This window comes from Enhydra lutris, unplaced genomic scaffold (assembly GCF_002288905.1).
Source record: "Enhydra lutris kenyoni isolate GAN:26980312 unplaced genomic scaffold, ASM228890v2 scaffoldscaffold13, whole genome shotgun sequence".
Lineage (NCBI taxonomy): Eukaryota > Metazoa > Chordata > Mammalia > Carnivora > Mustelidae > Enhydra > Enhydra lutris.
In genome coordinates this window covers 25,039,542-25,327,899 of record NW_019154097.1, presented here as the reverse complement: position 1 = coordinate 25,327,899, position 288,358 = coordinate 25,039,542, and the positions used below count along the sequence as shown (strand labels likewise).

The following is a 288,358-nucleotide window of genomic DNA, read 5'->3' as shown; positions in this document are numbered from 1 at the left end:
AGAAATGTGTCTCCTATATGACAGTCATGAAGAAGAGTCAAATTACTTTTCATGACTTTCAAAATGGCTTGAAGAAGACAAGTTGGTTTATGTATTAAATTTATCTGGAATTTACATTTTGATTGGCCAACAGTCTGGGCAAATTCCACAGTAACCTATTGATCTGACAGAGACATTTGACAGCTCTGAACAATTGCTGAAATGGCTTTTAAAACCCAGCCTGTAAGAGCTGGGGAAATTTTCCCAGTGAGCCATCTCGTTCATATTCTATAAGCTCCCCCACCTCCCCCACCAGCCTTGGGGCGTTTTTCAATAAAACCAATGGAGGCATATTTCCAGAGACGCAAGATGGAAATTCTCCTGGAGTCTTCCCACCATTGCTTCCCCTTCCCTTAGTTAACTACTGCTTCCTTCCACCCCTGAACACACTTGAGGCTCCCTTCCTCCTCCAGCTTGCTGGAGACTGATGGGGACAATAAGTAAATGTGTCTCTAGGTTACTAGTCTGGCATCTTTCTAAAATGCTTCTCATCTCTGTGAACTCAGCTCCAGATGCTGAGAGAGAAATCATCCCTGTTTCTCCCTTCCTGTCTGAAACATAATCCATCATCTAAGATTTTTTGTTATCATTCCAAATGAGTGTGACTTCTTACAGTGTGTGTCTGCACCAGTCCTTTCTCACTTATCATCTGTCTTGGATGGCTGTGGTTTGATTCTAAGAAAAATAAGCAGCTACTATGTATAAGATATTGTGAAGAGGAATGCACAGACAAAGATGGAGTTAAGACAGGCCCCCCAGGCAATTATAGTGTAATTATAATGTGAAAGAGCAGTAGTTCTTGTAGGTGGTCCTCAAGCCAGCAGCCAGCAGCATCACGGGGAACTTGTTAGATATGCAAAATTTTGAGCCATACTTGAGACCCACTGAATCAGAAATTCTGGATGTGTTTTAATAAAACCCCCAAGTGATTTGAATGCAAGTTTAAGTTTGAAAATCATGGTCTTAGAGTATTTGAAACATGTACACAAAAGCTGATATTGATTTCTCTAGTAACATGACAACAGAGTGCTAATGGGCATCCAGAATGAGGCTTGATAAACTCTATGAAGCAAAGGAGGAAGAATATGAAGGATGACAGGAGAGCTTCTGAGAGACCCCTAAGCTGTGTTTTTCAAGGGTAGTCTGGAGGACATTCAGACCAAGAGCCACAAGAGACACAAAGGAATAACGTCAGCATGGCCAATGCCTGGGGCTGGAACTGTCCTTTTCCACCCCTGCCCATGGCAGACATTACTAGTAGATGGTGGTCCCTTTCCTTGCTGAGTGCTGTAATGGTCTCAGGATCTTTCTAAACACGCTTCTCCAGGTAGCCGACAATGATCGGTTAGACTTGGCAGAGGTCTGCCTATTTCCTGTTTCTGGAGCGGAGTCAGCAGACTAAAGGGATGCTCAGGCAATAGACCTCTTCTTGGGAGAGATTCAGGAGAGTAAGTTTCAATAGATACCAGATTGCATAAGGCCTTGAATGCCTACTAAGAGTATCAGCTTGTTTCCACTTGCAGTAGAGAATCCAGTAAGGATTTGACCAAAGAAGACGCTATGTTTAGGACTGATGAATGGTTAGACATTTTGTCTTCTACTCCCCTTAAATGGTGGTCTCCAAACGTGGCTGCCCGTTAGCAACACAGAGGGAGCTTTTAAAATTCCTGATGCCCAGACTACCACCTGGATCAATGAAATCAGAATCTCTGGGGATGGGATCTGAACATCAGGGTTTCTTAAGCTTCCCTGGTGATTGCAATGGCAGCGGAGTATAAGACCCAATAGTTTAGATTATAAATTTAATGAGGTGGATTCTTTGGTATCCGTCCATTCCCATATCCTGCATCAATCTAGTACAATGTCTTATAGAGGCAAGAGGCTCGGTACCTGACTGCTAGTGAATCAGGCCAGCATCTACTTGGCCAACAAGGTACTCAGTTACCTTCCATGTAGAATCACCTTCCCTTTTCCTATGTGAAGGTTCCAGAAAAGGCAAGAGCCGAACATTTGGCACTCATCCTAACTTTACTGCCTGGATATCCTGCTGAGGAAAACAACAGCCCCAGAGCTTACAGAGTTGAGGAGGCCATGGTTCTCTTTCTACCCCTATTTGCAAATGGCTGATGGAGAGTGAGAAATACAGCAGAGTTTGAGAAAGAGTCAGACAAGGTGAATGTAGTATCAATACCTCTATCGGGTTAAACGGGTGAATGGCTTGGAAAGCCGGAAGAGGACTCCGTGTTGTTCTCTTTGAGTTCTGTTTTGCTGTTTCTCCCATGCCCCAAATCTATCTCCAGATCTCACAGCTTACTGCTAAAGAACTGCTTTCTCCTTTAGCATAAAGTACCATGGTCTGTTTATTTTTTTTCGTGTTTTTCTTCCTGAATCAAAGGATAACTTTCATCTTTGCCTCTCTCACTCTAAAGTTGTATTCCTCTCAGTGGACTTGGCCCTGCCCATAAAGCCCCTTCCATACTCTTCCTCCAGTGTCCACTTCTGTAAGCGCCTGATGAAATGTTTCTTCCTTGAATCCTTTACACAGACTGTTGCTCTCAAAGCAGTGACCTTTATCAAAGCACTTATTTCATTAGAGTGAGATGATTTTTTCCTGTTTTTCTCTCCGTTTCCTGCTCCTGATTACGAAAGCAATATATATTCTTTTTATGCAAATATTTTTAAAAATAGAGAAAATGAGTTTTAGAATTTTGAAGATCCTTCATAATTCTGTCTCCCAGATGAACTCACTGATGATCATTCAGTGTTCAAAGTGTTTTTGGTGTGTGTTAACTTGGTTGGGATCATAACTTATTTGAAACTACTGTCTTGATAAAGACAATTTTAGGGGCACCTGGGTGGCTTAGTGGATTAAAGACAATTTTAAATTAAAAATCCTTCCCAAGCTACATTTACAGTGACATTAATTTCCATTATATGGATGTACCACAATTTTAATATTTTTGTTTCTTTTTGAGTATATTTTTGCTTCGAATTATGCTGTTATTAAAATGTGCCCACACAAATTTCTGCAATGTATATTTTTTTGTCTGCCTTGCAAATTAGTTTCTTTGGATCCTATAAATGGGAATACAGATTTTTAAAATATGAATATATTTGGCTCTGGATACAACAGTTAAATTGCTTTCTCAAAAGATACACAAATTTATATCCCCAGATGTAGAGAAGAGTGCTTATCTCAAAGGTCCCTGTTTGGAGAATTTTTCTTCCAGTTTTGCTAATTTGAGAGGTAAGGATAAGAGCTCATTGTTTTAATTTGCATTTATTTAATTGTTAGTGAGGTTACCTTCATAAAACATAGGTTTGTCATGTTCATCCTTCCTTATGTGAATTGCCTCTTTATAACATTTTATGGCCAGTTATCAGTTGGAATCTGAATGTTTTACATCAATTTCCTTTGTGTCTTAAAGATGATACTTATTCTGTTACATTTGTTTAATTTCAGTTAAATAGTTCAGTTTTCAGTTCCCCCCTAGTATTTCAATTTTGTCTTTTTTGTTTAAGCACAGATTATTTTATATTTTTATATAGTAACATGTGATTTTTCTTTTTATAGGTAATCTTTCTTTCTTTTTAAGTTTAAGTATACTCTTTCTTCTTTCCCCATTCCTCAATCTCATCATTTACCAGTATTAGTTAACATTTTGTGTTTTAAAATGTAAAAGCATTTAATGTAATTCTTTTGTAAATTTCTAATTAATTGAATTCAACTGTGTGGGCGAATGCTTTCCAGGACTGCACGACTTTTAACCCCTTATGAAAGGGGTTCATGAATATTAAAAATAATATTTCCCCCACAAATTTGTGACACCACTTTGATGTTCTATTAAATTTCTGTGTGTGGTGTGTATAAATTCAGGCTTATTTCCAATACCTATTTTGTTCATCAGCATGTTCATTATTATACCAGAAACATAATGTTTTTATGATTTTCACTGGCTAATATTTCTAATACTTATTTCTAATAAGTATTATTTTTCAGAACTGACTGAGCTACTTTCACGTATTATTATTGCAGATAAAATTTTAGAATCATCTTGTTAAGTTTCCAAAAACGCATCAAGATATTGATTGGAAAATATGATAAACCTATAAGTTATCTTAGAAAAAACAGATCTGTTTACAGTGCTGAGCCTTCTGTCCCAGAATGTTGTTTATCTTTCAATTCCATCAAGTATATTTTACATCTTATTGTAAAGTTTTGTGGGTTTCTTCATACACACCTTACACAGTTCTTGTTAAAACTATTCCTAGGCATATGTCTTCTGTGGTCACTGTGAATATGACATTTTAAAATCCTGTTGCCCAGCGGGTCATGGTCAGTAAAGAAGAGGACTATGACAAGCAGTCTCTTAGCTGAGATTTCGCATTAATTTTAATAGTTTTTCCGTCGATTCTCTGGAGCGTTCTAGGTATCAAAACACATCTTCTGCAAATAATGATCATTTTGTCTCTTCGTTTTAAGCCATTATTATTCTAGCAAAACTATCTTTATTGCAGAGGATAGAAACCGCTGCGATTCGATGTAGCATAGGGAGAAGGGGAGTGCGTCTGGTGGGAGTGGTGAAGGAGCTGTTTATGGGAAGGACACAACCAGATGCCATGGAAACTGGGGCGGAAAGAAGAGCCCGGTCGCATGGGAACTGCAGCTAGGGAGCTTACTAGCGTCCAAAACCTCTCTCTCTGTGTCCCAGGAGCCATCCGATAGTTTGTTTCTTCTTCACTTCTTGAACCTGGCATGTCTCCTGGTGTCTCTCCTCTCTTAGAAAACTTTCTCTGCTGGCGTACGCTATTAACCGTACACCTGTCCTCTCAGTGATAACATCCAACGTGAACCTACTCTCTTCTCCCTGCCTCTAGGTCCAGCAGCTCAAGCAAGAGACACTGGTTGCTGGCCAGTCCATAGGTGAGCCAATGTGGGTTCCGGGGTCCACACCTGGTTCGCGCAGCACTGCCGAGGCTACGGCTGGGTCATATGTTAGAAACACGACTCCAAAGTCTGCTTTTCCCTAAGACTGTGAATCCTGGTTTTTGGCAATTTTTGCTGGCATCAGAACAGGAATGAAACAGTTGTTCAACTTCTTCTCTGCTCTTGGAGCAGTTTTTAAAGTATGAGAATTATCTGTTTCTGGAAGGTTTGATAGAAATTACCTAGGGGTTAAAAAGGAAAAAAAAAAAAACATATACCCATAAAAACAAACTGTGGGATGAGCAGCTTTCTGGGAAGTAATTCTTTGATAACTCTTTCAATTTCTCCCATAGCTACTGCTCCAGTGAGGTCATGAGTATTTCTCTGTTTCTTCATTAGACCATGACCTCCTGGACAGCCAGAGCCATGTTTTCATTTATCTGTTTGAACCCAGTTCCAGCCCAGGGCCTGGCCCTGAGCAGACCCTTGATTTGTATTGACTTGGGGTGAATTCGAATCAGAAGTAACATAGATAATGAAAAAAGGACTAGAGATGGGGTCAGAGGATGGGAGTTCATACATTAAGTCTGTTTTTTACTAATTGGGAGGATTCGGGTCAGTTGCTTTACTCTGAGTCTCATTGTTCCAATGTGTACAATAGTGTAGTTAGGGATGAGCATGTGTGTGTGGACAGGGTCCCCTAAGGTCTCCACCTTGCTTTAGCATCCTGACTTAAGCCTAGATGAAAAAACAACAACAACAACAACAAACCAAATTTCTATTGGTGAAATTTAAAAAACTGTTTAAAATCCTGTGTTAATCCTTGTGGAACCAGAGGGTATTAATAAGCAAGTAAACATAGTAAATACGTGAATTAGGTTTTATTTACCCTCTTACAGTGCAAGAGAATCATTTTTAGTTCAAGCCCCTAGGCATTGCCTTCTCCACAGTTTATGAGGTGTGTGTATGAAATCCAAATATTTTTGTGAAAAATCCCAACATGGCATCATTGTATGTGCCTGCTATTTTAACGGGAGTAAAAGCCTTTTTCTAATAATTTATTGTATTTTAAAATATCAACTGGACCCCCAATTCATGCATTTTCTGACGGTGCTGCCTTGGTGTTGACATTTCTTGGTGTTCTTGCTCATACCGATAAGAGTGTGTATACGTACACATTCATAATCTCTTCTGATTCAGATCAGTTAGTGACAAGAAGACCTTATACTGTTATGGATCTTCCATGTGCCATTTGTTTTCCCAATCTCATAGGGTATTTTGACTGATTATTTGCTGTCAGACCACGGGAAAGAAGAAGAAGGAAAATAACCTTCATCCAGTGGGGTGATTGTGTGTGTTTCTTGGCCACTTGTAATGATCAAGGGCAGTTTCCATCAAGAACACCTAAATTCACAGAAGTCAGCAATCCACTGACCGGCGTCTCAAGATCAGGTCACACCAACTCCAGTTTCTAGCATGCATTTCAAATATGAAACACAAGCACTGATTGCAAATCTGAAGACATTTTCATTTTGCCCCAGGCCAGGATTTTTAATTAAAAAAAAAAAAAAAAAAACCTGTCAAGGTCTGCAAGAAAGGCTCTTAGATATTCTGGCCAATGGTTTATTTAAAAATCCAATACCACCATTTCCTCAGCAGCAGGAGGCAAGAGACCTCCTTTAGGTTGGACACCCCATAAATGAATGGTAGCCTGATTCCCAGCCCTTGAAACAAAAGGGACTTAACAAAAAGGATTCCACTCTGCAGGCCCAGGACAGGGTATCCTGAATGCCATCTCTGTGCAAAATAACTGCATATTGGAAGCAAGAAGACCTGTTTTCAGTCTCACTTATTATCCAGGTGAAGTTGGTATTGACAGAAAAATAACATTTTGTGTTTAAAGTTTAAAATTTGTAATAGATTACCAGTCATCTCAAGCCCAACCATTTATACGCCAAAAGCATAGAAAATGTCTGCCTGTGCACTGTATATCCCCAACCTGTTGGTCATAATTAATTGACCCAGAGAAGCACCACTGACCCGTGGGTCAATAAGACTTCTCTCTGGAATTTGAAATCACTAGCTGAAAAAGGGAGTCTGTTAACTGCGGGCACTGGAGCTATAAGTGCCAATTATCTTCAGGACCAAAACCACCATTTTGGAATAGCAATGATGGACTATAGTTAACCTGAAGAAGCAGGTCCTTAGACAGGAGACTAGAAGCCCGCACAGGTAGACAGAAGCAGAAACAGAAGACCTGGTAGCTCTGAGCAAGGGAGAGAGATTGAGAGAGAAAATACCTGATTATGTTCTATTTCCTATGAGGCCCGGAAGCTGAGTTCCATGGCTGGACCCGCCCCCGTCTATTTTTTTTTTTTTTGACAGGTTCTTTGAATGAATTTTTACTACTAGAAAACAACAGCAAGAGAATTCTGTAACTTTGTATCTGAGTAGACTTTAGGTACCTCTCCTCATATCAATTCATTCAATTAACAAATATTTATTGAACAAGTTTTATGAACCAGGATCTATAATGGAAGCTGAAAAAAAACAAAAACAAAAACAAAAAACCATAAACAAGACAGGCACATCTTATGACCTCATAGAATTTGCATTTTCATGGGAAAAAAAGAACAAAAGCAAGATAGGAAAACAAGACTCATACATAAACATTGACAAATATACTAAATGAGAAGAGAAGAAACAAGCAGAATTCTGAGACATAGGACAATGAGATGAGCTTCTTTTAAGAAGAGTGGTGAAAGAACTCAGAAGAAGGGATGCAGAAGCTAAAACCCAAAGATAATAAGGTACTGACTCTGCAAAGAATTAGGGAAACTGAGTTTCAGACAGGACTCATGTTGGTGCACTTAGAGTAAATGAACTTGGGTGTAATGACTCCCAATTTCATGCTCTTTCCCTGTCCTTTCTCTGTGTGAGGCAGAGACAGAATCAATTTTGAGCCATACAGAACTGGATATAACGCTGGCTCTGCTATCTAGTCTTGGGCAACTTAATTTGCTCCTGTGAACCCCAGTTTCTTTATTTGTAAAATGGCAATAAGGATGCCTGACTTGGAGAAATGTTATGCAGTCTGGAAATAATGTATGCAGATGTCTAATCCAGTAGACTCGCAATAAGTAGGGGCAATTGTTATTATGACTATCTTTATCTCTGAGCCACCACTCCCCCAAACTGTAGGGAGAAGAAATAACTTTACTCATTAGGATGCTGGAAAAAGAAGAGAAAACTAAACCCCGTGTAAACACAAAGAAGGAAGTAATAAAGATTAGAGAAGGAAAAAATGACATTAAAAAAAAGAAAATAGGGCGAACACACAAAACCAACATTTTGTTCTTTGAAAAGATCAATAAAATTGACAAATCTTTGGTAAAACAGATCAAGAAAAAAGAAAGAAAATTCAAATTACTAAAATCAGAAATGAAAGAAGGGACATTACTACTGACCTTACAGAAATAAACTAGATTATAAAAGAATACAATGGATAGCTCTATGTCACAAATTAGATAACCCAGAATAAAGGAACAAATGCTTAGAAAGACATACACTACCAAAATTGACTCGAGAAGAAATGGTAAATTTGAATAACAAGTGAGGAGTTCAATTAATAATAGTAATTTTATAATTCCACAAAGAAAACCCTGGGACCTGATTTACTCTTGAATTTTATCAAAATTTTAAGGAAGAATTGACATCATTCTCTACAAAATCTCCCCAAAAAATATAAGGAAAGAAAAAACTTCCCAGCACATTCTATAAGGCCAATATTATTCTGACACCAAAATTAGACAAACATGTCACAAGAAAAAAAAAAACAACTAAACATTATCTCTTATGAATATAGATACAAAAATCCTTTAAAAATCACTAGCAAGGGGCGCCTGAGTGGCTCAGTGGGTTAGAGCCTCTGCCTTCGGCTCAGGTCATGATCCCAGGGTCCTGGGATTGAGCCCCGTATTGGGCTCTCTGCTTGGCGGTGAACCTGCTTCCTCCTCTCCCTCCTGCCTGCCTCTCTGACTACTTGTGATCTCTATCAAATTAAAAAAAAAAAAAAATCACTAGCAAACTGAGTCCAACAAAATATAAAATATATTTGCACAATGACCAAGTGGTATTTGTCCCAGTATTGATTCAATACGTGAAAATCAACCAATATGATATATCATATTAATAGAATAAAGGACAGAAACCGCATGATAATTTAATAGACACAGAAAAAGCATTTGACAAAAATTCAACATTCTTTTATGATAAAAGCACTCAACAAACTAGAAATTATTCATCACTATGATAAAGGACACCTACAAAAAACCCATAACTAACAGCACACAATGATGAAAGACTAAAAGCTTTCTCTTTAAAATCAGAAACAAGACAAAAATGTCTGTTCACAGCATTTCTTTTCAGTGTTGTATTGGAAGTTCTATCTGGGACATTTAGGCAAGGAAACAATATAAAAGTCATTCTTATTGGAGGAAAAGAAGGAAACTATCTCTATGTTTAGATGGCATGATTTCGTATGCAGAAAGTCCTAAGGAATGCACAAAAACTATGAGAGCTAATAATGGACTCCACTAAGTTTTCAGGACATGAGATCAATAAGCAAAAATTAGTTATATTTCGGGGCGCCTGGGTGCTCAGTGGGTTAAGCTTCTGCCTTTGGCTCAGGTCATGGTCTTAGGGTCCTGGGATCGAGGTCATGGTCTCAGGGTCCTGGGATCGAGCCCCGCATCGGGCTCTCTGCTCAGTGGGGAGCCTGCTTCCCCCTCTCTCTGCCTGCCTCTCTGCCTACTTGTGATCTCTGTCTGTCAAATAAATAAAGAAAGTCTTTAAAAAAAATTAGTTATATTTCTACACACTGGCAAAGAACAATCTGAAAATGAAATTAAGAAAACAATGCCAGTTATGAAAGCATTGAAAATAAAACATGAATCAATTTAACAACATTTAAATAAAATACAAAGAGATGAAAAGACATATCATGTTCATGGATCAGAAAACTTTATATTGCTAAGATTTATTTATGCATTTAAGGCAATCCTTATAAAAATCTATTTGGATTTTTTTTGCAAAATTGACAAAAAAGTCCTAATATTCATATGAAAATGCAAGGGACTCAGCATAGCTAAAACAATTTTTAAGGGGGCATGGGGTTTTGGAGAATTCACAATTCTTGGTTTAAAAAAAAAACCAAAAACCAGTAATCAGGATAGTATGGCACTGGAGAAGGATAAAAATATAGACCTGGTCTATAGAATAGACCTGGGCAGTCTAGAACCAGGGCACCTGGTTGGTGCAGTCACTTAAGCCTTTGACTCTTGGTTTCAGCTTAGGTCATCATGATTTCAGGATCATGATCTCAGGGTCTTGAGATGGAGCTTGCATCAAGCCCAGGGTCAGGCACCAGGCTCAGTCCAGAGTCTGCTTAAGAGACTCTCTCTGCCTTTGGCCCGCCTCCCAATTTTAAAATGAATAAATAGATCTTAAAAAAAAACAAAAACAAACTCAGAACCCTCACATTTATGGTCAATATTTTTCAACAAAGATGCCAAGACAATTCATTCACTGGGGGAAAAAAGGATTTTTTTTTTCAACAAATAGTGCTGAGAAAACTGAATATTCACATTGAAAGGAATAAAGTTGGGCCCTTCCTTATACCATACATAGAACTCACCCAAATGTATCATGGGCCTAAATGTGTAAGCTAAAACTAGAACTTTTGGAGGAAAATATAGGAGCAAATCTCTGTGACCCTGGGTTAGGCAATGGTTTCTTAGATATGACATCAAAAGTATAAGTGATCGAAGAACAAGTAGGTACATTGAACTTCATCAAAATTAAAAACAAAAAAAAACCAAATTCTTTCATGTTCCAAAGGACACCATGGAGAATGTGAAAAGAAACCCATAGAATGGGGAAAATGTATGCTAATGATATATTTGCTAAGAGATTTGTATCCACAACATATAAGGAACTCTTAGAACTCAATACTAAAAAGACAACCCAATTAAAAATGGGTAAAGAATCTGAACAGACATTTCTCCAAAGAAGATATATAAATGGCCAATAAGTGTAAGAAAAGATGCTTAGCATCATTAGCTCTTAAATAAATGCATATCAGAACCAGACCATGATACCTCTTCACACACCCTAGTATGACTATAATAAAAAAGGCAGATAATAAACAAATGTTGACAAGAATGTGGATTATTAGAATCCTCATACACTATTGTTCATACAGCAGCCACATGGGAAAACAGTCTGGCAGTTCCTCAAAAGGCTGGGACAGGGGTGAATGGAGACTGACTGCTAATGGATATGGGGTTTCTTAGGGGGGCGGATAATGATAATGTTCTAAAATCGATTGTGATGATGGTTGTGTAACTTAATGAATATCCTAAAAACCATTGGATTTTGTACTTAAATTGAGTGAACTGTATAGTATGTTAATAATATTTCAATAAAGTTATGAAAATATAGGGCAACAATAAAAATAAGATAAGATAAAGAATAAAACAAGGATATTTCCCCTATAGGTCCATTAGTAAAATTGTGTAACCAGCTACTTAAATTTGTATTATTGTTATAAATGATCCTAAATTGTTCTTAATCAACTTGGGACTCAAAGTGCCATTGCTGTTTATAACTGGGAAGGAGAATACTCTCTAAATGAAATGAGACTTCCCTACATATGACATCCAAAATGAAGGAACATTCTTGAGCATCAGGATCTTCTGAATACAAGGTGAATTTTTTTGGTCCTTTTCTTTTGTTCCTTTGACACAAATACTTTTCAAAATCAGATAAAGCATTGGTGGTGATGATGATGATGAAGATGATGATGAAGATGATGATGATGATGATGATGATGATGATGATGATGATGGTGATGATGGAGATGATGGTGATGGTTTTCATTTGCCAGCTCTTTATTGTGTGCCAGGTCTATGCAAGGCACTCCACAGGCATTGATTTCTTTAATCCCAGTTAACAACTCAATATGATCTGTTTCATTTCCCCCATTTTTAGATGGGGGTAATTGAGGCTCAGATAGGTTAAACAATTTGCCCAAAATCACACAGTTTGTAGGGACAGATCTGAAATTTGAAAGCCAGGTATGTTTATTTCCAAAATCCACACTGTTAATGTCTAATTATGTTGCTTTTTAAGCAGCACGTTTGCATTTTTGGTTTGTTTTACTGTTTTTCACACTTCTAAGTAAATAATGAATTCATGCTCATTGTAGAAAACCTGAAAAACAAAAGCATGTCATAGGTGATATTTGGGGATAAGTAGGAGTTTAAAATGGCAAAATAAAATTACTAGTAAAATTATGACATGGTTTTAAATTTTTTGCTATTAGTGGATACTCATGACATAGTGAAATATGGGTCATAAATCAATTGACTTCTAGGATCTGTTTACATATATGTTATATTATTTATATATATATATTACAAAATACATTTGCATATACATATAAATTACATTTTTAATATATGTGAAAAGAAAGTTCTAGAAGCACTTATATCAAGATGCTGCCTCTGAGTGGATTTAAGGAATCATCCTTCTTTTTGCTTTTCTGTATATTCCCATTGTTTCAGTATGATTAGCCTTGACTTCTGAGCTAATCCATTCTCTGGATTAACCAATGCTTCCCATCTTCTTCAAAGATACAACTCACACCCACTGCAAGTTAGAACTTCCCAGATGGTAAGACTGCTCTTTAATTCTCCAGTACACTTCTGCTTCCACTGACTTTCCATTAACCTACAATTACAGATCCTGATCTCAACAGATAAGAGGGACTTTCTGTAATGGGAGCAGAAGGAGCACCCAATGTCAATTAGTAAATGGACTCTAGTCACACAGCTGAGTCGTTCTCTGGAGTGACAGAGAGTCACACACAAACTTCAGCATGACCATTCTACACATTTCCAGGAAGTGATTGCGTTTGTATTTTAATATTTATTTTGCAGTGTGTCAGTCTTTGAGATTTCTTTTTGCCATTTCTTGCCATTTCCCTCATTGTTTTAACCATCTGAAGGGGAATGATGGCAACAGCAACCAGCCAATCAACTTTTGGCCCATCCAACCCATTCTGTTAAAAAATGTATGGGAATAGCTATTTTTAGTACAACCCCTATTAAGTGTTTATCTTAACAGGGAACACATTGGCAATATTCAAATATTTTCTTTTTTTAAAGATTTTGTTTATTTATTTGACAGAGAGAGATAGCGAGAGAGAGAACACAAGAATGGGAGTGGGAGAGGGAGAAGCAGACTCCCCAGTGAACAGGAAGCTCATCAGGGGGCTCGATCCCAGGACCCCAGGAACAGAACCTGAACTGAAGGCAGACACTTAACCAACTGAGTCACCCTGGCGCCCCTCAAATATTTTCTTTTTTTTTTTTTAAGATTTATTTATTTTAGAGAAGAGAGAGTACACGTGTTTTGGGGGAGGGGGCACAGAGGGAGAGAATCTTCCAGCAGATTCCCTGCTGAGTGCGGAGCCCAATGCATGAGATCATGAGATCATGACCTGGGCCAAAACCAAGAGCCAGATACTCAACCGACTGAGCCACCCAGGCACTCCAATATTCAAATATTTTTATCTCATTTTAATTATTTAGAATAACTGGGGAACCCAGGAAAATCCAAGAAGACTGATGGCAGATTCATCAGTTTTTATTAATGATTATAAGTTACATTTCTTAGAAAAATGTGCAGCTTACAACAGCATGCACAAATACTCCTCTCCAGGGAGTTGAAAGACACTGCTTTTCCAGACAAGATCAATAGTTTGAGTTTTTCCGCTTAGGATGATAGATCTCAGAGTGCTGGTGCACGAAAGGCCCTTAGCTATTGAGCCCAACACCTTTATTTTACATATATAAGAAAAACACTGATGCTGAGATTGGGGCAACTGATGACCAGTAGTGACAGAGCCAATCACTGGAAGACCCAGAAGTAGAACAGAGTCTCCTGATTTTTGGTCTCGTGCTCTTTCTGCACAGGGTCAAGTAAAGTAAGTGAGTGTAATTCACGGGTCGTATAGGAGGGATTGGTCTGGACTATGGTGAACTAGAAAGACAATGACCTGGAAAACACACTCACAGCAACAGAATGGACTTGGCTCCTGGCTTTTAGTATGCATACCCTACTGCATCAAACATCTTATTAAGAAACTCCAACACATATGTAAACGACTAACTTTATTTACATTGGGCAGATAACTTTATAGTTTTAATAAAAGGGCTCTGAAGCTCATTTAACGCAGTCTCCAGTTAACTTATCTTTTGCAGCCATCAATCTCACATTCCTTCAGGGATGGGGGACTTGCTACCGTACAATTTAGCACATTTGATTGGCAGAGAGCCCCAGCCATTGCAATTCTCCTTATCAGAATAAAACCAACTTCCCTGCGTTTTCCCCTTACTGGCCAAACTTTTACCTTTGAAGTCAAACAAGAATAAGTCTTATCCATTTTAAAACTGACAGCTTTTAAAATACATGAAGATGGTTTGCATGCCCTTCCAGATTTTCTCATCTCCCTTAACCATTCTTCATATGATATATGATATTCAGCTGGGTGCTGTGTTCAAAAAGGTGAGGGAAAGTCCCTCCAAACCAAAATAGCTCTTCTGATAGTCCATCATTGTACCTAAAATTAATCCAAGGTACTAAAGTATTCAAAGATATGTCAAAAGAAGTAGAGGAAAGGTTCAGAAAGGAAACATGGGGAGAGTATTTGAAGTTAATATTAATTATAATGACATCTAACATTTATCAAAATCTTACAATATGCTAAGAACTCAGCTGAAATCCTTGTAGATATTATCATGTTCAATTCTCACTGTGATCCCTGTGGACAGGAATTTTGCCCCCATTCTATAGATGAAGAAACTGAGCCTCAAGGAGGTCAACTGACCTGCTCCAGGTGACTCAGCCCCAAAGTATCAGAGCCAGGATTTCAATCACATTTATCTTGTTTCAATATCTGTGCCCTTACCTGCCGTCCTGGCATGAAGTATTAGAAAACACACCATAACTGGAGTCAAAACATTTGGATGTGGGGCGCCTGGGTGGCTCAGTGGGGGGGCGCCAGTAGCTCAGGGGGTTAAAGCCTCTGCCTTCAGCTTAGGTCCTCATCTCAGGGTCCTGGGATCCCTGCTCAGTGGGGAGCCTGCTCCCTGCCCCCGCCCCCCACCACTGCCTGCCTCTCTGCCTACTTGTGATCTCTGTCCATCAAATAAATAAATAAATAATTCTTTAAAAAAACCACTTGGATGTGAGATCAACCACTGCTTGCTGACCTGAGTGACTGACTTCTCCTCTTTGAGCCTCTGTTTTTCTGTTCTTTCACTTCTGGGCCTGATTTTCTATTCATAAGGATCCATTTTCCAGGTGAGAACTGAACACTTTCTTGTTTAAGAATATCGTTCCCGTTGGCTAAGGAATGGAAAGAGAAAATGTGTGAATTCCTTTGCATGAAAAGAGGACCTATCTCCTCCAAGTCCCAACCCTCCTTTCCATACTTTTTTGTAACTCTTTTTTGTAACTCTTTTTGTAACTCTTTGTTCAATATCTGATATTCTAGACCACATTGGACTGCTTTGCATTCGCCAAACTTGTCGTACCCTCTTACCTCTGTGTTTTTCTCTCTGCCTCAAATGGTTGTCTCTTCCCAAAGAAACTAATTTTCCAATCAGAGCTCAAATTACTGCCATCTTTCTCACTCCCTGAATTTACCAGAATGAATGCACTCTTCCTCTGGTTCCTTAACCACTCGGTTCATACCTTTATTGCCATCATCCCCTGGGCTATGGGATATGTGTATCCCCCCAAATTCACCTGCTGGAATCCTCACGCACACTGTGATTGTATTAGGAGGTGAGACATTTGGGATATGATCAGGTTGTGAGGATGGAGACTTCAGGAAAGGAATTCGTGCTCTTATAAAATAGATTCTGAAGTGGATAAGCAACAGTAGAAAAGGGCTCCCTTGCTCCTTCCACCATGTAAGGACACAAGAGAAAAGTCCGTGACCTGGAAGAAGCCCTTACTCGGCCTTGTTGGTCCCCTGATGTCAGATTTCCAGCCTCCAGAACTATGAGGAATAAATACATTTTTGCTGTTGAGACGATACCCAGTCTCTGGTATTTCCTTATAGCAGCTCAAATGGACAAAGAGACTCTGTTTACATGCTATTTTAGAATGTGAGTTCCTTGAAAGCAAGAGGCATATTTTATTCATTAGGTTTTTATTCCTAACATATAACACAGTGCCTTGAACATTAAAAAAAAGAAAAAATGAAGTGAGCCCCTACTATGTGTACAATGCAAGGCGTGCTATACCATTGTAACACTTGGCTACTTATCTAATGAAGAAACAAATGTACAAAACCAGAAGGCTGGGCTTCCTTTCTCCACATCAATTAACACTATTAAATGTGATGAATTCCATTTGCTACGAAACAACGTCCCTTAAATGACTCTCATTTGGGTATAGAGATGTACTTCCACGTTCAGAGAGCAGAAGATAAAACCAGGTGCCCTGTCATTATGACCCCCACTGTCGTTATGGTTCTGATGATGAATTGGAGATTATTATTATTTTTATTATCTTAAGCAAACGAGTTTTCTTTCTTCCCCCCACAGAGCTTCCAGGAACGTCTCTCGTGTGTTTCCAGCTGTCCCGTCTTGTTTCGACACTTCTGCCAGAGAGCTGTGCAGAGAGGGGAGAAGAGGAAGGATCCAGAGGCTGACCTTGGACTTGGACTTGGGCTCGCCTGCTGGCTGCAGACGGCCCCGCGGCTGCCGCCACCACTTTGTCTCTCCCTCTGTTGCACTCAAGGCCACCACTGATCAGTGCGCTGAGCGTTTTACAGCTGCAGCCTTGGACGGGCCTTCAAAGAAATTGATTGCAGTCAATTCCCAGCAGAATGAGGCACATCGACTTGTGCCCTGGTCCCACCAATGAGCCCCTTGACTCCCCTGTTTTAATTACTCCAGTAGGCCTTCTGGGGATTGGCCAGGTTGGTGAGAGAAAGAGAGGGCAGGGGGACAGAGAAAGGGGGGCTGCAATAAAACCAGAGAAGGATATTCCTTGTGCCGGGAAACTGGGTCGCATTTGCTCACTGTGAAGTTAGGACGTGGATTATTAGAGAATTTGATTACAGAGTCAAGAATCAAGTTGAGTTCAAGACCCAACTCAGCCAACTGAGTTGGTAAACTTGGCAAGTTATTTCATAAAGCTGGGACTCAATTTCACATCTATAAATGAGGGAATTAGTAAGACAACTTTAATAACTTGAAAAATATATCAATAAAAATAAAACCATTGCTACTACTACAAAGATGGTGATGGATGGTGATGGATGCCATGTCTATGGTATTTGGAAGTGCTAACACCACAATCAATGCTTCATACAGATAACTTTTTTTAAATAATCTTCTTTAACTCACCCTGTCATACAATATAGAGAAAATATTTTCCTCTATTTCATGTAAGTGGGCATGGAGGCTAAAAAGGTTAGGCTGTTGTCCAAATATATAACATTAGGGATCAAACCCAAGTTTCTGCAGACCCAGAGCCCTTGTTCTAGAATGTCTATATAAAATACCAGAGAGCTTACAGATCATGTTCACATCAGTCCCCCTGATTTCCTGTCCATCCCTGCAGTCCTACCCATGCATAGTGGGAAGTATATAGGATACAGGCACTTTGACATTACAAAGTCACAAATTCCATTTCTTTCTCAGAACAAAGGAAGCTCCATGCCCCTGGTATTTACACCTCTGCGTCTTTGCTTTTAAGACAAAGCAAAAGTGTAGAACAGTGGCCATTTCTACTGTGTAGATCACTCTCATCAAGGCTTCAAACTCACTTAGCGATTGTTTCTCACGGCGTGAGCAGCAGACTACCTGCCTCAAAATCTCCTGGGGCACTTGTTCAAAAACATATTCTCGGTCTCCTTCTGGCTCTATCTAACGAGAATCCCTAGGGCAGAGACCCAGGACATGGCATTTTAACAAGGGCTCCTGGTGATTCTTGGGAGCATTGATGTTTGAGGACCACTATGACTGAAAACCTTGGTTCACCCAGAGCTTGAAGTCAAGATAACCCACCACCCTCACATTACCCAGCAGGCCTTGCATGTCATCATCTTCACATAGGATTTAAATAGATTTCTTGCATTCTTTGTGATCCGAACTCTTGCTTATCTGCCCACCAGCTAGCCCCACCACCACCCCTCTCCCAAGCACCTGTTTCCTTGCACATAACACCCAGCTTATTGGGGAATGTACCCAGTCCTTGAGAATGAGTCCCAATTTATCTAAGCCATTGGGCATTCTCCATTCTTCTTAGCTGGGGGTTCGCTATGGATAAGATGGGATCTAGTTCCAGCTAATGGGAGGCAAAGTCTTTGTGGGGCACTCGTGGGAAACACTTCCATTTCTCAGAAAATAAAACTACATAAGGAGAAGGTTGTTTGCTCAGTCCCCTCCCTTCCTACTTTGGGCACAACTTTTGAGGATGTGGTTTCAAAGGACTACATTTATCTTGTAGCTATAAGATAACCAACACAAGAAGGAGCAGCCAGCACAGTGAAGGTGGTAGGGTAGAAAAATACAAAAGGTCTACATCTTCGAAGAAAAACTTAGAGCCACTCAATCAATGCTGAGATGAACTGACTCTGGTCTAACTATATGAATAATATATAACCTTTGGGTTAAGCTGTGTTTGTCAATGGTTAAGTCATTGTTAGATCCTTTATTGCAGCCTAAAACATCTTAACTTTCTCCTTACACAGTCTTGACCTTATGCATTTCTCTCCTTCAAAATCTTGGTAGAAAAATTATTTGAAGTCTTTATCAACCCAGCATGCTCCTCATTCCAAGAGAGAGTTAAATGAAGAGAAATTAGCATGGCCATTGGGCTCTGCTGTCAAATATCTGATGTCAAAACTAATCTTTGGCAGATTCTAGATTGCAGTAAATTAATAGTAGGATCTTCTAGCCAGAATTGGTCCTGTAGATCAGGGGTCAGCAAACCATGCCCCACAGATCAAATCAGGCCCACTGCCTGTTTTTGTAAATTAGGTACTATTGGAACACAGCCACACTCATTTATGAACACATTGTATACGGTAGCTTTTATGCGACAAGGGCAGTGATGAGTAGTTGCCAGACACCAATGGCACAAAAGCCTAGAATATTCACTCTCTAGCCCTTTATATAAAATGTTTCCTGATTCCTCATACAGATAATTCAGTTGTTGGTCAAATAGGAATCTTGTGTTTCAGAACCAGATGGAAAGGTTCATCCCATTGAAAAACTTTAAGCATCAGAGTTCTACTCTCATCCGAGCAGGACAGCCCACATCATCACAGACATAGACAGGAAGAGTATCTATAAACAGAACTAATAATCTTCACATGAAAGAACCCCAAATCATCTCCAGCCTTTGCACGGGCAGAAGAGTAGAGAATAGTGAGACTCAAACCTGGATGTATACCGGAGAGGTGACAAAGTCCACAGAAGACACACACACAATCATGAGTGAAGTTGGATCAACTACTGAGATTCAAAACTAAAAACCAGAAGTAGTAGGTTTGGGGAATCAGGACTAGAGGGTTAGGCTGTCCAGCCTAACTCAATGGACTTAAATTTGCACATCTGAGTTGCCCTTAAACTTGCTATGAAAGGGATTTCTAGGGCCATTCTGGCACACACATGAGCTGTTGAGAGTTAATTGAGTAGCTGGTGGAGGACCTATATTACTGTGTAACATGAGAAAAACTGCTTGAGCCCCAAATTTTTATCTTTAAGGTATAAATCACCATATAATCTCTTTATCTATGAAGGGATTCTGTAAGCCCCCAAATAAATATCTTGTTTTAAGCAAAAAAGGCAGGATGTCTTTAAAAGGACATTTAAAGTCAACAGAGCCACCGGTGAGGCCTGAGTCAGCTGTGTCACCTGGGTAACAGCTCTACCTCTGAGCCTGCCCTCTTTTCTATAAAAGGCAGCAGAGGGGGTATTGATAAAAATATACATGGTGTGCACATGACCTTCAGAAACACATGTAAAAAGGACTTCCTAAATTATATAATGCTGTGCAAATGTGAGTTGTCACTATTATTGTTGAATGTGATGACATCCTGATAGGCCTCCCGAGTGACTTGACCGTGAAAGGTTCCCAAAATAGCCATCTAAATTAACCTGTTGAGTGGGGAGAATTCATGACTCTCTTTAAGATTTTGGAGAATGCCTGCCAAAATGGGCTCTTTCTGCTTAGTGTAATTGACACTGAGGAGAGCCTTGTGACAGTAACTAGCCACCAGATGCAACCTCTCCCAAAGACGACTCCCTGTCAGAGATAATAACTCCGTAATATCTGCAAGAATGTGTACACCTATGTTTCTGCTTGTTAGAAAGAAAACACAGATGCGGCTTGGTCACTTAAGAGCTCCGACACCCAAGTCTAGTTTAATACAGAGATGTAGAACCATGGAAATCTGGAAATGCATCCATGGGTACCAGGATGCTCATGGCAGCACTGTCTAGAAAACTGAAAATCACACTAATACCCCAAACAGTTGAAGGAATAACTAAGCTGTTAGGGTCACTGAGCAGGATACATCTGGCAGAATCTACAAGTTTAGGCAGGTCACAGTATCGTGTCCAGGGATATCAGCTCAGAGAGAGTAAAACAGGCAGTTTCCAGAGCAAGGAGTTCAAAGAGTCAGAGAGACAAGACAATTGAACAGGGTTGGGGATGTTGGACTCTTGGACAGAAACAACTTCCTCTATTTTCAACTTGGGGTTCATGTCTTTCTAAAGAAATTCTCTGAAATATTACCAAATTCTTAATTACATGCATAAATTTGTGTGCTCCTAATCCATCTCTAAAATAAGACATAACCAGGTATTGAAGGCTGTCAGCTTACCCTGTACCCTTTTCCTCTTTAACACATGGGTTTCCTGCTTACGTTCATAGCACCAATCCCATCTTTCGCATTGTTTAGCGCTGTGATGTTTCTTCAGACTTGCCTCTGTTGAAGCTTTGCACATGGTCAGGCCCATCGAACATGAATTTGGAGATAATTCGATACAAAATACTTACAGCCATCCAAATGAATGATCAGGATGAATTAGGTGCAACAGGATGAATGAATCACACATATATCTCGAGCTAAAGAATATAGATACAAACGATCCCATTTCTATGAAGTACAAAAATAGCAAAATAACCTCCTCATTGAACACATGATTCATACGTCATTGAACACACTGAATCATAGTAATGGTTACCCTTGGGGAAGGAGTGACCCGAAGAGAGCATCAGAGGGATTTTAGGGGGCGCTGCTCATCTCTTTCTTGGGTTGAGTCTGTGGACATAATTCAGTTTATAAAAACTCGTCAAGCCACGTATTGATAATATTTCTACTTTTCTGTGTGTGTTACCCTTACGCACCCAAAAAGTTCTTTCAACTGAATGAGGAGCCAGGGTTGTAAGACAATGAAGCTCAGGAGTGACTCAACCAGAAACAAACATAGCACTTTGGGCAAGTCGTTTTACCTCAGATGCCTCATTTCTAAAAAGGGGTTAATGATTCCTGCCTCACAAGGTCACTGTGAATATTAAATTGAAAGGGAAGACTACATGTAAATTGTTTAGCACAGTACCTGGTACAGAGCAGGCATCCAATGTCTGCTTGCTACCAAGGTTTATACGTTCCTTACATTGTCCAAGCTGACACATTTCAGACCGGGCGGTCCACTGTTAATCGTTGTTTCCAGTCCACCCACAAGCATAAACTCACTGGGTGCTGAGGGGACAAAAGCTCATTTAGGTTGAGATCATGGTGGTTAAGGAAATCCAGAAGGTGGATTTTATTTTGCAAGTGGAAGTTACTGAAGATATTGCCACAGAAAAGTCGCATGGAGCTAAGATTCGGCCAGATTAATCTTCTGGAAAATTAAAAGGGATTGAAACAGAGAAGGCCTCTAGACAAATCTTTCTTATCAAAAGTGTATTATTAGGTCCCCAGAAGTCATAATATGATGTTGTATTCTTGATGTTACCATTATTTTTTAAAGATTATGTTTATTTACTTGAGAGAGAGCACAAGAGCAGGAGAGGGGCAGAGGGGAAGAGGAGAAGCAGGCTTCCCACTGAGCAGAAAGCCCAACTCTCTCCCATGGCCCTGAGATCATGACCCAAGCCAAAGGCAGATGCTTAACCAACTGAACCACCCAGGCGACCATCTTGATGTTAGTATTATTAGTACTATAAGCAATACCAACTATTGCAATCACTATTATTTTAGTGTGCACCTGCTAGGTACCAGACATTTGCAAAGCATCATCTCATTTAATCCTGACTCAGAACACAACATGAATTGTTGCCATGTATCAGGTTCTTACTAAGTGCTAGACACTGTTCTAAGCCTTCAATGCATATTAATGCATTTAATCCACATAAGAGCCCTGGAAGATAGGTACTATTGTTGTCTCCAGTTTATAAATGAAGAAACTGCGGCAAAGAGAGAGGTGAAGGAACTCGTCTAAGACCACACTGATATCAAGAGACAGAGCTGGGATTCATACTCCATAGCCCGACTATAGTGTCCATTCCAATATTCATTATATTATATCACCATCCTGGGTATTATTATGCCCAATTTCACACACGCTAACTGAGACAGCAGTCAGATCTCTTGCTCAAAGTCACCGAGAAAAAGAGAGAGCGCCGCTGGTTTGCACAATGATGAGGCTGGTGTACTTCATCACGATCCAGTGTGCTAAGGGCAATAGTTTCCAATCACGGCTGAGAAAAAATGAAACATTAGTCGGATGTTTTAAGAAAAGGAAGCACAGACATTAACTAAGCGTTTCTGTCCCAGGAAATCAGTATATGCTCTACATGTCACAGGTGCTAACTAACCCTTACGGAAACCCTACAAGGAAGTGCAGTTTCTGTCCCTGTTTTGCAAATGAGGAAATTGAGTCTCAGAGAAGTCACAGAATCATAAGAAATCTGAAATTAGGTGTTAGGCAGCCCGACCCCAAGGCCCGCTCTTCTCATTCCAGTTGATTGTCTCTCAGCCATAGGAAGCTAATTCCAGAGCTGAAGCCACCTCTCTCCATGCCCACCCCCACCCCCAGTTAATTCTGCACTCAGTAGTGTCCTGGGGCAGTTTCAAAAGCATTCCAAGTCTTAACCACAGCAAAGAATTCTCAGCTAACCTTTCCAGAGCACGCTGCAGCAGCAAATTCCTTCTCAGGTTCGTAGGAAGCCTCGGGCCTCAAGGAGCAGGTGCCTGCTTAACCCCAGTGTCACCTGCATCTGATCTATCTGCTTAGCCTCGGGGAGACACACAGTCTGGTCTGCTCCTTCTCTCAGATGCAGACTGGTGCCGCCCCAGCAGGAGCCAAAGGCCTGCTCCTGAAGGAGCCAGAGTCAGCTCTCCTCCTCCAAGGCCCGAGAAAGGCTTGGCTGCCCCTGCCCACACACCCTCATGACTGTACGGGGCTCTGTTATGATCTAAGGAGGTCATCAGCCCAGCCACGTGGCCATAGCCAGCCTTCAACTTCCAGGCCAGTGAGAGGAGTTCAGAAGCTCCCTTTAACAAATGCCTCCATTGCCAGTCTTGTCTTGGGGTCTCAAATGCTCCCCCATATGATCAAGTCTTGGAGTAGAACTCCTTATATTAATCGGAACTCAAACGAAGTAGTAAAAGCAGAAGCATCTGAGAATCAGAGCTAATGGGACGCACTGACACACACATGAGCGTGTGTATATCTGTAGGACACACACACTCACACCCCCCACACACACAAGCATGTGTATATCTGTATGACACACACACATGAGAGCGTGTGTTTATCTGTAGGGCACACACACACTCACACTCCCACAAACCCACTCTCTCACACACACGAGTGTGTACACCTGTAGGGCACACACACGAGCGTATGCATATCTGTAGGGCACACACACACACATGCACTCACACGCACTCACACGAGGGTGTGTATATCTGTAGGACACACGCGCGCACGCTCACATACACTCACACACATGCGCGAGCGTGTGTTTATCTGTAGGGCACACTCACACACACACGCACTCACACGCACTCTCACACACACATGCGTGAGGGTGTGCATATCTGTAGGGCACATGCACTCACATGCACTCACACACACACACACACACACACACACACACACGAGGGTGTGCTTATCTGTAGGGCAAACCAGAAGGCAGGAGATTCTAAGGCAGGAGCTACCATCCATTGGTGGGATTTCTTCTTTCTCAGGAAAACCTCAGTCTTGCTCTGAAAGCTTTTCAGCTGACTGGATGAGGTGCACCCGGATGGTGGAAGATAATCTCCTTTGACTTGAACTGATTATAGAATTATTATATACCTTCCCAGAAACATCTCCACTCCTGTTTAACTGAATAACTGAATACTAGATTAGCACCCAGTTTAGCCCTTAACTTAGTCTAGCAAAGTTGGCGGTGCCTGAAACCAATCATTGCAATGCTCCTGGTGCCACGGGGAAATTACCAGGAGAGCGGCCACAGCTCTGACTTTCTATTATCTTGAGCAAGTCTTTTTTTTGGTCTCTGAAACTCATTGTCAACTTCTGCAGAACAGTGAGAGCAAAGCAAGTGTAAAATGAGGAAGGCACAGAGGGAATGTCTCTAGCTGTGGGGAGGTATGACTCATGGAAGGTACACCTGGGTTCATTCTATGGCATTTGAGAGGGCAGGGCCAGCCATTGGACAAAAGGAGAAGTGCAAATTTAAGCATGGTAAAGGAATTCCCCTGTCGATGAGATTTCATAGTGAGAGAGGCTGTCCTAGAAGACAGGGACAACCCTGCTCCAGGACAACTGAAGGAGCCTCTATTTGGAGGAGAACAAGGTAGAAGACATTAAATTTGGGCTGGATATCCTCAAAAATGCCTTTCACTTAGCACTTGTGTGATTCTTCTTTGCTTTGCTTTTGGCTTGCCTTCTATCCTTTCCTCTCCTGGACCCTCCCCAGCTCCCTGTTTGTCAAGGGACTGTGCTAAGTAACATAAAATGTAAGCGGATCCTGGAGGAATTATGACTCAGAAACACCCCTCCAATGCATGCTCTAGGTTTGTTCGTAAGATTAACTGTTGCCTATCACAAGGGTAATCTTTTAAACCAATTTAGGTACTCTCACCCAACAAGGCACTGGAAGATGGAGTGCAGTGGTGCTTTTTGATCTCTGGATTTGTAAGTGTGCATTGATGACAGCTATATGTAAAACACCGCTTTGCTTGAAGATCTGATGTGAACTAGGTGTTAACCCCTGACCTCAGGCAGCACGGTTTCAGAGTGAAAATACACAGCAGTGGGTGTCTGGGTGGCTCAGTTGGTTAAGCGACTGCTTTTGGCTGAGGTGATGATCCTGGAGTCCCGGGATCGAGTCCTGCATCAGGCTCCCAGCTCCACGGGGAGTCTGCTTCTCCCTCTGACCTTCTCCTCATGCTCTCTCTCAAATAAATAAATAAATGTTAAAAAAAAAAAAAAAAGAAAATACACAGCAGCTTCGAACCCAGCAGCTTCTAACAAATGTAATGTGAGAATTGTGACATGCAGACAAATCAATAATGATGAAGAACATTTTTGTGGATGGGGAATTTTAACTGAGGGTAAAGAGACGGTTTGGACAGATCTGGTTCTAGGAAAAGCAATATGGAGGGAGGTATCAGGCAGGCAGAGCCAGGGAAAGAAAACAGTGAGCTGGATCTGGAGACAGTGAGGGAAGGAAAACTATTTCAAGGGCTGTGGGAATAAAAGAGTAACAGTCCTTGTAGATGTGGAAGAGGGGATGGAGTCTCCAAAGACGGAGGAGGTTGAGAGAGAAAAAAAAGAAAAACAAAAAAAAAAAAACAAACACCTGACAGTTCCTACTTTCAAGAAATTAACAAAAGACTGCCTTTTGTTCAGTATTTTCTTGCTACTCAAAAAAGCCTCTCATCTGGAAGTATCATGGGGCATTGGAGTATGACCAAAAGCCCCCTGTCCTGGGGGAGAGTGTGCTGAGCTCACTGTGTGGTCTTGGTGACTTCTCAGTGCTTTGGCTCCCCAACCTGCAAGATGTATAGGATATTCCCCACCTTGCAGGCTTGCGCGGACGCTGCTTTTGTAAGCTGTAAACCTCTCCGGCACCAACACTCCTGTACTCAGGGACAGAGCCTGTTGGTCCCAGGGGAGTTTGCAGCAGCTTGAGACAGAGCCCAAAATCAGCTCAATTTTGCCATCCAGACGGAGGTGGCGGAGTTGATATGGAACTAGTGACAGAGATGTCCACCTTGTGGCCATCAAAGCTGCATGCCGGGTGTCTTGTGGAGCGTGTCAGCTGCTCGGATTGTTCCGTGTGAAATTTAATTTGGGCTCCTGGGTGAGCAGGGAGGAGGGCGTGAAAGATATGACACTGGTTAATTTCATGTTTTACAGGCCCAACAACCCCACGAGTATATTTCTCGGCGAAAACTGAGAACCTGCGGGCCACTGCATGCAACGGATACGCAGTCCAGGGGGACAATGAAGATAGTGAGAGAGGGAAAAAAATCATAAAGAATATATCATTTCCTGAAATCAAATAAACTTACAGCCTTCCATCTCAATGGGTTAGATTGACAGGCAGAGATAGGAAGGCAAAAGAGGGTTTCTTTTAACATTTGCCGATACATTTCCACATACCTGCAAGCCCTCCTGAGCGTGACATTCGAAGCCCCTAGCCTCCGCCCTAATCCATCTTTCCATGGGCAGATCTGGTCTGATTTCACTCTTGCTCAGAATATATTTTTGCCTCTGGGACGCCTGGGTGGCTCAGTCAGTTGAATGGCTGACTCTTGATTTCAGCTCAGGTCATGGCCTCAGGGTGGTGAGATCAAGCCCCGGGTCAAGCTCCACAATTGCCAGAGAGTCTGCTTGGGATTTCCTCTCTCCTTTTCCCCGTACCCCTCCCCTGCCACCCCCCCTCAAATAAATAAATAAATAAATCTTTTTAAAAAATCTGTTTTGCCTCCTTAAAGACTCCAGCATAAAACACAAAATTCTGATTGCTGTGCAAAACGCCCTCAGGGTCCTAACTCCTGCATCACGTCCTTCCCTGCTCACCCGATGCCCACACCACCAGCAACACTGATTGATGGGTTCCCACTATCTGCTGTCTCCCTGCCTCTGTAGGTGCAAGTTCCTTCTCCCCACAGTTCCCTCGACTTTGGACCTTTCCTATATTTCAGGGATATCCAGGCTTTAGAGGAACAGGTGAGAGCCAAGATCGAACCCAAGCTACCCGAACACACTGAATACTGGCTTCCACCCCATCCTACCTGCACGACTTTGACAAGTTACTCACCGTCTCCATCAGTTTCCGGTTACCTGCCCGGGATGAAAGAGAGAACGTTCCCCATGTTTCCTGACTGTTACTGGGATTCAGTTGCTTAACATGTCAAGTATGGAGCTCAATGCCTGGTACGTGGAGAATATGTGGTAAGTGGCTTATTTTCATTATTCGTTTAACTCAACTCCTCCTTCCTCTTGGAAACCTTCCTTGACGCTCACATGCAGATGTGGGAGCAGTTTCCATCACTCCATAAATGATCCAACCACACCTTCAACAGGCATCAATTACTGCAATCACTGCATTGAATATGGTACTTAACCTTCACTGCATTCCCTGCCCCCGCCCCGCCCCGCCCAGTACACTCTGCCTGTGGGTGCATGGATTAGCTTTGGCCATCTCTGTATACCCATTGCTTAGCCAAGTGCCCTACACAAAGCAGACACTTAAACATACTGGCTGAGTTAATGGATGACAGAGTGAATGAATGGTCAGCAGGGGTCAACCCTGCAAGGTCTGGATCAAGTGCCAGATCTCCTGAGACACTATCAGGAGAATGAAAGGTCCCCTTCTGGGACATATCTTTTTGCCAAAACCCTCATCATGCCACAATCATGTCGTGAGCAGGACACAGGAGAGGCTCCCTGTCTTACTCATCCTTCTGAAGCCATTTGCACAGGACCTGGGACATATGAAGAACTCGGGATATTCTTCTTCTCCATCAGCATTATATTCTTCTCCTTCATTTTCACTATTCCCGGAGCAGCCAACATCCGGGATTTCATCGGGGTCAGAAAGGGTGGCAGGGCGTGTCAGATGCAGGTTTAGCCATGGGGTTTAGCATCCAAACCACAAATATGAATGCAGACGGGGCAGGAACCTCTGGAAGACTGTGTGTAGCAGACACAGAAAATCAATATCCAGGGGAAGCTGTGAAAAAATTATAAAAAAAAAAAGTCTTTTTACCTATATGGATACTTACAAGCAAGAGAGTCTGTGGCAGATTGTGAGAACATCATGAGAGGCCATTTTGGGTCTGTTTAGGAAATTATCAGTTGATTGAGGTTTTTTTGTTTTTTGTTTTTTGTTTTTTTGTGTTTTGTTTTGTTTTGTCTTGACAGACAGAGATCACAAGTAGGCAGAGAGGCAGGCAGAGAGAGGTGGGTGGGGGGGAGAAAGCTCCCTGCTGAGCAGAGAGCCTGATTCAGGGCTCCATCCCAGGACCCTGGGATCATGACCAGAGTCAAAGGCAGAGGCTTTAACCCATTGAGCCACCCAGGCACCCTGAGATTTTTTTTTGAGCAAAGAAAAGTTTTGAAACTATTTTGGATAAAGAAAGAAGGAAGTAAAAATAATTTTTGGATTAGTGCACCTGTATTCAGAACCATTCACTGAGTATGGGAAAATCATATCATTCAGTGTGTGTCACATGTCAGACACTGTACTTAACACTCCACAAGTATTAACTCGTTTAAAACACACAACAGCCAGGATGCCAGGTTGGCTCAGTTGGTTAAGCATCTCTTGATTTCAGCTCAGGTAGGTCATGATCTCAGGGTCATGATCTTAAGGTCATGAGATTGAACCCAGTGTCGGGCTCCAAGTTAGGCGTGGAGACTACTTACAATTCTCTCTCTCCCTCTTCCTCTATCCCTCTGCCTGGCCTGTGCAGTCTCTCTCTTAAAACAACAACAACCACCATACAAGTGTCATTATTCCGTTTAAACAGGAGACTCAGATACAGGTGAGTTACTTGCTGGTCAGTGGTGAGCCTGGGTTTGGTCCTCACCGCAGAGCTGATATTCTCAATGTCTACAGAAAGCATCTGCGTGCATTAGGAATAACTAAGAAACATGTGCGCATGGTGTGATTTTTAAAAAGACATTCAACAGATGTTTATTGAATGTTTACTCGTTGTCAGGCCTGGTGCGAGGCAAATAGAGTGATGCCAGAGAAGGATGACGCAGGCCTGCTTTCAAGGAACTTACAAGCTAGTGAGAGGCCTGGCAGACCTAAACAGATGTTAAGACACTCAGTTCAGTTTCATAAACTCCTGTGCTCACTGGTTCTGGGTGAGAAACTATGCCTGGCCCTGGGAGGTCACTAGCTGGACACAATCCAGGCTTTCAAGATGCTCAGTGAGCATGAGGTCACTGTAAGTTTCACAGTAAAGGTGCCAAATGTCACATGCTCATTCAACCCTAACATCATTGAAATATAAACCCGAAGCCTCTTTTGTATGTTACCCCAGCATCTGGCAACCTTGTTTTATTCTTCAAAAGGACTGTCCTTCCTCTTTGAGGTCAACATCTGTGGATCTGAATCCTTTTAGAAGTGCTAAGAAACTCAAAGAGGCTGAGAGTGAAGACACCAGATTCCATGGCACAAGATGGGGTGAGATCCTGAGATAGTTCCGTGTTCGCTAATAAGAGGGTCTTGCAATGTGTAAAATGCTGCAATATATGGAGGGGAAAGAAAAGGAGGGAAGGAAGAAATGAAGGAAGGAAGGAGGGAAGGAAGGAAGGACGGGAGGGAAAGAAATAAAGATAGAAAGAAAGGCCCTTCCAAATATGAGTTTGGTCTTCAGGAAGGGTCTTTTCTCCAGTGGTTGGGACTGTTCCAGGCTCCAGCCCACCGAACCTGCCTTCTCCTGGTGTGGTTAACCAGGCTTCTAGGGAATACATCGGTTATGGTGCCTGCTATGCCCAACCTTCCCTTCTAAACAAAACTGCCCCCACTTACAGCACCCTGCTGTTTTTGGCTAGACACTAATTGGACCAGGTATAGTCACCTGACATCAGAAGAGTTAGTATGTTGGCTGGTAGTGGAGCATGAAATAGCTTGTCCTGGGAGGGTGAGCTGAATTCATCCGATTTCTTCCCTGAGAATTCACACTGGAGGGACAGAAAGAATTTGTCATTTGGAAACAGATGGAGAAACAGACTAATTGGGTTAGTAGTGGAGCACGTAAGAATCCAGAAGTTTGAGCGGGTCATATTACTACATTTTCTGCCGTGTTGAAGTTGGGACAGCCAGCAGTCCCTGGACTTCCCCATCCTGGGTCCCTGAAGAAAGGTATCAGGTTTGGATTTGCTGAGGTGGTTTGTTCTCGCTGGAAACCAGAATTGGTGGAGGAGATCTAGGGGGTGTGGCCAAGTCAAAGGAGACAAATGTTAATGAACCTGAGATGCCTCTGTGGACCACCGGATGAACACCTTCCCCTACACACACACACACACACACACACACACACACACACACCCCTACCTCATTCCTCTGTCTTCTGCCCCTATCCTATTATTTATTGGTTAATTCTAAGTAGATAAAGTTGTGTGTGTGTGTGTGTGTGTGTGTGCGCGCACGCGTGGAGCAGGTCTTCTGTCCTTTTTCGATGAGCTTGAAGAATAACTAGGACCCTCAGTGTACCTCACAGGGAAGCAGAAACACTACTGAAAAGCTGGATTCTCAGTCCCCATAGAGCTGAAAGCACCTGCTCCCACAAGAACATCTCATAGACAAGAGTGGCTGATTCTGTGCTGTTCCCCTCATTAAGCAGAAGCCTCAGGTGTGAACAGGGTACACAAGCCTTATCCACACTTGCATCCCTATAATCACAAGATTCTTCAGAGACACAGAATCCCTCCGCCCGGGGAATGAGCTCCGGGTGCTGTTGTCTGATGCCCACATCTTCGGACCAACTTTGTATTGCATATTCTGGGGACGGGGGGCTTGAGTCTCAGCCCAAAAGCTGGCCTTCTGTCTCACACCACCTGTCCTACTCAGTCTGCACCCATAGGACTCTCTCCTAGGTTTTTTGTTTGGTTTTTGTTTTAAAGGATGTTCTCCTTTCTTCTTTGATCAGGACCTTTCTCCACTTACTGTCTCCTCTCTGGAACATTTGTTCACATCACCCAGCAAATTCAGACCCACGTTTCCTGACCCACTTATCCACCCCATTCTCCCAGAGGCCTTTTCTAATGCATCACCTTGACCGTTGTAAGATCTCACAGCTCTGCACTCCTCTCTCTCTCACAACACGTGGTTGTTCATGTAATCAACGCACAATTTTTTTTTTAATCTGTCTTTCCCCATAGACCAATGGCTGTCAGCATATGATGATCTTGCTCCCAAGGGATATTTGACGGCACCTTGCCACATCATGGGGTTGGCATGATGAGTAGGTGCTATTCCTAGGTAGATACCCGAAATACTGTTACCTGCTCTATAATGTGCAGGACAGCCGCCCCCCGAAAAAAGAATGATCTGGCCCCAAATGTCAGAAGTGTCATGGTTGATAAACCCCATCATAGACCATGGGCTTGATGTGGGTAGAGACCTTGGTGTCATATTCATAACTTTATATCCTACACTGGGCCACAAGCACATTGATTGATTTATAATTGATGTTCAGAAACATCTATGGACTGATACACACACACACACACACACACACACACACACACACACACACACCCCACATCCTTGGATCAACTTTACGGATAAACTCATGCTCATACCTGCCTCCTTTCCAATGGCCAATCCTGTTCTCCCATAGACAGTGTTCCATACCCTTCCACTGTGGTTCTGATGTAAAGATACACTGCATATGTACACACCTCCTTCCACCTAATATATTATTCAGCTCTCCTATACCAAATAAGCTCTCTTAGCGGCTTCCACCTGGACACACACTGATCCAACACCCACACCCACGCATGTGTGCCCGTGGATATGCACCTGCACAGAGCCCAGGTGTGTTTGCCCTCACGTGTGCCTTTTCTCATGAGACCTGCCAACTCTGCAATAGAGGCTTTCTCTTTTAAATCATATAAAATAGGCTTAAACCAATGGATCTGCACAGACATACATGTGAATACACACATTAGTACAAAAGACCAGAAGACGGGGCTGCAAAGTGGGAGAGTGAGGGAGCCCCAGTGCACTTAACAAGACCTCCCTGTGGTCCCATCCAAGCCATGGGACTATAAAATGTGCACCATTAAAATTAGAGCTGAAACCAGACTTCAAGCAGCGGTATCATATCCAATTGCCATTAAAACCTCTCTTTATCTCTCTCTCCATCTCTCTTTCTCTTTCTCTCTCTCTCTCTCTCTCTCTCACACACACACACACACACACACACACACACACAGAGACCCCTTTACAAATTTCCTTTAAAAAAAAAGGAGTCAAACAGCAGAAAATAATTTTAATCAGCGTCATGCCCGTGTGGGCTGAGGTGAAATAGGATATTAATGCTTTTATCTCTGCTGGGGACATGGCTGACTTCACCATTGATTCCATTGGAAGCCGCACCCCGGGTGTGTTCCCAGAGCATTTCTGCATTAAGCAGTTGCAAGACCAAGTCTAACATCTTTTATTATCTCGGCAAAGCTGCACACACTGAGTAGTGGGGCCATAATAAAAAGATCCAATACCCCATTAGCACAGCTAAATATTTGACTTCTAAACTCAAGTGGAAAATGAAACTCAGTGCCTGGAGAGGAGCAGGTAAGGGGTTGTAATGTCAGAGAACCAAACCGTAATGCCTTCTTGTTCCAAGCACTGTACAGTTTATGAAGCCTTACAAATGTATCTTCTCACTGAATTTTCACAGCCGATGCAGGGATTATCATCCCTACTTTATAGTGAGGGAACTGAGGCTTGGTGAGGTGCAGTGGCTTATCCAGACCCTACATAGCCTGACTGCAGCTGCCTGTGGTCTATAAAGACACAGTAGTCTGGAATCCACATCTGTTCTCTTTTCTGCCCTAGACTTTCAGTATTATATTGAGAATTTTCTAAACAGAAAATGTGCTTTAAGCTTCACATTAGGGGGAACTTTCTTTCCTTCCTCCCTTCTTGCCATCTTGTCTTCCTTCTTCTCCTCCTCCTTCCCAACTAAAGTTTGTTGAACCCATACTATGTACTGTGTGTCTGTCCCATACCAGACCTTCAGGATAGAGTGGTTGGTAAGACCAATACCATCCCTATCATCAGGAAGCTTCCCATGTAGGAGAAAGGACAGAATGGCATTCCTAAATCATAACAGAGGATGGAAGAAGGGAATACAAGTTGCTAGGAGAATTCAGGGTGTGTGGGTTATGGGTGTCTTCCTAAGAAAATGGCATCAAAGCTGGAATCCAACTGGGAATCAGCTATGAGAAGGGGAATGGGGTGATGGAGAGTTTCCTAGAAGAAAACATGAACAAATACTCAGAGGTAGAAGAGGTTTTGCTGACATGTGTCATTGAGAGCAGTTCATTGCAGCTGGGTGGGAAACTGGTAGTAAGTTAGCTACCAAAGGTGAGAGCTAAGCAATGGCCCAGTCTCCAAGGGTTGAAGGACTGTTAATATGGGTGGGAATGGGTGGTGGCTAGGGGAAAAGAGAGGACTTTTTCAAGGCCTTATGTGCAAATGAATCACCTGCAGAATGCAGAGTCTGATCAGTAGGTCTGGAATGGCATCTCATCAGCTGCCTTTCTAACATGCCCTTGGGTGATGTGCAAGGTGCTGGTCCACAGACCACACTTGAATAAGAAAGAAGGCCTGGACCTACCTCACCTGACTTGGTGGACACTAGCTACGTGTGACCTCAGCTGTAAAAACATCATCTTAGTAAATTTTTATTGTTTGCATGTTGAAAGGATAATATTTTTGATATGTTGGGTTAAATAAAACTTGACATTAAGATAAAGCTTATTAATTTTTTGCTTTCCAAATGTGCCTACAAAAAACCTAAATTAAATATATTGATTACATGCTTGCCTATTCTGGATATATTGGTTTAAATAAAATGAGCATTAAAATGACTTCTATCTGGTTTTTTTCCCCCTAAATGTGGGTGCTAAGAAATTTTAATTACATATATGGCTTACATCCAATTTCTATTGGACTTCACTGCCTGGACTGTCTTTCTGCCATAGTTAATTTACTTGTTGTACCTTTAATATGTGGGGCACCTTCCTACGAGAGAACTATATCCATACTTCACCCTTCTTAAAAGGACTCCCCAGCTGGTCATATTAGCCTACTAGTTCCTCAGAAAGTGTTTCCCCACTAGAAATTCCCAATATTGGAATCACCAGAGGAACTGGTGACCTAACCTTAACTGATTCTGATTTAAATATTTCATTTGAACGGATTCTGATGTGTATTCAAGGTTGAATACCCTGAGAATATTAAGACTAAAAGGAAACTTAGACTCAATTCCATGCTTATTTTGCAAACGACTAAACCAAGGCTCAAAGACAGATATTTAGTTAAGGTCACACAGCAACCCAAGGTTCTTGATCCTCATCCCTGGTCAGTCTCTCCATTCCAGTTCCATTGATGCATCATTGTGTCCCTCTGTCAGTGGGAGTTACATTTGAATATCTGCCTATGGCTCCTGGGAGGAAACAACATTGTGTGGGACACATGGAGGAACAGGAAAAGACCTCTTTCTAGGACCACCACCTCTGAGAACTAGTGAGGGGCTGAGCTAGGTACCAAGTGAATAAATGGCCAATGTTAAAAGAAAATGGTGGCCTATTTTAGAACATGTCAACCCCGGCAATGTTAAAGCTTTACATGCACACACAGACAGATGACTTTACGCATAACTTCATTTGTTGATTATGTCAAAAACTTGGGACCTTTCAGAAACAGGAAGCTGTTGGTCAGATAGCCCATCCAGCCCCAGGGAGAGCCCCCACCTGAGACCCCACACCACCACACCTTGCAGGCTGCCACTTGGTTTACCAAAACCCAGTTTGGTTGCAGTGCACACCCAAAGCTGGCCTCTTGTGGACTGAGCCAGAATTCCCCTCTGCTTCTTTCTGTGGTCCCTGAGGGATTATCCTAATCATACTCTCCTAAGGAATTTCACCAGATGTCTAGGCAGCTTTGAAGGCACTCTGGCAACTCATCCCTTCACTTGAAGGACCTAACCTTCCCCCTTCTCTGTGGGTTCATACTATCAAGTTTGACATACTTTATTTAGAAGATGTTTAATTAATTCTAACTTTCCCTAAACACTCTTCTGGGCAGGAGAAGGGGTTTGTAGAAATGTCGCCTAATAACTGCTAACAAATCAGAAGGCAGTGATGGCTGACTTTTGGTAGAACAGTTTGCACCTGGCCTTCCTTATGTGAGTTTCATAGAGGTTCAAACATGGAAAGGGCTTTAGAAGCTAATGTGTTTATTCCTCTTATTGTACATATGGGGGACCCTGGCTCAGAGAGGGGCACTAAAGGCTACAAAGGGAGTTGGTGGCATTGCAGGAAACAGAGCCCAATATATAGATTCCCAGGTGTCTTCATGACCCCAGATGCAATGGTATTTTATATGGTCCAGCCAAAGAGGACCTCAGATAAACCAAAATGAGCTAAGCACCACTCTTGCCCTCAATAGGCTTAAATTTGGTGTGAATTTGTGAGCACAATCGGGGCTGTGATTCCCAGTGCTTTTATTTTTCTCAAACATGTATATGGACTTTCATCACTGAAGGACATTAGACTTTTTTGTTTACTGCTATATCTCTGTACCACTTCTGTGTAATAGAAAGATAATGTGAGCCACAAATGCGAGCTGTGTTGGTAGTTGAAAATTGTCTAGTAGCCACATTTAAAAAAGTAAAAAAAAAAAAATATATATATATATATATATATATGAGAGGTGCCTGGGTGGCTCAGTGGGTTAAAGCCTCTGCCTTCAGCTCAGGTCATGATCCCAGGGTCCTGGGATCGAATCCTGAATTGCATCGGGCTCTCTGCTCAGCGGGGAGCCTGCTTCCTCCTCTCTCTCTCTCTGCCTGCCTCTCTGCCTACTTGTGATCTCTGTCAAATAAATAAATTTTAAAAGTCTTTTTAAAAAGTAAATAAATAAAAATAAAATAAAATAAAATAAATGAATATTATTTTAATAATATATTTAATTTAAACAAAAATATCCAAATGTTATCACTTCAAAATGCAATTGATAGAAAATAGTATTAAGGACATATTTTACATTGCTTTTTTTCACACTAACTTTTTGAAATCCAGTGTATATTTTATACTTAACAGCACAATTCCGTTCAGATCAATTTCAGCGCACTGAAGCCTCATGTGGCTAGTGGTTACCATATTGGACAGTTCGGCTCTAGGGCTTAGAAAAGTGCTGGACACATAGTAGGAACTAAAAAATGTATTTATGACTGAATGAATGGACTGGAAGTGTCCACCTCCCAGATCCCCTAATGCAGCCCACTTGTATCAAAGAAGGGGAAACAAGATCAGGGAATGGCAGTGACTTACTCTGGAGTAATTCACTTCCTCTAGGACTAGAAGGTAAATCCAGTGCCTAGCCAGTGAGCAGGCCCAGCCTACCTTTGATGACAGTTGTCCCGGTGCTCAGCATGACCCCTGACACATGTATAGGAAATGCGTGTTGAGGGAAAGGTCACCTCGTTAATTGGTAAGAGCACAGAGTCGGGAACCTGAGTCTCCAGCCTCCTGCCCAGGGCTCTTTTCACTATACCCTGCTGTCATGCAAATTGATTTATGTTCAGGGCCTGGAAGAGTGCAGAACATTCGTGTCAAGGACAGGCCTGTGGGGTGTGGATGCTGAAACACTGATTATTGTTTAAATTTCTTCGTGAGTAGGTGTCCCGCGAGCACAGTTGGAATTCATTGTGTTGGATCTGAATTTGCCTGCTGTAGAGTTGCTGGAAGACAGGAGCCTGCTACCCTGGATCCTTTTAAACAAACATGTGGTTTGGGGCTCACGGGACTCCAAACAGTCTCTCTCTCTTTTTGGGGGGGGTGGGGGGGCAAAGATTTTATTTATTTATTTATTTGAGAGAGCGAGAGAGACCATGAGCAGAGGGTGGAGGGAGATGAGGGAGAGGGAGAAGCAGACTTCCTGCCAAGCAGGGAGCCCAGACACAGGGCTCGATCCCATTACCCTGAAATCATGACCTGAGCCAAAGGCAGATGCTTAACCCACTGAGCCACCCAGGAGCCCCTCCAAATATTCTCTCTTAAGCAACAGGGTGTCTGAGCTCTGAAAACATAACTCTGTAATGCCCTGTCCTTTGTCGTTTTATATTTCCATTCTCCCATCCTTCAGGCAGGGCCCAGTCCTGGGTACCACCTAGGACCCCTTCCCGGATCTGCCGCGTGCAGGCAGGAGCACCCCGGCTCCTCTGCTGACACAGCCGAGCTCCCCTTTCTTCAATTCGCTTTCCACTGTGTCTCATGGCGAGTCCACAAGCCAAGGCGGGATTTGTCTCTTAGAATCCAGTAACTCATAACTATGAAATCTCTGCATTCAAAGGGACTGTGCCTGTCTTCAAAACCAGTTTCCCAAACTTTGGGTATTTGCACGTCACCACGGGATCTTTGTCGTAGCTCTCCTCTGCACTCAGTGATTCATTTTCTTTGAATCTCTTTACTTGCTGAAGTTAAATAAATTTATCTTGGAAGGAAAACCATATCTTTGAAAACATGAGCACAGTATAGATAGTACATGCATTCTGCACGCACAAATCTATAGCTATTTTACTATAATCGAAATATATTTACTATTTCTATGCAGGTGTATAATCTCTATGCATCTCCTAAAACCAACTTTACCTCTACCAGTGACACACGTGTCCCTTTTAAAACACTTTTTCCTAGGGCATCACCTTCATTATAGACAGAAAACCGAGTCTCAGGGAGGAGCAGGCTCTGTCCCCTGGCAGATCTTAAAGAAATTGGGAGGCAAAGCGGACTTGGAACTCAGACTCAGTGGTTCTAACACCACAGTTCTATCAGCATATCCTTCCGCTGGAACAACCAGCAGTGAACCTGGCCCCAGTCTGAAATTATAAGAAAACCAGGCTTTCAAGTCATAGGTTCAAATCCCAGCTGCACGTCTGTGGCTGCGTGGGTTTAAGCCAAGGGCTTGATCTCCCCCAGCCTATTTCTTTTCCAGGAATCGAGATGATGTGCCTCTCAGGTTGTGGAACCTTTGCACTTGGACCCTGCTCACCAAAGATCCCTCTTCACTCACTAGGGTGGACTGTCTAATAGAAATAAAAGTTAGCCATATGAGTCTTTTTATGTTTCACAGTTACTGCACCAAAAAGGAGTAAAAAGAAACAGGGATATATGTTATCCAACACATCATATTCAAAATATTCTCATTTCAGCATGTAATCAATATAAAATTATTAATGGGATGGTTGATTTTTATTATGTTAAATTTTCAAAGTCCAGTGTGTATTTTATACTTAAAGCCTATCTCAATACAAACTTTAAATTTTCATCAGAAAACCTGACCTGAATTATGATTTCAAAAAATTCACCCAGGGGAGCCTGGGTGGCTCAGTGGGTTAAAGCCTCTGTCTTCAGCTCAGGTCATGATCCCAGCGTCCTGGGATCCAGCCCCGCATCGCATCGGGCTCTCTGCTCAGCAGGGAGCCTGCTTCCCCCTCTCTCTCTGCCTGCCTCTTTGCCTACTTGCGATCGTTCTCTCTCTGTCAAATAAAAAAATGAAATCTTTAAAAAAAATTCACCCAATTGAAAAAGTAGATTCATATACTTGAGCTTTTCAAACATACTTAACATTGTTGTATTCACATCAGATTTTAGGTTTAAATTACACAAAATTAAATAACATTTTAAAAATCTGGTTCCTCAGTTGAGAGGCAAAGTGGGGGGCTTGGGGGGTAGGAAAGGAATAAATGAAACAAGATGGGATTGGGAGGGAGACAAGCCATAAGAGACTCTTAATCTCACAAAACAAACTGAGGGTTGCTGGGGGTAGGGGATTGGGATAGGGTGGTTGGGTTATGAACATTGGGTAAGGTATGTGTTTTGGTGAGTGCTGTGAAGTGTGTAAACCTGGCAATTCACAAACCTGTACCCCTGGGGCTAATAATACATTATATGTTAATAAAAAATTAAAAAATTATTTTAAAAAGTATATAAAAAATCTGGTTCCTCATCACACTGGACATAGTTCAAGTTTTCAGTGGCCACATGTGGCTATGATATTAGATGGCAGAATGGCACCTTACCTTGTTTCTATATTAATTTCTTAGTAAAATAGAATGTGTGTGTGTGTGCCTGCATGTGTGTGTGTGTTTGTGTATGACTTAAACATCTTCAAAATACTGACTCCTGGAATAGTTTATTTGTTTATGGCAACCACCACTGAGACAAGCTGGATAGGTAATAATATTCCCATTGCAGAGAAGTAGTGCTCAGAGGGGTTACAGGGTCTGTCTAGGGCCACACAAGTAGTAAATGGCAGAACCAGGTCTCGAACTCAAGGTTGCCAACTTTTGGAACCAGGCTCTGCTCAGACTCCCTAATGAAAATTCCACCTACTATTCATATACTATTTAAAAAGCAGTCAAGTTTAAAGACCAGACCACCGTGTTAATTCCTCTGAAATACCTGTTTTATCACATAGTTGATGTTACGGGCTGATGGTTTGAGCCCACCCATTTTTTTTTTTTTTTTTTTTAAGCTAAAGGGAAGGGAGACAAAGTTATTGCCAAAACCCTGAACTAATTAATTCCACTGTAGGTTTACTTACAAGGTTCACCCTAGCAGGTGCATTATTTAAACATCAAATAACTGATTTGTTAATAACTCTTTTTTCTTCCTCTAGTGAGTGTAATTTCTTCTCTGGGGTTCAAAAAGGTAGAACTTTCCCCACACAGAGGCCCGATTGTAGTGTTCAGTCTTTGATAAGGTTTATTCTTATACCGGGTTTTCTGGTTTTCTTCCTCTTTTCTTTTTTCCCCCAGGTTGGAGGGTGTGTGGGAGTGCTAATCTATATAGGATCTTTTTTTTTCTTCTCTGTTTGTCTTCCTTTGACTATTTTCTCTTGTGAAGACAAATACAATAATAACATCTTACTTTCTAAAGCTCTTTTCATCCTGATCGAGTTCTGAGCGCCACAGAACACATTGCATTTCAAAACTTATGGAAATGCAGTCTTACAGGTTACAAATTTAGACAACATGAAAAGTCAGACACACAGGGTCCTTGAAGCACATTAATTCACTCACAACATGCCCCGTCCTCCGAGCAGCTACAATTAATCGTCTCTGCGCTAAGCCAAGCCTTCTGCTAAAGGTAGCACAGACCTTGTTAAGAGAGAGGGAATGATGTTTATTTATGTGTCTACATTTCCATGTGATTATTGAGAGCCTACGCAGATCTGCTGGGTTCAAACCGGCAATGTTGGAAGAGGAGCTTGTATTCTCACTGCAATTTTGCAGACAAACCAAGTGTTGGCATTTTTTCTAAAGCTCTCTTCTCCTGTCCCTTCTCTCCAGGACTGAGGAGTCCACGTTCCTTTTATAAACCGTGCAAAGCCTGCCTTTGACAATTTGGAAGAACACAACCCAAACTCCTACCATCTTGTGTGAGGCCCTACATAAAGAATAGCCTGCCTTGGGGGCACCAGGGTGGTTCAGTGGATTAAAGCCTATGCCTTGGGCTCAGGTCATGATCCCAGGTTCCTGGGATTGAGCCCCGCATCCCACCCGGCTCTCTGCTCAGCGGGGAGCCTGCTTCCTCCTCTCTCTCTCTGCCTGCCTCTCTGCCTACTTGTGATCTCTATCTGTCAAATAAATAAATAAAATCTTAAAAAAAAAAAATAGCCTGCCTTATCCCAGACTATAGACCTCTCTCACTCACACCGTTCGACATAACCCGCAAGCTGCCTGTGCCCTACCCTCTGCCATGCTGACACTTTTGTCTGGACCTAGCTCCTTCCTGATTCCTTGTAAGACCCCCCACCCCTCATCATGTTCTGCTGTCGGGACTTCTGCGGGCCCTTTCACATTTCTCAGGTCCAAATTTCCAGGCTCAAGAGCGTCTTCCCAAGTGGGTCTGCTCTGCCCATTTGCCAACTTTTATTATGTTTTCTCATATTATTTCCTCTCTTACAACGCTTCTCTGCATGCCTTTTCAACATTGTTATTTGTTTGGTTAGTGTTTAGTCTTCCCCGTGCATTTTTCACAATAAAATTGAATGTGTAGTGGAAACCTCACAAGGTTGTTCTCCCCAGATGCACCACCCCTGCAAAAGAGAGTTTGGGTTAGTCACGACTGACTTGACTTGACTTAGTGGTTAGGGTCCAAAAGTAATTTTTGAATCTACCATCCACGCTGGGAAGTACTTTAAAGAGGAGCCACGGTATGCAAGTCTCCTCCAGTTCATGGCTGGGGAAAATCTTTGTTCAGTTCGTCAGATGGCTAAGCGACTAGGGAAGGAGGATTCCGAATCACTGACTTCTACCTCCAAATATGCAACATTTTTTTTTCCCATTGGTATTCTCCCTGGGAACTTCTTATTCAGCTCCCATTTTTAGAGTTAATTTCTTTTCACTGTATATAATGGGAAGTGAATGCTAAAATAAGAATGAATCAACATAAATCCCCTTCACTGTACCTTATTCCTAAATCAAGATGCAGGCTGATTTCACCATAGGAAACAAGCTGGGAGTACACCATAGCCACGCACACTTGGGGAAAAGAGAAGAGATGGGAGTCTGGAAATAGAGAAAATTTACCATCGTTTAGTGGCAGAACTCCCAAAAGTCCTTCCACATATATTATCTCACCTAATCTTCAAACCAACAGACTAGAGGTTATCATCTGCTTTTTCCAGATGAAGAAGACTGTGGGACACAGACAGGAACATAAGTATTTGTTTGAGAAGCCTGATACGCTGCTGTATGTACCATAAAAGATGTGTGTGTGGGTGGGAGGAGGCACACTGGGTGGCTCAGTCCGTTAAGTGTCTGACTCTTGATCTCAGCTCAGGCCTTAATCTCTGGGTCATGAGTTCTAGCCCCAAGTTGGGCTACAACGTGTCGAATACTTAAAAAAAAGGAAAAAAAAGTGTGTGTGTGTGTGTGTGTGTGCGCGCGCGTGTGTGTGTGTTTCTCAGAAGAGTTCAACTCAAGTATTTACTCTGATCTATTGGTAGTAACTGTGGAGAAAACTGGTAGAGAGGATTTTAAGCCTGTGTCAGAATTTAGCCAGAAAGTGTGGTGATTGATTAATAATGTCTGTCAGGGAGATGGTAGTGTGGGTGGTAAGAAGGTAGGACACATGCCATATAATTTAAAACCTTTGTAAATTCCAAGTTCCAAAGCACTAGCCATCTGTGTAATCCGGATTTTGAGTCATTAGGACACCTGGATTCTATTTCTGATGTCTTCCATAAGGAGCAGTATGGTCTTCAAAAGGTCATTTCCTTCTCAAAGGTCATTATGAGTCTGTAAAATCCGAAATATTATAGTAGACGATTGATAAGGTTTCATCCAGCTGAAACGGTCTGTGATTTTACAGGAAGTTTATAATGACTGTATTAGTAGAGCATGCACACTCATAGAATAATGGCGCATTTCATTCTAATATACCAATGCATTTCCCCCCTCTTTGTAATCCTATGGATTACCTACATAAGGCATTTACTTATAGAAACAATATAGCTATTTAAAATATCGATGTTGACTCATTTCGTATAAAATATGAAGCATGTCACGTGTTTTACTCTAACACAGGTTGGGAAGCAGTTAGATTCTCTTTTCTTCTTATTTTTCATGGTGACAGCTGTTGACATACACCGTACATTCTGTGCATTGAATATATACTGACGATCATGATAGTAGCCGAGAACCAGAGAAACAAACTTACAGGAAAAAGAGTATCGAAAGACAACGTAATTCCTAAAGTTATGAGGAATTTTTCTTCTTGCTAGGACAAAAATAAAACATGTTCATCATAGAAGGATTAGGGAGGAGAGTGGGCTCGCGTGTATAGTCCCTGATCACAGAAACTATGTCTATCTTGCGAACCATTGTATCTCTGATGATTTGTAGACTGTCTGGGACTAATTAATAAATAGATTCTGAATATATGAATAAGTCATTGAATGCCAGCAAGAAGACGAAGAAGGAAAAAAAAAAAAGCACACCTAATTCTGAACCACAGAGATAACCACTGTTAACACAAATTGTATCACCATCCAGGCTTTATACAAACAAGACATATACATATTCATTTTTAAAAATCAGCTCAATTGAAGTATAATTTGCATACAATAAAAGTCATCAATTTCAAGTATGCAGTCAACAAGTTTTGACAAATGTATACAGTCATGCAATCAAGACCAAGTACCACAATCAGGATTAGAATATTTTCTTCTCCCCCAGTGAATCTGGGGTCCCTTGGAACCACTGATCGGGTTTCAAACTGCTCTGGAATCTGCGTGTAGTCTGGTGGTCTCTGTTTCTCTCACGTAGCATTAAGCTTTCGAGACTCACCCGTGCAGTTGCGTATTGCTAGTTTGTTCCGGAGTCTTTTTTATGGTTGTGCAACAATTTGTTCATCCATTCACCAGGTGATGGATACTTAGCTTCCCAGTTTTGACTCTTGTTAATGAAGCTCTTACCATTCTTGTATACAAGTCTCAGGGTGGGCATATGTTTTCCTCTCTGTTGGGTAAATATCTAAGAATGGAAATGCAGAGTTAAGTTTTAACTTTATAAGAAAGTGCTGACCGTTTTCCAAAGCGATTGTATCATTTTGCATACCCGGCTACAATGTGTGACAGCAGAACTTGCTGTTGTCATTTTTAATTTTAGTCATTCCCAATGGGTGTGTAGAACTATCTCATTATGGTTTTAATTTGTGTTTCCCTAATGACTGAAGATGTTGAGGACCTTTTCCTGTGCTTATTTTGCCATCTGTAGATTATTTTTTGGTGAAGGGTCTGTTCAGATTCTTTTTTTAAAATCTAGTTATCTTTTTGTTATGGAGTTGAATGGGTTATCTATATCTACTGATTACAAGTCCTTCATCAGATACATACTTATCACATATTTTCTCCCACTGTGTAATTTGCCAGTGTCTTTTGAGGAGAAAAAAAAAAAAAACTTTAAATGTGATAAAGCCCTATTTGAAAATTCTTTATGGTTTCTCCTTTACATATTCTGTGGATGAAATCTTTCCTTCACCCAAGGTCACAAGGATTTCCTTCTATATTATGTTTTAGAATTATTTTTTAGCTCTTACATTTAATTTTATAATCCATTTTGAGTTAATTTTTGTGACTGATATGAGGTAAGGGTTGAGGTTCATTTTTTAAATATGTGCATATTCAATTGTGCCAGCACCGTTTGTTCAAAAGGACAATACCTTTCCCCCTTGAATTATCTTGGCTCCTTTGTCAAAAATCAATTAACCATTTGTGTTTGAATCCATTTCTAATATTCCATTCTGTTCCATTGATTTATGTTATCTTTAAGCCGGAACAAACCTATCCTGATTCTACAGCTTTATAATGCCTTCCAATTAGGTAGTTCAAATACTCCAACTTTGTTCTTTTTCAAAACCGTTTTTGTTATTCTGGGTTATTTGCATTTTTATATACATTTTATAATCAACTTATTGATTTTTATAGAGATGTGCTTATTGGGATATTGATTGAGATTTATGTTGGGGAGAATCGACAACTTAAAAATACTGTCTTCTGATTCATGAACATGATACACATCTCCATCTATTCACATCTTTTGAAAAATTTCTTTCGACAATACTTTCTAATATTCAATGTATAGATATTACTATGTTTTGTTAAATTTGTCTCTAAGTGCTCATGCATTTATACATCATTATAAATGATGTATTTTTAAAATTTCTAATTGCTCAGTGCTGGTAAACAGAAAACTATTCTTGTGTTCATTTATTGGTATCATGCAATCCTACTGAATTCACTTACTAGTTCTAGCAGATTTGTAATAGATTTGGGGGAATTTTGTACATCCATCACCATGTTTTCTCTAAATAAACCAAACTTTACTTACTGTATTCTAATCTGTATATCTTTACTTTTTTCGTCTTGTCTTATTACACACTCCAAGACCTCCAGCACAATAATGATTCGAAGTAATATGAATAAACATTCTAGGCTTATACTTGGCTTTATGGGAAATATATTCATTCAGTCTTTTACCATTAAATAAGCTGATGGTCATAAGATTTTTTTTAAATGCTCTTTATCAGATTGAGAAAAAATTTTTCTTTGGGGTACCTGTGTGGCTCAGATGGTTGGGCATCTGCCTTCAGCTCAGGTCATGACCTCCAGGCCCTGGGATCAAGCCCCATGTCTGGCTCCCAGCTCACCGGGGAGTCTGCTTCTCCCTCTCCCTCTGCCCCTTCCCCTGCTTATGTTCTCTCTGTCTCTATCTCTCTCAGATGAATGAATAAAATCTTAAAAAAAAATTTTTTTCTTAGTTTGCTGCAAGTTTTGGTATCATTAACAGATATTTAATTTTTTCAAATGCCTATTCTGCATTGAGATAATTATATGGACTTTATTCTTAGTCTATTAATATGGTAGATAATAACATCAATAGATTTTTTGAATGTTGTTATGTAATAAATTACTGGATCTTTGTCCCTGGTTCCTGGGATAGAGCTTCTAAACCTTTGTAATTTCCCAGTTGATAAGAGTGTCTTGTTATTCATGATGGGTCCCTGGGAACATACCTGAGTTTTTGCTAATGAACTGATTCACGAGGAGTCTTTGAATAGTTTAAGATGGGGTTTGGTCTTGCAGGAACAACCAACCATGTAATTAGAGGTTTGGGGTTTTGAATTGGATGATATTAATCTGACTTTGGGAAGGGGACAGGGATTGGAAATTGAGTTCAATCACATTCTAATGATTTGATCAATCAGGCCTACAGAATGAAACCCCAATAAAAATTCCAGACACCAAAGTACGGTTGAACTTCTTGGTTAATTAACACAGTGATATGCCAGGAGGGTGACATGCCCTGATTAAGCAGAGAGAGGACACCAGGGAATCTCCATGTTCAACACCCTTCCAGACCTCATCGTATGGGTCTCTTCTTTCGGTTGGTCCTGATTTGTAGCTTTTATAATAAAAGTGTAATTATAAGAATAACACTTTCCTGAGTTCTGTGAGTCATGGGCTTGCTCTGGCGACACATATACTGAGTTCTGTGAGTCATTCTAGTGAATCATTGAACCCAAGAGGATAGTGAAAACCCCTGAATTTGCAGCTGGTTGGTCAGAAGTATGGAGGACCCAGGAGCACTGCGATTTGTGGCAAGTATATGAAATCACAGCAGTGTTGTTGGGGACTGTGCTCTTAACTTGTGAATTCTGTGCTAACTCAGGATAATTAGTGTCAGAATTGCACTACAATATTGCAAATATTAAATAAACTTTGTATCCTTGAAAAAAAAATCCACCTACTCATAAAATTTATCCTTTGAAAATATCACTGATTTCATTTTTAAAATATTTTATTAGGGATTTTTTTCATCTACATTTATGAGAGACGTTGTTCCATATTTTTCTTTTCCTTTAATATCTTTTAATGGTTTTGATGTCAAGGTAATGCTGTATTTATTAAACAGATTGGGAAGTGTTCTTTCTTTTTATATTTATCTGAAGTGTTTGTAGAATTGGTGTTATTTCTTCCTTAAATATTTGGTTGAAGTCACCTGGGCCTAAAATTTCCTTTGTGGGAAGGTTTCCACGTACGAATTTAATAACTGTAATAGATACAGTGTTCCAGTTATTTCTTTCTTCTTCAAGAGAGTCTTGACAGTGACTTTCAAGTACTTAATATGTTTCATCTTAGTTGTTAAAATTTTTGTCACAAAGTTGTTAGTTATGTGATATTCTCTTATTATTCATTTTAATAATGAATAACGTCTATAGGATCTACAACGATATCTCCCTTTTATTCTTGATATTGGTCATTTGAGTCTTCTATCATTATTAAATCTGGCTAGAAATATGGCAAAATTTGATCTTTTTCAAAAATCAGATTTTTGTTTATTGATTTTCTGAATTATTTGTTTGCTTTCTATTTCTTTGCTCTCCCTTCTTACCATGACTGTTTCTTTTTTTCTATATTCATTAGATTTCATTTGTTCTTCTTTTTCTTGTTTTTATGTAAAACTAAGAGCATTCATTTGGGACCTCTATTCTTTCCTAAAATAAATATGTAACATTGTAAATTTCTATCTAAGTACCAGTTTACCTGCATCCCACAGTTTTGTCATGTTGTGTTTTTCATCTTCATCAAATTCAGAATGATCTCTAAATTCCTGTGATTTCTTCCCGGACTCATGGATTATTCAGTTGTGTGTTGTCTAATTTCAAATATTTGAGATTTATTTTTCCAAAACATTTCTGTTTTCTCATGTCTAATTTAACTTCATTTTGATCAGAGAATATACTCTGTAAATATTTTATCATTTTAAGTTTATCTAGATTTTGGGGGTGTCTGTAATGTTACGTAGACTACGTTTTTACTTGAAAGAATACAAATTCTGCTGGTGACCTGTGCTAATATACTTCTCTTCAATCAATTTCATTTGGTTATTCATATAGATACCCCAGATCTCCTTTGCTCAGGGTTCCTGTGGTATACTTCTTTTCCATTCTTTTACCCTATCTTTTGCTTTATGTTTAAGTAGTAGTAGGCATCAGACAGCTAAATCTTGCTATTTTTTTATACAGTCTGACCATTACACCTTTGATTTGGAGTTTGATTCTTTATATTTAATTATTGATGTAGATGGATTATAGCTACCTTTATGCTATTTGCTTTCTTTTAATACCATCTGTTCTTTGCTCTCTTTTTTTGGTTTACTTTCCCAATTTTTTTTCATTAACTGAGCATTTCCTATGGTTCTGTTTGAGCTCTGTTATTTGTTTACTATTTGTTAATCTCTTTTTTCTTCATTGTAGTGATTACTTGTTCTAGGGCTATTCATTTTTAACCTATTACAATCGATCTTCAAGCGATATTGCATCAGATTACATATTGTATAAAAACCTTGCAGATACATACTTCCATTTCTACCATCCTGGCTGCCATGCCATTACTTCATATATTTTTCCTCCTATCTAAGTTCTAAACTCCACAAAACACCGATAACATATTTTTCCCTCCGCTTTCTATTTCATTGCATTTATTTATTTTTCAACTAATTAATTATTTTTATTAACATATAATATATTATTTGCCCCAGGGGTCCAGGTCTGTGAAGCATCAGGCTTACACACTTGACAGCACTTACCACATCACATACCCTCCCCAATGTCCATAACCCAACCACCCTCTCCATTCCCCCATTCCCCCCAGCAACCCTCAGTTTGCTTCCTGAGATTAAGGGTCTCTTATGGTTTGTCTCCCTCTCCAGGCCCATCTTGTTTCATTTTTTTCCCTCCCCACCCTCCACAAGCCCCCTCCCCGCCTCTCAAATTCCTCATATCAGGGAGATCATACAATAATTGTCTTTTTCTGATTGACTTATTTCGCTCAACATAATACCCTCTAGTTCCATCCACATCGTTGCAAATGGCAAGATTCCATTTCTTTTGATGGCTGCATAGTATTCCATTCAGACAATTGTCCTTTAGCATTATTTAAAATTATAAGGATAAAAGGGAGATACACAAAAACTATATGATTTATTAGCTTTAAAATTTATCTGCTAAGGCATGACCTTGCATTATAATTAATTTAGTGCAGTTACCTTCACCATCCTCATCTTCAACTTCCATAACTTAGAAAAATTTTGAGGGGCCCTTTATTTTTTATTTATTTTACTTTATTTATTTTGGGGGGGGCAGAGACAGAGGGAGAGAAGAAAAATCTTAGGCGGACTCCCCAATAAGCATGGAGACCCATGAGTCCAATCTGAGGACCCTGAGATAAATGACCTGAGCCAAAATCAAGAGTCAGACAACTGATTGAGTTGTCCATTAACTGATGGAGCCACCAAGGTGCCCCAATAAAAGGCCCTTTTAAAACAATGGTCATGGGATGCCTGGGTGGCTCAGTTGGTTAAGCGGCTGCCTTCGGCTCAGGTCATGATCCCAGTGTCTTGGGATGGAGTCCTGCATTGGGCTCCGTGCTCAGTGGGGAGCCTGCTTCTTCCTCTGCCTCTGCCTGCCACTCTGTCTGTGTTCACTCTCTCTGACAAATAAATAAATAAAGTCTTAAAAAAAAATAAAACAATGGTCGTTGATAGTACTTTCGATTGTGCATCCCAACAGATAAAACATCATAAATATGAACTCCTATATTTGTAGTCATTCACATTGCTACATGTATACAGTATATTTGTCATTACTTACATACATAAGAAAAGAAACTCTGAAAGATGAGAAAAATAGAAATACAATTCTAATATTTTCTTCTAAAAACTCAAAATGAATTATCTTTGCATCTGTAAGATGTGTATTTACCCATGATAGAAAATACTCAGATAGAAAATACTATGAAATATAACATGGGCAGACAAGGTAACACGCTTGCTGAGTTGGCATACGGCAACTCAGAAAGGCACAAAGCTCTTATTCACATCTTATACATAAGGAAACAGGTTTAGATAGGCAAGATCAAGGAAAAGGTAAACAGAAGAGTCCAATATAAATGCAAGTCTACTCATCCTGATTGTAATTCATTCTCCTTTGTACCACTGTATCCCATCCTTCGGAAATGGTATTTCCTGCCAGATACATACGGGTGACATTGTCAATTAGCCTAATAGCTACCATTAACTCAAAAATCCTCCAAAATATAACTAAAACCTTAGTTACCAAAATAAATCACATAAAATATTTCATTAAATGAATGCTGGTTAATGATAACAATTATAACCATATCAGAATATACAGAGATGACACTTAATCCTGTGTTTCTATACCACCTGCTTTTAATTCTCTCTTTCATTTTAGGTATGAGGAAACATAAAGTCAGGGGGAATTAACTTTGCCTTCCCAATTAATGAGGAGAGGTTTAGGTGGAAAAGTAGGCCTAAGAAAATGGCATATGGAAATGGGCTAGGAGGAGGGAGGGAGAGCATTTGGAGAATAGAAGACTCTTTGGGGGAAGTCCCAAATCCCAGCTTCTATCCACCAAGTAATCATATACAGCAGACAGTGAAAGACTGGACCAGATTCAGTCACTGACCTGGAGATGAAATTCTCCATTTTCCATTATCAACTCAGCCAGAAATCCACTCTTCCTGGAGCCATACTTAGTCAACTTGCTATCTCCTGTCCCCTGCCTGGTTCATAAACACGGATACAGGCATGGAGGTGCACAGACCCAGCACTGTCTTCCCAAAGGGCAAACTATTTTTATACAGCATCAAGCAGAATGCAGGGGCCAGAAATGGTTGTAGTAAATAAAATAACAATATTAAATCCTGTTCGCAGTCCTGTGAGTGATGGGTAGAAGGAGATAAGAAGAGAAGACGAAGAATCGGGACTGAAAATCTTCAGCCTGCTGGCTAGAGTAAAGTAAATGCATTTTGGGAGGATGCATTTGGAGGTAGGAGAAAGAGCCTGGGTTTCTACAGAGAAAAGACTTGAGTTGATATTCCTGGTTGTACCACTCACTTCCTGTGGCTAGATTTTTAACCTATCAACTTAGCTTTACTGCCTCAGTTTCTTGACTTTCCAAATGGGAATGCACCAAGTGATACCACCACAGAGTTGTTCTGGATATAATGGGAGAATAAACAGGAGCGTGTTCAGTTTTCACGCTTACCATTTACTCTCTACTCATTCTCCAGGGTCATGGCTAAGTCACTCTTCTCAGAATCTGATCATTGTGTTACCTTCATCTACAGTGACCATCCCCTTTTCCAAAATCCTTTAGAACAGCTAGTAGCCACATTAGAAAGAGTGAAATAAAATGAATGAAATTAATTATGATAATATCTTATTAAATTCTGTTGAAAATGCTTCATTTCAGCATATAACTAATATAAACATTATTATGGACGTTTTGCATTTCTTTTCCATACTCTATCTTCCATATACAGTGTGTATGTTACATGAAGAGCGCATATCATTTCACACCAGCCATATTTCTAGATCTCCATTTCTCAACCACCACACGTGGCCAGCTACTGCTGCTTTCAAGAACTAGTGCAAGAGAAGACACCTTCCCTCCTCTTTGTGGCCTGGAAGCTTTCCCAACAGTACCCATGAGTGGCAACAGCTCAGTTTTGGAGTTTTAATCATTGTAACTCTATTTCCCGATAGCTGGGGTTCAACAGCAGCTTGAAAACGGGAGGGAGTAGAATGTAGGACTTGACCTTAAAGGTTATTTTAGCCTTGATTCAGTGCCCCATGGATGTTTTAGAGGCATCCTCAGTCCCTCAGATAAATAGAGCTGGGAAAATAGTAAGCCAGACCAGCACGGAACCCCATTGCCCTTCTTTGACGATGCAATGAAGTCCGAGAGCTAGAATGCGGCGGGATTCCAAGGGATTCTGTTTGGGCAGCATGAATGCAGATATGTCCAAGTGTATAAGACCCAAGTGTATAAGACCTGGCAGGCTCACTAAGGCATGGAGGATTATGCAGTTTAAATTGGATGAGAGGGTGATGGTTGTTAAGAAATATCATCGACAATGACAAAAATCAAAACCAAAAGTAAAACAGAGACTCCCCCACTTGCCAATGAAATAACATGTTATCTTGGGGCTCTAGACTAGGCCAAAGATCTAGAACCTGACAGTCTCCATTGAATCCGTTAATCCTGATGTTTCATAACTATTAATGTGTAGAAAAGGTGCCTGTATATTTGCAAAAGCAAACCCCCTTGGAGGAGTCAGGATTTCCCTATGTTTCTGCAGAGACCTGTGGGTGAGGTCCAGACCAATGATAATTCAGTAGACAGTCAAGGCCCACCAGTCTTATCAAAGGTAGATGGCAATTTCCCAGGAGACAGATGTTTGCACAATGAATTCTGGGCACTGTCCAATAGGATCACAACTTAGAGGGGTGTTTGTTTATAGAGGAGAAATGCGGCTCGAATTCCACTAGACACTCGGAGAACATTGGAATATCAACATAGCTCTCCAGGAGCACATGCAACCCAGTTTGAGCTTGGGAAGAACAGGCGTTAACTATTCCAACTTGAAAATAATGCATGCTGCAAGCCCTAAAAATGGGTTGGAAAAACACCTCCCTGTCTCTTCCAAGCTTCCAGGCTACATTTGTGAAAACAGCAAGAGGAACAAGGAACTGAGTCTGATTCTGGCTCAGTGATCAAGGGACCTTGCAGCTGGTCTTGTCTATAATATGTCAATGGGAAATGAAGGGTCCTTTGCTCAGAGAACCCCTTGGCTGCCTTGAAAGAAGATCTGCAAAGCAGGCAGGACATATCTTGACCTATCCTCGGTGGCCTGTCAGGTTTTTGGGGAACAGTCATTGCTGAAGCACTTTTTAAAAAATATTTTATTTATTTATTTGAGGGAAAGAGAGTGTGTGCACATGCACAAATGAGCAGTGTTTGGGGGGGGGCAGAGGAAGAGGGAGAAACACTCCCTGGTGAGCAGGGGGCCCAATGTGGGACTCAATCCCAGGGTGCTAGAACATTGGGCCTTTTTCTAGCTCTCAGGTTCATTTCAGTTTACAGGTACTTTTTCTTGTTTTTAAAGATTTTATTTATTTATTTGACAGAGAGAGGCATAGGGAGAGATGGAACACAAACAGGAGGAGTGGGAGAGGGAGAAGCAGGCTTCCCGCTGAGCAGGGAGCCTGACATGGGGCTCAATCCCAGGACCCCAGAACCATGACCTGAGCCGAAGGCAGTCACCTAATGACTGAGCCACCCAGGAGCCCCTACAGGTAGCTTTTTATTAACAGAGTGAATTGTAAAACAAATAAACATTTCTCCTCTCACTCATTTTCTTTACCTTCTTCACTGTATATGGGGGGAAAAAAGGTAACACTGTACTTACTGGAGTATATTTTCCACTGTTCAACTAGTTCATAACCCACATGAATACACCAAGCAGAAAACAGGTTCTGGTTGCTCATTATGTGTTGGATTGCCTAACTTTTGTATCCTGAAAAAAAGAGGAAAAAGAAGATTGGATTGGGTGTTGATGAATTCAGGTGTGTCGATATTTTTCATTCATTCAGTCGACACTTAGTAAATGCATGCTTTGTGCCCAATGATACCCTAGGTTCTGTGTTTTAATTCTCAACCCACCATTAAAAACCATGAAGTCTAGGTCACTTTCTTTCTTTCTTTTTTTTTTTTTTTAAAGATTTTATTTATTTATTTGAGAGAGAGACAGAGCATGAGAGGAGAGAGGTCAGCAGGAGAAGCAGACTCCCCACCGAGCAGGGAGCCCCATGTGGGACTTGATCCTGAGACTCCAGGATCATGACCTGAACCAAAGGTGGTCGCTTAACCAACTGAGCCACCCAGGCGTCCTCTAGGTTACTTTCTGAATCTTAATTCCCTTGACAATGAGATAACACACAATCTGATTTTATCTTATGCTGGATTGAGAATTAAGGATGTCAGGCATGGTGCCAAGAGGAAATATTTTTAATCTTCACTCAGTTCCCTAAACTAAGTATTTTTGGGCCAACTACACATACGAGGAAGGCAAGACTCAGAGAGACAAAGCAACCTGGCCTAGCTGAACTAAGGGCAGAGGTTGGATTTGAACCAGTTCGTTGGGCTCCAATGATTATATTCTTTGTCATCATGTAAGATTCTTTTTTTTCTTAAGATTTTATGTATTTATTTGAGACAGAGAAAGAGAGAGAGAACGAGAGAGCACAAGTGGTGGGGAGTGGCAGAGAGAAAGGGAGAAGCAAACTCCCTGCTGATCAAGGAGCCCGATGCGGGGCTCGATCCCAGAACCCTGAGATCATGACCTGAGCCAAAGGTAGACACTTAACTAATGGAGCCACCCAGCCACCCCGTGAAATTCTTTACAATCACAGGACTATTCTTCTGTGATGGTTTATGATATAGCTGATTTCATATGCTAACCCTAAATATCTCTATGGGATCTCGGAAGCTTTGTGACTTATATGAAAACCAGCTTTTAGAAGGTTAAAGATGATCTGTAGGTAGGAAATGGATCATTATCATCCTTGGGCCCAGGTCATTGGAAAAGTGGCTGCAGTGGAGCTGGGACCCAGGCATCTGAGTTTGTGCCGCACCTGGCTCTGGGTCTGTAGCTCCTGGACACGATGCATCAGGCTGCCACATTGCTGGTGTAGGTCTCAAATATGGGCTGGAGCTTGTGGAGTTACTGGCTAACAGATATGAGAGGTACTCTGAGATGCTTTTGTTTAACCTTCTCGAAATTGAGGCTCGCAGAGGTTAAATAATGTCCTTAAGACCCTTGCAAGTCAAAAGTCTCCAGAGTAACAGAATTTATTACATATATGAATTGGCTCATGTAATGATAGAAGCCGACCAGTCCCAAGATTCTGCAGAGGAATCTGGCATGCCAGAGACCCAGGAGATCAGATAGTGCTGAAGTCCAAATCTGAAAGCTGAGAACTGGGAGAGTTCGTGCTTCACTTGGAGTCTGAAGACAGGAAAAAAACTGTGTCCCAATTGGGAAGCAGTTAGGCAGAAAAAATTGTCTCTTATTGAGGAGACTGAATTAACCTTTTTGTTCTATTCAGTTCTTCAACTGAATAGAATAAGGCCCACCTTCATTAAAGAGAGCAATCTGCTTTACCCAGTCCACTAATTTAAATGTTAATCTCGCCCAAAAACACCCGCAGAGAAATACCCGGAATAATATTTGACCAAATATTTGGGCACAATGTGGCCCAGTCAAGATAACACATAAAATTAACCATCATTGGGTCAGACCATTGAGTAAGTAGAAAACACACAAGGAGAACTTAGGCCTCTGGATTTAATTCTTGGGTTCTTTCCTTTTACATGCTGATTTCATAGATCTTTCTACATATTGATTAGACATGGACATCCATGTACTTCAAAGAAACCAATATATCAAAGAAACTGATACTGATCAAAGCACGGGAAAATGACATGCAGGTTATTATCAACTGTTTTATTGATATTTTCAATACATAAATACTCAAATTATGCTGTGTAATCTACTGGAGAGAGAGAAAAAGATAAAAAAAAAATTCTAGTGCCCACTTCTTAACCATGTACACTTTCTCCTATTCTTTGTGATGCTTGTGAGTTTGGGCATGTAAAGTTAAAAAAAAATCAATTTTTACTATCTTTGGTGATGTTTAATAATAACATTAAAATATTTCAAAATTAACTGTGATTGTTGAATCATAAAATGTGTAAGGTTCAGCAGTATTGAACAATCTCTCTGATAAAGTATTCTGGGAGTCTCAAACAACCCTGAGAAAAATGTAAGGAAAATATTATCTCCATGTTGAAGGTGAAAATACAGTTCTAAGAAGTTGCTGGGGTAAGCCCCCAATAGTGAGGGTAAACATCCTGAGTGTGCCCAGTGCTTTCCAGGTGAAAGTTTTAGAAATTATTTAAAATTTAAAATTGTGTGTGTGTGTGTGTGTGTGTGTGCGCGTGCACGCGCGCGTGTGTGTTTTCCTAAGAAAGGCTAATGTCCAGATGTGACTAGGGTCAATTGGGCTGGTTTTGTGGACATTTATTGCCTTCTCCATATTTCTAGTAATAGCATCCCAGTTTTCTTTGGAAGCTTAATCCATCTGGTTGAGATAATATGGGGCATTTCCAGGATCTGAAGCATCAGAGGACCAAGATGGAGATTCCACAATGGAGCACAATCTTATCCCAGCCAGGTGGACACTATCTGAGAATCCTGATGTCAGCTTTTGGAAGAGTTAGCACTCATCATCTGGTTCTGTGTAGAGAAAGCCTACCTGAGCATTTAGCCAACTCAGAAGGAGAAAGAACTAAAAGAAGCAGGATGAGTCCTGATGACATGAAGCCAAACCCAAAGCAAATTCCATGAACTTTTCAGTTCCACGAACCAACAAATTTCTTTCTTTGCTTCAGCCAGTTTCATATGAGTTTCTTGTCATTTACAAGCAAGAGAGTGCTAATTGATACAGCGAGTTTGATTAACTACTCCCATTCAAAACCCATCCGAAGTTGTTGTAGCCCCCTGGAGTGTGTAGTGATCCTGCAAGATGATTAGCATGGAAAAGTATATAGCTTGGTTGTATCATGGTCTGATTATTTAACAGTGTTATTATCAACAAGATCTAACACAGGCAAATATCCTAGCAGAGAAAAACAATGACTAAATTCATTAACCATGGCTTTGTTTACCCTCTCCTTGTTTAATCAAACAGACATTAATTTGTTTCTTGGGATACATGTCCCTAGTAAAGCCTTTGGTGCCCACATATCACGGAAAGAGGCTTTGATATCTCTGAATTTCCAGATTCCATAGATATTATATTTCTCAGAAGCAGCAGCAGGGACCCAGGCTCCGTAAACAATTTTCTGTGCTGACATCTGTAATAAAACACAAAGAATGATAAAAGTTGAGCGGTGCTTGACCTTCAGGGTAGAAAGGTAAAGGCACCCTTAATTCACAATTTAGATAATTCTTTCTATTTGATCTTGCCATCAGACAGGCATGCTTTTATCTCTAACATCTACAGAAGGCCTTCACCTGTCTCAGGAAGGGAACATGCAGAGCGGACATGTAGGTTTCATCTCCTGTGACAAATCTAACTGACTGGTAGTTGTTGCCTAGAGGGCTGTGCTATAAAGTGTTTGGGGGTATTATGGGAGAGGGTTCATGATCAATTAGCAATAGCTGCCCCAGGCAAGAGACGAACAAGAGGTAACAAGGGGGAGACACCAAGAGATATTGACAATTTAAGAATATCTGGTGGTTTGAAGCAAAATACAGATTAATCGGCTAACCTCAAGCTAATTGAAATAGAAAGAAATTATAAATGGTAACAAAAACATACCTTTCTTTCATAAAATAACCAACCATACCTTCTCAAAAACAGTGACCCTGAAACTGGGAAGCGGGGAACGCATTTATATGCTAGTTTGCTATCACTTTGAACTCAAGGAGATGAGGATCCGGTCTCTGTGTTACAGTTTTGCAAAAATGTAACCCAGCATGACTGAGCACAGAAGAGCCCAGCAATTAAGAATGCAGACTTACAGTCTTGGCTTCCAAGCCAGACTTCAGCTCTTGCAGCTGTATGTTTGTAAGCAAATCATTCTACCTCACAGTTCCTGGGTTTCTTCCTCTACAAAAGATCAGAGCAACCTATCAGCCAGGATTCTGTTGCCATAGATAACCTGAGTCACAGCTTTTTGGTGAAGCGTATTTTTATGTCTTTAATTTATTAAATTTAACAGTATTTTTGAAGTGCTTAGCAAACTTTCTGGTGCAGTATAAGTATAAAACAAGGGACAAGTAAAAGCAACAAAGAGAAATGCCAGCACAACTGGTGTCACTTCGTTTAACCCAATCAGTGAAGTAACTTGTTCAGAACGTGTTATGTATGGGGTTTTCATGGTGTGGGAGAAGCATATGTGATTGAGGTCTGGGGAAGGTTTCCCACTTTAAAAAACAAAAAATTTTTAAAGACTTTAATTTATTTATTTGACAGAAAGAGAGATCACAAGTAGACAGAGCAGCAGGCAAAGATGGGGGAGCAGGTCCCCTGCTGAGAAGAAAACTTGATGCAGGGCTTGATCTCAGGACCCTGAGATCATGACCTGAACCGAAGGCAGGGGCTTAACCCACTGAACCACCCAGGAACCCCTAAAAAACAAATATAGAAAAAAAAATTTCTCTCCCTTATATTATCTCTTTTCCTCAGAAGGCATCTACTTAGAGGTGGTGGGAAATCATGGTTAAGTACATTGAACTGTGAGCTCAATTATAGGAATTCAAATACTAGTTTGAGATTTACTAGTTCTTTTCTCATTGAGGATGATAATCATAGCATCTACCTGCTGGAATTTTTGTGAAAACTATATGGGTTACTACCTGGAAAGCAGTTAGAGAAACATCTGGCCCAAAGTAAGCACTCAATAAATGCTGTTATTAATAATTATATAATTCCTTTTGGGAGGTATTAGCGTTTGTAAGCATGGCACTCATTGACTGAAGCTTACAGCATGCCAATCTTCATGATAAATGCTTATCTCATTTAATCATTACAACAACCTTATTGGGATACATGTTATTTCCTAATGAGACTCTCTGTTCCCAAGGGGAATGGTCTGTTCACTGCTATAGACCGGATGTCTGGTTCAGAGAAGGTGCTCACTAAAAGTTCTGGATAAGTGATTGGATCTTCATTTGCCAAATGAGGACACTAAGGCTTGCAGACGTTAATTTATATGTGCGTAAGTTTCTTAATGAGTCTTACTATGTGTCTTGCCCAGACGTGGTGATGCCAGGTTTAGGCTCAAAGTCTGTTTGACTCCAAAGTCTGTTTCTCATATCCACTATGCTCACTGACATGAAAAAGATTAATGTCTATTCACACCTCAGAAAAAATTATGTCACCAGATCAGAGGACCATCTTACTGAGAGCAAGCTGTGGGGCCAATGTTAACTCATTTTCACATCTCCCAACCCCAATAATCATAGTTATCCAGATGGAATTAACTTTGAAATTATATATCAACAGGGCAAGGCTTTATACAGAAGTCACTCAATGAAATAGCTTCACAAGCTGAGTGGGAGGGATTTCTCATTCTCTAGCCTGGGAGGTATTTATGAATGGACATAAGGTAGGCTATCGGGGTTGAGATGTAGTAGAGGAATCCCCAGATGTTTAACCCCACAAGCTATTGCTGCCTGATCAAGCAACATCAGAGCCGAAAGGGAAAGTTATAGAGATGATTTGATCTAAGTACCTACTTCATAGATTATGTTATTTTGCTATTGCTGTGCAACAAGTTCCCACAAATTTAGTGCCTTAAAAAACACATATTTATTGCTTCACAGTTTCTGTAGGTCGGAAGTCCAGGTGTGGAGTAACTGGATTCTTCACTCAGGGTCTCATGAGATCATGAGATTGCAACCAAGGAGTCAGGGCTATGATTGTTACCTAGGGCTTGGTGTCCTCTTCCAAGCTCACAGTTGTAGACAGAATCCATTTCCTTGTAGTTGTAGGACTGAGGCTCCTGTTTTCTTGCTAGCTGTCAGGTAGGGACTTCTTTAATCTCCTAGAGAACATCCATTGTTCTCTACTATATAGTATTACATAATCACAAAAGGGATAACTCATCATATTCACAGGTTTCTACCCACACTGAAAAGAGAAAGGATTATACAAAGACAAAGGTCACTGGGGGTCAACCTAGAATTCTGCTTACAACATACATTGAGAACACAGGCTCCAAAGGACAAATGGACTTAGTTTGTCTGGGTGTGGGGCTTACTAGAGACAGAACTGTATTAATGGCTATTCATCTGGCTCCAAGTTCATCTCTCCATTTGAAACTCAATCATCTTGATTCATAATGCTATATTAGTCAGGATACATTTGGTAGCAAGTGACAAAAACTCTAATCAAACTGACTTTAATGGCAAGAAACATTATTGGTTTATAGGGTCAACCATCTGTCTATGACTTCAGGCATCTCTGGATCTATTTTGTAGTTAGGTGTTCCTTCTTATTGCTTTCTTCCCAGTTGGTTCTCATCATTGTGATGGCAAAGGTAATTGCCAGAACTCCAGGCTTGAATGCTACCAGGTAAGTATGTGCGTTATTGTTATTTTGCTTTTAGGAGTACTTTTTAATCACGATGCCAGTAAATGTTCTGGGGTGGACTCATTGTACCAATCTGTGTCTATACCCATCTCTAAACTGATCACAGTGATTCTTGGTATAGAACACCCAGCTTTGATCAAGGGGGTAGAAGCAGCACCTCTTGAATCAAATGAACTGAGAAACTTAGAAGGCTGATTTCCCAAAGAAAAATAAAGGTGCTGTTAGCAGAAGAGGACAATAGATGTGAGGTTGCCAAAAGCTACCAATAGCCTATGTAGGGCTCCCCCTAGTGGAATGTGGCAGAGAGTGAGAGTGGGGGTAGGGCAAGCCTATTGGAAATAAGGCGTCAAAAGAGAACAGAGTGGAATAAACTGATCATGAAACCACCAAAAGCATGTTTACTAGAGAAACAAGAGAACAAAGTAACCAGATTCTATGAGTTTGAATACCTGGGTTAAAGTCATGGGTCCATGATTGCAAAATATTACTCTTCTGCAAGTCATACTCAGTCCTTGAGCCCATTGTCTTCTTCTATAAAGTGGGGCTTCCTGCCCTGCCTATCTCATCTTTCAGTTATCGCAGAAATATAAATCTCCTAAAAACAAAGTAGAACAATGGAGAAACCATATGAGATTTCAGAAGGGCTTACATATGCTGAATTATTAATTCAAGTAGAAGATTGAAATTGCAATAGGGATAGTCCTTGAGCCTAAGTCAATAGGGTAGTATTTTTATGGACACCTTTTCTAAAATCCTTTTTAGAAATCATATGCCACCAGGGTAATGACCTAGGCAAGCTAAGGCCTAAGGAAGCTGGAACTTTGGCAACATGAGAGGGAGAGAGAGGACAGAGAGAGAGGAAAAAAAAGAGAGAGAGAGAGAGAGAGAGAGAGAGAGAGATGACCAGGAAAACCAGTATGCATGTGTTCATGTCCAGAAGTATGCATTCTAATGGCTGGGGGAGGCTGTGAGGGACCAGGAAGGGTTTGACTCCCAGGAAAGGTATTAGTAGGTAATGGCAAGGCTCCAGAATATTAGTGTGTTTGTTGGAAGAACATAGTCAATAGTTGGGGACACTAAGATCAAGGTTCACTTATGCAAGTAAACATCAAAGGCAGAAAGTAAAGAGTATCAATATAATTAAAGATTGATAGGCTTATGAAGAACTCCTAAATTCCTATTTATTCAATAAATGTTTAGGGTTGTCTCTTCCCCCATAAAGGGTTCAGTAGCACAGTGACTATGGACTTGGAGTCTGTATCAGGATGGCTTGAGTTTGAATCCTGGCTCTGCTCTGTGATATTGGGCAATTTGTTTACTCTTCTCAGTGGTCCTCATCTGAAAATGGGACTAATAGTCACAATAATAGTACTGATATCAAGGACTGTTTGCAGGATGAAAAGAAACAGTGTTTGTGGAGCACACAGAGTGGCCTCTGGGACATAGGGATAGGCTAATACATGTTCACTAAATTTTAATGTACTGAGATCTCATCATGAAGATATATTTTTTTTGTGCCCATAATTTTTAGTTTTAGCTCAGGAAACATATGAAACAAATACCACCAATAACGTTAATCACAATGATGATACATGTTATAAAAGACGCATTCAGAGTTGTGAGAGAACTGGTAGCAGGGGACCTTGGTCTAGGGTCAGGGAAGTGACATTTACCCTGATTCTTCAAGAATCAAGAGCAAGCAGAACTTGACTAGCAATGGAAAGTGGCTTCTGGCAGAGGGAACAGCTACCACAAAGTCCTAGGGGATTAAAAACAAACAAACTGTAAGCTCCAATAATTTGAAGGTGGGGGGTCAGTATGGTTGGAGTGAAGGCTGGGACATAATATTAGAGAGAAAGATCATGCACAGCCTTGTACAGTTCATGAAAAAATTTGTTTTATCCTAATTGAATTGGTAGAGGATATAGCATGTAAACTAAATATTTAAGAATGGGTCAGATTGGGTGATGCAGAAGTGAAGGGTTGCTGGAGAGGGAGAGAGAGAGAGAGAAAGAGAGGGAGAGAGAGAATACTAAATGACATATGGCATTTTTATTCAATTAGGAGGTACTCATAAAAAACCTAGATGAGAGATGTGGAAGGCTTTAATGTTGCTCATACATAGTAATCACTCAATAAATATTAGTTCTTATTAAGGCACCTGCTTTTAAAACAAAATAAAAATAGCTCTTGATAGGTGTAAAATATTATACTTCATACAGAGGCAAACTTTCTCTCCTCTTAGCTCTTGAAGCATGTCCTATAGACCCTGCATAAACCAGCTACATTCTATGGTGCATTGTGATTATTTGGGGATAAGTATGGCTTGACAATGGACTTCAGGCTCCTAGAAAACAGAGACTAGGAAAGATATATTTCTGAATCTTTTACACAACCTCACCTTCAGTCGGCCCTTAACAAATATGGGCTTCTTTCTGCAGGTGTTCAGTTGAACCCTGAAGCTGAACCTGCTCAGCTGAACCCAAAGCACCCCAGATTAAGGGATTTTAACTCCTTTGAGATTTGACAGAAGTAGTAAACTTAAGCTTTTGAGGCAGCGGCAGGTGGCTCAGAGTCCTGCACAAGTAGGTTTAAATCTTATCTTTATTTAAGGAAAGGGAAGTGGAACCCCCATTTCGTCACTGAACATTTATCTATATTTCTTGTCTATTTATAGAAAAAAGGTGGTTTACTTACTTTTTGGTTTGTCTTTTCCAACTTCTTAAGCCCAAACCTGTATGAAGTAACCTACAAAATCTAAGGTCAGGCTGGAGACTGGAAAAGTTATATTCTTTAGAGGTTCTAAAGCTGGGGTCCAGGTGTGGACACTTATGAAAGAGATTGGCAAAAAGGGATTTTATGAGATTCAGTGCAAAATTTTGTGGGCATTTTTGTAAGTATATGTTTCATAAGAGAGAGGGTCTATAGTAATTGTGAGGTTCTAACAAAGGTCTGCAACTCTAAAAATATGACCCAACACTCACCAAATCATCATGTTGGGAAGACTAAAAAGGAACCATCACATGTCTCATCACATGCCCTTGGGAAAAGGTTCCATTCTAGTATCACTCAAGATCGACAATTGGGAAGTTCTTTCTTAAGTCTACACTAATCCTTTGGCACCTCTTCCCCATGTAAGCCCTTGGTAAATTTAGTGGAAATAGCAAACAGCTGCTCACCAACACCCACCCCAAAGAAAGAACAAGACATTTCTCACATATCTCAAGCTGCCTTAAATGTTCTTTCTTTGGCAAAGAAGAAAAAAAAGAAATATATTTTTGGCCTCTAAACCTTTTCCCACCCGTGTGTATTTCTGTAGAAATGTTATCCATATGGTTCCGATTGCTTTCTCCATAAGTCATTAGGAATGCTTTGCACTGAGAACTTTTCTGATGACCAGGAGTCTTTGGAGACTTTTTAAAATGGCTCTCTTAGCCTTTCTTCATAGAAACAGGGAAGCTAAACATAGCCAAATGCAAATGAACTAAGACCTGGAAAGGTTGGAGTTTTATTCAAAACTCAGAAGTCATAAGGCTCGGGTGAGTTTTAAATCTGCCCATGCAAAGCCTTCACCTCCTCCTCCAAGGACAAGAATTGATATATACTCCATTGGTAGAGGGAATGCAATGGTCTCAGCCACTTAAGTTGATATTTAGCCTTAAATATGATGACCCCATTAAATTCTAAGGTCTTCCAAACACCCCGAGACTTCCCCCATGACTTGCAGAGGACAAAGTGAAGAGTTTGGACTTAGATTTGGGTGTGGAATTCCTGACTCCATCACCTACTAACTAGCTATACCTTGGCATGCTGCTTACATTTTCCAAGCTCTATTTTCCCATGTTGTGAAAATGGGGTCATATTACCTAGCTCAGACCTCACAGCATTTTGAGAATTATAAGAGGTCTTTTAGGGAAGACCCAGATGAAATGTCTGGGGCATGGGGAAAGTAAAAAATTCTTCTTCTCTTTCTCACTGTCTAATAGTGGTTGGAACTGGGATGGTGATGGGAGGTTCTATGCATCCTGAGGGAAATATTGACTATGTGGAGTGGAGGAGAGAAAGATAGGAAAGTGTTCCAGAGTGTTATGCCCCCTCTTTCTAAGTCATCAAGGCCACAACCCATCTTGGGAGATTGATTAAGAGTGAAGAGCTACGAGGAATGGTCCATACTTTGGTTGTCCTCTGAAGCTGCCCAATGAGGTTGTTTCGGCTGATTTCAGAATGGCATTCCCAGCAGGTCTCCTGTTGTCTACTCTCACTCAGGGATGCATCTCTGAGCTGAAGAATGATGGAAGAACAGAGAGAAAGAGAATAAAAGAAAGGGCAGAGGAGAGAGAGAGAGAGGAAGAAGAAGAGGAAGAGGAAGAGGAAGAGGAAGAAGAAGAAAGAAGAAGAAGAAGAAGAAGAAGAAGAAGAAGAAGAAGAAGAAGAAGAAGAAGAAGGAGAAGAAGAGGAAGAAGAAGGAGAGAATGAAAAAAGGAAGGAGGAAGGAACAGGAGACAGCAACCTGAAGCTTCATACTGTAAAGGATGGGAAATGCAGTGTGTGTTGTGAATGTTTTTCTTTGTGGTTCAAATAAAAAACAGAACAGTCTTGGGAACCACTGCCCAGGATGTGACCTGGGCAAGAAGCCTAGGGAAGGAAAAAACTGTCCAAGCAGAAAAGTAGAAGTTTCCACCAGGCAGATAAAGGTCCGCCTTGGTCAGTGGTTGGAGAGCTGTCCGTGGTGCTGATTGCACGTCCTAAGGATTAAAGTAGAGGAGGAGACTCACAAGAGATTTGGACAGGTTACTGTAGCTCTCCTCTTCTCTGCCCACCACCCCCCTCCCCCCATTTTTAGTCCTGCAGTAGTGAGACCCAGGCTCATTATGATTAACACATTCTTTCTCCCCTTTCTCTCTTTTTTCCTTCCTTCCTTGTCAATTAATTTTTCCCCTCAAGTTTTCAATTCCTCACTCAAGAATTTATTTTCCATTTTGTTTCAAGACTTCTCTTCTAATTAGTTCATGCGCCCCTAGATCCTTCTAGGGACCCCTAGTATCATGTCTCTTTCCTAACACCCCTTGAATAATCGTAACATTAATAACAAGAACAATAACAATTACAGAAACGTACTTTGGGAACTCACTAGGTGTCAGGGAGTATTCTAAGTGATTTCCCATAAATTAACTCCTTTATATCTTACACCAACCATGCTAGATAGGTAGTTATATTATTCTACTACACAGATGGGAAATTGAGGTTTGAGAGGTCAGTAATTTGGACAAGATCACAGACAGGATTCTAACCATCTAGAGCTGACACTTCTACTGAATCTGTGTTCCTTTAAATTTCTCATCACCTTTTCCTTACTGCTCCGTGCCCCTCCATCCAGTAGCTTCACTGATGTTATCTATCCTTGCCTAAGATTCCAGAGACTAGCAATCTTCATTGCTGATTTTTTTAATTAGAAGAAGGAGGAGGAGGAGGAGAGGAAGAAGAAGGAGGAAGAGGAGGAGAAGGAGAAGAAGAAGAAGAGGAAGAGGAAGAAGAAGAAGAAGAAGAAGAAGAAGAAGAAGAAGAGAAGAAGAGAAGAGGAGGAGGAGGAGGTGGAGGAGGAGGAGGAAGAAGAAACAGCAAAGTAAGCAAACATACAGAATATGCACTGCGTGAGAATTTAGATTCATTGCTGCTTCTGGGGGAGGCCCCGCGTCAGCAACCGGAGCCTGCACCTCAGGTTAAATTTGGAGTCTTTGGTTCTCTGTATTAATGCCTTAGCCCCCATACCCTCACCCCTTCTCTGCTTCTGGTGGTATCGAGAGAACTTTGCGTCCCATTAGCTTCTCGCTCCTACATCCTGCCCACGTAGAGAAGCACTTGCTTAATTCCGGGAGGTTACGTGGGCTCATGCCTACACATACAGAGAAACAAACAGTCTTAAATACTCTTAGAGAGGCGCACGGATACAAATGGACCCACACAGTCACCTCCCCAGACAAAACCACACTCGGATAGATACACACAGAATCACTAGCACCCGCATACCCAGCAACACTCAGATACTCGCGACGCACACAGCTACAGACACGCTTAAGACACCACGAATCGGGGTTTGCGCACACACGGGGTTTGCGCACACACACACAGTCCCTTTGGGTGCTCATATACGGACACAAGCCACCCTATCCCCAGACCCACGAGACTCCCCAGAGGTTCAGCCTCGGCCCACCCAGGCCGCCCCTCCCTCGGAGAAGGCCTTCTTCTCTCCTCCTCTTCCTTCTCCTCCTCCGCCTAAAGATGTACAAAACACTCCTCAGAATAAACCCAGGCTCTTTGCTCCTCCCTCCCCGCCCCCCCGGCAGCCGCTCCCCCATTCATTTTCGCCCGTCGCCGGGTAAGTCCCTCCCCCAGCGTAGCCCGGCCTCCACTGCTCCCCGCCCGGAGACCGCCGCGCACTTGGACTTCCCTCTCCATTCGCTGGCTGCCTAGCTCCCGGTCCCCACGGCTGCGAACTGATCTGGCGCGGGGGGGAGGAGGAAAGCGCAGGCGAGCGAGCGAGCGAGCGAGAGAGGGAGAGAGCGAGCGAGCCAGAGAGCAAAGCGAGAGCGAGAGAGCCGGGAGGCTGAGGGAGTAGTGACCGCCTTCCGGAGCCTGGATTCATGCCTGTCCTCGGGACCAGCGAAGGGGACTTTAAGGCTGAGTATGAGCCAGGCTGCTAGGAGCCAGGTACCCCCACGCCTGCAGTCCCCGCGCCGTTCCCGGTATGCGAGCTGGACGCCGGGTTCTCCCAAGTTCCCACCGAGCCGAATAAAAAGCGTCCTCCCGCAGCTCTCCGCCAAAGACGGACATTGACTCCAGGTAAGGCGGCGCCAGGCACAGCGCCCGGCAGCCCGGCTGCCCTTGGAGACCGCCCGGACCGCATTCGGGGCGCCCCCGCCCTCCCTGCCCCTCCCCCTCCCGGCACCTTTCGGGTCTTCCGTCGGTCGCCCAGCCGCCTCCAAGTCCTCTCAGGTTCCCGGGAGGGGGAGGGCTCTGTATTCTGCGGCGCCAAGGGTTAAATGCGGGTTTTAGTAAGTGGCGTGTGTGCTCCCCGCGCGCTCCCGACGTGTGTACCATGGTGGGAACTTGATGTGGTGCTAGTGTGTGTTTGCGTGTGCAGCGTCGTTTGCGTTTGATGCGTGTGTTTGTGCTGTGTATGTGTGCAGGGGAGGGGGTAAAGAGAGGTCCTATAACCTACTTATGGCGCGATGTGTGTGTGCATGCTTGTACGTATGTGTTTGTATGTGTGCGCTTGTGTGTCTTCTTAATTAGGTCTCTCCAGCTTACATGGAATGGGATCCTTACTATAGGATCACGTAGCCATCGGGAAACCCGCTGTGGACTTCCTCTCGGCGCTCTAGGCTTGGGGTTTGGGGAGCATTCTAGGGATAAGGATGGCACCTTATTTAGCCCAATATTGGTACCCTTGAAGGAAAATTCCTCCAAACCACGGAGAGAAAGAGAGCGAGAGAGCCGGGAGGCTGAGGGAGTAGTGACCGCCTTCCGCCTTCTGGTATACTTGGACTCACCCTTTAATATGAAAGAGAAATGGTCAAACCCCGAGGCAATGACATACTGTCACTTTAAATTCTACACTGGGCAGGCTCCAGGATTCTGATGGGAATTTGGAGTCACTGGGTAGTGGGTGACAGAGAAAGGGAGAAGTCAGCGGTGGGCTCCTTCTGTGAGGCTGGGTGAGTCTGGGATAGAGTCTACCCTATCTCTCCGTTTGCCATCATAAGAGCATAAGAGCACCTCCAGCTACTGGTGCTTTTGGGGAGGACCTGGGCAAGTTTGCATGGATCCCCTTAATGGGAAAGGAGAAGAGTCCTCAGGGACCTGCTCATCCATCATAGTTACACAGGATCTTAGAGAAAAATTCAACTGAGGGCAGCTCTGGGTAATATGGAAGGAGATGGATGGGGCACTTCCCTAAGACATTCCTCCTTCCCTACCCTATTTCAGAGAAGCTTGGGAAGCCCCAGGAGAATCTGTTCTTAAACTGTGCCTCCTCATGGCTCTACTAGAGTTAGGAGGAAAATGGGAGAACAGAGAGATTGTGTGTGTGTGTGTGTGTGTGTGTGTGTGTGTGTGTGTGTGTGTTTCAGTATTGAGGGAGATCTACAAGGGTGGTGGGTGGGGAACTCATGGCAGAATGTGGCGGTAATTGACTTAAACTGCTGTCGATTTGCACCTCACATCTCTTGCTTGGCTCCAAAATACTGTCAAGGGCACAGGGTCCATGTGGAGAATGTCAGTAAGGAAGACAGTTTGAGTCAAGTCCCTCTTTCCTCTTTCCTCCACCTCCTAGGAGGCTCTCCTGGTAAGTCCCTGGGCTACCATGGCTAGGTCCTGCTAGGTTTGGACTCTGGGGCCAGCCATTGATTCGATTCCCGGATGCCTCTTAAAGGCTTGCCCTACTCAGCAAAAAATGCTGAGTTTTACTGCTGTTAGCATGGCTTCCAGACTCAGCAGCTGTTACTTTCCCAAGGTAAGAAGAGGCAGCCGTTCTGCTGTCAGGCACGGAGGCTGGTGGAGGACAAGGGCTGAGATGCTGGGACAGCCTCTCATGCACCCTGGCTGGCAAGGAGCCACCAAAAAGACCTTTTGGGGAAAAGAAAAGTAGAAATATAATTGTGTTTTTATAAAATATGTGTGTGTCTGTGTGTGTGCATGTGTGCATGCGCATGTGTGCACGTGCGTGCGTATGTGTGTGTGTCTTCTGGAGAGAGATAAAAGCAAACATGTGTTTGCAAGGACCTGCCCTGGCGGGTGGGTGATGATGTTACCTGCAGACACTCGCAGACACATGAGTCTCAGGCCAGAGGCTGATACCTCAGACTGCAGCCTTCACAGGGCCACAAGGAATCTGCTTCGAGAAACTCATGTCAGAGCAGAGCTCCCTGGTTCATTTTTGGTGGTGGGGAGATGGGGGATGGTGAAATCAGAGGAGGAGACCCTGTGATCGGAACTGCTCTCGTTTTGTCTCTTTTCCAATTCGTAGACAATTGAAGCTGGTTATTGAAGAACAGACAGGCAGGACTCTGTGGCCCAGAGAGGGGGAGGAGAATTCCATAACATTCTCTAGCAAGTTCATGGTATGCCCAGGCTAGAACCTGTGCTGCCTGACACCCCGATCAATGTCCTTTTCACTCCACCACACTGCCCAGGGACCGTGTGGCTCCCTATTCCCATCCAGCCACTTTGCTCCCACTTAAAACAATCGCTGTCGTCCCTCATCAGACATCTCATTTCAGAGCTGCTCCATCTGGAAACACGACCCCGGAGAGAAAGAGTTCAATACTTTAATCAGTATCCCCACTAGACAGACAGACGGATACACACACACACAAACACACAGAGAATACACACAGGCAAAGACCCCCTACGGACTCTGACTGGGAGACAGAGCCCAGCAGAACATCTGGACTCTACCCGAGATCTTTATTAAGGAATACTTTGCCTTCCAGAGAGCCAAGTGTATGCCCATCTACCGATGCAAATACTTCAGGCAAATTAATTTCTTCATATTCATGAGACTCTTGCCCTGTATGTACAGTGATACCTCCCGTGGTCACAGGAGCATGCCCAAGCACACGTGTACACATGCACTCACACACATGTGCACACAGAGATTTAGAAACCCTCCCTACTTGCCATATTCCCCAAAAGGGAATTTCAACCTCCGCACCAAATTGTGTTCCCCTATATAAAGGCATCACCCACACGCGAAGACTGGGACTCATCATTCCAGGGAAGGGGAGAGAGAAAGCCCTGTGAGGCATGGGCTCTAGAGAAGTCAGAACCAAGCCCACGTAAAAGTGTTCCCAGACTCCCTGATGCTCATTTCGGGGTGCGGGCGAGCACTGAGAAAAAAAACATGGGGGTTTCAGGCCTATCTGCAATAGAGCCTTTCCACGCAGGCTTTTCCGAGGCTGGATGGCACTTTAGCTCCCAGAAGGGGGAGCTGTGACTCCATTTCAACCAAGGAGAACAGGCTCAGAGATTCCAAATCAGCTGTTGGGCCCCCGTTGAGTTTCCATGGCCCAGCTCAGGCTGCAGTGAATGTATCTGGAATGGTGCAGGTGGGGACTTTAAAAACGCCTCTCCCCTGGCCAGTCCAAATAAAATGCCTGGGTGCTTGCAAGAGTTTATGCTCTTGACCCCTAAGTCTTAACATTTCTCTGGAAGGTCTTTGCCCATGGCGCCTTTGGTTGTGTGAGGAGACATCCTGATTGACATCCTCTAGCTTGTTCCCTCCCAGTTCCTTAGATGATATCACCAGGATATAGCACCTGAACAGGCCTCTAAGGTTAGACATAATCTGCCCTTCTCTCCCTGTGTTTCCTTTGCTAAAATTACTTCCAGTAATCATATTAAAGACAAAATGGGGGTCAGGTGAAAAGGACAGATTTTCAAATGTCATTCTCCAAATAATCCCCCTTGTTGTTTTCTATTCTAACCCCTTCTGCAAGGAGTACCTTTCTCCTTTCTCTCTCTCTCTCAGCGTCAGCTTCTACTTTTAAAAATCTCACTGATATTTTAACATCCAACCCAAATGACCCTTCCAAGAAGTCTTCCCAAAATCTTATTTGGGAATAAATCTCTTTCTCCCCTGTTCTCTCATATAATTTTGTCTGAGACTTTTATTTTAGCTTGGGTCTCTGTTTGCCCTATTTTATAGCTCCACGGATATATGCATGGCTTGCCCTCTTCAATATGGTCTTGGTAAGAGCATTTTTTTTTTTTTTTAATCTTCAGGGACTGACACATAGTAGTTGCTCTATGAATGTTTGCTGTTGCATTTTGAGTCCAGTCTCCATAACAGCTGTCATGTCTCTCTCTCTCTCTCACTCTTTCTCCTTCCAATAATTGTTTCAAGTTCATGCAAAACAATACAATCATGCCGCCTATACCATCAATATAGGAATGTCAATGATGATACAGATGGGTGGAATTAAGCCCTACTTGGAAGTGAACTTTGCCCTACTATGTTCCAGGGTCTTTAGTTTTCTTCTCATTTAATCTTACTTTCCACCCAGTGGGGCAGATAGAAGAAGAAGTCCTTTCACAGAAGAAGAAAATGAAACTCATGCTGGCTGGGTCCCTTGCCCAAGGTCACGTGACCAGCCCAACTAGGCTTAGAACCTAACTCCCCCTTTCTTCAACATTTCTGCTCTTTCTGGTGGACCACTGTGTTAATGGTAACCATTGTGGATGACCAACGGGACTGGGTTGTTCAGCGGATTTTAGTATAGCTCAGGGCACAGTATTAATTCTTTGAAATCGATGTTCTGAAGGAGTAATGGAGCCATTTGATCAAAGAATCTCAGTGTTTTAAGGTTTCTCATTAACTAGACCCTTTTCCTTATTTGAGAACTATGAATCCTTTCTGTGATACTCATAACCCACTCAGTCTAATCTTTAGTACTTTTATTAACGGCGAAGTCATTATCACAGAAACCAGCCTATGCTGTAGAAGGAGAGCTTTGTTGGATGTTTTCTCACTGTGACCCTATATCTGCCTTTTGTCCGTAAGTCTCTGAAATCATACAACACAAATATAATTCTCTTCTAATTGTCAGTTCTTTCCATATTGTGGAAGCATAATCATATGATCACTAGTATTCTCCTTCTGGAGGCCCTATTGCCACAGCCCTGTGTCCTGTAACACTTGTTTGGGTCCCTCACCAAGCTGGTTGTTGATCTCTGGGCATTCTCTGGGCGTTCTCTAGTTGATCACACTTAGAGGGTTTAAATGCCACAAAAGGGGGATGGTTATCTACAATTGAGTAAGGTTTAAAAGGGGAATTGATTCATCCATTTATTCAACAAATGTTAATTAGGTGATGACTATTTTTCAAGCATTGCTCTAGACCAGTGCTATCAAGTAGACCTTTCTGTGGTAATGGATATGTTCTCTGTATTGTGTGATATGGTAGCCACTAAGCACATGTGACTCTGAGCACTTGAAATGTGGCTAGTGTTACTGATGAACTGAGTTTGTTTGTTTGTTTTTAAGATTGTATTTATTTATTTGAGAGAGAGAAAGAAAGCATGAGCCGGGGAGTGGCAGAGGGAGAGGGAGAAACAGTCCCCATTGAGCAGGGAGCTGGACGCAGGGCTCTGTCCCAAGACCCAAGATCATGACCTGAGCCGAAGACAGATGCTTAACCGACTGAGCCACCCAGGCGCCCCATGAACTGAGCTTTTAATTGAATCCAATTTTAATTTTAATGTCACTAGTTATCTGTGATGAGTATCTTCCGTATTGGGCCGCACAGATCTGGACATTGAAGATGTAGAATGAACAGGGTCCTCTTTTCGTGGAGCTCAGAGTCTCGTGGGGAGAGATGGGTAATAAATGAGTAAACAAATGGATAGGCAAAATAACTTCACATCATAGTAAATGCCATGCAAATAATTAGGAATGTGGACGATGTGACTGTAGCTAGGGTAGCCAGGGGAGACTTCTCTGGGGGCGTGCCACTGGAGCTGGTTTAGGTGAGAAGAAGCTAGCCGTGTGGCAGAGACAGCAAAGATAAAGTCACTGAACATGTGCAAGCTTAGGAGAGCCAAGCGATCTTGTGGCTAGAGCTCGCAAGTGAGAAAAAGAATGTCATGAGATGGAAATAAGAAAGGTAGGCGGGGCCAGATCAAAAGGCCTTGTCAAAGCTGCAGGAATAAAAAGTCTAGAATTCCACCACCATCTCCCGCCCATAAAATGTCCTTGCTTAGGGAATGGGCAGCCCAAGGACTGAGCTGAGAAGTGAGTAGAGATTGACAGGAGCTCAGCATCAAGTGCCCTTGACAGGTTTCCATCTTGTCCATTAAAAAATAATAATAATAATAAAGATTTATGTATTTGAGAGAGAGCGTGCATGCTCACATGAAGGGGGTTGTGGGGAGGAGCAGAGGGGGAGAGAATCTCCAACAGACTCCCCACTGAGCACAGAGCCGACGTGAGGCTCCATCTCAGGACCCTGAGATCATGATCAGAGATGAAAAGTCAGGTGCTCAACCTACTGAGCCACCCTCATCTTGTCCATTTTTAATCCGTCATTTCAATGAGTTCTTTTCACCTTAATTTCTAGTCCTGTTCTGGGTGTTGCATGCTCTGGACACCTTCAGCTCTAAAGGGAGGGGAAGAACTGGACGGAGGTTATGGATAGAAAAGGGGGAAGAGAATGAATACTTGAAGAGAAAGGTATTGAAATGAAGTTTGGTAAAATAAAGTGAAAGTTGGCATTGCCTTATCAGCAAATATTTATTGGTTATCTAGTCCCGGAAAGAGCGTGAATAAAGCCCCAGAAAGACCTTGGTGGAACTGGTGAAGAATCCATCCAGGTGCTGGCATTCTAACAGAGGAGGTCTGCAAATGGTCATTCATGGTAGAGGGACAAGTGTCATTTCAGAAGTCTATGAGAGGATAAGGAAGGTAAAGAGGAGAGGAAGACACCAGTGGTGATGGGGATGATGAGGAGGAAGATGACGGAGACCATAAGGTCTGGAGATCAAGAGGACATACCTTTTCATTGTCTATCTCCATTAATTTTAAATGTCACATAGTAAGAGCACAGGGGCTCAGGGCCCCCGATTCTAGTCTTAGCTCCTATCCTTGTATTTCTGGACCACCTTAAGAACCTATCTGCCCCAATTTGGTCTTGCCTTCTGCAAATCGAGAAGGACCAGACGGTGCCCTGCCTCACCGAAGGGATTTGCCCCAGCTCAGTGAAATACTGCATGACTAAGTTCTTGCAAGGACACAGAGAGACAGTGTGTGATGGCCATGCTTCATCAGAATGTTTTGATATGGTCTCAAAAATGAGCCATTCGAGCAGAAGTCACACCTCAGGGCACAGACTGTGACTCCAGACACAGGGACTGAGTGGGAGGGATGTGCCACTATCGTAACTCTTCATATCAGAGCGATTAAGTGGTAGCATGAAATCCACTGTCCTCCTGGAACGCAGTAGCCTAAAAAGGCTGCCTAGAAATCCATAGACAGTCCTTGTTACTGAGGGGGCCAAGAAGACAATTAAGAAGATAATGAGGCTGAGGAAAAGTGAAATTAATTTCTTTTTTTTTTTGTATGTGGGCGAGGGGGATCTTTGTATCTCAAAGGAAATGTGTTTTGAAGATTGCAGGTGACCTTAAGGAGAATAGATTGGACAAGACGGGGTGTGAGAGAGTTCGAAGGGGTGAATTACTGGGCCTGTGTGCTACCCAGTGGAGGCCACGCATGGGAATAGCAAGCTGGTACGGACACCAAATAGATCATTTGGAACAAATCCTATTCCCAGTGTGCAGAGATTTTCTCACAGGGCATAGAGCCACATACAATGGTGTCTGGGCCACTTTGGGAGCAGCTAAGACTGTATCCCCCTCCATGGGTGAGGAGGTAGATTCATAAGGCAATTAACAAAAGCAAGATGCAGTTGTTTTTGTGTAAATTGCAAAGGTTGAAGCTGTGGGGCTCCAAGTAAATGGCCCATCTGAACAGCTAGAATCCTTTGTAAGGGTTAACCCAATACTGGCCCGGAGGGGTTTCTGAAATATAATTCATCCAGCCTTTCAAAGGTCCTGCAAACGAGCCAGGGGGAAGCTCAGTGAGAAATAATGGATCCTGGGGGTAACATGGAGTGGCCGAGTTACAGACGCCAAGCTGATTCAGATGGAGGAGGGCAGACATTTAAGACATACGATTACTTCTAAGCAGTCAGCTCACCTATCTCCATTCTAAGAATTAGTAGTCCACAAAAGTGGGTGAAATTCTGGGGGGCTGTGGAATTCATAGACACTCCAGAAGCCCCAAGATTAAGCTGCAGGAGCGTTCTGAGAACTGTGACAGGGACGTCTGCCTTAAGTAAGTACGTTTCAGTCTTTGGTAGTGGAGAAGCTAAATTTCTCATGGAATCCGGTGGGCTCTGAGTTTATAGACATATGATTGGGGGAGGACCTACAAGAGTCCTGGCTGATGGTATAAAAAACATCTGCACAGAGCAGAAGGGCCATTAAAAAAAGAAAATCAGTGCTTTGGTATGTTTAGGAATGGAGGGGAAAACTTGAAAAATCGATTACCTGGCAGGGGGTGGTAATACGGTTTTTCCGCTGAGACAAATTTTGGAGGCAAGACTGTCAGAGAGGAAGTGGTTCTCATCGAATGCATTGCCAGAGATGGCTGAGGCAAAGGAGGGCTGAGCAGGGTCATAAAGAATTTTATTCTAAATGCTTATCAACAGGACAGCATCATTCAAAGTCCAGCGAAGCCTGACAAACGATTCCTGAAAATATTAGATCAGACTCAGCTTTACCTGCACTCTCCTCTTCTTCCTGATGTTGGGAATTATGCATTTAGGCAGAACATAGGATGGGATTTGAGGGGATTCTGGAAAGATCTTCACCTACAGTATAGAGGTGGCTGAAATGTCACAATGACAAAGCCATTCTTGGAGTGGGAGAGTGTCCGTGCCAAGCACATCCTATATCCTCTCTGCTATAACGGGTACTTGTTATAGATATCTTGTTGAATATTCTGAAAGAGCTCACGCATGGGTGGCATCACCCTTGTTCTAGCGATGAGGAAACCAGGGCACAGCACAGGGACGTCACTTGTCCTGGGCCACCCACAGAGTCAATGATAGTGTGGAGGATTTGGACTATTTCTATCTGACTTGGAAGTGTTGTGGTTGAAAGCTTTAATGCTGGAGTGTGAATGCCCCCTCTACCACTCTCTAGCTCTGTGACCTTGGCCAGATTACCTGATCTTTCTGCGCCAGCTTCCTCTTCTACAGAATGAAGAGGACTGTACTGACCACCATAGAGATATTGTGGGGTTTAGTGAGTTGATATGGTGTTTGAACAACGACTGGCAGACCATCAATGTTGCATAAACATTATTATTACTTGTTATTATTACTATACCCTGTTGCATTAGATTAAATGTTGCCCAGGCCGGTAGGTATGCTCTCTGGCTGGAAGTGCTCTGTAGGAGACATTACCACCAGGTTCAAGGCCTTACCTTGAAAATGAGCTTCCTCAATCATTTTTACCAATCCCCCTCCCCTAAGATGGCAATGTGAGACCAGCAGTTAGGGGAGAGATTGAGAGCCCAGGAAAAGGCATGGAAGGATATAAAATCAAAATGACTGGGGCAGATTTTGTATTCTCTATCTTACTATGGGTCAGAAACCAGTTATAGATAGCCATCAGAGCTGAAAGTCACCTTCAATAGAGTCTAAATGAATTTTCTCTCACTCTTTTACCTATACATTTTTTCCTCTTCAGCATCAAAGTGTATCTAAGTTGGTTCTAGTACCTGGACCCCTGTAGCCCACATCCTTGCACTTCTGGGTTTGCTTTTCTAGGCTGTGAGACTGGGGGTTCCACAGGTGCATATGGGAGAGCATGACTGATAGCACGCTCCATGCTCTGGTGTGAACCATGTTCATCTTCCTCCTGGTATGAACCATGTTCATCTTCCTCCTCCTCTTGGTTCCCATCTTCCTTATCGGCATCATTTATTTTACCAAGTGCTTTCGTGTCTTAGCATGTATTCTCACTGAACCTTCACAGTCTCACTCTAACAGTGTAACTATTCTCCCCATTTTCCAGATGAGGACTGTGGGGCTCGGAGGTGAAAGGATTTGCCCCAAGATATGTAATAAACAATAGCATTGGGTCTCAAACCTGTATCAGCAGACACTGAGGGTTAACATCCTTTCATTGAACTGTCCTCCCTGCATCTATCTGCCCATCTAAGGCATGGTCTGGCCCCTGGCAGCTTGGTGGCTTCCCCAAATCAAGGTTGATCATTGCCTCTTGTCTCCATTGTCTTTGGCCAGGTCCACTGTGGCAAATCTTCAGCCATTCTGTCACGCAGGCCCTGCCCTCAATCCCAGTCTTGTAGGCTTCTTAATGAGAGAAGCATCTATCAATCCCAGTCTTGTAGGCTCCTAAATGAGAGAGGCATCTATCTTGCATGTTCCAGGAAATGTTATAAATGGTGCCTACCGGAGGAAGGCTTCTTAAATCTCCTTAATAACCTGCATTTTGCTTTCTCTCCTTCTTTATCTGTCAGCATCGTGAATATCTTCTACCCTTCCAGGGTTTTCTGCCTGCCAACTTCATAGCCTCTTAAAATAGTAATTTAACTTCACAATGCCTCAGTAGGAAACCTTAGCTGGGTGTGTTTATTTGTACCCTTAAGTTGTGGAAGTTTAAATGCTGCTCAGACCAGGACCAGTCGTCATAGAAAAGCTACTTTCTAGCTCTGGGCCAGAGCCAAGAACCAAGATGTTACTTTTCTTTGGAATAGAATCACTAAAGGCACCTCTGGAAACAGTAGCACTTTTAAAAAGCATCTCAGGAAATGGCAGGATGGAGGTGGCGAGAATTGTTGCAGCCAGATGCAAGAGCCAGATGTGGTATATCTGATCTCTCTCTCTTGACACACACACACACACACACACACACACACAAGGAATATTGGTATTAGGAAAAAAACAACACAGAAAGAGAAGTTCCCCATGCTGAGAAATAAATTAGTTATACGTGCACAGGTAGGTGAATAAGAAATTTTATTGAGTGTTTGGGATAAAAGAAAAAAGAAAAGAAATAACAGAACAAAGTGTATCATGGGATCTCTACAATCACTAAGGATACGGAGCACATTTTTCACTTAGAAAGCCGAATGAAGACCAGGAACGTGATCCGTAAACGGGCTACCAACAATACCCCACCGCGAGCTTGGCTGTGTGAATGGAGCATCCCATGTGTAAAGTACTTAGTGACAGGTCCCAGGGGCTCAATATATGGCACTCATGATATTTATCGACATGGGCATATTTTTGATGAGCTATTAAGTTAAAAAATATATATGTTAGGATATATTATGCATAGCCTGCTCTTTTATAAGATGCTCCTGGATATTGGGTGGGTTTTCTTTGGGTGAGAGATTATGAGTGAGCGTGAGTCTTTTATATTTTACTTGTATTGCCTAATATCTCTAATGCATGTGCATTCCGTGGGTAATGAATATTTTAAGTAGTAGGATGTGGGGGACCAGCGAGCAGTTATTGGTGGGAAGAGGAGCAGAGGCACATCCTTTAATGTAAAGTTTGCTAAATTTCTGAGTCACTTGTCCTAAATCACATTTAAATGGACTAAGGGTTTTTTTGTTTTTTGTTTTGTTTTTTTTGTTTTTTGTTTTTTTGTTTTTTATCCTTTTCTTTTTTTACTTGACCTTGGCTGGAGCAGGCCACTCATAAAAACCAAAGATTTGGTAAATGGTTTCTACTTTCTAACACATGTTAAAGTAACTATCGCACCCTTAAAAGGAAAGCTGCAGCACGTTTGTGTCACCTCGAATTGTTTTGTGTTTGGTTGTACTTTGTTGCTGTGATTTGGAAAGCATGGATTTGGTGTGGCTGTCACCTTGACATCAGAAGACTTTTGTTCTTACTCCATCTTTGTTTTTAATGTTGGGCAAGGAGGGCCACCGTGGGAGTAGGAGAGAGGCATGGGACAGGTGAGACGGCCACCTCACCATCTATACCAGAGCAGCCACTTTTTCTGCTTTGCTTTATTACTTTCTTTTGTGTAAGAGTTGAATAAAGAGTTCCAAGACTCTAGAAAATGACTTGACTTTATTGGCTGAAACGTTAAAAGGACTCTAAGGTGAAAAAAAAAAAAAGACTCTAAGGTGGACTTAAAAATGACAGATTTTGTCCTAGATTAAGTCATCGTACGAAGCTCTTCAGGAGACCACATATGACTGACATATCCCCAAGGGTTTAGGAGGAACAGAAAGCATATGTGAGCCTCTGTCTTAGCCACCTTTGTCATCACAATGTATGACCTACATAATTGCCATCAACAGATTAAATGAATTAAACAAAGTGTGAGCTATATTCAAGGCAGCCTCTTATAGAAATGAAATATTTCCATAGGAAAACTTAGAAGTGAATGCATGCTAATTCATGTTGCCTTGGGATGGGTGGTGTCTTTAGAGGGAGGGATCTGTACTTGTGGAAGTGAAAAAGGGGACATTCCAGGTAGGGCAAGTTGTAGGCACAAAGACATGACACCCAGCTTGTATCTCTTTTTCATCACAGAACCATAGAATGTTAGAACTGAACCAGTAGAGTCCTTAAGATCCATTGTGTTCCACCTACCTCTTTTTGCAGATAAGGAAACAAAGACCCTGACAGGGAGAGTGTCATGGTGAAGGCCATAGTCTTTATTAGTAGGGACGCTCAACTAGAACCCCAGATTGCTGACTCCCAGACAGCAATCATTCCATCAGCAGAACATTTTCCTATCCTATCCTGTGGTGCACTAGACCCTCAGAAACTCCAAGGAAAGGTCAAATACCTTTGGGAGATGCTTCACGGTCTACCCTATTCCTGAAAATCAGGTTATATATAAGCAAATTCAAGTTTCCAACAAAGTTCTTTGATAGAGGGAGATTTTCAAACTAATTCAAGCTTTCTCAAAGTTATTTGACCACAAAATTTCAACTTTCTGCATTTTTCACTTAATTCTTATTAATAATTCTTTATAGCTTACTTTAGGAGACTCTACACTAGACAAATATATCTTCCATTGAAAAATCAGAATATTATGTATATGGAAAAATATTTTATAAGCAATTCTGATGGTCGTATTTTTAAAATTATTATAAGAACAATAGGGAAGTTTCCCAGATTTAATGTTTCACATTCCTCCCTCATTCCCTCCTGTCTCTTCCTCCCTCACTCACTCCCTCCATCCTTCCCTCTCTTCCTCTGTCTTTCCTTCCTTCCCTCCTTCCCTCTTTCCTTCCTTCCGTCCTTCATTCCTTTTCTTCCTTATCATCTTACTTTCTTGCTTTATTTGTCTCTCTCCTTATTTTCCTTCTTTATCTCTCTTAGCCTATTCCTGCTTTCTTCCCATTCTTTTTTTTCCCCAAAAAAACACATTTCTTTTTGAGGAGTTACTATGTTCCAGATTCTGGACCATCTGTGATGAATAGGACATTTTCCTGATATAAAGCTCTTGCCAGTTTGATGAGGAAACAGATGTGCAAACTGAGATAATACAGAGTAACTGCTGCTGAAATTAGAACACAGGCAGCGTGTTAGGAAATGAAGGGGAGGTCTGTCTGCTTAAGCCATGGAGGTTGTATAGCCAGTTGGGTAGATGGAAAAAGGACATTCCAAGTGGACAGTGGGAGAGGAAGTAGTTCAGCGGGACTGGAAAACATGCTCAGGGTGAAGCTGGAAAAAATAACCTTGGACTGGACTATATAAAGCCTTAAAACTCATATTAAGTAATATGTTTCTAGAAAATTACCAGTAACTCTTAAGAAAAGGATTAAAATGACTAGATCTAGGATTAAGACAAGAGGAAGGGAGAGGGTGTTTGGTGGCCCTTTGGCAGGTTATGGTTCACATGACACATGGATGACCTTCCAGGGTAAGACAGTGGCAAGGAAGTGGACACACTGCAGAAATACTGTGGTGTGTGACAAAGGGGAAGGAGGGGTTACGGATGGCTCCCTCCAAGGTTGTGCCAGATCTAGTCCTGCTCTCTAAATAGTGTTTCCAGAAACAGCAGGGTCTCAATTATCTCACCGTGGGCTGTGAAATTCTAAAAAAAAAATATAATAAAAAAGTCTCAAAACAAAATTAAGTTTAATTTGCTTTAATTGAAAAATAAACACATGCCACGTACAGCACTCTCAAGAGGAGGGAAAAAAAAGGATTAAAAATGAAAGGAACAGTTGGGTGTGGTAGGCCCTCAATTATTGGAAATTATTGGCATGGACTGAGAAAATGAATTCAGAGTGAAAGTCAGTAATGGGAAGTAGAAGCTTTCTGTCCGGGTAGCAGTTTTCTGGAGGTCTTGTGAGGTGGTTATTTTTAAATTATTGTTAAGAACATTCATTTGTAAGGCAGGAGAAGAAGGAGAGCTGAATGTGGAGCAAGACAATTTGAGTTTGATCCTTTCTCTTTCACTTTAATTGTGTGGCCTTTGGTAAGTCGTTTTTGGCTTTAGTCTCATCATTTGTAGAAGGGGGATAATAATCTGTCCATCATTGGATTCCTGTGGGGATTGTGTGATTCATGTACGTGGAAGTTCTAACATATTGGTAAAAGGTGATGGAGAAGGACAAGCAGGAGGAAGAGGAGGAGAGCTGGAGGAAGGATCCAGACAAGAAGGAAGAGGAAGGATACTAGAATGAATCCAATAGTGCATGACATTTATTGAGAGCCTCTGTGTTCTGGCCTTGTGCTAGATGCTGAGGGGTAAGATGGCCAAAAACAGCTGAGCCTTGCCTCTACAGCACCTGTCTTCTAGCAGCAAATATTCTCATCTCTAGATAGGCCATAGAATAAAGTCAGGAAAAGAGACTGAGCTAAGGGTGTTATTTGGAAAGCCTTGAGATGTGAGTTAGGAGCTCTTGTCTTAAATAGGCATTTTTCTCTCTGTTCACAACCACTCTGCCTCCCCTGTACTTTGACTCTGGCTTAGGTTCTGCCTGTCTCACGGGCAAGAGTCTGCTAATCACATTTGGAGGTAATGGGGGCTTGGAATTGTAAGCTCAAAGTGTCAGATTCTTATAATATTGGCATCTTAGAATCACAGTTGTAGAACTTTAAGATCTATCAAAACTTGGAATCAGAGAATCTTAGAATAATAAAAGCTAATGTCAAAATCTCATAGAGTCATAGAACATAATATTCATGGAATATAAAAATCAACTCTTAGTACCATCACATCTTAAAAATCACAGAATCATGAAATTAGAGTCTTTGAGAAGAGAATGGCATTTTATGGTTATCTGGTCCACCCTCCTTCCCAATTCATGGAAAATACTAATATAGCATTAAAAATACAAACACTCATAAGAATCTTTGTATAGGAAAAAGGTGGCCCTAAAGGAAATCTAAAGCTTAATATTGTTAATGGTGAATATATTGTCCAAGGGACAGTGATCATGGATATAGATGGAGTTTCTGAACATTATCAAAGGTTTGGTGAGGTGATGGTTGACTTTACTGACACCTAAAACGAACACTTACTATAATAGGAAGCTCAAAACAAAATAGGAATTAATATTTTTGCTCACTGACCATCCCTGCTGTAATTATTCATGTGGGCCAATGTAGCCATGGTGTTGTTTTAGAAACATAGTCCCCTAATTATCGGCCCTCTTGTTTTGGACAGTGAACTTGAGGAGGGTAGGAGTGATAGGGGATTCGCTATAACGTCTATGAGGTTTCTAGAAAAGTCTTTCGCATCCTTGGCCTCTCAGGCACCCCGTCTTACTGTCTTTTCTCTCGGAGCTTCCCCTCGTATACACATGGTAACCTATTATTGTAACCTGTCCTTGCTTGTGTTTTCTCCGAAGTATTGGCTTTGGCTGCCAAGGCTTTTTCTTTTCTTTTTTTTTTTTTTTAAACCTGGCATCCATTTTGTATGTAGTAATTGTTCCCTCCATATTCTCTCACAGGACCTCGGATCCAGCGGTATATTTTGATAGGTGCAGGAAGAACCTGGCTTAAAGAAATGTAGAGTATGTAGAGGTTTTTGCTTTATGTCACGGAAGCTGCGCGTGCGCATGCGCGGGCGGGGCCGGGAGTGCGTACGTGCGTGTGTGTGTGTGTGTTTGTGTGTCTGTGTTCATGTGCACGCACGCATGCGCGTGTGTTGCTTTCCTAAACTGTGAGTCTGGATCTTCTTCACGTGAGCATGAGGTTGCATTTGAATGTACTCACGGGTTCTTAGGTGCCCTTGTGTGGGGATAAACTTGTGTGGAAACGAACGTGTTTTGAATAGGTAAGATATGTAAATGAATCTGTGGCACTTGACATACATTTATTGAGCATCTACAATGTTTCTGACAATGAAGTAAGTGTTTTCATGGATGGTAATATATTTGATTTTACAGCTATGAAGTAGTTATGGTAGATATTACAGTTTCAATTTTGAAGATGTGTCAACTAAGGCTCTTAGAATTGAAGTGATCGGGGCTGGTATTTGAAATGGAGTCTTTTTATTAAAGACTTTGTTTATGCGTTTTAGGTCTGAACGTACTGGTGTGTGAGTGAGTACGTGTGTGTGTGTGTGCGTGTGTGTGTGTATTCGCACACACCCATATGTTCATGGACGTATGGGGGTGCATGCGTTCCTCGTCCTCATATGCATTTCTTAAAATGCATGGATGTGTAAAGAGTTGAATATATGTAGCAAAATGTATGCACCAGCTAAAGCCCTAATCATCCAGCGAAGTACATCTGAGGAGTTGGTATGGGGGTGAGGAGACTGTAGGTTGTGTGAGCAGTGGGGGGAGAACATCCAAGAGGCAGAGGATGGGCAGCTCGGTATCCATTTATCCACAGTGCTGACGTGGCTCTGTGCTTTGCAGGGATCCTTCACCACAAATTATTAACCCCTGAGGGCACTTTTTTCAAAATCCTTTGAAAAGCGTCCGCATGTGTCGATGTCAGGCGTCCCAAGACCAGAGTTTGTGAAATGCTCATCTAGATATTAAAGCCGGATTAGAGAAGAAGAAGAGGGAGCAAAAGGCGGCCCATGCCAGGGATGCTTGTGATACAGAAACTTAAGGTGACGGGAAGCTTCTTTGCGGTTGCTTCAGCAGGTGCAGGGAGAGTAAAAACCTGCAGATGATTTCTCCTGTGTTCCACTCCCATTCTTTCACCCAGAGCCCGCAGGAAGTCTCAGGCCCCGTTTTCCTGTTTTGCAGATGACATGATTGACACTCGGGGCTATTTTTTCTCTTAGTCACGCAGCAACAGAGCCGGGGTTTGAACCCAGGTTTTCCTGCGTGTGTGATTTCCCTCCCCCATGCCGGTCCTCACGGTTTCCTTTAGCCTATGACCCGAACCCACATAAATCTCAAGCCGTCCGACACCCAGCCAAGCCACATAAACATTCCGGATTCACTGCGTTGACGCTTCGAGGGGCTGAAATAGAACTTTGAAATTCTCCTTCACTTTTAATTAAAAAAAGATTTAGGCTAACCCTGGGTTTCCACTTCTGTTTAACTGCGACTGCTTTTAACCGTTGCTGTATTTTTATTGTTGCAAGTGTGACGCACCGATCCATCTTTCTTGTAACGCTTCTCGGTTTCTGCTCCATCTGTTGAAGAGAAAACATTTGCAGAAATCTCTCGGCTTCTCTCCAAGGGCTGAAACGTCAGTTGTAGCAAGGAATGCAGTGCAGGAAATGGGGTTGGCCATCGGTGAAATCAAGAGATTGGCAAAGTCTGTTCCTAGGATCTTTCCGATTATCATTTTCCCAAAGTAAAGCTTCTCCCAAGTGCCCGGCCAGCACTGCTGTGTTCCCCTGCCTGCATCTAGGAGTATGCCGGACCCTCCACATTTAGGTTTTACCGCTCTCATTTACAATGGAACCGTCGATTCTGTTCTTTTTGACTGTGCCTGATTCTACATTTTTTAAAAAAATTTTTGATAAACTATCATTAGTTCTTTTTTAAAATCATTATTATTTTTTTTAGATCTTATTTATTTATTTGACAGAGAGAGACACAGCGAGAGAGGGAACACAAGCAGGGGGAGTGGCAGAGTGAGAAGCAGGCTTCCCACCAAGCAGGGAGCCTGATGGAAGGCTCTATCCCAGGACCCTGGGACCGGGACCTGAGCCAAAGGCAGATGCCCAAGGACTGAGCCACCCAGGCGCCCCTAAAATCATTAATTCTTAATAATGACAACATTTGGTGTGGAAGGGGCATTGGACTTGGCATTGGTAGACTTGAGTTCACGTCCTTATTTTGTCGTGTTTTAACCTGGCAAGTCACTCCAACTCTTGAGACTGGATTTGCTGGGAAACCTGCAGGATCACATGGTTTCATTAAAACCCACATGCTCTGAAATTGTGAAATGCTATACTCATGTTACGCATATTCACTCATGCTTTCCTTTGTTATTTCTTTTTGTTTGTTCATTCTTAAATTTATTTATTTATGGGACATTTGCTGGATGAAGGCTACATACCAGGTCCTGCTTTGGTGTGGGTGATTCTAAGGCAAATAAGGCCAAGTTCATACATAACCTTCAAAAGCCCACACCCAGTAGCATAAGTGTTGCTGTAAGGTCATGAACAGGCTATGGTTTCCTCTTCCTTAGGGGATGGGACCATTATTCAAAGAGGGGATGACCTTGAACTGAACGTTAAAGAATAGGGGATTTATAAAGGTTGGAGTGGAAATATGAAAGAAGTCTTTCTTGGTAGAGGGATTGGCTTGGGAAAAAGTAACACGGGTAAAACTCATTGGGGCATGCTGGGAATGTCTGCAGGAAATCTAGAAAGCAAAGGCAGAGATACTGGCAAGAGGCGTGGAGAGTAAAACATGGTGAACAATGGAATAAAGTGACAATAGCTAATAGGTGACCTGTGGGAGGGGGCCATTGATAGATGTATTCAAGGAAGTAGTCCAATATCATATTGTGATTTATAATAAGAAATATATTTTTGGTCTTCATTGTTGGAATTTCCTAATGGATAAGAAGCAACGAAAGTGTCTTTTGTTATGTCAGTAAGGTGGCTTTTGGATGGCACCTAAGGATGGGGGTTGGTTGCCAGGGGACCCAGCCATGTGATTGGAGGCTGGAACTTTCAGCTCAACCCCTCAATCTCCAGGGAGGGAAGAGGGGCTGGAATTTGAGTTGGTCACCAATGGCTAAGGATATAATCAGTCGATCCTATGTAATGAAGTCTCCATAAAAACCCAAATGGAGAGGGTCAGGAGAGCTTCTGGGTTGGTGAGCATATGGAGGTGCTGGGAGAGTGGTGTACCCAGAGGGAGGATGGGGATTCTGGAAGCTCCCTGCCTTTCCTCCATTCTTGTCTGTGCCTCTCTTCTGTCTGTCTGTTTTGGAGTCTTTTTTTTTTTTTTTTTAAGATTTTATTTATTTATTTGACAGAGAGAGATCACAAGTAGGCAGAGAGAGAGATGGAGGAGGAAGCAGGCTCCCCACCAAGCAGAGAGCCCGATGTGGGACTCGATCTCAGGACCCCAAGATCATGACCTGAGCCAAAGGCAGAGGCTTAACCCACTGAGACACCCAGGCGCCCTGTTTTGGAGTCTTATCCTTTCGTAATAAACCCATGATCTAGTGAGTAAATGGGTTTTGTGAGTTCCAGAAGGCATCCTAGCAAATTCAGTTGAATTCAAGAAGGGGTCAGGGATGTCTGATCAATAGCTAGTTGATTAGACATAGAAATAAAAAACCTGAGTTTGAGGTTGGCATCCTGAATTAGAGCGGGTCGTTGGAACGTCCAGTCTGTAGCTTGGCCTTGAGACTGGCATCTGAAATGAAATGGATGAGGGGCAGTCTTAAAGGACTCAGCCCTAAACCTGCCAGTGGATAGCCTCAGAACTGAGTTGAACTGGGTCACCAGTAGGCTGGTGGCCCAGTCGATTAAGCATCAGATGCCTGATTTTAGCTCAGGTCATGATCTCCGGGTTGTGAGATCCGGTTCCATGTCAGTCTCTGTGCTGAGTGTGGAGCCTGCTAAGGATTCTCTCTTTCCCTCTCCCCTCTCCCTCATCTTGGGAAAAAAAAAAAAAAAAAAAAAAAAAAAAAAAAAGAATTAAGTTGAATTATAGGACACCCAGCTAGTAACCAGAGAATTGTCTGTTGTTGGTGTGGGAACCCTCCCCCCCACATTGAAATTTGTCCCAGAGAACCTAAAGACCTAATAATAATGCTAGCTAGATGGTGAGCCCCACAGCTGGAGCCAGAGCCAGGTGGATTGGCCTGCAGTGTATGGTCTTAATCTTCTCACTATCTTGAATGGCATTTTAGGAATATCTGGAGAGGTCTGGGAAGGAGCTGGGAAATAGAGGCTAAGCAATTAATAAATTGTGGTTACTCCTGAGGGCAAGAAAATTCCTTAGAACTCTAAAAAAGAGGTCGCTGGTGATGGGATGCTAGGCATGATTTTCAACCTTTTCAAAGAGGGAGACATTTGGGCCAAGGAATTTCCTGGTGGGCAATTTCCTGGTGCTCCGAGGGGAGAAGATGGGAATTTGGGAGGAAATTGAGCCCCTCTGGCCTCTGTTACTTAACATCCTTCATGTGGACTCTAGAGGGTTTTTAGGAGACATCTGACATTTCTGGATAACATCACGGAGGCTGCCTTCCTTGGCAATCCACCAGAGATAGAACCCCAAAGGGAAAAGGCCATAAAACATAACATAAACTATTTTTGTATTTCTGTAATTTCATTTTTTATAGCAATTTTTTTTAACCCTTGAAGGAAGAGCTGTAGAATCAAGAACCCTGAAATGTATCTAGGATGTTTAGCCTCTTTCTTAATTTGTGAATGCCAATGCCTACACCCCTCCATTCCCACTCATTCTGTTATGGTAGTCCCTTCATGTTGGTTTTTCTTTCCTATATGTGCCTTTCTATACCATGCTCTTTTGCCCAAGTCTTTTAAATTGATGACTCTCAAATGCTGGTAGAAAATTTGATGTCTGAATGTGAAGGACAATCTTCTTTTAAGATTATGCCCTCTCTATTTTATGTTTCTGGTTAAAATGTACTTTCTCTTACAAAATGCTGGTAATAGTAATTGCAGTCTCTGTATTGTGAAATGCCCTTTCCTAGAACAAGAACACTTTATGTGGGTCAAAGAAATTGGTTTTAAAAATTTGACTTGGCATGGAGTCTGAGAGGCTGATGTTGACACTGTACCCCTCACAGAGGAAGTCTCTTTCTCATTCCACATTTGACTTCAAAACACGGTGATCATGTCTTTGTGTATTTCATCATCTCCTGTAAGACCCTGGTAATGTCTTGCCCATAGTAGGTCATCATTAAAGGCATAACGAGGAAGCAAATCTTCAGGTAATCAAAAATGAATTGAGTACCTTTTGTGTTTCAGGGCTGCTCGATGTAGTGAAGTTGGTACAAGAGCATAAATAAATTTCACTCGATAACAAGGCTTACAATCCAGCCTTCAGAGTTGAGGAAGCTTGGTGGTTAAGGGCTGAAGTTGGGACCCGGACAGCCGGGGTGTGAGCCCAGGCTTCTCCAGTAACTAGCTATGTAACCTCATGCAGTTTACTTAACAAGGTTTTTCCTATCTCCCTATCTGTGAAGTGGGTGTAACGTTAGCCTGATAGACCTGTATAGGTTACAGGGGTTTATCGAGGTTTTTAGAGCGGTGCCTGATACACAGGAAAGGGCCAGTGGATATTAACCATCATCATTAAGGCTCACAAAGCAGAAATGAGGGAGTAGGGAGGGAGCCCAAGTGAACTTGTGTCAGAAGACCACGGTGCAAGTCCATGCTGCACTACTTACTAGTAAAGTAAACTTAAAAGAATCATTTAATCTCCTTCTATGAAATCAAATTTAGAACCGAGTAACAGTCCCTAAGACTTTAGAGAAAGCTGATGTTCTTAAGATGCGGAGGTTGAAAAGCCGCCTTGAGGCTGAGCAGGGTGTTGCTATGAAGAAGGCAGTGAGGCGGGTGGCTGAAAGGTGAAGGAGCCTATAGAAAAGATTTGGAGCCACCTAGTTTCCTCTTTCTGGAAATTTCTTTGAATCATGAGTAAGGTGGGAGGTAGTGAGACTATTGCCAACTGATGGGCCATTGTTTTTCCTAGAGACACCCAGAAAGAGAATGTCCATTCTCCCCAGGAATTCACTGCCCTGAAGAAGCACCTTATCATAAGGGAGTTGATGAAAAGATAAAGCTGAAGTCGAAGAAAGAATTAAGGGAACACAAGTTAGAATGCCGCTGTTCAGGGTCTGGAATTATTATTAAGTCTATGTAACATGGGCTCAATCTGGAAAGGGTTTCTGCATGAAATGAGCTGAATCAGATGAATGTGTGTGCGCAGGCCTGCGCTGTGTGAATATTCAATGAGACAGAGCTTGTGGGTGCTTCCGGTTCTCTGGGTTTTGCTTGTTGCCAGAGATTAGGTTGCCATCTGGAAAATACCTGCATCTAAAATGTTGCATGGATTCTTGCTGATTTTCAGGTTTGACAGCAATGCCTTTTGCTTGTTTTCTTGCAGAGAAGAAATAAATGCTGGAACGTTAAAGTGATGGGAGGCGGCTGGTCAGGCGGGGTGCAGAGGAAAGTCTGAGGCTCTGTTTCTCGTGTTTGGGGGAGCTCCATAAGGCACGGCAGGGGAGTTAAGAAAAATCAGGTGTGAGCCAAGGTTGCTGAATGGATAAGCTGATTGAGAGTTCCTTTTAGCAAAACAAAGGCGTTTGCAGGATTGGATGGTGGCTGTGGCATTGGAGGTGGAATGCCGGAAACTGGAAGGGGGAGGTAGTTTCAGAAACTCAGCAATGGGTACCAGGTAAGCCTTTTAAACAGAGCACTTGAAATCCACGCATCCACCCTTGGGTTCCTCCATTCAGTCAACGAGCACGCGTGGGAAGGCACGTCTACATGTTAGAGGCTGTGGTCAAAGTGATAAAGTGGGTATGTCTGTGCTCTGCTGGAGTCTAATCAGTGGATAAATAGTTTAAGCACCTACTGTGTGCTAAGTGCTGGTGATGTAAAAGTGAACAGACAGTGTGGCCTTAACTTTTCATTCAGGATAAAGACTAATATTAGGCAAATAGAGTATAATGTGAGAGTGCTAGAATGTGTGTGTGTGTGTGTGTGTGCGTGCATGCACATGTGCAAATAATAATAATAATGTATATTTATTGAGCATTTACTCTGTACAAGGCACAGTTACATTTATATGTACTGTCTCTAATAATTCTCCCTACCACCCTCTGAATTCGAGAATACGCTTGTTACCACATTTTACCAATAAGAAATCAGATAGATTCAGAGATGTTTTGTAAGTCGTGCAAGAAAACAAAAGACCAGCAGGCGGTGAGTGGGAAACAAACGGAGGTCTTCTGACGCCAGCACCGGCCCTGTTGACTTCTCTCCATCTGTCCCATCTTCCCCATAAGCTATGGGGGCTCCGAAGGAAAGAATGACCGATGTTTCTGGAAAGTGCCATGCGGTGCAGGCAGGACAGTTTCAGCTGGGTCCGTGGGTCCAGTAAGAGCTCATCAGGGGACACCTCCAGGAAGAGCATTTCCAGGTGTAGGACCAACGTGTGCGAACACGGAGAGGTCTGAACCATCACAGACCTCTGAGGGCAAACCACTAGCTCCTAGTAGATGGGCCAAGAACAGCCAAGGAGTCCAGACACATGAGAGGGGTATTCCAGTCTCTTTGCCCAACGCAGCCTTGGACCATGAACAACATCTCACATTTCAGTACCTGCCAGGATCACTTACTTCTCAGGGACTAAATAAAAAGCCAGGATTCACTGATCTGATCAGGAAGCCCCCTGCAGAGACAGAGCTGGGAAGACTCTATTGGATGTGGAAAGACGGGCTTCCAGGTTTAAGCAGCAGGGATGGCTTTTCGACAGGGTGCCTTGCAAGGAGGAAATGTTTTGAAAAAAACAGCTCCATAAAGTGCATAAAAATGCATCCGGTGCGGTAAATGCCGGCAGAGAGAGATGCTGCCTCGTCCGGGGCGGGGGATGAGCAGTTGTGAAGTTCAGAGTTTATGATTTGAAGAACGTGACCCGTAGAGTCAGCTTTCTCTTACTGATGGGTTTTTAATCGGATGTTCTTCTGAAATTCACCCTTCATTGACTCTGTGGTTCATTCCCCAGGGGCAGTGTGGAGCAGTCTGTTTGCATCTGCACTTTATACAGTGGTGGGGCCTTCTCCCGTCACACGTGGAGGATCACATCTTGGACCCAGCACAACAGCCAAAGTACCATTGTGCCGAATGACCTGGGGGAAGCTCAGGGAAGCTCGGCTTGACACAGTGCCCTAATAATACCTGGGAGTGTTTAGTGCACAGCTTCTGTGTTCCAGGCACCCTGCTGGCTGCTTGATGGGCATGAATTGCTTTGATCCAGACAACAGCCTGATCTAGTCTACTAAAATTTCTTTTATACATATGTAAACTGAGGCAAAGAGAAATCAAGCTACTTGCCAGGGCCACATAGTTCATGGAAAACCTAGGAAGTCTCAGTTCCAGAACCTTGGGTTTCATCGTTCCAGAATGCTGCTTGCTTGATGCTGTGCACAGATTTTTCCAGCACGAGTCTAACGGCAATTTGGGTCAATGTCTTAGGAAGAGGATAAGGGTCAATATCGGGCCATTGCAATACCATTGAGTTAATTTTGCTCACAAATCACGAATGTCATGTGTCATAGGGAGAGTCTTATTGGTCTCACGTCTAGATGTGTCTCAGGGTCTGAACATATTAACTCTGGGTCCAGTGGCAGGTGGGGATGCAGATGCCAGTAAGGCTCCCTTTCTGTGGACACAGATGGAGATTTAGGCAAGAGAGATAATATTCCCCAAGTAAGTGTGGGAGTCAGAAGATCTGGGGTTCAAAGGGAGACGGCTCTGGCTCCAGAGTTCTAGTTCCAACAGGAGACATCATGGAGGCCATTTTCCTTTGCTCTGTCTGTGTTTCTTTGTCCCTAAAACAAAGGAATTGGCTCAGATCAGTAGTTTTGAAATGTCAGTCTTTCAGGTGTCCTCGCCACAAGTTCTGTTCTCCTTTCCTTCCACCTATGCCACTTCATGGGGTTCCTTAAATTTATCGGCTTCTTACAGAAATGCATACATTCATAAAGGAAATCTCATAGCACTACCACAAAATTCCTTTTCAAAAAGCCTTATTAGCACTAAATAAGATGGCTAAGCATATGAATCATACAATGAAAACAAAAATGGTGCAATGGTCTGGCCTCTGTATTCTAGCTCTATTCTTTCCTGCCCACGTCTCCATCTTTAGGGCTGCCCACTTTGTGTCAAAAGGAATATTGTGAAATGTTAGAGAGAAGATAAAAAAGTAAAGCCAAACGAGTCTTTCATCTTAACTTAATCAGGATTGGGAGAGAGTTGGAAAGGGACTCCTTTTCTCACTGTAAGAATTAAGGACAGAAAACTGGGTCTCGCTTACAGTCACGACATCTCTTCCGGCCACAGCCCTGGTTTCATGAAATACTTGACCCCAGGGTCTGTTGCATCGTCCCAGCTCTAGCATCTAATTCTAAGAATCTTTTAAGAGATCCTCACATACTTGGAGATTTGGCTTGAGAGAAGCAGGCTTGATTGGATGATGGCGCAGAGGGTAGCCACCCAGGCTGAGGTACACAAGAAGGAAACAGAAAGGGAGCAGTTGCTCAGCTATCTCTACCTTGAAACATTTGGGAGGGAGGCAGGGATGGGCATCTGGGTGGTTCAATAGGTTAAGCATCAGCTCAGGTCATGATCCCAGGTGGGGAGGCAGGGATTGGAGCCTATAAAACACCCAATGCTGGAAGTCTACTTCCTAACCACATACGTCCTCCCATTCTGACCTTTTATCATTTCACTTTGTTGCCTGTTGGCTCCTCTCTCTGGCCCCTCCTGTGATTCTCACCACCTTGTCTCTCTCTTGTTTGGGAGAACAGAAAGGAAAGGGCCAATTTCAATGCAGAAATTATGTCAAATGAGGATTTGCCATTTAACAATTCTGTAGGAGGAATTAATAACAGTCATATGAGTTTCCTCTGTCCCCAGCTTGATTGGGCTTTTGGCATATACAAGTTCACTTCCCCCAACAGCTCAATGAAGTCAGCAAGGGCTAGTGTTTCCTTTCAGGAGTCAGAAAATGCCATCTAGAGTCTTGATAACTCAATCTTAAGTCTCTCACATCTGGGTGAGTCCCACTGCCTCAAATCCTACATTTCCTTTCTGTCCTTGTGATGAGCTGGGATGTGTTGAAGATTGGCCTGGCTTGGGGGAAGGGGGTTCTTGGATTGGGGCAGTTCCTGGCTGTCCCTGCACCATGGGGGCAGGGTACACTGTCACACCTCTCTGCTCAGCCTTCCTTTGTTCCTGGTAGCTGGTTGATGCTAATGAGACCCTACTCAGGGATTTGAGCCCCTTGGGGGCCAATTAACTTCACTTTACTTCAGCTGCCAGAAACCTCAGAACTAAATCCCGATCAATTAGCTCTTCCCAGGTGCCGGGTAGCATCACTTCCTTCACTCAGTTTTAACTGTTCTTTGTTCCGTTTTTATTTTTAATTGTCCTGATTTATATCTTATTTAACTTTGTAATATCACTTTAGATGTGTCTGGGGGCAAGTGGGGTATGAATTCTAAATAAATACATGGAATCCCTTTAGTGTCATTTCTGAAGAGGGAGAACACATCATGGGTCTTCTCCTGGGTAGAAGAGCTGAAGTTGTTCCCGAGAGGGTGGCTTGGAGAAGTGACTCCATTCTTGAGCACAAGGACATTTGAGGAGGGGCCAGACCTGGCCCCCTACCTGTTTTGCCAGTAAAGTTTTATAGGAACACAGCCATGCTCATTCCTTACCGTCTGCGATTGCTTTCATGCTACAATGGCAGAATTGAGTGATTGAAACATGGACAGTACGACCCGTTAAACCTAAAATAGTTACTACCTGGCCCTTTAAAGAAAAGTTGTCTATTCCTGGTCTAGAGGAAAACAAGATTAATAGGATCTGCTGTCCAGGTAGAAAGAGAAACTTAAGTTTTCTTTATGCCCCACCCACTTCATTTAGTGCCTCATTTTTTTCTTTCCACCCTAATTTCTTCTTCCTTCCCTTCCCTTCCTTTTCCTTCCTCCCTCTCTCCCCTCCCACCTTCCTTCTGTCCTCTTTTCCTCTCTCCTTCCTTCCCTCTACTCTTTCCTCTCTTCCTTCCTCCCTCTCCTCCTATTTTGAGCTGAAAGATTCCTTCTAGTCCAGTCTTTTCCATTTATGAAGAAAACACTGATTTGCAGACACTGGAAGTAGCTGCAGGATAAGAGAGTCACGGCCAGACACAGGCCAGGAAGAGACAGCCACTCCCAGTTGGTCTCAGTCTCCCAGATCATGGCAAGGAGCTAAGAAGAGATGAGATGTGGAAAACACAGGAAGCATTTAGCACCGTACCTGGCATGTAATAAATGACCAGGGAAGCTTAGGTGAGTTCACAAACAGCCAGTTTCATTGCAGAGGCAAAAACATATACTTGCAATCTGCATGCCAGAAACTAACCAGAGCTTTACAGGTTGGAGTTTTTTCAAGGCAGGACCAGGATTGGCTTGGAGAGCCGGGCCTGTACCCCGAAACCCTTCTCTATATCAAGGCCACCTATCCTTATATCAAAAGTGGTGGAAATTGAGTCTTCGAAAGAGGAGTCACCTTGCCCAAAACCACACAGTAAGGTGGGGGATGGTCAGGATTAGAACCCAGGTATCTTAGGTTCCCATTCAAACACTTTCCACTGTGGGATTCTATCAAGTAACTATGGAATGATGGCCTCTGTTTTAAAGGACGAAGAACAACTATATCCCCTCCAAGTTACAGAACTTGAGAAGAGGGTGATGCGGTCCAGAAAGGCTCCTAGAGGAAACGAGGCTGAGGCAGGGGAGAAAACAGGGAAAATGTTCTGCCCCTGTAAAGACAGCGGTATGTTTCCCAAAGTGTTAGGCGATTGGGCTTGTTATAGTTACAGGATCTGTCCTATTGTATAGAAGGCAAAATCAAAGTTAGGGAACTACTAGTTAATGGAGAGGCTTGGGTGTTTAATTAAGATATTTGGACTTGCTCCTCTAAGTCCAGGGTCACAAACAGACGGACCTGTTGCCACATGGATGCATTGTATTTGACCTTCACAGGTTGTTGTGGTGGTGTTGGGGGGGAATCCTTAATCAATGCCTGGAAATGAAGAAATGTCATATAAAAATCTGGGTTGTTGTTTTTTTTTTCCTGGCTTTTCCTGAGAGGTCAGGTGACCTGGCAGCCTGGAGATACCATGCCTATGGGGAAGCAGTTTGCTGTCCAACATTGTGTCATGTGACTATCACTCGCCATCATAATCACTTCTGAAGCTCTGTGCCTGGCCCCTTCACTCCTTCGTGTTTATGGCCTGGACCTTTGGGTTTACATCCCCGGAAGAAGTGATTCACACAATTTCATCACAACTGACATGATGAAATCAATGTTAGAGGATGTTTATTTGCTCATCAGACATTTACTGAGCATCTATTTCCTACAAGGCTTTGGAAGGGAAGGAATTAGAAGGCTGGTCCAGTGTTTGAGATGAGAGGATGATAATTTGCTTAGAAAGAGAGCCGTTGTGATGGGGAGGAAGAGTTTGGACCCTTCTCCCTCCATTCTCCGTCCTCCTTTTTAAAGACAAAGCTGTCCCATCCCATTGCCATAGAATCAGCCCCCATCCCTTGAACCCCTTTCCCCTGGTTCATTTTATCGTATTCATCTGAGAAGAGGGGATCCATCCTCTTCTATTCTCAAACTCTCTCTTCCCTCCCTTTCTCTCTTCTCTCTCATCTTGTCAGGTGAACACGTCCCATCTGGCCCCGATTCTCTGCGAGGCGCCCCCTGCATAGAAAGTAGATGGTTCTGAGCCTCTGAGGGTGGCTGAGAGGAGAGCGGACCAGGAAGAGCCAGGCTGGCAGCGGCAACCTCAGTGAGCTGCCTTTTCAAATCAATACCACAGCTTTGTTTCCACCCCCGCATCGGACTGCGGCATTCTCACTCATTCTCGCTCCCTCCACTCCCCTGCATGTGGGAGCTCCCGCACTAGCGCCCATCATCCCCATCCCCTCCAGTGTGTTCCCCAAAGGCCCAACTGTCTCTCCATCCCTCACACACATGACGGTACAATTGCTCTCACATTAATGAGGAGCTGAATTTGGGAACTGGCATCACTGGAAATGGTCTTTATGCTAAAATGAAACAAAACAAAACCTTACCCCCAAAAATCAATTCTTCGAGGAACAGGAGAGAATGCTCTGAGTTGTAAAAATAGGAGGCAGGAGGAGGCGTGAAGGTGGGGTCTTTACTCTTGGTTTCTGCCATGAACTAGCTGTGGGACCTTGGGCAAGCCTCGGTTTCCTTTTTCATGAAGTGAAGCCCTGCATTTGATTCTCTTTGAGGCTTATTCAACCTAAAATGATTTCAAGTATTAGCAGGACATTTCCGGTGGGTTTTCTTTTCAATTTACACAAGATTCCAGATGCCAGTAAGACATATTGATATGTAAATCAGAAGACTTTTACCCACATGTTTCACCATAATGACAAGGAGCCCCCAGGAGGGCTGGCTTGGCTCAGGTGAGACCCTGCAGAACTTCCTGACTGCCTGAAATCTTTTGGTGCTTAAGGAAAACCTCTTTCCTCCCCGGAGGTTCATCAAGTACAAGATGAACCTCAAACCGTCCAGGTTTTAAGATTCTATACTTGGAGCTAGAAGGCTAGAGCAGACGGCAGGCACCTTGGGGTCACTCCCCACCACAGAAGAGTGTTGATAACCTCACACAAAGCCAACTGCAGGTTTAGAGATGTCAACTACCTCCTGCCCTATGGGAACCAGGTGTCCCATAAGTACCTGTTGAATGAGTGAAAGTCACGGATATTTGATCACAGTATATCGTAGTATGGCAGAGTCAGAAGGGCCCTAGAGCTCATTTAAAACCTCCCAACTGTTATCTACATGGACAGACTGAGACCCATGGAAAGGATGAGCCTAGACCCAGATCACACCGTGAATTAGAGCCTCAGACAGGCTAGAGCCTGGGTCTTCCGGCTCCCAAACCAGGACTTGGTGCGCTGAGCAACTCTCCTCGTGCTCTACGTTGTGACTTGGTTCACACAGTCCTAGGATAACCATTTCCAGGGGCCCTTCTGGGTTTGGTGTAAATTATCTGAGCCTTTTAAGAGAGGCCCAGCTGGGGCATCCTCCTTTCCTCTTGGGCTGGCTCTTTCTGTTGGTCTCTGTCAGGAGAACATTATAATTTTCTCCCCTCTCTCCAGCAGTGCATGGCCACCTCATCACTCACTCTAACAGACCCTGCTGAGTACCCACAGTATATCTGGAAGCCATTTTCTGTTTGGAAGTCAGTGGCGGTCAGCCAACATTTCAGTAATATTTGCTTTCCTAAGGCTTAGACAAGTCAAATCCATTCACTTTCTTAGACTCGATCCCTCTTGCCTGGCACAATTTCCCCTCATCTAAGGCAAGCCAAAATTGAGCTTGGTGTATTTTCTCTCATTCTCTTTCCCTTCCTCCCTCCTACCTTCCCTTTCTCCATCCTTCCTTCGTTCTTTTCCCCTCCTTCCTTCGTTCTTAGTCTTCCTTCTTTTCCCCTCCTTCCTTCATTCTTAGTCTTCTGTTTGTTGCCTCTTTGTCTTCTCCTTCTTCTTCTCCTCTTGCTTCAACCCCCTCCTTCCTCCCTCTCTCTCTCTCTCTCTGTTCTTTATTCAACCAGTATAGAATCATAGCCCAAGGGACGCCTGGGGGGCTCTGTCAGTTAAGTGGTTGCCTTCAGCTCAGGTCATGATCACAGGGTGTCCTGGGATCGAGCCCGGCATCAGGGTTCCTGCTCAGCAGAGAGCCTGCTTCTCTCTCTCCCTGTCTGCTGCTCTGCCTACTTGTGCACTCTTTTGCTCTCTCTCTCTGTCAAATAAATAAGTAAATAGATAAATAAATGACAATATTAAATTTGAAAGCAATCTAGGAAAACATGTAAGCCAAACTTCCTGATTCTGTAGGCACAGAGACCAAGCTCCCAAGAGCTGGGGTATCGGTTACCTTGTCTTGCCTCTGCAGTAATATCAGGAGTGGGGCGAGAATTTAGGCATCCTGACTCAGCGTAGGGCAGTTTGCATTAAATCTCAAGGCATCCTCTAATTTATCCTACATATGATGTAGGAAATTGTTGGTGTTTGGAGCTGACAGCCAAGAAAGAATTCTTGAGACTTCTTCAGTGCAAAAAGGTAGTGTCGTTAAAGCACGGGGACAGGACCCATGGGCAGAAAGAGCTGCACTGGGGTCATGAGGAGTGGCTGATTATATACTTTCAAGTTGGGAGGGGGTCTGGGTAGCCTTAGTCTCTAAGGAATTTTGGAAGCAAGATTTCCAGGATCTTGAGGGGGCTAGCTGTTGTTAGGCAAAGGTCGTTTATTACTGTCTAATGAAGCCTTGGTCGTGAGACCCTACGGATGTATATCGGTGGGCCATTCTCTTGGAGGATGATTGCTAACATATTTCTTGGGGTGGGGGGTAGAGATAAAGTTTCCAAAGGAATTTTTATATGTTAAAGTAGACTCACAGGATCCTGGGGGGCTGGGATAATGTTAAGGGAAGATTGACTTTTGCCCTTAGCAAAGTGTTAACATTGAGGCAGCTGAGCTCCCAGAGGAAAATCTCTCTGACCCTTTCAAGGACTTGTCAATGGGCCATAAGCAGCAAGGACATCTCAGTTTTCTCTTTTGCCTTTGTTTCCCACATCATATAAATAACACTCCTTTGGGCTTTATCTTTGCTGATTGCCCTGGAGCTGGGGTCAGATCTAGGAAAAAGCAGGAGACATGTTTGAATAATGCTAAACTCACTACTTCAACCCTCTGGGAGTCCATTTCCTTGCCTATGAAGTGAGGATTGAGTTTCCCCATCCTGCAGACAACACAGGGTTGTGGTGGGAATCAGATGAAGTCATGAGGCCTCTCGGTTCTAGAGTGCTAGATAGAGGTCCATTCCTGCCACTTGGTATTATTAGCCCTCTCGCTCAAACAGGAGCTCTCAATATTCCAAAGTTGTGTTTATTCTGTAGTGAATATTTGGGGCATCCTGGCAAGGAAGCTGGTATGATATTTTGGGGCAAAAGACCTCCTTTAGGAAGTCTCCCATTCATGGACTGCCTCCCTTGTGCTGGGCCCCAGTCCCAGCAGGGAGGTAGCCACCTTCTCTGTCTGCATTTAAAGATCCCTCCGTCCCAGAGTGCAGCAGCTAGAAATAGACCAGGCACTTCCTTTGGAGTTTCACAAAAATGGATCCTTTGGGTCAAAGGCTCCTTAATCTGGAAAACACAAGCTGTTTCCCTGACTTGAGGCCTCAGCTGACTTCCTAGGTTTGAAGGAGCTTTGGTATGGAAAAATGGTTTGTGTTTTGAAGATTAAGGTCCTTTCATCCAAAAGATGCATTTTTTTTTTTTTCTTCTTTCCTCAAGCTCCCCATGAAACACCTTGTTCCTTTCTGGCTTAAAACCTGTGAGCCTCCTTTCTTATGCATAGATGGATTAGGTCACACCTTGCATCCCCAGCCAATGAGAAGGAGAGGACCTCAGTAAGTACTTCCTGCCCCCTCTTTCAGGACCAGCGCTCCTCTCCTGCTCCCCACCTGGGCAGATCATCCATGTAAATGCAGTAAAGTCAGCTAGGACTCTTTTTTAAGACCTCAGATTCTGGGATTTCACTTTCAGAATTGCTGATGAAGTCTGGAAGTGAAGGTGCATTTTAAAAGCAGAGAAGGCTCAGGACTCGAAAGTCCCCCCAACTAGCTTAAAGTCACGTGGCACTGGAGTTTGGGGACTATGTCCCCACAACCCAGGGGCTGACAGTGCAGGGTAGAGGCAAAGACCCAGATGTGCCCAGAATCAAACATCATGGGTGACTCTTAACTATCCACGATGTGACTCTGAATAAGTGACTCAGCTTCCCTGACCCTCAGGTTCCTTATCTATGAAATGGGAATGGCACCATTATCTAGTGTGTCTGTTAGCTCCCCAGCTCCCCAGCACACAGCCTGTCAACCCATTGGCTTTCAGCAACTGGCACTTATTATTAGAGCTCCTTCCCCTGTGGGCCAGCCTAGGTAAGCCCATCTCACTCATCTAGACTGGGCTGTTCTTGTCCCTGCAGATTAGCTGGGGTTCTGCTGTCAGCTATAGCTGGCTGGTCTATTCCACACACTCTTCATTTTCCTGAAACACAAGCACATCCATCTTGTGATGCTAGAAGAAGCACGAGAAGTTAAACAGAAATCCACATGGTCTCTGGAGCTGGAGACTCAGAACTGAAACTCCATCCCTTCCATGTCTGAAATAAAGTTTGTAAATTTCCTGACACGGCTCCTCTCATCCACTAAATGTTCATGAATTATTTTTGATAAAGTTCTGGGATCTAAGTGAGGTTCGGTGGGGCGAGGTCCGGAGCCGATGGCTAACAAAGAATTCTTAAGACGTCCTTGGTGCAGAAAGGTGGTTTATTAAAGCACGGGGACAGGACCCGTGGGCAGGAAGAGATGCTGCCCCGGGGATGTGAGGAGTGGTCTGTTATATACTTATAAGTTGGGAGGGGGGGTTAGGGATGGCGTAAGTCTCTAAGGAATTTTGGAAGCAGGGTTTCTAGGACCTTGAGGGGCGCTATTGTTTGGGAGAAAGGTTATTTATTACTAGTAATAATGCCTTCTCGTGAGACCCTTTAGATGTATATCAGTGGGCCATATGCTTGGGAATGATTGTCGACACTATCTTGGAGGTTTAGAGAGAAAGTTTCCTAAGGGAATTGTTAAAGTAGACTTACAGGATCCTGGATGGTCAGGCTAGGATTGTCCTTTGCCCTTAGCAAAGCCTTTAGGTGGGGGTAGTTGAGTCCCTAGAGGAGAATCAAGTCATTCTGCCTGTTTTAAGGGCTTCTCAGTAGGTAAGGAAATTTAATATTTTTTCTTCTGCCTCTGTTTCCCACATCAATTTTCATCACAATCAGTAGAATCAGGACTCAAAAATGGTGGCGAGAACGATTAAACCCAGAGTTCCCAAATCAAGCAATGTAGCTGGGAAGCCATGCTCAGAGAGGTGGGAAGTTTTCTTGAAACCATGGAGATGGGGCTAGATGAGCCCTTCTGAATCAGACAGCGTGAGGATTTTCTGTTGGAGATTTAGATTTGAAGGACGGTGGGAAGAACCCTGGTTATCGCTCATGGTGCTGCATGACTTTTGAACAACAGTGAGGCCTTTCCTGGAATTAAGCAATGGCCTCAAATGACTCTGCCCATCAGCCTCTTCTGCCAGGACAGTGGATCTTACGCTTTAGTTTATGTGGTATTTACCTGGAACATTTATTAAAAATGCCCATGTGTGTTGAGAAATTGTTGTTCTCTGCTAGGGCCTTGTGTGTGGCCAACAACAGGAAACCAGACTTACGCTGGATTAAGGTTAAAACACACACACACACCCCAAGGGCAAATTGCTGAATGTTTCTGACTGTTCTCCCCTGTTACGTAGAAATAGTAACCATATCTTCTTCAGAGGCATATCTTCTTGAGAGCTGAGGGAATCTTGTGCCTTGTTAAAGGAATTTACAGGTATTACCTTGCTAAACGTTAATTTTCTCAACTCTGGAAGGAGAGGTATTAATCTTTGCCCTCTGTACATTAAAGTAGCTCTGAGATCAAGTGAGAACCCAACCCTTTGCAGCCAGAATCATGCCGGCGTGCAGGGATGGGATGAGAAGGGCCTTAAGAGAGAGGAGTGGGAGAGGATGCATAGAGTCTCCAAACCGACCACATTTTTTTCAATCTCTGATGGCCCAGCCGGCACCTACTTAAACACTCAGATATGTGTCCCCTGACTTCTTCCTTGGGGTTCCATGACTGTCCTGGACAAGCAGCAGTTGTACCTGTAACGGTTCTTTGGGTTCATCGTTTACAAAGCCCTGTGAGAAGGAATGAAGCTGTTGCACAAGAACTAGCAAAGCCCAAGGAGCTTCTACTCAAATGGATCCACCAGGATCCTTCCAGCTGTTTTCATTAGTGACCTGATGGACGCATCAAGCCAAGGGTCAGAGCTTTTGATGAGTAAATGTTGAAATTTAGGTTCAGATGGAAACCTAAGTGTTTTTATTTATTTGTTCCACTGAATATTAAGAATAGATGAGCCACAGGGAAGAATTTAGAGCCATTAACTCGGCAGAACACTGTTTATTTATTAAACAGTTATATTTTGAGCATCTGCGTAGTGCCAGCTCCCATCTTTGGCATTCCTTCCTAACCCAGAATCTTCCGTATGCTTCTGTAGGACCAGCAACCTTTTCTCACTCATCTCTGCTTCCCAGGCAGCGTCTGGTTTAGTGATTTGCACACAGTAGGTGGGTTTGCGTGATTCTGTCACTGGTCCTACTACCTGAAGTGCCTTCTCTTCTGTCCCTTTCCCCCCACTTCACTCCTTGAATCATTGGAGCCTTAGTAAAATCTCACCACCCCTGAGAAGACCTCTTTAATAGGCTCTGTTTGACTTACTTTCTGTTTATTCCAACAACACTGTTTAGATCTCTGATAAAACTCAATCCATTGTCTTCAGACTTGGAGTATACAGATTTATCTCCCTTACCAGCTCTGTGGCTCCCTAAAGCCGTGGACACTTTCTTATTTTTCTTTGATTCCCCAGTGGCTGGTACAGAGGCTGGCATTCTATCCCAATGCCAGAACCCCATGCTGTTCTTTTCAGTCAGCACTAATTTCTTTTCTCGGTCCTATTTTTCTTTTTTCCTTTAATTCTATATCTGTCCTCAGCGTTTATAAATATCCTCATCCTATGAAGAAAAAACAAAATCCTCCATTGACTGTTCACTTTCCTCTCTGGTGGAGAGAAAAGGAGCCTTGGCTAATGATTTTTTGATCTTCCTTTCTTTGCCAAGTGCTCTACACTCTCTGCCTCTGTGTACTCATGCCCCATTCACACCTTAATCTCTTTCAATGAATATTCGGTTCCCACCGAAGCACTGAAAACTGTCACCACCTCTGTATTCTTAATTCCAATAAGCATTTTGAGTCCTTATCTTGTTGGGCTCTTCTCTTAAACATTTCTGCTCCTTTGGCTTTGTTGACAATATTCTCTCTTGATTCTTGTTCTCCTCCTCCTCTTACAGTCCCTTCTTATTCTACCTCATGGGGTTCTTTCTTTTCTTCCTCATCCTGCCCAAATATAAGTATTTCTCTGTGCGTGTTTCCCACCACTCACCCGAGAGTCTCACACAAGGGTTCTCATCCATTTCCAGAGCTCTAACCACCATTAGTTCATACTGATTTACAAATGTCTACTCCTAGCCCTGGCCTCTCTGTTGATTTGGGCGTGAGGAATTCTAGAGTCCAGTTCTGACCTGAATGTTCAACAGACCCCTCAAACTCAACGGGTTCAAGAGGGAACTTGTCCCGTGAATGGACATTCTTTTTCATTATTGTTTATCACGCATGACGTTGTCATCAGTCTGATCATCAAAGCAGACTTAGGAGTCACCACAGACATCTTTCTTTCCCACCCCATCCAACCAGTCTCCAAATCTTGCTAATTTTATCCTCCGTTCTTTTAAACTTTCTGTCAAATATAAGATATCTTTTTCAGACCCTATCTGACCTAGACTACTCTGATGGCCTCCTCAATTTTATTCATGTCCCTTCTTAAATCCGTTCCCTGCCCCTACATTTGGAGTAATCCATCTAAAATGAAATTCTAACATAGAACCCCTCTGTTTAAAAGCCTGCAGTGGCTCCCTGTGGTCCCAGAGGTCTAAATCCCACATCTTGATTTGTTGAGTTCATTCATTGAATAAGTGCTGATTTAGTGCCTACCCTATGATCGGATCCAGAGCCTAGGTTTATAATGGGGAGAGGGGGAAGAATCTATGCCTTTAAGAAACTATCAGTCATGTGTAAAGCCATGATTATAAAGCGTGTGACCCTATTTAGCTCCTTTGCTTCATTTCCTGCCACTCCCTGCTTCAAAATTCCCACTGTGGAAGCTTTGAAATGTTTTAGATCTTATATTCACACCACACTTCTTCATTCCTTTCACATGTTTCTCTCCTGGCCTGAAATATCAAGCTCACATTTTTCACCTCATAAATGCCTCTTTATCTCCTTAGGCCTTGCGTGGGTGTCATCTCCAGGGAGCATTTCTTGGACACACTCCCTGGGGGCTCCATGCTCCACAGAGCATTGGGCATACCCCATCTTTGCCCTGTTACATTATGTGCAATATATATTTCTTTGTCCGTTTCCTACTTTGGACTGTGAGAGCTAATTAAAACTGTAGGGACATTCAACAAATATTTATTGAATTTTACCAAACTGGCCCAGAAAAGACATTCTAAAATGTTCATTTCACTTTCCTTTTTGAAAGCTCTTTGGTAGAGACTGCTGATAATTTTGAGGGAATGCTTAAAAGGCAGTTTCCCTGAATTTAGATCATATTCCTAAATGTGGCTCCAAATGAAATATTTATGAAGGAAGGATACTATGCATAACTTACATTGTTAATTATAAACAAAAAAAGAGTCTTCTGGATCCTTTCAAAAGTCACACAAATAATTAGTCCACATATTTCAATTTTCTTTCAGATTACCATGGCCTTCCCTAGATTCACCATTTCTAGAAGTTTCACACCTCAATTTAACTTATCAGCCATTCTCTTCATTAACATCCTCACAGTTAATTTGTGGTTGTTCATGATTGTCAAAACAAGGAAACCACAACTTGAGGATGGTGTAGTTTCTTACTTTGGTGTGTTCAAGCACTGAGTCATAGAACATAGAATTGGCTTGCGTTGACGTTTAATTCTGTCCATTAAAAAAAAGTGACATTGGAAAAATAACCAGTTTTTTAAAAAAGAGTCTCAGTTTTGTCATCTACAAAACATGATCTACTAATGCTATCTATTTCGTAGGATCGTCCAATGGGTGGAATGTCATGGGCCATGAGAAAGAGTCTGGCATAGTATCTAGCATAGCCTAGGTACACAGTGGTCTTTCACCATCTTACTGCTTCAGTTAAAATATAATGTAAAGCATGAAGAGCCTATTGCAAAATTGGGAAATGGGTCAGGACAGCACAAGAAGAGGGAACAGCATGAGCAGCGTGAGTCATCAAAGTTGATAGTGTTTGGTCAATGTGGTTGGGGGGAGTTTTCTAGAGAACTGGATAAGTGGAGGGTGGGATGTGAAAAAGTAGATGTAGGAAATGGCGAGTATATATGAGATGCAGCACATAAACATTGCTAAATGCAAGACTAAGAGGTAAGGTGATCCACCACAGAACTACTGAGTTGTTCAATGAAGGGGGAGGGGTGTCACAGTCATATCTGTGTTTGGAAAAATCCATCTGGCAACCACAGTGGTGCTTAGGTTGGAGGCGGCAGAGATACATGAAGCAGGAAGACCAGTGGGAAGATGATTGTCATAGTCCCAAGTGAGAGAGAGCCATGTTTTGAATGACAGATAGCAAGATGAAATGGGCTTCAAAAAGAGATATTTCTGGGGCACCTGGTTGGCTCAGTGGGTTGGGCCTCTGCCTTTGGCTCAGGTCATGATCCCAGAGTCCTGGGATCAAACCCCACATTGGGCTCTCTGATCAGCAGGGAACCTGCTTTCCCCTTCCCTTTGCCTGCCTCTTTGACTACTTGTGATCTCTCTTTCTCTGTCTCTCTGCCAAATAAATAGATAAATAAATAAAATCTTAAAAAAAAAAAGAGAGAGAGAGATATTTCTCAGGTAAATTGTGCAAGGGAGAGAGAGTGAGAAGCCAAAGATGTACAGTATCACACTGAGGTTCACAGAGAAGGACAGAGTGGTCAAAAAAAAAAAGTGGCTGGAGAGGAAAACAACTTAGCAGGCTGTGGAGATGGTGGTGCTGGTGGTGGATCTGGTTGAACGGAGTCAAAGCAGACTTCCGGAATGATCTCAGGCCTCCCACAGGAATGGAACGTCACAGACTGTGGTTCTCTCGAATGGGGAATACCAGAGAAGGGGAAGTTTGAGAGACTGATGATTGCTTTAGTCTGGGATACTTTGAGTTTGAGAATTGAGAATCCTGGATTGAGAAATCCAGGATTCCTAGAGATGTTGATTATGTGGTTGAAATAATATAAAATACATGAATTATAATGAATACTTATTCCAGTGGTTTCTAGATTTTTTTTTTTTATAATCACACACCTACCAGTTAAAATGGTTGACTAAACACTTCCCTATGAATGTATGTGTATAAATTACTTACTCATGTTGTCTTTGTCAGGTAATATCACAATTCCCTGCTGCATGATGTTTACTTAGAGCAAGGGTCAGCATTAATAATAGTGAATATAAATCCATAGTGTCACTAGTCCTCTCGATCATCTTAAATTATTTTGGCCAATTCCAGACAAATCTAATTAGATCCTCCGTGTTTTGGTTTGGCAATGTAATGTGGCTGATCTTCCATCATTTTCTTGTTCCCATTGGCTTAAATTATAACTCTGGTAAATCCTTCATTTCCTTGTAAGCCATGTGACCATTTCGTGACAGCTGGTTTAGTTAAATCGGATCATGTAATTTTAAACTCCCTATCACTAGGCACAGGTAAACGCCAAGGCATCACAGTGCACTGAAAGTGAGGAAAGATGGAACCCAGCTTCTCCACGCTGTCAGGCTCCCACTTTTCACTCCAGTACACCTCGTGGTTTGTGACTATCTCCTGTTTGGTCTGAGTATTGAAAATAGTAATAAACACGTGCACCAGAACTTCTAGGATTCTTTCTAGCTTCGTGTGCCCTGACTAGCGAATTCTAATTGGACTTCATGGGACTTTTACCTGGAACAGGGCATTGAGTGAAGTGTTTTAATGCATGAAATCTTTACTCTGATCAAACAGGATTCATAGAGTAAAATAGGAAAAACGAACAGACAGAGTTTGATTTTAGTCTTCCACTGTTTAAACTTACTTTCTAATCAGGTCTTCCCTGACATTTGGATGAAAGTCAAGGGAAGTCCATGATTTTTTCAAGTTATGTTCACCTCTTTCCCTCACATATGGTTTTGGTTCAGGGTCTAGGTCAGTATATTACAACAAATAAATTGAATTTTATTTAAGGTGGCGACATCACTCTTCCCCCACGCTCTGCTGTCTTTCTGCGGCTTATGGTTTTGGTCTGTCTCCTTCATCTTGCTAACCTTGCTCATGTCTTGATCAAGATGCAAGATTTGGTCAAGAATGAACGGACAAAGAAAGAGCATGTCTTCCTCAACTAGTACTTTTTGGAAGAGTTAGCATCAGTTCTCCCAGGGCTTAGCAGGTTTAGTGCTAATGTTTTTCACATATAAGCACTTTGGGGAAATATCTGAAGCTTCCCTTCTTCTCTGGGATCCCTTACTTGTGATTCCTTTGATGAAAGGAAATGCACCTCTTTCCAGCTGCTTACGGACCAGTAGGGGACCCTTGGTAAATGGCAGTGCGATTCTAGTTTCCTTTTGCTGGGATCACCTCTCCCTCCAGGTGGGAATCTAGGGCAACCTCTCCTGGCTTTCTTTTGTATGCCCCTCACGCAGGATCCATGGGGAACACATTCCTTTTAGGAATGAGCTAAGCGGTCACTTCTCAAATTGTAGCCTCTACTCTACACCAGGTTTCAGCCTGTCCCTCCTTAGGTTTCCCTCTTTAGAATTCTTTTTTCAGATTTCTCCGGTATGAGTTAGACACCGATCAGCCATATCCCACCCCCCCCAAAGCCCCTGGGGAACATTGATCGTGTTCTTTGAGTGATCTTGTTGAAGCCCGAAGTGCAGGGCTAACCCTCTGATATCAGCTCCCTGTTTGGGGGGTGAGCAGGAGTGTTCACAGCACAAAGCTACTTCTCACTCAGGCTCTGCTCCTGATCCCAGCATCCAACTCTTTATGCCATCGTGTGCGTTAAGAATCTCAAAAGGTATATTTTGGCTACCTTTTTTTAAGTCCTGTAGAGTGGGCATATACCTCTCTCTAGAATATCATACCTATTAATTTGAGCTTCGGGTGAACTGAGATTAAAATAGTTGCATTTTCAAATTCCATTTAGGGCGCCTGGGTGGCCCAGTGGGTTAAGGGTCTGCCCTCAGCTCAGGTCATCATCTCAGGGTCCTGGGAATGAGCCTCCATGTCTGGCTCTGTTCAGCAGGGAGTCTGTTTCTCCCTCTCCCTCTGCCTCTCTCACTCACTCTCTCTCAAATAAAAATAAAATCTTTAAAAAATAAAAAAAAATCCCATTTAATCCTTATCTGATCTCTAAGAGATATTGTACCTTTTTTTAAAAAAATATTTTATTTATTTATTTGACAGACAGAGATCACAAGTAGGCAGAGAGGCAGGCAGAGAGAGAGGAAGGGAAGCAGGCTCCCTGCCGAGCAGAGAGCCTGATGCAGGGCTCCATCCCGGGACCGTGGAATCATGACCTGAGCTGAAGGCAGAGGCTTTAACCCGCTGAGCCACCCAGGTGTTCCAATATTGTATCTTCCGATACTGCCCACATTTCACAGATGGAGAAAGTGAGGCACCAGGGAGATTTCTTGTGTGCTTATGGTCACCCAGTTTTGTAGATGGCTATCTGGTGAGAAATGTATTCCAGAGATCCAGGTGTAGATGTTGAAGCCTGGATGAGGTTGTCAGGATGTCCCTGGCTTAGGAGGCAGGCACGGTGGGTGACCTCAGATCAGGCAGTCAGCCTCAGGGTCCTCTAGAATGGGAGACCGAGGGGGTGATGCCTTTCTACTCTCTGGCCCAGAATGTGAGTGATGGCCCAGCAATCCAAGCAGAGGGCTCCTGGGGAGGAGCTTGGTGATCATGCTGCTGGAAGACCCTTCTCTGTCTCTTTGTCCTGCATGTGCTCCTCTGATGTAAATAATTTACAATGGCAACGGTTAGAGAGTGTGCTCTGTGTGGGATGAACCCGATTCCCTTAATAACACTCCAGGCTTATATATAGCACGGTTCAGCCAAGGGCCCACATGCTCTCCAGGCCACAGCCCCCATCAGCAGCTCCCCATCCACCAGGGCATCTAGCAGCAGCAGGCCTGTGACTCACTCAGGGTCACAGGAGGTCAAGGGCAATGCTTGGAATAGAACCAGCCTCTCTTTCACAGGCTCTAAACCCCAGTGGCAGGAAGTTTCCTTTATGAATATTGGGAAAATAGCAGTCCTCAAAGGCATGGTAGTAGATGTCCAGGACTCTCTAGCTCAGAGGATTGGGGGCTGTGGCCCTTGAGCAGGGGAGTTTGCATTTATAATATACTTATTGTCTATTTGTTTATTGATTTTGGCCAAGGAGGCAAGCGGACAGTGGCTCAACCCAACAGCTGCAGGGGACAGTGAATTGGATTCTCCCAATGTTGATAAAAATGTGGGGATTGATGAGTGACCTTCCCGGGCAGAGTCATAAAGCAGAAAAGGCTCTTCCTAGCTCCACACCGTCCAATCAAAGGACACACTGTCCATGTGTGTAATTTTAAAGCTTTAGCGGCCACATTCAAACAATGATAGGAAAGAAATTCTCATAACACATCTTTTTTTTTTTTTAAAGATTTTATTTATTTATTTGACAGATAAAGATCACAAGTAGGCAGAGAGGCAGGCAGAGAGAGAGAGGAGGAAGCAGGCTCCCTGCCGAGCAGAGAGCCCAATGCAGGGCTCGATCCCAGGACCATGGGATCATGACCCGAGCCGAAGGCAGAGGCTTTAACCCACTGAGCCACCCAGGCGCCCCCTAATAACACATCTTATTTAACCTACTACAGCCAAAACAGTAATATTTCAATATGTAATCAATATAAATATTAGGGAAATATTTTAGATTTTTTTTATTCCTACTGAGTCCTGAAATCCAGTGAGTGTGTATTTCATTCAGCACATCTCAGTTTGGACCCGCGATTTGGATTGCAAATGCTTCAGAGCTACGTGTGGTCAGTGGTTCCCACATGGACCAGCGCGGCCTCCAGTTCTAGCTCTGCTGTTTGCCAGCTTTGTGGTGCGGGGCCACCGACTTATCTTTTCCAGACCTCAGGTTCCCCTCCCCACATGAGTCAGGCGGGGACGGTAACTTGTTCCCGTGTTGCTGCGAGAGCACCCGTGCAGAGCCGCTCTGCGGTTCCGAGCACGTCCTCAGTGCTCAGGGAGTGCGAGAGTCCTTCCTCCAACGGACTCGCCAGCACCCAACTGCTGGAACCTCCCCTATAGGTGGCCTCCGACCACATCCAGAGGTAAACCGGTGCCAACCCTCCCTCATTTCCTTCCTTCCACGGACATTTCCTTTGCTCTCAGGCATCCGCACCGCTCACTCCTTCCTTTCCTTCAGGTCTCTGCTCCAAAACCTCTTGGCAGGTCAGCGGGGGTTGGGGGGAGGGAGAGACACACACACAGAGGTAAAGCTCATGGGCTCTGTTCTCACGAAAGCCCCTGCTGTCCTGTGTGCTTCCGTGAGCACCCACCCATCCTCCTGCTCTCTCCCACCCCCTAGACTTGTTGGACGCCACCAGCTCTGCTAGGATTTCCCTTTCCTGTCTCTGCTGAATAAAACCTTCCGTGCTATTTAAGGACCTGCTCAAATACCGCCTCTCCTATAGGATCCTTCCTGGTCTCTTTGTTGAGAATAAAACCTTGGCCTCTGCTCCTCCACTGGACGTTTTTTCTTTAGTTGTTGTCATTGTCACGACAGCGTATTTCGTATTAGAATTCCTCTTGCATGGGGGTGACCTCCCCCTCCCCATAAGCTGACTCTCTGGAGGGTGGGACCTCATTGCAGCAGGCGTGCAGTGAGGCAGGGGAATGTAGTGGAAACTCTAGAGATTTTATAAAAGGATAGATGTGGATTAGTTTTGAGCTTAGGAAATTCACTCCGTGTCTCCAAGCCCCGAAGTGTTCACCTCTTAAATGCGTAGCCGTCTGTGAAGAAACCTCGTGAAGAAACCGTTATTAACATCTAGTCTGTACTGGGTGCTTTGGCTACTACCAAGACAACAGACTTTTTTTAGACCCAATCCCACAGTAGATGCTCAATAAATATCAGTCACGGGTCCCTTCTATTATCCTGGGTCTCTGGTACAGTTGGTGCTATTATGGGCCTGTTCACGGAGTGAGAGTCCCTGTGTCTCCCTGATAAGACATTTCGGGAACATGCATACGTTCTCGCCCAGCAAAATATCCATGTCTATTAAAAGGCACCCTTAGAAATTTTTCATTTTTAGTTTCATTTTTTTTTTCTGTGCATTATCGTGATTTTCTAAATCAGCAGAGATATGTTCACACAATTCTTCCATGAGTCAAACCCACTTGCTGGAATGCAGAGTATCTCACAAGCCCCGGTGACAGAGAAGTCTCAAACACAGCCACATGTACCCGCTGCCCTGCCGAGACGGAATGATGGCCAGGACCTGGAAGACAGGTGCCTGGCCTAGTCACGGTCTTAAGAAAAAACAGTTGGGTTAGCCAGGGTTTAACTTTGCACGACTGACATTTGTGTCCAGGGTTCTTTCTGGTAGGGCCGTCCTGGGCATTGCGGGATGTTGAGCAGAATCCCTGACTGCTACCCACGAGAAGCCAGCCAAGCACCCTCCATCAGGACATTCGAAGTTGTCCCTTGTGTGTGTGGGGAGCGGGGGGCAATGTGGCTGCCACTTGGGAAACAGTGGATTCGATGGTTCAAATGTTGGCTAATTCTAGGCCTATGGGCTGAGAGCGTGCTTGCTCTCTCTCTCTCTCTCTCTCTCTCTCTCTCTCTCACACACACACACACACACACCCTGCACGCACGCATTGCCATTCCATGGATAGGCTCATTCTCCATCTGAAAGCTGCAGTGCTCCCCATCCTGGCTGCTCACAGACGGCCTCGTAGCCAAGCACTCTCCCCTGCGCTTCCACCCCGCACCCACTCCCGAGCCTTGGTGAAGGCTGAAAGGGGGGCATGCTGTGCTGTCAGTGTGCGGTAGCTCCCCACCAGGATCTGCGAACAATCCCCTCCACCCCCCGCGCTTGCCACTCAGGTGGGCTCCGGCAGAAGGTTGGCAGCTGCCGCTGCTGCAGTTCTGCGCCCGGCATGGACGGCTTTGTTTTAGGCTCTGAGCGAAACTTCAGGCCACCGCTTCTGCCAGCCCACCCCTCGGCTCACGTGCTTCCGTCCTGGGACCTGACAGTGGGGGCTTGCTGCGCCGAGGAGACTTCTGCAGCTCCTCATAATAAAATGGTTCAGTTGGGCAACAGAGGGAAATAGCCCGTGGGGTAGGAAATTCACATCGCCGTCTTTCTGCGTTTTTTCCTCTTTCTTAGCTTTGCTTTCTTCCCATTTTCAGCCAGGAGAGTAGACAACTAAGGTATCCCATGTCTTCATGTTTATACGTGGTTTTACACTTGACAAAATGTGTCCTTGACATTTTTAAATGATAGACCTAAAACTCTGAGGTCTGGAGAAAGGATGTGATTGTCCTGAGTCGCACAGCGAGCCATGTGTAGAGACCGTCTTTCAAAGGTTCTTGCCAGTTAAAGCCAAAGCGGAAAGCAGACCCAGAAACAAGCATCAGAAAAGATACTGAGGACCAACTTTCCCAGTCACACAGAATGAGCAACCAGAGCTGTGAGAAAGGAACAACCAACACTTCTTTTTAAAAGATTTATTTATTTGAGAGAGAAAGAGCGCACGGAGAGTGCGAGGGCAGGGGAGGAGAAGGAAGGAGAGGGAGAAGCAGACTCCCCACGGAATAGGGACCGTGACAGGACCCTGGGGTCATGACCTGAGCTCAAGACAGATGCTTAACTTGCCTCTCTGCTTACTTGTGATCTCTGTCTGTCAAATAAATTAAAAAAAAACAAAAGACAGATGCTTAACTGGCTGAGTCACCCAGGTGCCCCCAACTAACACTTTTTGAGAGAAAGAGAAACGGGAGATGATTTTTGAGGGTCTGAGCTCTGCTGGCTACTGGAAAATACATAGAACTTGGTCAGGGCAGTGGAGACCACGCACAGAGACTCTCCCAGCAGGGACTAAGTGGACAGGATCAGTGTCAGCATTCATCATTGTCATTAACCTCATCATCGTTGATGCCATTTATTGGGCACTTAATAAAAGGCAAACACTAGGTGGGACATTGTACATAAATTATGTCAGTCCATTCTCACACCACGTTTTATAGATGGGGTAGGGGGACACAGGGATGTTCAGTGACTTGCCTGAAATGATACTGTTGATAACTGGTGGGACCTGGATTCAAGGCTGCCTTTCAATGTTGAGGAAGATAAGCTCTTCTAGAATAAGCCGGACGCTAAGCTAGTAAGTAGAAAACGAAGGTAGATACAAACGTGTACTCTTGCAAACTTGTAAGTATCCAAAGGCTAAGCATGGCCCGTGGTCTCTCTTCTCTCCTCCCCACAAAGAGCCTCCGCCCCAGCTCTCCCTCAGTCTTAAAAATTTCTCCAGTATGGTACCAGGGTGCTATGCTATCAACCCCCACAAAAGAAGAGGTGGGCAAGGACCCACCTGATCCCTTGGCCCTTAGTTTCCCGTCTGAACACCAGGGAACCTTGAGGCTCGGAACCCTCAGCGGTGAATTCTCTGGTCTCTTGTGCTTCTGTCTCCACATGCCTCCCTGGACATAGGGGACCCAGGTTCTGTCTCCTTTCCTTCCATTCATCCTTCGAACACATTTGCCCGAAACACCTATGGTGTGACAAGTGCCAAGGTAGAGGCATCGAATCCCACCCTCTGTTCTGCACCTGAGGAGGCTGCGTCCTTACGAGGCTAAGCATCGGTCTGTGCTCAGGCACGCACCGTGCTCATGGCAAAGCAGGAACGTGAGCCCAGATCTCTGGAGAGGCCATGCCCTTCACCAGAAGTCATTCTGGTTTTTGTAAACCTTAACACACTGGACTGATGTAATATTATGAAGGTATGTTAACAGCATTTTTTTTTCCTGTGTCTTTCTCTTCCTTTTATTTTGTTTATTTTTTTCTCTCTCTCTTTCCTGTCTCCCTTTCTTTCTTGTCCTTTTTTTTTTCTCTCTCTCTCCTTTTTTTTTCTTTTTTTTAAATTCTTTCTCCTCAGGACTCCACAGAATGGAGCAAGAATGAGAGGAAAAAGGCCGGCAGAAAAGCATGAACTGGAGGTTTGTTGAGCTCCTCTACTTCCTGTTTGTATGGGGCCGTATCTCAGTGCAGCCCTCCCACCAGGAACCAGCTGGGACAGACCAACATGTCTCCAAGGAATTTGATTGGCTTATTTCAGACAGGGGGCCTTTCCACCACTCCAGGAGCTACCTATCCTTTGTGGAAAGACACCGTCAAGGATTTACAACCAGATATAAAATATACAGGTAAGACCTGGGTTGAGCTTGTCCCCATCTCCTGTGCCTTTCATTCGTAGAGTGCTATTTGGGGTCAGGCGTGGGTATGGGTCTCGCCATATGGAGGAACAATGGGCCAAGGGGTCAGGAGGCTGTTTGTAGTTTCACCTTGTTTTTGTACTTTGCACAAGAGATGAACCATGACAAGGACAAGAGCAAATAGCTAACATCTACTGAGTGCTGACTGTGGGCCAGGCGTGGACGGTGCTTACTGCCTGGTATACACGATCTCAGTTAAGCCTTCGTCATAGTCGTCATGGGTAGACTCTACTTGTTCTCTCCATTTTACGCACGACGTCACTGGTTTTCAGCTAGGCCAAATGATTTGCCTGAAGTCCCACTGGCAGTATGTGATAGGCCTCAGCTTCATACCGTGTTTTATCTGCACCCACAGTCACAGGATTTTTAACCAACCACATCAGATGAAGGTAGTGTTGTTGGCAAATGCTATTAATGTACCAGCCTCCTACCTAAACCTATTCATGCATCTGGAAACAAGTAGGGACCGTCAAAGAATAGCCTTTTCTGATTTGGTTCTTGATCTGTTGGAATGTCGCTCACCCAAAAGGACTTAGCCCAAAGTTTTTTCCTCTTTGAAACCATCTTCAATTCTCCCCATTCCACTCTTTTACCTTCTCTTTGATATTCTCACGGCTCTCTATACATATATCCCCTTAGTTTTAAACGGTCTGAAATTAGAGTGCATCTTTGTATTCCTTTCTCACGTAACTAGAAACCCATTGAGGGCAGGACTTAGATGCAATTCAATTCTAGATCTCTTGAGTGGTTTTGTCCTATCGTGTATCAGAAACACGCAATCAATGTTGTGGACTTAAATGAGTTGGGGGATGCAAGAAATTCTCTAGAGGTATAGTTTTTGTCTTAAGGTCAAGGAAGAAGAGGCATATCCTTAACCATTCTGGGCCATTTAGAATGGGAGAACCAAGGAGCATGGTGGAGGAAAGGACCCTGACCTGCATCTGGGAAGGTATGCGTTTAGATTGTAAATCTTCTTTGTATATGTTATGACAATGGGCGTGTCTCCTTTGCACATTTTGTGACATTGTAGGCTAGGGATGTGAATTAATGCTGAATATTCAAATCCTACGTTGAATAGTGGCTGAGGTTTTGCAAGTTTCCATCTATGAAAGAGCTCACAGATGAGCCTTGAAGGGTGCTAAGTGATCAGAGAGTTACTGGGGGAAGGTCCTCTGGGAACGAGAGAAAGCAGAAACACATGGGAGCATGGATATGGGGTGTGCAGGAAAGGGGGAAGGAGCGCAAGGGTGAAAAATAGGGAGTTTCTTTCAAAAGAGAATATTGGAATTTTAAATTATTGATTCAGAAGACCAGTGCTTGGGAGAACTATTCCTACACCACCTAAGAATGAGAGTTACCTACATTATTTCAAAGTTGGGTCCTCGGCATAATTTCTGGTGTAATATAGCCATGGTTCTTTGTGAACCTGCGTAAACCAAACGTGGGCACTCCCCAATGACTCGACAGAACACACTGTTCTCTGACGTCGCAGGGACCGGGAAAGACTCAGGCTGAGACGGAGGATTTAAGGGAACAGAACAAGTGGTGGAGATGCAGGTATTTTACCCTGTCTGCGTTTTGTCAGACAACGATCACATCTTGGTTTGACATGTTGGCTTTCGCTTCCATGTGGGCCACCTGAGGACACCTTACAGCTGAATGACTGGGGTTCACATTTCCATTTTAAAGATCAGAAGATGACTGACTTTTGAATAAAGTCCTGTAGCTGAAAAATGGTGGATGCCGGACTGGAAAGAAAGTCTGACTGTAAATTCGTAACCATACCGATGAATGTGATAGAAAGAAAGGCATCCATTCATTATTTACAAATGTTTCTTAACAACTGCCATAGGCCTGCCCCTGTGCTAGACCTTGGGGATTGGAGATGAGTAGTAATGCTTGAACATGATGGCTGTGCTTGGGGTTTGGAAGGTAGCTAGCGTGCGTGGTGGATGATTAACCGATGCCTGTGATGACTGTTGAAGTACCCTAGACCCACGTGGATACCCTGAGTAGAACCATAGAGCACTTATGATGGGCCATCAAAGGATGTCATTGACATCTCACAACAATCTCTGAGGTGAACAGTGCCTTGGCATTTTGCGGATTGGAAAACCAGGACTTGGGGAGGCTGAGTGCCTGGCTCCAGCTCATCCGGGTGGTAAGGAACAGAGCTGGGATCCAAATATGGACCCACCTGACCCCAGAGCCCTCCTTCTGGCCACCATGGTGTCCACACATTGAGTGTTCCTGAACTCTGCAGGGGCTCTTACAAACATTTTTCCTCACAACCACTTTGTAAATATTTGGGGCCTGGTTTTAGAGAGAACTAAGAAGGTAAAGGTTCTTAATGAGGTTGGGGGTCAGGACATCTGGATACTAACGCCAGCTTTCTGGGCACCAGTCTTGTGACATTAGGCAAACTCCTTCCTCTCTTGGATCCCACCTTCCCCACCCATCAGATGGTAGCCTTGATAACGTCAGTGGTTTTCAGCCTATGCTCTTTTAAAACCTTGAGAATCAATGAAAGAAGTCATAAAAGCTATTGCAGTGTAGCACGACAAGCAAATTGTCTTTGTGTGGGGGGTGACCAGGCAGGACCCCCCAGCCGTACACAGCATTTACACAGAGATGGTCTTACTCTTCCACTCTCGTGTTCTGATGTTCCATATGCTTTCTTTGGGATCCCATTGCTAAAGCAAAGCATGCTGTCATCCAACGGGCTGATTTCTAGGATGCTTTCTAGTTCTAAAATTAAGTATAAGATTTAACCGAGGTCACGTGGTTAATTAAATGATGGAGTTCGACCCAGAAGTCAGGCCCCTGGTCATCTAGTTATTCCTTCCTTCATTTATTTAATCCTCAAATAATTATTAAGTACCGGCTAGAGGCCCAGCACCGTGTTTGGGGCAGACAATACAATGATGAGTAAAACAAACAAGGTCCCTGCTCTCCTAGGAGAGACTGACATTAATTAAACACATACATGCATGCACGCGCACACACACACACGCACACTAAGTGCTACAGAGAAGAAAGTGCAGGGTAGATATAACTGGGAGATCATTAATACCATCAACATTGATTTGGAACCTACTATGTGCAAAGACCAGGTGGGGTTCCTGACCTGATCGGCACATGGACACACGTGCAGATATGTACCCAGAGACAAGTGTGCCTCTCCAGGCCAGATTCAGACCTGAGCCACAGTCAACTAGGACATGCTCCTCAGGGTGGTTGTCAAGTGACACTTTGTCCTCATCGCATGCTGCTTTGTTAAAGCATGAAAACACGTCTTCCGGCGATTTCCAATGCGCCTCCCTGTGTGCTCACGTAGACCCAGCATATCAAACACTCGACATTTGCATCATGACAACAAGGCTTTTCTCCAGGAACGTGCCACACTGTCTTGTGCTAGACAGCCGGCCTTATGGAGGTGCCCTAGCCCTCCAGCTTCGGCTAGCTTTCCCCCACCCTGCACTCAAGCTGGGCCCCAGGCTGATCTGGGAGCTTCAGAAAGAATCTGAGGGGAGATCTCCTCTCCTCACTTCAGTGGGTTAAGGCCACTTCTTTCCTCCTCATCATATGCACGCAGAGGCTGGTTTCAGGTCATAGACTCAGGACAAGGAGTCAGTGCCACAGATAAGGAAGGGAGTTTTTCCCGTCAAATCCCAGCAGAAACCTTTTCTCGGGTTGCTTCACAAGCCAGGCCATAAGATGCATACAAATAGTGGTTTAGGTGCCCAAAGCACACGCTCTGTCATGCCTCAGTCTGAGCGGAAGCATGGAGGCTGGGCGATTTTCTGCATGCACCTGCCAACATCGTTGATCTCAGAGTTAGGGAACCTGGGCACTGGCCCACCTCTTCTGCCTCTTCCATGCATGCTTTTGGCCCAAATAATGGGATTTTGGAGCTTCTATTTTGTCGTCTGCAAAATGAGAGTGTTAGCCAAGGTGATCTTCAAGATCTTTGCCTTTTCTGAAATCCCATGATTCCATGAAATCTTGTCCTCTGAAGGTATTGCCTGGAGTAGTGGAGAGGACTGGACTTGGAATGCAGAGACTCAGGCTTTGTTTATTTTGGACCCACTTTCTGGCTTTCTCATCCTGGGCCAGTGCATTTTGTGTATCATTCATTCATAGAATTTAGCATCAGTCCTATGCCATGAGTTGTGCTATGGTTCAGTCATACAGATATGACCAAAAGAAAACAATGAAGTGTGCTTGCACACAGACATGAACACACACACCACCAGTAGTGTCCACCCCCTCCTCCCTCGAACTCAGAGTTGAGATTGGAGGCTAGAAGCAAAACAAGAATCAGTAAGCACACCGTTATCATTCCACAGATAGGAATGGATAAGGAAGTGTTCAGGTCCTCAATTTTCTCCTCTGTGGGAAGGGATAATGATGTCCGTCTGTCCTACCCACCAGGTCCAATGAGTTACAGTTCACGTGAGAATGCTTTGTACAGTTTAGATGTTCTTCTATCTGCAAATTATTTTTCATTAAGGTTCTAAATCATCATTCGAATAAAATCATTGATTTTCACTTTCTGTTAAGCCCATACATACATTAGTCATTAAATACTCATGGCCATTCTGGGAGGGAAATGCTATTATTGTCCATATTATGAATAAGAAAATGTAGGCACCAAGAGGCTAAGTAAATTGTCCACGTCGCGTGTCTGAGGAAGTGGCTCAGCTGGGAACCAGAAGCCGGTCTCTGAGATCCCACAGCGGAGCCCTTACCATATGCTCTTATGACTTTGTCTAAGTAACCCTGTTTATCATCAGATACTGAGAAACTCCCTCTGCCCTTGGGCAAGTTAGAACGTCTCTGAGGTTCAGGCTTCTCATTTGCAAAATGGAGGTCCTATGAAATGCCTTCTGTGCTTGTGGTGAGAAGTAACTTGCTATCAAACATTTGGACCTTGGAATTTGGCAGGACCTATATAAATCAGAATTTACCCCTTTATCTCAGATGGCTGATGGCATTACTAGAAATGATTTCTTTTGTTCTCGAGATAATTTAGAAATCAGTCTTGTCCCTTAGTATTTGTTACTTAAAAAAAAAAAAAGGCAGTTTGATCCAAAGTTATTTCCTGCCTTTTTGTGTATTATTTTCTGTTTATTTTTTCCTGACTTTGAGCTCATCAGTAATTGCAAAATGTAGCAGTTACATGAAAGGTGGTTTCATATTGAGTGGTTTTCCCTCCAGGTTGCTGAGCTAGTGGTTTGTGGCTCATGGTGTGCCTTCCTCAGAGCCCTAAATAAATACCTGAAAGTTGAGTGTAAATCAAATCTTGGGAAACCAAGTCTGATTGCCTAACTGTCTCGCACATTTATTTCAGACTTGCATGAATCTCAGCTCTAATCTGATATCCTAATTGTTCCCTTATGTATTTCACAAAAATATCCACAGTAGGTTTTGTGGTAAAGCTACTTGGCTGAATGAACGGGGCCAGGGCAGGGTGGATGGACGCCCCGAGGTGAATGAGATGCGGTCCTTATCCGGAAATCGTTCAAGAGTATCTGTTGGGTACCTAGATATTCCAGATGCTCTGCCCTGGGGAACCAATAAGATACAAGGTAGCTTGGACTGCCTTCAAGGAGCTTACAGACAAATGACAGTAAGGGAGAAGTCTACCACTGAACCTCTCAGGATACTGGTGGTTGAACTTGAGGCCACCAGCCTCCGGATTCCAGATAGATCTTAACATCCCATGGCACAGGGGTTATATTTCTAGTAGTGCAGGAAAATTCAGTCTCAACTGGCATTTCTTCAAGTAGATTAGATGGAACTCCAGTTCAGTGAGATGTTAAATGGTGTTTTCTGGAATGATAGCAAAAAAGATCCCATAGTCAAGGAAATAATAACAATGATGGTAAGTGAATTGCTAACGTGAAATCTTACCAAGTATCCATTATGAACACACTATATACATTTTCTCTGTTTAGAAACCTTATGCAAGGAAGGAGAGCTCATTTCTGGGAGAGTGGCATATAGCATAGGCAAGGAGATTCCAGGGCCTGTGTGTTTAACCTATGCCTCCCAAATTTTATATGCACATATATATATAAAATATATATTAAAAATACTTGACCAAATCTCTTTGACCTCACAACCTCTTATTCTCAGAGGTATTGGAATTCTGGAGAGCAGGTATAAGGAGTTGCTGGCCCTACCTGGCTTTGAGTGTCTCTCCTTTGGACACAGCCTGTGTCAGAGCCCTCTTAAAGGGACACCTCTTTAGCTGGGAAAGCTGGAACGTGGCTGAGGAAGCTCCCCTACTTATCAGACTTTTGCTTGGAACATTTTAGTCTAAGTCTGTCCCATCCTGGTTTACAATGGAAAGAGAAAAAAATCAGCAGCCTCATTTTCCCTGTTGCAGGTAGAAACCTTCTCTTTATTTTTTTTTCCCTCTCTTTTCCTTTGCATTTCCTAAATTTCTGTGCTACCATTTCTTATTTTGAATTTGGCATTCCTGCCGGTTGTATAGAGACAGGGACTTCAACAGGCCAGAGCCACGGTCAAGGAATGAGATAAGACCTTGATTCAATATTGCAAAGGAGGACCTGCTCTGTAGAGTCACCTGCAGAATTTTTAAACAATACCACTGCCTGGGTCCTTTCTCTGATATTTTGATTTCATTGGTCTAGGTTAGGCGGGGGAACCACTGACCTAATAGCAATGATTGCCTATTGGGGTGATTTTGTTCCCTAAAGGGACATTCGGAAATGTCCAGAGGGATTTGGGTTGTCACAGCTGTTTGTGGAGGGGGCTGCTACCAGCATTTACCGGAGCGAGGCCGGGGATCGGGATACTGCTCCACATCCTGCCATGTACCGAGAAGCATTATCTGACATATTATATCACTGGGATAAAGGTTGAGAAATTCTGTTTGAAAGCAAGAATTTTTTGGGGAAAAAAAAAGGGGAAAAGGGTCGTGATTCTGGTCTTAGATCTTAGATCTTGGTCTTCGCGAGTCTGAATGGGAACGGTTGCAGTAGTGTGATTATTGGCCAGGTTCTCGAAGAGTCTGGCTGGAGGGCTGAAGGGCAGGGGATTTTGCATGTTTTAAGACATAACCTCAGACCAGAGCAGAAGTTACTGCATTTAGGATGGTGAATCAGTTTGGGTTTTCTGCTGCAGAAAGGCAGAGAAAAAATGATCTCCATTCCTTCAGGAGATCTGGGAGATCTGGTGGGTTTCTCCTCTGACTGCAGAATTCCCTAGGAAGTAAGATGTTCAGGCTCCATTGCTAGGTTCAAATACCAATGGCCTGAGTCCTTAACAAGCAGTTTGGACCAAGTGGTTTAACAGATACCTTTTTATCCCTTTAGAGCATGCCTACTAGGCATGAAAGATGATGAGAACAGGACAGTGTCTCAGGTTTATAGTTGTCAATTTCAGCCATTTAGAGGCTAGTGTCATTGGTGAAAACCAATACCCGTGCCCTTCTCCTACATTATCCTTCCTTTAACCCAAATTTCTGCTCAAGTTCTCCCTGAATAGAGAGAGATGGGGAAGGATATACTGCAAACATCTTCTGGGCCACTTGGCATCAATTCGAAGATAATGTTTTGTGTTGATTATTTAAAATTGATCTTCCACTTCCAAGAACGATAGCTTTATCGCTGCCAAATTGGTACCTTTGCTGCGCTTTACCTCTTTGCACCCACGCCATTTCTGAACTGATTCATGAGCTGCAAACCTTAGTTTGCTTCAGTCATGGCCAAGGAATCGTCCAGCTTCAGTCCGGAGCAGGGTCTGAAAATGGACAAGCTTGCACACCTCCCTCATGTGGAATGAGTGACACCAATCCTGGCCACCGTTAGGACTGGGGAAATTTGGAGAAGAAGACAGACAAGCCTTGCAGCTTCAGACTCCATGCTCCGAACCCTGGCCAACAAAGACAGGGACTGGGTCCATGATCTGGAGCACCCACAGCTTACTTAATTCATTTGAAAAATGTTTACTGATCTCCAGACTCCTACCAATGAGGCTCTGCAGCATTCCCTTGGGGAATGGAAGAGGAACCTTTGATCCTCCCCCTCAAGGAACCCATGGGATCTTGGGGGAAAACTGACCAAAGACAAGCCCAGTGCCTGTGCTGAGTTCCCTGGCTGAATCCTGCCCTTGGGGCTCTGTTTGTGGAGGTGGAGGGGAACTTGCCCTAGCCCTGGGCTTGTGAAGGGGGAAGGATGGGAGGAAAAGACTAGTCTAAGAAGGCATCTTAGAGGAAAGGGTATTGAACTCAGTCTTTAGGGAGGAGTAGGAATTTGTGAGAAGACATTTGTGGGGGAGAAAAGCAGCCCAGGAGGACAGAGCAGTGCCTGTGAAAACAAGAGATGGGAGAAACCTTAGATCTATAGGTCTGTGTGTGTGTGTGTGTGTGTGTGTGTGTGTGTGTGTGTTGAGTAGCAGTGAAGTAGGACAGAAGGCTGGATAGCAGCTCGGATGCAACAATGAAAGAAATTTGGAATAGCAGATTGGTTGCAACCAAAAACAAGCTCTAGCTAATTGTCAGAGGATTACTAAACCCCTACTTGGAGCAATGTTTTTTCTTTCTCTTGTTTTTACATTTCTTTACCCTAACTCATGCTCAAATTTATTTTTACATTGACATTTAATAAACCTATAGAAAGAGATACAGATACACGACAAAAATGAAAATTCAGGAAAAAATACTTACCCTTATCCACATATTTTGATATTTTCTATTCCATTCTGTTATTCTCTATCCTTTTCTGATTCGTTTATTTATTTATTTTTTTTAAGATTTTATTTATTTACTAGATAGAGATCGAGAGCCCACGAGCCAGGGTAAAGGGGAGGAGGGGCAGGGACAAAGGGAGAAGCTGAGTTCCCACTATGCAGCGAGCCCCACACGGGGCTCCATCCCAGGACCCTGAGCCCAAGGCAGATGCCCAACCAACTGAGCCACACCGGCACCCCTGATTCATTAATTTTTTTAAATGTGGCTCCCCACCAACTAGAGTGATTTCGGCCTCCACCCGTGGAGTGGACCTTCCAGTCTGAAAAACACTGACTTCGGGTCCATATCGTGGTCAGTTGGGGCTCCGAGGACCGCTGTGCTGTTTGCTTCTCAGAGTTTGCCATGGGCTCTGGGTAAGCCTGTTAGAACCTGAGCTTCTCCGATTTGGGCAACAGGAAAGTGCTGAAGGGTTTGAAACAGGAGACGGACACGGGCTGATAACGCGTTCAGAAATATTGCTCTGGCGGCGGCGGCTGCACATAGGACGCGTGGAAGGCAGTGGGAGGGAAGGGTGTGGAAGCGCTGGAAATAATTCAAGGGAAAGGAGGGGAGCGCTGGAGTCAAGACGGAGTCGATAAAGATGGAGTTCATTAACTCCCAAGTTGGACTCTGTGCCACCGATGGAGCTGCTCTGGACCCGCCCGTCAGGCAGCTCCCTTCCTGGGCTGCGTCCGGGTCTACCTGCCCCAGTTCCATTCTTGGCGCCCTGTGGCAGGAAACATTTTTTTTTTTTTTTTCATGTACAATCGACAGCTGCTGGATACCTTTGTATCCCAGATGAAAGGAACCAGCATACCCAGGCTTCTGACTCCAGGCAATTTCTTTATCTCTCAAGGCCTTCCTTCTGGGCGTAAGAATTACTGAGTCTCATTAGTGGATTCCCAGACTGGCTTGGAGGAAAGCTTTGCATCCCACCCTTTATCTGGACCTGGCTTGTCTCTGCAAACCTCTGCAAACCTCCATGGAAACTTCTAGCACCAAGTCCGTATCTAAGCTTCTGCAAATCTAAACCTGTCGCTATCCCTGAGTGATGGGCAGCAAGTCTTAAGACTCAGGCAGAACTTGGTTTGAATCCTGGCTGTGCCATTTCCCACCCGTGAGGTCCTGGGTGTATTACTTAAACCTTTTGACCTCAAATTCTCCATCTGTGAAATGGGGATATATCCCGTAATTGCAAAGATTTAAGAAGATAACATATGATCATTTTAGCATGGAGAAAGTTCCTGAGGATTGGTAGTTTAAAAAAAAAAAAAAAAATATATATATATATATATATATATATATATATATCTGAAGCATTGTTTCCTGAAGTTCCTCAACAGGCACTCCAAGAGGGTTTGCAGGAGACCTCCAACAACAAGAGGCAAACGCAATCTGGATGCCCTATGGATTAGATGCCCTTGGACAGCAGCATTGGCTCCATTCTTAGACTAAGAGGACACTTGTTAGGAGGAAAATAAAAAGAAACAAAGATTTCTGATGCCCTGAGGCACATATGGCTGGAATCCAGAAGCCTGCAATGTAGCCTTAAGCCACCAGCATGCATGGGTTCGCATAAAGAGTACACGTCCCATGATTTGTAAGCATCTAAGTTATTAATCAGTACAGGTGATGGGAGCTATCTGCGTCATCTCATCTTCCAGTTCCCGCCGCACTGCGCCCTCCAGGTTGTCTTTGATGTGTAATGCTCAGGAGATGTTTGTCCCCCCAGGCATGGCTTTTCACCCAAGCACCTTCCAGCTATCAGCCCCATTTCAGAAGGGGGTGTATTGGTGTGGGGGGAGTAACTCTCCTGTTTTTCAAACTGTATGGCTCAGCAGGGTGCAGCCTCCATTCCTGAGCAGTCGTGACATCCTGTGTGGGACTGTAGCTTGACATCCGTTGTAGATCACATTTAGGGAGGGTGTGGCTTGTGTGAGAAAGAAGGAACTGAATGCAAGTGATCTGGAAGTATCTGGCACAGTGACGTGGTTTGTCTGATTGTCTGATCTGGGAAGGAGTTGCTCCCCTGTGCACGAAGTTGACATACATTGGTAGAGTCTGTACCTTGTGCAAGAGCTGCATGAGCCTCTGTTGTTAACAAAGCAGCATGCATCTGTGCCTTGAGGAGCATTGTAGGTAGCTGGACACGCACGGGAGTCAAATTGCTCCCTCCTAGGAGAGTTCTGGGGAAGGAGATTAATAACATGGAGTGCTAGTATAAAGAAGGATTTGAAGAAGAAGGGGATTCTTCCTTTTTTAAAGTTGAGATCTAGACAGTAGCAGTTAGGTATACGAATGTAGAGGCTGTGTGTGTGTGTGTGTGTGTGTGTGTGTGTGTGTGTGTGTGTGTTGTGAGGTTATGTCCAGGAAGGGACCGACTTGTTCTGGGGTCTGCAGTCACTCACTGTGAGTGACAGGCAGAGGAAATGTTAGCGTGCAGGCCAGGAAAGTAAGTCAGCGATTAGGTCATCGAGCTCGGTGTATGTTATAGACAAGACTTTGCACTTTATCCTAAGGTGGTGCCTTCTACACCTTCTCATTTCAAGATGCTCTCAATGATTTTGTTATGGTTCCTGGAAGCCAGAGAAATCCTAACTCTGTTTATTGAGTAGTTAGGTCTGAACAGCTTAATGAAATATTTATGTCCCCAAAAGTTTAGTGGCCATTTGAAAAATGATGCATGCAAACCTAAAGAAAAAGCAGTATTTTGATTTTTATTCCTAAATAACCACAGTGTCTGCTTCTTAAACTTTGTAATTGGGTACTGCTGCCCTCATTTCCTATTCCTCATTCATTTTTCTCCAGTACTTTGTAGTTCTGCCAAAAACCCACCTTAAGGAAGGTATGCCGTATGAAAGGAATGGATGTGTTTTAATGTTGAAACTGTAAACCACTTCGGGTTAGTAGTTTCTTTGATGCTCAATAAATGTCAAGTATCTTTCATTTTTCTTGAACATTTATAATAATCCCTGTGCCACTGTGACTTTTCCGTGGTGCTCTGGTAGCATCACAGCACACAAGTTAGGAACCAGGTCCTAAGGACAATGGGAAGCTCTTAGGAGGATTTTGCCCAGATGCAGAGCATGTCATGTTGTCATCTTAGAAAGGTGAATCCTGGGGGCACCTGGGTGGCTCAGTTGGTTAAGCATCTGCCTTTTGGCTCAGGTCATGAACTCAAGGTCCTAGGACTGAACCCCATGTCCAGCTCCTTGCTCAGTGGGGAGTCTGCTTCTCCCTCTCCCTCGCTCACAAATAAATAAATAAAATCTTACCAAAAAAAAAAAAAAAAGAAAGAAAGAAAGAAGAAAAAAATGGAGAGAATGGATTGATGGAGAAAAGTTGAGAGAGGGCACAAAATGTACATCAGAGACATAGAAGGCTGTGGCATACCCCAGGTAAGAGAAGAGGGTGCCTTGGACAAAAGTAGCATCAATGAGGATTTGAGATCTATGTATTTTATAATTTTTTTTGGAAACAAGCACGAAGTTGTACAAAGTACAACTGTGTACAGAGTACAGAGGGGTCTCATGTACTTTTCATCCAGTTTCTCCCAATGGTTACATTTCCTATAACTATAATATGATAGCAAAACCTAGAGCTTGATACTGGAACAATGCATGTGTATCATTCTGAGTCATTTCATCACATGTGTGGATTCATGTAAACACCACCACCATCAAGACACAAAGCAGTTCCGTCATCACAAAGATATCTTGTGCTGTCCCTTTATCATCATGACTCCCCCCCCCAGCATCCTTAACCCCCAGCAGCCACCACTTTGTTTCCTGTCTCTATGATTTCATCATTTCAAGAATGTCATGTAAATGAAATTATACATTGAGATACTCTAAAGAGATAGAAGACTCAGTATTGAAATTTGAAGGTTGAAAAGCAGGAAGACCCAAGAAGCAAGGGACATGATCATACCTTAAGTGTTGAGTTCCTAGATCTTGGTTAAATAGGAAAAAGAGAAGGGGCACATTTTTGACCTGGTCAGTTGTGTGGGTGGTGGCGCTTTTCATCAAGATAGGCAGCCCTGCAAAACAAGGACACTTTGGGGTTGTGTATGATTGAAGATGATGAGTCAGCTGTGCAAATGTTAAATTTAAACTAGCTGTAACATCCAAATGGAGAGTTGGTAAGCAGTTGTACAAATGGTTCTGACCCTTGGATTAAAAACAAACAAACAAAAAAACGATAGTATTCAGAGCCACCAGGTTACCAATAGTCATTGTAGATGGCTCTTAGGGACATGTTCACTCAGAAGAGTTTGTTTAGCATGCTCAGAGAAAAGCCTTGAGAAGTTGAGGACTGGCCAGTGGTATAGGAGGGAAGCCAGGGACGTCTGGTACTATGGAAGCTCCAATAAATGAATGTTTTAAGAAGGAAGGTGTGGGTAATCAGGGGCCATGGGTTCTGATGGAGAACATAAAGTACGAACTGAAAATAGCCTTTTGTGTTTAAAATCTTGACCTTGGCAAGAGATGTTTAACTGTAATGTTGGGGACAGGAGCCAGATTGCAGTGGGTTGAGAAGTAAGTGAGAAGCAAGGAAGTAGACTTTTTTTTTTTTTTTTTTTAAAGAAGCACAACAAGAAAGGGAACAGGGTTGTGAAACAAAGAGAAAAGCTTTTGTGTTGTTCCTTGGCTTCTAAGGGAGGAGACCATTAAGAAAGGGAGAGGCTGAGGCTGAGGGTCTGAGTGGGGTTATTTGTGATGGAACAATTCCTGAAGAGGCAGGGTGGGAGGTAAAGCATCGATGGGGGCAAAAGGAAGGGTAGCTTTCAGCTTAATTAGGAAAAAAGAAAGGAAAAAGAGGGTGTGGGTGCAAATGTATTGATTTCCCTTAAGATTTGAAAAGACATCCTATGGCCTCTGTCCTCTTTGTGAAGTAGGATATAAAGCCGGTCTCTGAGCAGGGAGGCCTTGGGGAGGGCCCAAAAGAGTTTGTAGTGTTTTGAAATCCTTAGTCTGCAGAATGGTAGATGGATCTTATTAAGGAAAGAGAAGGGGATCACTGGGAAGCACCGAGGGCTCTGATAATGTTCCTCACCATCTATTGATAATGGCTGTAGTCTGGGCAACTGGGCTGTTGTTGTCCATAAGAACTGAACATTTGAGGTAAGAGCAAAGATGGTGGTTGTAGGTTCAAACAGAGTAGGGGTTTCTCAAGGGGACGAGATGGAAGAACAATGGGGTAAAGGAGTTAAAAGTATTGGCCAAAAGTGAACACAGAGATGGATCATTGGATCTAAGTCGATCCAGAAAGAAGTGAAGCCAGTAGATTGTGGTTAAAGGGAAAGGAGAACCTCTTGGGTCTGGAGGTCTTGAAGAGGTAGAGAGCAGGTGTTATGGTGGACCAGTCCAAGACCGGAATATTTTCATGTGATACGATGGAGTTAGAGGGGTTTTGGGAAATGACACATTCTTGGAGTAACTATAGGAAGAAGGAGGGACTGGAGGGGGCGGGGAAATCATTGGGATGAAGTAGGTCAAGGGGCCTAGAGGCTGAGGGTATTGGCTGCTAGTCACAGGGAATGAAGGGAGAACTTGGGGTGAAGACAGAGTGTGAAAACCAGGTGCTGCAGTGTTCGTGGTACTGGAGAGAACAGCTTGAAGTTTGTTCCTGAACACAAGGAAGAAAGGAAGGCAGAGGGTGAAGTAGGTAATTCAATCTGTGATGGAAGATTTGCATTCGAGGCTTTTTTCTTTCTCCATTGGATCTTTGAATAATGATCTATCCTCCCTGAGCCTCAATTTTCTTCTCCTTAAAGAGGAACTTAAAATCTTGACGTCCCCCACAGAGCGGCAGAGTGTGATACTCTAAAGAGAAAGTGAAAGTAAATGTGCTTGGTACACCCAGCACCTCCGTGTGGATACGGGCCCTATTGTTCCTGTTTACTGGCACCCTGGGACTGAATTTGGATTCCTTCCACTGCTCTGATGGAAGATAGTGTGTTGGTACCTAATAATTGCATTTGAATGGCCCGGTTTCAGAATATCATTTTAGGATAACAAAATGAATGGCAGCTCTAATATTGGAGACGGGCTGTTGGACGTCCTATCTTTTAGATGTCCAGAATAAATGTGCAAGAACGGTTGACCCAGACAAATTGACCGATGAAGGATAACTTGTGCTGGAACATAATGAGTTCAATATTCTTTTGATTTACGAAAAGGCATTTGGGCACCCAGGCCTGGGATGCTTGTCAGCAGAAGGAAATGTAGATTGTATTGCACTTACTGTAGACACACAGAGGCCTCACTCCGTAACAGCTTCAGCTCAGCCTGGGTGTACATCATCATCTTCATCATCATCATCATCATCATTAAGAAGGGGTAGGGCTTCCAAAAGGAGAACGTTCTGGCGGCAGAACCTGCTTACCCTTGATGTTGCAAGTTGAGCTGAAATAAATAGGATAATGGGGGAATCCCCTAACAGAATCCCATTGGAATTTGTTCCAGAGCCAAGAACAACACTGAAAAATAAAAGCACACACAGAAAGGAACTAATAAACTCGCTTGTGATACTGAATATATTAATAACTACATAACCTACCCCTATTAAGCCATTTGATCCTCATAACAATCCTATGTGATAGCTCCTACGTTTAACCCCGTTATGTAGATGAGGAGATGGAAGCTCACAGAAGAATTTTGCCCAAGGTTACACAGTTGGGAAGTTACTGGATCCAACACAGGCGGTCTGGTTCCAGACTCTGGGCTTGTAACCACTGGCTCTGAAGGGTGCTGGGGGTGCGGGGGTAGGGGTGAAGGGAGAGCAGCCCTGGGAACCGAGGAGCTTGTGTCCTGTGCCATCTTCGATGCTGAATCATCTTATGACCTGGGAAACTTTCCTTCCTAATCCTCCACAATTCTCATTTTTCTCCTCCCACTTGTTCCTTCCCTCTTTGCACTTTTCTTCCTGTGCTGCTGCTTCCTTCTTCCTTCACATATGCTTTCTATAGGTAATGCTCTAAAGTTCACAAGACACTTTCCTATATAGGGTGGTTAACACCATCCCATCTTGAAGATGAGGTTGTCAGAGTTTGGGGCGGCTGAATATCTGGGCAGTTTGATTTGTCTGCCAGGAGGTGGAACGTTGACTTGTATCCAAGCCTTCTGACTCATCTTTCAGTGCTCATCGTAACTGGCCCACAGTTGCCTTTTTGTTTGATGAGCCCCTTCTTTTCTCTGGTACTCCGTTTAGGTGCAGCCTTCATGCTAATGGCAGTACTTTTAATTTTTTTTTATTTTTTTTAAATTTTTTTTTTATTTTTAAAGATTTTACTCATTTATTTGACAGACAGAGATCACAAGTAGGCAGAGAGGCAGACAGAGAGAGAGGAGGAGGCAGGCTCCCCGCTGAGCAGAGAGCCCAATGCGGGCTCCATCCCAGGACCCTGGGATCATGACCTGAGCCAAGGGCAGAGGCTTTAACCCACTGAGCCACCCAGGTGCCCCTAATTGCAGTACTTTTTTAAAAGAGAATGGAAGAGCTTTGCAAACATGCAGTCCTTTACCTTGTACCTGCTGAAGGATTCCAGAGGTGGTTTTTGAAAGAAGTAGCAGTGAGGCATGTGCCATTCTTTTTTTTTTTTTTTTTTAAAGATTTTATTTATTTGACAGAAATCACAAGTAGACAGAGAGGCAGGAAGAGAGAGATAGAGGAGGAAGCAGGCTTCCTGCTGAGCAGAGAGCCCGATGTGGGGCTTGATCCCAGGACCCTGGGATGATGACCTGAGCCGAAGGCAGAGGCTTTAACCCACTGAGCTACCCAGGCGCCCCAAGGCATGTGCCATTCTTACATGGTCTGCTTTCACGGGTCCTTTAGCCTTTCAGAGATCTGAGAAAATTAACTCCCATCAAGTGTGATCCCTAGATTCTGGGAACAAAATATTTCTTCTAAGATTGTTCTCTTAAAATTAGCGGATCGATGTGGTGTCATTAAAAACAACCAACTCACCACTCCTAAGGGCAGAAATCCTTCTGTCTCTTGTGGATGGAGGATGGTAGATAGAGATGCATAGCTGTATGTATTATGCTGTTCTATTTCAGTCTACTGTATAATTCTCTTCCTTTTTTTGGATCTTATTCTGTCGCTGAGTTCCACCCACCCACTTCTGGGAGACAAGGCCAGGTGAAAGACATCTTCAGATTTCTCAACATCCTCATGCACTTGTCAGTGGGTGCTGGATTTTCAGGAGTAACGTGGAAGCCTGTCCATCCAAAAGAACCAGAGAAGGTAGCCCCTGGTCCTGGACCAATACCTCTTACATGCAGGAAGCTTGTAAAGTTACATATACAGAGCTGGCACTGGAGATCAGAGAGTTCCTCCTGGGCTAGTTCCAGAGAGAGAACTGGAAAACAGTCTTCCAGGTGAGAAGTTTTTAATGGTCAGTTGCTAGAAGATGGGAGGGGGCAGTCACTCTCCTCTCACCAAAGTGCTTCTAATTTGTGTAGTCTGACCAAAAGAGAATGTAAGCGTAGGTGAGAAATTGGCTTCAGTGACCTTGGATACCCTTGACAACACAAGGTTGTATAATCATGCCTACAATTCATATTCTTCTGTCATTTATCTGATTAGAGATAGCGCCCTTTACTAATTTTTCTAAGGAGTCTGTTCTATGAGTGGAGGCTCTGAGTGTCTGATGACCAGTTTAGGGGACACTCCTTTTGTGTTTCTGATTTTTTTTTAAGATTTATTTATTTGACAGACAGATCACAGGTAGGCAGAGAGGCAGGCAGAGAGAGAGGAAGGGAAGCAGGCTCCCTGCTGAGCAGAGAGCACGATGCGATGCGGGGACTCCATCCCAGGACGGGACTCCATCCCAGGACGCTGGGATCATGACCTGAGCTGAAGGCAGAGGCTTTAACCCACTGAGCCAGCCAGGCGACCCTCTGAAGTTTTATCTAAGTCTTCCCTATGGGTCTCTCCTCTTCCAGATAATAGGCTGAATGGTGCTCTTCTGTCTGTTCTCCCTGGCTAATCACCCTCACTCCTGCGTCTTGCCTTATCACCTACATTTCCAGCAACTCCCAAACTGCCATCTCTCCTCCAGAATCCACAGTCCTATCAGCTAGCCACCAACTGGGTATTTCCACTGGACTTTTTCATGAAAATTCAGAACCCTCACATTACTCCTCTACCAATTTCTTCTCTTCCCGTGTTCTCAGTCACATACTGCACCATCATCGGTCAAAGGTCCAAGCCAGAAGGTTGGACAGTATGCTCAAGTAATTTGTCTTCCTTACCCAATAAAATGTAGTAATAATAATAATAATTTTTATACTAATTGCTAATACTTGAATGTTTACCGTGTTTCAGACTCTATGGTAACCACGTTATGTGGGTTATATTGTTTTATCTTTCCACCAGCCTGTGACTGTTGCACCATATTGTAAATGAAGAAAGTAAGTAGCTTGCCCAAGATTACACAGTTAATAGGTGAAGGGTCTAGGATTCTAGACTGTAGAGTTTGTGTCTTTATTCTCCTTGATATGCTGCTCAAATATTCAATTCATCACTATTCTCTCTCCTGTATATAGCTTCCAATTCATGTACTTTTCCCTATTCCAACTTCCTCCTTCCTATCTTATTTCCCTGTCCCTATTTTCTAAGTCAGTGGCCACTAAAGATTATGCATCCTTATCACTAAAAAAATATCATACCACCATAGTCATTATAAATATATCCTAATATTTATTGTTTATTATTATATAAGCATAGACATTTCAAAATATATGAAAGAATAGATAAAAACAGTTAAATTTTTTAAAACATTATTTTAGTTCATTACTTACCATGTATTTTTTTTTTTTTTTTAAGATTTTATTTATTTATTTGACAGAGAGAGATCACAAGTAGATGGAGAGGCAGGCAGAGAGAGAGAGAGGGAAGCAGGATCTCTGCCAAGCAGAGAACCCGATGCGGGACTCGATCCCAGGACCCTGAGATCATGACCTGAGCTGAAGGCAGCAGCTTAACCCACTGAGCCACCCAGGCGCCCTACCATGTATTTTTTTAGCAGTTGTGGATATAAACTCTTATGTCAAAAGTCTGTGGGGTTAATTTAAATCAATTGGCAAATATGATTGTTTTGTCATGATTTTTTGCTTTGTACCGTGACTGCTGAAGTACTTAATCCAGAAGAGAAACACTAGTTCTGCTTTTTTTTTTGCTTGTATTATTGGTCTTTGCTTCAACTGGTAGTTTCTTTGCAAGAAACTCTCAAAGCTGTTTGCCCTTTTCAGGAGGATTGGCTTAGGTAAAACTAAATAAGGAATTCACAAATCACACTTGATCATGCACATATAAATTGCAAGAGGTTGCAATTAGCTGAATGAAAGCAGAAGGATAAGCCAAGGCATTGCTGCCCACCCCTTTTGGTCATATATCTAAGAACTGCCTCTGGCACAATTACGTGTGGACCTGTGGAACCTGGGATGATTCATTTCAAGTTAAATTTTGTGTATGGTGTCAAGGAAGGGTCTTTTTTAATTTTGCCTTCTCAATGTGAATATCCAGTTTTTCCAGTTCTATTGGTTGAAAAGACATTCCTTTTCCCATTAAATTGCATTGATGTTTTTCTTGAATATCAACTGACTACTTATGTGTGAACACTGTGTTATATTGCTTATACCATTCTTGATACTGATTAGAAATCCGATTGGGATTCTGTCTATACGTTTGGAGAGAAGACATCTCACCCACGTCAAATCTTCCAATCCATGGACCTGGCTTACTGCTTCTCTTTGTTTAGACATTTGACTTTATCCAGTAATATTTTGCATTTAGCACTGCATACGTGTTGTAACATACTTTGTAAGTCATGTTGTGTTTGGAGTGTGTTGTTGGGGTCCGGAACCGATGGGCAAGAAAGAATTCTTGAGATGTCTTTGGTGTAAAAAGGTGACTTTATTATAAAGCACAGGGATGGTCAGGACCCTTGGGCAGAAAGAGCTGCTGCACTGGGCTTGTGAGGAATGGCTGATTGTATACTTGGGAGTTGGGGGAAGTAAGGAAAATGGAAGGTTTCTAAGAGGACTTTCATGTATTAAAGAAGATCCTCAGGAAACTGGAGGCCTTGCAGTTGTCAAGCTAAGGTTGTTTCTCCCCCTAGCAAAGTATTAACATTAAGACAGTTGGGAGTTTCCTGGAGGAATGTTATACTCTGCCTATCTCAAATACTTGTCAATGGGTTGCAGATTATAAGGACATTTCATTTTATCTACATTTCCTATTGCCTTTGTCTCCCGTATCATAAATATTCCTAACTTTGAATGGTAAATACATCTTTAATTTTTTAAAATATTTTCATTGCTCGTATATAGAAATGTAATTGAGTTTTATATAGTGTATTCTCCTACCTTGCTATCTTCACCAGTGACCTTTGATAGTTTCTTGTAGAATCCTTACGATTTTCTACATAGGCGATCACACTATCGGTGAAGAGTTTCACATCTACCTTTCCAGTCTATATGCCTTTTCTTTCTTTCTCTTGCCTGACTTCACTGGCCAGAACCTCTGGTAAAATGCTGAATAGAAGAGCTGCAAATGTAAATCCTTCCCTTGTTACTGATTTAGAAAATAAAGCATGCGTTCTTTCACTAGTGTGAAGTTAGCTGTAGGGTTTTTTATTGTTGTTGATGCCTTTGTGTTTATCCTGTTTGAGCTTTATCTGCCTTGTGTAAGTTAATGTTTTTAACCAAATTTGGGGGTGTTTTTATTAGATACTTTTATTAGATATTTTTCTTCCCTAGTCTCTCTCTTCTCTCCATTTGAGACTGATTACCATGTCTTTGACTACCTACTTGTTGTCTCTGAGGTGCAGTTCATTCTCTTCAATCTTTTTTCTCTCTGTTCATTTGGTTGTATAATTTCTTATGATCCATCTTCAAATTTACTGTTGTTTTTCTTTTTCCCTGTCATCTCAATTATGCTGGTGAGCCTTTGTTGGGAACTTTAAAATGTCAATTGTTATGCTTTTCATCTTTAGAATTTCCCATTTTTTATGTAGGGTTTCCACCTATCTGTTGTTTATTTTTTCCTTATTTCTTTGAATCTCTTAAATGTATTTTTAAAAAATATTTTGAACATATTTATAATAGCTGCTTTGAAGTCTGGTAAATTCAACATCAGGTTTATTAGAGTTAGTTTCTGTGGTCTGCCCTTTACCCCCTTTTTATGAACTATAGTTTCTATTTTCTTTGCAAATATAGTTTTGGTTGAAAACCAAACATCATAAATACTATGGCTCTGTATCTTTGGATTATATTGTATTTTTCCCCACTATTTGCTGCTGTTGCTGTTGTTGTTACAGTATGCAGTTAACTTGCCTGGACTTCCTGCCACAAAATTTTATCTCAGCTATAGTATGCCAGCACTGATATTCCTGCTTTGTTTTCACGACTTCCAGCTGCTTCTTTTTCTACTTGGTCCTCTGCAGGTCTTCTGTGTGCCTCCACAATTTTGTGGTCAGCCAAACATTTGGGGAGAGGTTATACTCCAATTTAGAGAATCTCTGTCTCTCTCTCTTTGGTTTGTTTCTAAGGATTCCCGCTATCCCTTTGATTTTCAGCTGCTCTGCCCACCTTTGGTTTCATCTTCTGAAACTTCAAGCCCATAAGGGTTCGCCTTTCACCACCTGAAGTGCACATTTAGGCTCAGTCTTTAAAAAGCAGCAAACGGAGATCTTTCCCTGTGCCTTTCTATAACTAACGGGTAGGGGCGCCTAACGGGTAGATTCTCTTCTGTTCTCTGCCTCCTCTTTCACTAGATCCCCTGGGGTCTCTCCTACACTTGTGTAGCTTAGCCATTAGCATCTAGTTGGGACAGTTTTTAAACTCAGATTTTGGTTCTCCCTCCTTTTGCTGCAAGACTCTCCCTTGTAATTTCCTTCTGCTCTTCTGTTCCTGACCTCTGCTGTCTGCTGCTCTGGGCCTGTGAGGTTGCAGATTTCCACCACCATTTATTGTCTTGGGGCTGGGGAGCATCTCAGGCCAGGAAGCCAGAGACTTGCAATTCTTGCCTTTTCCAGTGGTAGTTTTTCAAGAATAAATTCTCCTATGGCTTCTGTCCATTATCTTTAAGCAGTTGCTCTTATTTATTTATTTACTAGATTTATCTGCTTATAACTGTTATCTGTAGGGGGTTTTGCTTGACAGTTTCCCTCTGGTGCCTTATGAGTTGCTGATTTAGTTATTAAGGGATTATGTGGGTGAACAACCAGTGGGGGAAACTAGAGTGTAAAGCTCAGACCAATGAAGGGACTATCAGAATGCCCCAGGCAAGAGATAGTAATGGCTTGTACTAGATGATTGTAATGGTTTGTGAGAAATTATCAAATTTCCGGGGGCTTAAGATGAAAGAATTCTAAGAAGGCTGGAGGTTAGTCAAGAATAGAAAACACTAGTCTTCTGACTTATGTCAGTGGGTTACTGGCCAATACATGGGTTCTTCTAGGTTTCTGAGGTAATGAGATCTTAAAGAATGAGGAACTCCTGGGACACGTGGTGCTCTCCAGACAGTATCTATGTTGGTTGGCGTTCTGTATGAGGTAGGAGGTTCTCAGATTAATAGAGGTACTATTCTCTTCTCACTTTCCATGTATCCAGTGGGTCATCAAATACTAGTTTCTGATTTCTCCTTTACACCCTCTCATTTCCATTCCCTAGCCCTAATACACGCCATCAGCTTCTCTCAGTACCACAATCACAGTAGTCAACTAATTAGATGCCCCCCTTGTACAGAACAGCCAGACTTTACTGACTTCTTAAAACAGAGATCAGATCATACTTTCCCTCTTCTCTGTCATCTTCAAAGGCTTCCAGGACTTACAGATATAAATAGTTTCATCTTCCCCATTATTTCCTTACTATCCTATTTCTTTACAAAGTCAAGGATACACCTAGTTGCTTACCATTCCTTGACCTTCACTCACACTGCCCTGCCTTTGTGCCTTTTCTCATCCTGTTCTTTTGCTTTCTCCTTCCTCTCTTTATTCGGATTCCAAAAATTGGTTCAAATACCTCCTCCTTGGTGCTTTCACTTCTTTCCATTTGACTGAAATATTTTTACTGAACACCTGCTATGTGTCAGGCACTGTGCTGTGTCCCAAAGGCTGTGTGGTTGAGCAAGAAGCCTTTTCCCTCAGGTTACTGAAGATACCACCAACCAGTGGTGGGATCGGGATCCTGTTTGAGATTTTCCACCATTCTCCTCCAAAGCCTACTATTCCCAGGCTTAGTTTGACCTCTGATACAGAACACACAGTAAGCACTCATTGGTTGTTTCTTAATTAAATGCATGCTGAAAGATAGGTTGTTCTCTGCCTTGTGTTTCTGCTACTCTTTTCCATGCCTTCCCATCACGAGGAGCCTATAAGCTGATGCGGGCAAGGCTAACATACTAGTCATTCATTCTTTCTCCAGAACACTTCCCATGACCTCTTGCATGTATCAGGGCACCAATGTATGCCTGAGGTATGGGAAAGTTTTCTACAACAACAAAAAGGCAAAACAAACAAACAAACAAAAGTACTGAGTGGTAACCATCACCACCTATATTTGGCCTCTAAGAGTCACACTCAGTAACAACATCATTCACAGTGAATTATTTACAGAAAACTCCCAGGAGGTTGAAGTTATTCGTCCTCCTTACATGAATCTCTTCAGGTGAGGTGAGAGGAAAGAAGATGGTGGGGAAAAGTCCTTGCATGCGAATAGACAAGACATTTAAGAACTACCCACCCATCTGTTCTCATTCTGCACTGCAGTGTATAAAGCTTGGCCCAAAGACAAGACCATGTTTTTGCTTGGCCCATAGTGAGTTTTTAAAGGGAATCGTGGGCTTCTGATTTAAATTTAAAAGAAAAAAAAAAAAAAGAGGATTTCAAAGAAAAACTTAGATATCCGTTTGTTCTTGAAAAATTGATAAGTCTGGAAAACCTTTGCCATCATTTATGTAGCTCAGCCATGGGCTAGCACTGTGTTCAGGCTGCTCCCTTTAGATGTGGGCAGTGGTCAGACTCAACCACGGAGACAGTGTAGTTGGTGTGTACGTGCCTGAGGATTACTTCCATGGCCCTGGTGGTCTTTGAGATTTGGGTTCTGTAGGTCATTGATGTTGCCTTATTTTATGTCCAGTTCTTTGATCTGATATATGTTACCAGTTGAATTATCATAACTAAGCCACCACAGAGATGTGACTGTACCATTTCTACTGATGAGGTGTTTGCGGTTCAGAGAAGTTGATGACTTTGTCCCAGGTAACAGACAATGATGAGAAGAGCTAGGATTCAGATCTAAAGCTGTCGACTGCCTGAAGAGTATGAGAAATAAAAGTAAAAAATGTGAACCAGCTCTGAGCAGGGGTAATGAGGAAATTTCATCTTGCAATGATATATTAAGGATGTTATTCAAGAACTGTACCTGGCAACCAAGTCTCTCTTATGATGGAACGCTCTCAAAAGGGAGAACTTAAAGCACCATGTGAATTATTTAAAACTAAAGTGCTCCATACCCTGTAAATGGAGCATTTGGGATAATCCAAGAGTGGATCCCTAGAGAGGAAAGAGAAATCAATTGAGATCCGCAAGGTGCGTTTTTTTCCCCTCCTATCTCAAATTTCTCTTTACCTTTGATTTCCTCAGGGTGAAATCAACCAGACTATTTGGCTATTTGGGGGAAAAAAAGAGTGCAGCCAACCACATGTTAGTGTGAGTCAAGTGTTCAAAGAGTTTTAAGCCCTGGAAAAGGGTTTAAAGTCTATCTCGCACTTCCTTCCCTTTTTCTCTTGAGTAAATTGAGTTGGGAGTGGTTAGATGACATCCCAATTACGCATGCACTAATGGCAGACACAAGGTTAGAACTCCCAGCTTCATGAATTCCCCTGGTTCTCTTATGTGCGGCCTCTTACAGGTCTGTCTCTGATCTTTCAAAATACCAAACAACACTCTTTTGGCATTTAAAATCAGAATCTTGGATTGTCACTTATTTTGTCTACCCAGCTATGTCAAAATTTTATATATGCCAAGGCTATACTCTTCATTTTTCTTATTTCTAGTACATATCTAGTACATAGTAAGCATGCATTAAATTTGTTACTCTGTGCTAAACATGATGATGGTAATGACGTTCTTGATGTTCTTAGCTGTGCAGAGGATATGTGATTTATGGTGGGGAAAGTTGTCAGTGATTGTGATGTTGGCACTTACCAAGATCAGTGATGGTAATTTTGCTGGCGGTAACAATACTAGTGTCTCCACCTCGGTGCCATGCCGATGTTCATATTAATGAGGAGGAAGATGATGGCAGCTATGATTTTTTTTAAATTATTTTAATTCCAGTATAATTAACATACAGTATTATGTTAGTTTCAGAGGTACAATGTAGCGATTCAACAGTTCCAAACATTGTTGCTCACTGCTTATCACCTATGTCACCCATTCCCCCACCACCTCCTCTCTGTTTGCTCTCTATTATTAAGGGTCTGTTTTATTTTTCTCCCTCTTTTCTTTGTTCATTTGTTTTGTATCTTAAATTCTACATATGAGTGAAATCATATGGTATTTGTCCTTCTCTGACTGACTTATCTCACTTAGCATTATATCCTCTGGATCCATCCACGTTGTTGCAAGTAGCAAGATCTCATTCCTTTTCCTGGCCGAAGAAAATACACACACACATGCACACCCTCCCCCCACCCCCACATCCTTCCTCATTCATGTATGGATGGACACTTGGACTGTTTCCATATTTTGACTATTGTAAATAATGCTGTAATAAACCTAGGGGTGTGTGTATCTTTTCCAATTAGTGTTTTCATATTCTTTGGGTAAATATCTAGTACTGGCATTACTGGATCATAAGGTAATTTTATTTTTAACTTTTTGAGGAACCTCCACACTGTTTTCCACAGTGGTTGCACCAGCTTGCGTTCCCAACAACAGAGCAAGAGGGTCCCTATTGCTCCACATCTTCACCAACACTTGTTGTTTCTTGTGTTTTTTGATACTAGCTGTTCTGACAGGTGTGATCTCATTGTAGTTTTGGTTTGCATTTTCCTGATGACAAGTGATGTTGAGCATCTTCTCATGTGTCCACTGGCCATCGGGATGTCTTTGGACAAATGTCTGTTCACGTCTTCTGGATGGCAGCTATGCTGTTTGAAGGTGCAGCTAATTGAAGGATAATAGTTACTGCTCTGTTTCCAGGTTGTTCAGCTTTTTGGCTTATGGTTCTGTTTGAACCAATTTGGTTCTTTTTCTTAGTACAAGCCAGATCCCAGTTCTTCTTAAAAAAAAAAAAAAAAAGAAAGAAAGAAAGAAGAGAAAAAAGAATGAGTTAGCAGTGTACCACAACTAACTATCAGGAGAAGGTTCCTGCTGGGTCCTCTGGTGAAGTGTGTTTCTTCCTGAATGATACCAGATCTCACTACTGAAACACCAGAAATCCCCTGGGGATACAAGAAAGCCTGTTAGGTGGTCAGGAGACGAGGAAAAGGGAGGGAGGGAGGGAGAGGGAGAGAGAGAGAGAGAATGGATAAATAGAAAAAATAAAAGAAAGAATGGGAGGCATAAAGAGCCTTGGGGCCAAGAGTCCTGAACTTGAAGTTCCCTCAGTGGTATTAATCCCTTAGTGCAAAACTTTGGCAATCATATGAGTAATTAGATTAAGCTTTAGGAGGCTGCATCAGGAGTCAGAAATAGCTCCATTTATTTTTTATTTATTTATTTTTTAAAAGATTTTATTTATTTATTTGACAAATAAAGATCACAAGTAGGCAGAGAGGCAGAGAGGAGGAAGCAGGCTCCCCACTGAGCAGAGAGTCTGATGCGGGGCTCTATCCCAGGACCCTGAGATCATGACCTGAGCCAAAGGCAGAGGCTTTAACCCAGTGAACCACCCAGGTGCCCCAGAAATAGCTCCATTTAAATGGTGCCTCTAACACTGACTAGCTATTAAGTGATGAAGTTTTAGAATATGATGAGGTTCAGTGGGGGTGTAGTCTGGAGCCCATGACCAAGAAAGAGTTCTTGAGACATCTTTGGTGCAAAAACAGTGGAAAGCACAGGGACAGGACCCCTGGGCAGAAAGAGGTGCTGCCTGGGGGGTTGTGAGGGGGTGGCAGGTTATGTAGATGCGGTTGGGGGAGGTAAGGAAAAAGGGAGGTTTCAATAGAACTTTCATATCCCAAACAGGACCTACAAGATACCTGATGCCTTGAGGCCTTGTCATGGTCAAGGTCATTTTTTCCCTCTAGCAAGGTATTAACATTAAGAGAGTTGGGAGATTACTAAAGAATGTCACGTATGTCCCACCCAGGAGTGGGGGTGGGGGAAGGCTGCAGAGTGTCAGCATTTGCTTTGTCCTCAGCCAGCCTTCTGTTCCTTCATCATAAGGACCTTGGGCGAATCAGAAAACTGCTCGGAGCTTCATGCCCCCCCCAATAAAATGGGACATTCTTGTTTATTTTTTCACTGGTGAAGGTCAGATGTGGTTAAGTGCTGGGAGTCTGGAGTCCTCAGGGCCTGTCGCAGGCTCTTCCCTTGTCGCGGTGACTCCCACAGCCATCCCTGCTCTACTTTGAATGTGCAACTACGTTCTGCTCCAGCCCCACGAGAACCAAGGCGGTCTTTCCCACTGGTTTGTTCCATGTCCTGATTTCAGTGATTCTCTAGAACTTTTTTTTTTTTTCCCTGCCTGCAAGAACTTGATTAGTATGCGAAGGAGTGGCCAGTCCACTGCGCACTGCAGCCGGAGCCCAGGGCCGAGCAGAAAGCCTTGGGAGCCCTGTGATGCATTTCTCAATGGCAGGCAAAATGAACCCGGGACAAGCTAAGCTTTGCTTATTTCCAAAAACTCTGTCATAAATTAACGTAAAGATGCTCTTTTTCCTCACCAGCCAGAGGATGGGCGCGTTTCAGTAGGCAATTAATCTTGGCTGATCTATATTAAATATTTATCTGCTGAAATGAGCCCCGTATTGTAGTGGTATTTTTCATTATAGGACTTTATCATTTCCAAAGAGATTTCCATGTGCGGACTCCCTCGTACATATTAAACCCAAATTTCCAGTGGAATGACACATCCTTTTTGCCGGCGACCTTTTCTCTCCGTAACAAGCTACTGATATGTTGGAATTTACGGGACGATAAACACTTTTATCAAGAAGGAGGGAGTGGAGTGATCCAGCATTCGCTTGTCTAATAAAAACCCCAGGGACAGGCTCAGGATGGGGAAATTGGTGCCCATTTTCAGCAGCATGGGGTGAGGGGACAAGCCTCCTTGTATGAGATCAGCTTCTGGAAAAGGCCTGACGAAGGGGTGAGAAGTGTTGCTGTAGTCAGTCCCTGTAATTCCTTGCACTTGAATCGGGGCTTTCACACTCATTTCCGTGCTCTCACTTGACGCTCACAGCCAACCCAAGAGAGAGGTCTGACTGCCTGCCTCCATTTTAGAAATGAGACTCCTCCGGAGGTGAAACGTTTGTGTCAGACACAGAGACGGGGCGGAGCTGGGTCTGGAACTCGGGTCTGAGGAGGACCGAGTCCAGGGCTCTTGCCTGGGCCACACTGCCTCCCGCAGGGCAAAAAGAGAAGTGCAGCCTCCCCGGCTGCAGGCTCTGAACTGGGTAATTGATATTCAGGTCACTGGGTAGAGTGAATTTGTTAAACCTGAGGGTCAGCCTAGGTCTGAGCCGGGCCTCTAGTAAGCCTGGGCATTTCCAAGGGTAAAACTAAAAGAAAAAGAAGACTGGTACAAAATGAGCGAGAAGAAGAAGCAAGAAAAGGGAGGGAAGGAGAAGAAAGGGAGAGATTTGACGGCAGGCCTCTCCCTCATTCCTTTGCATTTGCACCAGCTCAGGATCTTATAAAAAATGCAGATTTGGGGGCACCTGGGTGGCTCAGAGGGTTAAAGCCCCTGCCTTTAGCTCAGGTCATGATCTCAGGGTCCTGGGATCGAGCCCCACATCCGACTCTTTGCTCAGCAGGGAGCCTGCTTCCTCCTCTCTCTCTCTCTGCCTGCCTCTCTGCCTGCTTGTGATCTGTCTGTCAAATAAATAAATAAAATCTTTTTTAAAAAAATGCCGATTTGGATTCAGCGGGTCCCAGGTGGGACCTGGCACTCTGTATTTCTACCTCCTCCCAGGGGACACGGTTGCTGCTGGTCCAAAGCCTATACTCTAAGCAGCAGGTTAGTTAGGAACAGGCCCAAGGAGGAAGCAGGGGGTATGAGAGCATCCCTCGGCCTGCAGAGCTGAGCCTGGGGAAGGGTGGGTTCATTTCGCCTTCACCACCCACCCCTGTTTTATTATTTTTAGGGCCCAGCTCGTGTCCCATGAAAGTAGCAGGTCCTTTTGTGGTCTTTTGGTCCAGTGATCCTGGAACTTTGGCGTGCTCAGCATCGTGGGTCAGAGCCCAGCACCAATTTCTGTTCTGCAGATAGGCTCAGAGGAGCCTAAGAAGGGGTGGTCAGTGACGGTGGTGACTTGCTCTGTTGTGATGAATACAACATCCAAGAGAAGAGGGCCTGCCCTGCTCCCGGGGTGGGGTGGGGTTCGGCCAGAGAGCTTTTGTGTCTGCCGGACACATGGAAACACACCATTTGTGAAAGGTCATCTACCACCTTTCTCTCCCCTGCACCAGCTCTTACTCTCCTCTTGGTTTCCTTTGCCATGAAAAACATTATTTCTGGATAAAATTAAACTTGGGGTTTTTGAAAATAAAAGAACAACCTTTGTGTTGCTTGCTCCCCTTTCAAAAGCCCTTTCTCTGTCTTCCAAATGCTGGAGCTCCTGATATTGAGGCATATTGAAACTGTTTAAGGTTTTCTGTAACCGTGAGTGGAAATGGCTTTATTCTTCATTGCTTCCTCTCTCTGGTTTGTCTTTTTTGTTCCCTTTTTTTCCTTTCCCCTCCCTGTCGTTCCTTTATGTTCTTCCTTCTCTCTCTCTATCCTCTCTCTCCTCCATTCCACCTTTCCTGCAATCACCAGATGTCTGAGCCAAAAGAGACTCCCAATCGCCCAGTCCAACTGCCCCGACTCCCAAGTAGGAAACCAGGGTCTAGAAAGCCTTATGCTTGAATTGTGGGATTCCGTAGAAGAGACACAGGATCTCAGCGCTGTAGGGCTGCACGCCCAGGGCCCTTCCGCCACATGATTCGACCTCAACACCTTTCTCAAGTTCAGCACTGCTCTCAACGGAGACACCTCCTCTACTCAGAGTCGTTGTCAGCCCAGGGACCGGGTGGGGATGGAGGAGACAGGGTGACAAAAGGCCTTGTCAGAACTGTTCCAGCCCTTAGAGGATATGGACAAGGCAATGTCATCAGACCTTCACTGATGGAAACATAAATTCATAGTTTTGAAAATTCAAGGTGTCTGTACCCTAGGACTCTGTCACTTCATGGGAGGAAATATTCACAATGTGAGTGAGCAAAGAGGTGCGCTTACAATGAACAATGATCTGACTGGCCGAGAAAGTGTTAAAAACGGAAACAGCCTGCATATCTAGCCATAAAAGGTTGTTCGAATAAATTATGGTACATCCTTATAATACTGCAGAACCACTAAAAGGATTGAAGACAATCCATGTGTACTGATCTTAGAAATAAAAAATAAAAAAACAACATAATATATCATCAAATGAAAAATACAGTTGCACATAGACACATGACCTGATTTTGTTACTAAAAAAAAAAAGTTTGTGTTTATAGATATAGATCCTTCCTAGATTTCCATAAACATCAGTAAAAGAAATAAAAGTCCAGAGATATATGATAAACTAGTAGATTTTCAATATTTTTCAAAACAGAACTGCTCTCATCTGGTCTTCGTATTCCCTGGCAACATGCGGATTTATCCCCACTTGCCCATAGAAAATTCGGTCCTGCCTTAATCTTTCCATTCTGCTTTCTTGCTTCCTCATGCGCCCTCACTCTCTCTGTCTCTCTGTCCTTTCTTTCCTGCTACCTTCCCTCTCTTTCTCCTCATACACCGTGTAAGTGATTTTTGAATGCTTCCATCAATGCTAAAAGACCCACAGAGGAAGAGCACTGGTTCCTGGTAGATCTTCCGCAAAGGCAGGCTGATTGATTGCAGATTGCGACCAGCTCCAACTTTCTGTCCCAAATGACAAATGAAGAGCTCTTAAAAACAGAATAAAATATCCCATATGAGGAGAAGTATCTCTGCCAGGCCAGGCATGAAAGGCAGTGAGCAATGAGAACTGTGCGTAATTCCTGACCTATCCGTAGCCTGTCTCATTTCTACACTCTTGGAACCGGTGCAGAGCCGCGCTGGCCGGGCTCCTCCGCTTGGCACTCGAGGTCCCTCCGCCGTCCATCCCTGAACCACGGCTCTGTCCATCACCTTCCTTTCCTGTCCCTTCATGCTGGTAGCTCTAGTCCTCATGGTCTAGACACACTGTGGCTTTACTCACGCGTGTCCTCCATTTGCTGAAATGCTAGGCAGACTTCAAGGTCTTGCTGTGTCCTTCCTCTTCTGGAAGTCTCCTGTCACACCCTCCTGCCCTTGCAGAATCGGGCGACTCTCACTAGCTCTATTGTTGGTGCCGTTATATATCGCTTTGTGCTACTCTTAGCTGGGGCTGGTTCTTGGCACTAGATTGCCTTTAAGGACAGCAAGTGTGTTGTTTCTCCTTGTGTGTTGAATGCCTTATACCTAGTAGATGCTCAGTGAGTGAAATAAAGGACGAATGGGGAGGGGGGGAATGATTAGACATTGCACTGAGGTGTGAGATCCCTGGCTCAGTTAGATCCACTCAGTAATGACTATGGAATCCCAATTGGGCTGAACTCAACAGAATTAGAATGACTAGACATCTTACTCATACTTCTCCTACTTAAAGTTAAGACATCCTTTCTCTTCTTCTATATGTCACCATACATCCAATGCTCTAAAATTAATTTTCCATACACTTGCTTGGGTCCAGAAAAGTCTCTCTCAAGATCATCTACCATTTTCCTTATGTCGGACATTTTATTTTATTGCCGTCTTTTCAAAATTATAACCAAGACTGTTACGATCCTCTTTGTGCACATAGCATTTTTCTTTTTCTGAATTATTTCCTTAGGATGGATTCCCAGGAGGAGGATGATTAGGGCAAAGCATATGAATGCTCTTATAGGCCTCATTAATTTTGACCCCACTAATTCAGAATTTGTGCTGATTTGGGCAAGTAGTGAGCTTTCCTTTACTCTCTCCTCAAAAAGAAAATTGCTAGATAATAAACTGATGTAAACACTTTCCAAGGTGCTCTTGACAATACTTCAAGCAAACGTTTTAGGCATTTTTTGCATACGTCTTTTTCTTGCATAAGGAACTTCCTTATAACTTATTCTCACCAGTTCATTAGTGCAGGCTTTCAATGACCAACACACGTTTCCACTTTTTCCTACCCAATTGATGTGAACGAGACATCAGCCCCCTGGGAAGAATGCCCTAGTGGTTCCATTTGCTAAACATGTATGGAGCATATGTTGCTTGATGGCTACTATTTGAGGTGCTGAAGAACTGGTGAATAAGACACGGTCCTTTCTCTCTAGGAGCTCAAGTCTGGTCAGGGAGACTGGCGGTGCAGTGGGTCAGAGACATGGCCGATGCATAGACACAGCACTCTGGCAGCCTCTCAGAGGGGTCCCTCCCACAGCCAGAGGCCAGGGCAGAACTCTCATGGGTGATCATATAGTTGAGCTGAGTTGCAAAGGAATGGGAATTTGCCAACCAAAGACTTTACATTTTTAATTAAAAAAAAAATTAAATATTTTATTTATTTGTCAGAGAGAGAGAGAGAGAGAAAATGCAAGCAGGGGCAGTGGCTGGCACCGGGAGAAGCAGGCTCCCTGCCAGTCAATGAGCCTGACGCAGGGCTCCATCCCAGGACCCTGGGATCATGACCTGAGCCAAAGGCAGATGCTTAACCGGCTGAGCCAACCAGGAGTCCCCCAACCAAAGACTTTAAATGGGGACGTACGTTTCTGTTACCGTATGCATTAGACATGTCTATTTGTTTCCAACTATGTAATGAGTCAGGCTTTTCATGCATTTGGACTGAATCTTCCCTCAACGACTTGTGTTTCAATTGTTTGGGTTTGTTTCTCTCCTGGGCAAAGAACTCAGGGAGTTCTTAAGGAGAGGAGAGTTCTAGGCTTGGCTCTGTTGTTGATTTGCCCGGAGCCCTAGCCAATCAGTCTATCTTTCTGAGTCTCAGTGTTCTCATCCATAAAATGGGAATCCTTAGTTGGGTTAATGTGAGAATAAAAGAGTCAATTGACAGAAAAGTGCTTTATATTAAAACAAAAGGATGCGAGGTAAGTGGATTTGTCTTACTCAGTTCATACAGGGTCTCCCTTAGCTCTTCAGGAGCGGCTAACCCGTCTCTTCTTTCAAGCTCCCCGTTGGAGCAGAGTCGCAAATCTAATCTATGGAATGTGAAAATGATTTTCTAAATAAGCTCTCTATGAGGCCAGGAAAAAAAATGCCAAACAAAATCAGCAAACAATCAGTCGGGGAGGCAGTGCTGCCTGTAACTGTGTGGGGAATGGTTCACTGCTCAGGAAAATTAGGCTCTAAATACAGACCACTGCCCTTGGTGCCGTGGGGCTGTGTGGGAGGGATGCAGGGAGCCGGAGGGGCAGAGTGAGGACTCGGGAGTCAGCAGTTCCCCGAGGGGCATGCGGTGGTATCCAGGACCAACCCGGAATTGTAGGTCCAGGAGAAGTTCCCAGAGAATGAGAGGAACAAAGAACAAGATCTGGCCGCCGGCCCTGGAGCACGGGGCTGAGGAACGGTGGGCAAAGGACTCGGGTGCAGCTTCATTCATTACAGACTGGCATCAGTGAGTTGCCAGCTGCCAGAAACTTCTTTTCCCCCACCTTTACTGAGATAAAATTAACAACCAGAAATTGTATATATGTAAAGCACACAACATGATGTTTTGATATACATATACATTAGGAAATGATTACCCAATTAAGTTAATGAACATATCTATCACCTCATATAATTACCATTTTGGGGGGGAGAACAATTAATATTTGCTCTTTTAGCAAATTTCAAGTATACAACACATCGTTAGTAACTGGAGGCCCTGGGCTGTACATTAGGTCTACAGAAGTTATTTATCCTGAGTAAGAGAAAATTTATGCCCTTTGGCCAACATTCTCCCATTTTCCCCATAGCTAGGCCCTGACAACCACCGTTCTACTCTCTGCTTCTGTGAAAGTTCCTTAAGCAGAGGTTGGTGACCTCCTTTTCAAATATGTCAAACAAGGGACCTGGGGGGGTACATGAGGAGTGGGGAGGTGGGGGTGGCTGTCCTCATGGTGATCTCCGAGACCGTTGTCGTAGATGCCATCTTTACTGCCTTGAGAGATTCCTGGTATGCTTACATTTCTGGAAGCTTCTTCCATTTCTGAAAAGTGATATTCTTTTTGTCCTAGCTCAAGAGGCAAAGCACCTAATTCTAACCACCAGACACTCGCTGTTGACCTGTATTAATCAGTACCACTCAGTTAGGACCTTGTAAATGGCTTTGGGCTTTCTTTCTGGTTCTGTTACGGTAGGCTCTGCTCTTAGAATCAGAGGCATGCCAATATATATTTAACCACTGTTCCCTGTATTTAATAGCCCTTAACAATGCACACGCCCCTCCCCCTACAGTGCTCTCTGATTATTCATAGTTGCCAATTTCTGTGATGGAAATAGTCCCACCTTCAGGCTACTGACTTGATGTCACTAGTCGTGAAGTGAGCTAGGCAGCCAATGCAGTCAGTTCTCACGCACCAGGAAGAGCTGATTTCTGCCACCCGGTGCCCAGAACCGCATTCTCCGCTTCCTTGATGGAGGTGTCGTTGAACCTAGTCCTTTGCAGAAGTCAGTGTCCTGGGAGAAGGAGCAAAGAAGGAGAAGATATGAGAAGAAGAAAAAAAACAAAGACAGGAAGTAATTCATATGTCCTTCGACAGGTGAATGGATAAACCAACATCCAAATAATTATAAAGGAAATCCAGAAGGGGAAAATGTATGTTTGCAGAGCAATGGGGCATGTCGATAGCATTTAAAATGGGCGTAGCCTCTGATTCAACAACGCCCTCGCTCAGTATCTTTCCATGGAGAAAACATGCACCTGTGGACTGGGAGTTATGGCCCAGGGTGTTTGTTGCCAGATGCTTGTAAAAGAATGGTGAAAATACTAGAAGTGGCCTAGATATCCACGAGTAGATGAAGGCGTAAATGCACCGTGGCTTATTGATAGTGTAGAACACTCTGTAATTAAAAAGAATAAAGTGCAACAATTCTGTTGATGTAAACAATTCTATAGGGGGTTCTGTTGGGACAAAAAGCAAGTTACAGAGCATTCCACAGAGCAGTGTTCCCCACATGTATTAAACACACCCGCATGCGCCCACACAAAGCGATGTATTTTTTAAGAGTGTATTTATACACACGTAAACGTAGAAAGAAAAATCAGGAAGCTTTTAGCATGATAATGGCGATTATCTATAATTAAAACCTTTTTTAAAACAAAGAAACTGCATTCACGTATTGCTTGGGTAATTAAACATAAATGAACCGTCATTAGGAAATATTATGATGGAAACTTATGGACCTTGTTTAGGATGTGTTCAGGAGAGTACCCAATTAAGATCACTGTTCTAGATATTTCAGGAAAATGAGTCCTCCAGTAAGGATGTTTTGTCTGGCTGCCATGAGGGGAAAGCATGAAAAGGAAGGAAAGGAAAGGAATGGCCAGTGAGGAAGACAAGGTAACCTATAAGGAAGTGAAGGAGACAGACGTAAAGAAACAGTGAAAGGAAGCAGACCCTGGAGGAGAGGGAAGAGGTGAGTGAAATCTGTGATCTCTCCGTCCCCATCTGGGAGAGAGTGCTCCAGCAGTAAGAGGTGCCTGGAGACTCACGACTCTTGCGTTTGGATTAATGGCTCCAGCCAACGCAGCAGGTGTGACTGGGGATTTGGTCCTTGTGAGGATGTAGATCTCACGGTGTGAGGTGGCCTGGTCCCAAAGCCCCCAGGATGCTGCATTGGACCCGCCCAACACCATGTCTGTTTCAGGATTCGTCTCGGAGGGCCCATCATATTGACTGTGCGTGAAACTCACCCCTTGCTTCTTAGACTCATTTAATTTCACCAGAATAGAGTGCTTTCATGGCCTCAGCATGGCCTCAGCATGCAATTCATGAGCAACTACTGTGTTTGGGGCACTATGATGGATAGGGAGAGAGATAAATGGAATGAGGTTTGAACCCTAAAGGTGCAAGCTCACAGTTCGGTGGGAGTCAGGACTATATGCACACCCCAAGGAGGGACAGAGTAACAAGGGCCAGAGAGATGACTCAGTGCAAACAAACTGCAGAGCTTCCTTCCTTGTTGGAAGGGGTCCTGTTCATTTGAAGTTGGACTTTTATAAGCCCAAATTATTTATTAAAAGAGAAAAAGAGTTTTCTTTTTAGCTATGCATTATGAACTCCAACCATCAAGAGATCAAATGCTGAAGTAATGCAAGGTCTGGAATCAGACAGATCTGAGTTCAAATCCCAGCTCTGGTTTTACTTATGAGTGACCTTGAGCAAGTCACTTTCCTGTGTAAGCCTCCGTTCTCTTGTATATAAATGGAGACAGGATTTAACCCACGGGGTTATTATAAACAGTAAATAGTGATCGTGTAATGACATAACTTAGTACAGTGTATGTTTGCGTGTATGTATGCTACACATGTGTTTGTATATATGTGTGTTACACATGTGTTTTATACTTACACGTGCTATACATGTACATGTATACACATGTTTGTATCACCATGTGCAGCATGTACATGGTGTGTGTATGCATTAGTAATTTAGAAGATCTTCCAAAGTAATTGCCGAATTTACTCTCTGTGACTTGGAACCACCTCTTGAAGCTTGACGATTCTGACAAGCTCACATGCCTTTCTGAGCCCCAGTTTCCTAGCTCCTGGAATGGGAATTCAGTAGGTCCTGTGCCCATTTTCTCATTTGGGACCTGGGGCTGACCTGGGAGGGAGGCAGGGTTGGAACCACCCCTCCCATTCCACAGAGGAGGACACACGGGTGGGACTTTGTTAGGGCTGCCCAGGAAAAGAACGTGAGCTCTTTCAGCTCTGTGCATGGGGTCTCCCAGATCAGGGCCAGCGGAGATCCAGTCTAGTGAGATGAATTCAGACCCATCCAGCTCTATCCACTGGCGGAAGCACACGGGCTCGCAAAGTTTCTCTGTAACATCTACCAAATCCATCTCTTAGTCATCGTGGTAGAATCACTTATCTCTGTTTGCTCCTAGAGTTTGCTTTTCCCTCCTGTGCCCTCATATCCCAGTGCCCTGCTTTCCAGGGCTGGGTCACTCAACGCCAGAAGAGGGAAGCTGGCTTCTCCCTCCGCCTTCATTCCCTGTGACACACACTCTCTATCTCCGTGAGCTGGGGAACACCTGCCACTTAGAGAACACAGCCGGCAGAGGGGAGGAGCGGGGAGGGCAGAGGTATCCTTGGCTGGGCAATCTGGGAAGTGACTCAGGGTAAGCAGAATGTGATTGACTCAGTAGCCTGATGTTGCTGGTCGCATTCACTCCCCCACTTTTAGCCTGCCAGCCGGCTACAATCTGCTCTAGACCTAGACCTCCAACATCAACCCATCAGAGTTTGCATTTTGAGAGTCAGTTTCCACTCTCTGTCAGGCCAGGCCCTGAGAGTACAGAGGTGGAGGTGACTGTCCTGCGGAAGCTCTTCATCCGGGAGGAACGTAAGCCATGGACAAATAGGATGAGAGAGTTGCAAAGAGATTTGACCCAGCTGGGCGACGACCTTGGACAAGTAACATAACCTCAAACAGGTTCATTTGGAGAGGCAGCAAAGATATCGGAGATCTGAACATGTTCCTGGAGGAAGCAGCTCCTCGCGGGCCTTGCACGATGAACGGGACCGAGTGCTCCAATCCTGCATGCCTTTTTACCCCATCCCATCCCTCCCCCATGGTTTTCAGTTCAGCTTCCATGCCTTGCTCCACCCCTGGGATTGCTGTATCCCCCTTCTTTGCTCACTCGAATCCTCACCATCCCCCACACCCAGCGAAATCCTGTCCTTCCATTTGCCATCAGAATTTCTGTGGCCTCATGTTACATTCGATGATGACTCCCCCCCAAGTTCATGCACATTTTCTCTCCACCTGTTTCACAGGATCCTAGTATGTACTGACAAGGAACACTGTCATGGAGCGATGGGGAAATATTATCCAAACCTTTGATTTTATGGATGGGGAAACTGAGTCCCAGAGAGGAGAAACATCCAGCATGCCCACATGATCTGAGCACTCTCAGATGATAGAGCCAGACATGGGATCCTGCATTCATTTTGTTTTCCAGAGTTTTCTAAGTCTTGTATCCTTTTAACATAGATTATAAATTTCAGTAGGGTCTGACTATTAAATTTCTACCCAGTAGACAGAGGGTGCTGACAGCTGCTAGGATCCTGCTCAGGCCCCAAAGCCCCTGCTGCTGGTGTGATTCCAGCTCCCACTTTTGCAGGGGACCAGGAAATCATGCGTACTTTCCTCCCTGGTCTACACTCTCTGACCTAACGCTGTTTCAAAGGACAGAGGGCCTAAACAGCAAGATTTAGCTCAAATCACTTCTGTTTTTACTATAAATATAAGTAAATAGAAATACAGACTACCCTGAGTTATTGAATGAGGAGAGGCAACAGGAACACTTGTGCAGAGAAGGGTCTGCCTATGTGATGTGGCCCCTGGGGCCAGATTGGCCACCAGGGAAGCTGGCCCTTCATGTCTTGCTAGAACAGGAACCAGTGTGGGGAAAAAAAAAAAAAATGCTTGGAAGTAGCAAGTTCAACACCTACAGAGCCTGTGTCCCCTTGGGGCTGTCCCACCATCCACATGGTACTAAGTAGCTGGCTTTCTTTTTTCTTGGAGCTAGCCTGTTAGGACTTGCAGTGGTGTCCCAAGGTATCCTCCCCCATCTCCGTGTGTGTGTATGTGTGTGTGTGTGTGTGTGTGTGTGTGTGTGTGTATGACGGTTTTATCCACTCTCACGAATTTAGCATGGGTTATTCACACACTCTTTTCAACCTGATTTCCCAGAACAGCAGCCTCAACAAGGTGTCATTTGGAAAGGCAATATATATACATACATATATGTATATGTATGTATATATATATATGCTTTTAAAAATAACTTCCCCCAACTTTTTATTTTGGAAAAATCAATTTTTTGAAACTTTTTTTAAAGTAAAAAAAAAAAAATTAGAAAAGTTTTAAAAACAAGAGAAAAGGAAAATCAACAATGATGTATGCTCTACCTGGATTTAAAAATCATTAACGTTCTGCTACATCTGTTTCCTCTCTCTCTCCCAGTAAATGGAGTCTTTCGTAGCTTTAGGAGACTTTGTGCCGCAAACTGGGACAAAGAAAATCCTTTGCTAGCATCACTTTGCTGGGGAATCTGCTGCCAGAGAAAGCTTTCTCTAAATTGACTATCTCATTATGTGATTCTCCTGTTTGTGACTTTCATTGCCTCTTCATTATCCCCCAGGTGAAACCTAAGCATATATGTTTTCAACTCCCTTTGTGATCTGCCCAATGCCCGTCTTTCTAGAATCTTCTCTAGATTCTAGAGATTCTGGATACTATATCCACCCAGTCCTCTACCCGACACCTACCTGATTGTCTCTAAACTTTTCTTATTCCTTTAGACACATCACGTTCTCTCTCACCTGTGGGCTACTCCCTCTCACCTGTGGGCTACCCCCTCTTCCTGAAATACTCCTTTTCCTCCTGTGCCTCTGGCTAAATATTTCTTCAGGTATCTGTTTGCATTTCATTTCCTCCAGGAAGCCTTCAGGGAAGCCCCTGGATTAGGTCAGATGCCAAAGCCATGTAAATCCCATTACCCACTGTACTTCCCCCACCAAAGACCTTACCCTACTATAGTGTAATTTATGATAATAATTTGTTTCTGTTGCTTACTCTGTCTTCCGGATAGACTGTAAATCCTGCTGAGCAAGGGCCTTGTCCGTTTCTCCCAGCCATATCAACACCAGTTTCTGGCTCATTTCTTAGTGAATCATAGACATACATTGGTTGGTTGAATACATCTTCTCTTGGAAAGTGAGTAGATGGGCGCCTAGATGGCTCAGTTGGCTGAGGGTCCAACTCTTGACTTCAGCTCAGCGCATGATTAGAGGGTCATGAGATCCCTGTGACAGGATCCTCACTGGGTGTGGCGTCTGTTTAAGATTCTCGCTCTCCCTTTCACTTTGCCCCTCTCCCGCATCACTTGCCCTACACTGGCTCTTTATTAGCATGCTCTCTCTCTCTGTCTCTCTCAAACAAATCTTAACAAAAAGAGAGTAGAACGATATCAATAATATTTCCCACCCAGATCTCTCTCCAACTCCAGATTTGTATGTCCAGCGGCACACTGGACATCTCCCATGGGTGTCAGGTAGACACGTCCGTATATCACGTCCAAAACCATACTGCTAACCACCCCTCCCAGTCACCAGCCACATTCCTCCTGCCCATCACTTCCCCATCTCAGTTCATGCAAGTTCTACATTTCCAATTGCTCAAGCGAAAACCCTTTGTCTTCCTTGACTCCCTTTGTTCCCTCTTACCCCTCCTCTAATCCAGTAAGAAATCTTACTTTTGCTACTTTGAAAATATAATTCCCGAATCGGACCCTCACTTTTCTCCTCTCCTGTTACTCCCTCCTCTCTGTCCCAGATGATGCAGAAGCTGCCTGCATAGTCTTGCTGCTTCTACCGCTCAACTTCTACTTTCAACGCGGAGTGAGCTTTGGAAAACCCAAGTTCGTTTGTGTCACTTACTGTGCCCAAGGCCCTGTAATAGCTCCCATTCATTTCATAATGAAAACCAACATCATCCCCGTGGTCAGAAAGGTCTAATGTGGTCAGAACCCTGTTTTCTCTCTGACATTACCTCCTACTACTCCCTGCTTGTCCCTCATTGCTCTGTTGTCACCAGCTCTTCCAGGGTCCCCACTGCTTGGAAAGGTCTTCTGCCTGGTGTCGACACACAAGAGATTGCCCTCCATCTGCTTCTGGTCATTTCTCAGTGAAACCTATGTTGATTGTCCTGTTTGAGATTGGATCCTTTCTCCCCTCCATTCCCCCTTAACCTGTCCCACTTTCTCCTTGTTTCCATGATATTTATCACTTCTTATTTTCGCCGCTTAAACTTTTTTTTCCAGGTCTCCTGCTAGAAAAGAAGTTTCATAAGGGAAGGAAAGATCCATGGATGATTTGTGCACAGATATATCTCAAGCGCTTAGACTCGTGTCTGATTCTTACTAAATCTTTGCTGCTGTATGCATGAATGGATTAATGGCACATTGAATGAATGCATGCATGAAGGAATGAATGCTGGAACCAAATGGAGAGAGCAGAGTTCAAGTTCACGTGTACCTGGAGTCTCCTGGCTCTCCTGGCTCTCCTGGCCTGGTTCCTGTAGCCTCTGTGGCCTCATACAAGTCCAATAACCCATGGAGCCTTATTTCTACATTAAAAAAAAAAATGGAGTAAATAAAACTTCTCTACACATAGGGCAGCTTTGGGGATTAAACTCAGGTATTTGAAATGTGCTTTGCAAACTGGAAGGCACTGTATAAATGTTAGTTTAAAAGGAGGAGGGAGGAAAAAAGGGAAAAAAAAAAAAGAGAGAGAATAGAAATCACAAAGTAAGAGTGACCAGCGGGGAATGGCATGAGCAAACTCCCGAGATCCCAGTGCAAGCACTGGAGGGGATAAGACACCGGTAAAAATGAAGTGGAAGACACTCAGGCTAAAAATGCTTCATGTCCTCGAGGAAGGGGAGGGTGAATCATCCCAGGAGCTTTTACAAGGAATCTAGAGATTGCAAGTCACTACATCCAGTGTTGAGCCACTGTTGTGCTTGATGGGGACAAAGCCCACCCGAAAAAGAAATTGTCATCCAGAGTCACGAGAGGGGCAGGTGCCTGCTTTGGGAAGGCAGAGGATAAAAGGACAGTGACAAAAAGATAATAGCCCTTGTGGGCGGGTCTATGTGGCCAGCCCATTACATACAGTTTCTCTAAAAGGCAACTCATGGAGGAGGGACCTTTTCTGTGTAGGAAAGAGGCCTGGAGACGTTGCTTCGTGACTGGTGCAAAGCCACATGGCTGATTAGAAGCAAAGTCAGTATTTGAAGCCACCCTGACTTGGATTTCCAGGCCGGTCCTCTTTCTCCTAAATTTTCGTGATGCACATATTTTGCTTTAAGTTGGAAGAGTAAGGGTCATCTCCACAAGTTAAATCGGGTTTTATTTGGGTCTTGATGGATAGGATTTGAACAGGTGAATTCCTTCAGGTCTTCAACAAATATTTATGGATCCTCTACTAAGTGTTGGGCACAGGTCATAGGCTCCTTCAGGGAGCCATCCAATGAACACAGTGGTGTCCTTGTTCTGGAGTTTATGCGGTGGTGGGGAAATAGGCTGAGGCCGGGAAGAGTACTATGGGGAGGAAGATAATCGAGTGTGAACAAATGGACGAGATACTTGCAGTCAGTGACATGGTTGCCGTAAGTAAATGAAAATCAGGCAATGGAATGGGGGCTAATTTAGCTTGGTGGCCAGAGATTGGTTGGTGCCTGAGCTTTGGACGATGAGGGGGCAGCACATCAGAGATTCGAGGGAAGGGCGCCCCCTGCAGGCCAGAGAGGCATGGACAGTCAAGGCATCTGGGTCTGTGGGAGGACGGAACAAGGGCACTGCATGGGATGCAGTCAATGGGAGAAGAAGGCTGGACAAATAAGCAGTCAGTTCATAGAAGCTCTGGTCGGGAATTTTGATTTTGCGTTTAATGAAAACACTTTCTTTGTTCACACTCTTTGTTCCCTTGGCTCACCTTCTCAGTGCCTTTGCTGGATCCTTCTCTTTTCAGGGGTCTCAGTCCTTGTGACTCATATCTGTATCCATACCCACATTTCGATGATTTCTTCTGTTCTTCTTTTCTCTGGTGGCTTTACAGAATCTATCCTGATGATTTGCTTTTATATCCCCAGCCCAGACCCCTCCCCTAGGCTCCAGATGTCTATACCTGGCTATTTAATCACCTTCTTTAATGTGTCATATCAAAGTCTGAATTCTTGGTTTCTCCTTTCAAACGTGTTCCTCCACCAACAGTCCCATTTTCATCTGACCCACTTATTTGTACCCCAAGCCAAAAGCCTCCAGGATTCTCATCTTCCTTTCACACTCTCCACCCACAGATGCTCTAGATTTCACGGACAACACGCGTCTCTGCTATTCTTGCCCGCCTGACCAGCACGAGCCTCCTCCAGGCCACCGTGAGCATTCATCCTGACTGCCGCGGTGGCCACCCAGTGCCATCCCTGCTTCCGACGGTGTCACGCCCCACCTTCCACTCTTGTTCACAAAGCAGCGGACCGATGTTCTGAAACCTGACTCCTCTTCTGTCTTGTTTCTCAGATCCCTCCAGTGGTTTTTCATTGCATTTAATATGAAATCCAGAGTCCCACGATGGCCCACCATGACCTCCTTTGTGTGGTCTCTCCTGCCTCTCCTTGCGGCCCTCTCCACCCTGTCTTTCTGTCATTAGTCAAACACTCTCCGTTCTTACAGCATCAGGCATTTTGTAGTTGATTTCCCTTTCCTGGGACAGGTCTCAGCCTCCTTTACCTTCCCTACGTCTCTGGGTTTCATTTCATTACGAAACCTTCCACTGCCTCACTTTCCGTCCCTTTACCTTATTTTATTTTTCCACAAGACTCACCTCTGTCTGGTATTTCATTGCATAAACATCAGTTTCTTAACTGACTGGTTCTCTTGCTTGACAAGAGCAACACTTTGCCTGTCCTTTTCACTGCTGTGTCCTGCATTTGGAAGACTGCCGTGAACATAGTAGGAGTTTTAATACAATATTGGCTGAAGAAATGAATAGATGGGAAGTCTGGGAGTCAGCCGATGGTGACGAGAGAGACACAGTCATTCTCATTCCAAAAATTTCAGAACCTACTACATACCAGGCCTGGAGCTAGGTGCTAAGCGTATCCAGAACAAGCAACCTTTCTTCTCTTCATTCTCATGCAGAATGAATCCTGTAACAGAGACAGAAGTAAATGGGCAATTTCAGTACAAGGTAGTCTGTGTTTTGATTGGAGAAGGGCAAAGTTTTATTGATGAGTGAGAATGCCTGGAGGTCAGAGTGGGTTTGTATATTTGCTGGAGGTTCATGAAGAATAAACCTAAAAAAAAAAAAAAAAAAAGGAATAAGCCTGTCTACTCACCGGGCTGGGGGAGATTAGGAGTCAAGAAGAAGAAGCAAGTAGGCAGGAGAGACCATGAAAGGCATTCTGCTCAGAATTAAGAAGTCTGAGCTGCATTTTAGATAGTGATTAGTCTCTGAGTGTTCATAAAAATGGAAGGGAAAGGTAGAGGTGGGTGATAGTAATTGTGGATGGGTCCACCGAGTGGTTACATTTGAGTAGAGCAAGAACAGAGTGGCCAAGGAAGGAGCTGGGCATCTGAAGTTTAACTCTGGTCATGAGACGTCTTGAATAGGAATCCAGAGTGTTTCCTGTGTACTTTGTAGACAGTGAGGACTCATTGCCGGGTCCCCAACAAGGTGGAGGAGGTGGCATGAGCCAAACCCACCGTTCTGCAAGATAATTCTGACTGTGGTGCGTGGAGGAATTTCAGAGGCCGGGGCACAAGGTGGGTGGTATTTTCACCTCTGTGTGTCTTGGCTAAGAATCTCGTTTTATTCCGTCTCGAGGGTTCTTTCTCTGGACTTATTAGTCGTGCTCCTGATGGGACAGTGGAAACAGGAAAGCACACGGGTGTTAAGGATTAATTCCAAAATTCCCCCTTTCTGAGGGTTTAATTGCCACCTCTGCCTACGCCTGGGACAGGGTGCAGTAATAAATGGAAACAGGAAGTCACTAAGGCTTGGATAGTTTGGAAAAAGGGCGTAAGGTAACTTGCCAGGCTCCGGGGGTGGGAGGGGGAGTGTTGGCAGCGAAATGGTCTGATCGTGGGGGTGCCTATAATCATGAGCTTTTCAGGGCTGGAAAGGAGAGAGCCATTCATCCACACATTCATTCATACTGCCTTGATTTATTTAAGAATTATGTATTGGGTATTTTATAAGTTTTAGGAATGTCCTAGAGCCGAACAAAATAGGAACCGTCTCGGCACTGTCTAGTGGAGGGGATGACAGTAAAATCATCACACAAGTACATCTGTGCTCACCGTGTTCACTGGTTGGGGGGCCCTGAGCTGGCTGGGGCAGTCAGAGAGTTTTCTTTAGAAGTCACCTTCTGGCCGAGGCCCAGTAGACTGAAAAACCATGTACTGTAAGGGGAGGGAAGAGAAAGTAGTCCAAGATAGAGGAGACCTCAAAGGGCCCTTCAGTCCAGGGGTTCTCTCTTTTACTCTAGACGGGTCACCCGGGAGTCTGTTAAAAAGGCCAAGACAAAAACTCTGATTTGCTAAGGTTAAGTGAGCTCCTGCTTCTGTATTTTGTAAAGATTTTATTTATTTATTTATTTATTTGAGAAAGAGAGACCCTGCATGGGTGGAGGGAGGAGCAGAGGGAGAAGAACAGAGGAGGAGCGAGAAGGAGAGGGAAAGAATGTCAAGCAGACGCCCCACAGAGTGTGGAGCTTGACCTGGGGCTGGATCTCAGGGCCCTAAGACCATGACCTGAGCCGAAACCAAGAGTTAGATGCTTAATGGACTGAGCCACCCAGGCACTCCCTGTTTCTGGATCTTAACATGCATTCCCACCAAATTCTGATGCACCCCAACAGAAATTCTCTGGGGATGAGGTGGGCAGAACCCTGTCTCACCCCTCACGACCCAGCCCTTCAGACCAGGGAGCCCAATTTGAAAACTCTGACTCAATTCTATTCATCCATATGGACCTCACTTCACAAAGCACCCGGGAGAAGTTCTGTTGGGCAAAAGATTTACTGGAATATTGTCTTCTGTGTTTTCCCCAGGAAAATGCAAGTTCTTGGTCTGTATTGTTCACTGCTCTAGCCCCAGCCCCTAAAATAAAGACTGAATCTTGGTAGCTATTCCCCAACAAGCAAAGCGACAAAGACTTATTTGAAAGACTGAGTTAACGAAGCAAGCGTTTCATGTAAATGAAAATTTGGAGGCCACAAATCCAGTCCAGCTGTCCATTTTACAGGTGGGGAAAGTGAAATCCAAAAAGAATTCATCATCTATGCTGATCCAATTTACTGTGGTAGGGAGTAGAGTTAACAACACCTTTGCTCAATACCCAGTGCCTGTTCCTATAGACCCACTGTCAGCCTTGAAGGAAGCCAAAATATTGGCAGCAGCTTGCTGAAAATGCAGGAGGGAGGTAAGAAATGCAAGGTGGTTTAGGAACAGTTTATATAAATTCACAGACGGGAGGTTCACAGTGGGTAGTTAGCTTGGTAGACAGAATTTTGAGTTGAAAAGTGTAAACCGAATCTGGTGTGCAATGTTAAAACCGGATGGAGGTTTTTGAAGCTGGGGTTCTTTATCTGTGAAATGGGGATGGTCATAGCTACGTCCCAGGTGGTGTGTCAGTTAATGCAAAACACCTGGCTCATATGAGGTCGTCAAAATTACTTATGCTGAGGCATATGGATCAGAAGAATCCAGAATGTCCAGGATTGGAAAACAGATATTACTCGTGGCTGAGTCTATCAATGTAGGGAAATAAGCACCCTCACACGAGGCAGGGGTGGGGCTCTTTTGGAAAGTCACAGGTGAACTCGTGGAAAGGTGGTCACTATGCTTTCATGAGGTGGTCACTGAATGCCTTTCTCCCCAGGAAAAATAACATTTGCTAGTTGCTTGTGGGGACACCACAAAAGAACCCAAGTATCATTTGATGAAGAAGAACCATTTTTTAGGTGCTTTAGAGGGACGGATAGAATTAAAATTTAGAGTGTAGGGGTAGCTGTGAGATAGACCAGGGGTTTGGCACCCGTCTGTGTGTTTTGAAGTTTCATCCAACTAACTCAAAGCTCAGACAAAAGCAAAAACAACTGAGTAGGTAACGTTTTCCATATCTATCACCCATCATCCCGGGGCTTATGTGAGACTCTCATACCTGTCAGTCGTTAACATTTCTGGTTCCAGATTGAACCATTTCCGGTTCAGCTGGGCACTCGGGTCGCCTAGTCGGGTAAATACAGCAACAACACTTTTCAGCCACCTTGCAGGTTCTGAATCCCTCCTGTAAGCATCTCCATCAATCAGTTATTCAGGTTCTGCTTTGATCGCTACCAACAGGAGCCTCCTTAATTCTCAGGGCGACTTGGTCTATTCTGATTAGTTCTATCAGTCAGAGAGAGCTTGCTGCCTCGAGTGGGGCTTTATCATGCTGTCATCTCTCCCCGGTCGGTAACTTAGAGCCCTCGGAATCATGCCTTCATGGCATTACAACTCCTCGGGTTCCAACAACTAGGAAAAATGGTGGGATCTGCTTCTTCTTGTGGTGTTTGGGCAATCAGGTACCTCTGGGAATGCCTTCAACCCTCCCAGATAGTGTGGGTGTGTGTGTGTGTGTGTGTGTGTGTTTTTCAACATTGAATATATCAAGTCAATTACCTTGTTTAATCATCGTCATAAATTCCACTTGAAACATGTTTATTTTCTTAACTCAGGTGTGATCTGGGCATTTTTTTTTTTTAAATCAGTTCTGCCTAATTGGTATTTAAATAATGACTTTGTTGTTTAGGTTTTAAAGGTGCTCCAAGCAGGGTGTGTGAGAAAACATCCTTGTTTTCTAATTTACTTTAGCCCAGGAGTTTAAAAATATATTTAGGGTATGGGAATCTTGTTGTCAAACACACACATACACACATGTACACACACACACACACACACACACACAGAATTTACTGATCTGTATGTTGGAGTAGCTCAATCTATAAATCTTTGCTCTGGCCTCCTTGATTATTTCCTTCAAATACATTATGTGACTGGCCTAGTCAATGGGTTAGCTCAGGGTCAGCAAACTTTCTATAAAAGCCAGATAATAAACAGCAAATATTTTAGACTTTGTGGGGTCTCTGTTGCAGCTACTAAACTCTGTCACATTGTCTGAAAGCAGTCACAGATAATTCATGAACAAATGAACATCACTGTGTCCCAATAAAATTTTATTTACAAAATAGACAGAGTGACAGATGTGATCTGTCACAGTTTACTGTAGTCCGAGTTAAATCGTTTTTGAGGACGTTGGTATATCTAAGTTGAATCAAGGAAGGCTTTAGACCCCCAATTCTCTCTCTCTCTCTCTCTCTCTTTTTTTTTTTTTTTAGATTTTATCCATTCATTTGACAGACACAGAGCACAAGCAGGAGAAGCGGCAGGCAGAAGGAGAGGGAGAAGCGGGCTCCCACTGAGCAGGGAGCCCAACGCAGGACTCAATCCTAGGACCCCAGGATACGACCCAAGCTGAAGGCAGAAGCCCACCCAGGCGTCCCAGATCCCTAGTTCTTGATATAGAACCAGAAACTGGGTGAATGTGTGTTGAATGAGTTAAGGAAAAAGCTCTTTCTTAACTAGTTTAAAATAAGGACAGAGAAACTTTCTATATAGGGAAACAAAGAAGGACCTCGCTGGGAATGTGGATTTGGGGAAGGCTCTGAGATGGCATTGTGCTCGCTAATACCAAAATATTTTAACAAGGAAGCAATTGGCAATTACATGCAGTATTACTTGCTGGGGAAGCTGTTCATCTTTTTTTTTTTTTTTTCCTCCCCAAAATATGCACCACTGCAGAAGGAAATGGGCAGAGGTCTGGCTGTGTGAGACCTGGATTTGAAAACCCAGCTCTGTCACTGACAGCTGTGTGTCCCTGGAAAATTACCTCCCCCATCAGACTCTCCGTGTTTCCATCTAAAGATTGAAGGCCATATACGAAGACGTTCTCTGGGGTCCCTTGGAGCTCTCAAATTTTGTGGACTGAAAGAGAAAATTTATATAATTGGAATGTTTAATGGGATTTATGATAATTGAAGAATAATTGCCGCTCCAAACTTTTATTAATCTATATTTAGTTATGAGTCATGCTTTCACAATAGATGCTTTGGAAATAAGCAGAGAGACAAATTGAGTAAACAGAATTTTAAATATTTTATTTATATGCAGTTTGCATAATCCCTGGAGCCCATGAGCATATTAAGATCATTTAAAATATCCATTAAAAGTTATGTGTTATGCGACAAACTCCCCTTTTAGAATGCATTGCCAAAGGATAAATAACTAACATTTATTGAGTAGCTACTACTGCCAGATTAATTGCATTCATTATGCTTGATCCTTCCAGCAATGCTGCGAGGTAAGTACTAGAATTCCTACTGCACTGATAGAAGATCAGAGACTCCGAGGAATTTGCAAAGAATTGCTCAGCTGATGAAAGGCTCCATGCTCTTTCAGAGCTGGGCCTTTCTGACCCTAAAGTCTGTGTTCCTTCCAGATGCCATCACATCTTCAAAACAGACCTGTTCTGTGGCCCTTTTGCTGGTGCTCAGTGGAATGAGCTGTTTGCTTTTCCCTGAGGTCCTCTACCCTGTTCTTCTGCAGAGCATCAGCAAAGTGTCTTAGAAGTAAGCATGTGCACCTGTCCTCCACTGGCATGGTGACACCCAAGTGGGCAGAGGAGGGGGAAGCAGGAAGAAACAAGGAGGACCCTGCGTCCACTGGCTGAGAATCAGGCCATTGGCATTTCTGTCCCAGCCCTCACACGGGTTTGTCACGTGGCCATCACCAGCCTGGGCCTCAGTTTCCCCCATTTGTGATGGTGATGGAAATATTCCCCCTCCTCCAGGTTGTTGGAAGGATAAAGGGCATGATGACAGAGCTTTGTAAAGGACCAAGTCACCTATAGACCCCACACGATGGAGGTGATGGGCTGGGGCTGTGGGTCAGGACAGAAGAGGCTGAATCTGAGATGAAAGACCCAGATTCGAGTCCCTCCTGCCTCCAGTGGTGTGTGGCTTTGGGCAAATCCTTTTCTCTCCTGTCCTTTAGTTGCCTCATTTGGGGAATGACAGGAATACCCTTGGTTGATGCTCCATTCTGTTCCATTCTGATGTCTTGGATGTCTCGGCAACGAGATGCCTTAGGCGATCGAGGGCATCTCAGGGAAATAGATGAGCCATTTGGAGTCCATAAAGCAAGTGCATTCTAAGCTGCTTTCGCCTGCCATGGATTCCCATGACCCTCACGGTACCCCTGCCCTTAGTAACGGGGCTCCACGAAGAACCCCACTTGCGTTTTAGGAAATGTTCCGTTTCTATAAGACTTGGGCCATTCCAATGTGTTTGTGTGTTTCTAGTCTTCTCAAGTTTCTACTCTGTGAGAAGCCTGGAGCCCCATTCCAAGATGCTTCTCCTGGTTTCTCTGAACTTTATTCCCAGAAAGCCTTCAGAACTGCTGCTGGGTTGGTATAAAAATTAAAATGCCATTACTTAGGTGAACACATTTGGAAAGCAGAAAGGCTTATATACACATCGTAAGCAAGGATTATTTTAACCTCCACTGTTAAGTCCGGGTCTTATAATTAAAATGAACCTGTTCGCAATCATGTTTTCGGGGAGTTTTTTCCTTCTCTTCCTCTCCTCACCCCTCTGGCACTGAGTTGCCCTGGAGACCCACTTGACGGAGACCCACTTGATGCCCCAATTCCTCAGCTGCCCCCCTTGCTTCTGTCCTGGGGCATGGAGACAATGGGGGATTTGTCTCTGGCATTCTAGTTGTTAAGATGCGTCATTTCCATTTCACATACGCCCTTGGTTTCACCTTGCCCTGAGGTGGCTGGGGATCATGCGGGGAGAGACTGGGAATGGCAGGGAATGCACTTGTACTTGCTCTCTCTCTCTCTGGTTCAGTGACTTCTCCTCACTCTCCTCCTTGGCAGTTCTCCTTGCTCATCTCTGGGGACAATTGGCTGCTCACAGGGGTCCCGGATCCCTCTACCCGTCACCACGCAGACACTCAGAGGCTTGTTTTTATTCAACTTCCAAATGATGAGTGAATACAATCAATGGGATTAGCCACCCAGGGATAAGCACCCTGATCAGTTATGCTATCCACAAACATTTATTGGGGGTTCAGTGTCTAGAGCATATTCAAAAATGTAGCCCTGAGTTAAGTCAGAACTCTAGAGAGCCATGTATTTGAACAGTAACATACTTGACTCTCATTGGGTTGCTTTTCTGAATGATGTTTCTGGCAAATGCACTTGGCTACCTGGGCATTCGTTATTGCTAATAGTATCAAGCACTGGTGTATCACCAACCAGCATCGACTATGTCCATCTCTTTATGAGAAACCATGGGAGATGTTTGTGTCTTATTGTGGCCTCTGGGAAATGTGTGTTTCTTTCACAACTTTGCACAACTGCTCTGTTACCTTTTTTTTTTTTTAAGATTTTATTTATTTATTTGGCAGAGAGAGATCACAAGTAGGCAGAGAGGCAGGCAGAGAGAGAGGGGGAAGCAGGCTCCCTGCTGAGCAGAGAGCCTGATGCGCACCTCGATCCCAGGACCCTGAGATCACGACCTGAGCCGAAGGCAGCGGCTTAACCCACTGAGCCACCCAGGCGCCCTGTCTTCTTGACTCTATGGCTCTTCTGGCTGTGATTTCCTTTGACCACCGGCTACAGGGAGGGTCAGAGACATTTGCAATCCACCTCTATGAAGTGTTCAGGACATTATAGACTTAGGTTTGTGGGTGAATTTTAACCCAAACTTGCACATAAAATATTTTCTTCCCTTTGCTTTCCCATCTTTCTGTATATGGAAGTCTATATGAAACGAACTCCTCCAACTTTTTCAGCTGTGAAATCAGATTCAAGTCAAAACAAAACAAAAACAAACAAACAAAAACAAGGGCGCCTGGGTGGATTAGTTGGAAGCTAAACTTCCAACTCTTGATCTCAGCTCAGATCTTGATCTCAGGGTCATGAGTTCAAGCTGGGGATGAAATCTGCTTAAAAACAAAAACAGAAAACGCGAGCCGCCAAACATACTCTGTAAAGAAGAGTAAAGCAACCCGTCCCTTCAGAGTTCCTCAGTAGCCTCGATTACACAGAGGACGTTGGAGAGGAGACTCACACGTCACCATAGACCGGGCTCTCCTCACAGCCCCGAGAACTGAATACTGTGATCCCATTTTATAAAAGGGGGGAAACGAAAAGGAAAATTGTATGCAGTTGAAGCATCATTATGAACGGCCTTCTGCTAGTAACAATAATAGGAAAACACCAGCAGAGGCTTACAACTGTCCATACCCTGCTGCTGCGATTGACGAAAAGTTTTCCGATCACGGATTCATTGACGTCTCAGCACGATAGGGTGAGATGGCCTGGTTTCAGTCTTCACCACTGGTATAAGGAAAGTGCATGCCTGTTTCGCAGCAGCTTATAAACTGCTGGTGCCTTTCTTGCATTCAGACTCACTGCTTCTAACGGATTGATGAGGATGAGATCTCGCCTCTCAGGAGTTCTCCCTACCAGTAATTTTTTAAAAAAAAGCATGATTGTTTCCTTCCCTCTCCCACCCCACCATCCAGCCCCTGTCGCCCAGCTTCCCACTGGAGCCTCCCCCAGAACTGGAACAACAGTGACAATATAGACAATAACTAAGTTTATGGAGGTTTCCTTCTAAGTACTGAGCTTCAGGATTTACTCTGATGCTCAGCCTACTCTCCATGGGAGACATGATTCCCCGGGATGACATTTATGCTTTATAGAGTGTAAGCAAAATCGTTCACAATTTCACAGATAATTGGTGGCAGAGTCAGGTTTTAATTCGGGATTTCCTCCTCTAGCACCCAGGCTGAGAGATGCAGGGCTGAAGATCATCGGATACAATCAGCTTATTACCCACGAGACTAAATACCTTCCCAAGGGCACAGAGCAGTCTCCTGCCTGCTTCACAGCCTTTTGTCCTCAGTGTGTGCATCTGACTGTGGTGTGTGTGTATGTGTGTAGGTAGGGGAGCACAGGGCGAGTAAGGGGGGCAGGATGGGGGAGGAGTCCCAGAAAGGCAATGCTTCCTTCTGAGAAAAGTGCCTTGGCCTTACGGTTTTCTCTCCAGCCTCGTCTGAACCTGTACTGTTGGCCTCAGTCTTCATCCATCCCTGCCCGCGCTGTGACCCGCCCTCCTGCCTCCTGCTCCCCCAGTGGGACGGGCCTTGCTGCAGCCGCCCCATGCCTTCCATCCAGGGTCCTTTTTTAATCTCAGTCTAATTGGTTTGCTTGGCCTGCTGAGATGCTTAATTGGGCATAAGCGTATTCCGCAGATCCTGTGCCATTGTGGTTCTGCTTTCTCCTCCAAGGGGAATTCACTGGCTCTGTGGGCTCAGAAAGAAAGAGAAGACATTTTTTTTTTTTTTTTTTAAATGTTGTGCTCAATTCACTGAGAACTTACATGAAATTGTTCCTGGGCCGGCAGAGCAGTTAGACAACATGACAAGCAAGGCTTTCTCCACACCCTCTCTCTCTCTCTTCCTCTCTTTTGAAGGTGGCTTATGGCAGTCAAAAGGGCACTGCGCTTGGAGTCACGAGCCCTGGGCTCTAATTTCAGCTCTGCAGGTCATTCGCTCTGTGAGCTTGGGCAAGTAACTTGATGTCTCTGAAATTTAGTTTTCCCACCCATGAACTGAGTGAGTTGGATTTGATGACTTCTACCAAAGGAGTCATAGTGAGGCTTTAAGAACAGGGGCCACATTCCCTAGGGACTAAATCTGGCCTGCCACCTGCTTTTATAAATAAAGTTTTATGTACGTAAAGCACATGTTTATGTACTGTTTACGGCTGCTCACACCACAAGGACACAGCTGAGTAGCTGTGACAGACTCTCTGGCTCCTCTTTTAGAAGCTAGGTTGTGTCATTGCTGAAAACCTTCTTTTGACTGCATACATTACTTGGAATTTAAAAATAGGACATCTTTACCAAATCCAACATAGCCTTTCAAGACCAATGCCCACTCCATCCTATATTTTAATGTTATTTTTTTTCCTCCCACCCTTCCTTTTATCTCATCTCCTCTACTTATGTGCATATCTAGGACTGCCTTCTTTCTTTCTTTCTTTTTTTTAAAGATTTTATTTATTTATTTGACAGAGAGAGATCACAAGTAGGCAGAGAGGCAGGTAGAGAGAAAGGGGAAAGCAGGCTCCCTGCTGAGCAGAGAGCCCAATGCAGGGCTCCATCCCAGGACACTGGGATCATGACCTGAGCCGAAGACAGTGGCTTAACCCACTGAGCCACCCAGGCTCCTCTAGGACTGCCTCCTTGATGTTCCCCAAACCTAGCAAACAGTCCTACCTCAGGACCTTTGCACCTGCCCTTCCTTCTTCCTGGACACTCTTCCACCAGTGGCCCCTTGTTCCCTTCCTCATTTTCTTCAGGTCTCTCCTTTCCTGTCATCATGTTAAGAAGGCCGTTTCTATAACCACACCCTCATCCTACCCCTGGGCATCCTGACTGCCTTCCTCCACCTTATTTGTCTTCACAGCACTTCTCCCCTCCAGCTTGTTACTGATTTGGTTCTTTATGAGCTGTGCGTTCTCACCAAAGTTTAAGCTCCTTGATATCAGCTAATTTTTTTGCTCCTGTATCCTCAGATCTGGAAAAACAGTAGGTGCCCAGATTTGGAAACAAAATTCAACTGTTTCAGCTCCAGTGTTGTTTAAATCTCCTTCTGAATAGGTCTAAGTGCTGGGAAGCCCTTTTACTTAGGGAACTTTGGTAAACAGTATAACATTTTAGAATCCTGTAACTCTTCCAGTCTTTGCTCCAGTATCCCTACGATGGCCTTGAAGTCACATAAATTCGTTCTTCGCACATTTTTAGTCTGGATTGTTGGTCACTCAGAAGAGTTGAGAGATTGAAATCCAGTAACATGGTTAGGCGCCCAAGGCCCTTCATCATGGGGTCACTGGCAGCCTCTCTGCCTTTACCTCTTATCATATACATCTCCCTCACACATGCACACACATGCGCGCACACCCCTCTCTCTCCACCTGCCTCATCCTCCCTTCGTGCACGGGGAGTTCATTCTTCTTGAAACACCCTTCCCCTCTCTTTGGCCAAATCCGCCCTCCCATCAAGATGGAACTGATACAACAGAATTCTTTGCCACCCCCACTGCCACCCCTGCGTCTCTTGCAGATTGGGGCAGGACTCTTCCTTTGACTAAAATTACCATTACAAATAGCACAGCATGATTTCAGAGCTTTCCTAAACATGCACTTTCTGCCTCAAAGGTCAGAGAATTCCTTTGCATCAGTAACCCTGTGATGCTGGAAAAAGGCAGGTGCCTGGCGGAGTCAGTGCTTCCTAATCTCTCTCTCTCTTTGTCTCTCTCTCTCTCTCTCTCTCTCACACACACACACACACACACACACACACACACAGCTTCTGAGCTCTTCCCAAGTCCCCTGCTGTGTGCTTAGCCCATCTATGCATCACCCCACTTAGGCCTTGCACCTGTCCTGTGCAGAAGGAGCTGGGGACTCAGCACCAGCTGCCTCCCTAATGTCTTCAAGGAAGCAACTGAATGGCAGGCCCTGGCTGGGTAGTTGGTGAGCATCAGAAAGATGGTAGACGCTGTGGGAAAAAAGAGAGAGGGAGGAAGTCAGGAGGGAAGAGGGGGCCAGGGAGAAAATTGAGTCTTGAGCAGGTAATTTGATGGTGGGAGTGGTAGTACCTGGTTCTATAGCTTTTACATTTTATGTCTCAGTATCTATATTGAAAGACTGATACAAGAATCCAGATACCAGTTTTCTTCTCCCAGCTCTACCACTATCTAGCTGTGTGACTTTTGGCACATTACTTAACCTCTCTGTGTGTAAATGCACATTGGTTTTGAAGAATGTAGTCATAGACACGTGGAAAAAAATAGTAATCCAAGGTCATAAGTTATAAAACAAAGTGATTATATATATATATTTGTCTGTTACACTGAAGTACGAGTATATTCTATGCACATACATAATTTCATAATTACATTTATATGTAATTTTAGAAATTTGGGGGATAAGCTGATAAGAAAAGACTCTTTTCCTCAGAAATATCTGATGATCCTCATTGCCTTTTAAGGTCATCTCTTTGTGAGTAGCAAATTACCTCCATAACTTAGTGGCTTGATATAACAGTATTTATTATCTCACAGTTTCTGTGGCCTGGGTGCCTGAGTGTGGCTTCCCTGGGTGGTGTGGCTCTCTCCAGGCTGTGGTTACGGGTTCGAGGCTCAGCTTGGAAGGATCTGCCTCCCAGCTCACTATGCGGTTACTTAGGACTCAGGGCCTTTTGGGATTCCATTTCTTTGGAAGCTGCAGGCCGGGGGCTTCTCTTGGTTCCTGGCCACGTGGATCTCTCTACAGATCATCTCACACCATGGCAGAGAGAGAGACTGAGACACACACACACACACACACACACACACACACACATACACAGAGGACAGGCAAAACGGAAGTTGAAATCTTTTGTAACTGAATCCTGGAAGGTACATTCCATCGCTTCCACCTTCCATCCATTAGAAGCAAGTCGCTGGGTCCCTTCCTGCCCACACTCAAGCAGAGGCGACTGGTTGCACAGGGGTGTGAACCCTGGGGCATGGGGGTCATGGGAGTCATGCCACAAGCCTCTACCTGCTCGAAAGTCCCCTCCCTCTGTCCCACTTGCTCCCTTTTGTCCTCCCCCTGCCCACCTGTTCGGCTCCTGCCCTTTCTTCCATGGGGAGAGCTGTTCTCCACCACATTTCTGTCTAAAGCCTCTGTGGACTTCAGAACCATAGTTCAGCTATGCCCTCTTCTCTGAAGCTTCCCCTGGAGACCTGAGAAGTCTGGGCTGTTCTGTGTCCTCTAGTCCTGAACTGACAACAGACTGGAAACATCTTATCTTTCCTGCCGGACCGTGAGCTTCCTCAGGACACGAGCCTGAGAAGTGTCCACCCCACCCCCTTCCGGAGACATCACACTTTGCACTTTCTTGGTGCTGCCTGTGAGGGTCTTAGAGGGCAGCTGATTGACTTAATAAGAATGGACGATGTGCAGGGTACTGAACTGACTTTATTTAGAATTTCAACGGTGTTAAGAATTATGAACAGAAATTCCACAAGCAGACACAGACGATAAGCTCGGAGGCTTGGAAATGTACCAGTCTGAAAGCGTATTTTCAGACCCACGTTGTTCTGCATCGGGGGTCAGACCCCACCGCTGAATTACAGGGGCACATTCTGGGGTGATCTCCTCCCTGTTCTGCTTCTCCTTGCTCCGTGCCCCTGCCTTCATTCGTCTCTCCCATCTTGCGGCAGGAGAGGGAGACCTTTTCATTAAACTCTGGTTCCCATCATTTATCTAGGCTGACCTCCCGTCCTCTTGGCTAGTCTGTTTTTCTCAAGGGTCTTGGGGCTTGTAATTCAGGCAGTCCAGAGCTCTGGTTGCTCCACAAGGAGCTTCATCGTTGATAGGAACAGAGGTCATTATTAAAGCAAAAGCAGCCTGAACCACCGCCCTTCGAATTTCTACTTGTATTCGGTTTGTATGCTCCTTGCTCATTGCCCATGAACCTTTAATGATTTTCCTGTCTGGGAATTTGTGAGGATATGAAGTTATAAAACTCTCTTTCACACTGGATTAGTACCTGGCAGTTTCCAAAGGTGTTCTCACAGCCGCTGTTGCATGTAATCTGTGCCCCAGCAGGAAGAAGGAGATAATATTAATTGGATTTTATAGATAAGGAGATATAAGTCCAGAGAAGTGACAAGCTTTGCCCGGGATGGCCCCGCATAGCTTGCGAGAGGCAGAGTGAGATTGGACTCCCAGGTTGAAGATCTTCAGTCTCCATCCCTTTCATCGTTAGCGAAGGGAAGAATGGAAGTTCTCCCGCGTGCCACCCACGACATAGCTTTATTAATTCCAAGTGGCAAATGCTCACGGAGTGCATGTTAAAATGGTAAATAAAACCACCTCCAGGCTAATTATCTGATTTGGGAATTGTCCTAGAGTGTGTCTCAACTTGCTTCCTGCCCTAGGTCTTCCCCGCTGTGAATAGCCTTCCCCTGTCCCCTCTCTTCCTCCCTCCCTTCCTTCCATCCTTCCGTCCACTCGTTTGTTGACTCCTTCGGGTGGCATTGTTTGGAGTCCTACCATGTAACAGATATCAGAGAAGATCCCGTCCCTGTGGTCTCCTTCACAGTAGGGTGAGAGAGAGGGATAAGCAACCAGGCAACGGTGACTTTTGTATCCTGATGCTCTGACAACAGTGTGAGAACATGACTGTGTCTGTCTGGCTCTCCACAGCGTCCTGGTGATGCGACCTACGCGGTATATATCTGTCAGCTAAAGAGAATGGAAGGGCTCAGATCTCAGTATCACCTGACAGATATTAAAAATAATCGTTGTCACTCTCTCACCTTCAGGAGCGAGGCCTGGATGGGATAACTGTGTAGACTCTGCCTTGGGGGTAGAAGTGGTAAATCGAGGCATCTTGCTCCTCTCTCCTACCCAGGGAGTTTGCCCGTTGGAAGGTGAGGAACACAGCCATCGAGAGGAGAGACCTGGTCCGCCACCCGGTGCCCCTCATGCCAGAGTTTCAGAGGAGCATCCGCCTGCTTGGCCGGAGACCTACCACGCAGCAGTTCATCGACACCATCATCAAAAAGTACGGCACCCACCTCCTCATCTCGGCCACCTTGGGAGGTAGGTTGGCAGCTGCTGGGCCAGAGCCTTGCGCCCCTGGGCCGGAGTCAGAGGGGAGGGTGGGGCCTCCTAGGATCAAAGCCAGACTAACATCTCTTCCACGGGACGTCGCTCAAAAGCAGCTATCGCCAGAGAAGCTGCCTCGTCTTGGTGGCTGTGTTCACGTCAGAGCCCTTGATTCCCTTCTCTGGGGACCGTCCAACATGAGTTGGCTAACTTCTGCGGAAGTACTAACTTCTGGACCTTCACCTTGGAATTAGCTCAGTTCGTCAAGGGTGCCTCCTCTGATTATTGGATTAGTTCCTTTGGAATGCAGTCTAATCTGGGGAAATAATGAAGCTTCAGATATGGTTTAGAGAATTGCCTTTGTTTATTTAAGTCTGCTTGAGGGACTGATAATTTGAGGTTATCATTTTACAAGGAGGGTATTATTTGTATCTTGTATGGGCTTGGAGGAGGTTAATAGGAAAGCAGACTAATTGTTCCATCCTGCTTAGCCTTACCCATCCCTCCCCATCACGTCCAACCAATCTCTAAGGGAGTAAGGAGAGCAGGAGAGGCTAATAGGGAGGATATAAATTTTTTGAAAGGGGGATATGGTACAAACTAGCATATTTTGATGCTTCTGTTTCTTGCCTACATGCAACATTTTACATTATGAGCCACAATCCCTTGGACATCAGTTTTCTGCCACAGGGACCAGGGCCACTGAATTTTGAGACCAGCTTTTCGCTGGTGGAGCTCAGTGTCTTGCGCTCAGAGAGCTGCTAGGTTGCATGTAGATTTGGCCCTTGCCAGTTAAACAAGACTGATGTCTTGGCAGAGGCAAGGCAGGTGGACGGAGGTGTGATCATTTCATTCTATCTTCTTCAGAGGAGGGCTGAGCGTCATGGGGGAAGCAACATTTTAGGTCGGCAGGAGTCGGCCAGGCACCAGGAAGGTGGCTGCGCTTTCGAGGCTGAGCGCACAGTGTACACTTGGAAGAAGCCCAGATTAGGAATTTGATGACGTGGGGAATGTCGGGGGAGAAGCTGGTTGGGCAAACTCATCCATCTGCACAATAAGAAAAGCCAGTGTTTATTATTTGCCAGCAGTAAGGCTCCCCCGTTGCTGGTAGTCCTTAAAATCGGCAAGTGTCTTCCAGACATTTCCATTGTCTAGCTAAGGAAGCTGGGAGCTAGGAAAGAGGAATGGCTAGCAAGTGACAAAGCTAAGGGTTTCTCTTGTTTCTGTTTTTTGTTCTATTTATTTAAACTAAAAACATGCAAAGCACAGTTTATCCTAAGTTTTTAACTTTGGGTTTTCTGTCCACAAAGTCTGCATCTTTCTTTTCTTTTCTTCTTTTTTTTTTTTAACCAGCTCATTCACCAACCCCCCGCCCCACCCATTCCAAAATCAACCCACCAGTGTGTATTTGTCACCTGTTGCTAGTCAAATACTAAGTTTAGTAGGACTTTGAATGTTAGAATATATAGTACACATTCTATTCTATTGTAAAGTGAAGACGAAATCACTTCGTCATTGAGTGTTTCATTCACCTGTACCCCTTTCTCTTTGAACTTCTCCACATCCCATTTCACTTGAATTAAAAAAAAAAAAGAAGAAGAAGAAGAAAGAAAGAAAGAAAGAAAGAAAGAAAGAAAGAAAGAAAGAAAGAAAAGAAAAGAAAAATATATTGCAACCAATTCAGTCCTTCAGTTAGAAGCTGCATTCTGTCCGAGTCCCTGGAAATCCCAACTAACAAAGCCCTTTCTTTGGCTGTGAAATATATTTTTAATTTCTCCAAGGCGGAGTGGTGAATTATTCACAGAGCCTTGTTCCTCTTCTGTTTTTATAGCACAACATTTTAAAATATGCAGAACTTTGCACTGAGTTCCAGTGTTGGACAGCAGGCCCTAAATGCTCCCTCAGTCCTCAGCCTGGAGGAGTGGGGAGCAGGAAGAGGAAGAGATGCACTGTTGATTGAACACAAATGTGCCAGACACACCCTGCATGCGGTCCTTCTGACATCCTGTTTCCACTCACTCATTCATGGAACAGTGGTTTTTGAGGGCCTCCTCTTGCAAGGGGAGGGGGAGATGGGGTCAGTTACAGTGAATAGAAGAGCAGGCTCTAGAGTTCACCTGCCTTGGTTCCAGTCCTGTCTCCTGGTCCATGCCAGTTTGGGGACACCTACTTTAAGCCTTGGTTTCCTCTTGTATAAATAGACCTGCATATTATGAAATTAAATAAAAGAAGCATTAAGTGTGCTGAGCACAGTGTTGGGCACCAAACAAATTGTTGCTATGGTTGGTGGTGTTTTATTATTCTTACTATAAGTATTTGTAATTTCATGGGGGTAAGGAACTGGTGGATTTGGGATTCAAGCCCATTCCTACCACTTACTAGGTGAATAGGAGACATTGAGAAATTCACTTTTCGTCTGGATATCCGTTTTCCTGCCTAAATGCAAAAAGGTGCAGAACATGTTGTTCTGTGTAATTTTTCCTAAAACGAACACCATGTTGATTTAGAAGAAATGTTCTGATAAGCTGTTCAAGGTGTCAGGTGAGTTCCTAAGGGCATGCTCAAACAACAAAAGATGATCTTAAGCTGTCCCATGGAGGACAAGTACATGCCTTTATTTGGCTCCTGAGGGAGAGGTAAGAGGAAGGAAAGGCAGCAGGAGGGCCGACCCATGCCCACACCATGGGCTCCTCCAGTTTTTGGTGAAATGGATTGAACTCATGATGGACTTGCTATGCATGATTTTTCTCACGGGCGGTGGTAAGGGGAAGAATCGGGGGTCTAGAATGACACAGGAATACGAGGATAGCAGTTTCCCTGCATCCCTCAGAAGGAAACACCTTGGAGCCGGGTGTCTGTGTGATGCGTATGGTCGAGTTGGCATGCGTGGGACTGTACGCCTCCCCCAGCAGACAGATGTGTGCAGACGCCTCCCTAGATAGACTTGGATGTGAGTTCATCTGTGTGCAGACATACATACACCCACAGTCCACATGCGCATACAGAAGGGACTCCTGCATATAGAAAAGATGCCCAGTATATGTGTATCTGTGAGGTTGCACATGTGTATGAATGTGTGTGAGTTACATGAATGTCTTTTTATTCACGAGAGCTTATGTTTTTGTGCTTATGTGTACTTTTGTGTGTCTACTCATTATTCCACACCCTGCATTTTGGGAGAACTCCCCTGGGCTAAGGGAAAGGAACGAAGTCACAGAAACTCAGAAAGGAGTGGGGAAGGATGCCCCAGGGGACCCCAAATCCAGACATTCCCCTCCTCCATACAGGAGCAGTATCCCCTCTACACTCACAAGGTACAGTGCTCGGCTGCCATCTCATCCCCATCCCCTATGCGTCTGAGTCCCACTTTGTCCCCCTCTGAAAGAGCTGGTGCAGAGAGAGAGAGGCAAATCCCCTGGAGGACAGAGTGATGGAAGAAAGGCCTATGTGGGGTGAAGAGGCAATTTGCAGGAATGCCCAAAAGGGAAAGCAACTCTAAACAGAACATTCTCTTAATAAACAAGAAATTAAGTCTTAATAATGCAGCAAGAAGCCCATTAACCCCTCTTGATCTAAGGCTTGCTTCTGCCAGTTTTTAGTCCAAAGGGAGCTGTGCCTGTTCCACCTTTTCTTCTTTGGGTCCCATGGAGAGCCAGCACTGACACTTGGAATATTTATTTCCTCTGCCTCCTGGCTCTTACTTTTAGTATATTCACATATCGAATCATTTGCCCCTCCGCTAGCCATTCAGTTGTCGATCCACCCATCCATCCATTTATCCATCCCACGATAACTGAACATCTCTTCTTCTGACCTAGGTGAGACATCAGGAACATTACAAATGAATCCATAGAGTCCTTATTCCACCGGGCCACCACCCACCCTCCTGGAATTTATTGTCTAAGTGCACACAGAGTCCTTTCTAAGCCAAATCTATTCAGGTCACTGTGGATTCTGAAGGACGGAAGATCACGTCCTCCCACATTACCAATGAGACTTCACGTGCAAACATGAGTGTGCATGGAACATATGGAAACATGGAAGTGCAAACATGAGTGTCTTACTCTGAACTCAGGTCTAGGCATGTGGGAACCAAAGGTTAATTTTGATGATGATGAAGCTTCTCATGGGGAGACTTCAGGTAGTGCTTGAAGCAGCTGTGTCAGTCTGTGAACACTGTAGATTCAGTTGACTTCCATATATATTCATTCATCCACAAATACTCTGATCATCCACAAATTACATGACAGTGGAATAAGGAAGGCCACTTACCTCCTCCAGGACCTCACAGCGATTTTCCTCTAGCGAGGGAGCCAGGCTATTAAGCAAGCAATCACCAGGAAATGTGGGGGGCGAGGCATTGAAGAAACGAAAGAGAGAAGGACCACGTGGTTAGAGCCCTTGATCTAGTTTAAGTAAAGAGTGGGGGATTCCGGGAAGGCTTCCCGGAGGAGGTGTTGTCTTAGGTGACATCTGAGAAGAGTAAAAGTTAGCCAGGAAGGGGGGGAGGGGAGAAAGAAAGAAAAGAAGAATTCCCACCGCGAGAAAACAGGACACACTTGTGTGGTATCGAGCTTACCTGGAGAGAATGGCGAGGGATGCAGCTGGAGGGACCAGAGCATCAGGACCTTGGAGTCCACATTCCCAGCAGGAAGGCAGGCACCCTTCTTCCAGGCTACATTCCACTGTCTGTATCCTTCTCCCTTTGCTCTCTGTCTGGTATACGGAAATGGTCCCCTCGCATCCCTGTCTCCCTGCGCCAGCATTGTCCACTAGAAATACAAGCGTGAGCCACATATGACGTTTTAGATTTTCTCACAACCACATTTTTAAAAGCAAAAAGAAAGGGAAGAATATATTTTATTTAACATAATATATCCCCAACATGGGCATTTCCACTTGTAATCAATAGAATACACTTAATGAAGGATTTTATATAATTTTTTTGTGTTTTCAGATGTTAGAAATCTACCGTGTAGTTTACACCTATGGCGCGTCTCCATTTGGATAGCCGCATATCGAGGGCACGAGAGCCACACTTGATGGGTGGCTCTCGTATAGGACAGCATACTTGTAGTCACTCAGCGACTCTAAAACAGGGACAGTATGTTACTCAATTGTCACCACAGTGCCTGCCAAACTACTCAGTGCATGCTTGCTGAGCGAAATTGAATGGACAAGATAGAGAGTCATAAGAGGAAGTTGATTGAATCTCTCTCAGGGTGAGGGCATGGTTGGGGAAGCTCACCAGAAAGATGATGGCTCACTGGGTTCTGAAGAGTGTATAGGAGTATGCCAGGTCAAGGACAGAGGAGGAAGGTTAAGAGAAAGTGAGAAAAGTTGGATAGGAATTCAACGGTCAGATGGGAGAGGGACAGAATGGCACTCTAAGCAGAGAGAAGCATTTGAAGCTTGCCCAGGGGAGGAAAATAAGCAAGAATACATCATGGAGACGGAAGGAATGGTTTGGGTGAAACTCATGGAGGGAGAGGGCAGTGAACAGACAGACTGGAGGTTGCATGTGTTAAACTGAATAGCAATGGAACAGAATTCTAGAAGCAGTCATGGAGGGACCTGAGGCACAGGAATTAGTCTGTGGGTCAGGGCTCTGCACCCTGCCTAGGATAATCACTGCACCAGAAAGCAATTTTTTTTTTCCTCTTCAACTCAAAAAGTAATCAGCATTCTAAAGAAATTTCAATGATCTTAGAGATCAGACTTTTGTCCTCAGAAAGTATTGACAGCGTTGTTCTCTGATTATCCTATTTTCTCGGGTTGAGTAGACAGAAGGATAACTCTCATATAAGTGAAATTTTACATTAATCAAGTAATGGTCATTGACGTTCCCATGTGTGTGGCAGGCGGGGTTCAGGTACTTTCTGCAGTTGGCTAATGTAATCCCATGACAGCCCTGCCCCCCTAGTTTTCACCTGGAGAAGTGGAAGGGTGGGGAGGGTGAGTGACGGTTCATACAGCTGGTGCAGACCAGGCGGTCCTGCTCCAGAGACTGCTTTTTACTACGACTCGAAACGAGTTTCATGATGACAGTGAACCGGACCCTGTTGTAGGAACTTGACCAGCACCCATTAATTTATTCTTCTGAATCGCTCTGTGGAGTAGGTGCCATTCTTCCCCTAATTTTGTTAACAAATAAACTGAAGAACAGGGAGGTTAAGAAACATCTCAAGTTCACAGGGAATAGAAGGTGAAACCAGACACATAATGGTCATATCTGTTTATTAGGCATTTCCGGATCTCCCTTTCTGAAGTTCTGATGAAGCATCTTATTTCAAATGAAAGGGATCAGAAGGTAGTACTGTTAGTAATCTGTGCACCTATTACAAAGGAAAACTTAATGGAATAAAATATATGAATCTGTGCATTCATCTCTCCCTCTGTTGCTCCACCCCACCTTCCCCTTCTTCCTCTCTAATCTCCCTCCCTATACCTGACCTTCTTGCCACGTTCTGTCCCTGCCAGATGCAGCTTCCTGTCTGTGCATTGTGCTTGCAGAACCACAGTGCCTGGCTCCTGTAGGAAAGAGAAGATTTATCGATTGAACTAAAAAAAACACTAATGTATTAACTATTTACTATCTACTATAGCCAGGCACTGGGCTTTGTGCACAGAATAGGGCACTGGTCAGTGTAGATGGTGCCCGACCTCAGTCATCTGACAATTGAGTTTTTGCTCTCTTTGAGGCACCCAGTTTTCCCTCTGTCTATCCATATGTGTCTTTAAAGAACGTCTTCTCTTTCCCTACCTCATCGATCTGCCTCTTCGGCCATCCGTCCATTTATCTGTCCATGCATCCGTCTGTCTGGGAAGGGATGCAGCAGGAGAAAGAGAGACAGGAGAAGAGGAAAGAAGGAAAGAGTAGGAAAGGGGAGGAACTGGATGTGGAGGAGAAACAGGAGGAGGAAAGGAGTATCCAGGGCAAAACCATCATTTTACAGAAGGAGACGCTAAGTCTCAAGGAGAGAAGGTGGGTTATGTTGTGGATGATGTTGGTGAGAACCACGTGGTGGGTTGGTGGAGGTTGAACTTGACAACCGAGAGTCTTCCCATGATCCTTGTCCTCCTAGGGCTTAGTGCTTACAGCCGCTTCTAGACTGTTTCTCTTTTACCATGCTCTTGATTTTCAGAAGTAGAAGGGAATTTGGGCAAGATCAGCGGGATGGTCAAGTCTATTGTCAGCAGCCAGGCCCTGGAAGCCTTCCTCCCACCCCACAGTTCAATAGGCTCCCTGAACTTCTTTCCTTTTCTTGCAGGGGAGGAGGCCTTGACCATGTACATGGACAAAAGTCGCCTCGACAGGAAGTCAGGGAATGCCACCCAAAGTGTTGAAGCTCTGCACCAGCTTGCGTCATCCTACTTTGTCGACCGTGATGGCACCATGAGGAGGCTCCATGAGATCCAGATATCAACTGGAGCAATCAAGGTAGGCTTGAGGGTGGACTGGGTGGAAGGTTCTTAAGACAACGATACTGCACGTGGGTATTCTGAGACCCGAGGGGCCGATGTGGTCCCTGTCTTCACACCCATGGAGCTGACACTAATCGTGCCCCCTGCCAGCTGCTCTGACTGAGGTGGTCAGAGACCCTGTAAGATCATGAGCACTACCATCAGGGTGACCACTTGTACTGCTGTGGCAGCCCTGGCTATGGTGATGGCGTAATTACCAACAATCCTGTCATTGATTTTTAGGCATCCTTTCTAGGTCAAAAAAACCCACAAAAACCTGAGGCTACGGTGGGTAAATGATTTTTGCAAGGATCTAGATCTAGCAAGAGGCAGATTACTGATCTCATTTCTCACTGCCCCCCATTTTACAGATAGGGAAACTGAGGTCCAAGAGCTAAAAACATTTTTTTTGTTGTTCAGGGCTAGACAGCTAGAGTACCCGAACAGGGACCAGAATTCTACTCGCTGGGCCAGTCATCAGCTATTTCTGTAATAGAATTTCAGGCTTTGTAGGTCATATGGTCAAGGTTGCCACAACTCAACTCTCCAGCTGTAACACAAAAATCAGCCATGAACAGTGTGCAAACAAGCGGGTATGACTGTGTGCCAATTTTTATTTACAAATGAGAGCTGTCACGTGCTGACCCTTACTCCTCTGCACCAACACTATCCAGTATACCCTTCCAAGACGGTGGACGTGCCCCATATCCGTGGCCAAGACAGTGGCCATTAGTCACACGGGGTTAGGGAGCCCTGGATATGTGGCTACCGAGGACCTAAGTTTTTAAGTTTATTTCATCTTAATTAATTTTCATTTAAACAGCCACATTGAGTCGAGCAGCTCTAGACTTTCGATTCAGTGCCTCAGAGCAGAGACACTTAAAAAAAAAAAAAAGGTTCTATTTTAAATGCAATAAATTCAGGGATTACCTTTCTAAAGAGAACGAGGGAGGAATTTTTGATATATAAAGGATTAGTTTTTCTCAGGGTTTCAGTGCAGATTTTTTGCATCTCACATTTTCTGAAACCCGATTATACCTGCATTCTACTCCTCAATCTTCGATCTAATTTCTTCTGAATTAAGTACAGACCTACCCTTATATTAAGACTTTCAAAAATATCTCTAGGGAAAAAGTGTGTGTGTGTCCGGGGGCCAGGGGGGAGGGGGGGTAGGGCAGGGGTATTGAGGGAGACACAGGCAGAGGTGTTAGAAATTGACCAAGAGAAAAGAAAAAATGTGGGAGTGAGTTACTGAGGAGGGAAGTAGGAAAGAGAGAAATAAATCAGATGGACAAACAAAGAGCCAGCTTATCCAAGAAGAATCGCCTCTATTGGGGGGGGATTATGTTGTTAGGGAACTCGCCACAGAGAGACAGATCTTTATGAAGCCATCAGTGTCGGAGTGAAGCAAAGGCCTGGTTTTCATTATCACCAAATGGTTCTCTACCCCCCCCCCACCCCCTACCCCGGATGGGATGTGGAATTGAGATATTGAAGCTCTGTCAGAAGATAATCTTCTTTTGTGCACCCTGCAAGTGCAGCCTGCCTCCTTACAAGGAATTTCTCAGAGAAATTGCACAGAGACCACTCAAGAAGCCATTCTTAGATCACCACTGTCTTCCATCCTCAGTCTGGGACTTGGATTTTTCTTGCCATTTCTTGACACTACCTCAAGACCCAGCTGGCCCGAATTGTCCCACTGCCAGCTGTGTTTAAGACTAGCAGCTGACCGGAGTGAGGAAGTTCTGCCTGTAGCTTTCTTTCCCAGGATCTCCTTAGCGAAATGAATTGGTAGTTTTGAGTCTCGTTCAATAACATCTATGTTAAGATTGTATGCCAAAAAAGAATATATTGCTTAGAAACCAAAACCTAATAATCCTCCTTCTATATACTGTTTCTGAAGTGCTAACCACTCCCCAAATAGGATCTCTCTACCTACTGAGGTGGGTAAGAGGATTCTGTAGAGGCGAAGTTGAGGCTGAGGAGGGGAAAGTTACTGACGCAAAGTTTCCCAGCCGGAGGAGGGCACAACTGGCATTGGGAGAGTGCTGAGTCCTGTGGCTGTCTTCAGGCCACACAAGAACCGATGTTGTGCCTTCCCAGTTGGAAGCAGACCTCAAAAGTACCCTATGAATGATCGTATTAAGTCATGGAAAGTCAAGGTGAAAGGGATGAGAAAACTCTTTTCATCCTAAACCATGCTTACTTCAAGGTTTATGAAGCGTCTTTTAGAAAATGGGGATAAGGGGCGCCTGGGTGGCTCAGTGGGTTAAAGCCTCTGCCTTCAGCTCAGGTCACGGTCTCAGGGTCCTGGGATCGAGCCCCGCATCAGGTTCTCTCTGCTTGCCGGGGAGCCTGCTTCCCCCTCTCTCTCTGCCTGCCTCTCTACTTGTGATCTCTCTCTGTCAAATAAATAAATAAATAAAAATCTTAAAAAAAAAAAAAAAGAAAGAAAATGGGGATAATGTCATTGTTCTTACCTAATTATGCGTGTGTATCCATGACCCTTTCTAGAGGTTTGGGGTAATACAGTGCCCGTGTTTGAACATAAGCCACGTGTCAGGCACATCCGCCCATCATGCCTCGTTGCCTAACTTTCCTGGAAAGGATTTACTAGCCTCGGGTCGCAGAAGCTTAGAGAAGTTGATTGACTTCCTGAGGTCGCACAGCAAGTTCACAGCCCCCTTAGCATTTAACGCGGATTCTCCTGATTTCAAAGCACGTGCTTTTGAAATATGCTGCAGTGCTTCAGTGTGTTAATTTGTATCATACTTAGAGTGACCTTGTGACATGAGAGCCAGGGGATGGCTCCAGTCTATGAACTTGATTGCTCTGCTTCCCTGATGTCCGTTTGGTGATAGCCCAGGCGTGGCCTTGGCTATGGCAAGGTGCCATTGGCTGAGGCCACGACACTTTCTCTGCCAGCTCTGCTCCACTGAGGGCTGACTCTGCTGGGCCCTGTCTGACAAGGGCACCTGTCTCACACCTGTCACCCTCATTGTCCACTGCAGGTCACAGAGACACGCACCGGGCCTCTGGGCTGTAACAGCTATGACAATCTGGACTCTGTGAGTTCCGTCCTTCTGCAAAGCACGGAGAGCAAACTGCACCTTCAAGGTAGGATGCCCATGGAAATTGGGGACCAGAGAGGGTAGAGGGGAAGGAGACACTGGGGATTTTGAGGAGGCACGATGTGGAGGGAGAATGGAGAAGAAGAAGAAAGACAGAGAAACCGATAAAAACTAAGAATATGGAAATGAAGACAGGATATGATGCGTTTTTAAAATTTTAACGTATACAGGACATTAATTCATGGTTATTAATTAGTTTTCAGATATAAAGTATGAAAATGTGAGCCTTATCTGATTATTTTGATGAAAATGTCTAAACAGTGTTATTTATAGATGCTCCAGACCTAATATATATTAAAGTTTCATATCTTACCATCAGAATTTCCTATATTATTGTGTTTGATTTTCAATGTATTTTGGCAGGTGTTATTTGAATTCTAAGAACTATGGAGCATTTTATAGCATTGTTGGTTCTGCGGAATCTTCTTTCTCCTTATTCGGTAATCATCTGTGATCTTTAATATATTTATACACACATACGTGTGTGTGTGTGTGTGTGCACATGCTTTTAGAGTTTACAAATGAGAACACTCAGTGCTGGCTGGGTGTACAGAGACAGACACTCAGGCACTGCTAGCAGGAACGCAACAATTATGGGATTACCTGGGTGATATATATAAACATGTATTTTTTTTTTAAATGTCTTTTTTTTCATGTCAGGTCCCTGTTAGGCGCTTCCTATATACTCATGACCTGAAGGAAAATAAACTCTTTAAAATAGTCATTTTACCCCTATTAATTCATCATAAAGAAGTGAGAAGATACAGGAGAAAACAGACAAGGCTTTGAGTACAGAAAGTGTTATTTCAAAAAGCATAATTTATAATAGCAGCAAAAATGTAAAGATCTGAATTTTCCACATGAGGGGACGGAGCCAATGAGGTAGCTTCCACACAGTATCATATTAGGCAGGTATGAAAATGTTACGTATAAGAATTTCCAAGAATAAATGAAAGCGATTTGATCTAGTGTTTACTTAAAAATGGGTAGTTTCTGATCGAATATATGGCATGATCTGAACAATGCAAAAGGATAAGGGAAAATAATATTGCAAGGAAAGATGTAGAGATGTTAAAAGAGGTTACCTTTGGGTGGTGAGGTCGTAGATGATCTATTTTAGGCTTCCAGTTCTTTTTCTAACTTTTCTACAATGATCATTTATTAACTTTATAGTTAGAAAAAAAAATGGCATGCTTTAACTTTGAGCAGACTAAAAACGTGACCTTCTAGAAAGGTATCTGATAAAGGTGATTCTGAATGTCAGTGGGAGGAAAGTGCAGTTGAGATTGGCAGGTGGAGCTAAGCAGAGCCTAATATGACTTTTATATTCTAGTTCCTTGGCAACCCTTTGATTCATGCTCCTGTTACAGAAGATGGTCGGAAACTGGTGCAGGGAGGGCTTGGTAGTGTCACTTGGGAGCACTGAACGAAAACCCCTCCAGGAATTTCAGGCCATGAAAGAGTCTTAGTGTTCAAAGAAAAGACAACACAACCAAAAACCTCAAACACGCGAGGAATAACCCTGTCCCCTTTAGTAGAGAAAAGAGTGGACAGTGGGTTTGGTAATAGCCTGATAAGAAAGTAGATAAGAAAGACCAATCTGCTTTGGGCGTGCCAAGATTTTCAACTTACCAGTTCCTTGTGCTACCTGTGGCGACCTTGTGAAGTGAGAGCAGCCTTTGAATCCGGAAGTTTGGCTTCCACCTGCACTTGACAGCCCCGCTGTTCATGTTGGCAGTGGAGATACCTGTGAATTACAATTGTAGTAAATTTAAAAGGGATTAACACGATGTTACCAGGAGGTTATTAAGATCTTAGAGACTTCTAGAGGCTGATTAGCCATGAAACTAATGAAGCTCAAGGTTCAGGGCTTCCCCATCTTCTGTGTCCCCAACTTTTTTCATTCTAAATATTTACTTCCACAATTTATTTTGAGTTCCTTGTCTCAGTAAGCAATTACAGTAGAAGCCTCAGTTTTCCAAAACCCAGGTCCACCATTGGTTACATTATTAGAGGTATGTCGTCCACCCAAAAGGGGGTGATATCCTTTTCCTATTCTAGATTGGTCCGAGCCCACCTGGAGAATTGGATCCAAGTCTGGGCATCTAAATTCAAGGGGGACTAAGAAGTTGCAGTGCTCCTGAAGAAGGCTGTTTTATGATGAACAGCTCAAGAGAGTTGACTTGGGGCAGTAGGATTTGTCTGCAGATACCTCAAGGGCTGTCTTGCAGAAAAGATAGTCAGATTCATTAATGTGGATAAAATGAGCCAAACGTGATCTGCTTGCAGGAAATGATAAGGATCCCAACTTTCAACTGGGATGAAATAGATCTCAATTTAAGCTCCATATAAAAGAGATCTTCCAGTGCACATTCATGCCCAAACCTGCAATGCTCTGTTGAAGTAGGGGGTGACTCTGTTATCAGAGAGTTGTAAGTAAATGGCATTTGGTAGAAATGGTACAGAGATTTTTTTTTTTTTTTAAGATCTTATTTATTTGTTAGAAAGAGAGAGAGAGAGACAGAGCGAGCGCACAAGCTGGAGGAGTGGCAGGCAGAGGGAGAAGCAGGCTCCCTAAGCAGGGAGCCTGATGCAGGCCCTGATCTCAGTACCCTTCGGCTTATGACCTGAGCTGAAGGCAGATGCTTAACCCACTGCCACCCAGGTGTCCCTGTTATGGAGATTGTTTAATTGTCATTCCATTGGGTTGGGTAATTGAAGTAGATGGTCTTAAATTCCTTTTCATTACTGATTCTAGGGTTTTATAAAGACAGTGAATCACCCAACATTTATAGAGCCTGACCACATACCAAATCCAATGCTAAACCCTGTGCATGAGCACCAATCAGTTCAACTCAATTCATCAAATATGTACGTATATAGAGATACCTTCAAGGATATCTGTATAGATAGACATATTTTTTAAGACTCCATGTTGGCATTGAATTAGGCATAAGGATATAGTGCTGAACAAGACAGACACAGTTTGTGTCCCAAGGAAGTATTCACTCTATCAGAGAAGATGGGCTTAAACAAACAATAATAGGCATAAGAAACTGTAGTGGGGAAAAATCCTGGGGCTTCCTTGTACCAGACAGTATGGAGACTGAACCTACTAGGGAGTCAGAGAAGATGCATAGGATGAAAATTGGAGGATGAAGAAGAGGCAGGGGTGTGGATATGGAGGCAGACAGGGTCTTCACAAAGGAGCACAGGAGGAAATGAAAATGTCTCAAGAGTTAAAGCAGAGACACCAGTGGTGGGAGAGACCAAACAATCCTTCAGATTCTGGAAGGCCTCCGCATCACATTAATGACTTGAACACTCCTTTGAGGGTAATGGGTACCATGGAAGGATTTTTGAAAAGGAGGTACATGAAAAGGTTGATATTTTTGGAAGATCACAGTGGCTGTCATGTGGTCAATTACTTAGACAGGAGTAGACTGGTGGCGGGTGACCAGTGAGATGGGACTATTGCAGCAATGAAGATGAAATGTCACAGATGCAGACCATGAAGGTAGCAGCTGGGGTTGAGAGAAATGGACCAATTTCAGAGTTACTTAGCAGGCATCATGACCAGAATTGAGTGAGAAGACCAGGAAGAATTTGGATAATCTGGTGAACGGAGTGTGGGGATGAGACAGAGAGGAAGGGCAGGGAAATACATAAGATTCAAGGTAATATGCAATATAATAGAGATAGTAAAAAATAATGCATACCTTTATGGAGATTCAGGAAATGGAATAATTCACTCAGACTGGCTAGGTAGAGGAGTCATAGAAAAAAGAAAAGAAAAAAAAAAAACCTGAAGAAGAATAATATTCTCTTGGTGGAAGAGAAAAAACAAACAAACAAACAAAAGCTTCTTAAATATAAGACAGAAGACTATTTCATGACTTTTGGATCGGCTTGTATTTATTCACTAGGATACAAAAAACACTAAGTACCAAGAAAATGATTGATGCATTGAACCACATTAAAATTAAGAATTTCTGTTCATCAGATGCTGCTATTCATAGAATAAAATTGCAAACTGTAGAGTTGAAGGAAATATTTGTGATACATGCATCTGACAAAGGACCCTTGTGCAAAATACATAAATAACTCCTAAAACCAACAGGAAAGAGGCAGACAATCCAGTAAGACACGAAAATGGGTAAAAGACATGAACAGGCATTTCACAAACAAGACTATTAAAATGGCAAATAAACATTTGAAAAGGTGGATTAACTTTTCTAGTCCTCAGAACATGTAAATTAAAGCCACAATTCAGTATTCTGACATGGCTATCAGTCTGGTTCAAATGAAAAACAATGACGATATCAAGGAGTGACAGTGTAGAAAGGTGGAAACTTAACATGCATTGCTTGTGGGAGAATAAGTACGATCAGTTTGGAAAACTCTTTTTGCCTCAATATGTCCTTGTCCTTTGACCCAGAAATTACAGTTCTTGGGAATGTGCCCAACAGAAATGGGACCTCTGTTCACCAAAAGGGGTGAATGTTCATAGCAGCTTTATTCAAAATAGCCTCCAAATGGAAAGAGCCCCAATTGTCCATCAACAAGAAAATGGATAAATCGATTGTCGTGCATTCATATGATAAGGTACAACACAGAAATGGGAGAAAACAAACTATTTTTCTATGCAACAACATAGAAGTGTCTCATGAACATAACATTGAGTAAAAGAAACCAGACACAAAAGCTTACATGCCGTGATGATTCCATTTCTTTGTGGGTCAAAACAATGAAAACAAATGCACTGTTTTAGAAACTCAGAGGGCATTAACCCTTGGGGAAGAAGAATAAGAAACTCACAGGAGATGGGAGAGATTTCTGGAGGCCTTTAAAATGTTCCGTTTCTTGATCTGGATGGCAGCACATGGATGTGTTTACTTTGTGAAAATTCATAGTGCTGTACACACATGATTTATATGTATGCATTTCTGTGTATATAATATGCATCTATTAAACATTTATTTAATAATGTGCTCCATCTTGACATCCTCTGCAAGGAGAAGAAATGAATAAGGCAGAGACATAAAAGAGCAGGAGGTGGTCCAGACCTGCTAGAAGACAGCTGCACAGACTGAGGGTAGAGGAGTCAGAAATAATAATGATAATATTGATCTAGCGCTGCCTTAGGTCCTGGGGACTGTGCGAATTTATTTGTATTGTATTTGTATTCATTTGTCGGTTTTTATTTATCTTAACTTATATTTAATTGTATCATAGAATTACATTTATTACCTTTTTAAGTCTCACACCGTTCCTCCGAGGAAGGCGTAAACGAACGTCCCTACTTTGTAGGTGAGGACACGGGTGAGAGAGGTCACTCAGTGAGTGATCGAGCTTGACATTTAACCCTTACACTCTGCCTTCAGAGCTTCTCCTTCTCAAAATGCTGGTGTTCTGTCTTCCTGTTTCCTCTCCTAATTCCACTGAAGGATTCTGGGAAGGGAGGTTTATTTTGGTGGATCGAGGGTGATGTGAATGGCGCTCTAATGGCATTCACCTCATGGTGGTGTTTCCTCCGCTTTTCATGAAACAGGGCAGACGTAGAAGGAAAGAGGAAAAAGGAAAGAGGATTGGAGGACACTAGGAATGAGAACGACAGGATCATAGAAACGATCACAGGCTATTAGTAGTCAAAACAGCAACAGCTAAACTGGTAGTAATAACGCTAATGGCATAATGATAACTTCTTATTTTTATACTTCTCTCTCCAAGAAGCCCATTGAGCGTTTTGCCGACATTGTCATGTAATTTAATCTAGCATCCATCTGGTGAGGTATACAGAGAGCAGAGCTCTGCCTTAGTAGCTCACTGATGTGGAAAGGGATGCAGAGAGAATATATTACTGAAATCTAGGATGATCCATAAATTTATTCATTCATACATTCATTCATTTAGCAATATTTATTGAATATCAATTCCATGTCAGATATTGTTTTAAGAGCTAGATATATAGCCATGAATAAGCTAAGTCTCCGTCATTTTGGAGTTTATATTTAGTGTGTGGGTGATAAACAAGTAAACAAAGAAATATATTTTCTTTACAATCAAAGAGATGGTGAAAGAACAGGTCATGTAGAAATTTGTAGACCATGGAAAAGACTTTAGACTTAACTCTGGATGAAATGAGAAGCTGTTGCAAATTCAGGCAGTGGAGTAACCTGACCTGACTTACATTTTAAATGAGTCACTATGACTGCTGTGTGGAAAAGACTGTAGAGAGGGCAAGAACACAAAAAAGGAACCCAGTCCAGGAGCTATCATACCACGGTGAGACAAAATGGTGGCCAGGACCACGATAACAGTGATGTGGGTTTTGAGAAGTGATTGCATCGCAGGTACATTTTTAAGTAGTGCTGACATTATTTGGTAGTGGACTGAGAAAGCCTTGAGAGAGAAAGAGAGAAGCAAAGCATGATCCCAAAGTTTGGCCTGAGCAACTACAGTAATGGAATCCCCCTACTGATATGGTGAAGACTGTGGGAGAGGTCACCTTTGATGAGACACGAAGAGTTGGGTGAACCAAGTTTGAGAAGTCTATTAGAGATACAAATGCGGATGCTGAGTGGCATTTGGAAAGTCGGGGTTGGGGAGAGAAGTAGAAATATAAATTCACATAGAGATGTTATTTAAGGATGTGAGATTGGGTGAGAGGACCTTGGAGAAGAGGGTAATAAAAACCAAAAGAGGAAATTCAGTTCCTGAGCCACGGGGAATTTTATATTGAAGTGTTGGGATAATGGGATGATAATAAGGAACAAGAAAAGGAAGCTAAGAAGTGGCTGGGAAGGTGGCTCGGGAGTGATGAGAGCATGGTATCCTGGAAGCCAAGTAAAGAGCGTTCCTCAAATAGGAGATTGTGGTCACATGTGTCCAGTGCTGCTGGATGGGATGATTAAGATGGGGACTGAGAACCGAGTCGTGGATTAAGCAGCTCGGGGGGTTTTGGTGAACTTGACAGGGATCTTCCAATGGAATTATGGTAGTGAAAGCCTGAGTAGAATGAGTTCAGGAGAGAATGGGAAGAGAGGAAGTGAAGGGGATGTAGAGACAACAGAGGAACAATGCAACAAATGTCGCCACAGCAGAAGGCGATGGGGAGTCCGTGAGTTTTCTTCTTTTTTTTAACATAGAAGCCACAAAACTTCTATATGCTGATGGGATCCTCAGAAAGGAAAACATTGATTCTCTGAGCAGGAGGGATACTTTTAGGGTCATAGTAGAGCAGGCAAGAATGAGTAGGGTCTCGTGTATGGCTGGGATTATATACCTCAGAAAAGAGCGCCTGGAGCTCATCCCCAGGGAAGAGAGGGAAAGGAGAGTTTTCGTGTGCATCCCAGATAGGATGTTGGGGAACACTTTCACGTACTTCTAATTACTTTTTGCAGATAACAGTTGCATGATTTTTCACATTTTAATGTCTCTGAAATTAGAATGTTTCCTATAACTGATGGTGTGTCATAGTTTAACTGGCAGGGTATTTTTTCTTCATGTCCATCAAACCGTGATATGTTTTACAATGAACAACACCTTAGACTCACTGGCATGTGATGCTTTTCTTAATGAAACAGGAGCGAGGTCACTAGCCCCGTCTCAGTTTCCAAAACAGAAAGATGGACAGGAGGGAGGGGAGGATCTTTAAAAGACGGGAGGGTAGGCAGGGAGGGCTATGGGAAGAAGGAACAAGATACCCAGGCATCGTCTTGTCTCTGCTTCCAGACGGGACCACCTGAACCTGTTGGACTTTGAGAGTCTTCTCCTCATACCTTCACAATAAAATGGTACATTTCACTTGGTCTCAGGTCATTTTCTCCCCCCCCCCCCACCTTCTTCTTTCTTCGTTTGTGTCTGGTTGAAACCTCAGCTCCTCCCAGACGAGGCTCTATCTTCTATCACTCTGGCACTCAGGCAACGTATTGCAACATTTGCCCGTCTTCTAGTCTTTGTGTTATTCCACCATTCAACACACATTCACTCTGGGCCTGTAAAATTTTTTACATTTCATTAATCTTTTTGCTTTCTTTTTTTTTTTTTTTTATGATTTTGTCCTTGTACACATTGTCTCTCCCAGTTCCTGGACTTGTACCTCTTCCGGAAAGCTTCTCTTACGCCCTCTGTCCGGGTTGTCAGGCATCCTGCCCATCGCCTTCCCTGGGACCTGTCACACCAGAGTATAATCAGCTTATTACGAATGCGACTCCCCAGCTCAAGAACCAGGTTCTCACTGGTAGGGATCACCGGTCTGTCTCTAGAGAACTTGATGCATAAACAGTAGTCGGAGGATATTTATTAAATGAATTTCTGAAGAAAGGAATGAAAAATGAACAGATCAGCTTCTAATGAGCTCTGCTCTCTCTGACCTCGTACACTTCTTGTACGTCATACTGGATTCGGTTCTGCCTAATGACCGTTTGCTGAGGGCCCACCATAGGCCAGCCGCTGCACTAACGTGCACGGGACAGCCTTTCTTCAAAAGTGTGTGCACCTTTTCTAGCAGATGTTACATCTTTAAGGCAAGAGTTATGTCCCTTAATCTTCCAAATGCCACCTCCTCCGAGTAGCCTCTTTTAAGACCTCTTCTGTGGCATGATTTATTTGTTTTTATTCACCTTGCAACATATTTGTCTGGGTTTGGGTTTTATCTCTTCCATTAGATTAGATGATAGGCTTCTCTAGAGAAGGGATTTTTGCCTTGCCAGCTCTGCTTTTTATTCTGTTCAGCAGTGCCATGGACATAGGAACTCTGTATGTATTTGATCAGTTCGGTGTTTTCTTATGATTCGGTGTTTTCTTATGATTGATGGAAGGGGGGATACTTAGAGAAGAGGAGAGAGAAGAATAAGAAGGAGGGCAGAGGAGAGGAGGGAGGAGTGGGAGAGGAAGAGGGAAAGGGACTTGAGGGAGGAGGAGGAAGAGTGGAAGAGAGTAAAGGAGGGAGGGCAGGGTGAGCAGGAGGAGGGGCTGAGGAAGAGAAGAGTGTACCACCCCTTTCCTCGGTAGCTGGGCATCAATGATGGAGTGAAGAGGGTTATTTCCAAACTCATCCCATGACAAGTAGTAGAAACGAGGAACAGAGTGTAGACATGTTTAACGGGATGAGTTTTCGAGCTGCTACTCCCTCTTAGCCATTGTGCTTATACCTGTTAGCCATTTCAGCCCTCCCACCAACTGAGCGGTAGGGATCATGCTCCCCATTATACAGATGGAGAAATCAAGACTCAGAGAGATAAAGTCACTTTCCCAAGGTTCTCCTGGCTTTTCATTCCTTGTCTCCTGGGCTCCAAGTCTTCTTTACTCCCTCTAGGGAGCTCTGAGGCAGCGCAACACATTCCTAGGTGTGAGGAGAATGGGAATAAGCCCTGCCCAACTGCAATAATAGAAGAGAAGGGGCAGGATGTGATTAGGTCCGTTTTTCATAAAGGCCCCTCTGCCCGCCCTCCCGCCCCCATCACTCCATGTGTCCTTGGGACCCCGGGGTGGAACGCAGAGGGATTATGGCCAGTGCCTGCTCTAGTCAGCAGCTTTGGGGTGAGTCCTCCGCAGAATTAGCCCAGGTGGTGGCTTGTGATTAGGGCCTTTCTTGTCTGATTAGCAGGGCCTGGGTGGCACTGACAGGAACAGGTGTTTCCGCCTTCCCGTGGCTCTGTCTGTAAGGCCTGCTGACTAGAAGAGCAGTGTCTCTGTGACCGAGGGAGTGTCGTCTTCCACCCAGTTGGCTGCATCCAAATACTGGCTTTCCTTCGTGTGCCAAGAAGCACTCTCTTCTCAGCCTTGTGGGGAGAACAGGAGTTCCTCTTAAGAAGTGGATTGAAGAAATCAATTAAAGACTCAACTAGAGCACAAATAGACTGGGGAAAATCCAGAGGGCAGACTTGGTAGTGATGAGACCTTGGACTTGTTAATTCCCTGAGCTTCTCTAGGTCTTATGATCGGCAAAACAGGAATAAAAACACCTTTGCTGCAGAGCCGTTGCTCTACATGTAGTTCTAGAAAGGTGTAGAAAGCACCTGACTTAAAAACCAATTGGTCCGATATAAAATAATCATTGCACTTACGATGCACGCCTTAATTCTCATGTGCCAGGTGAAAAACTCCATTTCTTTATATCAGTATCTCATGTAAACCTTAACGGAGACCCATTTTCCAGATTTGGAAATTGAGGCTGGCTGAAGTTAAATAACCATCTTGTGGGTGGCAGAGCGGGAATTTGAACCCAGACCCACTCAATGTCAGTGCTCTTAAAACATATTGTCCTCAACCTGAAACCTATAAATCAGAATCATGATTTCTATTAGAACAAATAGTCCCACAGCCTTTTCTATGTGTTTATAGGCTCTGCTCTTCACTTTAGAAAGTCTATGATTTTCCTCAAGTCACTTGATAACTTGTATACCTTTGTTGGTATGCCATTTCTGTAGCTATTCTCAGGCACTCAAAAAGAGCCAGAACCAGGAAAGATCAAATACCCCTAGACCAGAGATTACTGATGTCTTGCAGTATATATACCAACGCAATCTCTGACCTGGGGACGTCTGGAATCTTCGTAACTGTAGCCTCACACTTGTACAGAAAGAGGTGGAAATTCTGACGGGATCGAAGCTGGTATTGAGAGAAGGTATCAGGACTCATCTCTTAGCATGTGGCGTCTGTACCTTTCAAATAGACTCGTGGCCAAGGACACAGCAGGGCAATGCTGACTGATAAATAGTCAGTGTGGTGAGATGGTCTATGTCAATAGCCATGTCCTATTAATTCCTTGTTGGTCTCATTGGCAGGGCAGAAACCAAGCATCACGATGCCCCAAAACTAAATAAACCGCCCATGAAAATTAATGCATAGATTCCATGTAGATAAGGTACCTGCTTATTTTTTAAGCTTATTAAATCATTTTTTGTCACAATGCATCTTACTCAGAATTAGCCTCTCCTTTATCATTATTGCTATTTTCCAGATACAGTCTACCTTGTCTTATGTACACAATCAGACATACCACTACTAACTTGTAATTCACATCCCTGAGAACAGAAATCATACCCTTTTTTATGCATTCATTATTCACTTCTCTTTAATTCAGTGTTTAGCTCATAGTAGGTGCTCAATAAATATTTACTGATTTTAAAGTAATTTGAACTGTCAAATTAATTTATTTAGAATCTCAGTTTTTTTATTGGGGTAATATGTATTACATAAAGTTCAACATCATAACCACTTTAAAGTGCACCATTTATTAGTGGCATGAAGTAGACTCACAATACTGGGCAATGGTCACTACTGTCTAGTTCCAGAACTTTCTTAGCAAATAAAAATTCTGTATCCATTAAGCAGTCATTCCTCACCATCCGCCCCCTTCCCTTCACTGGCAGGCAACCAGTCTGCTTTCTGTCTCTATGGATTTGCCTTTCCTGGATATTTCATATAAATAGAGTAACACAATATGTGGTTTTTTTGGTGTCTGGCTTCTTTTTATTTAGCAAAATGTTTTCGAGGTTCATCCATATTGTAGCATGTATCAGTACTTTGTTCTTTTATGGCTGAATTAATATTTGATTGCATAGATACACCACATTTTGTTTGCCCATTCATGGGTTGATGGACATGTAGATTGTCTCCCCTGTTTGACTTTCATGAATAGTGCTGCTCTGAACATTTGTATACACGTTTTTGTTTGAATACCTGCCCAAAGTTCTTTTGGCTATATACCTTATGAGTAGAATTGCTCAGTCATACGGTAATTGAATTTAAAAAAAAAAGTTTATTGCAAAAATAAGTTTATCTTGTGATAGGTTGCATGATTCCATTGTTTTCTCCCCTAAGACAATTATATGTAAAAATGCACTGTCATGTGACTAGCAGTGCTGCCCTGTGGGACATGTATACCTCTCAGCGAGATGGCATTGGACTTGGCCACATGGTTTGTTTTTGCCAATTGAATGTAGGAGAATATATCTCATGCTTAGTCTTAGCAGCCACATGAGGAGACAATGTCTGGTGTGGCTTTTGCTCTTTTCCTTCCATCATGATAATGATATATGCCTTAGCAAAGCTGCTCCTTTGAGTCTAGAGGAAACACAAATCAAAACCATGATGAGATACCACCTCACACCAGTCAGAAGGGCTAAAATTAACACAGGAAGCAACAGATATTGGTGAGGATGAAAAGAAGGGGGAAATACTCTTACACTGTTGGTGGGAATGCAAACTGGTGCAGCCACTCTGGAAAACAGTATGGAGGTTCCTCAAAAGGTTAAAAATAGAGGTGCTCCTTGACCCAGCAATTGCACTAAGTAAGTATTTATAGAGGATGCAAAACTACAGATCTGAAGATACATGCACCCCAATGTTTATAGCAGCATTATTAACAATAACCAAACTATGGAAAGAGCCCAAGTGCCCATCGACTGATGAATGAATAAAGGAGATGACATCCATATACACAATGGAATATTACTCAGCCATCAAAAGGAATGAAATCTTGCCATTTTGAATAACATGGATGGAGCTAGAGAGTATAGTGCTGAATGAAATAAGTCAGAGAAAGACAGATATCATGATTTTACTCATGTAGAATTTAGGAAACAAAACAGATGAACATGTGGCAAGGGGGAAAAAAAGAGAAGGAGAGAGAAAGAAATAGACCATAGGAGATTCTTAACTATAGAGAACAAACTGGGTTGTTGGAAGGAGGTGGGTGGGGGTTGGCTAGACGGGTGATGGGCATTAAGGAGGACACTTATTGTGATGAGCACTGGGTGTTGTATGTAAATGATGAATCACTAAATTCTACTCCTGCAACCAGTACTACACTATAGGTAAACTAAGTAGAATTCAAATAAAAATTTGGAAGGAAACAAAAACGAAAACAAAAATGAAGAAGACATCCGGGATAGAGCCAAAGCTCAGCCAACATAAAACATGAGAAAGAAGTAAACCTTTGTGATGTAAGCCGCTGTGATTCTGAGGTTATTTGTTACCACACAGTAACTTAACAAAAGCTCAATAATACTGAAATATCGGATTAAACAGCATAAACCACACTTAATTACTATAGGACTTCTCAGTGCCTTAACCGTGCTGTGTATCATGAGTCTCAAGAAGTAGATTAAATACAGAGTTTCCTGAATGTATTTGATCTTGGTTACATTTGCAGATCTGTGACTCTGTAGCACACAACTTGGCAAATGCTGGACTGTTCATACCATTTGGGTTCAACCCTGTCCAAAATAACTTTTTCAGACTCCTTTACTCTTTTCTTTTTTTTTTTAAGATTTTATTTATTTATTTGACAGAGAGAGACACAGTGAGAGAGGGATAACAAGCAGGGGGAGTGGGAGAGGGAGAGGGAGAAGAAGGCTTTCCGCTGAGTAGGAAGCCTAACGCAGGGCTCGATCCCAGGACTCTGGGATCAGGACCTGAGCTGAAGGCAGACGCTTAACAACTGAGCCACCCAGGCACCCCCAGACTCCTTTACTCTTATGAAAGTACAGAGTTCTTTTTTTTTCTTCTACTGAAACTGGTGTATATTTATGTGTGTTATTTTGTTGTAATTTTATATTTATGAATCTTGTTCTCTCACCCAACTGGAGCTCCTTGAGACCAGAAAAACTGTGTTTTACTCAGTTTCTCTATCTCTGGCATCAAGTTCAGCACCTGTTTCAAAAAAGCTGGTGAGTGAATGGACTTTACTACAATTGCTGGATAGTGCAACTCTATTTTTGCATACATGTTATGAGCTAACTCTGTGCTTGATATCTTGCAAAGATTGCAAAAAAATACAAGAAACAGTTACAGGTCTTAAGAGTCATAATGTGTAGCAGTGGATCCAAAACAGAATGTGTGCTAAAATTAATAGTCAGGACCTTTAGCATCATTGATCTCTTAGGGTGTTTTTTGGCTGTGTTTGTTTGTTTGTTTGTTTCTCAGATGTTTCTGAGCACCTGTTCCTTTCACTACTGAGTCAAAGTTGAAATAGTTTTAGATTTCAAGCTATGATGTTGGGAAAGATGATACAAGTCCTACTCAGGAAGGACGGCTGTAGAGAGGTGGGACATGCAAGGCACAGAGCAGAGAACCACAGTCCTCTCTGAAACACGTTCTGTCTCAATTCGCCTTCATTCAAACATATTTCCTGGAAACCCGCTACTGCGCTAGCTCACAGGGAAAGGGAACATGAACGAGGCATTGCCTCTGGCATTCAAGGAGATCACAGACCGGGAGGAATGTGAATATAAACACACGTAACATGGTGTGATGGGTGTCCTGTTAGAATTTGAGTCGTGAGCAAGGAGCTTTTGGTTGCCAGTGGAGGGGATGCCTGAGATCACCAAAGTTCTCTGGGGAAAGTGATAGAAGACAGGGTGAGGACAAGAAAAGACATTAGTCCAACAACTATCCTAAACTACGAGATTCCCATGCGTTACCTAATCTACTTTGTTTTCTAGTTCATGGAGGTATCAGTTACATACAGAAAAGTTCAACCTCTTGAGGTGAAGAGTTCTGTGAATTTGGAATTTCCAGTCATGTGATGAAGATACCACCAGAGTCAGGATACAAAACGGTTTATTTGTTTTTTATATGGACCCGACCACGGAAGCTTTAATGAGGAAGCAGAAGCAGAGACGTTAAGCCTCTTGATGTTAGCTTCCCAGTGTCCTGCAGTTAATAAGAGCTGGAGGCATAAATTTGAACAAGAGAGAACTTTCTACCTTTGTGGGGCAGTGGCACTGATGTGGCAGGACGTGCCAAGGAGAGGGAAATAGAGAAGATTTGGAGACATCAGCTGATCGAGGGATCGGGTGGCATAGTTTTGTAGGTGTCACAGTTGGTTTTTATCATGACTTCTTTGAAGAGGCTTTTAATTATATTAAATCAACCTCTTCTTCTTATACCCTCTGTGAGGGTATCTTCATGCTGAAATTTTAAGAAATTGAATTTTAAAAGTATGTTGGCCTTCGTATCATACTTTTGACCATACTCTCTTTTTGAAAGTTAAAAGTGGGGGTGCCTGCGTGGCTCAGTCGGTTAAGCATCTGCCTTTAGCTCAGGCCTTGATCCTAGGGTCCTGGGATCGAGACCCACATGGGGCTTTGTGCTCAGCTGGGAGCCTACTTCTCCCTCTCTTTCTGCCTGCCACTCCCCCTGCTTGTGCCCTCTTGCTCTCTGTCAAATAAATAAATAAAATCTTTTTTAAAAAGAAAAAGAAAAGAGGAAGTTAAGATTGTCATGCAGAATTCTCCCTGCCCCCGACCCTTTTGTCAGCACTCCTCTGTGTTTGTGTAGACCCTTCATTGTCCTTCTCCTCAACTAAGCAGAAAGTTTCAGGAAAGCAGGGATTTTGCTTCTAGTTCCTTGCCCTTCCTGCAGGGTCTAGAAGATAACCTGGCCCGTCGCCGATGAGGCCAAATCCATCTTTGCTTAATCAGTGAATGAACAGCAGCACAGAGTAGATGCACAGAAAACCAAGGTTGAGCAAATCTTAATGGCCAAATAGTCCAGGAGCTGGCAAACTTGCTCTGTGAAGAGCCAGATGGTCAATGTTTTAGGCTCTGTGGGCTGCACGCATTCTCTGTTGCAACCACTCAGCCCTTCCACTGTAATGTGAAGGCGGCGATAGACAGCCCTGAAACAAATCTGTGTGGCTGTGCTCCAATAAAATTAATTACAAAAATAAGCTGCAGGTCAATTTGGCCCCTGGGCTGGAGTTTGCCAAATCCCATATAGGTGAGGTTACGCTGTGCTAACGAATCATCCCAGACTCTCGATGGTTGGCAGAAGTGAACGCTCCTTTCTTCCTTACGCTGCATCATGGTCGCAAGTCAGCTGTGACTCTTCCCCTCCCATGGGATATGGCCCGTTTTTGTGGTGATGGGATAGACGGATGGATGAACCCATGTGTCTGTTCTTCTAGCTCTGTTTGGGAAGTTGTACCCATTCCTTGTGCTCACATTTCATTGGCCAAAATGTGTCATGTGAACCCATCTGAGTGCAGAGGCTGCAGAGGCTGGAGGGGTGTATAATTTTTGAAGGGAGGACACTGCTGGGATGGAGACCGAAGATAAGTTAATGATAACCTCATGCCCTTTGAGCCTTGGGTTCTTTAAATTCTGCCTGTACACTTCCAGTGATGAGCAGTCTTCTACCTACAGAGGCAACCTGTTTCATCCCTCAGAACCCCTGATATTAAAGAGGTTTTTGTTTTATTGTGCTGAATTTCATTTACTTGAATCTTTCATCTAAAGGTTCCAAGTCTATTGCTTAAGGTCCCAGAGAAGACAGGAGGATCCTTGGGAACACAGAAGGTTACTCTACCCAGAAGGGGGTGCCAGAACCCACCCACTTTCCCCCCCGGGTAGCTGCCTTTCTTCATTTCCCCCGAGTGCAAATGACCCATCACGGAGACAGGGCTGAACTTCTGAATGAGATCATAGCCTTTTCGCCCTTTCTGCACGGTTTCACCCGGTGAATTATCGTCTTATTTTCATTCCACTCCAATGAGCTGTCAGCGATGGATACTGTAATTCACAGCAATAGAAACACAAACAGATGGGTAATTGACCTGCATGCCTTCATTACACTGGAGTTCAGAATGGCTGTTGGAGCCATAAAGTCCTTTATCTGCCAGTCTGAGATCCCTGGGCTTTCACAAGGAAGGGGATCAGGCTGACTTTCTGCAAAAGGTTTAGTCCTTGTTGTTCTCCCCACCTTGTGTTTTTCAGAAATGGACAGAATTTGACAAGCAGAACTTAGCAGGTACAAGGCAACATCTGGGACTCCTATGGGGCTCAGAGGTATCTGTAGGGGGCCACATTCTGATGCAAGAACAGGATAAAACAATATTTCTACTCAACCAAAATAGAATCTGTATTTTCCCCCCTCTTTCTCTTAGCCCTAAAAGAAATTGGGCATTTAATGGGCAAGGAAATAGGTCAGAAAAGAGGACATCCATCGAAACTACTACTATTTTAAGTAATTATTATATAGAGTAAAATAAAGTTCATCCAAAAAAATAAGCAAACAAACAAAACAGAAAGATACATGGTTCTTGCCTTGAACAAGACTTTAACCGATCCAGGGTGTTCAGATACTGACCCATCTTTGCTCGTGGTCCGCTCTTGGCGGGGAAACTGGTTCCTCTTCTTTATCTACTATAAACCATGCTCCTGTTTCAAGATCTACCCACATCCCACACACATCACGAAGTCTTCCATAATTATTGTCTTCAGGTTTATTTTCTTTCATCTTTGTAATATGTCACTGGTTGATTCAATATTTATTTATTTTTTTAAAAGATTTTATTTATTCATCTGAGACAGAGACAGTGAGCACGAGTTAGGGGGGTGGTGCAGGGACAGAGGGAGAGGGAAGGGGAGAAGCAAACTCCTCGCCGAGAAGGAAGCTGGACATGGGGCTCGATCCCAGGACCCTGAGATCATGACCCAAGCTGAAGGTAGATGCTTACGGACTGAGCCACCCAGGCACGCCTCAGTATTTATTTTTTTAAGATTTTATTTATTTGGGGCGCCTGGGTGGCTCAGTGGGTTAAAGCCTCTGCCTTCAGCTCAGGTCACGGTCCTGGAGTCCTGGGATCGAGCCCCACATTGGGCTGATCAACAGGGAGCCTGCTTCCCTTCCTCTCTCTCTGCCTGCCTCTCTGCCTACCTGTGATCTCTCTCTCTGTCAAATAAATAAATAAAATCTTTAAAAAAAAAAAAGATTTTATTTATTTATTTTACAGAGCGAGCCAGGGCAAGTGGGCGGATGGGTAGAGGGAGCGAGGAGGAGAGAAACAGACTCTCCACTGAGTGTGGGGCTCGATGTCACAACCCTGAGATCATGACCTGAGTCAAAGCCAAGAGTCAGACACTTAACTGACTCAGCCACCCAGGCACCCCTATTCCATATTTAAAATATATTTATTAAATACCTGCTAGGTTCCAGGTGTAATGCTGCTTTTTGGTTTTTTTTTTGTTTTTTTTTAAGATTTTATTTATTTATTTGACAGAGAACACAAGTAGGCAGAGAGGCAGGCAGAGAGAGAGAGAGAAGCAGGCTCTGCACTGAGCAGAGAGCCCGATGTGGGGCTCGATCCCAGGACCCTGGGATCATGACCTGAGCTGAAAGCAGAGGCTTTAACCCACTGAGCCACCCAGGTGCCCCAACTGCTTTTTGTTTTAATCATCAGTGCAGTCCTTTGTCTCTTGTACTTGGATTTTATGCTTTAGTTTTGAATCTCCAAGTAGCCCCTCTGTGTCCTTAGAACGTGAAGCATTTCCTCCAACAACCCCCCATGTACTACTTGTTGAAAGAAGAGAAAGAAGCTAAGAGTTCCTCACAGCAAAGGAGCAGGATCAGGGTCAGAGATGAAGGTTAGACTGCACCCCCAAATCTTAGAGGCACCTTCAGCTTGGTTGATCTGGTTCCCCTCTCCCTCACTCACCGAGCAGTCCCCTGGACCAGGTGCCAGGTTCGGACAGCAATACCGTGTCCTTGAACAGGTATTAAGAAATTCAGTGTAGGGGTCCCCAGAAAGTTCTTCTGTTACTCTAGTGCTCCCCAGTGGTTGCAACTCAACAGTGCAGTGAGTCCTCGTTTCTTTTTCTGAATCCCAGCTTATACCCTTTGTAAGGGATAAGGATCCTCGACCTCTGCCACTGCAAGCAATGGCGCTCCTTAGAGAGCTGGTAGATCTCTGCCTTCTGTCATTCTTCGCTTCAGAGACTTGATCTTCTCTGAGGCACCAGAATGCTTTTATCTCTTCTCTAGGAAACATGGAAGCAAACACACACACAAAAAAGGTGAACCTTAATCAAGAAAGGAAGGTGATGGTCAGGTTGGTCCTTAGCTGGAGAGAGTTCTATTGCCTGAATCTTTGGGATGTGCCGTTCCCACTTTCTAAACTGCTCTTCCTGCTGACCTCCATCACCTAATTCCCGTGAATCCATCAGGTCTCAATCTAAATGCCACTTCCTCTGGGAGAGCGTCTATGACCGTCCCTACTCTAGTCTGGGGTAGGTGTTCTTCCTCTGCGCTCTCTGAGAGACCTCGTGCTTCTGGTAGAGCACTGGTTTCTGTTTACACACCTTCTTACTGCACCCGGAGGTCCGTGAGGGCAGACGCTGGGCCTGGCTGCCACATTCCCCCAGGTGTCCATAGCACGGTGCCAGGCACACGGAAGGACTGAGAAGGAGAGAAGAAAACGAAAGATAAAAAAGAAGGAGAAGATTCCCTGATGTAGAAACAGTGGAATGGTAAATCACAGAGACCTGTAACAACTCGTAGGATGTTATTAAGAGGCAGTCAGGCACCCTCTGCAGGTTTCCTACCGACCCAAGTGGGGCTACTCGGGAGGATGTTTCCAAGAAGGACTCGAGTTCGGTTCAGGGAATGGATTATATTCTGATGTGGCATACATGGGGAAGCCTAGTGTTTATTGAACACTTACTTATGCTCTTCTCTTTGTCTGCTTGGGCTGCTGTGGCAAAATACCATAGACTGCGTGATTTGAATGAGGGACCTTCCTTTTCCAGTTCGGGAGGCTCTGAGATCATGATGCCAGCAAATTTGGGGTGTGGTGAAGGCACAGTCCTGGCTGGCGGACAGCTGTGTTCTCATTGTGTGCACACGTGGCCTCTCCTTCGTGTGTGTCTGTGGAGGGAGAGGGTGAGAGAGAGACTTTCCCATCTCTTACTCTTCTTACGAGATCATTAATCCTGTCGCAGAGGCCCTCCTTTGTGACCTGATGTAAAACCTCCTCCCCTGCCAAGGCCCTGCCTCTTGACACCATCGCTCTGGGGGCTTGGGCTTCCGTTGACATAGAACACAAATGTTCAGTCCGTAGCAGCCAGCTTCTTGCTGATTGCTGTTTATGCCCCTCCCCCTCATATATGCCTCACGTCCCGGGTCTTGAACCTGCCAGGCAGGGAGCCTGGACTTCCGAGAGGCTAAGACATCCGCCAAGGCCGCTCTGCGCTGGAGCCACCATGAGGACACTGAGGCAGGAGGTGTCTCCGGTCCTGCTCTTTCTTGCCACTGAGCTGCAAGAGCCCTCACATGTTCCAACACCCAGTCACCATTCCTGGATGTTAGGCCTGAGTCTGTTACGTTGGTGGTGGTCAGCTTTGGGCCAATTCCAATATCCTCCAAGTGCCTAGGGACCACTTTTTTTTTTTTTCCAGTCAGAGTGAGAAAGAGAATAGCTGTTGAGTGAAAATCCAACAAATGAGTGTCTGGAGCCTCTACTGGCTTGGCTTTAATTTATACTCTGAGGGGGAGTCTGAGGGGACCAGACAAGGCCCCTGTCCCCCTGAAGCCCACTCGCTAATGAGGGAGATGAAAAAAAAAATGAAAACAAATTAATAAGATCACTTCCATTAGTAACTAATCCTATGATGAAAATAAAAGAAACATTTTAATTTGGGTGATCTGGGAAGGTCTGGATTGCAGGACAAGAGCCTCCCTTGGGGAGGGGAGGAGGGAGGGAAAAGAGAAGGGGATAGAGATATCCTCCCGTGCGACAAAGAGGAGAAATCATTGTTCCACACACAAAGACTGTATGTAAAATACAGGAAAAGATTGTGAGATGTCTGTGTTGAAGGTGAGGTGGGAGGAAGACTAAGGGAGATGGGGCAAAAATCTGGAGAAGAGAACGAAGATGACGTGGTTTTTCCCACATCTACGTTGCCCACTCACTTCGCAGAACAGTGAAACATTCCAATTTAAAGTATAACAAGATTTTTTTTTTTTAATATAATGAGATTAGGGGGAGATATCCCATATGTTCAGCACGAGTGACTTGGTGTTCAAGTGAAACTCTCAGCTATTGCCTTCCGGGTCTTTTGAGGCAAAATTTATATGCTCGGCAATAATGGTGGCCTCTCTCTCTCTCACTGTCTCTCCCTTCCTCCTCCTCCCCCCACCCTCTGTGTGTCTTTGGGAACTGTGGGGCCAGAATATTCCTCCCCAGCCGGCAGCTGTATATCTTTCAAACAGTGGCTCCACAGGCCAAGTCCCCCTCCAAGTTATTTATGACTCCCATTGAAGCCGGCAGGACTCAGGCGCCAATTTGGAGGTCAGCAATGGACCTCTTTGTTGGACACAGGTCATCAGGAGACCGCTCCGGCGGTGACTGCTCTGTGAACCTCCGCTGCCGTAGAAATGGTTATGTAACTTTAAACAGTAATGACATTTTGCAGAAAAGTGCTTTTTAATTGCTACGTCTTCATTATTCTCTTTCAAAATTGCCCAGGAGATTCTGCCTCAGAGACAGCTCGGCATGATCTGAGTTTCCATTTTTAAAGAGCAATCGGTTTTGTGTTTCTGCTGCTCCCAGAAACCCCCCAACCCCAAACTTCATCTGTGTTCAGTTGCATTAAATGGGGTAGGTAATACTGCCTTTTGTATCCTTGCCAAACGGAGAAATGATTTGACGCAATTTTCTAAAAATGCTCTCCCCAAATTCCTTTTGGGCTGGGACCAAGAATAGAATATTTTATCCCCTACAAAAGGGAGAAAGAAAATGATGAGCAAGCTAGAAAAATAGGACTGAGAGGAGAGTCTATAGAGTTCCAACAGAAACTTAACCCCAATCCATAGACTCAGATGCCTATAGGGGATTGGGATCAGCTAAAAATAAATTTTGCTTTGGAAGCGAAAACCGTGATACAGATGAAATGACTCAATGATGCATAGTCTGAAGGAACCGGAGACTTAGCTGAGAAGGGACTCTGCTGCTCCATGTGCTTGGCCCCGTTGTTTGGTGTCTGCATCACCCTCCTGCACGGTGAGCCCTCCCCAGCCGTCGCTCAGCCTCACGCGGACCCCTTGCCCACTGGTGTGAAGCTCACCCTGGTCTTGGAGCCCGCAGCACCCAAGCCCTAGCGCTCCTTCTGTCCTTTAGAATACCTTCCACGCGGACCGATACGGATCCGCCTTCCTGAATAGCGTACCCCCGCCACCATACCGTCAACAGGACACAGAGTTCTAAACTCTGCATCTCGTGAAGTCCTGCAAACAGCTTGAGACACCCTGCTGAGTATTTTCTTCTTCTGATTAAATACCCACAGCTATTGTTCATCTAACCTGAAGGTTCTATTGGCGCCTTAAAAAAACGTCAGTCCCGGGAGGGATTTCATCATCACCGTCATCTTCACCACCACCACCACCACCACCATCATCATCATCATCATCACATATAGATAGGAATGAATTCGGGAACCTGGGCAGCTCATTCCGTTAAGCGTCTGACTCCTGATTTCAGCTCAGGTCATGATCTCAGGGTCTTGGGATCGAGCCCTGCATCGGGCTCCGCGTGGAGTGGACACTCTTCTTGAGGATTCTCTCTGTCCCTCCCCCTGCTCTCTCTTTCTCTCTCAAATATAAATAGATCCTTTTAGATAAGAATGGTAACATTTACTATTTGCTTGCCATGTGCCAGGAGCTGTTCTGGACGGTCTTCGGGGATTCCTTCACTTAGCCCGCTCAACAACCTTCTGATGTAGGTACTAAAAGCATCTCCATTTTACAAAAGAAAGAAGTAGAGCCTTAAGACGGTTTGAGGGACTTGCCTGAGATGAGTGGGGGATACGTAGAGGGGCCTGCCTAGCAGTGCCCAGCTTTTAACTGCCTCCTGGGTCCCTGCCTTAAGGCTTGTGCTGGAGGTACCATCTTCTTTCCCACAGTGCTCTTCTGAACACAGTCTTTTTTAGCTGCCTGATGAAGACAGGTTGAAAGGATGGCACTTCATTTTTTAAAAAAAATAATTTGGGGGTCTGTGTAGAAACACAACTGTGAAGCAGAAGGAGAGAAATGCCAAGAGTATTCCGCAAACCCCTGACGAGTAGGACGAGGGGGTGTCCCTGAAGCATGAGTGAGAAGAACATGCAATCCAGAGAACAGTCACTTCTCACACAGTGGGTCGTTAAACGGTTACCCGCATACGCATTCGCGGCTGAAACGGCCAGCAACCCCAGATGAGGCAGAGAGAAATGTCTTAGGTGAAAGTGCTTCTGGGAATTCATTTAGCCCAGAGTTGTCTTTCTAGCTCCACGCCCTGGGTCATGGTCTGCTCTGCTCCCATCACAGGGGCACGGGAGTAGTGTGCGCGCCCAGAGAAACCCTTCTCCGTCCTCCGCTGTCAGGATAAGACTTGGACTGGGCAGGTGTAGAGGAAAGAGTACAGGGTGTGGTTCAGAGTGTTCGTCCTCTAGCCTTGGGCTTGTCACTTCCCCTCCAGGGAGCCTTGGCTTCTTTGAGTTTAGAGCAAAGAAAAAAAAAAAAAGTCGTCCCTGATGTCATCCTGAACTGATGCTATTTTTATGATGCACTGGTCTTACTAAATTATACCACTGTCCTTATGTTACTCTTATTCTTACTCTTACTCTTATACTCTTCTATTACTCCTTATATTACTCTCATGCTTGAAATTTACCAGTGTCTCCCCATTATCCACAGGATGAAGTCCAAATTCCTTAGCATACGATACTGCCCTGAGCCCTTTGGCACCTGTTCCTCTACAGCACGACACCCCCCACCCGTCCACATTCATTCCATTCGCCAGCAACTTCCAGACATACACCTCTTCACTCTTGCTATTCCTTTCCTTAGAAGGCACTTCCTGTTCTTCTTGTTACATGAGGATCTCTTATTTACCTTTCAGGCAGCCCCAGTGCCGTCTCCCCTATAAAGGCTTCCCTGCTATCCGAGCCAGGCTATTTGCAGCCTTCTGCTGTCCGGTCACCTCCTACGGCCATCTCCGCTGCAGGTCTATAAAGCGATGTTAGGGCGATGTGTGTCCATGTCTATCGCTGCCGATTACACTGTAAACTCCCTAAGGGCAAGGATCATGTATTTTTTTATCTCTATAGACCTAGTGCCTAGTTTAGGACCTGTGCTTCATAAATAGTGTTCATAAATATTTGAAGAAAGGAAGAAAAGGAATGAAGGAAATAAGAAAATAAATAAATAAATAAATAAACAATGATCGTGCGATTTCACTAAGGGTTTTGTCCCCAATTGGAAAAGGTGTAGGCCACATTCAGCTCTGGCCTCAGTCCTAATGTAGCAGAATGAAGTATGCCTTTCAGGGGCACCTGGGTGGCTCAGTGGGTTAGGTCTCTACCTTCGGCTCAGGTCATGATTTCAGGGTCCTGGAATCGAGCCCCGCATTGGGCTCTCTGGCCAGCAGGGAGCCTGTTTCCCTCTCTCTCTCTCTCTGCCTGCCTCTCTGCCTACTTGTGATCTCTCTCTGTCAAATAAATAAATAAAATCTTTAAAAAAAAAAAAAAGTATGCCTTTCAGGGGTGGCCAAAGTCATGGCTTGGAGAAGTCTAAGAAGGAGTATTGCAACTGGAGGCCTCGCCAGTGGGGCCCTGTCTGGATCCAGGCAGACCCAGAACGGTTTTGGTTACAGTACATGGGAGAAGGCTAACAGCTTCGGATTCCTACGCATCACCTTTCAAAACTGTTAATGAAACACCTTCTTTAACCTTTCTTTTTTCCCTCTCTTGCTATTCTCAAACAGGTCTTCAGATCATCTTCCCTCAGTATCTGCAAGAGAAGTTTGTCCAGTCGGCCTTGAGCTACATCATGTGCAATGGTGAGGGGGAGTACGTGTGTCAGAACAGCCAGTGTAGATGTCAGTGCGCGGAGGAGTTCCCACAATGCAACTGCCCCATCACCGACATCCAGATCATGGAGTACACGCTGGCCAACATGGCCAAGTCTTGGGCCGAAGCTTATAAGGACCTGGAGAATTCAGGTAGAGAACCTAGTAGTACTATGTCAATGGTCCCGAGCCAAGACTAGGAAAGAAAACGGTCTAACTGGAATTAGGACCCACTGTGAGGGAATAGTCAGTGACCCCCAACTCTTTCACTTGGGAGGGACTGGAGCCCCATGTAAGTAGCTGTCCTGGAGGAGGTACTCAGTCAGTCCATTCAATGGAGTCATGAATCATGTAATTGAGTTTGTGGTCCTAAGATGTATTGTCTCTACGGTACCCAGAAGATAGAGAGAGTAATGCCCCATAACACAGAGAAGCTTCTGGAGAATGGAGAGTCAAAATATCTATATTGATTCCTGTGTGTGTGTGTGTGTGTGTGTGTGTGTGTGTGTGTCTAAATAAATAACACACCTGTGTGTGTAAATAGGTATATGTATGTAGATTTCATACACGAACATGTAGGTAAAGAGCGATACAGATATGGATATCCAAAGAATCCACAACTTGTCAAAGCTCAAGTGACTTTTCAGGTACTATTTCGGGCTTTTCGAGGTTAAGAAAATTCGTGGTCATGAATTTCAGGGGAGGAAAGTCAGTCTCCTGGGGCCATAAAGTGGGTGAGGGGCAAAGTTGGAGCTGTGCCTCCATGGAGCTTCTAGTGAATGTGAAAGCCAGACATGAATCATGTGACCATAGAAATAGTTATGACATTTTAATCAGGCGTGTGAAGAAGGAGTGAATCCGTGCAGGGGGAGGCTGACGTGGCCAAGCCAGTTGGGCGGATCAGGAGAGGGGAGTTGGGGGAGAGCATCTGAGATGCAGAAATCAGTGCGTGAGTGCAGGTCAGCCAGTGAGAGGCCATCCCAGGGTGCCGAGGAAGGAGAAGACAGTGACATGGTTAGCACGATGGTATAGGTAGGGAAAATGGGGAACGTGCAGAGATGCTGAAATAGTTAGGGTTTGATGCTACACTGGTTCTGTGAGTTGAAGAGTTGGGTGTTGAGATTCAATAACTTTTTTTTAGGTATGTTAGTTAGACAATTTGATGGACGCTGGTACCATTCACTGAGCTAGAACACCTTGGGAGGTTTGGGACAGAAGACTGTGTGCTCAGTATTGGACATGAAAAGCTTGGGAAGCCTTGAGACTTCCACGAAGAGATGCCAAGTAAATACCTAGCATTTAACACCAGCTCAGATATCTGCTAGCTAAATAAATGGACATATGCATTATAGTTTTTTTTTTAACTTAATATTCCTTAAATTGATCACAACAACTGCATTATAGCGAGTAGTAATATTCCTGCATCCTAGAGGATGGAGGGTACCAAGACCCAGTATCTTATCCAGGGGCCCATCGATAGCAAATAACAGAGTTGGTGATGGAATCCCTGATTCCAAATCCAGTTCCTGTAAGAGCTTCTGGAACTTTATTAATTCTTCTTTACCCCCGAGGCCTCAGTTCCCTCATCTGATAATTGAGAGGACATGTTTGTGGTTTTCATATTTGAATTCATTTAAATGTTTCACAGAGAAAGCTTTTGACCGGACAAAATCATACCTTGGATCTGCTGGGCACCCCAGGTGAAAGCTGAGCCATACCGAGCTGTGTTGGAAAACCGCTGGTTTTCATGAACTCAGCCCCCAGCCAGCGTGTGGAGCCCACGATGCACGTGAGCCCGCTTTCCTGCAGCTCACATGGAGCTGGGGCTGCCCTAGGAACCTGCACCCATCAGTCCATTTAAAAAGTCCCAGGGATTCAGAGAAGAGAGGCTCGTGAAGGAAATGTTGATGACCATTATTTGGCCTCAAACGAAAGAAGCATTTGATAAAATGTTTTTTGCAGAGATTCCGCCGATTGCTAAAAAGCAGTGGGGAACGTTGGCTGTGTGCAACGCAGGAAAGGTCCTTAGTATCTAATCTTATTCCCAAGGAAGAGAAACCACTTTCAGTGGGTTGGCTGCAGGGGGTGGGTCAGAAGACACAGCTGAGAAGTCGCAAAGTAGTTGAATAGGCCACAGAAATGATTTCCGTGGCACACTTTCTCTCCACAAGAGCACACACTCGCTCCAGATATCCTGTACTTATCCATTTGGAATGGTTTTATGCATTAAGACAAGCTCACCCATCTCCACATGTGTATGTGGCTTGTGCGTGTGGATTTTCCTCCTTTTCATTTCAGGCAACGGCCTTAGTGCCCCAGACAGCCAGGCACTATGGAGGGATTAATGACCAGCCAAAAGGGAAAAGCCAATGATTCCTTCATGGCCAGAGTTCTGGTGGTCAGATAGAACCAATCTAGTTTACACACCCCAAAGGGGGTCTGTCTACACCTCCTTTACTGGGAGGGAAGCATTCTACTTTGAGTCAAGAAAATCAAATCATTTTAACTTTTAAATTATATACCCCTATCTGACCCAGATTCAGGTTCATTGAAATGGCTGTTATGTCCTTCGAGGTCAACACAGCCTTCCACAGGAGGGCGGCATATCTTACACAGGGGCAGCCAAAGAGCACAGAGTCCTTCGGGCCAGCCCCCTGCTTCCAGCCAGCTCCCTGAATAAATCAGTCAGCCCAGCCGTACGATATCCTTCCAGTCCCACACTGCCACACACCCCTGAACACTTTCTGTACATCAAGATGTGTTGAGACAGAGACAGTCTGATGTCACTCTCTCCAGATTTGCATGGGGTGCCAGGATACCTGTTTGACAGATGGGGAAACTGAGGTATTGAAAGCATGGTGGTCGTACGGCTGCCCAGGGGACGAGATGCGGTTTGGTCTCCGGCATGTCCGACTGTCAGTAATGACATGCCAAAGTTTGGTGGGAGTCCGAGACTCCTGTTCTGAGCACCTTTTATTTACTTGTTTTTCTCCCAATCCACTGGTCCTCCTTATGTGTCGAGAGTAAGTGAATAGTGCTGAGGAAGGGCATACAATTCAGAGTCTGGCCAGAGTTCTAACTCTACCATTTACTGGCTGTGTGACCTTGGGAAGTTAACTGACTTCTCTGTGTCCTAGTTTCTGTAAAAGGAGGCACTAAAAGAACTTATATGGGTTAGGTGTAAAATCATTTATATGGGTTAGGTGTTTCAGACTGAGCATGGTGCTTATTGAAAGCTATGTAGGCATTTTTAAAAATAAAATGAATGCCTAATGGATGTGAAATTTCCTTGTAGGTTTTACAACATGAAGTGAAAGTACTAAGCTGCAAAGATAGATAGATAGATAGAGAGATAGATAGATCGATCCCTAAGCATTTAGCGTTTCTTTCCCTGTAGTATGACCAACATTTTAATTTTTTCCCCAATAGTGGGGGGTTGGTATGGCAGGGGTGAATATTATATTAAAAAAAACAACAGCTCAGATTTGAGTTTTGCTTCTTGTCACTCGCAGGCTGTTCTACCTTCAGAAAATCGTTTCCCCACTCTGGGCCTCAGTTTCCCTCTGTGCAGAACCAGAAAGCTAGCCTAGGGAGTCTCTGAGGCCGTGTCAAGTTGTAGCAAACACTGAAACCCTGAAACACAGATCCCACACACCCTGAGGCAGAAAACTTACCCCAGAGACAAAAGATTTGCCCCATCTCTTCAGCTGGGGTGTCCCCAAAATGGGACGTGACGTGAAAGGGTACATAAGCAACCTCCAGCGGGACTGGATCACACAGTGGGGAGCTTGACCCATCTCCATTCTCCCTCCGCCCTGCGGATGACACCAAAGAGAACTTTTGAGTTGGTGCTAATGTAGTTTAGCACCTGTCTACCACTCATGACCTTCCTGTGCGTCTCAGCCAGAGCAGGTGCAGGGGTTCAAGCATTCAGCCGGCAAGAGTATCGGCCCAGGATCTGTTAAAATGGTTTTCGTCGAATTTGTGTTTCCCACTTTATTCTTTTTAACTTTATTTTATTTTTTTATTATGTTCAATTAGTCCGGCTTTATCGCTCCCATTCTATTAAAAGCACGTGATGGAGGTTTTCCAATGCAAAAAAAAAAAAAAAAAAGGTGGTTTAATTGATTTGAAAAAAAAAATGTTAAGTAACTAGAAGGACAAATGAGATGTGACTATCATTATCAAGTTGGCATTCTGATGACCATAGTCTGGGCAACCCTTTTTTCCATGGGGACCCACTCCCTTGTGAGCAAAGGAAAAGGACCTTCCATGAAGGTGGAGAGGCCCTTGCATGGCGTGGCCAGAACAGAGAGGGCTGGAGCAGCAGCAGCATTCCTGGGCCCCAGAGGAGGGAGTTTTATTTGCAAGCCTGCTGTGCTCATAGATGGGACTAAGCCTTGGAGGCAACCTCAGAGGGGGGCTGCCCGGCACTCAGCCTTTCTTTCTTGGCCTTTTTCTCTTGCTAGATGAGTTTAAATCCTTCATGAAGCGTCTCCCCAGCAACCACTTCCTGACCATCGGGAGCATCCATCAGCACTGGGGCAACGACTGGGACCTGCAGAACCGGTACAAGCTCCTGCAGAGCGCCACCGAGGCCCAGAGGCAGAAGATCCAGCGCACGGCCCGCAAGCTCTTCGGCCTCAGCGTCCGCTGCCGTCACAATCCCAATCACCAGCTGCCTCGGGAGAGGTAAGTGCGGCATCCGCCTGCCCAGCCTGCAGGCTCAGACCAGGCGCTAGCTTCCTCCTGTTCCCCATCCCCTGCTGGGAATGCCCAGGGGGAGATGCCCTTACAGCTGACCAGCCAGGCATTGTGTGGCCCAGACCAGCTGTTTCCTGGATCCTCTCTGACTTCTCTGCCACTGTTCGGGCTCTCCTTGGATTTCTCACTGTTTCCCAAATGTGCCCCAAACTTCCAGCCTCTGCCTCCGGTCTGATGCCTTGGACTGTGGAAAGGAACCGATAAGAACCGTGATTGCTAGGTGACATTCTTCTGGGTGCTCACAGTGTATTATCTATTTAACTTTAAAATTACTTGACAAAGCAGATTTGAGCATCTCTTTCTTCCATGGTGAAGAAACTGGTTAACTAATGGGTCAGCTACCTTTGGAGGGCCTTTGATGGGGGCCTGGAGTCAGTAGACTCAAACAAGGCACAGCCCAGGAACTATTTAAGGAGGCACTCCCTGGCTGGGTCATGGGAGTGCAAGTTTCTCACCTGAGAGTGAGAGCCTCCTTAAATTCCTGGAGGCCTCCCTTGCCTCCCTCTGGGCTGACAGAACCAAAGCTCCTTGGTCTTTCTTCCCAGATCTCCCTGTCTCTGGAACCCAGCAGGAAGGAGCCTGGATTCAAACCCAGGCCTTTCACACTCCGTTTTCACAGAGCATGTATGAGCTATCTCTGGGCCTTTCCTCTCGCAGCCCCACAAAGGGGTCACTAGCCTGCAGAAGGCAGACAAGGGGGCCCCGCACTCCGCCTCAGCCAGCACAGCTGTGCCTTTATTCATTCCACACGTGGGGGTTTTGGGTTCAACTTTATTCAGAGAGAAGAGGTCCGCTCCGTAAAAGAGTAAGGCTAAGGGGTGCCTGGGTGGCTCGGTCACTTAAGCGGCTGACTACCGGTTTCAGCTCAGGTCCTGACTCCTGGCTCCTGAGATAAAGGCCTGGGTTGGGCTTTGCCCTCAGCAGGAGTCTCTCCCTCTGCCCCTTCCCCTGCTCGCTTTCTTTCTCTCAAATAAACATTTTTTTAAAAATAAACAAAAAAGTAAGGCTAAGTCACATTTCCTTAACAAGTTCACTGTCAGCCACATGTTTATACATACGGTTGTTAATGCCCCTTGTGCAGATCGAAGGACAAGCTCAGAGAGGTCAAGTGACTGGTCCAGAACTGCAGTGCACATCAGCATTCCCCAGCTGGAGACGACTCCGTCTCCAGGGAACAGTTAGAAAGGTCCGAAGACGTTTTTGTCTTCAGGAATTTTGTGTTCAGGAATATAATGAACGTGGGCGTGCTCCTGCACAAGGGCAGTCCCTGCAACAAAGACTTACCTTCTCTAAGAAGTTGGGGTGCTGAGGTTTGGCAGCCCTGCCATAAGAGGAAGAGACCAGATCCCCCGGTTCCCTGATTCTAGATACTGTGCTCCTCATTATCCTGCTCTACAGGCACTCAGAGGTTAAAGACCACTACACTCATCCCAGCCACTTCTGTGCTCCTGCTCCTTTTCCTCTTATTTGTTCAGACCCAGATCAAATGCCACCTCCTCCATGGAGTCTTTCCTGATTGCACCAGCCAATACAGAAGGCTCCTTATTTTAAGTCCACGTTACCTCTTTTTTTTTTTTTTAAAGATTTATTTATTTATTTATTTATTTGACAGACAGAGATCACAAGTAGGCAGAGAGGCAGGTGGGGGGGGCGTGGGAAGCAGGCTTCCTGCTGAGCAGAGAACCGGAAAAGGGGCTTGATCCCAGGACCCTGAGATCATGACCTGAGCCGAAGGCAGAGGCTTTAACCTGCTGAGCCACCCAGGCGCCCCAAATCCACGGTACTTTAAAAACCCCTGCCCGTCTTGCCTATTTCTCCACTATGAAATCTTGTCTACACTTGTCTATGCTCGTCTGTTTTTCCCATTCCTTCCAACTCTGAACCCATCACTTAGCACTAGTTTGGGATCATTTACTTTATAAACCAAATAGAATTTGCTGTGCCCGTTGCTCACGTGTTGCAGTGCTTCAAGAGCGGGAACTAGGAAAGGGGTCCAGTCACAAAATGGCTTCCTCCTCACCTGCAGCTGGTGCCCAAATCACCATGGTGAGCGAGAGCCTAAAGGAGATTTCAGGTGGGCTTCTGTCACGTGACCTGCCTCAGACACGGGCGGTGGGCGGGGGTTTGGAGCCAAGCACGGTAAACCATGCTGTGAAGGATGTCGTTCAGAGGAAGGGTTCTGGTATCAATCACGAAAGGCTCCATGTATACATAAAATTAGCTTGACAGGGCTGTCGTAGGAAGTCTAGTCTAAACCACAGACTGAGTGGTTTAGACACCAGAAATTTATTTTCTCATAGTTCTGGAGGCTGGAAGTCTGAGACTGATATGTCAGCAGAGCTGGTTTCTTCTCAGTCCTCTCTCTGTGGTTGTACATGACCACCTTCTCCCTGTGTCCTCACGTGACATTCCCTCTGTGCATCTCTGTGTCCCAGTCTCTTCTTAGAAAGACACCAGTCCTACTGGGTTGAGGCTCCCTTCAATGACCTAATTTTAACTTAGTTACTTCTTCAAAGTCCCTTTGTGAAGGGGAGGAAAGGGAGGACACCCCACAGAATCAGGGGGCTAGATCGAGATCCTGCCTTCCCATCAGCGAGCTGTGTGACCTTCAGCCAATCACTTCCCTGTTCCGAGAGCAGATGTCCCCAACTCTTCCCGCACTAGCTGTCAGGCCAGAAATGTCCCTCCGCCACCAGCACCTTCAAACACAGCTCACAGTGTTGCCGTCTCTCCTCCCGAGATGAGAAAACTTGCCCTAATCACAGCATCCCTCCTCTACTCACCTGGAGAGGATGTCTAGAATTCCACCTGGGCACGTCAGTCAATTATGTTCATTTAACAACTATTGAATGCCGGGTACTGGGGGGGTGCCAGGCACGGGAACTCAGCACCGCGTGGATTCCTCTGAAGCCGTCCCAGGAGAGCTGAACCTCCTTGCTGGCTGTGAGCGGCTTCCTGACATCCGAATCGGAGCCTTTAATGAGTGTTTCTCACACCAGCAGGCAGGGCACCTCCCCGCCACAGAGTGGTGTCACACAAAGGTGCTAACACAGAGGACCTTGGGCCACCTGAGCTGAGCGAGCTAGAGTTTGCAAATGAGGCCACTGCTCTGCTGTAATTAGTCTGTGAGCCCAGCTCCAGAGGAGAGGAGTCCACCAAGTAGATGCCATCGCTCCCATGTGTCCCGGATGCTTGCGTGCATCGCAGGGGGTGGCGCTGTTGAGGCAGGGGTGGGAGAGGGACAGGGCACAGGACTTTAACCCCACACGGACTGGGGTCCACATCATGGCTCCATCATTCACCATGAGGCTCTCTGGAAGTCCCTGCACCTCCCTGACAACAAGGGTTAATAACGCTTGCCTTTGGGTTCAATATGAGGACGAAGATTGAACAATTTTTAAAAACCTATAAAATGCCTTGCTCCATTAAGAGAGGGGTTGGGGGTAGAGAAAGAGAGTGCTATCACTTTATATATGTTTTCTAAAAGCCAGGCACTGTTCAAAGCACCTTAGATGAATTAGCTCATTTCCTCCTCGATGCAACCTTAGGAAGTAGGTATTTTTGCTGCCTTGCTAGGTCTATTTTACAGGTAAAGGAATTGAGGCACAGAGAGTTTAATAATATACACAAGGTCAATAAGTGTTAATTATTTTTACTGTTACTTCAAAGAGGTGTTTACCTGTAAAATTAAGCGGTAGGTCAAGTCTAGATAATTGGGGCTTAGTTTTAAGGCATCCTGGAACCTTCACACGGGGCTGGAGAGCAAAGGGGGCATTCTGGTGATCCATTACTGCCAACGGACTCACCCCAGGACTTAGTGGCTCAAAACAACACTTTGTTATCAACTCTCAGGATTCCGTAGGTTCACGGGGGCACAGCTGGGGGTCTCTGAAGTCGGCTGGGTCTGGGCTCCTCTGAGGGCTTGACTGGACATCCGAGACGACTCACGCCCACAGCTGGCAGACTGCTGGGAGTTCAGCTGAGGCTCCCGGGCAGACTGCCTACACGTGCCCTGTCCATGTGGCCCAGGCTTCTGGCAGCACAACAGCATCTTCAGACCGAAAGGAAGCTGTATGACTTCTTATGTCTTAGCTCTGGATGTCAGACCGAGTCCCTTGCGCCATATTCCATGGGCCAAAGTCCAGCCTGGATTCAAGGGAGTGAATATTGGGGTGGGGGGTATGGGTCTTTGGGGGCAGAGGAAATCTTTTTTTGGAGATAAATTGAGTATAAATAGAGCTAGAGGTGACCATCTTATATATAGGGCCAACAAGATTAATTATAAAACCATAACAGCCTCTTACTGAGCAGCTATTACAACAAGCAGGAGAGCTGGCTAAGTATAAAGATTCTAGAGTCAGACTGCCTGGGTTCAAAGCCCACACTGGTCAGCTGCTTACCCTGCAACCCTGGGGAAGTTAGCACCGGCTTTGAGCCTCAGTTTTCTCATGTGTGAAGGGGTGCTAGTAAGAGCACCAACCTCCTAAGGCTGTTTTGAAGATTAGATGCTTTAACCCACATAAAATGCTTGGAACACTGTCTGGCACATGGAAAATATACAATACGTAACAGCTATTTTCCTTCCAGTTATTTTTACGAGGCACTGATTATTTTGCATGTAAGTTACTTAGCCCCTGGTAATACTTAATAAGTCTAAGTGTTGGTAATGATGACATATTACATATAAAATATGTCATCTAGTCCTCATACTATCTCTACAAATTTGATGCCATTGGATTTGACTTATAGATGTGGAAACTGATGAGGCAGAGATAAAATTAACCTGCATGAGGTCACAGGGCGGGTAAGTGGCAAGAGCGGGATTGTCTTGCTGTCTCATTGGTTGTCTTGCTGCTCAAGAGCCATGTGCAGGTCCTGCGCGGTGTGCAGCGGCAAAGGGAGGCAGCTGTGTTTGGTTAGGGCACCGTGGTTTGGGTGTATGATGATGCCGAAGGCAGGGTTAGCTCGTTAAGGTCATGGGGATGGTGATGGATTGAGATTAGAATTTCATAGCCTGGAACGTAGTGTGCTGAGATTTAGGAAATGGCCCCAGCTGTGGAACACTAAATCATCAATTCTGGGGCCCAGGCAACTTTATCTGGCAGCAGTAAATCATCCCTTTTTATGAGTAGGGAAGTTAAGGCACAGAGATGTTAACGGACTTGCTGAAAATCACACCGCCGGTAAGAGGCAGGATTCAAACCCTGGCAATCTTTCCCATAACCTCTGGGCTCTCCTACCTGTTGCCGAAGGTGATGGTCCAGGACATTCAGATCCCCTGCCTACATACAAACTGCATGGTGTTGGAAATCACCCCACTGTCCTTGCAAAGAAGGGAAGGAGGACAGAGAGATGTGAAGAGAGAGGGAGAAAAGGGGGATGGGGAGAGGAAGGTAGGAAGGAAAGGAGGGAAGAAGGGAGAAAGGCAAGAATAAAGCAGCAGAAAATGAGCTTGGCCAGTGCTGAATTCAGCAGACTTCTATGCAATTCCACAAATGTTGACTGCCCACCTGGCCTCCCAGCCCAACACCAGACACTGGAAGTCACTTAAAGAAACAAGCAACAACAGGGCATTTGTCCTCAAAACATTATTTAGCGGAAGGGTGTGCTTTTGAAAAGGACACAGGTTTGAACCACGGGACCTGAGTTCAGGTCGCGGCTCTGCCCTTATGGGCCTGTATGGGCCATAGTATGCCCTGTATGGGCTTGTATTGGGCACATTAAATCCATAATGGGTCTGTAGCAGGTGCTCCAGAAGACACCAGGTCTAAAACATGTGCCTTGCAGGGACAGGTGCAGGCTGAGCAGTGAACGGTGACTTTCACTAGGGCTGTTTTTTACCCATGTTCTTTATGGGAAGTCTGAATTAGAGCTCACTTGGGAAAATAACGGCATCTTTTCTCCTTCAACAATTTGAAAACAACTGGACTCCGTTACCTTGAGGTCTTGCCCAAGTGGAGGAGAAATATCACTCAGAGAGATTGAGAGAACCACAGTTCAACTCCAAAATGTTGATTTAAGTTCAGTAATTAAGTCCTAGTCAGTTTTAATGAGTAGCCTGTAGTTCAAACTAAGATCTTTAGCTCCAAATTACAATGGCCTTTTTTTTTTTTTTTTTGAGATTTTACTTATTTATTTGACAGAACAAGAGAAAGCACAGCAGGGGGAGCAGGAGAGGGAGAGGGAAAAGCAGGCTCCCCACTGAGCAGGGAGTCCAATGTGGGGCTCGGACCCAGGACGCTGAGGTCATGACCTGAGCCAAAGGCAGAGGCTTAGCCGACTGAGCTACCCAGGTGCCCCTCCAGTGGCCATTTAAGTGTGTCTCCCAGAATCTGTTGTACCCACTTTCCAGTCTACGTTCCACAAGAATGATTGAATGTCATTGAATGGTTGAATGTCAGAATGATGATATAAGAAGCAAATTCCATCTTGTGGCACCCTTGCTTAAAGCCTTTGTTTGGTAACTAATCTCTGCTCTTAGGAGGAAGAGCAAAATCTTAAACTGACCTACAGGTCTACCACGATCTGACCCCTGTCTACCTCCTGGCTCTCTGTTGCGTGCCTCTTCTTGGATGACACGGCTGTAACCCCACTAATCTTTCATTTCCCTCAATGCATTTGCTTCTCCCACTCTGTAGGGCTTCACAGAGGCTCTTCCCTCTACCTGGAATGTTCTCTCCTTTTCCTCCACTGCAGTAGCTATGGTCCTTGCACTAAAAGGGTGTCAGGACCTGTTTGACATGCTTTGCTAACATCCTGACTTCCCAAACGAAGCCCCAAACTTCAGTTTACAATAATACCTTTGCTTATCTATTTATTAACACCTGTCCATCTTATGAGACTGTCAGCTCCGGACAAGTGTGTGAACCCACGTTCTTGACCACTTGAACACCCTCATTTCCTGGCATGGGAATCGGCTCACAGTAGCTATTCAAAAAACGTTGTTCACTGAATGGACAAACGAATTATTTTCTACCTGGAATGGGGTCCCAAAGGCATGGCAAGATAATATTTTACAATGGTGTCCCGTTTCCATATAAATAATATAAAGATATTTCCACATATACTGGGGAGGGTTAGATTGTCTTCCTCATTCATAAGTGAGGAAACTGAGGCCCGAAGGGGTGACGTGACTTGTCTAAGGTCACCCAGGGGATTCGTGAGCACACCAGGATTAAAACTGAAGCTCTCAGACTGTGACAGTCCCAGCACTATGGTCAGATGGAAACTGCAGATGGAGATTGTCTTCAGCTGACCTGGATCCAAATCCTAAAAGTATTTCTTGCTTCATATGAGACTTTGTGAAATGTACCCTATTGAAGAAAAAGAGAAAAAAGTAACAAAGAAACAAAAGGGGGACAAAAATAGGCACGTCCCAAAGTCTATGAAATTCACTGAGATGAAGAAAAATCCCTGACGCGGAGTAGGTAGTTAATGTCAGTGTGATTTGGTGTTTCTTTGCGGCGTGCTGTCACCTGATTTGTGCAGAGGTTAGAGTGTTGTAAGGCAAAGCAGATCCATGGCTTTAACTTGAGGGCGGGCGGTATAATTATTGGCATTTTCCGATGACTCTTGGTCTTTGGTTTATTTTTACTTCTCAGATTCACATGGCCTTGACCCAGCAGTCCGGGCCTTCGCCAAGCACAATGTAATTATGCATTGTTGAGATGAAAATCTCTTGGGGGCGTCCACCTCAGGCTCCAATCCTGGGGCCGTAGCTTCTGAACCCATGTCAGCTTTTAACATATTTCCTGCTCCACACGGTGTTTAATTGGTGTCTATGGAAAGATTCTGGTGACCAAGATAATCGTTAGCCTTATTATGATGACCCTCAGTCTGCACACTGGTTTTGATTCTTCTCTCTGAACCCTATAGTTACTTGCCTGGGGATTTAATCTTCATAGACTCCTGCAGTGGGACAGAGGGATAGGACTTCTTATATGTTATTGAACCGAAGTCAGGTTTAGTTTATTAGACTGGCAGTGTCTGCTCTGCTACTTATGACATGTGTGACCTCCACAAATCTCTAAACGTACCCGAGTCCTCTGTTTCCTCATCTGTACATTCAGGATAATAAGAATAGCTACCCCGTAGAGTTGACGTCCCAGTCAATTTATAGGATATATGTGAAAACCCTTGGTAACTTATAAAGAAATGTGCAGGTACAGTATTATTATAATCAGGAGCACCGGGGTAGTCAACCCTAGATATTTGATGAGGACACTATTTCCGCCTTCAAGAAATAGATGTTTCCCCTGGGAGAGACAAAGCGTGAGCCCGACCGCGTGTGACAATGTGGTAGAGAGGCAGTGGGATTTACGATACCTAAGACTTCACACTCTGGAGTCTGATAGGCCAAGAAGAAGGTACATTTGCTAACAATGTAAACTTGGCACAGTATTAAAGTATCTGAGCTTCACTTTTCTAATTGGCATGGTAGAGATAAAAATAATACCTAATGTTGGAAAATCAGTAAAAGAACATGTATGCCACTTTTAGCAGATTGTAAGGTGTCAAAGCCCACGGCTCCTTATCAGACAAAATTAGAGACCGATAATTTGTCAGTTAATTGCAAAAGTTAAGTTAAAAATAGGGAATCCTAAAATGTATATACATCCGCACATATCTAAACACATTTTATTTTAACTTAAAATATATACATGCATATTCTTTGGCCAGCCTTTTGAAGCAGGGCCAGAATCTTTTTTGAGGGTGCTGGTATATTCTGTTTGACATTTTACTGGCTTTCTTGCATAAACCACACCCGTCATTGTATATCATTTCTAACTTCTGTTTATTCAAAGTAGAGCAACAGTTCAAAGACTCTTAGGAAACAATCTAAACATTTGCAGATTTTCACATCCCCTCCTAATCATTTTCAGGTACTTCCCCTTTATTTCAATCGATGGCATTCCCCCCCCCCCCCCCCCCCCCGGCAAATGTCTTTCTAGAATTTGTTCATGGAATTCAAATTAGTTTCCACGGAAAAGACAGCTCATATTTAATTGATTTATTTGACTTTGACTTCCATGGTGTAATCATGGCAAATACAACTGGCCTAAGCACATGTGGGAACAAGCGTGCTTGTTACTTGGAGGGAACAGAGGCATGCGGGCTTTGTCCACTCATAACCAACCAGTCGTGAGTATTCCGTGAGCATCACGCATTTATCTGATGGAAGGGAGAGTGTCAGCTGTGTGACAAGTCACTCGCATGAAGGTCAATTACACCAGTTTGTCCTGAGACAGAAGCTCTTACTTACTCCTACTAACTTGCCACTGTTAGTGGAACAACTTGCTTAAGGTCATACAGTAAGAGAAAAAAATAATGATAATAATAGTTCACATATATATCAGGCACATTTTTAAATTTTATTAAAGATTTTTATTTATTTATTTGGCAGAGATAGAGAGAGATCACAAGTAGGCAGAGAGGCAGGCAGAGAGAGAGGGAGAAGCAGGCTCCCTGCCAAGCAGAGAGCCTGATGTGGGACTTGATCCGAGGACCCTGAGATCATGACCGGAGCCGAAGGCGGAGGCTTTAACCCACTGAGCCACCCAGGTGCCCAACAGGCATGTTTTTAAGTGCCTTATGTATATTTACTCATTGCATCCTTACAATAAGCCTATAAAAGAGATTCCATTATGGTTCCTATCGTAAAAATAGGTTGAGGACCAGTAGAGGTAAGAAGGGAGAGAAATACATTCCTACTGGGGAAGACTGGAGCATCCCCTCGCCTCTTTGCCTGCGCTAATCTATTCATCCTCTAACTTTCAGATCAAACCCCCTTTCTCAGGGATGATTGCCCAGACAACATAGGACCAGTTTGCGAAGTCCTACGGGATGTCTTTACTACATCCCGCATGGCAGTTTTTTCCAACACTTGGCACATTTGCAATTGTGTTTCATCCCAGACTTCCCCATCCTGACCACAGATTCCATGATGAGAGCAGCCGGCATATGCCCCCAGCTCACAGTGACAGATCAAGTTGCCCCGCCCACAGTGATACACTGTTTGCTGAAGGAGTTTTTGAGATGGAATTTGAGGGATGATGATACTTTGCACTTGAGATGGAGAAAATGGTTTTCTATTCCAGAAAACGACATATCAAGAATTGACTGTAAAATTAATTCTATCCGGAATGGGAAATCACAAAACAGGGAAAAAAAAAAAAAGAACATGAGTGCATGGGCTTAGAACCTGACAGCCTGGCATTAAATCCTGGGGTGAGCTGTGTGCTCAGTGTTTTCTGGTCCTAAGTGCCATCATCTTATTATAGGATAATAACAGGGCATTCCCCATCAAGTTATTGTGAAGATTACCTAAGATATATAGGCAGTGTTCTTAGCATATAGTAGGTGGTCAATAAACATTAACTCTTTATGTATTTTTCTTCATTGTTATTAAGATTAGACACATATGTTGAGATGGAACTATGGAGGAATTGAATACCTAACTATGGAGTTTGTATATTATCATTTAGCTGATGAGTAGCTATTGGAAGAAAAAAAATTAGAAGGAATGTTCTGGTTTAGTAAAAGTTCTCTGCTAGCCATTTGAAATATGAGCTAGAAAATCAATGGACTTTCTCTCCCAGGTGTAAAAGGATTCACTGTTTCTTCGCTGTGTTGACGTGAGCTTTACCACTGAACTGTGGATCACAGCAGTGGCTCTCAAACAGGAGTGGTCATTCTGATCACCTAGAGGGTTTTTTGAAAGATAGATTGCTGGGCCCCACACCCAGAGTTTCTGATTCAGCAAGTGTGGACTGGTTCCTAGGTCCCAGATGATACTGAGGTTACTGGTCTGAGGGCTACACTAACCTTGGATTAGAATATTCCCCTCACTGCTATAAATAGAGTGTTCCTTCACTCAGTAGAAACTAAGCAAAAATGAATTCCCCTAAGTGAATCCTATAGGATATTGTGATGGGGCAAGGGGAAGATGAAGTGATGTCTTTGAAAAAGTTTAGGAAATGTTGACTTAAAAAAGAAAAAAACCCTCAATAAAGATGGGGTCGTATGAATATAGTTTCTCAAACTTATTTGGCCATAGAACCCTTTCTTGAAGTTTCTCAAGAGATTGGGTTCCTCAGTACCCAGCCTTAGAAAAGAGTGCTTTACACCAGACGAAGAGGCAGTGATCCAGATTATTTGGTGTGATACCACAAGTATCCCTCCCGTCAACAGATTCTCATCCTTTAGCTTGTTTTCCTTGACTTGAGTTCCTAACACCTGCTGAAGCAGATGCTAATGGCTTCGCATCCCAGCAGGTACCGCTCCTGCCGGGAGGTGGCACAACTGCGAGCCAGCAGCAGCCAACGGAACAGCAGGAAGGTACTCGGTTTCTGGTGTAATTAGAGAATAAATTTACCCCATTAGGCCTGGGGACATTCCTAACCTTTCAAAGTAAACTAAGACAAATACTTTATGTACAGGTTATTTTACTTTGCAGTGGGCTTTCCCATCAATGATTTGTTACTTCCATACACATAATAACCTGTCGGGGAGCTACAGCAAAGATTAGTCTCCCCATTTACAGGTAAGAAAACTAAGGCTCCCAGAAAGTCATGCCTGGCCCAGCATCTTGCGATACTACTACTTCTGTTGCCATCTTTGGCATAGTTCTTGGTTTTTGTCGAAGAATATTTACATTAATCTTTGTGCTAAATCTTTATTTATTCATCCATTCATTCCTTCATTCAACAAATACGTAGTGAGTGCTGACTAGGTGCTGGGAACTATGTGAAGGGTAATGGTGGAGGGTAGGCAAGACCAGGGGTGCTTTACCTTAGGAGTCTGAGGCTCAGGAAGGTAGATGACCTAAAATTATTCCATCATAAAATGTCGTCATCAGCAGGGAATCTACATGATCAGCCAAAGTCTTCCTGTCATTTTAGTAAAGAGTAAAACAAAAACAAGTGGAGAAGTGTGTTGGCCAGAAGCTTGTATTAGTTGGGTATTGCTGTGTAACAAAGAACCACAGATTTGGAGGCTTAAAACAAAGATATTTATTATGTCACAGTTTCCACAGGTCAGGAGTTTGGGCATGGTAGAGCTGGATCTCTGGCTCGTACCTCACAGGTGGCCATAAAGATGGGGACGGTCTGGGCCAGAACCCACGCGCCAGCTCAATGCATGTTGTGGGCAGAATTCGCTTCATTGTGGTTGGAGGACTGAGGTCACCATTTCCTTGCTGGTTGTTAGTCAGGGTTTGCTCTTACCTCCCCGCATGTGGACTCCCTCAGTCTTCAAAGGAACGAAGGTGCAATGGATCCTTCCTGTGCTTCAGATCTCAGAGCTCTCGTTCTGCTGACAGTGAGAGAAAGCCTTCTGCCTGATTAGATTAGGTACACTTAGATAATTGGTATTTTTTAGGCCAGCTGTGCCCAATAACAGACCACCATCACGGGAGAGATATCTTATTATTTGCACAGGTCCTGAAGATTAGTGCCTGGAATCTTGGGGAATGAGGGGACATATTTAGAATGCTGCCTAGTACAGTAGCATCGGTTGGTAGTAATGGAATGGGGAAGAGATCATCTCAGTTCTCTTTGGGGCTGATGTTATACAGTAGTTTGCATATCTATTGCCTATATAATAAATTGACCCAAACTTAGAGGCTTAAAGCACCAACCATCATATTATGTTCATGATCTAGGGGGTCAGCAATTCATGTCCGAACTGGCTGAGCAATTCTTCTGTTCCACACGGAGTTGACTTGAAGTCACTCATTGGTATTCATTCAGCAGCTGACTTGGGCTGGAGCTTCCAAGAAAGCTTCACTCCTGTGTCCGGTGCCTTGGAAGAGATAGCCAGAGGCTGGACTCGGCTGTGCACCTCTCCCTATGCAGGATTTCTTCATGGGATCGTGGCCACGGGTTGGTCAGATGGCTTGTAAGTGGTCTCAGCTCCAAGAGGGAGTTTTTCAAGAACAGGAGGTAGAAGCTGCAAGTCCCTTGAGATCAGAGTCTGTAAACAGGGTAAATCGCTTCTGCCTTCTTGGATTGGTCAAAAAAGTGGTCAAATCTGCCAAGATTTCAAGGGAAGGAAATATAGATCTGTCTCTGAGAGGATCTGTGAGCCACCCATCATACGTAGTGACTTTTGTTTATTTACTTTTTTTTGCAGTGTAATAATTTTAGTAGAAGGGAGAGGTGCACCCTTCAGAGACCTTGTGAAGAAACATTTTGTAATACTCAATTGCCCTTTGGAACGTTTGTCAATCATGATTGTTGTTTAGTGTATTTATCTTAAGGTTCTGACCCCTTGCTACATGTTTCAACCAAGGTGCATGTTTATTTACTGTTGTTTTGTTTTCTTGGAAGCTGGTTAAAGGGAGAGAATGTTCCATAATATGATTTCATTATTTGGGCAATGTGCAGTATGGGTATTGGAAGTGGGGAGAAAGAGGATTCTGCCAGCCGCTACAAGTTTCAGTTATGGAATAATTCCAGGTATTTGTTCTAGAATCAGAGAAATACAGGGAATAACCCCTGGCCCTACTATGAGCCAGACGGAGCTCAATCTCCAGTGATTACCTGACCTCCATAAACACTTATTCAGACTAGTGGACCACGCTGACCTTTCTGTCTCCAGGAATTAGTAACCGTTCAGATCCAGTGTTCAGTAATCCTTGAGGAGTGTGACTATTTCCTTTTCCCCTGTGCATTTTCACCCCAGGTATGATGGTCCCTTTCTGCCGTGTATGAGGCTCTTCCGGGACGATTGTGGCTCTGAGCGTCCAGGTACCGCTTGTGTGACTTTAAGCAAGGCACATAACCTGCCTGGGCTCTGTTTCCCATGCACCCCATCTGGTCTAAGCATCACTCAGCTTTGGGATTCTGAAAATCTGTCACTCTAAACCCACAGACAGCTCTCCCTGGAGTAAATTGCTACTTTGATAGTCCCTAACCTACTCATTTCTGTGTGTCTGTGTGTGTGTGTGTGTGTTTGTGGGGGGAGGGTGGCAATTTGGTGACAAAGACCTATTGCGAGTGTGTATTAAACTGTCCTATTACAGAAGAGGTACAAGCCCACAGATAACCCCAGGCTGGCTGAGAGCAGCTGCCTGTCAGTCACAGAAGCCTCCAAGTGCCCTCCCAACCATGGGGCAATGAAGCTTTTAACTAAGAATGTCTTTGGCATTTCTTTTCTATTTATGAGGGTAGAAAGAAGGCAGTCTGTGAGGCAGAACCCTGCGGCAACCCAAAAGTGTAGGGTCTGGGTGACGGGCCGGGAGATGCGTCGGCCAGCTGGTTTCCCCGGGAGGGATGGGCAGGGTTCGTTCTAACCAACACTACGAGGCAGATCTGCGCTCTGAGCCCTGTTTGTCATTCCGCAGTTGTAGCAAGTAGGGTAGTTGACTCACTCAGCTGACGTAAGGCAAGAAAATAAGCATCTTCAGACCCTTTCTGTTGTTTTTAGGTTTTTTTCTTTCCTTTTTTTCCCCCCTCCCTGGGGCTCAGAAGTGGCTTCCTGTTCAGAATAGAATCTAGAAGCTCAGAGGACTGAGTCAGAAATAGAACGAAGTTCTTACAGTATCCGTGCATAGCTCCTTCCTACCCCCCTTCAGAGACACTTCCAATTCACCTCCCCACGTCCGCCCTCCCACTTGGCCAGCAAGCTCACAATGGGCGAATTATAATCCCAGCGATGTGACGACTCACTGGTGACCTGCTGCAAGTCACGTTCCCTCCCTGAGCTGAGTTGTTCCTATCATTAAAATGAGATGCAGGGCGCCTGGGTGGCTCAGTGGGTTAAAGCCTCTGCCTTCGGCTCAGGTCATGATCCCAAGGGTCCTGGGATCAAGCTCCGCATCGGGCTCTCTGCTCAGCAAGGAGCCTGCTTCCTCCTCTCTCTCTGCCTGCCTCTCTGCCTACTTGTGATCTCTGTCAAATAAATAAAGACTTATTAAAAAAGTAAATTAAAAAAAATAAAATGAGATGCAGGATCCCCTCTCAACCCAAACCATGGTAAGGGAGAGTTGTGCAGATCAAGTTAGAGCACCAAAAAGCAGAGTTTTAGGAAGTTTAAAAGTGACATAAAAATGCAAAGGGCTACTGCTTTCATTGTGTAATTCTGGTTGTTTTAAAGGACATTTTTTTAAATCAGTGCTTTAGTGAGGTATCATAGACCTGTAGAAAGCTGAAAAGATCCTAAGTGTACGGGAAGATGAGTTTTCACGAGATAAGTTCACACATGCCACCAGCAGCACCCAGATAAAAAATAAAAAGCCCCCGTTATGAGCACTGCAGAGCCCCCCCGCCCACAGTGTCCTCCTCGGGGCACGCCCAGCCTGCTCCCTGGGGGAGCTACTGTTCACTGCCCCACTCACTGTGGCTCAGTTTTTCTTCTTTTTATACCAGATATCTGCTCAAGTAGTTAATTTCAGTTTTCCGAATTCGCTGAACCAATTTTCTTTCCTGCCAATAGCACGAAAGAGTCTCCCTTGCTCCACATTCTTTCGCTCATACTTAGCAGTCCCCGTCTTTTTTCAATTCCTTTAGCTATCCTGTCGAAGCATGTATCTCGTCGGAGTTTTAATTGGCATTGTCCTGAGGACTAATGAAGTGGAGTTACATGTACTTATTGGTCTTTTAAATGTCCTCTTTTATGAAGTGCCTGTTCAGCTCGTTTGCCTCTGTTCCCTTCTGATTATCAGATATCTTCTTACCACTTTGTAGTTTTTTTTTTCTTTATTTCTGGGACAAATTACATATATTAAATAGTTTAACGAGAGCATTCTCAAGTCGCATCTACTCTGATTTAAAGAGCAGCCCTAGGAGCCCCCTGACCAGCCCAGCATCCAACTAGGGTAGGAGTTCCTTATACATGATAAATACAGTCTTTGATTGGCCAGAGGTATTGCAAATCTACTCTCTAATGAAGGGTTGCCATTTTATTCTTCGAATGGTATCTTTTGATGGATATGTTTTATCTTAATATATCCCTATTAATCATTTTTTTTTCCTTTATGGTGAGCTAAAAAAAAAAAAATCTCTGTTTCCTCCAATACCATCATAATGTCTCCCTATGTTTTCTTCTAACGAAGCTGTTTGGTTGATGTTGGTAGTTATTATTATTTTACTACTTTTCCCATTTAGATCTGTAATTCATCTGTTTATGATTTGGGGGTACATAAGAGATTAGGTGTCAGGAAGAGGTTTTGTTCTTTTTGCTGTTTTTATGTCAGTATCCAATTGACCCAGTGACACTTACTGAACTCTGTCCCTGGATTTATCATCTATAATTACTTATTTCAAAGGTGCCATTTTCTGTGCGAGCCAGAGAAACACCATAGTTTGTTTTCAGGAGAAAACCTACCGTCTTACCTGATTTTCAAACGTACTGTATTATTACTCCATTCTGTAGTTAAGAAAACAGAAACTTCGGAAGGACAAGCAATTAGCCAAAGGTTAAATAATGAGCAGCAGAGCTATGTTTCAATACCCAATCTTGCCTGACTCCAAAGCCCATGTCTCGCCTTTTCTTCAGGCATCACGGTGACAGCATTCATTAGGACTATGGAGGGTGAGTAACCAGAGCGACGAGGGTATTAAGCTATAATCAACTGAGCTGTTTTAGTAACCAAGAGGAATATTTTTACCTGGAGCATTTATACAATGCAGTTACTTGTTCTTTGCCCTCAGTAACAATAACGGTTAAGGGTCAGTCAACGGTCTTGCACTGCAAACCTCCTGGGAGTTTTGTGTTACTGATTCCAGCTCTGAAGACAAAGCGTGCTGTGGGTGTTACCTTCCCCATTTGACCGATGAGGAAACTGAGAATCAAAGAGGTCAAGTGACTTATCCAAGGTCACACAGCAAGGTCAAATATCCAACAGCAAACAGCAGTAGAGCAGGGTCCAGGCTTTATTTAACTAGCTGACTCCCACCCTTGTGATGGCTCTGTGTCCCTGCCCTACTCACTGATGGAGATAACCAGCATGGTGCTTCATGACTGGACTTTAGTCCATTAGACCCAATCAGCCCCTTTTTACTTTCTAGCCTTTGGGCCTACGTGTCTCATTATTCTGCCTGACTACTCCCAGGACCAATAAACCTTGCAGCCCTCCCCCTGCGAGCTGCCCGTGCTCTCAGCCTTTCTTTCAGCCCCAGACTGGCTTCCAGGTCCTTGCTTCACTTGCCTCCAACACATACATGCCCCAGAGCAAAATGCTGGATTTGAATATGCAGCCGATGTTACCTGTCACCTCCTTCCAGACACAGAACTGTGTAATTGCAAAAATTGTCTCATAATCCTCCCGGATTAAGCTCCTGACAACCTGATTTTAAAGACTCCACTGCCTTTTCACAGGGCTGTTCTCCCCGTTCCTCCTTCTTCTACCCTCTACCTCTGTCCTCTGTAAATCAGACCTATTACTTCTTCCGTGATTCCAAACTAGCAGGCATCTTCGTCATGACAAAGGACTACCAAATTCTTCTCTTGGTCTTTCCTTCTTTATGGCTGTGAGCCATTCGTTCCATGAGGTTCTGACATCATGTGAAGGACCCAGACGAGCAAGGAAAACAGGTTATTAAGGCAATGATGGAAGCTCAACGAGGGGAATGCTTAAAAGCTTAATATTTATCGGGGGAAAATAAGGAACACAGAGTGGGTCTGATGACCACTTAATTCCCTCGAGCACGTCCATAAATGAAGGTTTCCTACAGTTGAGCCCTGAACATTCTGTCATTGACACACTCATTTTTATCAGCACCCTGCTTTTAACACACATGCACATGCACACACGTGCATGTGCACTTGCATACAAATGCACACACGTATAGTCCCACACAACACCACCAAAAAACAGTGCATCATCAGAAGACTAGAAACAACTGTTTGCCTTCCCAGTCTAGTCTACCATCTACAGAGTATAGATTTTGTGGAGGATCATGGAATTACTCAGACACCCATTACAGTGTCAAAGAAATGTCAAGGAAGAAGCACAGGGCATAAATAAAAGAATAATTCAGAACTCCAATTTCATTTTTTTTCCATTTCCTCTCCCCCTTTAAATAAACACTCCTGGTAGGCAAACGGGAGTTATGGATTATAGTTTTCTATTTTAGCCTAGATCTCTTTCTCCCCTCTCTCCTTGGCACTCGGTTTGTGTGATCTTCCCTAAAATGCCACTGGCCCGGCACTACATTCCTGTCTTAGGCAAAACCTCCAATTAAAATCAGCGGGGAGTTTGCTTGAATTAGGAATCCCAGCCTGGGCTCCCCACCCGGGTGGTTCTGAAAGGGAGGTGTGTGTCTTTGAAGGCTCTGATGGGAAGCCCTGGGTGGCAGAGCCTCTGTCCTCCGAATGACGAGCGACTCCAGCTGTGTCGCTGGGAGACCTGTCAGGTCGCCAGGAAATCCTGGCTGAGGCAGAGATGGAGGCCTGTGGGGTAGCATGGCCGGGAGCCTAGCCTGTCCTCCAGCCTGGGTTGTAGAGGGTAAGGAAAGTACACCAGTGATTGGAAGGAACACTGGCTTTGGATCCAGACATCCCAAGCTCTGATCTGTACATCCATGCTGTGTGACCATGGGAAAGTCACAGTCCCTCTCTGGCCTTCAGTGTCCTCTCAGGAGAATGAAAATCACAAAGTCATCCTATCTCAGGGGGTTGATGTGAGGATAGGAGGAAAATAGCCACAACGTAGAAAGTACTCAGGAAACCGTGATTCTTCACCTAAGCCCCAAAGTCTCCATGTTCAGGTCTAAAGGTGAAGGAGCCAAACATTTCCCAGTCTTCTTCTGGAAGGTTTTCTGCTTCTGAGGTCTACCCTGCTGCACGTGGCCCTCGGAGGGAGCCCACCAATCAGGTTTCAAGGTTTTCCGGATTTGGAAATAAAAATGCTGCTTGCTGCCCTCAACTCCTTCCTCCTCTCCTCCCTGCCCTCCATACCCCTCCCCGACCCTCCCCTGATCAGAATGAATCGAAATCACATCCAACAGAAAGATGCTGATTTGGAGGTATTGGAGTTCATCTCTGGCTGCAAAAGGAAGAGGCTCTGGATCCCCAGGGACAGAGGAAAACATTTAAAAACTTGGTCCTCTCTGGCTCGCACCAGCTGCCTTGCAGTGGGGCTGTGTCAGCCTTTTGTGCGACCCTCCCCTCTGGAGCTGGCCTATTAAGCCGCTCCTCTGTTCCCAGGGCTGAGGCAGGCTGTCACCAGCGAGCCTGGGAAATGGTATTTATAGATCACAGTCCCTCCTACCCCTGGTCCCCAGCCTCTCCCCGAGCACTTGTCGGTGAGCTCCAATTATCTGTGAATGGACGAGAAGGAACCTGGCAGGTCCAGAGGAAGCGAGGAATGTGATAATAGGCCCTTCACACCCTCCAACTTTCAGTATTTTTCCATGATTTCAGTTTACTTCTCTTCTCGTGGCCTGTGTCCTTCTTCTTCTTGCCGCATCGTTGTAATTTCCCGTTACGGTACGCAGCACGACGCCCGGTGGTGTGGGGGTTAGAGGGTGTGGGATGGGAGCATGGAGTGACTCTGTGGGTCTCGCTCCTCGAGAGCTCAGTGTCTCCGTCTGTGACTCAGCTGCTCCCACGGACTGCTCTACAGCCTCCGGCACAATGTCTGCGGGACGGCGAGGGCTCCCCAGTTGTAAGCCGCCCGGTCCCTTGGCTGGTTGTGGGTGCTCTGTGCCGGGGAGCATTGCCACGTTTCTGAATATCCGTGATCACTACCCAGACCACTGGCTGGAGATGGAGAAGGTGTAGGAGCTTGGTCTGGGTAAAGCAGATTCCTCATTACCAGAAGTTGCTTATGTCAAGAACAAACCCACAAAACACTGGAATGAGCTTGTCTTTCTGGTTTTGCTCTTCTCCACAAAAGGAAGGATGGAAAAGTCAAAGACAGTTGGCTGAGCTTGGGAATCAGGGCTCTCACTAGTGACCCTGTTCCCCGTCTCTAACACCCAGTCCCCGCTTCTCAGCAAAAGCTGAGTTGCCCTCAGGTGGCCCGCCCAGTGTCCACGTTCCCTGAGCCTATGAGTTAGGACAAATGAAGGCTCAGCTGAGCTTCTGCATGTCTGTGTTGCCCACTCTGACTTCATTCCCTCTTTTCCTTCTCCAGTCACCTGTTCCTACCACTGTCCTGTCTGCCCATCTAGGTCGGGCTCCACGGTCGCCCCCACAGTCTCCAGCACCCAGGCAGGTTCTCCTCTCACCACCCTTCCCCGTGCTCCACCTCCCTCTTCCCTGTTCCCTTTCCTCCTGCCCCCGAGCCTCACGCTCCCTGCCCCCCTCCCCCTGCACGCGGCCTCGTTCTAAGTCCTCTGGCTGGATCATTAATGCCTTCTTTGATATAGCCCACAACCTCATGATTATTCTGAGGTCAGGAGATGCAGGTGCCACGCAGCTCGCTGATGCGCCTCAGAGGCCCTCTGTCCCCAATCCCTCCTGTGCGACAGGCCTGGAATCCTAATTCGCCACTAGCCCCTTCGCTTGTGGCATCATCACCGGGGACTTTCATCTTTTTCTCTCCCCCAACCAAGGATTCTGAGGGCTCAGCCACAATGAGGCATTGATTCAAGGAGTGGGGGCTGCACGGCTGACAAAGGGTCCCAATGATAAGACACGAGAAAGGGGGCGCTCGACGGGGTTATAGAATGCCTCGCAGATGGGAACAGAGGAGCTCTAAATGGGGTACTGTCCTGTCACTTGGAGAGGGAGTGACAGGGGCAAGTGTGGGCCATTTGAAAGAGGCATTTTGGAATGACGCTCTCGTCAGATGGAACCGTGCAATCAGAGACGTGTGGCGGGCCCCTGCGGCTCACAAAAATATCAGATGACTCAGAGCCAATATTCAGTCAATGTTCTGGTTGGGGAGGTGGGAGCCATGGGGCTCATTGTTATTCCAGCTCCGTTTCCTGAAGGCTGGGCCTGCTGCTGTTCTCCAGGCTGTAATGGGATTGGTCTCGTGAAGCAGAGGCTGGGGACGCCTGGAGCCGTGCGGGTGGGCGGTATCGAGAACGAACACTGCAGCCCGGAGGGGAGAAAAGAGACGTCGGTTTTTTGGTTTTTTTGTGTGTTTTTTTTTTAATGACAAATACAAGGAAAATATTAATTTTTGTGGTTCAGTCATTCAGCAAGCATTCATTCATGCCGCAGACAGTGGGAGATCCATGCTGGGGGCTGAGCCGCTCAGGGGAGGGCGGGTCTCTCCCTCTCAGGCCTTCCAGCCCGGAGGGGAAGCGGACAGGGAGAGCAGGTGTCTCCCCACCGTGCTCAGAACGCCAGGAGGGAGGTTTCACTGCCAGGGGCGGGTGGTTCCGTGGATTTAAAAGGCAGAGCAGCTTCAAGGAGCGCGCTAATTATTCCTCCATTTTCTCTCAGTTGATAAGGAACTCATTTAAAGCAGAGCGTTCTGGGAAGCCGTGTCAACGCTATCCACTTTCAAATGTCCCATAGAATAAAATGGTTTCCCTCAAACTCCAGGGAGAGAGTGAAATCCCTGAGAGTGTCTCAGTGCCTTCAAAGGAATAGCTTATTCTCTGGGATAAGAGTGATTATTATTATTATTACCTGTTTAATAATTGAGCTATGCCAGGCTCCGTGCTGAATGCTTTAAATATCATCTCACACGGTCCTCTCCCCGCCACCCCACCACTGCTGAAGGTGAGCTTCATCACTCTCATTTCGGATGTGGATACTGAGACTCAGAGACATGAAGTGACTTGTCCCTGGTTACAGGACTGAGGTTTGAACTCGGTTCTGCTTGGGCCAATGCACCTGCTCTTCACTCTCAGGCTCTCCTGCCCCCATCTCGGAGCACAGTCTTGGTGGCCGTGGCTCCAGGGTGCTGGCAGTACGGTTGAGGTTTTGCTGACCTCTCCTACCCCAGGCAGTCCGATGCAGGAGGGCTTCTCTTCCCAGGCTCCTAAAATGGAGATCACGAACCTCTGCCATCGCCGCCATCACTGTCGTCATCAACATTACCACAGCACACTGTGGCCTGAAGACAGACTTTCTGGCCTCTTGCTTGATGCAGATTTTTTTTTTTTTCAGTGTAACAGTATTCATTGTTTTTGTACCACACCCAGTGCTACATGCAATCCGTGCCCTCTCCACAGATTTAAAAACAAAACAAAACAAACGAATAGCAATGAGCCAGGAGCCTTCTCCACTCCCTCACCGTATGGCTTTGGGTCCTTCCCGTCACCTCTGAGCTTCTCTCACCATATCTGTAAAATGGAGCTGAGAGTCCCTTTGCAGGAATAATAAGAATTAACTTTTATTGAGTCCTTAGTACCACTTGGGTTTGGGGAGAAGGCTTGGCATAAAAATTCTTGTCCTCACCACAGCCCTGCATGGTAGTGACAATTAGGGAGGTGAACGAAAACGCCCGGCACCGCCTCAGCTCCTGAGTGGAGAAGCCGGGACTTAAAGCAATCTCTGACTGACCTCAAGTCCCAAGCTATTTTCAGGGTGTTGTTGTGAGGCTCAAGTGAGAGAATGGAAGCGGATGTGCCCTGTGCAGGGTAAAAAGTGCCAGACACATGTAAGGGATTCTTTGTAGCATGGAAGATGGCCAAGAGATGACTCGCACAGAAATGAGGAAAGATGAGAGGCCACTGAGCTGACCGCCTTCCATACTTTTCCCTATTCTTCTGCTGCTGCTTATCTGATCTCGTATCTATCTTCACTGGAACGTTTCGGTGGTGGGAACCAGGGGACAGGCTTGGGTAGTGTTTGTAAAAGTGCTGAGGGGCCGTGAGGAAGGGAGATCCTAGAGACCCGTGCTGTGATGCAAGTCCCACTGAACTGAGAGTTTGGAGCGTGGGGGCAGAAGGGGGCGATGACGTCTTTCTTACGTGTGAGGATCATGTAAGATCATCAATGTGGAAGCACCAGGTGATCTCTAGAGTAACACAGACTATAATTTGTTTTTGTTCGAAGTGGTCGGATGTCATATTACCTCCTGGGCAGAATCTGGGAAGGGGGCTGAAACACGTGATGCCCATCAAACACACAAACCCCTGAGTTCTTCTCCGTGGCTGATTTTTGCGATCTTCTTTGATCTGGCAGGGGTGTTTTGAGTTCGGACACTCTAATTTCCTGGATCCAACTCCTTTGGGGCTACTGTATAGCAGAATCCTGGAGCTGGAGGGACCCCAAAGAACACTTATTCCAGCCCACCCCCGGTGGCTAACAGTCTCCATTTTCCTTCTATCCCCCAGGACAATTCAGCAGTGGCTCGCGAGGGTCCAGTCGCTTCTCTACTGCAACGAGAACGGGTTTTGGGGAACCTTCCTAGAAAGCCAGAGGAGCTGCGTGTGCCACGGCAGCACCACGCTGTGCCAGCGCCCCATCCCCTGCATCATAGGCGGGAACAACAGCTGCGCCATGTGCAGCCTGGCCAACATCTCGCTCTGCGGCTCCTGCAACAAGGGCTACAAGCTCTACCGCGGCCGCTGCGAACCCCAGAACGTGGACTCGGAGCGGAGCGAGCAGTTCATCAGCTTCGAGACCGACCTGGACTTCCAGGACCTGGAGCTGAAGTACCTGTTGCAGAAGATGGACTCGCGCCTCTACGTCCACACCACCTTCATCAGCAACGAGATCCGCCTCGACACGTTCTTCGATCCGCGGTGGCGCAAGCGCATGTCCCTCACGCTCAAGAGCAACAAGAACCGCATGGACTTCATCCACATGGTGATCGGCATGTCCATGCGCATCTGCCAGATGCGCAACAGCAGCCTGGACCCCATGTTCTTTGTCTATGTCAACCCCTTCAGCGGGAGCCACTCCGAGGGCTGGAACATGCCCTTCGGGGAATTTGGCTACCCGCGCTGGGAGAAGATTCGTCTCCAGAACAGCCAGTGCTACAACTGGACTCTCTTGCTGGGCAATCGGTGGAAAACGTTTTTCGAGACGGTCCACATCTACCTACGTAGTCGGACTCGGCTACCCACCCTCCTGCGAAACGAGACTGGCCAGGGCCCCGTGGACCTGTCCGACCCCTCCAAGAGGCAGTTCTACATCAAGATCTCGGATGTGCAGGTGTTTGGGTACAGCCTGCGGTTCAACGCCGACCTCCTTCGCAGCGCCGTGCAGCAGGTCAACCAGTCCTACACGCAAGGTGGCCAGTTCTATTCCTCTTCGTCTGTGATGCTCCTCTTGTTGGATATTCGGGACCGAATTAATCGCCTGGCCCCTCCTGTGGCCCCAGGGAAGCCCCAGCTGGACTTGTTCTCCTGTATGCTGAAGCACCGGCTGAAACTGACCAACAGCGAGATCATCAGGGTGAACCACGCCTTGGACCTCTACAACACCGAGATCCTCAAACAGTCGGACCAGATGACAGCCAAGCTCTGTTAACCTGAGACTCCTTGCCGTGGGCTTTCCCTTTTGTTGTACAAACGTAACAGAAAAAGCAAAGCAGAACAAAACACAACACAAGTTTGTAAAATGTAATTAATATTCAAAGAAAAGGAGGAAGAGTCTTCATTCGTTGGAAACGAAAACGTTCTAGCAACTGTATAAAACCGTCGGGCATGTTTGTTATCTCTATACTCTGTCATGAAGAAGGGTCTCAGCCTTTGGAGGAGCTTGGAGGGGTTGCTTCTTAGGCCTCAGGTGCTGTATTGTGGGGGGAGAAGGGGAGAGCATATGCAATGAATTGCCAAGATCTCTGCTGTGCAGGTGCTAAGATTAAATGCTTAAAAGAAAGAGAGATATATGTAATGTACAACCGACACTGCCATTTTTCCTTGTGGGAGGAAATGGACATAGATAAAGATATTTCTTGGGTTATGATTTCTTCCCTCTCTATGCCTAATTCCTTGTGGTTCTTTTGACTCATTCTTGCACAGGGGTGGGGATGTGATGACCGTGCTATCTTACCCATTCTGAATAAACTGAAGCTGTTTGAAGCAGGACAGTAAGGGGGTTTGCAGGGAAGAAACAGATACATCATCACAGGGTGTGAAAACAATAAGGGCCCTCAGATATCTGCTGTCACACTCCTTGATTTAGTTTGTGAAATAGGCACGGAGAGAAAATGGCATGCCCGTGGCCACACATAGCTATGGTCTGAATAAGGATTTGAACTCTGCCTTCTGACCCCCTTGGCAGCGCTCCTCCTTCTAAATCACGCCAGCCACTTTGTGGTTTCTCCTCCAGCTACACTGCCAGGGGATGAAGCATTTTTCCGTCTCAGGTTGTTTTGATAGCTTTTTTTCTTTCAATTGAAAAACCCCTCTCACCTACTCTCTCTAAAAAGAAATGGTCTCAGATTTCCTAGAAGTCCTTTGCATATTAAAGTTTTGTTTAAATAAAAATCAATAACCACAATAAACTAAAATGGGGTCAGTTCTAACATGGCATTGCCCTACCAGGCAGACTTCCCCAAGTAAATATGGGAAAAAAATGATCCTTTGATAAACTCAGAACGAACACACACACACACACACACACACACACACACACACAGCATGTACACACAAATTATAACACTGCTGTTTCCTTGGCATCTATGAAGGTGAGAGGCCTTGTTTTGGGACTTCGTAGTTAAATTGAAAGGAGAAACTCAAGAAAGAAAAGTCATTTCAGAGCACTCCTGTAGAGGATTTGGGCGGATACCACTTCTTAGCCTTCAAGATCTCTACGTTTATCTTTTTGGTGAGGTGGTACTTGCTAGAGGTACTTCTGAACATCCAAATCTTCGTTTCTGTATTGTCAGAGAAATAGGATCACCAATTTCAGGGTCAAAAGAAAAAAATGGAATTCCTCTGGTTTAAACTTCTGCCCAGTCCAAATCTCCTTCTCACCATCTTAGGGAGATCACCGCCATTTACTGGCTTGACCATTCCAGTAACAGGAAGTTAATTAGCTCTTCCACGTTCCTTGAATTCCTCTTCTGCTGAAAGGGAACAATAATGTTCATTCCATTCTGTGTTATAAAACAAATCTAGTTACTAGATTGTTCTTCCATACGTTGGCCAGCCTTTGCATACCTTCCACTCCCTGGCTCCAGTTTTGGAATGTGAATTTCTCTCTCAAGTTAATGCTCTCCTGGATACAATACAAAGACCTATCTCAGGGGTCACCACAGTCTGTGATAATACGACTCAAAGATTACACCATCCCTAATATAGTTTAGAAGTAAAGAATTACCTAGTGTGTGTTTATGTATGTGTGTGTGTGTGTTGGCGGTGAGTTGGGGGGATTAAGTCTTTTTTGGGGGGTAGTGGTAAATTCCAACTTTAGTGTTCCAGTTTTTAGCATGAATTAGCATATATTCTGATAATGACTTTAACAGTAACTTGCATTTCACATGCACACAGATTTTTGGACCTCAGCTTTTGAGGATTCATTGTTCATTTAGACCAGAAATCCTTTCATGCCAGAGATCACATCGCAGATATTCTTCAAGCATAAGATTTTGCAGAAGGTTGGCAAACCATCAAACATCTCTTCAATGTCTATTAGATGAATGGGGTATGTCAGAGAAATAAAAATTTGTAAGGACATGGTCTATACTTTTGTGCCACTCACAAATTAATGAAAAATACAGACATATGAACCAAATTGAAAAAATAAACAATAATTACAGTACACTATGATGAGTGCTATCGTGGGGTCAGGCACATGGAGAGAATCCTTGGAGAAGTTATTTTCTCTCTTAATGGGGTTGGCCAAAGCTTTACGTGGGCATGTTTATTCTGAGTGTTGAAGTGAATCAGAGTTGGGCAAATAGCAAGAAGAAGGGCCAAAGGAAGAGAAAATGCAAAATATTTATACAAAGGATAAATATGCATGGTATACTTGAGGGTCAGTTAACAGCTTTAAAACTGTGGTTTTAAATGGGAAGCCTAACAAAGACAGTGAGGATTTTAAGTCTGTATGAGAAGTGGAAATAATGACCTGCTAAATGAATTTAAGACTGACCACCTCTCAGTGGCCTCTCTTCCTTTTTTCCTTTCATCTCTACCTTCCAAGCACTTCAAGAACTCATGCTATAGGAACCCCTATACTCACACTTAACAGATCACTAGGCGATCTTCAGAGGCATTATGCTGCTTAATCCTTAATCACAATTCTCTTAGGGCCTTCCACCTGAGTTCATTCCCAGACCTCACCAGTTGTATGCGCAGGGAAATCCTCTTCCCTTCACCTTGAAAATACTGACTGCATCACTTCATATTTCAAAGAGAACACAGCAATGTCCCATGATTGGAAAGATCAGGAAAATAGAGAAATTTTCAAGGAGAGAGAAAGATTCAGACATCAAAATATTTATTCAAAGGCAAAAGAAAAATACTTTGCTATATAAAAGGACACAAAGTTCTGTGGATTTTCCAGTGTCTCCTACTTGGGTCTGGCCCTTTGAGCTAACAAGGTTCCTCTCCAGCTGAGAGGAAGAGAAGCCTGAAGCCTTCAACTAGGATTTTAATTCAATTAGTGTCTTACCAATTTGATGCAGCAACCAAGGACCTATGGTGTCTGATTAATATGCTGATGCTAAGGCAAAAGAGTGAACAGAATGCCCATTTGGATAAGGCCTGGCAGCAAAGCGTGGCATTGCCATGGAAACTGCAGAAAGCCATTAATTAGCTATCAAATAAAATCATTGGAAAATTCTGGACCCTGGCATATCTGCCCCCTTCAAAGAGGAGGGCAAGAAGAGGTCACACTAACAGCAAGGCTCCCTTCAATGATTAAAATCGTAGTTGTACAGAGACTGCATGTCACAAAGTGGAAGAATGATTGGGAAGTAAAATAAATGGACATAACGAAAGAAAAGAGGCTTTGGGATTATTCAAATCCAAGAATATAATTTTTAATGTAAAAGTATCTTGTTGGGTTTCCTATGCTGATAAAATTACCTCAATGACAAACATTTTCTCCTAGTTTCTGTTCTGTGGAAAGAAAGGGAGAATAAAAGGGATCCACTACATGGTGATAAGTGATCAGGGGGAGGAATCATAGAGTCAGAGAGTGTGGAGTGATTAACCCATAAAATAATAGATAGTTTGTATAATGTTCACATTTTAAAAAATTAAAAAACTAAAAAGGCAGAAAAGGGAGAAAAAAGAATTAAAATAGCTAGCTACATAGACATAATAACAAAATTTACTATACAGATAATCACAATAAATGTAATTGGACAAAACCGGTGAGTAGAAAGACAGGTAGTCAGACTACACATAAGTTTTAAAAAATAAAGGGAAAGAAGGTTTCAAAATAAAAGGACAAAAATATGCTAGACAAATATTAACTAAAAAGAAGCTGATGCCGCACTGTTAATAACAGTCAAAAAGACTTTAAGGCAATATACATTATTAGTGTTAAAGGTCAATTTAACAAAGAGAGACAAGTGTGGACACATACAACCATAGACTCAGAATGGGAATGGGATCAATAAAGAACTGTAAAATTTCAACCTTTAGAGATGAGGAATTATACCTAAAGTTATTCTACAAGTTTTCAACAATAACCATGATTACAGTTCCCCCTCCATTATCACCAAGTGAAGGGTTGTGTAGCACAATCTCCTATCCAAGAGAAGAATCGAGAAATAGCCTGATTACATTTAAACTAATAGGATATACAAACTCACACACATAATATTCTTGATAGATATACACACATACATAATATACTATATAATATATAGTATCTATACTATTATAGTATAGATACTATATATACACACATACACACACACACATATATATATACACTATAGCATACGATTATATTATAATATATATTTCTTATTAAGTCACCACCATCTTATATATGGGGATTTTTCCAATTGAGGATCCTTGGATGGTTTTAAGGAGCTCAGGTTGAGTGCAGATCACTCTCTTCCTGGAAACTGAGTATTAGTGGTTCCTGCCCCATCAACCCTAAGAACTAAAAGGAACTCTTCTTTCTCTCCAAATCATTAACAGGGCTTGCAGTTACAAATAAGGTCACTCCTTGATTTTCTATATCAGATCTAATTGTAAGCATTCTGAATCAAGGCATATGGTACACGTTCTGTCCACTTCAGTTCAGAATCTTCATTCCTTCTCAATAGATTCACAAATCGAGATGAATGGAAGGAAAAGAATGGCACAGATTTGAATTAATGGACAGGAAATCACCTCAGAAGTCAAAGAATTAATTTGAGGGGAATTATAGATCTCTGAGAAATGTGAAAACTCTGGGCTCTTTCTCAGTAAAAAATGTACCATCAGATACATTTTTGAATAATGTTTCATAGATCCCTTGATGACATTTCTTGGACATTGTGGGAGACTGCAAACCTTCAGTAAGTACCTCAGATCTAGGTTAAACTTTCTATTTTACAAAATTTAAGCTTCAGCTTTTGGAGAAGAGGAGTCATACTCAAAGTGATTCTACAGGTTTGGAACACTTAGCATGAGTTTAGTTCCCTTTTCACTCTCTCAAGTATATGTTGGCCTAGAATCACATATGAAGATAATGTAGCTTATACTGCAGAATCCTGCCCTCAGGGAAGGCAGTTGTTTGTTTGTTTTTAATTTTATTTATTTGTCAGAGAGAGAGGGAGCAGCAGGCAGAGGGAGAAGCAGGCTCCCCACTGAGTAAGGAGCTCCATTCCAGGACCCTAGGATCATGACCTGAGCTAAAGGCTTATGCTTACCCACTCACTGAGCCACCCAAGTATCCTAGAAGACAGGTTTGTTGTTTTAGTTTTTTTTTTTTTTAAGTTTTTATTGATTTATTTGAGAGAGAGAGAAGGAGAGGAAGTATAAGCAGGGGGAAGGACAGAGTGAGAAGTAGACTTCCTGCTAAGCAGGGAACCCTATGTGAGGCTCCATCTCAAGCCCCTGAGATCATGACCTGAGTCAAAGACAGACACTCACCTAACTGAGCCACCCAGGCACCTCAAGGAAGGCAGTTTTTAATATAAAGAAACATCTTAAGGAAAATGGCAGTTATGTTCACTTTAATAAAACCCAATATATACTAAATTCCAAATGTAGTAAGTAGATATATTCTCTATAAGTACTAACTAAAAGAAAGAGGTCTCTAAGCTGGAAAGCAATGACTGTAGTTGAAGGATATCAGGGATGCTTTGATAAGTCTGATGTCACCAGAGAATAAAGAGTCTTGTCCACCGAACCTAGTACAGGGTACATGAAGTTTGAAGGAGAAGATGTTTGTCTCAGTAGATTCTGTCTGCTGTAATAAAAATACCATAGGTTGGGTAGCTTAGACAACAAACATTGATTTCCCACAAATCCGGAAGTCCAAGATCAAGGCACTGGCAAGATTGGTGTTGGTGAGAATCCACTTCCTGGTTCACAGAAGGCTGTCACCCCACTGTGCTTTCATATAGCAGAAGAGACAAGAGTGCTCTCTGGGGGCTTTTATAGGGGCATTGATCTCATTTATGAGAGCTTCACTCCCATGACCTAAGCACCTCCCTACCTCCTAATACCACTACCTCTGAAGTTAGAATTTCACATAGGAATTTTGGGGGGAGTGTAAAGGAGGACACAAAAATTTAGTCTGTAACAGTGTTAAATCAGCAAAAGGAAAAAAAAAACTCCATTAAATAACTTGAAATAAACAAATGAGCTTCACAAATCACAAATTGAGTTGCTCTCTAAGTATCTACCTCCATTCTTGAACTTCCTTGGTTGGAAGGTATCCTCAAATCTGCATTGACTCCACCAATTTTTCCAATATTTCCCTAAGAATGAATGAGGAGCCTCTCCACAATCAAGGTCTTAGAGTGTTGAGAAAACTTCTAAATGGAGCTCTATACTCCATGAAGAAAATGACTTTGATAAAAAATTTAAATGAAAGCTTCAGAGCTAACGATAGGACAAAGGATGGGCACCAATGCTGCAGGAATAAATTTCAGTGTTGATGTCATCTGGGGTGGCTATAGTCTCTGTCGAGTGACCCCTGCAAGCCTTAACCAGGGACCAGCAATCGGTTTGACTTTGTCTCAGGTCTGTGCAAGTGAGGAAATTGTAATGTCTTATAAATTAGAGGATGATTATAAACACTGCCAAGGGATTGTTAATTATATGGTGTTAATTGTATAACACATAATTATAAATTAATAATAATGTCACCTGATCTTTTGTTGGTGTTCAACAGGATGCTGAGCTTAAACCCTGGGAGCTGGGTTTTCCTGAATTATTAGGCACTGACAGAACGAGGATTAGAACTCAAATTTCCCAATTCCCAGATTAGTGATGAACCATTACACTCAACGTTATTGCTGACATGAGAATGTAACTGGCAGTGAGTGCTGTGGCTGAGAACACAGACCAGAAGACACGGAGCTGGAAACAGTGATTAGAGCTCAGCCACTCACTACCTATGCAACTTGACTGAGATATTTAACCTCTCTCTGCTTCAATTTCTTCTGTAAAAATGAGGTTCTTAATAGGTCCTTTCTAATAAGGTCGTTATGAGAATCAAGTACATTTAAAGAGCCTACAAGAATGATTGGCATAGAGGATGCCTATCTATTTGGTACATAAGTGACATAAATAAAAATATAATTTAGATAGATATGCAAATTAATAATCTGCATAATGGCTAAAATCAATTGAGCTTATTTTACCAGCCAAGCACTAGAGTAAGAATTTGAAGCCAGCTATCTCACTTAACTTCACGGCAAATCAATGAGGTGGATCCAATTTTCCTTTCCGTTTACATACGAAGAAACTGAGTCTCTGGAAGATGAGATAGCTTGTCTGTGGTCCCACAGCTAGTGATGGAATTATGATTCATCATTGCCCGCAAAGGCACCTCCTAATTATGCCACCCGGTGTGCCTTGTAAATGCAAGTAAATGGTTGAAGTTATCTATAAGAATAACCCAGACCTTAAACGGTACCTGCTACCACTTCTCTAAGGCAGAACTATTCAGTTTTTCCATGAGTCAGAGTCAAGGGTATCCAGATAGTGTTAAATGTACTGACTCCCGAAATCAGAGAGCCACAGGGGGCACCCAGGAGCAGTGAGCTGTCTAGAACAGATCTTCTATCTGCAAGGGCAAGGTCTGTCTCAGAGCCCAGATGCATTTCTTACTCCTTCCCAAGCACCTCAGAGACGCCTACTGGCTTCATGTAGAGCCACAGCCTCTTTGAGCAAAGTACCTTTGACTTGCACCTTGTTCTCTGGGAAAGCACCGTGTCGAGGGACTAAAATGAACACATGGTTAACAGGAGATGAAAACTGTCGTCTGTTCCCCATGGCTCTCATAAGAAGAGAAAGCCTTTGATCTGTAGCTGGGTCACTTCCCACATTTCAACATAGTGGGTGGAACTGGAACTGGTCTGATGCCAGGCTCCTGAAAACCCAATCCCAGGTCCATCCACCGTAGACTCACAAAACTAGGGGGAGCTCTAGGAGGAAAGGGAGGACGAGAGTGACTTCTAGAAACAGTGGGCAGGGCCCGTTGTTCTTGTTCAGCTTCCTGCTGTCACACTAGTTGCTCAATCTCTTTGCATCTCCAATCCTGGTATTGTCATCCTCGGCCATAACATGTAAATCAATTCTCTTACAGTGCCACAAAGACTTCATGGACAGAGAGGTAGGATGAATAAACTCTATCAACTATATTGGGATGAGGGGTTCTAAACGTTCCAAAACAAAACTACAAGTCTTATCTCAAGCAGTGTTTATGGAAAGAAGACTATAAAAGCCTATTGCACCTTCTAACCTTGTAAGGTCAGCCAGGTCTTAGGAAATGGGATTTGGCATACATTTACAAAAAAAGGAAAAGAAGTCACATAAGGTTGACTGAGCATCTATGATGTCCCAGTATTTAACATGTATCTGATTTACTCGTTTAGCACAAAATGCAGCAGTAAGAGGGAATGGTTAGCAGCATGAGATCTAACGGCAGAAGAGGTTCAGTTCTTGGTTCCCTTTACGAACCTGGTGACCTTGGAAAGTTACTCAACCTCTTTGTACCTCAGTTTTTCCATCTGTCCTATGGGGAGAATACCAAGTCCCACTTCTTCAGGTTGGGTGAGAGTGTTTCTTTTACCCAATTACCGAGTTAGTGCAGGTAAGGACCTATCCACAACTTCCTGGTGCACAGGAAACACTCAGTAAAAGTTAGCTTTCATTTTTCTTTTGGGCCAGGCCTGGCTCAAGACTAGAACTTGAAATTAGAGCCTCATGATGCCCTTTGGGTTCCCCTGCTGCATATGTTGCTCCTCTGGAATTGTCTGCCGCACAGGAATTGGGTGGAGGACTTAGGTGAATCACTGACTTCCAAAATTTCACAGGCAACTCACAGAAACACACATATTTAAAACCCGAAATAGGGGCAGGGTGAGATCAGAGATGGTATCATTTTTAAATTATAAAAATAGAATCTGGAAAAAGGAGCATGGAAGACCTAATCGGTAAGAGAAGTAATGAAGATTAGAAGCCCCAGACAACTATTCCCAGGGTCGTCCCTGACAAAGCCTGGTATAGCCTCACCCCATTTCTAGGCAAGCAGGGATGTTGCTTAGCAACCCACCCAGGAAGGGCAATGTGAGCTCTGAGCTGGTGCGTTTAGGGGTGACACTGCAGTCCTGAACAGGACCAAACTTTTGCTTTAAAACCCATCTCCAGCACAAGGGACACCTGCAAATTGAAACCACCTGGGAGGAGAGTCTTCTGAGAAGTTAGGTTGGGCAGAAGGCAGCCGTAGGAGGAAATACTCAGTTTAAATGAGTGGGAAAAAAATATGGAGTGGATTTTCTTTTCTTTCTTTCAAATGGTGCAGAAAATTGATGTGCTAAGAAAGAGTTGCCAAGGCAAGGACTTGGTGAGTCTGCTTCACTGAATGTTGACGTGGCAATTGAGGCCAGCAGGACATGCCCAGTTCCAAGCTCATGTGGGCCACCTCTCTCAGTAGCTGCAGCTTCTTGATTACCACCTGCAAATTCAATCTCAGAGCAATATCTGGAGAAAATATTGTCCTTACTCAGTAGAGATTGGAGGTGTTAGAGTTCAACTCTATATTCATTCCTTCAACAGATATTTTTTTGAAGCTTGGCAGTTAGAAAGGAAGATAGGCTTTAATTTTTAAGTGTGATTCATGTTAAGGAGGGAAGTTTAAGATGTTATGGGAATATAAAGCCTGGACCCCTAACCTAGAATTGACAGAGAAGGGGGAAGGTCACAAAAAGCACCAGAAGCTGTGATGTTTAATAGGAGTCGTGAACAATAAGTCAGAGTTCAACAAAGAGGGGAAGGGAAAATGGTTCCATATGGAGTAACAGCTCATGCAATGGTCCAGTTCAATGAGAGATAGGAAAGAAGAGGGGAGAGAGAAAGAGACAGAGGAAGAGAGAGAGAGAGAAGGAAGAAGGAAGGAGGAGAGAGGGAGACGGAGAGGGAGACAGAGAGAGAGAGAGAGAGAGAGATTGAGAGAGAAGATTGGTGTGGGGAGAAGATGGGAAGAGAGAGAAAGAAGAGAATTGGGGATGGGGATGGGAAGGGGTAGGGGCAGAATATATGAGTATCATATAGCCATATAAGGAAGAGTCTTGCAACTCATATGAGAATTCTGGACTATCTCCTAAGAGCAACTGGCATCAGTTTACAGAATTTTAAGCATGGCAGCAGGTGATCAAATGTACTAGCATACAGTCAGCCCTTCTGCTATTCCACTCTATGCTTATATTCCAGTGCTTGGCTCCCTGGTCTAGTCTCTAGAGTTCTGGTGTAGTCTTCTGCCTGATTTTCTGAAGAGACCTTGCTTCTTCTTCTTCTTCTTCTTATTATTATTATTATTAATTTTTGTCCATATCGCCACCCCTTCTCTAATGTATGGGGTCTTGCTCTTAAACCTGAGCTCAAGTACCTCCTCTCCTTCTGATTTTGCCTGTTTTCTGACTCTTGGTCACCCTCCTGCCCCTTCTGCTTCTCCTATCCCTCCCCATATACCATTATGGTTGCCCCTGGTGCTATATGATTGGACTACTCCTATTGCCCTGCCAACACTAGGTAAAATCCACTGAGTGGTCTTCTCCCCATTAACCCGAAGCAACTGTGTCTGAACCGACCAACTCCTTGCCGAGGAACTGATCCATTCCATTGAAAGTTTCTCATATTGAGTTCTGTTCATCTGAGTGATGATGCAAGGAATCCATCTGGCTCAGTAGCCTCTTTAAAATAGTGGTGAAGGGCTCAAACTCTGGAGTCAACTTCCCTTGAGGGTGAACCCTGGCCTCTATCAAGACTTACCTGTGCGATCTTTGGCAAGTCAGTTCATCTCTCTGAGCACGGTTTGTCATCCTTACATGAAGATATTCACATATGCATGATGGGGGCTGTTATGAAGACTGAAAGAGATTATAGAGAGAAAAACCCTAGAATAGCACCTTGCACACAGTAGGAAGAAAATAAATATTCCTCTTCACTACTCCTCCAAAAGGGCATTGTCTACTTACATTTCTGATTTTGATCCTTACAATGCCTCTCTAAGATTGAAGGATTAAGGGAGATTACACATATAAAGCACCAGGTACATAATAAACACAAGATAAATATTAGTTATTATTATTAATTATCATTAATGAAGCAGAATATCCTCTCAGAGATTAACTGTGCCTTATTTTCTGGAACACAGGCTCATAGTAAATGAGCAAGTCTTCACCACCCACCCTTACTGTCCTTTTTGTGTATTCACACATACCACCCACAAGAGGCAGCATGTGTCCTTTAAGGGCTCTTCTTAATCTTTGCAAAAGTTCAGCATCTTCTTTGGTTTCAGAGGCCATCCTACAAATCACTCCATCCAGGGAGGTTAACAGAATGGCTGCATTGCCCAACTCCATGGATACCACTCTCACCTTAGTCTAAAAAAGTGGCATCTCATGCAGTAGTTGATAATGCTAATGACTGTTATATGCTGAATTGTGTACCCTCAAATGCATATTTTGAAATTCTAAGCCCTGGTACCTCAGAATGAGACTGCATTTGGAAACAGAACCTAAAATGAGGCTGGTATGATGAGCCCTAATCCAATCTGATTGGGGTCTTTATAAGAAGAAATTTGGAAACACAAAGAGACATCAATGATGTGTGGTCACAGAGAAAACAGCTTTTGAAAGCGAAGCAAGAAATTGGCCATCTTGGGGTGCCTGGGTGGCTCAGTGGGTTAAAGACTCTGCCTTCAGCTCAGGTCATGATCTCAGGGTCCTGGGATTGAGCCCTGCATCGGGCTCTCTGCTCAGTGGCAAGCCTGCTTCTTCCTCTCCCCCTCTCTGCCTGCCTCTCTGCCTGCTTGTGATCTCTGTCTGTCAAATAAATAAACAAAATCTTAAAAAAAAAAAAGAAAAAGAAATTGGCCATCTGCTGATCAAGGAAAGAGGCCTCAGAAGAAACCAAATCCACCAACACCTTGATCTAGGACTTCTAGCCTCCAAAACTGTGAGAATTCCTGTTGCTTAAGCTGCCTTGTCTGTAGCAAACACAGTCCCCAGCAAAAAATCAGGCTGCAGTGACTGTGGAGGTAGGAGAGAATGAGAAGAGAAAACCGTTTCATTGGGAGATGCTATGGTGGCTTGGATTTCCTGAGATGAGTCTTCGCCTTGCTTCCCCATGGGGAACCGGATCTTTGATGCAATGGCCGGGCCTAGATGTCTTGGAGAATGGACACACAGTGTGTGGCCTTGAGGAAGCTATCCAGGACCCCTTGTGAAGACCCTGAGTTCTTCTGAGTGACCTCAGTATGAACCTCTGGATAAGAAGTAAGCAGAAGTCCTCCATGGCATCTCCAGATAACAGTTGCGAGGTAGTGGTCAGTAGAGACCAGAGACCAGATCTCTGCCTCATTTTCCTGGGACAATAAATGTACAGAATGAATGCAGTATTCAAAAGAGGGTTGGAGGGAACTTCATTAATGAGTGTGATGGTCATCCTGGTAATGAAGATGGTAAAAACTCAGAAATATATAATGTAAGAAGAAAGAAATAGAACATTTCTAGCATCTGTAATGTTATAGAATAAACTAATATCCATTATATCCAAGTAGGGAGAATAGCTATGAAGTCACAGTATTAGAATCAGGGGCATTTTTATCTTGATTTCTGTGGCATCCCTAGTACTAGCACAGCACAGGGCACCACTTGTGTGCTCAGTATTGGTTGAATGAAAAGATGCACTACCCATGTGTTCTTTACTTTATCGCAGAGCTGCAGAAAGACTTTGAGGAGTAAAAGGGACCTGGCCACGGTCACTTAGTGACCATATGTCTTTGGGAGACACAAGGTGTCCTAGTCAGTTTGGGTTTCAAAAACAAAATATCTTAAAATCAACGGCTAAAATAGCATTTATTTCTCACAGTTCTAGAGGTCAAGAAGTCCAAGATCAACATGCCAGTGATTCAGTTCCTGGTGAAGTCCTTCTTGGATTATAGATGGCTTCTTGTGTCTTCATGTGGAAGAAAGTGAGAACTCTAGACTCTTCTTATTTTTATAAGAACACTAATCCCATTTTGGGGCCTCCACTTCATGATCTCATCTAAATCTAATTACCTTTCAAAGGCCTCAGTTCTAAACACCATCACTACATTGAGTTATGCAGGGTTTCAAGATTTGAATTAGGGTAAGGGGCACATACACATTCTGTCTACCATACAAGGAAAGAATGAAAACAGCTACTTACATTCCAGTGTTCTTCTCAAAACCTATGTAGGTATTTAACATTCTTTCTCCAGAAGCATCTGGTTCAGGATTCTGCCTGGGCCATGCCAATGGATGGGCAGAATGATCTAGTATGACAAATCCTCTTTCTCTCTGTCCCCTTGTGAAAGGAATTTGCCATCCTCTGTGATCATCAAGCTGGCAACATCAATCTGGATGTTCGTTAATGACACTGACCTCAATCTGTCATGTTGCAAGGAACCCTTCACAGCAACTAGGATTTGCTGCCATATAGGGCTTTATTGTACATGGAATTCTCTAATAAGCTGATTAAAAATATTTTTGAAGCCTAGATGTGTACTTTTCAGACATCTGATAAGAAGCAAAATGAATGGACACATGCTGAGTGTAGAACGCAGGAATCCTGCTGAATTAGAAGATGCTCTTACTTGAATCATGGCACATTTCTCATGGTTGACAGAGCAAAGGTCTGGAAAGATAATACCCTCATTTAAACCTTTCCTTGTTTCTTTTGTTTTTTCTTTTTAAAAGTAAACAGTTTATTGAAACTAAGAAGGCAACAACAAGAACAATAAAAAACGAAAACAACAACAACAAAAAACTTCACCCATTTCTTTCATTCCCAGCTCCCTACCTCTGGCAACCACTAATCTGTTGCCAAAGGTAGGGAGTTGGGAATGGAAGTTGGGAATGTCTGTGTTTGGTTTTTGGTTGCTGAGTTGTGTTTTGTTTTTTTTTTTCTGTTTTTGTTTGTGTGTGTGTTTAGGAGTCCACATATTAGAGAGATATATACAGTATCTGCCCTTCTCTGTCTGCCTGAGTTCACTTAGTATAATGCCCTTAAGGTCCATCCACGTTGTCACAAATGACAAGATTTCACTCTTTTCTGTGAATGAAAAATATTCCTCTGTGTGCGTGTATGTGTGTGTGTGTGTCTATATTTTTCACAGTTTCTTTATTCGTTCATCCATAGATGGACACAGGTTGTTTGCATACCTTGGCTATTGTGAATAATGCTGCAGTGAGCGTGAGGTACATGTGTCTTTTTGAGTAAGTGTTTCTTCTTTAGATAAACACCCCAGAAGTAGAATCGATGAATCATATGATAGTTCCTTTTTAACTTTTTGAGGAGCCTCAGTCCTGTTTTTCCATAGTGGCTGAACCTACTTATATTCCCACCAACAGTGTACAAAAGGTCCCTTTTTTCCACATCCTTGCCATCATTTGTTATTTCCTGTCTTTTTGATACTGGCCATTTTAACAGGTGTGAGGTGGTATCTCATCATCATTTTGATTTGCATTTCCTGATGACGAGTGATGTTGAGCACCTTTTCATGTATCCAGTGGCCATCTGTATATCTTCTTTGGAAAAATATTCAGATCTTCTGCTGATTATGTAATAAGATTATTCACTTTTTGGTATTAAGTTGTATGAGTTCTTTATATATCTTGAATATAAGCCCTTTATCAGAAATACAATTTGCAAATATTTTGTCCTAATTAGGAGGTTGCTTTTTCATTTTTTGTTAATCATTTCCTTTGCTGTGTGGAAGTTTTTAGTACAATGTATTCTCACTTATTTATTTTTATTTTTGCTGCTTTAGCTTTTGGTGTCACATTAAAAAATTCCTTGCCAAGATATATGCCAAGGAGTTTACCACCTATGATTTCTACTAGAAGTTTCATGGGGGATTTCAGGTCTTACAAGTCTTCAATCAATTTTGAGTTAATTTTTGTGGATGGCATTAGATAGTGGTTGAGTCACATTCTTTTGCATGAAGGCATCTGGTTTTCACAACACCATTTTTGAAGAGATTGTTCTTTACCCATTGTATATTCTTGGCTCTTTTTTTGTAAATTAATCTAAATTAATCTGGGTTTCTTTCTGGGCTCTCTGTTCTGTTCCATTGATCAGTGTGCTTATTTTCATGCCAATATCATACTATTTCAATTATTATAACCTCATAATATAGTTTGAAATCAGAGTGTGATACCTCCAGCTTTGTTCTTTCTCAAGACTGCTTTGGCTATTCAGGTTTTTTGTGGCTCTGTACAAATTATAGGATTATTTGTTCAATTTTTTTTGAAAAATACCATTGGAATTTTGATAGAGATGACATTGAATCTGTAGATTGCTTTGGATAGTGTGGACAATTTAACAATATTTGTTCTTCTAATCCATGAGCTCAGACTATCTTTCCATTTATTTGTGTCTTCTTTAATTTCTTTCATTAATGTATTATAGTTTTCAACATACAGGTCTTTTACCTGCTTGATCAAATTTATTCCTAGGTATTTTATTATTTTTTATGCAATTGTAAATGGAATTGTTTTCTTCATTTCTTTTTCTGATAGTTCATTGTTAATCTATAGAAGTACAACAGAGTTTTGTGTATTGATTCTGTATCCTAAACTTTACTAAATTTGTTTACTAATTCTAATAACTATTTGGTGAAGTCTTCAGGGTTTTCTATATATAATATTGTGTTATCTGCAAATAGTCATCATTCTACTTCTTTTCCAATTTGCATGACTTTTATTTCTTTTTCTTGCCTAACTGCTCTGGCTATGACTTCCAATAATATGTTAAATAAAAGTGATAAGAGTGGGCATCCTTGTCTTGTTCCTGATCTTAGAGGAAAGACTTTCACCTTTCCACCATTAAGTGTAATGTTAGCTACACGCTTGTCATATATGGTCTTTACCATGTTGAGATATGTTTCCTCTATACCTACTCTGTTGAGAGCTTTTATCATAAATGGATGTTGAATTTTATTAAATGCTTTTTCTGCATCTATTGAGATCATCATATTATTTTTATCCTTCATTTTGTTAATGTAGCATATCACATTGGCTGATTTCTGGGTGCTAAATCATCTTTGTATCCTTGGAATAAATCCCACTTGATCCCTGGTTTGTTTTAATGCGAGTTCGGCACAGGAGGGATAAAGGCATAGGTAAGCAATGGGTCTCCAACTATTGATTTCCAACTATGCTTCATGAAGCAGGACCATTTTATTACTTGTATGCCTGGCACCAAGCTGAAGGTTCATATATCTAATTCTCCAAAAGACTCTGAAAAAAAGACAGGCATAGTCATCCTGAGTCTCAGAAAATGTCTTTAGCTTTGGAAGAGCAGGATTCACATCAGTTCTGTCTGACTCCCATGCTCATATCGTTAAATCACTAATTTCTTCTTTAATCTAGCAAATCTTGAGCACTAACTATGTGCTTTGTATCATACTTAACTGCCTTGATTCCTCTAGAGGAAATGGTGGATCCTCCCCAGTCAAAAGCTTTCACACTATTCTTTAGGGTAGCAGTCTTTTAGGTGAAATATAGGCCTCATTCTTATCGGTACTTCACCATCATATTAAGAAAACTAACCTTACAGTTGAGTACAGTACTATGTGACTGACCATTATGCAAAAAAGGATTGAGTTATCAGACCTGGGTTGCTCAAATCATGCAAACTCTAAGAAAGGCCTCCCTTTAAGACTGGCCCTTGGCCAACTCCTAGGAGATGAGCTCTGAGCTTTTAGACTTCTACTTGATAAGAATGTTCATGTATATTTAAGGGCCTTGAGCCATTTGACCAGATCATGCTAATAAATGTAATTTACAGTGAATGTCTGTTTTTGCTCTAAGGATGTAAAGTCAGAGTAGCTGAGGCCAATCCCATAGAAATAGATGGGTGGAGAAGTGGATGGTTGTTTCAGGGTTGCCCAAGACCACTCTGAGGCTCCTTGACTCACTAGAAGAACTCGCAGGACTCAGAAGTTATACTCACTGTTATAATTTATTATAGCTAAAGGACACTGATGAAAATCAGCCAATTATCACAATTCAGAGGGCACCTACATTGGCATATCCATTGCATGAGTGATGAATTCTAGGCTCCATGAAGACAAGTGCTTTTCTTGGCAGTGTTTTAGGGGGCCCAATGTCACCTGAATTCTAAACCAGTAGAGATTCAGAGAGGTTAAGCAGTTGAAAAATCTATCACCATCACATGGATAACGGAGACATTCAGCTGACTCTCTAATACTGCACCCCAAAATTATAAATATACCCACCCAAATGCAGAAAGCATTGGAAAACCAGAGGTTTCTCTCCTTGAAAGGAAATTTTCCATCCCAAGCGTATGGTCTTGGGATTAATTAATTAATTAATTAATTATTAATTTCTTAGGGAGAAGACCAGTGAACTAATTTCCAAGTAGCCAGATTTCAGAGAAGAAAGGTTATCTGCTCTTCCAAACACAACTGTTGGAGTAAGAGGTGAAGTGTGGCCTGGAGTATGCATCTAGTAAATGGATGTCCTTTTGCCTGGAATCACTGAGCCAGGAGAAAAGAAGTTATTTGCATGTTGCAAGAAGTCAGTGATGCTCTCAGGACTAGAATTCCCAATGGTCACAGAGCCCAGGACGCATCCCCAGACATCATTCTACGTTGAGTTCACGGCAAACACAGTGCTTTTTATTGTTGATTTACAACTCTCAAGGTCTCAATGGTGTAAGGTACTGCAGATATTTAAAATGCAAAAAGCCTTAAGTAACCTTCTTTGAACTTAATTAACATCACCTATTTAAGAAAAACAATTCCCCTCCCTTTAGACCCAGCACTGTTTCCCAAAGCCTGTCCCTGACACTTGAGATAAGCACAAACCTTTGTGCACAAATTGTTTCACATCGTATCAGAATCCAGCCAGTTATTCAGACCTGGCTAATGTATCCATTTCTTAGGCCTATTTCTTCTCTCCCTCCTTTTATGGACTAATAAAATGGTTCTGAAACACAGGGCTTCTGTGTCTCACTTTCATTCCTCCATTTGTTCATGTAATGAACATTTGTTAAGCATGAGCTGTGTATTAGATGCTGCTCTGTTTTCCAGGGGAAATGACAACAAACTAAGTCTTTGCCTCAAAGGGCTGACTCCCAGTTTTAGGAAGTGGAGCAAGTTCACAATGCAAACAGATATCATGAGAACAATGACAGGAGTGTGTGTGGGATAAACTAAGGCACAGATGAGGGAGAGGTCCATCTCCAGGTCAATCCCCTCTTATGTGACCTGCACAAATACTCCCCTTCTGCCTTCCCATCACCTCCTCTTCCTCTCTCTGGCCTTCGTTTGCCCCTTTTGCTCCATTCCCCAACTATTCCCAACAATCACTTGTGATTTGGTGATGGTCTGTAGTACCTAGATCCCTCACCAACAATATTCTGGATCAGATGCTCCACTGACCATTGGCCTGGTGCTCAATCTATCCCAAATTCTGGTGCCTTTCAGATTTGCACTATAGCATCTTTTGCTGTGAGGCTCTTGCTGACAGAGCCCAAATTGTACCTCCAGAGACCTAGAGCCTGTGGGGTACTTTCTATGGCAAGCCTGTGCCCTATAATTGCTTATCCATGCTGAAACACAATCCACTCTCCTCCTGGTTACGAGGCAAGATTTAAAGCCTTAATGGTGTCTCATTGATTTCTTCAGGTCTGCTCAGAGCTGGTGCTTGGCTGTTGCATATTTTAATTGTTACCGTTTTGTTCTTGCATCCCGAGGTGATTTTACCAGGAGGAACACATGCTTAAAGAAGCTGAATTAAATGCAGGCAAATCTCATTAATTCAGACTCCACTAATTTAGGCCAGACTAAAATATAACTCTGTGTTATCTAGAAGTAAAAAAGATTTGCTAAATAAATTAACAGAGGAAATAAGACTGCAGGGGAGAAGGTTCACCTGTTTAAAAGGCAGTGTTCCCAAACACCTTCAAGGCATTCTAGAACAGCCATCAACATATAAATAATTTCCTTTGTGTTTGTTTACTGAAGGTAGAGCCTGGTTCTTCAAAGAATAACCCTTTATTTGATGAACTTTTTCTTTAATTTGTTAATCTGTAAATTTAAGACTTACATGTTTTTCTAAAAAATTCACCAAATCCACCCCCTCCATAAGGCTAAGTATATTACAGACATATTGTACCTACACATAAACATATGGGTGCATACATTAAAAATACAATGAAAGCATCTTAAAATGAAATAGCATATTTATGGCTGGTAGGATTAAAGGTGACTTTTATGTTCAACTTCTTATTTGCAAGTGTTTTGTGTAATGAACTCTTATTTTTATCATCAACATAAAAATATAAATAAACATTTTCTAATATTTAACAGATCTTTTCCCCCAAGTTGTTTATATGGAACAGAATTGAATCATATCCAGCATTTTTGAATAAATTCATGGAGAGTGAGAAGCTGGCTTACGTGAAGGCTTATCTTCATGTCACCCTTGTTAGAGGTGACTTGGTCCTGAAATCAGTTTAGAATATGAAGTAAGCCTGATGTAGGAAATATGTTAGGGTTCAAAGCCAATGGCCAAGAAAGAATTCTTGAGATGTCTTTGGTACAAAACGATGATGTTATGAAAACATGGGGACAAGACCCATGGGCAGAAAGAGCTGCACTGGGGTTCATGAGGTCTGGCCCATTATATACTTTCAAGTTGGGAGGGGGTTAGGGATCTTGAAAGTCCCTAAGGAATTTTGGAAGAGAGGTTTCCAGGACCTTGAGGAGCCTAGCTATCATTGGGAAAAGGTCATTTATTGCTGTCTAATAAAACCTTAGCCAGGAAACCCTTCAGATGTGTATCAGTGGGTCATAGGGTTGGGGGATGATTGCCAACATGGATATTTGGGGGAGTGGGTAGAGATAAAGGAAGTTTCCAAAGGAATTGTTATATGTTAAAGTAGATTCACAGGATCCTGGGGTTTGGGCTAACATTACCTTTTGCCCTTAGCAAAGTAGTAACATTGAGGCAGGTGAGTTCCTAGAGCTATGTCATTCTGCCTATTTCAAGGACTTGTCAATGGGTTTTCAAGTAGTATGGAGATATAATTTTTCCTTTGCCTATTCCAAATCACAAGAGTGCTTCTTATTCTTTATCAGAAATCATCTATTAAAGAAAGAAAGAAAGAAAGAAAGAAAGAAAGAAAAAGAAAAAGAAAGAGGGACGCCTGGGTGGTTCAGTGGGTTAAGCCGCTGCCTTCGGCTCAGGTCATGATCCCAGCGTCCTGGGATCGAGTCCCACATCAGGCTCCTTGCTCAGCAGGGAGCCTGCTTCTCCCTCTGCCTCTGCCTGCCACTCTATCTGCTTGTGCTCACTCTCGCGCTCGCTCTCTCTCTCTCTCTCTCTCTCTGACAAATAAATAAATAAAATCTTAAAAAAAAAAAAAAGAAAGAAAGAAAGAAAGGAAGGAAGGAAGAAAGAAAGAAAGTCATCTACAACTCTGTGGACAGGGTTGTGGTAGGTGAGGAAAGTATGTTGGTGCTGCCTTTGTGTGTATTCTCCAGGAGCTCATAGGTGTCAGGGTCAAACAGAATCAGTTCACAAACAGCACAGTAGACTACATGACTATTCAATGTCATACAAGCCATAAGCTAACTACTACCAGCAGCATTCCACCAACGGCTACCGGTGACCAGTACAGTTACTGCAAGTAAATTGAGTATCTCATTTGGGCCAGATAATCTTCCATGTATTTTCCAGGTAGAATTTACTTTTTTTTGCTACAAATAATCACAGATGGATGCTCAGGGATATCAAAAATTTCCCAGGTTCCCCCAGTGGATACTTGATAGAGGTCACGTTCAAACCCAGCTAGACAATGCAAAGCCCCCAATACGTATTTTTAGGCTCAGAGAAAGTGCATTGTACAGAAGGAGACATTGGATTAGTGGTTAGACATTTTGATTTTTGAGCCTGGCTGCTGCTACTAATTAAATGGATGACCTTGAGCTTTGTGCTTAACCTCTGTAAACCTCAGTCTTCTGTAAAATGATCAACATATACAGCTGAGGAGGAGAATAAATGAGAAAAAGTGTTTTATAATACTTCAGAACCTTTTCTTTTTATTAATATAATTTCTCCCTAATAGCAACTTCCTTTCATGATCCTCCCTGCTCTAAGCCAGCAGTGTAGATGGTGCAGGTGAGCTTGGATTTAATAGGAGGCTTCGGCAGGCCTTTCAGGACGTAAAGGCAGCATCTTAAACAAGTTGTCCTACCTGAGTCCAGGCCCCGGTGAAGCAGGTGGTAGTCATTTTTTCTCTTGCTCCTGCCCTAACTTTCTAAAGCCAAAATCTGAGCTCGGATACTTTAATATTGATGGAATATTGCCTTGATGAACAACTATTTAGGAAGGCTGTTATGATCCCAAAATTTCAGTGTCATAACAAAAACACAATTCTGTTTATCTCTCATATGATTCTCCAATGTGGATGGGATGGCTCTTCCTGGAGGCTCCCCGCTAGGTAGTAACTTGAAAATCTGGACTTGTTTCTTCCTGTGATGCATCTATCCTAAAGATATGGCCTTTGGGGGTCTCTGCAGAAGAAGGAAGGTTAGATCTGACTGAAGGTTTTAGGAGCCAGTCCTGGCTATGCTGTATATTCCTTTAGCCCATCTTATTATTGCCCAGAATGAGTCACATGGTTTCAACCTACTGGAGGTCTTATTATTATTATTATTATTATTATTATTATGCCCAGGGAAAGGAAATGGAGTCTGAGAATATTGTGGCTTCTTTTCTTTTTCTTCTTCTTCTTCTTCTTCTTTTTTTTTTTTTTTGAGTTGTAAGAATTCTTTTTTAAATTTCTTTTCAGCGTAACAGAATTCATTGTTTTTGCACCATACCCAGTGCTCCATGCAATACATGCCCTCCTTAATACCCACCACCTGACTTCTTTTCCAGAAGCAGAGCTGAAATGGAGCCTCTGTGCATCAGTATGCCCAGAGTCTGTTTTTACTGCAAGGAAATATCAGAATTGTTAGTCCATGCACCCACAGGAAACAACTTTATCAACTAGAGTACAGGGTTTATGTGCAGCTTCTTTGCCTTTTGTCTTACAGACCCCATTACCTTCAACATTACTTAGGTGTGCATTTCCCTCCCCACCACTAACTACACTGAGGCTGCTTCACACGTTTGTAATAGTCAGATCCTCCTGTCATGGTGTACATTCCCTGAGATCCCTGGGATCCCCCGACCTCCTTAATGATTTTTTAAAATTTAGGTCTATTACAGTTTGCTCTTCATGCTGCAAAGATCCACGAGTATGACTAATGCATAATGTCATGTATCCACCATTACAGTATAATACAGAATAGGCTCACCTTTCTTTCGTTTTTTTTTTTTTTTTTTAAGATTTTTATTTATTTATTTGACAGAGAAAGAGATCACAAGTAGGCAGAGAGGCAGGCAGAGAGAGAGAGGGAATCAGGTTCCCTGATGAGCAGATAGCCCGATGCGGGGCTCGATCTCAGGATCCTGGGATCATGACCTGAGCTGAAGGCAGAGGCTTTAACCCACTGAGCCACCCAGGTGCCCCTAGACTCACCTTTCTAAAAATCCTCTGTGCTTTACCTATTCAATCCTCCCTCCTTCATTCTCCTCCTAGAAACCACTAATATTTTGTTGACTCTCTAGTTTTGCCTTTTTAGAATGGCATATAATTGAAATCATACAGTATACAGCCTTTTGAGACTGGATTTTTCATTCAGCATTATGTGCTTAAGGATAATCTATGTCTTTGATGGGTTAACAGCTTATTTCTTAAAAAAAAACAAAAAAACTAATTCCAGTATAATAGACTGTGTTCTATTCATTGCAGGTGTATAATACAGTGATTCAACAATTCTGTACATTACTCAGTGCTTGTCGTATTAAGTTTACTCTTAATCTCCCTGACCTATTTCACCCATCCTCCCACCCACCTCTCCACATAGCTTACTTCTTTTAAATATTCCATTTTATTGATATACCACAATTGTTTATGCATTCAACTGTTGATTTGTTGCATTTGCCTACTGAAGGATGTCTGGAATGTTTCTGGTGATTATAATACAGCCACTGTAAACATTTACATGCATATTTTATATGGACACATGATTTCAAACCAGTTGAGAAGAAAACCTAAGTGCACAAACATTCAATCACATGGTAAGACTGTATTTGGTTTGTCAGAAACCATCAAGCTGCCTTCTAAAGTGGCCTTGACCATTGGCATTCTTAACAGCAACAAAAGAGAGTTCCAGCTGCTGCATATTCTTACCAGCATTTGGTATTACCAGCTTTTTGTAGCAGCTATTCTGAAAGGTATGGAGCATGCTTTCATAGCTTCAACTACTCTGGCGTCACAATGAGAATAGCTAGCGGTGGTTCAGCAGATACTCATGGGACACACATTATTTGCTCTAGGCAAGGGTGTCGTGGGTAGCTGGTAAGATGATGATATAAGGGAAGAGATGATTTTCCCCAGGATGACTGAATGAGCAATTACACAGAGTTGGGTCATAGAAAATCTTCATGCACCAGAAGTCTGGAAGATCAGCTGGTTGAAAACTCTTCCCTGACTCCATTCTTAAAGCACTGCAACCGTGCCTTTTGCAGTGGTCTTGTCTGAATTCACCTCCTGCATACCTCTGTGAATCATTGGTTTGCTGCTGGATCATCTCTGTGATCTTTCACATGGTACAATTAGCTGCATAAAGATAAACAGATCTAAGTCATCACCTAGAAAACCATAATCATATAGGGATTCCAGGGAAACACAAGAGACTTATTCTTGCAAGAACAGAGACATTGATCACTAAGGAGAGGAATGACCCCAAGAAAGAGTTATAACAAATAATTAGAAAGAATAAGCAAATAATTCCAATTTCATTATAGAAATCAAATCATCATGAGGAGTAAAAAAAAAAAAAAAAAAAAGAAAGAAAGAGAGAGAGAGAGGGAGAGTTAAGCTTCATGGAACACCAAAGTGTTTTGGAGACAGGTTTAGAAAAATAATATAAAATAACATGGAAAAGAATAAAGACCAAAAATGATCAGAAAGAAAAATGTAGCTACATATCTTAGAAGAGAGCAAACATATGGATGATTAATGTTCCTGAAAAAGAGAACAAATTAGACCAAAAAACACACCAATATTCTTATAATGTGACAGAAAAAAGACTGAATTAAGGAAACACCTACATGTACAAAGCGAAAGGGCTCAACTCATCTTGGAAAAGTTGATTAACAAACAAACAAAGCCAGACGAGCAAAATAATATCAAACATGAGACAGAGCCATGTTGGTTGTTAATTTTCAAAGATAAAGAATGATTCCTGAAGGCACTTGAATACACACAGGATCCCCTACAGAGATGGGAATGAGGAACACAATGGCTTGTTTCTGTTTAGGCAACATTCAGTGCTAGCAGACAGTGAAGCAATGTGTACAAGTAATGTCTACTCTGGTCCAAGGCAAGGGAAGTGTGACCCAAGAATTTTATACCATGCCAAATTGGTGTTCAAGCATAAATGTACCCGAAAGTCATTTTTATACATGGTAGAATTCAAGGGAAATGTCACCCATGAGCCTTTCTTGAAAAAAGACATGGTCATAAAATCCAGTCAACCAAGAAATGAAGCAAAATAAAATGCATAGAAAAGAGGAACTATGGAAGCAAGCAAAGTTCTTATGCTCTAACTTTATTTTAATGTAGAACTAAGTTTAAAGAATTGTGAGAATTTTGGTTGCAGTGCAAAATGTAACTGCTATAAACCATGAAAATACGTATGAAAATGAAACTAACAAAAACTGAAGTAGAAACACACGAGATGTAAAGAAGTTTGTGTCTGTGTGTGCATACGTGTGAGCTAATTTTTCTTATTTTTCACCGTAGTGGGTGGCTTCTAAAAATATTACTTATACTTGTTAAATTGAGAAAAACATATTTAAGCATATTATTACTGACTATAAATGTTACCAAATAGGGTGTTTTTAAAAAAACAATTTCATAGAATCTTCCAAATTCTCAGCAGAAATGAGAAATACAAAATGAATCAAAGAAGCACACATCCAAAAGCAAAACACAGAAAATCTAATGGACACAAAAGTAAGAAATTAACAAAATAAAATGATAGCCCAGAGACAAAAACTATTTATCCCATTAGGGATAAACCCACAAATTATTCAAAAAGACCGTCATATTGGGGCACCTGGGTGGCTCAGTGGGTTAAAGCCTCTGCCTTCAGCTCAGGTCATGATCCCAGGGTCCTGGGATCGAGCCCTACAATATGATCTCTGCTTGGCAGGGAGCCTGCTTCCCCTCCTCTCTCTCTACCTGCCTCTCTGCCTACTTATGATCTCTGTCTGTCAAATAAATAAATAAAATCTTAAAAAAAAAAAAAGACCAGCATATAGACTCACAAAAACAATGTGAGTTGGAAGTAGTTAGAACAAGTACCTTTGAAAGATTCCAGTGTCAAATAAAGACCTACCATTCAAGCAAGAACATACTGGGGAATAGTTGTGAGCATAAAATAAAATTAAAACCAGGGGGAGAAAGAACTAAAGGCTAAAAAAGGGAGATTTCCTAATGACATAACAATAGGGATCTGGAAATCATTGCTTTTTATGTTAATGCTAATTTTTATTATGTTACTGTTATGTTATATAACATAATTTTATTATGGTATTATTATGTTATTATATTAATTTTTATTATATTACTATGTTAATGCTTTTTATGCTAATACCACAGTACTGATATTAAGGAAAAATGTGGAAAATATCAAAATTACATAAAACAACATTGGTCAGGCTTTTTCACTGAACTCTCAGCTTCAGAAAGACACTTCAAGTAGAAGAAGAAAAGAGATGAGATAAATACATAACCAGCGAGACAGATTATTAATTTTATCAGAGGACAGCAAACACCCATTCTTTACAAGTGCCCATTGAACAATGCATATCTCAGTCTTATATTTGATCACTATTAAAAAGTCAATAATTGATCAAAGGTAGAAAAATCATTATATCATTAAAAACCTAGAGAAATGACTTCAATTATTAAAAGAAAGATAATCTATAAGATAATTGGTCAGAAGTGTTAGTAAATTTCAGCAACACTCATAATTATATTATGTTAATGTAAATTTAATGTAAGAAAATCTGTTATGAAGGTAATAATGAAGATTAATTGCCTAAAAATAAACTTAACAAGATGTGTACAAGGCCTATATGAAAAAACAAAACTGCAAAACTTTACTCAAACCATAAAAGAGTATAGTAAATAAAAAGACACCTCTTCTTCTTTTTTTAAAATATTTTATTTCTTTTAGGGAGAGAGTTTTGGGGGAGGAGCAGAGAGGGAGAATCTTCAAGCAGACTTCCTGTTGACCTGAAGCCTGACCTGGGGCTCAGTCTTACCACCAAAGAGATCATGACCTGAGCTGAAACCAAGAGTCCAACGCTTCACCGACTGAGCCACCCAGGTGCCCCTAGACATCCCTTATTCTTATATAAGAAGGTGTAAATGACTTAAAAAGATCATGTTTTGTGATCACAATAAAATCATAAGGGGTTTGTAAGGACAGGGACAAAATAAAAATCCTCACAATCCCACCCTCTTCTTTGAATGACCCCCAGAACAAAGAGAAAAGCATAGCTAAAAGTGCTGGATATATGGCAAATAGCAATAATGAAAGTACATAGATAGGGGTTTGCATTATAAAGTTATAATTACACTCAAGGAACAATTCATAGCTCTATACACATTACCATATTTAAAAAACATGAAAATAAATGAATTACTTATTCAGCCAAAATGTTAGAAAATGAAAAATAAAAGGATGGCAAAGGTGGGAATTAATAGTTAAAAAAATCAAAATTAGTGATTTTGAAAACAGGAACACAGTAGAATTAATAAAAATGAAAGATGGTTGTTTGGGGAAAAAAATAGACCATCCATTAACTAGCTACATTAAAAACAGTGTATGTCTGTTTGTGTATGTTGAGCAAACAGGGGAGTGGCTGGAAAAAGAAAATACTGATTCCCAAACCAAGTAATTAGGACAAATAGAGAAATGCAGACATAGTACAGCTCTGAATATTGACTTAAAAACACTAAATTCTTAGCAAATAGAGTCCACCTTCACATGAAATAACACATTAACCCATTATAACCCAGTAGATTTTTTTGCCACCTCGGAAGGAAAGAACTATTCAAGATTAAGTATGAATCAATATTATTCAATATTTTACTAGTTCAAGGGCAAAAGTCTCAGCATGTGATTATCTCAATTAACAACAAAACAGAAAAATGACAAAAATTTTTTTTTTTTAAAGATTTTATTCATTTATTTGACAGACAGAGATCACAAGTAGGCAGAGAGGCAGGCAGAGAGAGAGAGGGGGGAGGAAGCAGGCTCCCTGCTAAGCAGAGAGCCCGATGTGGGGCTCGATCCCAGGACCCCGGGATCATGACCCCAGCCGAAGGCAGAGGCTTTAACCCACTGAGCCACCCAGGTGCCCCGACAAAATTTTCTATACCAAATTTTTTGGTGCTTAATAAAACATGAAATAGATGGATACTTCCTTAACCCTATGTCAAACAAAAGGTTAATATTTTGAAATAATAGAAGTTTTTCCACTATGATAAAGAATAAGGAAGGAACATACCATGTTGAATATTATTTAAAATTGTTCTGGAAGTATTAGCCATTGCTTTTAGAGAAGAAAATGAGATCCATAAAAAAGGAAACATAGAAAATTATTATCAACACATAAAATGACTATATATCATTAAAAATTCAGAGAAATGATTTAAATTATTAGAAGCTAAGATGGTTAGAATTGTAAATAAAATTTCAATGACATATATTATATTAGTATAAATTTAATGTAAGAACATATCTCATTTATAAAAGTAATAAGGATTAATTTCTCAGAAATAAATTTAAGATATGTACAAGGCATATAAAAAAAAAACCCCATAAAACTGTGAAACTTCACTGATAACCATAAAAGAAGACCATAGTAAATAAAAGACCTACTTTATTCTTGTATAAGAAGGTGTAAATGGTTTAAAAAATCAATTATATTAATCTAAATATTGATGGTAGCCACAACAAATATATTAATACAATATTTCACCTTAGAACTTGAAAATATAACTCAAAAATCCATCTGGAAAATAAGCATGAGGAAATTGTGAGACCCGTTGTGGACTGCAAGAGGACAGGAGAGGGGACTAGCACCATCAGATATTAAAATGCATTACAAGGATATAGTAGTAAAAACTATGTTCTACTGTAGCAGGAAAAGAATAGCAAATTAACGGGACATAATAAAAATTCTCCAAATAGGCCCAAATATATGTTGAACAAGAGGATTATTCCAGAGTTTCAAAAGTGAGGGAAAGATGGTTTACTGAATAGATTTTCTTGGACAATAAGCTAGCCATTTGGAATGAGCAGCACAGTGAAAGCCAAATCCCCATGTCATTTTCCACACCAAAATAAATTCTAGATGGAACACAGATTTAAGGTGACGTGAGAAACCTCAAACATAAAAAGAAAAATGCCATTAAAAAAGTGTTGAGTTGGGATGGTCTTAACATATTTTACTTAAAACCACAAACTGCCAAAATATAGACTACTGTTTTTTAAAGATTTTATTTTTAAGTCATTTCTATGGCCAATATGGTGCTCAAACTTGCAACCCGGAGATGGAGATTCACGTGCTCTACTCAGTGAGCCAGCCAGGCACCCCTAGACTCTTAGCTATAAATACACAAATACTCTGTGTAATATTTAGAATCATAGTGCAAATAAAAACGTAGGACACGAGAATCTGATATGCAACATAGGGAAAATAGCTAATTCCCTTAATATTTAAGAACTGTTACCAGTCAGTAAAAAAAAAAAAAAAAGACTGTTGCCCAATGTGAGAAGGCATAAAAAAAGCAGTTCAGAGGAAGTTTCACTCATGCACAGACACACACAAATAGCCAGTGAACATGTATAGAAGATTGTCAAAATTTCTCATTATTAAAGGAAAGCAAATTCAAATAATAAGAAGACATCATTTTTATTTATCATTTTGGCAAAGAACAAAAAATGCTAGCAAGTATAAAAAAGTATAAAAGGGAAACGCATTCTTGTGTACTGCTGATGGAAATATTTATGTATACAGTCATTGTCCACCTCAATTAAAATGAAATATGCACAGATTCTTCTATCTAGCAATTAAATCTCTACACTGTTGGTCACACACATGTAAGAATTTTTCTGAATGTCCATAAAAGACCAATCAAATTAAGGTACACTCATGAATTCTTGATACCATTCAAAAGACTGAGATTTTCCTTTTTTATTGAAGTATAGTTGATACACAATGATACATTAGTTTCGGATCTCTAGCATAGTGACTGAACAAATCTATAGGTTATGCTATGCTCTCCATGAGTGTAACTGCCATCTCTCACCATATAATGTTCCCTATGGTATCCTGTGACTTACTCATTCCATAACTGGAAGCCTGTATCTCCTACTCCCTTTTACCCATTTTTTCCATTCCCCCATTCACCAATGCCCTGGTAACCATCAGTTTGTTCTCTGTATTTATGGGTCTGTTTCTGTTTTTTGTTTTGTTTTTTTTAGAGTGTACAAAAAAATTGAGAATTTTCTTATGTGCAATTCTAAGAAGGATCTTTAATCCACATATAGAGAAAAACAACAAACACTGTGTAGTATGATCTCATCTGTTTTTAACAAATTAAATAAAGAATATTTACACATGCTTGCTCATGCTTTCAACATTTCTGGAAAGATTCATACACACATACACACAAACAGCCCACAGAAGTGTTCTTTGGGGTATAAATGTGAAGCTGCCTTTTCAGGGAGACTATTCTTTACATTATCTTATTATTTAAATGATTTAAATTTGTACCATAAACATGTATTTCTTTTATAATAAAAGTTTAAAAAGAAACAAAATGGCCTTTTTTTTTCCTGTGAACAAGTGAGAGCTAGATAACAATATATTATTTATTACAAATGTTTTACAGCTTATGTGAATCAGTTTTCAAATATGTACAATGCATTTTATAGTTGACTCCTGAACAATGTGGGGGATGGGGCACCAAACCCCACACAACAGAAAATCCACATATAACTTTTTTTTTTTTTAAGATTTTATTCATTTATTTGACAGACAGAGATCAAAGTAGGCAGAGAGGCAGGCAGAGAGAGAGAGGGGGAGGCAGGCTCCCTGCCGAGCAGAGAGCCCGATGTGGGGCTCGATCCCAGGACGCTGGGATCATGACCTGAGCTGAAGGCAGAGGCTTTAACCCACTGAGCCACCCAGGCGCTCCCACATATAACTTTTGACTCCCTCAAAACTTTACTAATAGGCTACTGTTGACCAGAAGATTTACCGATAACATAAGCAGTCAATTGCGACTCACGTTGTTTGTATTACATACTGCATTCTTACAATAGAATAAGCTTGAGAGAAGAAAATGTTATTAAGAAAAATCACAAGGAAGAAAAAATATTTACAGTACTGTACTGTATTTATTTTTTAAAAATCCACATATAAGTGGACCCATGTGGTTTAAGCCTATGTTGTTCAAGCTGTATTTTGACTCAAATAAACTAAGAGATGAATTATTAAATATTACATAGTGGTTAAAAGATTAACCCATGGAGGCATACAGGCATATGACTTGGGGTTCTTCCCCTACCACTAAAATATACACGATCTGTATTTCCATTCAACTATGTATTCAGACCATAGTTGCTCTAGGCAAGTTGCTTGCTCTCTATAAAACATGATTTCACAGTAAGATGAGGATAATAATAATAATGATAGTAATTGTGATAGTTATATTAATATCCACCTCATGAAACTATTATAATGATTAAATAAGCAAATGGCCATGAAGCTCTTAAGCTGTAGTTCCTGATACAGGAATTACTTAAAATGTATTAGCTATAACCAAAAAGAGCAGGAAAAAAATGCCACACATTCTATGAAGACATTGCCGAGACAGACAGACAGACAGACACACACACACACACACACACACACAGGGAGAGAGACCCGTGTAAAGATACAGACATTTCTATTTATCTTCTGAACACAAAGTGGGATTCATATTGTTTAGAAGCTTTGTTTTTACTCATTGGCAATACATTGCTTTTATATCAATAAATACACTTCATCCCCATTGCCCTGCTGTCACTCAAGCTACTCTGTTTTCCTGCCTGAATTTTTTGCAACAAACCCCAACCTATCTCCCTGCCTCCATTCTTCCCCATGTTCCTGTTTCTTAACTTCACAAACTCCTAAGCATTCGACATTGCCACAGGGTCTGACTCCACCATATGGCACTCGAGGTTCATGGAATCTGATCCTTGTCTGTGTGGAAGTCTTTGTCTCCTACCACATTGTTCCATGAACTTCATGCTCTTGTCACACCTTTCCGAGAAAAGCAAAGTACTCTAGCACATGCCTTTCCAGAGGCAGTGTGGTAGGACATGCACGTGGAAAGCACATGAACGTTGGATCCAGACCAACCTACCTTCTTTCTTTCTTTTTCTTTATCATTTTATTTTGTTTTGTTTTGTTTTCATCATGACAAGTTCATTCTCCCTCACCCTCCCTCTGGTAACCATCAGTTTTGTTCTCTCTGTAGTTAAGGGTTTGTTTCTTGGTTTGTCTTTCTCTCTCTTTTCTTTTGCTCATTTGTTTCTTAAATTCCACATAGGAATGAAATCATAAGGTATTTGCCTTTCTCTGACTAATTTATTTCACTCAGCATTATACTCTCTAGCTCTATCCATGTCGTGGCAAATGTCAAGATTTCATTATTTTTTATGGCTGAGTATTATTCCAATATGTGTGTGTGTGTGTATATATATATATATATATATATATATATATACACGCACATATACATATACAAAAAATATATACACATATATATATCCAATATATATACAATATTCCAATATGTATGTGTGTATATACATGTACATATATATATATGTCTGTATCTTTATATATATATATGTGTATATATATATATATATATATATATATATATATATGACGTGGTATTTATATATAAATACCATATCTTCTTTATCCATCCATGTGCCTACCAATGGACACTCGGGCTGCTTCCATAGTTCACTATTGTAAATAATGCTGCAATAAACATCACGGTGCACGTATCACTTTGAATTAGTGTTTTGGTATTTCTTGGGTAAATATTCAGTAGTGTGATTCCTGGATTGCAGGGTAGTTCTAGTTTTTGAACCAATCTACATTTTAATCTTGGTTCCAACATCTACTGTAGTATGGCCATAGGAAATTCACCTGACTCTATTTGCTAACAAAATTTGCTTTGGATGAGACAAACTTTTCTTGTCTAAACATCAAAATAATTATTGGGTTTACAAGCCAGAGCGCAGCAATAATTAACAAAAAGTACAGTGTTCCCCACATAGCAATAATTGACTGAATGTTCACTCCCTAAGAACAGCTGCAGTCTTTCTCACATCTGGACTTTTCTCTTTGTTTCCACTATAAGCACCTCAGTTCCCTCTTTAACTCTTACCTGGATTATTATTACAGCCTCTAACTGATCTCCAAATTTTCCTCTGGCCCCTCCCCTATACTTTCTTTCAGATTCATCTGTCTAAGCACGACTCTGACCATGTTGCTCTGATGTTCAAAACTCTTCGTTGATCTCCATCACCTCCAGACCAAACCCCTACCTCCTGCCGGCACTCTTCCAGCCCATTTCCTTACCCTTGCCTGGGCTCCAGCAGTCTCCAGGAAATGGAGACTTTCTTTATGGCATAACAATCATATGCCAGAAACAGCGTCTGGTCCCTTTCATCTGTTTCTCCTCATCATTATACTCACTTTAGGACACAGGATCCCGGTAAGTTAAATGGCTATCTCAAGACCATTCACCAAGTGAAGAAACAAAAAAATAAATAAAACTCACGTATATCTGTCTGGCTTGAGACCTTCCATACCATTTTTTGGACTATACAACTACATTGAAATACATGCCCTAAATTGTTTTATTCTGCCAAATGAGATATGATGTGTTCATTAATGTGTTAGGCTGGTTCCTGAGGTTCACATGGGAGCAAGTTTAGAGACAAAGTATATATGAACCAGATGGCCAAGGGCTTGGCATACGTGTGGTACAGTCTGAATTCACTGCTGTAGCATGGGAGAGATTGGCACTAAATAATTACAGGAGGGGGGCAAACACGCTGGAGAGATACCCACTGGGAAGCTGTTTCAGTAGTGCCAACCAGAGGTGGTGGTGGCTAAGGCAGAGAGGATGGAGAGGAGATGGCTGACTGAAGAGATACTTAGAAGGTTGTCTATTTAACAAGTTCAGGAATCACCTCTTGGGAAAACTCCAGGGACCTGTGTGAAGTTCATTACTTCCTCCAAGGTAACTGTTAGAACCAAAGTGAAATTTGTGGTTACAGTTGCCCATAGGCCTTGAGTTTATTCCGTGACCATTAGTGGGGCTAGGAGGCCTTCCAACAAGGAAAATGATCATTTTGCTTCACTGCATTATTATATCAGTTTAAAAGGTACCAAGGTACAGCACTCACGTGGGTAGGAGAGACTGGGGCTTCCCATTGTAAAGGGATCGATTGCTGTTCTACCAGCAGTGGCTACAAAACCCCTTTTAAAACTAATAATTGTGGGAGGGCTGAGTCCTTCATAATAAAATCTTTAAAACATTTATAAAATTCCTCTGTAAAGCCATTTTCCTGGGGAGACCTATAATTATCGAAAGGAAAGACGAGAGCACTGGCCCATTTGACATAAACATGGATGGTACGAGCCTTAGCCAGGAACGCTGAGAGTAGAGAAATAAAACCCAGATTAGAAAATGAACCACGGTCAATTTTTCTTCCCCATGTATTTTATTGTATACAAATGATAAAGCATAAACAGCCTCTGATTTCCCACCAGACTCTGATGATTTTTTTTTCTTAAAAGACTCTGCCTAACATTGAATCTCAAATCCTACCATTCATTCAAACGTACCTACCACATTCACCTTGGCAAATTCTGCCTCAGTTAACCTTATTTTCATGTGACTGCTTCTTATTTTTCTTGAATTTTAAATTCAGGCATTTAGTTAGCATTCAAATCTTCTTTTTTCTTTGATCTCCTAAAAACCAGAGTGGCGGGGGTAATTATACCCCTCCAACCTCCCTGCTGGGTATACCAGAGTATACAATGCTGTTCAAAAAAGCAGAAAAAGGAAAAGGAGCTGGTTAGGAGAAAAAGGGAGGAGTATCTGGTTAAGCTCAACTTCACGGCAGCATCCTTCTGAGTCTTGCTTTTAGCAACCCTTTTTCAAGACTTCACTTCCACAGGACTTGGGCAAGACTCATTAATTCACACCACAGAGGAAGGAGAAGAAATAAGAGTCCCGAAAGCCAAACTGCTGTGTGGCCTGGGCAATCCATTTCATCACCTGGTTCTCAGTTTCCTTTTCTCTGTAAATGAAGGAGTTGGACCAAAACTTGGAGACCAAATAATTGTAACCTCTTGTTACAACCCTGTTCAATCAGTAGTGATTTCTTCCTGTGCTCCTAGATCCTGAGGTGGAAAGAGTATCCAGTTGTTTAGTGATGTCTGCCAAGGGAGTAGGATGCGGTAATGACATCATGAGTGCCATTTTTTTTTTTTTACATCTTTGAAATATGATGCTTTTAGTTCTTGTGTGATTCCTATTCCGTGTTAGAGGAGACAGATTGTCTTGTGGGAAGGTGAACTCAATATTCCAGAATAAGATGACTGAGGGTTTAAAAATAGACGATAATCAAGAGGCAAATCTTTGAATATGAGACAGGAGAACCAGAGAGATGAACGTGGAGATAAATACTCTGAGCCGGCAAGTGAACGGGCTGAACGTTGAGATGAGATCTTTTGTCGACAGTTGGTTTCTTCCTGCTGTGATGTTTGAGGGACAGCTGTGTATAAAGGATAGGGGTGGGGGGAATCTTCCTGATGTCATTAAATAAGGAATTCCATAATTCTAGCACTCTAACAAATAGATATTTCATGGCATTCAGAAAACACTCAACAAAATAATATCAAACCAGGGGCAATCTCACTACTGGGTATTTACCCCAAAGATACAGATGTAGTGAAAAGAAGGGCCATCTGTACCCCAATGTTTATAGCAGCAATGGCCACGGTCATGAAACTGTGGTAAGAACCAAGATGCCCTTCAACGGATGAATGGATAAGGAAGATGTGGTCCATATACACTATGGAGTATTATGCCTCCATCAGAAAGGATGAATACCCAATTCTTGTATCAACATGGACGAGACTGGAAGAGAGTATGCTGAGTGAAATAAGTCAAGCAGAGAGAGTCAAGTATCATATGGTTTCACTTATTTTTGGAGCGTAACAAATAACATGGAAGACATAGGGAGATGGAGAGGAGAAGGGAGTTGAGGGAAATTGGAAGGGGAGATGAACCATGAGAGACTATGGACTCTGAAAAACAATCTGAGGGGTTTGAAGGGGCGGGGGGTGGGAGGTTGGGGGAGCCAGGTGGTGGGTATTAAGGAGGGCACATATTGCATGGAGCACTGGGTGTGGTCCATAAACAATGAATTCTGTTATACTGAAAAGAAAAAAAACAAAAAAAAAAACGGGGGCAATCTCCTACCCCTGGACAAATGGAAATATTTGAAGACCTTTTTTATTGACCTGGGTCGGTGGCAGTAATGCTGGGATGTAAAGAGAGAGTCCAGGATGCTGGGAAACATCCCCCAAGGCACAGAATAACCTTGAATAACAAAGGTTTGTCCTGCCTAAGACTGTCAAATTCTGTCTTAAAGGAACAAATGAAAGAACAAATGGTTGAAAGGCCTATCCTACATGTGTCCTATCCTGCTGAGACTCCAGTGTTCACCTACATATTTGATTTCCTCTTCTTTAACCTGCCTCTAGGCTGTGTTTCCTACCCTTTCTTTAAAATCAGGTGTGGCCATATGACTGAGTTTGCTTCAATAGGGTGTGAATGGAAATTACATATGATGGAACTGGTTTAATCAACCTCCCAATCTCTCATCCCTCTTGCACTAGCTGGATGGAGAGTTCTCCTATGACCTAACAAAAGGAGAAGACATAAAATGAAGGGAGTCTGGGACCTTGAATGAACATGCAGAGCAGAGCAGTCCCTCAACTTCTGATTCTCCACATTAGAAAAATAACTTTAAGCTTTTATTTCATCAAGCCATTGAAAGTTGAAGATTGTACACTATAGGAATTAGCCTATTTTGAGTAATACATCTAAAATTGGATCAGTTGGACTATGTGCTATTCCCTAGCATGAACAGCAAATCAGCATTTTTCAACCTCTGTCTCTCTCTGTCTCTGTCTCTCAACTGTCTCATACATGGATACACATTTCATGGCCTCTATTCCAAGTCTAAACTTCCCTATTCTTAGGAACTCTTTTGTTTTTCATATTTTCCCCCTCAGTTCAGAGCTGTTGACAGTCTACATTAGTAGCTATAATATCACAAAAGGAGAAGCAAAGGGATGAATGTCTCCCTTTTGTATATCAGAATTTCTGAGATCCATGAAGCATCATGACCCCATACCAGATTATAGGGTTCTTGAATTATTTTAAATTCAGAAGCAAGAAAACTCATTAAGCACTATGCTAGGCTCTATAGGTCATAAAAATGTGTTATATATGACTGACTTCAAAGAATTTATATTCTGGTAAAATACATGAAAAATTACATAGAAAGCTATGATAAATACATTGTGAGGATAAACACATTCCTCTAGAAGTTCAAGAGGGAATATCACATGTGGTTCGAGACTTCAGAAAATAATGGGGGCACCTGGATGGTTGAGTCAGTTGAGCATCTGCCTTTGGCTCAGGTCATGATTCTGGGGTCCTGGAATCAAGCCCCGTGTTGGGCTCCCTGCTCTCTCTCCCTCTGAGTCTCCCCTGCTAAGGCTCTGTCTCTCAAATAAAAAAATAAATAAAATCTTCTAAAAGATAATGAATTGAAGCAATGTCCTTTCAGGTGGTTTTCAGGAATATGTAGGTTTTGACAAATGAGCATAGGGTGAGGCATGAGGCCAGTGAAAGGGGACAGCAAGAAGTCCAATTGGCCAGAGTCTAGAGCAGCACCATCCAACAGAAATCTAGAGCCACAAGTGAGAGCCAGTTGCAATTTTTTTCAAGTAGCCACATTAGAAAAGTAAAAAAGAAAAAGGATAAATTGAGTTAAACAGTACATTTTAACTCAATATATCCAATACACTATTATTTCAATATATAGTAGATAAAAATATTAAGAAGATATTTCACATTTATTTTCATTGGACATCTCTGAATTCTGGAGTGTCTCTTACATTTATAGCACATCTCAATTTGGATTAGTCACATTTCTAGTGCTCCCTAGCCCCACATGTCTAGTGGTTATTGTATGTATGTCTAGTTATATATATATATATTAGTTATATATATTATGTTATATGTATGTATGTCTAGTCTCGTGGTTATTGTATTGGGCAATGTAGGACTAGAAACCATGTCAATAAAAGGCCTGGACTTTGTTCTTGTAATCACCCACCTTGCCCAGCATACAATCAATTGCACATGGTACTCAATACAGTCTGTTGGGAAGAATTGTTTCAGTAAATGCTTCCATGGAAGACAGAGGTTTATGAAGCTTCAAAGACAGACTTTTCTGCTGTGATATGAAAAAATATGATGTACTGTGGAAGAAAGTCTTAATTGGTTACCCCCCCCATCACCTTTCCTGAATGCCAGTCTCTGATACTCAACTTTGACATTTTAATGCCTATTTTTCTGTCTTCTTCGCTACAGGAGATACGCTGCAGGAAAATCACCAACAGTACCCCAAGATAGGAGGTCTTAACATTCTCAGACTTGTCACCAATGTCACCAGTTCTAGGCCCTGAATGATATGTGGGTTTTCTGGAGTAAATCCAATTGCCTGAAGGGTTGTTTTAGGTAATTTCAGAACTTTTAGAAATCCTGAATTGATTTTTATTAAAACCAATATCTGAATTTTATTTTTATGATTTTCAGTTTTGATTTTGCCTTATTTTTTTTTTTTTCCTTTTTGAACCCAGTGCTCGTTCAATCACCCTCATGTTCTCAAAGTTTCTGCAACTCCTTGTTCAGGGGTTCACGGCTTGCTTGATTTAAAAAACCTTCAGAATTGCCCCCTGACTTAACTTTTGGCTCCTTCCATCCATTCTTCCCAGGGTTGCTTGAGTGATATTTCCAAAAATCAATGGGGGTGCGCTCTTTCTAAAATATCATCGCTGCTTCTACAGAGGTCTCAAAGTAGATGCCAGAGGGCTGCTTTTGACTCTTAATGAGGTTTTGTTTTATGTAGCCATGAACTGTGTTTAATAGTAATGATAAAAAATAATACTTAACACTCTGAGGTGCCCTGTTGAGTTCACCTCAAAACCACAGCTCCCCAGAATCTCCTCCCTTATGCAATCAGCCCCCTTCATGTGAGTCTGAAACAGAGTCCGGGCTTTTCAATTCACTACTTGCAGCAAACTGATCTCAGATACTTTTCACAGACTTGTATCACCCCAGATTTCTTTGGTGATAAGCTTCCTATACTTACTATTTCTAAATTGGAAGGAGTAACAGATGAAAAAGTTCAAGTGATTACTGGGTACCAGGTACTGGGCTTTGAATGCAAGGTTTACTTAATTCTTAATATAACCCAGTGGGGAATTAGGGCTGAGCTCTCAATCAAAGGGTCATAGAACTAGTATGTATCAGGGTGGGATCTCAGCTCTAAGCACTATGGGATTCCACAGCTCAGGCTGTTAAGCACTCAACTGATGACCTTCCCAACACCCCAGTCTCCGGGTAGCAATACCTTTCTCATCCCAGCAGGCCCAGACCAAATGCTGCTGTTTTATCTATGAGGCCTTCTCTGACATGTCCTGATAAATCATGCCTATTCTTTCAAGCCTACAGAGGGATTTAGCAAATACTTCACTAACACTGTCTTTTATATTGGTTGCTGTTTACAAGTATTTCGCCTACTGGCTTTTGGTGAATCACTGTTTCCTTGCATCTTGATTTCCTTTTTTTTAAAATGAAGATTCTAATAGAACTTACAGTGTTATGAGAAAGAAATGCTGATGGGATAAGGCAGATGGAGTCCTTAGAATAGGGCCCAGATCATGGGAAATGACCAATGCTGGTTTGCAGGTGAGCTATGGTTAACCTCACCATTATTGTCACTGAATATAAAGGAATTCATGTTAGATATTTCTATACCCCTAGTCCCTAGTATCATATCACATCTTCTGCCCAGTAAGGGTTCTAAAGAGTCTGGTGAGCTGAATTATGGTGAACTGTTACCTTATCTATTCCTCTTGCACTTTGGCTGGGTAGAGCTTCTTATCACTATCAGCATTCTGCGTCTTTGACCTCATTTGGATCTTTATGTTTAAGAATTATTTTAGAATATCTCTGTATGCTTATTTTGAATATCCTAGTTTCTTTTCTTTCTCTCTTCCTTCTTACTTTTTCCATGAGGTAAATATCACACATCTTATCACATTTACCAGTAATTAATTCAGTAAGTATCTGTAACAGACCATGACTATTTCTTTTCCTCCTCCTCCTCCTCCTCTTCCTTCTTCTGTCTCCTCATTGTTATTTTTGTTACTATGTTACTATTAGCACACATAACAGAATTATGAGGTTCCTAATGTTATCTAACGTCTAATCGGTGTTCAATATGTCCCCAATGTATCAAAAAATGTGCTTTACAAGTTTTTTTCCCCCAAATCAGAATACAAACAAGATTTGTACATTGAATTAGGCTGACATCTCTCTCTCTCTTTTTTTTTTTTTTTTAAAGATTTTATTTATTTGACAGACAGGGATCACAAGTAGGCAGAGAAGCAGGCAGAGAGAGAGAGGGAAGCAGGCTCCCCGCTGAGCAGGGAGCCCTACGTGGGGCTCGATCCCAGGACCGTGAGATCACGACCCGAGCCGAAGGCAGAGTTTTAACCCACTGAGCCACCCAGGTGCCCCAGGCTGACATGTCTCTTAAGTCTATTTTACTCTATAATAGTCTTTTGTCCCTCTTTATGTAAATTAATTAAAATGTTTTTGTTGGAGGTATAATTTATACAAATCTGAAGCATACAGCTCAATAAATTTTGCATAGCCATATAAGAACCTCACAGATTATGAGCCAGAAAATTTTGAACTGCATGACCACTCTATCTTTTGCAGTACTGATTGGTTTTGACTGGTTTTGATTACTTATAAAAGGACACTCTTCCATCTCTTATGAAAACAATTAACATTATTTTATTTATTTTATTTTTTTAAAGATTTTATTTATTTATTTGACAGACGGATCACAAGCAGGCAGAGAGCGGAAGGGAAGCAGGCTCCCTGCTGAGCAGAAAGCCCGATGCAGGGCTTGATCCCAGGACGCTGGGATCATGAACTGAACCGAAGGCAGAGGCTTTAACCCACTGAGCCATCCAGGCGCCCCTTTATTTATTTTTTTTAAACTAGGATTTTAGTCACATAGGCCTTCCCATATTCTGTAGCTGTCTGATTGTATATTCATGTTATCATCATATATGTTCCTCTACCCCTGTATTTCCCAAGATCTGAAAGCTACGTATGTAGAGAACTGATTACACTCAGATATATAGCTAGTGACTGGAAATTCCTGTTACATCCCAGGGGACACAGGGTCTAGTGGTCACTCGTTAGTGATGTTAAGATTGATCAGTGCATTAGGGTGCCATTTTTCTGACTCATTGTCGATGAAGTTCCCCCATTAACTTCTTACCCAATAGTTTTATCAGCCATAGATATATGGTGCCTCGACCTGCATTGTTTCATTAGAGTATAGGATATTTTGGTGGGGGGGGGCAGTTAACTTGATGTTAGATGGCACCAGAGAGTAAAAGTAAAGATTCCTAAGCTGAGCCACTAGGTGAATGTTGGCCCCATTGATTGATTAGGGGGATAATAGGGCTTTGAGGGGGGAAAAGATCAAGATTTTGATTTTGGAGGTGTTGCATTTGAAAAATCTCCTGGATATTCAAGTTTATTTTCTGAGTTTTATTTTCTGAAGAAGAAGAAGGAAGGTGGGGAAGGAATGAAGGAAGGAGGGAGGGTTGGAAGGAGGAAAGGATGTAGGAATATAGCATTTTCATATTCATTTCTGTATTTCCAGCTCTTACAACAGATAATAATAATGAAAATAACTGTATCATCAAAACACCCCAAATTATCACAGAGCCATTATTATATGTCAGTATTTCCTTTTATTGTACACACTATTTACAGAAACTTTAAAAAATGGGTACTTTTTCTAAACAAGTTTTTTTCAGATGAATAAAATGAGATCCAAAAAGGTGAAGTCACATGCTCCTGGTCATTAATTGAAGGTGTCAGAACTAGAATTTCTTTCCTGTAAGAGTTGGGTCAAAACTGCAAAATGTTTGTCCAATGAATGAAAGAAGTTACAACTCAAGTGACTGGAACATGGTAACCGCTCCATAAATGTTAGATAATGTCATTCCTAACTTTCTATTCATTCCCTAGTAAGGGCCACCCATATACCAGTTTATATGAGACTTGCAGTTGTCTATACTTATGTACTTGTCATCTCTTACTCACTGAAGAGTTCATACATTTCTCTCTTGCTTTTAGACTCAATGGTAGGCACCTTGTGCACCAGGATAGTACCTAAAAATACTGTTAACGGCTGTCACTGTTTCAACTCTAATGCAAGTAAACAAGAAGTACTCCCTAAATGTCTCTGAATGGTTGGTTGGGTGGCTGTTAATGGAGAAGCAGCTTTGTGCAGAAGAGGGAACATGAGATTGACTCATGAAGTTCTAGTCCTGGTTCAGTTACCAGCTGCACACTGGAAGGGGGGCCGCTTAAACTCTCCATGCTTTCACTTTCAATCTATAAAATTGGGATGATAGTTTCTGTCCCCATAACTCTCAGAGGTATAGTGAGGTTCAAATGGGATAATGCAAACCATAAATTGCAGTGCAGATACAAGGTTTTATTATCCCAGTTATATTATATCCCTTTCTGTCTACTTGCCGCATATTACCACCTTCTCATTTAGGTGAGCACTCAATATTCACCAAATGATTTTCCCTAAATCAATAATATAAACAAAGGAAACAAGATGATCTAGTAAAAGAGGCTCAGGAAATTGACTCTGAGGGTGTGCGTACAGTATTGTCTTGGAAAGGTAGGCTGATATAATACGCTACTAACTCTCTAAGTCAGAGAAGAATTTACCAGAAAACCTGCAAGTAAAGGCGTTTTCTACAATTCACTTAAGCGCAGCAATTCTCGGGAGATAACACCATTAATACTCCATTTCAAATTAAAAAACATATGCTTTTCCTCTCTTAAAAAAAAACTACAACAAGGGAACATGGCCCATTTTCTTTCCTTTACGAAAACAAAAGCTTTTAAAATGACAAAAAATTGCCTCTGCTTGATAAAACAGCCATCTGCATCTGATTTAGTTAAGTGTTATTCTTGTATCTTTTTATATTATTATTATTGCTGGTTGGAGAAAAATGCATAAATACAAAGAGAGGTCTTTGCAAAGGTCACACAATTTCTACTTCAATTATCCTTAAAACTTTGCCTCACCTTCAAATTGACCCTAAAATTGAATCTTAACCCTTAACGGAAGAATTTGAAATAAAGCTTAAGGAAGCATTCCTAATTATTTATGTATAATATCTTATCTTCCCCCTCCCCCACTTTTATGATGTTGGTCGAGAAAAGATATTAAGAAACTTTAGAATGAAGGATAGCTATTGCATTTGGCATTTATATGACCCTCTAATATTGTAATCATTTTTATTAGTTATTTCTCATGTCGGTTCTGAGAGAAAGATTGGATAAGCTTAGTATTCAGAGTGGGTGAGCTCCCCATATGCTGTTAACTCCAGTATGATGGTCATAAACACCAAATGGCATGCCATATGAAACAGACACAGGGCAGGTTTCCCAAATATGCAATTAAGATATCCGGACATGGCATCGTCTACACATGCTACTGCCGTTTCAGAATTAATCTCATGGAGATGGTTCCTTTGAGCTTAGGACAAAGGAAGCAGGAGAGAGGGCTTGTTGATAATGCTCTTAAATGGGCTGTGCTGATATTACCAGCTGAAGTCTGAAGATAATGCAGCTGGGAGAAAGGGGTTGGGTGCAGTTTTGGCTATACATATTTATGCTTGGATGGAATGGTGAAAAGAAGGAATATTATGACACCGGACCAAGAATTCAATCAGAAGACATGGATTTTGGTCCCCTGCTCTACAGCCTACAAACTTCATAACTTGGGTCTTGTCTTTTACATCTCTGATCCTCTTTTTGGCCACCCAAAAAATGGGTACAATGACTCTGGGCTCTCTGAATAATATTAGAGGAGACAGTGGGATTGCCAAAACAGAGCAAACTGGCCGCAGAGTTAACAGAGAGCGTTCTAAGCAGAAGGACTGGGATGGGCAAAGTCAGTGGGACACAGTCCCAACGTGTAAGATGCAGACGCTGTGTGGTGGAATTTGATAGGCCTGACAGACGGCAGTGAGATCTAAGTCAACCAGATCAGGGAAGGATGGGGGTACTGTATACGAGGCTTTGCCACAAAGAGCTGCAAAGCCATGGCTCGATTTCTTTTTATGACCCATTCTTTATTGGTTTGTTTGTTCATTTTTGGTAGCAGAGAAGTGAAATGTTCAGCAGCTTAGGAAAAAAAAATTAATCCAATTATGAAAAATGGATTGGAGGGCGGGGGAGGGGGAGAAAAAGCAGGGAGACCAGCTGGGAGACTTTTGAAAAATGTGGTTCAAACCAGTGCAATTGGAAAAGAAATGGGAGGCAACAGAGAACTACAGGGGATGGGGCAGAATTCTGCATACAGCTCTTGTCTGCGTGACGGATATATACAGGCGGTGTGTGTTATCTGTTATAATTTCCTCTGCTGCGCTGTCCTTTGCAATTTGGAGATGACCCCTCTGATGGTGATTACTGTGTTGTGTGCAGCTGTGGCTGAAGAAAGTGACTTGAGGGAGCAGGATTTATCACATGAGTCAGAAGGCAGCCTTGTGGGGATGAGTCTATAAGGCAGACCCAGACTTTCATTTAATAACCTCCCCATTCCTTTCAGAGCCCCTTACCCGCCTTTGGCTTCCTGTGTCCAGTATCCCCGTCCCCATGAATGACAGAATCTGAGAAGGTTAGAGCTCCAACGGATGGGATCCTAAATGGAGAATGACAGGGTTATTGGCAGACGCTGGACTAAAACAAAATGAGTTTATAGTGGCAGAGGACTGGGTTCAAATTGTGTTTCTGTGTTATACTCACTGCATGAATGCAAGAGTTTCTGACCTTGGGCAAGAACAAAATATCTCTTGGCTTCAGTTTCCTCATTTGTAAAATCGATACACAAATGCATAAATTACATGTGTTATTGTGAATTAAATAAGATAATGCAGATTACGCATTCGGCACAATGCCTGTTCACGGAATGGAAGCCAAGCAAATGGTAACTATTCCAGGAGTACGGAGAACTCTGCTTGCTATGACACATAGCACTTTGTTCCCCCTCTCATTGCTCTGCCCCTCTCTCTGTGTCTCTGTCTCTGTCTTTGTCACTGTCTCTCTCGCTTGCAGTGACATCAACTACCCCGGAACAGGTTGCCCTCCTCAGAGAGCCCCTTTCCGATTTGAATATTGAAGAGGCGCCATATTAGAGTGGCATAGTTCTCGACCTAAAATTAGGGAGACAGGTGACATGTACCCACTGTAGAGTCTACTTTCTCACTTTTAGAAGCAAAAGTCAGAGACCAGTTAGATGGTGCATGGGCATACCATGACAAAGATCATGTAAGTGAACCATCTATTTTGTTTTTATTTATTTATTTATTTTAAAGATTTTATTTATTTATTTGACAGACGGAGATCACAAGTAGGCAGAGAGGCGGGCAGAGAGAGAGGAGGAAGCAGGCTCCCCGCTGAGCAGAAAGCCCAATGCGGGGCTCCATCCCAGGACCCTGAGATCATGAGCTGAGCCGAAGGCAGAGGCTTTAACCCACTGAGCCACCCAGGCACCCCGAACCATCTATTTTTAAATAAAGCATACAACTTCAAAGGTTTATTCCTCAAAGGAGAAAATCTGTGAAGAGAGGGATAGTTAATTATGGTTGACCGTGGGGTGGATTCCCGAATATTCTAGTTGATTGGTTTTAGTAGCTCTCATCCTGGAAGCAACGTTCTCTCCAAAGGAGAGCTATTTTTGCTTATCACAACAGGGGAGGGATGCTACTGACATCTAGTGACCCAGGATGTTGCTCCTTCAATACAGAGGAAGAGTGTTTCAGGCCAAGGAATTACCTGGCCTTAAAATGTCCATAGTGGCCCCAGCTGAGACACTTCGGTCTTTGCCAGTCGGGAGAACTTTTCCCTTTGTGCCACTGATGGTTTTTGGAATCTAGCCACAAGCCAGTGAGTGTATCACACCCTGTTGGTGCCTATTATTCATCTGGGGGTCAACATAAATTGGCTAAAGTGAGGAACACATTTCAAGGTTAGGAATCTTGTTTCCCCACGCAATGTGAGGAGGGAAGCACGATGCCCCAGTTGCTGCTGCTACGGGCCTGTGAACTTCAGAAGAATGATGTGAGGACGCAGGGTATATTCCAAAGACAGCAGAGAAGAGAGATGGAAAAAAGCTCAGGTTCTGGGAGACGCCGAATCTGCTCACCTTCAAGTCTACCTCAGTTGTCGAATTTCATGCTGGGAAGTAATAAATACCCTTGTTGTATTCACCGGTTGACATCAGTTTTTTTCTTTCTTTTCTTTTCTTTTCTTTTTTTTTTTTTTTTTTTTACCTGCCAACGTGACTATATAAGCTAAAACTCTGAACAAGTGATCTCACACGTTTCCAGGAGTTTTAGCATCTTTTAGGGATTCTTTTGCTTAGAATTCAATCTTTTCCAGGAAATTCATTTCTTCAATTCATATCCTGGCCTTCCCATGATCAGACAGTTCTTCCTTCAGTTTTACATGAACAGAGCTCAAACCAGTTAGGATGAAACAACAGCCACAAATTTTGTCATTGCAAACAAGAGCAAGTGTTTGCAATGACAAAAGGAAAATAAACAGAGGAGAAAAAAAAGTAATGTTTTCAAATGGAAGTAGTTCTAAAGTCTCTGATGCCAAAGGCTGTCACTCAACTCAATCAAAAAGTATTCAGCATCTATTAAGAAATAAGGACAACTCTGCTAAGGGCTAAGGGTACACAGATTAGAAAAGGCAGAATTATTTTTTCATAAGGAGTTCACAGTCTTGTGTCAGGGGACAGATGAGTAAGGAGTTAATGAGAGTATGGAGGGCCATCCCTCCAGTCACAGCAGAGGGAATAAGGAAGAGAGGCAGTCCAGAGCAAAGAGTCATTTAGCAGGTCCTTTCCCTGCTTCTCCCTCTATCTTCTGATCTATTTTTAAGTGTACAATTCCATCATACAATTCACCTCATAGAATTATCTCCTAGCCACCTCGACCTCTCCACGATCAAGAACGTAAAAGATAAATTTTCATCATGCCTTCCATCTATAGCTCATGGTTTTGGTTGCTTTCTGGTCTGAGAAACAGCATAGACATCGATGCCCCGAATGACTCTATGTCTCAGGGAAGAATGCCGACGGCACACGCACGCTGGTGAGGAAGGATGAGCAGGGCGACCATGCTTTGCATTCATTACCATTCTGTGCAAAACAGCCTATGATATGTGGTGGAAGAAAACGTGATCGAGACAACGAAACTCTTACAAACACAGATGCAAAAGGGTCACCCTTTCATAGACCCTCTCTAGGGGCACACGGTAGAAATGCAGAGAGAGAGAAACAGAAACATCTATTTCTAAGGAAGAATTAATAAAAGTTAATGGCACAAGAAATGAAAAAGAGGGTGGAAGAAGATGAAATCCAGCATTCGAGTCTCCAGACAACTTGGAGAGAGTACTTGTCTTCTAGCAATAGGTTGGGAGTGAGGTGAGGAGGAGCTGATTTAAGAGAGTAATGTCAGGGCACCTGGGTGGCTCAGAGGGTTAAGCAGCTGCCTTTGGCTCCAATCATGATCCTGGAGTCCCAGGATCAAGTCCTACATCGGGCTCCCTGCTTGGCAGGGAGTCTGCTTCTCCCGCTGACCTCTGTCCTATCATGCTCTCTCTCTCTCATTCTCTCTTTCTCTCTCTCAAATAAATAAAATCTTCAAAAAGAAAAAAGAGAGTAACGACAAATTTGTCCTGATCACATTGCTTTCAAAAATCTACTAGGACTTCGGCCTACTTTGGAAGTATTGTCACATTCCAGGACTAATTAAAGGAAGCACACATGAGACCAGACATAAGGAGGGAAACTTAAGGAAAAACAAGTCTTTTCCAAACTCCATCAACCAGTGGTTAAAGATATGGTAAGTTAATATGTTTCTCCCGTTTCCCACCCCTACCATTTCTGTCAAGCATAAAAAATAGACCAATTTGTCACTGCGTCTGCATAATGTCAGGATAAGAGTGTACTGTTCCCTTCCCTTAGCAGAGGTCACTCGAAAGAGTGTCTCCAAGATTGTCGGAAGGAAAACAAATGAGCAAGCCCAGAAATTGGAGGCGAGGTGCTCTGCTGTGGCGGGGGAAATGCCGAGATGATGACTTTTGGAAAATTGCATCGGGTTTATCCAACACAGGACTGTTTTAATCACTGCACCGGGGGAACCGCTTCAAGGACGGATGGTTAATGCATGTTTCAGAGAGGCTGATGGGGAGATAGTGCGGATCCTCAAACGTCTTGAACAGGACATTAAGTGAGCAAACGTCCTTGCACATCTGTTAGGGGTATGGGACTCAGAGGAAGTTTCAAAGGAAACTTTCAAGGTTTCCCGATGGGCCTAAAGGAGCACGTGGGGAAGCAGACTCTAGGGGGACTCTGGAGAGAAAAAGGAGGCATGTTCTGCAAAGTCAAGTCTGGTCAGGGCAGAGCATCCCCTCGCCCCAGACCCCTATCCACTGGGAGGAACTGTTAGATGGATGACTGACACACAGACAGACACTCGGATAAGTACTGACCTTGCTACAGTCTCATCTCCAAACTTTTGGAATCTTTCTTAAGAAACTGACTGAGGTGCCAAGAGTTTAGGGAGGCACAAGGGGATGTGAATTTAATGGAATGGGGCGCGGCTTTGGCATTAAATTATCCAGGTTCATTTCCCAGCTTTGTTATGAATTACTTGTGCAACCTTGGGCATGTCACTTAATTGCTCCAAGGCTGGCTCTTCTCTTGCAAAGTAGAAATAAGTGCTTCTATCTGATGACACTTGCGATCTACAATGTTATGCAAACATCACTTTTGTGATTGTTATAGTGAAGGAGTTGCTCTTGTAACCAGAGAAATATCAGAGCCCCTGCCTGGGGCTTAGTTTTCTTCTTTGTTAAAGGAGGTTACACTCTAATTAATCATATGCACAATAGTAATAATATTTAAGGAACTTTGACTATATGCCCAAACTGTTCTAAACACTATACATCTGTTAAGTCAAAAATTAGCTTGTGTTCTAGGAACCAGTGTCCCCATGTTGAAGTTGAGCAAAAACACAGAGAGAGTGTGAGCTTCTCATCCCAGGGCACATGGCTGGATGGCAGAGCTGAGATGGGATCTCAGACGTTGTAACCTAAGGGCTGCACCCTGCCTGATGATCCACAGCATCAGAATAACATGGAGCCTGGACACCGGTTCTTTGCAGATCTATTCCTTGGTGCCAGGGATGTTTCTTACTCTCCAAAAAAAAGCCTTATGGTTAGCTTGTGGGGTGAAGTCCCTGATGCCACTCGCAGCTTCTCTTGGGATTTTTACCTGCAAGGCTAGAGGGGCAATTCCTTCAATTTGAGTGAAGAATACAGCATTAAAAAAAAATTATGTATTTATCTGACAGAGAAAGAGATAGGGAGAGCAAGAACACATGCAGGAGGAGTGGGAGAGGGAGAAGCAGACTCCCCACTGAGCAAGGAGCCCGTTGCGGGGCTTGGTCCTGAGCCGAAGGCAGACACTTAATGACTGAGCCTCCCAGGCGCCCCAAGAATACAGCATTTTTAGAGAAATCTTCTGAGGAAGGATCCATAGAGCCATAGATGGTATCAAAGGTAGAAGAGAGAAGGGAGCCGATCTAGATCATTTCTCTCAATTTCAAGATGATGAAACTGAGATGCAGAGAAGAAAGCCTAAACCCATGTCACACAGTGAGAAGGGGGCAGAATAGGGACTGGAACACTGCTGATTCCAAGGTTTATGCTTGCTCTCTCTTACACTATATGCTGAGCATTGGATACATTGAGTCTCTGCTGTGATTTTTTTATGTGCATAGAATTAAAACACAATCACCAAAATATTAATATATTTTCATTTACAGATAGGAAAAGCTGACTTCCAATAAGGTAGGACACCTCTATTGAAGTAAACACTTGGTTAATTGCCTAGTACAAGGTTGGGTACACAGCAGGTATTTAATCAATACTTGAGTTAGACTGAATGCCTTGGATAGCAGACACATGGCTCTTTCCTTTATCTCCTAATTGTTTCCTCCACCTCAAATCCTCAGCCAAGTCTGTGTTGTAAGGACACAGTTTGATGTCCCCATTATTGTTATTCAGCAAATGCATCGTGTGTCCTTTGATGAGCAACTTGGAATCAAGAGGACGGTATTGAGTTCCTCCCACACTGCCATTGAAAGCAGGCCTTAGCACAATTCCTGGCTCATAGCAACTCCCTACAAACATGAGCTATTAGTACTGCTGCTCAGAGAGCTTGTAATGGTCTCTGGGGATAAATGATGATGAATGAAGAATGCCTGTTTTCTCCAGGAAGCTCCCAAATAATAGGGAGATTGTCACATTAACAAATAATTATAACGCATTACAATTATTAATGGTGAACGCAGACAGACTTGTAAAAGACGTGTGGATTCTAAAAGAGGGTAGTGAGTTCATTATTCAGTGCTGTTGAAGTAAGCTCGACGCAGAGCTCACAAAGAGGAAATACAGAAGAGGGTTTTGATAGGTGAGTAGGAGCAAGGAAAGTTAACTCTAGTAAAAAGCAACCAGAAAGAGGAAGCATGGGGCTTACACTATTCAGAACTTCATGGAAACATTTGTTGCTGAACAGCAGTATGAAGATGTGTCTGTGAAGGAGGGGCGTTAGGAGAGACGAGGGCTCCACCCTAGGAAGGGGCTGATGCCCAGAGTTCTTCATGCCAAATTTTGAATCTTGGGTTGTAGACTGAATGCCGCAGGGAGCCTTCACTGGGTATCAGATGAAATCGAAACATGGTCAAACTGGGATTTTAGGAAGATGAGGCGGCCAGCGGCATAGATACTAGAAAGGGAGGAAGAAGTTGCAGAGGAGAGGGAAGTATTGGGAGGGTATTGAGATAACACAGACATGCCCCAGCAATCCCACCTGGGGGTATATATCCAAAGGAAATGAAAACAAAATATTGAAGAGATATCTGACTACCACGTTCAAGGCATTATTCACATAGCCACGATATGGAAAAAACCTTCACAGAAAAATGGATAAAGAGGTGACATAATTATGTTTACATTCATACAATGGAATATTATTCAGTTACGAGAAGGAAGGAAACCCTGCCGTTTGCAACAACATGGATGGACTGGGAAGGCATTATGCTCAGTGAAATAAGCCCAACAGAAAAAGATGAATACTGTGTGGCATCACTTACACATGGAATGTGGGAAAAAAAAAAAATTAAATTCACAGAAACAGTAGAAAGTAGCAGCAAGTTATTGCCAGGCACTGGAGGTGGGGGAAAGAGACAGAGGTTGGTAAAAGGGTACAGATACGAGATGAAAGAGGTCTGAATACCTAACGTATAATATGATGACTAGAGTTGAGAACACTGTATTGTATATTGAAATTTGATGAGTACAACTTAAGTGTCCTCACACATTAAAAGAGGTAAAATACGTGAGGTGATGTATGTGTTAATTAATAGATGGGAGGATCCTTTCACAATGCATATGTATATCAGATCATCACAATGTACATTTAAATATCTTAACGATTTTGTCGATTATACCTTAGTAAAACTGAAAAAGTAGTATTGTCTTTAGAACAGATTTAGAAAAATATATAATTTAAGTTTAGCAGTTTGTCTCGTGCTTACTTAAATCTGG

General features: G+C 43.2%; 1 protein-coding gene across 1 annotated transcript; it reads left to right on the top strand.

The window, feature by feature from the left end:
• Positions 1–66,488: 66,488 nt before the first annotated feature.
• LOC111146103 (BMP/retinoic acid inducible neural specific 1) lies at positions 66,489–237,964 on the top strand. Its single transcript, XM_022501493.1, has 8 exons — positions 66,489–66,780; positions 113,659–113,926; positions 172,378–172,568; positions 179,846–180,015; positions 183,050–183,155; positions 207,699–207,935; positions 212,252–212,474; positions 235,733–237,964. Exons 2-8 carry the CDS (start codon positions 113,709–113,711, stop codon positions 236,871–236,873), a joined length of 2,286 nt encoding a protein of 761 aa, XP_022357201.1. The 5' UTR covers positions 66,489–66,780; positions 113,659–113,708; the 3' UTR covers positions 236,874–237,964.
• Positions 237,965–288,358: the final 50,394 nt, after the last annotated feature.

What these genes read in the sequence shown, in the direction of transcription:
- LOC111146103 (XM_022501493.1), top strand. Translation starts at nt 113,709, where the DNA reads ATGAACTGGAGGTTTGTTGAGCTCCTCTACTTCCTGTTTGTATGGGGC. An exon ending in TAAGGACCTGGAGAATTCAG is followed by an intron (nt 207,936 to 212,251) that starts GTAGAGAACCTA and finishes TTCTCTTGCTAG; the next exon opens with ATGAGTTTAAATCCTTCATG. An exon ending in CACCAGCTGCCTCGGGAGAG is followed by an intron (nt 212,475 to 235,732) that starts GTAAGTGCGGCA and finishes TCTATCCCCCAG; the next exon opens with GACAATTCAGCAGTGGCTCG.